The 271,803-nt window shown below is 39.5% G+C and overlaps 4 protein-coding genes across 14 annotated transcripts; 2 read left to right on the top strand and 2 right to left on the bottom strand.

Moving 5' to 3' along the window:
* The first annotated feature begins 66,373 nt into the window (after nt 1-66,373).
* LAMA4 (laminin subunit alpha 4) lies at nt 66,374-201,346 on the top strand. The gene is made up of 38 exons (XM_004422231.3): nt 66,374-66,906; nt 103,206-103,307; nt 112,273-112,397; nt 117,509-117,589; nt 126,620-126,834; nt 128,813-128,905; nt 131,063-131,214; nt 132,970-133,080; nt 139,144-139,255; nt 141,957-142,124; nt 144,086-144,279; nt 148,192-148,308; nt 154,250-154,398; nt 157,650-157,791; nt 158,391-158,487; nt 162,960-163,076; nt 164,690-164,869; nt 167,561-167,700; nt 170,450-170,626; nt 171,282-171,427; nt 171,868-172,030; nt 172,918-173,051; nt 173,440-173,611; nt 176,054-176,185; nt 177,309-177,451; nt 179,018-179,156; nt 179,618-179,755; nt 181,437-181,570; nt 182,500-182,664; nt 183,455-183,608; nt 189,411-189,598; nt 190,840-191,029; nt 191,830-191,985; nt 193,223-193,382; nt 195,068-195,198; nt 196,358-196,451; nt 196,912-197,031; nt 200,893-201,346. Exons 1-38 carry the CDS (start codon nt 66,712-66,714, stop codon nt 201,036-201,038), a joined length of 5,472 nt encoding a protein of 1,823 aa, XP_004422288.2. The 5' UTR covers nt 66,374-66,711; the 3' UTR covers nt 201,039-201,346.
* Nucleotides 201,347-209,013: 7,667 nt separating this feature from the next.
* FAM229B (family with sequence similarity 229 member B) lies at nt 209,014-217,390 on the bottom strand. 4 transcript variants are annotated; one of them, XM_087444020.1, is made up of 4 exons: nt 217,005-217,389; nt 212,365-212,467; nt 210,496-210,631; nt 209,014-209,254 (listed from the first exon to the last, which is right to left on the bottom strand). In XM_087444020.1, exons 3-4 carry the CDS (start codon nt 210,615-210,617, stop codon nt 209,137-209,139), a joined length of 240 nt encoding a protein of 79 aa, XP_087300146.1. In that variant the 5' UTR covers nt 210,618-210,631; nt 212,365-212,467; nt 217,005-217,389; the 3' UTR covers nt 209,014-209,136. The 4 variants fall into 4 exon arrangements, with proteins under 4 accessions (XP_087300146.1, XP_014636764.2, XP_087300145.1 ...); XM_014781278.2 differs by having other exon boundaries at nt 212,308-212,467; nt 217,005-217,387; XM_087444019.1 differs by having other exon boundaries at nt 212,308-212,464; nt 217,005-217,387.
* Nucleotides 217,208-252,867, top strand: TUBE1 (tubulin epsilon 1). 8 transcript variants are annotated; one of them, XR_015555259.1, is made up of 17 exons: nt 217,208-217,320; nt 217,422-217,495; nt 218,110-218,162; nt 221,078-221,135; nt 224,345-224,460; nt 225,803-225,924; nt 228,776-228,963; nt 229,184-229,356; nt 230,155-230,295; nt 233,644-233,784; nt 234,441-234,615; nt 234,921-235,499; nt 236,708-236,825; nt 240,106-240,252; nt 241,003-241,089; nt 242,483-242,558; nt 242,739-242,798. XR_015555259.1 is itself a non-coding variant. In XM_004422229.3 (12 exons), exons 1-12 carry the CDS (start codon nt 217,296-217,298, stop codon nt 235,077-235,079), a joined length of 1,425 nt encoding a protein of 474 aa, XP_004422286.1. In that variant the 5' UTR covers nt 217,281-217,295; the 3' UTR covers nt 235,080-235,744. The 8 variants fall into 8 exon arrangements, 1 of the variants encoding a protein (XP_004422286.1); XR_015555255.1 differs by lacking the exon at nt 242,739-242,798 and adding an exon at nt 251,040-252,867 and having other exon boundaries at nt 217,281-217,320; XR_015555257.1 differs by lacking the exon at nt 242,739-242,798 and adding an exon at nt 243,754-245,449 and having other exon boundaries at nt 217,281-217,320.
* CCN6 (cellular communication network factor 6) lies at nt 236,563-247,207 on the bottom strand. Its single transcript, XM_004422228.2, has 4 exons — nt 246,649-247,207; nt 242,652-242,894; nt 238,505-238,698; nt 236,563-236,983 (listed from the first exon to the last, which is right to left on the bottom strand). The coding sequence occupies exons 1-4, from the start codon at nt 246,932-246,934 to the stop codon at nt 236,702-236,704; spliced, it is 1,005 nt and encodes a 334-aa protein (XP_004422285.2). The 5' UTR covers nt 246,935-247,207; the 3' UTR covers nt 236,563-236,701.
* Nucleotides 252,868-271,803: the final 18,936 nt, after the last annotated feature.

Here is a 271,803-nt window from a genome sequence, read left to right as displayed (position 1 = left end):
TGATCTTGGTGTGTTACCAAACCTCTGGATTGCCTACCTCTAGTCGTCTTTCACATGAGACAGAAATAAACATCTGTCCTGTTTAAATCAGTACCTTTTATGATTTTTCTATTTTATGCATCCAATCCAATTGAAATCCAATTAAAATAGATGCTAAACTAAGTTTTTAGCTTCTGGAACTATGGATGCCTGCTATCTTGACAGTCATAGTAACTCATCAGATATCATCCAAGGATCTGAAAACCCTAACTCCCATCTACATTTTCTACCATATTTTGCATTTTACTAATAGTTTATCACCTAACTGAAGAGACAGGTGTGATTCAACAGATCTTCTCAACTTCTAAATCTCCTTGTCAATACTTGTCTGCCTGGACACTAGGTCTTCTGTTTTTGTACAGTTCTATTAGTGAGTTCCTTAGCATGGTATCATTGCAAAACAAGAAATGGAAATGACTTGTCAGCAGAGTCAGCACAGTCCTGCAAACCCAGCAGAAGATGCCTTATGCAGTCAAATCTTTCAATTAACGCTCATCTAAACACAGCATACCATCTTAGCAGTGTGCTGCCCATTGTCATGAGGTAAATCCAAATAAACTAGCCAAAGTAACTATCCACCTTTGGAAGAGCCAGCAACACCCCAAGCCTTGCACACAAACACCTGTTGAGTGTCTACTATCTTTGAGATGCTCTGTTAAATTCTGAGGGGATCCAAAAAAGGAATGACACAGCCAGTACCTTATATGTTACAGCATAATTAAGGGAGGTAAGACAGATAAATGAGAAGGTAAATAATTTCGTGAAGTAGATAAGATGGTCTGTGGTATGTAATGGACTGCTGGTTACACATATATCTTTTTAACCACATCTACCTATGGGTAACAAAGGACAACATTTTTTGGTCTGTTTTTAGACATCTTCTTTTCAGAGCCCTCATACCGTTTAATGCTCATTTCTTAAAATAGCATCAAAGACCTTTGAAAGCAATGTCAACTAATCTATCCTATGTGAATGTAATGGAGGTAATTGGCGTAGCGTTACTTTCCTAACCAAGCTCTCCTCCTACCCTAAACCATTCCAATTATGCATGACCATCTACAGAAAGTGTCCAAAAAGGATTATGGATTGATAGTGTGTAATGAACTTATTGATTGATTCATGTATTCCTACCACAACAATGTACTACCATACCCCTGTCTCCCATGCCGCTAATATAGGCATCAGTGAGACATCTAAATGTCTCTACAGATGTGAGGTATCCACTGTTCTGAAACTCAGGAGAAGGATCTGGGCTACGAATGTGGACGTGGAAGGGATTAGCATGTAAATGTAAATGGTAAGTGGGAGAGAGGGGAGTGATTGGGATTGCCCCTGACAGCTGGGCAGAGGGAGAAAGAAGAGCCCAGGTCAGAACCCTGAGAACCACTAGCATTTAGGGGAAGGGGAAAAGCAAACCCCAAAAGAGGTTGTGTGAAAGACACTGAAGAAAGAGACCTCTACAGTCAATAGCACAGTTTTGGAATCCTAAGGCCTCCGGTCCAATGGAGGCAACTCTCAGAATGCCTAGCCGTTCAGCCTAACTGGGCCTTGGGCGCCCCTGAGGGAATCAGGCCAGGAAAAGTCAAAGCTAGGAGTTCCAGGAGTTCCAGGAGGCTGTGGAATTGGACAGAGGTCTGAACTCTAAATGGACAAAGAGGTCTAGAAAAATAAATATGACAGAGTATCTTAGTCCAAGTGAGAAAGGCCAGGCAGGCCACACACACTGCAAAATGGAGATCAGAGCACAGCCCCCAATCTGAGGACACAAATCCAGACAGGAGGGACGGTTGGGAAAGTGTGAGCATGGGTGTGTGTCTACATAAATTATTAAATCTCAGTGTAGCTAAGTGGTGTACACAATTTACACATAACATCTCTCCTTTCCTCTGGGAACTCCTATTCTAGGGAAATTCTCTCTCTCTCTAAAATATCTGTTACTGGTGTTGACCAAGGTCTTCTTTGCTAGTGTTTAATAAGGAGCAGCATATTAGAAATGATTTTGGTCTTATTAACAAAGTAACCACAGTTTTAAAATCTCCAGCAAAACTACCCCAGATGCCTGTCTCTTCTGTAATAAAAATTTTAACTTATCCTGCATACCTTTTAGGATTATTGGAAAATGATCACTAACTTTAGGGGGAGATATTATGCAAAAATATAAAAATGCTTTAAAATAACTATAGAACACGGTCACCTAAGTAAACGTGGCCTTGAGAGTATACGCTGATGCTCAAATTCATCTACCCATGATGTTGACAAGCCAAACCACGAAGTCCTGGTATATCCAGCATGTGCTTATGGAATGTCCAGAGGGCTTATCTGTAGGTTGCCCAGAGTGATCTTGTTTTAGGGATTAATAAAATACGAAGCACGGGGAGGTCAGCACGTCATGTAACTGAAAGATTATGCCATGCATTGAAGAAGAGTTTTGAAGTATGGATCTTTTTCAGCTTGAATTAAAGAAGCTTAACCTTCTTTGGTGTCAAAGTAGTTTAAATAACTGTAGTTCACTTTACTGATTCAGCGAAACAAAGTTTATGCAGAGAAATCATTTCCTAGGAGGACAACCTCTTCCTCTGATTGGGCTAGAAAAAACAACATTCACGTCCAGAGTTTCAGTCTCTTCTCAGTCAGCTGGCCCGGCAATGCTGAGACGCTGGGGAATCCGTGTTGCATACTGCCATCTACCGTGACTCTGCGGGAACTGGAGCCCCAGCCTTCATTGTTTCTGATCCTAACCTTGATGGCAAGTTGGAAAGCAATCAATGAGCATCATTTTCCTTTCACTTGTGGGAGGTTTTATGAATATGAGAAAAAATGCAAATGAGAGTTGCATACCTACGCAGTTAGATTCATTGAGATCCATAGGATGATGATTTTAGGAACAGTGAGGTAAAATTAGACAAGAAATTGTCTCACTGAGGGGAGTGCAGTTTATAAAATTTGTAATCACTTTTCTTGGCATCACAGAGGACAGAGAAAGAGACATGCTGTTTTTTTGATCAAATCCCAAAGCATACAACTCTAAGATGACTGAATTATGCATACGTGGAAGAAAAGAAAATGTTCATGCAGGTCTGTGTTATCTGCTCTTCTAGTGGTATCAAGCATCAGTTGTTCAAAGATCAACTGACTATATTTGGTCCATCCTCTTCAATTTTTCTTCTTGATACCTAACTTCTGGTCGTTTCTCTGCAAAGAGACCAAAGGAAAGGAGATAATGCATAACGCTGAATTGTCACATACAGGCCTATTCCTCGAGCTTGTTAGCAATTTTGATAGGTCAGTGGTGGAACAGATTTTGAAATTCAAATAGAATTTCATTATGGATTTAATTCACCAAATCACTAACACTGCTAATAACTGAATACTGGGTGGGTTTCAATTTAATATGTAATTACAATCTGTGCCCAATGCATGGTTGACACACAGCTAGTACCTAATACTAAGGCCAACTTTGCAAGGAGTCAGCTGGCTGCTGAGAAGCACTGTGCATTAGCAGAGAGCTTGAAATGCCACGATTCCAAATCCATTTTGTCCTAACATGATAGATATAGTCTTGTAAAAATTACTCTGGGGAGAATAAGAATGTAGGATGAATCCTGGAGTGGGTGAGTAAGAATGCAGTCCCGGGAAGCAGAAGCATCTGAACAGGACTAGGAGTCCTCGCAGCAAAGTGAGGAGGGCTTTGAAAGAGAAGAGAGAGGGGACTCCTGCTGGGTGATTTTGTTCCGTGTTGGTTCTCAACCTCTTGGTCCTCAGTCCAAAAGACTGAGAGGGGTCCTTTAAGATTTTTTAAAATTAATTCTATCAAGAGAATGGGTTGTTTGGTTTTGTTTTTTGGCAACCCGTTTTACTTAAAGAACTTTTGCAAGAAAAACTTGCTTTTGAGCCTTCAGATCTCTATGGATCTTCCAGAAATGGTCTGAACTCCTTTTTCAAGGAGAGCTAACAGTTGCAAAGTCACGGCTGTTACCTAAGGTAAGGGAGAAAACAGGAAAACTTCTGCATTTCAGCTGTTCAAGCCATTCCTTTCCCCTCTGGACTAATCCAACATTTCAGAACAACTCAGCTCCTGTAGCCTCACGAGAGGCTTCAAACCTCCGACTGTGACCACCCACTGCTCTCACTACTCAAGGGACTAAACAAAATCACCAATTTTTCTCTCCCCCAGAAGAGGGATGAGTTTGTAAAAGAGGGACATTTTTCATCTTTTCTCATGCTCCAAATATTTATTTATCTCATCTTTCTGAATAGTTTCTAGGAAGGGCAAGGCCAAGCAAACTCGCCTGTGGGCCCCTAATTTTAAACATCTGCCAGTATCATGCTCACACAAGCTCAGTGAGAGACCCTCCAAGCCTTCTGTTTTCCCCTCCTCTTTGCATGCGCTTGCCCAAGTTGCCCACCTCTCACAGCCAGCCACATCTGCCAGCCACATCTCCCCACCACCTCGGCCATTCTCCCAGGCTAAGCCACCACTTTCTCTGGCCCCAACTGCCGCAACAGCCTCCTAACCGATGGCCCTGCATCTACTCTGTCCCCCTTCCAGTCTTTCTGTTACCCCCCACTCCCTGCCCCTTGGTTAAAACTTTGCAGTGAATCCTCATTGTCCCAAGGATAAAGACCAAACTTACCCAGGCCTACAAGGCCGCATGTTGCCCAGTGTCTGGGCACTGTCTACCTCTTCCGTCTTAACTCCCACCACTCTCTCCTCTTATTCTCCATACACAGGCCTTGCTTCAGTTCTAAGATGTGCTAAGCCCCTCTGTCCAGTACCTGAGCATGTACTGATGAAATGCTCTTTTGGCCTGAAAGGTTCCTCCTTTCCTTCATCATGGTGGTAGAGATGAAGATTTGCCCTGGAATTCAATTTGTTATAAAGGAAAAGTAGCAATACTAAAAAATATAAATGAGACAACTGAATTCCTTTTCATTGTCCTCACCACTTATTCCTGGGTTCACAAAACAAAATCAGTATCATATTGAAACCAAAGGCCTCCAAACTCTGAAGCTTGTATCAATCTGACCATGGAAGAATTTATGGACATCCAGGCTTTCTTGACGATCATTCATTATCTATCCATTCATTTTATGCAACAATAATTTTTATACAACTATATACCACAAAGTTTGATAGGTGCTAATGGTATTAAATGAAATGTCATGGAATTGACTCAAGAAACTCACACTCTAGGCTGGTAATTCAACTAACCACAATATAATATGTGGTTCACTATTCTTGGTGTAGGGGGAAAAACATTGACTCATGAGGAAAGAGCCTTTAATTATGCTGCAGTAATGAGTAAGGAAGTCAGGACAACACTTTGTTTATAACTCCCATATGCAACATATCATGCTTTAACATAAGAATAATGTGGACATGTGTCTTCTATTTCTTGCTGGGTCACATTCTCCTTAGAAACCAGGAGGACACATTTTATTCCTCCACCTCTCCCCTACACTGCACAGCACAGTGCCTAATGTAGCATTATTAAAGTTCCAATTGAAATGAGTTGAATTACAGAATGGTTTCTGAGAAAAAATATTGATACTTCAAGTACAAATGGCAAAAGACTGAGCAATGGACAGAGACGTGAGACTTTCAAAGGTATCAAAGAATTGGGGTAAAACTTTGAAGTTATCCATCTTGCCAATGAGTGGCTGAAAATTGGTCTTAATGGATCCATGTGCTGGCTGTCAGATGCTCAAAAATGATGACCCAACAAAAGAGTATAATGGTCAAACTTGTGACCAAGGATTCTTAAAAAAAAAAAAAGTGAATTTATATCAAACTACTTTTAATATTTATAAAGTAAGAAGCCCCAAAGACTTGCTTTAAAACTGTCTTCAAAAACTCCCACATGTGAACATGCTCAATACCCTGGGCTATTTGACCTATTAAAACACAAAGATTCTCCACTAGCTCACATAATCATGGAATTTTTCTTTCGCATTTGTGAATCAAGTCCTTAGTGTGAATAGACAGTGAGGGAATTTTTTATGAATAGCCTCCCTATTATCATGGTTCATGACTTTTTACAATGTAATTATTGTGGCACGTATCATAACATAATTGAGATTCTAGAAATGGAAATGGGAGTAATTGAAGGGACAAAGTTACTCAAGAAAATGCGAATGCAATTTTATTTGCAAATTAAATTAAAATCATAATGAAGTGGGTGTAGAAATTGATTGAAAAATCAATTGAGAGAAACAAATTTGGAATATTTCTGTAAGGGACGTCTGTGAGAAACTCTTCTGCTCTGACACACCTATTCAGAGTAAAGCACTTCCTGTTAGCTGAAACTTGAATGGAAGCCAATCTAAAGACAGATCTTTAGAACAGGTCAGAATAGCAGGATTTACATTCTGAGGCCAGATGGTGAACTTGTGGATTTGCCGGGCCTTGAGCAACAAGCAATGGGGAATTTTTCCAATGTGAGCTGCAAATCAATATTTAGGCTAGAGTTTGTTTGTTTGTTTATTTAACATTTGCCTCCTTTATCTCTCTGTCTCTCTGTCTTTGCTGATTTTTTAAATAATAAGCTGGAGACATCAAGACATTTTGCCTCGAAATACTTTAGCACGTGGTTCTTAAAAACAAAGGAATTCTCTTTCATACTCATAATATCATTATCACAATCAAGAATCAATCTGTGAGGGTCTACGTTCTATTTGCTTGTCATGTCTCTTAAATCTCTTTTATTCTAGATGTCCACCACCATCACCATCTTTTTTATTTTTTTTTTTAAGTTTTTCAGCACACTGATATTTTGATAAGTCTATGCCAAATGACTTGTACAATGTCTCCCATCTAGATTTGCCCATTTGTGTCCTTATGATTAGGTTCAGGTCAAACTGAGTCATTGTTTTTAAAAGTGGACCACACTAGTATTTACTGCTCACTGTATCTTAGAATGATAGACAATTCGTAAAAAGAAATAAAGAATATGAGTTGACCTTTTTAAATACTGAGAGTATCAAGGAGAAGAGGTATAGAACTGTTGATTTGTTTTGGTGCCAGATTCTTTAGATTAGGTTAGGACAGTATATTCATGAGGTGTGTGTGAATCTTGCAATTTCTGAGCGTATTTTTCAATGACTCCTCCAGCCTTTAGAGGTTTACTCAAAAACTTCCTTTTCTTCCTCCACTGAGAGATTATTGAACTTGAGAATTTAGAAGTGATTGTTCATTATCCAAAGCCTTTTAAAAGAGAAAAAGGAGTGGGCAGCACTGTAAAGGAAGACTCTTAGTTGCTGGGAGAAGAGACAAAATTTATGACTTTCCCACTGATTCCTCAGCCAATTTGCCCCTCCCCAGTTCCCACTTCTCCAGAGATTAAAACATGCTTGAATTGGAGTGGTCGTTTCCTTCCTTCTGCTCAGTGCCAGTTCTCAGAGGAAAACATCCATTTTGCTCTTTGATTCTTGTAGCCCAGAGACGGCAATGAAAGAACCTGCTGCTTCCTTGAGCGTAAGGATTTCATTTGGGGGGCTGCAGGGCAGGAAAGAGAGTTGAAAGGTGTGTGTGCATCAAGCGTGGGTGCGAGAATGATTTTCCTCAGGGCCAGTCAGTTGGCCTAGAGCCCAGAGTGAACCATTCATCCACCGTAAATTGCACCAGGAAACAAAGATGGCTGGGGGGAGTCACTAAATGGCCCTGCCACTTGCTGCTGGTTTTCATTGCGTCTCCATGATGTGGGATGTCCTAGAAATGGATGCAGTTTTCAGTCTCCTCCTACAGGGGGAGTAAAAGATGCACCTCTCAGTGGGTCAATAAGCTGTAAGTGAAATAAACCAAAATGTGAATAGTCTTCCCATAAAAAGCCAAGAGTTGGATCTACTTTCATATTACTACGGTCCTCCGTTACCAGATGCAAAGCTGCTTGAAGTCTTTAATCATAAGTCTTATTTCTAAGTACTGAATGGATGGTAAAGATGAAAATGCTCTTGATCCAGACATGGAGTCTGTTTAGACGTCTGATGCCCAAAGGTAGATCCAACTGGATCCATTTTGATAGAAAATGTTTACTTTTAACATGCAGCTTCAGGTTGCAAGAAAAGAAAGCATGAAATAAAGCACATAAATAAACGTGGCTGAGCTCCTTGCAACACGAAATCAATGTCTTTAACTGATTCTAATTAAAGACACATGAGCTGAAAGCACAGTGATTTGTTTTTCATTTGAAAGAAGGAGAAAATTTTGGTCAGGCCACATGGTGGATTTGGCAGAGCCCAGGGTGGCCAACTGTCCTGGTTTGCTTGGGACTAAGGAATTTCTCAGGACAAGGGATTTTCAGTGCTAAAATCAGGAATGTCCTGGGCAAATCAAGAAAATTGGTCACCCTAGCAAGCTTAAAATGTGCATAGCACCTAAGACATGGAATGCTTTGCTTAGTCCAGTTGATCTGATGCTCAGATCAAAGAATTTAAAGAACCAAAATACTCACTATTTAGTAAATTAAAAAATTCACTAAACAAAAGGATTAATGCACCTTCAGAAGAGTCTGTAAAAATAGTTAAGTTGGGATTTGGGGAAAATATATGCATCAGAAATCTGAAATATTGACATAGGTTTTTTGTTTTCGTTTTTGATTTTTGTGAGGAAGATCAGCCCTACACTAACATCCATGCTAATCCTCCTTTTTTTGCTGAGCACGACCGGCCCTGAGCTAACATCTATTGCTAATCCTCGTCCTTTTTTTCCCTGTTTCTCTCAAGGCCACAGTAGATAGTTGTATGTCATAGTTGCACATCCTTCTAGTTGCTGTTGACATAGGTTTTTAGTTTTCTAGAATAGCCAAAAAATGGAATAAATATCAAGTCAAAACTCTAAGATTTTTCTGTTACTCATGTATCTCAATTTTTATGAGCATTTTAGTGGTGATTTGCTCTAATTTCTGATGGGCTCCACACATAAGTTTGAAATCAACCCAATTTGGTTCAGGTATATATTATTATTATATTTGTATACAGGAGCCAATAAATTTCTGGTAATTGTATTAACTTATCAGAAACAAAAATTGAGCTTACCTATTTTTTTGATCTAGTAGTGGCTTGTTTTAATTATAAGAACAAGTTAAACAAAAATTATGTGAGTGATTCCAAAAATTCAAATCCTTTGAGATTTGGAGTAATTTTGAATCTTCTTTTTAGTTGTAATGACTTTATAAAAAAATCTCTGGTAGTCATCAAAACTAGATATCCAGTTATTTTAAAAGTCTTAGATGCTCTAAAATCCTGCTAAATATTCCTCCATAACTAAAAATTTGAATTGTCTTTGTCATGACGAATTTAGAAAAGCACCTTTCTTTCATTTTTCAAATAGTTCCTACGACATTTACAGGTGGAAAAACCTAAAGCATGATGAAATATTGATAAGCTGCTACTGCAAATTGGAAACAATATTTCATTTTGGAATTCTTCTTGATATAATTGTTAGCTCCTAACAATTACATTTTCTCTTTCAAATGAAAAATCCATACTAAGTACTTTATATGCCTTGTCTGATTTAATCCTCATAACAATGTGAAATATTCTCAACCCCATTTTAAAAGATGACAAAACTGAGGCACAGAGGGGTTAAGAATCTATGGAAGCACAAATGGTAAGAGACAATCTAACTCAAAAACCTTCACTCTTAATTACCACCCAATCCTGTCTTCAAAAAACTTATGAGTGATGATAGAGGGAGTGGAGCCCACGTGGGAGAGAAGCACAACCAGGTTGGATGGAAAGAACCAGAAGGACTTCCTTGGTTGGAGAGACCAAGGAAGTAGAATGTTTTAAGAGAGTGGTCAACTTTGCCAAGTGCAACACAGACCCAGGAAGACAAGGACTAAAACAGGTCAATTGCATCTTGGTCATGAAGGCATTTTTGGTGACTTTAGTGAGCACAGTTAATGAATGGTGGGGACAAAAGCTAGATACCTGTATGAGGTAAGAAAGCAGAGTTAGGGGTTTAGCCCACTCCTTTGAAAATTTTGAATTCTCAAAGAAAAGCACAGAGACTTGATGGTGGCTAGAGCAGGAAATGGCCTTAAAGCCAGTTTCCTTTTTTAGGAACCTGTGGAGGGGGAGAGGTTGGAGAAACAGGAGAGAAGGGCAATGACTGTAGGAATGAGAAGCAAGAGAGTTCTGAGTGGCCTGGGGGTCAGTGACTTGGGTCAGTGACTTAGGTCAGTGGTCTAGAGGACTTGGACTTGAGAAAGGAGCAAGCCATCCTCTGAGATAGGAGGACAGATCATGGGAACCAGTATGTGTGTGGACAGAGGGGAGCATGTAGGTACCCAGCTAGTGGCTGATGGAGGGCTTACCTGGGACCTAAATGTCCTCACTGTAGGGACAGCAGGGTCATCTGCTGAGACAGAGGAAGAGGGCACTAAAAGGGGTCAGAAGGAGCCTAGTGACTGTGTGGGAAGTCTTTGAGGGACGGGAAAGGGTGACAACTCTGAATAAGTAAAGCACTGACAGGGACTTCTGAGGACCCAGCTAAGACTGGAGACCAATTGTTTGCAGTGTCCCTGATCTGCCAGGTGGTGTGGCTTTTCATCCAGTGTTTCCTCTCCTGAGCATGGGAGCAGAGGAGGCAGATAGACTCAGGATTCAGTTCTGTGCAGAAGCAGTGAAAGGATGTGGTGATCAAGAAGTAAGACCCCCTGGTAAAACCATTAAGATTCTCAACTGTTCTATTCAGGCCAGAAATAAAATGAGGCCCTTGCAGCAGTTGTTGCTGAGGTTCTTTCTCCCTGTTCCATATTTTCCAGAGCCCCCGTTCAAGACCTAGTCATCCAGGAGTTAAATCATATGCCCAGGATATTTCCTAGAGAGTTCAAGTATTTCACAGTTTGGGAGCTTGTCCTACAAACACTGCTCCTGGTGTGTAAGGAAATGAACTTCTAAATCAGATCCTTACAGCAAAATATCAGGAACCAAGAAATGCACGCTAACTACACATCCCGCAGAGGAAATGGATGGGTATGACTCTGAATTCAAACAATATTTGTAGTGTGGTGCTCAGGAGGAATTTCTCCTTCTGTCTGTCACAGTCAAGAATGTGTCCAGTTTTGACAATCGCTCTAACATAACCGAGGCCTCCCTTGGTTCATCAGTGACAGAATGTCACATTTCCTTACCTGAAATAAAAGAATCTTGGAGTTGGAAGAGAGATTTAAGATTATTTAAGTCATCTCTTTTAATTTCCAGAGAAAGAAACTGTAGTCCAAGAGGGTAAAGCCCTCTTTGCGTAAATTCTCTGTGACAACAGGGAAAACAAACTGTGATTACTTCCCAGATCAAAAGGCGTCGTGGCGCTCATAGCTGGCTTCCCCTGAATCAGCAGGGAACCTTCCTCTCTGAGCATGTATTCTTTACATTTGAGACTCAAGGACATGGAGTCTGCAACGTCTCCAAGTGCTAAGGTTCAAGTTAGAGATGTTTTATTTGCATTTTAACCATCCTGAAACCGTCTGCCTCTTCTCTCTCAGTCTCCTGGATCTGGAGTGTGAGATGTCCCCCAGCCCACCCCATCCCCTCATGCCCTCGTCAGTGCTCACAGCTTGCCTCTTTCATAGCACCAAGCACCTTTGTTGATTTTTCTCCATCTTCCTTAATACTTCATGAACTCCTCAAGGGTAAAAAATTAATCTCACTCCTATTGGTATCCTTAGTCTTTAGACAGATGACAAATATTTGTTGAGTGATGAATAAATAAGGCCAGGTCCTGCCCCAGCCTTCCCTTTTGCTTCAGCTCTTCAGAACACTCAATTTAAATTCTTGATTAACTAATGGGCACTTCAGCTGATTGAACTGAGGTGTCTTCACTTACATCAGAGGATGAGGCAGACGGTTGCCCTCTCCTTCTCTTCCATCCAACATGTCCTGATTTCCACCTAGTTCCTTGAGCTTTCCTGTCCGCTGTGAAGAAATTTTGAATGAGGAAGGAATTATAGAAGAATTAGGCTGCCTAGTGCATATCCCAGTAAAATTTATGTGTTTATAACAGAAGAGAATAGAGTTAGTGAAATTCTTCAATATGCCAAAAGGTAACTAAGTTACTAGGTGCAGCATGTACAATCTGACTCAGGATAAGGTAGCTCAAATCAACTCAGTTTCTCCCCATAAGTGAGTGTGTACCCTTAGAAAGGAAAGCCTTTAAAGGCATCAGCCCATCAGGGTCTGCTGTGCAAATGTCGAAAAGGGCACACTGGCCTTCTCTATAAATAGCTAGACAGATAAGAAAAGATGAATCTTACCCTTTCTTGAGGAAAGAAACTAAAGAGAAAGGAAACCTCATACATCATCATGTTGTCTGAGGTGTGAAAAAATTGGAGAGAGGTAGGTGTTGGCCGACTGTGAACTGCACTAATTTACAATCTACCTGCGAGACCACAAATTGCCCTTTTGCAGCCAGACGTGTGTGCCTTTAGGAGTTAGCCCTTTTCAGTTGTCTTATTTGGACCAAGTTTCACCACCTTTCAGGTGTGGAGGATTGGAGACAGCACAATGGACAACGGCTTCAGGGCATGCACTGCAGCTAGATAAGCCCAAGTAAATGGAGTGACCTGAAGTGCCAGTGGCTTCTAGTAAGGTCGTAACACCCTCTGTAGGTTGCTAAGGTGGAGGGGCCTGTTCACTGTCTCATAGCAACTTATCTAGGTAGTTTTCTCCTGACCTACTTAATCCTGTCACAATTCCAATTTTATATTTACCTTATATTATCTTTTTTTAATACCATTTTTAGTAGGGTACATCATTGATATTTCTCAAGGGATGCTTCTGGTGGCCTTCCAGAATCTCCAAATTCTGGAATACAACTAGAAGTAATTATTTCCCTTCTCTCTCCTCAATGAGAAGCTAGGTAAAGACTCACATCCAACTTTAAATGCCCTTGACAGGTGGCCAAGTAGGCTTACTCTCACTAAGAGAGATGCTCCCACAATCCTGCCTTTGTCAAAGCTCGAGAAATTCAAATTGATGACAAATTTCTACTCGCCATGCGCCCTCGAAGGTAACTTATGGATACTGAAAACCTTGATGTTCAGCCTGCCAAGACCCTGAGTAATATTCACCCAAATCAGAGTGTCTGTCTTTGTGGTGCCTGTATCAGGTCGATGTCAGTATTTCTGCTCACCTTGTTTTCTGCATTCACTTATAGATTCATCATTCAATAAAACATTTGCTGAGCCCTATGTGTCAAGCCCACAGATACAAAATTAAACAAAATATAACTTAGTATCCTTGCAGACTATGCAATATACTGAGAGAAAATAAATGAAAATGTATTACAGTCTGGTGAGTAAATTGCTACGGGCCAGATTGTTTTGTTTTGTTTTTTAGGAGGATAATTTTTTTTCTCAGTTAGGAGTCCACAAACAAAATAGATTCTGAGAGCAAAATCCTAGACATAAAGCAGATTTATTCCTGGAACCATACAAATTATTTTAGAGAAACTGAGAATTGGGAAGGGTTCACCTTAATGGTGTTTACTACCAATTGAACAAACCCCATCAGGTGACAATAAGTGTGGACTAACCAGGTGAAAAGCTGACCTGGGGAAGTTCATAGATAGGTGCTTGTCTATAGCCAAGTCACAGACAGTAACGTTCGCAGGGTTTTCCTATGACTTGTTGCAGCAAAACTAAGCTGATGAGATTGCTGTGTGAACTACTTGACCCAAGAGAAACTTTTGATATAAGAGTTCACAAGAAATTTATAGTGTACTTTTGTCTCTAGCTTAGAGCTGGAAGCTGAGAAACATTGGTGCAATATGATGGTTGTGATGAAAAACAAATAAAAATAATAGAACAAATTGTTATGATGAAAACAATACTTTTTTGATAACAGCTTTATTGCGATATCATTCACATACATACCATACATTTCATGCATTGAAGTGCACAATAGTTTTTTGTATATTCACAAAGTGCAACTATTACAATAATCAATTTTAGAACATTTTCATCACCCCCAAAAGAAACCCCATACCCATTAGTCACTCCGCATTTTCCCCTTATCCCTTCAGCTATAGGCCATCACCAACCTACCTTCTGTCTCTATGAATTTGCCTATTCCGGACATTTCACATAAATGGAATCACAAAATGTGTGTGGGGTGGGGGAGACTGTTCAAGGCAGTAAGAAAGCTCTTGGCCACACAGCATATGACTTTATGGCTGGCAGCTAATGCATACCTGGGAAGATCTATAACCTCGAATCAAGGATTCGACTGCAATACTGACACAATACTGACACAAAGCAACGTGAGTTGGAAACGAATTTTGTTTGTTCTTTGCCTTCCTAAACAAACCATCACTTTTTCTTTCAACAAGACCTGATGTGATTTTGTCCGTCTTTCCTAGATTCTGTTCTTTATTGGATGAGAGACGGCAGATACACTTTATTAATGACGTAACATGATGTAAACATGCCTTTGCAAGCTAATGCCATCTTCAGGATTGGTGCTAGGGTGCTCATGCTCCATTACACTCCTGGAAAAAAGAAAGCTTGTGTAGAGCTGACTCCCTCAAGCAAACGTAGCAAGGACGGCCCATTTTAGAGTCAACATCAAGAATTCCAGGCAGGTTAATCAGAATGTTTTATGGAAGCTGTTGAAAGAAATTTAATATACTTCTGCAAGATTTCAAAAGGAAAAAGATGGGACCTAAAACTGGCCACTGACTTTGATTATTAGTGAAGTTGAGCATTATATTATATGTATAATATTTGTATTCTCTCTTCTGTGATTTGTATGTTCATGATATTTGCCCATTATCCTACATGGTTTACCTGTTTCCACATTATTTAGAGGCTCAAATATGAGCAATATTAATATGATTGTTAAATACATAGCAAATATTTTCCAAGTTTTTGTTTGCCTTTTCATTTTGTTTATGAAATTATTTATGTAGCAATATCTTCCATTATAACGTAGTCAAATCTGTTATTTCTTTTGTGATCTCTTTCATTGAAACATCTCCCTCTTTCTTCAAATCCAATTTTACTACTTAACAGTATATAATGTTACAGAGAGGTCTAGGAGGATGAGAACTGAAGAGTAGCTGTTTGGTTTAACAATTAGAATGTCTTTGATCCCTTTTAAAGAGCAATTTCTGTATACTTGTGAGTTTTGACCCCAGATTGCTAGAGTATAAACAGTGAGTACAGACTAATATTTCAAGAGCCTTTGTATGAATGGAAATAGACACTATCAAAGTCTATGGATGGGAGGAATGAAGAGCTGAGTTAAAAACACTGACCTCAATCTTTTACTCTGGCAGATCTAATATGCCTTCAAACAGACGGTGTCCTTTCCTCATGGTAGCTGTGACCTTCTTTGGTGATTAATTCTATCCTCAGAAAGAAATTCCATGACCCTGTATTAGGTGATATCTCAGAAAAAAAATAAAAAGAGGTTATGCATCATCGTAATAAACATGTGGTAACAAATGAATTTGAAAGCTTTGAATCATTTCTCCACATTATTTCGTTTTAGCCTCAAGTGTCAAAATGAGGTGGGTAGAGAAGTATCATTATCTCCATTTTACAGAAAAAGAAAAGGAATTCCAGAGAGTTTAACTGACTAAGCCCAGTGTGGTAGCCCAGTGTGAAATATCAGACTATATTCTTATTTTCATAAATGTATAGTCTTGTGAGTGAGACAAGATGTATTAAAGGAACAATTAAGAGTACCCAAGAGAATACACAGTAGCATCAAATTAAATACAATAAAATACTAGAAAGTGTGGAACTAATAATAAATGCCCAACAGGGAGCTGAGAAACGGTCATTCAATGTTGCCTGATTATTACAGAAGTTTTGATGGAAATATTAATATTTCAAATGGGAGTTGGATTTTGGCAAGTAGAGAGAAAGAAAACTTTTCAGACAGGAACATAATGAGAAAGTATTAAAGTAGGAATGTGAAGCCCGGCGTCGGGAAGGAGTGGGGGCAATGAGGAGGCTGGCCTACTGGAATAGCCTTCTTAGGAGCAGGGTTTTAGGCTGGAGACATAAAGTCAAATTTAAAGGGCCTAGAATATCAGCGTGAAACATTTGAAACTGAACCTTTAAGCAATGGAGAAGCATTGCAGATATTTTCAAAAGGGAGGAAAATGATTAAAGAAAGAAGTGTTCTTTAGGAAGAGTGGTATGATGAGAAGATGCCGAGCAGATAGAAAGAGGCTGGAGGCTAGAAAAAAAGAGGTAAAATGCTAAAACCACCATCCGGATTTGAAGTAATGAGGTCTTTATGATGGTAGTGGGGCTAGAACAGCACGGGAGTAAATTCAGAATCAGATGCTGAAGAAACCTCTTCCTAAGGGTTGAATTTCAAGGGAGAGGAGATGCCGGTGAAGGAAGATAGACCAGGAGTATATTTTTATATCTGTATTTTATATCTATTTTATGTGTGTGTGTATATGTGCTCATGTAACAGGCACCCAATAAATGCTTGTTCCCTGCTTCCCGTTTAGTGCCCTGCAGATGACACAGCTTAAGAGATTATTAGTTTAGACATAATAACTAGGATTGTGAGAATAGATGAGCCGTCAGATGCAACAAATGTATAAATTAAAAAATTAAAAGCCCAAGGAGTAAGAGTCAAAGAGCATTCACAGTCAATGGAAAGCGAAACTAACACAGTCGGTTACGCGAGCAGGGAGAGTCGTTCTCTCCTCTGACAACCGCACAATTACCTTCTGAAGCATTAGGTTTACAGCCTCCTATGCACAGTAAAGGGTGTGAACGGTGAAGTTAATGGAGAAAGCAGAGTTATTCTGCCGAAGAGACCCATTTGAAAGTGAGATAGAGGTCAAAACCCCACTCTAACATGGAAATTGGAAACCGCCAGATGTTCCAACGCTGTGGTATGGTTCAGAGAGGGCAGCATTGACGGATTATTAACCGTACCAGCCGGCATCGTGGAATTTATGTTTTCTTTGTTATGTGAAATGTACAATCATAACAGAAACATTAAAAACCTGAGTAGGTTCAAGGAAGGGCACAAAACAATATAAATCAAATTTTACTGTAATAAATATAACTAACAGCAGAGGGCTCCCTTAACGCCTGGCAAATTCTTTAGGCAGGCAAGCTCCAAGTGGAGGAGATTTTTATTTTCTGGTAAGTTCTGCTAGCAATTAAGCATTTTCATGCTTGGGGGGGAAAAAAACCCTATGCGTTTGTAAATAAATTACAAACATAATGTTTAGACCTTCAGGTCCTAAGACTCCTTTCTTTAAATTTTTATCCGCTATACTTTTTGCTAATGAGAAACTTTATCCGAAGTTGTTAATGCAGTAATTCAGGGTGGGCTAGTTATGAAAGGCCTCAAGACAGGAGAGTGACAACAAGTTACAACCCAGAATAATCAAATACTTAGTATTATGGTCTTGAATCAACTGATAGGATTTCTTTTAAAATGAAAGTTAAGATTTCTAGAATTAATAGTAATATGAGCTCAATATGGAAAATAGGTAAAAATAGAAAGAAGAAAAAATCAGTAAACTTACTCCCCAGATATATCCTTAGTTAATATTTTGGTTTATTTTTTTCAATCTCTTTTATATATAACTTTGTTTCCATATTAATACATAGTCAGGTTGATTATCACATTATGTATAGAATTTATCATTTTTATGTTGCTTGAATAACTAACATTTTAATAAAACATTCCATATTTCATTACAAATATCTTCTTATACATAACTCTTACTAATTATATAACATTCAGTAATGTGAGTACATGTACTAAACGATATTTAACCAAATATATTTGGATATTTAAGCACATTCTAAATTTTCTTTTTACATAAGTGTAATTTCTTTTTGATTAAAATCTTTCCTCTGTATTGTGAATTACCTCCTTAGGCTAGTTTTCCAGATAAAAATCTTTAAGAAAAAACAACAGATTATGAAATAAGTAGCCAGTTTAAACATAACTTCTATTTAATTGGGGATGAAGCAGTTAAACTGCAAAACCTTAGTCGGCAACAAAAGGACCATTTTTAACCACACTGCTGCCCCTGGAGGGCGACTGCTAATGACACATGGGAAATCACCACAGTACAGAGAACATCTAAGGAGGTGCAACTAGAGTCTGATAATTGACATCAGAAACACACTATAGTTATAACTATATTTGTGTATTTTTATATTACATTTAAATTTATTTTTATATATTTAGTTTTTACATTTAAGTTAACTGGGAAAATGTATGTAGTACATTCTGAAGTATAGATATAATTAGTTCATTATATTGTTTTAAAATTCTGAATTAATGGAAACAGTAGGCATTATTAAAAAGAGATGTCTGAGCCAGTTAGTACCTACTGACACTTATAGTGAAAATTCTGGAGCTTGGAGTGAGCAGACCAAATACACAGCACCCTTTAAAACATGGTGCCTGCAGGGATCAGCTTTTCATTTTGCAGTACATTGCAAGATGTGAGTGGTGTGACAGACTAAGCACAAAATCTGCAGTCAGATGATTTGGGTTCAAGTTTCGCCCTGATCGCTGCCAGATGTACGACTTTGGACTAGTTAGGTAATCCTTGAAATTCACTTAGGGGATAAAAAACAAAGACAGTAGAGTGATTCCTACAACCCCTCTAACCTACTTCAGACTGTTCCTCTGGGACACAGACAGCATTTCCATAAAATTGCAATTTTTGGCCTAAAATCCCTGTATCCAAATGCACAAAATAGAAACCAAGAGGGCTGCACCCAAAACTCTTTAACAAATCGGGGCCTGGGGAGAACCAACATCTGGTTAAACACCAAGATATCTTAAAATCAAATCAAAATCCTATTTATATTTTTCATAAGATATTTTTAAAGTAAAGTATTTTGTGTGTGTGTGTAAGGAAGATCAGCCCTGAGCTACCATCCGATGCCAAACCTCCTCTTTTTTTGCTGAGGAAGACTGGCCCTGAGCTAAGATGAGCCCATCCGTGCCCATCTTCCTCTACTTTACATGGGACGCCGCCACAGCCTGGCTTGACAAGCGGTGCTTCGGTGCGCGCCCGGGATCTGAACCTTCAAACCCCGGGCTGCTGAAGCGGAGGGCACACACCTAACAGCTACACCACCAGGCCAACCCCCAAAGTAAAGTATTTTGGATCATTTATAAAGCACACTACTTTATGTAGTAGACTGTGTAGTTCATTCATATTCTCAACCAGCTATTTTTAATTTATTATGAAAAATGTGGATAAAAGTAGACTTTGCCTCAAAACGTTGTCGTTCAATTTGCACATTGTCTTTAGAAAGGACAATGATTTTTCAAAGGCCAGTTGTACTGCTAGTCAAGTAGGGCCCATTTGAGTACTGACATTTTTATTTAAATACACATGTTTGATGGCTTCTTTGCATTCATCAAGGGATATCATTACACGAAGAGTTAGCAAATTTCAGCCCTTCAACTCTCGGGCCAAATCCAGCCAGCTGCCTGTTTCTGGATAGCCCACAAACTAAGAATGATTTTTATATTTTTAAATGGTTGAAAAAATCAAGAGGAATATAATATTTCACAACGCAAAGAAATTATAAGAAATTCAAAGTCCAATGTCCATAACATTTCGAATTTCATTAATAGAAAAGTTGTGGAAATTTGTTTGCTCTCTTGTTATATAACTACTTACGTAATATCCTTAGTGTTGCCTCTTGGCCTTCAAAGCCTGAAATATTTTAGTTACTACCTGGCTCTATACAGAAAAAGTTTGCCAAACCCTAAACTAAGCCAAAACCCAAAAGTATTATTTAATGCTCCTTGTGCTCTTTATAAATAATTAAAGACTTTGCCTCTTTAGCATTAAAAGCAAATAGTCTATAGCAGTGGTTCCCAAAATTATCTGTACTTTGGAATTACCTGGGTAGCTTCAAAAAAAATTGATGTTTGTGTCCCAGACATAGAGATTGTGACTTAATTGGTCTGAGGTATTGATACTGGCTCAAGACAAGGTTGACATAAGGGAGGCCATGAGGTAGAAAAGAAACCCTATTGTAACTTTGAATGACCTCTGACAAACTAACCCAGCTGGATATGCACCCTCCAGGAGATCTAACTGCTCTGTAGATTTTACGACCCCTGCCTGTGCATGTACCTCCCAGCTGTGATAAGGTGATAACTTTGTTCTTTTGAGTTCCTTAGGAATGTGATGACCCATGAACAGAGAGTCTATGCTGATAGCCATCATCAATGAAAAGTGAAAGATCTGGTTTGGCACTGCCAGTCAGTAACACCAGAAGGTCAACATTCCTAACCCCCTCCCCAATAACCCAATGGCTTAGATAACTGCTGTACGATTTTGTGCCCCCTTAAGATGGTTCTTTCAGACGTGAGTCAGCCATCTTCCCCCTTGCTAGCAAGCTGTAATAAACTGCCCTTTCTTTTCCACCATCTTGCCTCTTGATGATTGGCTTTTGTCTCGAGGCGAGCAGATCGTGCCCTTTGTGTGGTAACGATACGCCCTCAGCTTTGAAATTTTGAAAGGTGCGTAGGTGATTCTAATGTGGAGTCTGGGAACCACTGATTTAGTATTTTGCCAAATTCAATCTACCCAGCTTCACCTGGGCCCACCTGTCTGCAGACAGCTTCCTGAATGGAATTCCTTCCGAAAGTCCATTCTCTCCTGTCCAACCCTTCTAGAGGGAATATACTATGGTGATTAAAAAGAGGTCTTGAATCAGGCAGACCTGAATTTGAGTCCCTGTTCCTCTACTTATAAGATATGTGACCTTGAGCAAATTATTTAACCAGTTTGGCCATCAATTTCCTCATGCATAAAGTAGGATTAAAAATAATACCTACTTCATAGGGAAACTTCGTGAGAAGTAAATGAGATTTTCTTGCTACTTAAAATGTGGTGCTTGGACTGGCATTATCAACATCACTAAGCATTTGTTAGAAATACAGAATTTCATATCCCACTCAGAACTTCTGAATCAGAATCTGCAGTTTAGTGAGACCGGACAGTGATTTGTGTACACATTAAAGTTTGAGAATCGTGGTGCTAGGAATCTTCTCATTTCACTGAACACCTGGGCTCTCTCTTCTCAGATCTTGTACAGCAACAGCCGAAATACACAATGTTGGTGATGCCCTTGAGGGTGGCTTTTATGTACAAAAAGAGACTTGCTTGAGTTAAAAAAAAAAATTGATCAGTCAGCTATGTACAAGATAATTCGAAATCAGGAGAAGCTAGGGTTGGGGCAAGGGATGGTTAAAAGTACAGGGTCACCTTTACGAAACTTATAAAAAGATACTCCCTCTGAGCACTCATGACCCCACAGGGCACACCTGGTGAGCTAAACAGAGTTCTTGTGCAATTTAGAAAAACATACTCCTCTGGGCAACTTCTGCAGTGTTTCAGAGCACATGGTTTGCCAAATGCAGCAAGGGCTCAGCTGGTTGTCCTCGGGCAGTATGTGGCAACCCTTTGGAGATGAGATTAGATGAGGTCGTGAACTAGGGTGTGGTCAATTGGAATGAAAAGCAAGGATGGATTCCAGAAAAATGCCAAAATGATGGAGGGTTATGGGGAAAAGGCAGGGCGGAAAGCAGGCCTGGGGTTGTTAAGAAAGACTTCTGGGGAGAGGTAGAATTTGACACAAATCCCAAGGATGTAGATAACAGGTATGGGGGAGGTGGAATCAAATATTTCATATGTTATGTACAGTATTGGATTATGAGCCAGAAGACGTTTAGAGAATGGCAGAAAGAACAGGGGACTAGGAGGCAGAAGGGCGTATTGAAGAGTCTCAACTCATTAGACTACGAATATGGAGCCATTTTATTTTCTTCCGATAACTGTCCCCAACTATGCTAGACCAGACTCTCCCACACACACACAACAGCAATATCTTAGCCCTAGTCCACGGTTTTTTAGGTCACTTTATTTGATTAAGATTTAATGTTATAGCCAATTCATCAGATTCTTCTCCTTTCCCCCAGCCAGGGTCAAGGTCTTCATCAGATGCCTTCCCCCTTCTTCGTCTTCCCTGAACTATCCCCTCTAGAGCTGGAGCAGCACAGAGTGAGGTTGCATACCTCCCTGCTTGTCTCTGGTTCACCCTTCCCAACATGTTCCCTCCAAGCCAAAACTCTAGACACTATAAGTTCCTTATGAAATCTGGCCACATCTCTGGCTAACCCCAGCCAGCACTATTGTGTCACATTCTTTCGTCCCTCACTGGGGGATTCCTCTAGAGACGGATGCCCCCAAATTCGAACTTCCTTGGCCCGTTTCTAGGCTTGCAACAAGAACATGTGGGAGCCATCTCAGTATATCTTGAAAGAGGCACAGGTCAATGGAGGGAGGGGATGAGAAATCTTAGTGACCTCTCCACCTGATAGTCCCCTCCCCGACATGCAAGTGAACACACACACACACACACACATCTAGCAGCTAAGAAGGTAGTTCATCAGTTCTGCTAAGCTAACATTCAACCAGGGAATGAAGTGTCAGTCTGCCTTTCATTAGCCACCCCCAAGTTAATGAATGATTCTCTCGAACTTCCCTCTCTTGCTTTCAACAGAGGAGATGAAGAAAGGAAATGAACACTTCACTCCCCAAAAAGGCTTCTCTTCTCAGTTTCTTATATCAACAAGGGGTGAGCGATAGTGGAGTAGTAATTCCAGGTCTGCTGGAATAATCTTTCTCAGCAAGCCCTGCAAGGAGACAGTGGGTCCCAGTAGCTGCAGTTCTCAGGGCTTAGAATTTGGGGTGCATTCTCAGCTTTGGGCCTTACTGATGATTCTGGGACAACAACGAAAATCGCACTCAGCCCCTGATGCTGCACTGTTACAAAATTAAGAAATTAATTCTCAGAGAAGGGAAGATGTTTGCCCAATATCAAATAAGAGATAAGATTTAAATACCAACACTATGCTCCTTCCACTGGTTCTTTATAAGTTATCTTACCTATCCATAGCCTGAAAGCTTTTGAGCTGGATGACTCCAGGAAAATGGGAGGGAACAGTCACATGTTTTAAGCACAGCCATCAGTCTATCCCAGTGAATACCTCTACATGCTTTTTACAAATTGATAGGATAGTCATAGCGCTGAACACCGAGCTTAACTCACTCATCAATTATAAGTATCTTAATGTGTTATGGTGGTTTAAGAGAAAGAGTAAAATCCACTTCCCCTTATCCACTGTATCTGTTACCCCACAGATTTTGACTTGCTGAAGACGGCGAATGAAAAAGGATATTAACACAACCAGCTGGTAAATGAGGAAGGACTTTCCTTGGGAACACTGCTTCACCTACATCAAGACATTCCAACCTATAGCCATGGACAACCACACTTAAGCCAGCTTCCTGTGCCTTCAGAAAGGTCAAGCTGGAGATCATCTTAACTAAACATTTGTTTTTAAGTTAGGCCAGGTCTACACAAGCAAAGGGAGAGAGAATGTTTTGCCATTTGGTTTATCTAAAGCATTTGGTTCATCTCCAAGGAGCAAACCAAGACCATCTGCAGACATGTTTAGAGGTAAGACACCGAGCATTTACTTAAACCTTCAAGTTCCTGAATATTTATGCAATCTTTCATTTTATTGGGGATTAGAAGATTTGCCTATGTGGAGACACTCTGAGAAAGCTGGTGAAGGCCTGTGGCCAGGAGGTCCATAAATACTGCTGGCTCAGATGAAGGCACTTTAGAGGAATTTAAGTCAAACATTACTTCAGCAAAGAGGTATTTACTGAGCACTTGCTCTGCCCTGAGCACTGTGCAGGCCTTCTAATTCATTACTCAATATAGCTTCTCTGTGAGCCAGAGAGATTTTCTTTCCATTTTTCCTGAAGGCACAATGGAGAGATACAGTGGTTTGGCCAAATTTTCAACACCTTGTCCATCCCTGTTATTGCACTGATCCATGCAGCCTAGGTCCAAGATCTTTGGTGATTTCCAGATGGGAAGTCTGCTTTCCCTTTCTTGATATAATTCATTTTGAGTTGGTGCCAACTGGGAAATTCTTGCTTGCTTCACTTAATCGAGCCTTCAGTCCAGTTCCCAATCCAGATTTTTTAAAAAGAAAGAAAGGAAGGAAGGAAGGAAAGAAGGAAGAGACGAAGGGAGGCAGGGAGGCAGGGAGCCTAGGTTAATTCTAGCCCCTAAATTTATATTCTTAACTCATGGCTTTTTGAAGTGGAATTAACATGCCATTCTCCAGATGCTCAATTTGGTAGGAGAAGGAGCTCCAGAGAAATGTTCAAGCATTATGTTGAAGAGCTATTATTAAGTATCTCATTGTAGTGAGATGATGTATTTCCCTCATTTATGTGTGTATCTTCTTCACCTTGACAAGAGGTGATCAGTAAATATTTAATGGTTGTATGAAATGATAACTAAACATCCAAAGGCAACTTGAGTGTTTAAGTGACTGCCTACAGAAACTAAAGATCCTTGACACCTGATGAAAGAGACAAAGGCACCAAGAAAAGGTTCAGCAGAGGGGTGGAGCTACCCAGACACAATGACCAAGGGAATATCTATAGATTTATGACATTTAAAACATGTAGCAGGGGCTGACCTGGTGGCGCAAGCGGTTAAGCGTGTGCACTCCGCTGCGGCAGCCCGGGGTTCGCTAGTTTGGATCCCGGGCGCGCACCGACGCACCATGCTGTGGCAGCGTCCCATATAAAGTGGAGGAGGATGGGCATGGTTGTTAGCCCAGGGCCAGTCTTCCTCAGCAAAAAGAGGAGGATTGGCAGATGTTAGCTCAGGGCCGATCTTCCTCACACACACACAAAAAAAACATGTAGCAGAAACAATAGAAGTTGCTATACCTAGAAGATTTTTCTTATGACCTGGAATAATGAAAATTTAACTGACTTCCTTTGTAGACAGAGCTCAGTTCTGGTTAATACATAGAGAGGACCAAGCAATCAATTATCTTACGAGAAGAGATAAAAAATAACAATGCAGGAAATAGAAGAGAGAAGACAGACCATGGCAAAGGGGAAAGAGAGGTAGGAGGAAGGGAGGGAAAGAAGGGAAGACAGGCAGAGAGAGGGAGAGAGGGAAAGAGAGAGAGGCACTAATTTGTTCCTTTAGAAGTAACCTGGGCATGCAGAGCCTTGATATAAAGAGCATGCCTCCACTTCAAAGATGGCGTTATGCTCAAACTAATGCCACATATAAGACATTAATTTTCTGCTCATGCCACTGAGAAAAGATGAAGAGCTTCCAATGGTTTGGGGCGGCTTAGTGGTGACTAGGAGTCTGCAGGCTGTTTGCCAAGCTTATTTCAGAAATGGAAAAAGAATGAAGTGAAACAACAAAATTTATGTTCCCCCTTGGTCCACAGCTGAAACATCAAGTTCCAGCATGAGAGATTAATGTAGTATCATTCCCTCAAGTGTTTTCTTTTCAAATCTATGCTGGCCTGTTCCAGGAGAACTGATATTTTGTAGAGAATGCGACCATATATAATCCAACTAATGGGCATTGTTGTGATGTCTGTGTTTTGCTTTAAAATACTTCAGCATAAATAGCATGTGTTAGTTTAAGTAAAGCCTTATGCACAGTCTATTGTCATAAGCAGAAATTCTCACCCCAAGGATGGGTAGTCAGCTAGTTAGTCAGCAGTTAGTTGGAAAGCCCACACTCCAGAGGAGGCCAGCACAAGTCTTCAGTTATCCTTCCTTCCATCCACAGGCGTAGGAAATTAGCATAAAGAATATTAGAAATGGGCTCTCAGTGAGGAAATTGATGGCACTCCAGGTATACAGAGGAGTTAAAATAGTTTTGAGAGACTCCTCACCCTAGAATAAGAATTTAATATGACATGTGGCCTGGACCCCTGTCCTGTATTCAGCTGGAAGGTCAGAAGACTTCTGTTTGCCTGATGTCAGCTGACAGGGTAACAGAGTCCTGCCTCCAGGAAACCAGTATGTCTGCCTCAACTCAACGGTCCATGTAACGTGTAGTTGAATCATCTCAAGACAAAGAGCTAGGACCTCCTCAGCCTTAAAAAGTAGAGTAAGCTGGTCTGGCCCTTCTTGGTAATACATGTTAACAAATGTGTGTTTGTGACTCAGAATTTTATATGAGAATTTCTTGCATCATCACCTCATATCAAGGTGATAAGAGAAGAGCTTTTTACCCACATCAAATTGTAAGAATCTCCTATTATCTACCAAAACCAAATTAAGAGTGGTGCATTTCCAAATGGCCTGGGTCACTTTGCACTAGATAAATAATAAGTTTAACAGGAAGAGCTGCTTCTACTTTCTAATTTGCCTTTCAAGTGTTGAAAAGTACAGCTCAAAAGAGAGCTCCTTGAGCACAAGGCCTCTCAAGCCTGGATGTTGACAATTCTAGCTGCTGATTACAGGGACAATCCTTGTTGTGACTTTGGTCTAGTCTTGTGATCACTGAAACAGGTTGCTTCATGTGACTCTGGCCAGTTGGTTCCCAGCTGTGAATGCTGCTCTCAGCACTTCAACATTTGCTTTGATTTCCTATCCTGCATGGTTTATATGTCCAATATGTCTCTTTATTTATTAATATGCCTAGGATATTAAATGTGGAAGATTAGTATAATGAGGAAGATTAGCATACACTTTAGACAGAATGTGTTCCACTGAAGTGGCCATTGACTTCCAAGAATGTCAAACATGCAATTAGCAATTCAACATTAAACCATATTAAATATGAGGCATCAATGTAGCTCGTGTTCAGCAAATACATTTTCAGCTGAGACCAAAGTATAATTTTAGAATAGAAATAACTTAAACAAAGAGTATTTGATTCAGCATTTAGAAGGTTTGAGGATGGCAAATTGGCTCATCGCAACTAACATTTTTAAGCACGTTTCCTTAGAGGGTCTCAAAACATTTTACCAAGAGTTTTCATTTCTTTATTTTTAAAGCTTTGCTGTGCTCACTTAGCAGATGAGTAAACTTAAGAATAAAAATTCCCAGTAGCATATGAAAGGACAAAGACCAAATGAAAGTAATGGCTCTTTGAGCATGTCTTCTTTAAAATCCAAATCATACAGGTAGATAGTCTAAAAATTAATTAGTACTAAAGATTATAAAGAAAAATAGCAGTGAATGCCTCATCCTTGCCCATACCCAGTCTTGCTTTCCAATGGCACCACTTTTCATTCTTTTAACTATTTCTTCTAATATTCATCCATGTTTTTAAATAATATAAACATGCTGCTATTCTTAGTTTATGAATCTTATACAGTAATTTGTTGGTTTCCTATTATGGAAGTTGAAGATTCTGCCTGACTCGAGCTCATTGGCAACATTAAATTTACACAAAGAAGTTAGAATATGAAGAACAAAGATGATTTGAGGAGAATTCCTTGGAGACATTTGTGCTGTGACAGCCAGTTCTTTTTCCACCCAAAGGGCAAGGATGCAATGTGAGTTTCAACTTCCTTTGCTTCAAGTCCAAAGACAATGGGCTTCAAAGCAACCGTCAGAGGGATTCACACATCATCCATCCAGTGAAACACAGTAGAAATGTCTCTAACTCCTGCCCAGGAAATCCTGAAGGAAAGAGAAGCCAGCAGGTTGCTTTGATGGCAAGACAGAAAAAAGGTGAATCTGTGTTGAGAAGAAATTGTGGTCCCCTTCAGAGGTGGGTCAAAATTCTGTGAAACTCAGGGACCAGATATAGAACCTATAGCAGTATGGCAGGCACAACCTAAGGTGACCTCCAATGAGTCACAATCCTGCGTAATCCCCTCCTATGGAAGATGGGCAGAACATGTGACCTACTTCTAGCTGATAGAGTATGGCAAAGATGATTGGATGTCACTCACTTGATTATGTTAAATTGCGTGGCAAAGTGTTGGAATGTAAATCCCTTGATTAGGCAGAGATGATGAGATGGTCACTCCTATCATTACATTATATTACATAAGACTCCCACTTTGCAAACTGGATAGAGAGATTCCACTTCTGTCTTTGAAAGAGTAAGCTGTCATTCTGTCAAAGGGCCTGTGAGAGGGGCACGTGACAACTGCAAGTGGCCTCTAGAAGCTAAGAGCAGCCTCTGGTGGATGGCCAGCAAAAAAACAGGGACCTCAATCCTACAACCACAAGAACTAATTCCATCAACAATCACATGAGCTTGGATGAGGACCCCGAGCTCCAGAAAGCATGGCAGCCCATCTGACCCCTTGACTGCAGCCTTGGGAGACCCTGAGCAGAAGACTCCAGTAAACTGTGCCCAGACTCCTGACTCATGGAAACTGAGATAATAAATGTGTGTTGTTTTAAGCCACTAAGTTTCTGGTAATTTTTTATGCAGCAATAGAAAACTGAAAGGAATGCTACCCTGAGGTAATATCAGACAGGATCTTGCCCCAAGCACAAAGGGACCCCCAACAACAGGAGTCTGTGGGTTGACCATCTAAAACCAGAAGCTGATTGAGGAGTGGGAGTGGCCTGCCAAAGGACAGCCTGCACTGCCCATCGAATCCGAGGCACCTGCTAATGGGAGTCTCCGGAAAACTCACAGGTCAGGGGAGGAGAGGTGAACTGTGTGACATGTCCAGAGAGCTCAAAGCTACCAAAGGCCAGGGCAAATTCCCCATTTCCTAACACAGTAGTGTATTAGTAAAACAGCTGTCCTGGGGGGAAAGTCCTGATTTATAGCATTTGCCAATGTCTGTGGTATAGATACACCCCCCATGACCCATTTCAAGCTACCAACAATCGAACAACCCATTCATGGTTTTCCTAATATTTAACAGTTGGGATCCAGTGCTCTAACACACCAGGGCTGCCTCTACTTCCTCCCCCTCCTCTCTTCCACCCTGGAGGGATCAGCCAGCCTGGGGTAATAGGGGAGAGAGCAGAAGCCTGACCTTCAACAATAGGTATCCAGTGGGGAGGAGGTGAGAAGAGACTTCACCTTGAATGGAGATTGAAGAGTTGACTATGTTGATAAATACCTCGACTGGACTGTTAGAGTTGAGACTCCATGTCTGTGACTTAAAAAGATGTAGAATTGTCTATTATACAAGGGTGAGTGAAAGTTCATGGGATCTACCCAGATTTTCCTACACACACACACACACACACACACACATATAATGTGCTAACAAAATAAATTAATTTCTCTGTAGGTTAACTATCCAAGATGGAGATAAAAATTGCAGAGCTACCAATTTCTTTTTTTTTTTTTTTTTTTTTACTATTTCTTAATATTCCCCTCTTTTCTCAAAATGCCTTTATAAGCAAGGTGCCTTGTAATTCCAAAGTTCTAAATAGACAAATGCGTGATCAAATGACTGAAGTCCATTTCCTAATGTGTTTGTCTGTTTGAAAGCGCTGCCGCTGGCTCAGGAAGCTCCCTGCTTGAAGGCAGCTCATGCAGGTAAGGCGCGCAGGAAGACACACCGCTGTGAGGCCACTCAGGAGACGGCAGGGAAAACCATCAGATTTTAAAGGCGGTGAGAACGGAGTGGCTCTGCATACATAAAGCAGCTAAGTGGGAAGAGACACGGGGCAAAACATGAATATTTGCTTGAGGAAACTCACAGGGTGCAGAAAAGAAAAGACACTTAAACCTTGGGTGGGGCTAGACTTCCAGGGTCAAGAGGAATGTGTCTGCACTATTTCCACTGGATTTCCATTCATAAGTTCTCGAGTGAGTCATCTGGGAGCAGTTTGTGAGGTTGCCGTGGGTTACCTTCCTTTTAGAACATTCTCCAAGGGATCGAATCTCTGAAATTTCCCTCCATGTGTAGCAAGTTCTGGAAGAATATCATCTTGAGTTATACATCAACCAGCTGGACATAAGCTGTACATGGCAGCTATCCTTTGTACATGTCGTTATGGCACTTCTCAAACTGAACTTTTACCTCCATTGATTCTGTTCAAGTAAAACTCTGGCAAATAAATACTGTTTAATAGAAGGAGCTCAAAAGTAATGAGTCTCTGAAATAATTATATCTTTATAGAATTTCTGGACTTTCATTGTTTTCAGCCGCTGACCTTAATTCTCACTTCACCGAGAAAATAGAAGCAATTAGAAGAAAATTTCCATAAGCTTCTATCAAAATATCTACTTACATTCTCTGCATTCCCACCTCTTCCATAGATGAAATTTCCATTCTTGTAAGTGTCAGCCTCTCTCTCTGGGTACTAGAGCCCATCCCTCTTGCTTCAACAAGGATGTCAATCCACCATTTCTCCTCTGTATCTCCTACACTGTTAATTTTTCACTATCTGTTAGATCATTTCTATCAAGATTCAAACTTGCTATTATTTGTTCCAACTTAAAAGAATTTTACAAAGACACTTGTTGTGACCCCAACTCCCTTCCTTTGCTCCCCTTTGCAGCAAATTGCCTGGCTGTCTCTAGTTCCTTTCCTCCTTTCTGTCTTGAATCCACTCAATCAGGCTTTTGCCCTCACTCCTCCAATGAGACTGTTCTTGACAAAGTCACTGGTAATTTCCATTTTATTAAATCCAATGGTCAATTCTCATTGATTATCCTACCTTTCTGTCAGCTCTGCATGTGACAAGGTTGATCATTCACTCCTCTTTAATACAGTTTCTTTATGTGGTTTCCAAGATGGAGTACTCTCAGTTCTTCTTCCTCACTGGCCACTCCCTCCCAGTCTCCTTGATTGCCTCTTCTACTTCTCCCTGAAGACTTAGTGTTGGAGAGTCCCAAGCTCAGCCCTTGGCTTCTTCTCTATCTACTCTCGCTTCTTTAGTGATCTCATCAAGTCCCATGACTTCCTCATCATTTATGTGCTGATGACTCCCAGATGTAGATCTCCAATGTGGACCTCTCTCCCAAATTCTAGACTCGCATAGCCAACTGTTTCCTCCATATCTTCACGATGTCTAACCTCTCAAATTTAACAGATCCAAAACTGCACTCCTGACCTTCTTTCAAAACCTGCTCCACCTGCAGCCTTCTCCATCTCATTTGGGGGCAACTCCATCCTTCTACTTGCTCAGGCCAAAAACCTTAGAGTCATCCTTGACTCTTCTCTCTCCTGCATGTCCCCCATACAACCAGTCAGAAGATCCTGCTGGCTTTACAGAATATATCAAGACTCTGATCACTTCTCACCACCTCCACTGCTCTCAGAATGGTCCAGTCACTGTCCTCTCTCATCTGAATGACTAAAATAGCCTCCTAAATATTCTCCTGGCTTCTGTTGCCACAACACAACAGCCTGAGTAATTAATTTGAATCATAAATTCTGTTATTCCTCTGCTTATAGCCCTGCAGTCCTTAGCATTCCCTTCCAAGACAATTGCCTCCAGGGAGAACACTGCAGGTTTCTCAGGCTAAGGGAGACTAGCTTCCTGAGTCAGAGAGGAAAAGCTGCTTCTATTGGCAAAGCAAGCAGAATTTAAAGGTTCAATTTCTTCAGCTACTTCAGATCCACATGCATGTTCCTATCCCAATTTTCAGAGTCCACTGCTTCTCAATCAATGCCGTAACTTCAACATATGAGATCCTGAGAGGTTTTGAATTTAATTTACTGCTTCTGTGTAGCATATTGACCATGCCACGTAGGTTTCAACGTGCAATGTTTTTCTTGTCATTAATTTTTCCTGTATTTGGGTTTGATATCCCAAGTTGTTTGAAAGAGTGCGTTTACATTTCTAAATGCATATATTTTTTAAAAACTATTCTATTCTTGTTAATGTCTGCTTTTGTTGCCTGTTGTGAGATAATATGTTATGTATGGTTTCTTCTTTCTTGAGTGTATTAAGATTTTATTTGTGGTCTAATATATGGACAACGTTTATAACTGCTGTGTGTTTGAAAAGCAAATGCATTCTCTACTTTTAGAGCTGGTTAATAAGTTAATTTGGTTTATCAAATTCCCTCTAGCCTTCTATATTTTGTCTTGACTTGATTTGTCCATTTCTGACAATGGTACATTAAAGTTTATACTTACGAATCTGTGAAAACAAAGGAAAAGGAAAAAAAATACCCGTAGTGGCTCCCATCTCAAGCAGAAAGAAATCTCAAGTCCACACAGTGGCTGCAAAGCCCCCACTGCCTCATCACTCCTCCAGCCTTCTTTCCTATCCTCTTCCTCCTCCCTCACTGCTCTCTCGATTCCTGCCCTGCCGGAAGCTTCCTTGCTATTCCTCAAACATGACCTTTGCTCTAACTGTGTCTTCTGTTTGGAATGCTCTTCCCCAGCATCCGCTTGGCTAATTTCCTCACTTCCTTCGAATCTTTGCTCAAATCTCACCTCTTCAATGAGGGCTACCCTCTCACCTTATTTAATATACAACTGATCCCCACCCCTAATTGGCAGTGTCAATCCTTCTTCCCCTGGTCTATTTTTTCTTTTTTCCATAGCATTGATAGCATCCTCTAACGTACCACATAATTTACTTATTTTGTTTATTCTTTATTGCCTATTTTCCCTACTTGACAGTAAACTCTGTGAGAGACAGATGTTATTCTGTTTTGTCAACTAATGTATTCCAAAACCCTAGGGCTGTGCCTGGCACTTAGTAAAGGCTTTGTAAACAGTTGACAAATGAATGATCTATCCTCAGACCGAGGCTTCAGCTTTGGTCATCCTTTCTGGGAATGTTCGTTGCATTCTAAGACTTTTCCCAACCCTCTATTGGGAGAAATAAATAAGATCTACGTTAGCAATAGGTCTTGTTATGAGATTAGATCACAGTGCATCTATTTTTCAGTTATTTGATTTGAAAGTGTAATTTAGTTAATATAAAATTATGCTATTGTTTTTCAAAAGACTACTCCTGGGCAGTGTTTCTTAATCCCTTTTGGCTCACTGTCCTCGTGGAGAATCCGCAGGAAAATGTACATGCATATATTTTCCTTCAATTTCAGAGAATTCAAGAAACTCCTGACACTTCTTCACGAATCTCTAGATTCATGGACCTCAGTAAGAGGCTTCATGCACACATACACACACTTGGGATTTGATTTACATCGCCTCTCTAATTTCAATCTTTTTTCCCCAGTACTCTTTTTTTTACTTTCCCCTACATCTTACCAAGTTGATTTGTTGGGTTTTTTTCTTTTGTCCTGGTTATTGAAATGACTTGAGAGTGTTTCAGTTTCACAAAAAGCTTGCAAGTACAGGATGACCATATGAAAATCCTGCCTGAAATATATCATGTGTAAATTTTCACTTCAAAGCAAATGGAATGCAAAATGAAGATGTGGAAATAATTCCCTGGTCCATAAATGTTTAATAAGCTTTTGAGCTCGTGGTTTTCAAGTGGCAAACTTACAATATACTGTATTTAGAAATAAAATACACAGGTGTCATGCAAGTCTTTGTGTGAAAAGATATTCAACCTACCAATTATATTCCTTATACTCAAAATCATTTGTCTTATTAATTAGTATATTCTTAATTATAATTGTAAAAGGCAATTCTGGCTATGGTCTCTGAGCAATTGTTTACTTTAAAAATTTAGAAGTCTGTATAGGGGAAATGTCATAGGCAAGCTCTATTGTCCTGTAGATAATTAGTTTTCCAACAGCTGCAGTGTATGAAAATCTCCTGTGCCACTTTATAGCTTCCCTGGCTCAATGACAGTTCTATTGAATCAGAATCTCCCAGGTGGGGCGCAGGTATGTAACTTTGAAAAACTTCCAGATGAGTTTTTCAAGACAAGTTGAAAAGCACTGCACAGGCAGTGGGAAGCCACGCTTTTCCTTTTTATTTTTTTAGTTTTTACTTTGGAATAACATTTGATTTATAGAAAAGTTGCTAAGGTAGCACAGGGGGTTCCCATATACGTTTCACTCAGCTTTTCCTAAACTTAACATTTTACATATCCATGAAATATTTGCCAAAACTAGGAAATTAACATTGATGTATGACCTTTAATTAAACCACAGACTTCATTCAGATTTCACCAGCTTTTTCACTAGTATCCTTTTTCTGTCCCAGGCTCTGATCCAGGGTACCACATTGCATTTAGGCATCATGTCTCCTTGGTCTCCTCTAATCTGTGAAAGTTTCTTAGTCTTTCTTGTTTTTCATGACCTTGACGCTTTTGAAGAGTACTAGTCAGATATGGGTGGAACATCTCTCAATTTCAGTTTGTCTGATGTTTCCTCAAGATTTGGGGGAAGAATACCCCAGAGGTGACATGCCCCACTCATCGCATCAGGGAGGGGGAGATGAGGTCAAAATTACTTAACACTGGTGATGTCAACCTTGATCATATGGTGAAGGTGCTGTCTGCTAGGTTTCTCTACTATGCAGGGACAATTTTTTTCTTCTCTTCAAATAACAATTTGTTAAAAGAGAGTCGATAAGTCTAGCCTACACTGAAGGAGGTGCGAATTAATCTCCACCTCCTGGAGAGGGAAGTAATATCTACATATATTATGTGGAATTCTTCAGTACAAAAGATTTGCCTCTTCTCCCTTATTTATCTATTAACTTAATCAGTTATTTATATTAGTATTGGGCCAGGGACTTTTTTTTATTCTTTGAGTTATAATCCAATTGTATTGTTTTTTATTGCTCAAATTGTTCCACCTCTGGCCATTTCAAGCTCCTTCAAACTGGCCCCTGTGTCCTTTGGACATGCTCTATCTTTTTTCGCTTTCTTTTTTTTTTTTTTTTTAATGCATTTCCTCTCTCTCTGGCACTGCAAATTCTCTGGGCTGTTCTTGGATTTTCTCTGGCCCAGGACTGGAATTGGACATTTCTCCAAGGACCTTTGGTTCTTTGTATTAGAAAATGACATCTAGAAGCCAAGATCTTAGTGCTGGGTGTGCTTGTTGCTGCTGGAGTTTCACTTCTTCTAGGCCTCTCAAAGAGCGGAGCTAGGAAATATATACATGTATACCAACCCACGTATACACATATCTCTATAATTATTTCTGTATCTATCTATCTGTTCAAATGTTAAACTAAACGTGAGTTTGTACTGATGTTTCCAACTATAATCCTGCTCCACAGGGTTTAATCTAGCTTTTCCCACTTGCTTATTTATAACTTCTATCCCTGACAATGAGAAACCTGGCTCCTATTTATTTGCATATTTGTTTAATACTTGTAAAGTAGTTTCACAATTACTAATCTGTAAGAAATGAATTTACCAGCTACAGTACAGTGTTTACATATAGTTCTTGTTGTTTTTAGCTTTATAGCAGATAGTAAAAGCACTATTTTCCAAAGTTACTTAGGTCAGCTCCTTTTTACCCTATCAGTTTGTTATTAAATAATATTTTTGCTTTGTTATACAAGTAACATATGCTCGGTATAGAAAATAAACACAAGCAAAAAAGAAGATACAACTCATCCCAATACTATGACTCAGCAATAACAAGATAACTACTACTTACATTTTGGGGGGTGTGTGTGTGTGGGTGTGTGTGTGTGTTATTTTTACTAATATTGGAATTATTCCTTATATTCTGTTGTATGATTTTTTTCATTTCACACTGTGCATCCTAAAGAACTATAGGCTTATAAACAGAGGCATCTCCTGATAAATGCATGTTTAGAAAAGACCACTCTGATGGCTGGCCCCATGGCATAGACATTAAGTTTGGCATGTTCGGCTTCAGCGGTCCAGGTCCGTGGATTCGGATCCTGGGCACAGACCTATACCACTCATCTGCCATGCTGTGGTGGTGACCCACATATGAAAAAAGCAGAGGAAAATTGGCACAGATGTTAGCTCAGGGCTAATCTTCCTCAAGCAAAAAACAAGGAAGATTGGCAACAGATGTTAGCTCAGGGCCAATCTTCCTCAGCAAAAAACGAGGAAGATTGGCAACAGATGTTAGCTCAGGGCTAATCTTCCTCAGCAAAAAAATAAAATAAAAAGACCACTCTGGTGACATGGAGATAACACAGTGAAGGTGAAGGGAAGGGGGGAGATATTAAATCAGAAACACTAGTTAGGCAGATAGAATTATCTAGACTGAGATGATGTGTGAAATATTTAGAGTACCAATGAGAATAGAGGGGAGTAGATGGATTTGAGAAGCATTTCAAGATAGAATTGCCAGGATTTTGGTGAATGATTGGATACTGGAGTGAAGTAGAGGGAGGAGTTGAAGAACTCTGATATTTTAAGATGGAACAGATCCTTCAACAGTGATGACATTTACCAATGTCCATATAGAACACAAAGCCAACGATGTGTTTTACAGAGAAGGTGACAGTTTTTATTTTTGTACATGTTGAGTCTGGGGTGCTTCAGGTCTTCCAGCTGGAGCGGTTCAGGATCAGTCGGAAGTCTGTGTACAGTGCTCAGATAAGAGGATCAAGCAGGAGGCAGAACTTGTAGAAAAAATGTTGGAGTTCATGCCAAGAGACTGGGTCAAATCATTCAGGGTAATTTGTAAAGCTGAAGAAAAGAAGAACAAATACAGTTAGAAATTTAGATAACATATAAGATTTAGGGAGGGGAAGGGGTATCAGCAAAGGAGACAGAAGATAAAAATAAATGAACCAAGAGATAAGAAGAGAACTAAATGTAAGTAGTGTCTAGAAAACAAAAAGTGTAGAGTGTTCGGAGAATGGAGTGGTCGACTGTGTCAGTGGTGCAGTCACAAAAGATGAGGAGGATTCGAAGGACTGAAAGAGATGAGGACATTGAAGTAACACATGTCAACTCTCCTTCCAAGAATGTGAAGGGGAAAAAAAGCAGAAACATAGTGTGGTATCTTGTGGAGAAGTTAGGATAAATGAGAGGTATTGTTTCCTTTCTTTCTCTCCTTATTAGGATCAAGGAGACTAAGGCCAAAGAGTTGGAGGTGAGAAGGCTCACAGAAGCCTGACTGGGCCACTTGGGTCTCTTGCCCTTTAAATTACCTTTATAGCCTAGAGGCCTAGTGAGGAATTATTGCAAAATGTGAAGAAAGTGGAAATTCTTAGAGTGAGTTATGTGAGGGCAGAGCTGACAGAAAGTATTGTGAGCCTTCACAATTAATGCACTGAGAATGCAAGAAGAAATAATAAATAAGGTCATTTATTTAAAATGGTGTTTGGGGATGCTGCTGTCATCCACAGTTAAAGCTTCAGTTAAAAATTCTGGGATTACTTGAAGAAAATCATAATAACACAACTTTGTGCTTTTCACCCATGATATGGTTTTTTAACTCAGTAAATCTATAACACTCAAGTGGCTCAAGAACAATACTACAATGTGTTTCCTGAGGGTTTTAGATATGTAATGACTTTGAGTATGGATGGAACTCCAGTTAGGCGCTATGCCGTGAGAAACATCAAAATCTGAAAATAAAAATCTACATTTCATTCCTCATGTGGGAGTAAATGTTTTAGATTCGTTTAAACAAACAACTTCAACTTCTTTATTTATGCTACATTTTATAGAAGAATGTATTGAAAACATAAACAAAACTGAATTGAAATATGGGCTGTTTATTTATTGAATGCTTCTTTTTTAAAAAAAATAATAATATGAGTCACAGAAGTTAACTATTCCCTTTGTAATACAATGTGGAATTTCTTTTGATGTGAACAAAGATACAATTATTTACAAAGTAAAAAGAAATTTTCTTAATTTTTTAAATTAAGATAAGAACACTGGTTTAAACCCAACTTTGAATCAGATAAAAATTCTACTCTATACTCTGTACTTACTGTACTACTATACTATACTATACTATACTATACTATACTATACTATACTATACAATAAACCTACTACAATGTAAGTATATTCTGTAGAAGAGCCTTCACAGTGAGGAGTGAGCAAGAGAGACTTGAGTCTCAACCCCAGTCCTGTTGACAAGTGGCAAGTCACTTTCCTTCCCTGGATTTTGGTCCGAGTATATTTTGCAGATCCTTTGATTACAATCTCCTATAGCAAACATGGGTAATTCCATTCTCATCTCTGGAAAGCAGAGATAAAATCTCCTGGTAAGGAGACTAAGGCAAAAAGAAATTCATTGACTTACTGAAGACAAAGAACCAAGACATCAAAAGAACCGGAAGTAAAAGAGAAACTCTCAGTTCACACCAGCATAGTGCAGTGGCTAACAGCACAGGCTCTGGATTCAAACTGCCTGGGCTCAAATACAATCTTTGTCACTTACTAGCTGGAACCCTGGGGCGAATTATTTAACCTCAATAAACCCAAACCTGCTTAGAGTTTTTGTAAGGACCTGAAGCTTAAGCATCATTGGCATCCTTGCATATCGCCCTCTGCCCTCCACCGTCACACTGTGGAATATAGCATGTTGCCATGACTTGGAATATGGCGTGTCTCTCAGTACCCTTGCTGTAAAACAGAACAAATGTAAGAATTCCTCTACAAATCAGCCACAGCATAGTCCTGGCTCCACTGAAAGGTTCTTGGATCCGCTACCACTCAAGGCTGAGAGACTCACAGAATGTTTGAATTTGGAAGAGACCCACTCGACGTTTTTATTATCAAAGCGTGCTTTACGTGCAGGCCCAGAGGCCAGCTCTGTAATTGCTGGGTCCTGAGATCCAGGAGGAGCAGACCGGGAGTTGTGAGGCTGCCAAAGAGCAGGGCCCCAAGCAGCTGCATGTGGGGTGTGTGTTCAGAGCCAGCTTTCTCAGACAATGCTCTGGGAGGGCTCGTGTTACCCAACGCCTGGGTGAAGTTAGCTGTTATTTATTCCAAAAGAATAGAGCTGAGGAGGGGAAAGGGAGAGGAGATGGGTAAGAGAGATAGAAAGCGAAAGATGTTTCCCGTCTGTCCTCTTGAAAGGCATTTTCCCTAATGGCTTCACTCACAAGACAACACCCCAAACACTCCCGTTTGGCATTGCGTGGAGAGCCAGGCGGTTGGAGAGCAGGAGCATATGAAGGCAAACAACCAGGGAGAGAGTTTTCTTTTTCTTTTTTTAAGTTTTCCTTGCAAACCATCCAAAGCCCCTGCAGTTGTCATTATTTATCTACACTAAGCAAGCTTAATCATAAATATGCTAATAGAATTTTCTTTCCCTTTTGTGAGGGGCCCAGGGGTGGTGGGTGGTATGGAAATTAAAAAAAAAGAGGAATACTGGAATTATTTTTATAGCTCATCTGTAAAATGCCTTCTCTTCGAAGGAGGCAGGATAGCTTAGTGATTAACATGGCCTGGCTCCATCACTTTTCAGCTGCATCCTGGACATTGGGTAAACCTTTCTCAACCTTTTGTTTCCTTGTATGTGAAATGGGGAGGAACATGGCACCTACCTCGTGGGAATGCCGGGAAGACCGAATGAGACGAGACAAGCCAAGGTCCTAGCAACGCACCTAGCACCCACTAAGTCCTCTAAAGGGAAAGCTATTATTATTATGACTATTGTACAGGACTTGATATTCTCTTAATCCAATGTATCAATCACTTCACTGATCAAAGGAAATATGGTCTGAAGTTTTCTTGAAAGTAATGATTACTAAAGCCTTTTTTCTTTTTTTTTATAGTTGACTTGTTTCTCAAATTGTAGACTCTTTTTAATTTTTTAAATGCAAAAGTCACCAACTAAAGGGCCCCAAGTTGAACATTTCTATAGAATACTGGCTATTGCTGACACTTCTTTAAGAAATAATGCCCCAGATAAGAACACGGTGTTTGGAAACTTGTCATTAACATGGTATTAAAGCAGTACTACACATTTCAGTTTCAGCCTTCCTGAAATCTGTTCTTGGAAGGACACCCAGACTTTACTTCTACTGTTGCAGAAGTAAAAAGTGTGGTCCTTGGCCCTGAGGACTTATAATTTAATAGAGCAACTGGCTGTACACAGAATCACATAAATAAATGTAACAGATGCACATAAACAAACATTTATACACAGCTGAGGACAGCTGCATAGGTTTACACAGGTGCTAAATCACAGATCAGGGAAAGAAGAATTAAGGAAGTGGTGGCTATTACAGTGCTTGGCAACTAGAATACAGAGCAATGTAAGATTTGAACATCCTCATGGTTGCTAAATAATGTGTTGAGCCTAAGGAAGCTCAGAGATTAGTGAAGAAAAAAGGAATTCCAAATATGGAAAGGGCAGGTATAATGGATTAGAAATGAGTAGGATTGAATTGTTGTTTTTGTTGACAACTATTGATGAATAATATTAGAACACTTCCATTGTGACAGGAAGAGGACTTTACAGGAATCATCTCATTTAATTCTCACAACAACCTGAAAAAGTTGTGTCGTTGTTACTCACATTTTACAGATGAGGAAACTGAAGCTCAGGGAAATTAAGTGACTTGACAAAAATGTGTATCTAACTGTCAGCAAGTACCTATACTGGGATTCGAACCTGGGTCTCTGACTCTAACCTGCCCTCTTAAATTATCTCTACTTCCTTGCTGTCATGAACTGAAAGATAACAAAGGAGAAAGGGGTCATTTAAAAAACAGGTAGTGGGATGAAAAACTGTCTACTATGCCTCTTAAAGCCCCATTGAAGATCATGACAGGACCAAACTGTGTAGAAGAGGCCAAAGAGGTGTCCATGGGGAAGAAGAGCCTTGGATGAGGAGAAGCCAGCCTGAGGGACACCAGTGGCACATGCCCATCTTCCATCTAAAGCATTACTGACAAACTCTTCCTTTATTACTGAGCAAGTTGCTTTGCCTGAAATCTTCAGCTCCCTAACAAACACCGCAGCATCACAATACCACTCAGTAGAAAGCAGGTCATCGCAAATATGTGTGTAAATAACCAGAAAGAGTGCTGCTTATCCACTTGATGACCTGGCCAATTGGTAACTGAACTGGAAAAATATCTGCTGCCCTGATAACTACTCTACCAGGCAACTTTCTCTCAATGAGTTCCCAGTACAGCATTCCCTGTTAACCTACTCATTAGGCTAAGAGTAGTGGGGAAAGACAGACCTGGACTCCAGTCCAGACTCTTAACACCCACAGGCCTTATGACCTTAGACAAGCTTCCTAAGTGGTCTGGGCATCGTCTCTAACGTATGCATAACAACTCTATCCTAGGGTTATGGAGAGGATTAACGAGACGGTATATGTGAGACACTTAGCACAATGCATAGCCCATAATAAGTGCTCAAACCTATTAGCTGTTGTTATTAAAGACATTATAAGACAGGAAAAGCACTTTACAAGCTCTTCGAAGCAGTCAGAGGCATCCTTTCTCTCTTTGCTACTGAAATCAGCAATGTTATTCTAATACTGGGGATACAAAAAGCTACTATTTAGATCCTTTGTATTTGGGCGAGCATATTTTTGCTGTGGGTGGTACTACTTATGCAGGATAAAGGTCTAGTTAAGTACAGAACACTGGAACTTCAGGAATCAAATTCTGTATCTGCAGTGATCTGGGGGGCCCACCACTGCTAATTTGAACATTTCCTCTAGGGCTTTTTGTTTCTCTCTGGCTTCCTATGATGCTTGCTCAGACACAACTGCAAGTTTGCAGCGCAGTTTAATGATGCTCCCATTGCCTACGGTTTTGTTTGGGTGCTGCTCTGGCAAAATGATGGGGCGGGGGGGAGTGCAATCTATTGCAGCTGTTCATCATTACCCAGATAAGCTTGAGAAGCCTTCCAATTAACCTTCGTGCGTAATAAAGCCAATCAGTACATGAAAACAAGAATTTCTCATTTACTGAAATGATATTTGACTCGTAATTGCTGTCTGGGAACGTTGAACCACGTAGAAAACATTAAGAAAATTGCCCTCCTCCCCACAAATTTAAGCTTGGTGATTATTTAAAAAAAAAAAAAAAACAAGAATGTCAATTGGTAGTTGAAGCTGTTTTGTTCCGATTTCAAGAATAGAAATATATACAGTATTGTGCCTTTTGATGTAAAATAATATGCTAAAACATACCTGCAGCTTAAAGCCTGAAATAAATTTATGGAGCATATAAATATTTCCATTTGTCCTTGTGGCTTAAAAATCTAAACAGAAATTAATTTGGAAAATGTATTTTCCTTACATATATGTTTAATCTTTTCAGAGAAAGAAAACAAAGTAAAGAAAATGCAGCATTTGTGTAAATAAGAGATCTGTCACATACCACCATAAAAAATTAATAAAGCCAGTCAAATGATACCCTTTTTTGAGGTTTTACTGGGTACAGGTCACTGTGCTAGGCTGGATGGATAATATACTATTAAGGGTGAGAAGACTAAACTCCATTAATTTTTTATCTAGTAGGCCCTCAAATGTTTATTGAAATGAATTGTGGTTTAATTGCACTGAATTGAATTAAATTGACTTGAATTAGGACAATTTTGAGACACTGTGACTACACTTAAATCGCCAATCTAGCTAAGGAATTAAAATATAAATGTAAGAAATTTTTAATAATTCAACTAATGAATAACAACAAACTACAATTTTTTTTATTTTGAAATAATAGTAGACACACAGGAAGTTGCAAAAATAGTACATAGAGTCCCATGAACCCTTTATACAGTTTCCATGGTGCCATCTTATATGACTGTAGTAAAATATCAAAACCAGAGAATTGACATTGGTACCATACTGATGACTAGACTACAGACTTTATTCAGTTTTCATCTGTCTCTCAATTGTGTGCGTGTATGTGTGGGCGTGGGTATGTGTGCGTGTAGTTCTATGCAGTCTAATCTCCTGTGTAGATTTGTGTAACTACCAACACAATCAAGATACAGAACTACTCCATCACCCTTGGGTTATCCCTCTGTAGTCATATCTACTCCCATCCCCATCCTCTGGTAACTGCTAACCTGTTCTCCATTTCTGTTGTTTTGTCATTTCAAGAATGTTATATAAGTAGAATCAAATAGTATGTAACCTTTGAGATTAGCTTTTTTCACTAAGCATAATGTCCTTGAGATCCATCCAACTTGTTGCATGTATCAATAGTTTGTTCTTGTTTCTTGCTGAGTAGTATTCCATGATATGGACATAGCAGAGTCTGTTTAATCATTCACCCATTAAAGGACATTTGGGTTGTTTCCAATTTGGAGCTATTACAATTAAAGCTGCTCTGAATATTCATGGACAATTTTTTTTTTTGTCAGCTTAAGTTTCCATTTCTCTGGGATAAATGCCCAGGAGTACAATTACTGGGTCATATGGTAGTTGCATGGTTAGCTTTGTAAGGAACTCCCACACATTTCCACCGGCTATGTATGAGATCCAGTGGCTCCGCATGCTCTCCAGTATTTGCTGTTATTACTATTTTGTATTTTAGCCGTTCTGGTAGGTGTCTGGTGATATCTCATTGTGGTGTTTTATTTGCTTTTCCCTAATATACAGCTACAATTTGAGAGAGGTCACAAGAGACATATTGTATGGACAAAAATTTCTCTTCTAGTTGTGGTAGTTCTCAGCATTGTGTTTATATTTTAGAATCACCTAGGAAGCTTTAAAATCATCCCAAAGCCCAGGCCACACCTCAGACCAATTAAATCCAAATCTCTCAGGGTAGACCCAGGCATCATTATTATTTGTTAAAATTACCCAGATAATTCTAATATGCAGCCAAGGTTGAGAACCAGTGTTGAATCTAATTTCTACATAGGCACCAGAAATCTAATCATACATAAAGCCCTTTGCTGACTCCCCATAACCTGTGCTGCAGATAAAACCCAAGCTCACTGATCGGCTCCCCCAAATCTTGCTCCCTGCCTATCCCTCCAGCCTCATCAACCTCCACTTGCTGTCTCACATTTTATACTCTGGTAGTAGTGAATTATGTGTAGCTTGCCACATATCTCATTACGTTTCATGCAAAATCCCTGCAGTTAGAACATGAGAATGTGCATTTTTATCAAGTACTCCAAGCGATCCTGATGCACAAAATATTTGAAAGACACTATATTTCCACTAATTGCAAAGTAATTTACTTATTTGTTCATGCCTCTGTTCTTCATTTATTCATTTATCCAACAAATATTGAGCACCTTGTGTGTACTAGGCACTGAGAGAATAGCTTATGGTGCAATGGTGGAAAGTCTTCGTAGACAAGTAAAAGTGTAACCAGTGGGTGGGTAAACACAGGGGTTCAGGTTGCTCATAGGAGTAGCACCCCACCCAGCTAGAGAGTCAGTAGATATAGCTCAAGACTTGAAGGATGAGTAGAATCTAGCCAGGCAAAAAAAGGCAGAGGAAAGTGTAGAGTTTTTCTAAAAGAGAAAACAACATGTTAAAGGCTAACAACAAAATGACATGGCTTGTTCGGAAAATTTTAAGACCTTTGGTATGGTTGGAGCGGAAAGGGAAAAGGTAAATATCGAATGTTTGAATGTTTTAACTATACTACTTTAATGTCGCTAATAAAGTAATATCAACAAATAAGAATCAACAGCTGTGAATAGGTGAAGTGTTTTTCTTAAGCAAATAGTAAATGCTAATTGCTGCTTAAAAGGCATTTGACTGTTCAATTGGAAACAGCCTTCACTCCATTAAACTCCATTAAACAGCGGGTTTTTTTAAGCTTCTGACTCTGCCCAGGAGTGGTTAGCCTCAACTTTAGGGTCAAGAGATTTGCTTCGGGCACTTATTTCAGATCCTAACTTTTATGGGAACTAAGTACTCTCTCTTAATCCAAGTGTTCATCTCTCATGGAGGAAATTGCTCTGCTCCCTAAGTGACACTAACACTTCATTCTTCAAATACATTTCAGCTGTCCTGCTGAGCATCCACTGTAGATGTCATTCTGCTGCCTGAGTCAGTGACTCAGAGAGGCTGCCCTCCCAGCAGTGTGCATGTGTTTGAGGGTAAGAGGATTAAAACATAAGATCCAAATTGAAGCACTTTAAATGGCTAACATTGCTGCAGTACTCCATTGCAACTAAAAGGAGACCAATTCTTCAGTTGAACTGCTGAAAAGATTATTATGAAAACTGAAGAGGAAAAGAAAATAAGTAAAATTTTATTTTCAAAAATTAACTTTTTAAAAAATGCAAGTCATCTCACCGGGGAGCTTCGCTGTTTCAGAATGATTTTAAGTTCACTTAGGGATATTTTAGTTTTATTCGTGTTTTGGCAAAATTTATGAGCTGCTTGTCATTTCCTGAAAATAAGACATTCGTACAGTCACTGCCAACACTGAAGCAAATTTCGCTCTATCAAATAAAACTGTTCAGGCTCAAAATTTTAAAGAAAATTATCCCAGATGCTGAGAAGGGACTTTTCTCCTCCCTCGGGATTTCTGAGAATGATAAAACCATGGGGTCCACTCATGGGAGCAGCTCAGCAACAGGGACGCGGACCTGGATGTCACCACTAACCAGCTACACATTAGGAATTGCCACTGTCATCAGCACAAAGCCTGATTAAGAACCTTTCTGAACATCAGGCCATGTAGACAGAGTAGGAGTGGGGCAGATCTTCCGATAAATTTGAGGGTATTTCAGGGGACCACAGGGCAGCATCTGAAATCAGGCCTATCTTAGAAAATCTAGGGCATATGGTCACAGCTCCTACCCTCAACCCACTTACAATCTAATCCATGTTGACATGCATGAAGACGAAGCCAAAAGAATAATAACACTTGAACACGTAGTAAGCATGGTTAAGAATTTATATTCTCAGCCAATTATCTTTTTTCACTATCTTCAGTTTGCAAATCCTTTGAAGGCTCAGAACTCTGTAATGGAAGGGGACATCAAAAGGACCCACTGGCCAGCTCTTCAAGCTACTCATCTTTGCCATTGTATGTAACAAAACTAAACACAAAACTCTCTCTTAACCAGAATTGAGGCTAGGGAGGGGTATGTGTGGGTGGGTGGGTGGGTGTGGGTGTGTGGGTGTAGGCGTGTGGGGGTGTGTGTTGGGGGAGGTCAGAGCTTGAATACAACACTAAGGAGATTCTTCCATGTTCTTATTAAGTCTCTTAAGTCAATAATTTATTCCATTTGGACTGCCCTCTTTGGAAGGTAACTCTCAGAGAGGCCAGCCCTTAGAATATCCACAACCCTGGACTTCCTTGAGGACAGCCTGAGAGGAGCAGGATCCTTCTCTCCTGCCATCAGTCCATGTCCACCCAACTTTGGCCCTTTGGTTAATGGAGCATTCAATATGAGAATAAATAAAAATATCCTCCAAATCACTGACAACACTGAAGCAATTGATCTTCCCCAAACTCCTACATTATGTGTCTCTTCCCCACCCATCTCAAAAATTAAACAGGACAGGCAAGAGGAGAAGCAAATTTCAAGCTACCATTTTCCTCCCTCCCGCCTCCACACCATTCCAATCATTGAGTCTTTGTCCTCTGCCCTAGAAGTGTCTTGGTTTCCCCCCTCGTCATCTGGCAGCCAAGAATATTGAATGCAGCTTGAAGAAATAACATCATATTATGGAAATATCCTTTTCTTAAGACAGCTGACAACACATGTTAGTGCATGTACTCATTCTTTAGATTGCTATGCCAGTTTTAGGCCGGACAGAGTGTTTGGATGCAATCTTCATGCCATTTTTCAAATTTCGTGTGCTATGGAAAAAAGGCAAAGCTTGCCCTTTTCCATTTTTGCAAGTTTATGAGAATTAGGGAGTATTTTCTCCATCCTATGATTTAACATGACTTTCAAAATTGCCTGTTAACTCCCAATAAGATTTTGATACTGTAAAGCCCTAATAATTTCTCAAAAGAAAAAGCAAAATAAAGCTAATTAACAAGGATTCGTTTCAGGGAATGACATGGTACATTTCCAGGGTCTGGCTCAGCAAAGATGGGAAAAGTGATCCTCACGAATGTGCAAGTTCAGGCCTTGGAGCAGCACTGTCTTTCTGCAAGAGTGAGCTTTCTTTCAAACTCACATATAAAACTCTGACATGTTTATAAGCTGGCTGTTCCTTTCTTTTCCTTCCCTCCCTGTCTCTTTTATAACCTTAACTCTTCTCTTCCATAAGAACTAAGCTGCAGGATGGTAAAAGGAAATGATTTCATTTGGGTGGAAAAGGGGAAAGATATAACTTTAGTCCCAAATCCTGTAAGTCAAATGTGTTGTATGAGAAAACAGCTGGGAGCCACAGGCTGAATCTCCTTAAGTGGGGGGGGGGGGCGGGGGGGGGCTTGCTTTTGCAGCCTCCCCAAGGGATGGAGCAGCACAGGGCGGGGACAGGGAAGAGACATAATCGAGACTTGCATCTTGGTTACATGTTCATGGTTCTCTTCATCCTGTTGTCCTTTCCCTCTTTATTTTAGCAGGAACATTTCTCTCCAGAGATTTAGAGTGCTGCTCTGGCTGTCATAACTTATCTCTCACAAACTGTAGAGAGCTAAAAAGAGAGCTAATCTTCTCTACCTTGGACTGTGCAAATGTCTATTTCTTAGATCATTGCATAATGTGCTGACTCTGAAGACTAATCTAGAAATATATTCAGAAAATAAGACTCTTTTAAAACCTTGGATTTAAGATTCTCTCCCAAACTAGAAAAGCATAGTTAATCCTCAGGGGGAACAAATATTTCAAGGCATGTGCTAATTAAACTTACTCTTGCTCATCATGTCATTCTTTATCTCCAGTGTGCTTCACAGAGGAGGATATGCAGAACACATTGAAATGGCCTGGGTTTTAGGGTCACAGTCACACACGGAATGGATGTTGGTGGGCTTCCGATGTGCAGTAGAGAAAATGGAATCGGTCTCTGGGCTGATCAAGCCAGGCTTCTGAGGAGCTCAGATTTGGGAATGGCCGTGAACTTACTGCTTTAAATACCAATTTTGTTCATGTGTGTTTGTTAATCTTTTTGGACGGAAATCTTTGAATGTTTGCATTTATCTCTGTCCTCGTAAAGAGACCATTGAATTACTTTAGTTTTTTGATGACCAGCATCTTTATTATACAAGTTCTCCATCTGAGCCCCCTCTCTCCTCTGTCAGCTCACTTCCTTTCTCACTCTTCCACAAGGGTGAAGCCCTTTTAAACTGATCTATCTGATTGTAAGGCCTTGACTGGGCTACCATTCACTGGAGGCAGGGACATTCCGTGTTAACAGGCCCCAGCTCCTTGCACTTTTCTGGTCCTTCTAGGAACCTGCCCAGATGTATTTGCTCTTTATCTATGCACCTATTGAGAGGGTGCATTAAAATCTCCTGGCTGGGCACTATATATAACACCCTACTAGATTTTATCATTAAACCTTCATGGGAACCCATGAGGCGTGTACTATTTTTATTTTCATTTTACAGTTGGGAAAACAGAGTCTCAAAGAATGTCAACAACATGCACAAAGTAAGGACAGGGCCAGCATCTGAAAGGAGGCAGGGTGTCTCCAGCCCTTGCTCTTGAGCTCTGGACTATGCAGCATTTCATCTCAGCCTGACTGCTGGGACCTCCACAAGAGCACTGATATCCTACCAACGGTGCTCATGCCCAGTCCTCCCAAGGTAGAGGGTCCTTCTACAGGCCACGGACAGCTGTATACTAAGCAGAAGCAGGAAGAAGGCCACAGTCATGGTTTTATACCTTGTCATGTGGGTGCCAAAGCAGCCACACTAGGGTCCTTGTTTTATAAGCTTCCTCCTGAAAATCATCCTTCAAAGCTGCAATAACCATTCCCTCTAAGGGCAAGACCCACATCTGTGAGGCCAAGGTGAGGAGCAGTGTCTAAAAACAACTCCCTGCCTTTCCCTTCCCACTCTCTCCATCAAGGCACCCTTGCAAACCTGCCTTCAGGGGGTTGGGGGGGAGATGAGGGATGGTTAAAAAACAGATTTCATACAAATCGACCCCTGGGGACCTCAGCTGCTAAGTTACCAAAGTCTCTTCCCTGATGCTCCATTGGCCCTCAGGTACAAAGAATTGGATTCATCATAATCCTGTTTCATGACATACTGTCATAATTGATACATACATGTCCTCCTTTTATTTATCTGATTAGCTAGTTAATTGAATATTTTAAATACTTTAATAAGCACCTATGAAACTACCCCCTCCAAAAGTTAGAACTTTGGAAATAATCCACATTTACCCATATGGTTCCTCTTTATCCCCTTAGCCACCCCCCACAAAGTAACATCTTGAACCCAGTGTTGATCATTCCCTTCAGTTCCTTTTTAAATAGTTTTATTACCTCTATACACATTCTAGAACATATATTTTAATTTTACTTGTTATTAACTTTAGAACACTTTAGACACTCTTTTAGAAAAAGAGTATCATACTGTATATAATCTTTTGTGACAATGTTTTTAGCTTAATATCATATTGCTAAGATTAATCCATTCGTTTAGATTGTCATCTTCCTTTACATAAGTAGATCACATTTAATCCCCCCAGCCTCCCATTGGCAGGCATTTGGACTGTTTTCGGGTCTTCTTCTTGTGAACAGCAATATCACGAACATTCTTGAGCACATGTCCTGATGTACATGTGCAGGACTTTCTCCTGGGAACACACCCAGGCGTGGAATAGCTGGACCACAGGGTATGAGGATGTTCGACTTTACAATACGGTGTCAAATATTCCCAGACAAGCATAAGTGCTAGTTTTCATTCAAATGGGAACCCCATTCTACAATAAAATAGCTCCTTCAGAGATGTGAGTCAGCAGCCAGTGACCCTTGACTGTGGAGGAAGCATAGCGACAAGCCCAGGGCCACAGATAGCTAAGGGCTTCACTGATTCTGGTGCGGAAGGGCTCAAAGTTAACATTAGAACCATGTCGAGAAGATTTGTGTTTTGTGGTGCATATTTTATGATTAAGTTAACTGTTTAGTAAACTATGGAGAGTTATTTCCATAGTGTGTGAACTCAGTCATTCTCAATAAATTCTTTTATTGGTTTGTAAATCTCCAAATTAAGGACCTTCTCCAAGTATTGTTATGGCTAATCCCTGAACTGAGAGAGTGATGTGGGAGTACTAACAAATATAGCAAGATCCTGGTATCCCATGTGGGCAATCAGATAAACTATATATTTGCAGACACTGCATCACGGGGTTATGTGAGTATGCTACAAGAATATAAAAGATATTTATTTTCCATGTTTCCATACATTTTGATCTTATTAGATTCTGGAAATATTCTTTGATTCAAAAAGAAACTTAAAATTATGCTATTGTAGCAATGAATATGGTTTCTGGGCCATAATTTCAGCTACATACAGCCTAGAACAGATGTAACCAAAGTCAGTTCTAGGACCTAAAGGAAAGTGTAATGTATTTGTTCATCTGTTTCTGTTTATGGTTAACATTTTACAGAGGCTGAATTTATCAGTCTATATGAATAATTTTGGAGTATAGATTTTCCACTTGCTGATATATGGAAATGAAGCTTCAATGGAAATTAGTAGATACCACTTAAAAGACACTCTTTGGTAGACCCAAGCAGGACCAAATTAGAGACAGAGTGAAATGTCTGATGATCACATAAAAGAATTTTGAGGCAGGGTAACTCTGAGTAAGTATGAAATTGTTTTTACCCATTTTTAAACACCCATGCGTCTGATGACATTCACATTGATTATGGAACTTGCCTGCAATAAATCTCACAAATGTTTACTTTCTGAAATCATAGACAATGTCAGGCAAAAAGCCCACCACCCATTCTGAATGGCTCTCACCAAATCTGGCCCTCTCGTGTAGCTCACTTCTGAATGAATTCAGTGAAAGGACACACCAAAATGCTTTTATTAGAGAATGACGTTTTTTTCTATGCACGCATTTGCCAAAATATATTCCTTTACTTCCAGAGAGACTTCAATAGGTTTCCCCTGAAAAGAAGTGTTCCTTCGTCTAATAAGAGAAATGCATAAGACCTGTGATTCATAATGTAAGGCTCTAAGATGTACTCCTGTTTAATTTTTTTAAAACTTTGTTCGTCGCATTATTCCGTAAGGTGCTGGTTTGTGAAATGCTGTTTCAGTAGAATCTCTGGACTTGGCAATGGATGGGAAATGAGGTTCAAAAAAAAGGCAATAGTAAAAATTGTGTTGACATGTTGAGCCTGGTTGACAGAAGAATGGCTATTCTTCTAATAAATAAGGAAACATGAAGAAGGTTTTAGATGGGGGGAGATGAAGAGTTCCAGTCTGAGCATACTGAGTTTGATGTAAAGATCGCTTTTGGTGTATAACTATCTATCAGTTGGAAATTCAGGACTAAAGCTTACTAGAATGGTCCTGACCATAAATGAAGATTTCACAGTCATATATAGAAGCAATAATTAAAGCCAGAGCAATAGATTAGATTGGGAAGGAACTGATGAAAAGAAAGAATGCCCAAGGCAGAATGTCTCCCTGTATTTAGGTAGCCATCGGAAAGTTAAGAAGAGAACAAGAGACAGATGTATGTTCCTGTAGGATCCAGAAGAGGAGAGAGTCTTGATAAGGAAGAAATTCTTCTGAGAGTTTAAAAAACTAAGACCTGAGATAAGGTCATTGAATGTAGTGATTTGAGGTGACAGGGGACCTCCCAGAGAGCATTGTGGCATTATAGTGAGGACCTAAACCTTACGGAAAGGGTTAAGAATTGAGGGCATGCAGAGGAAGGACAGCCAGGATCACTGACTTAGTTTGTCAGTGATGAAGGGAATGAGGAAGATAGGTTGGTAACTTAAGAAATAGCAGAATAGAGGGAATATTCACACATTTAAGATATAGGATGACCTAAGCTTTTTGTAGGCAAAGAAAGTGATTACAAATGCAAGTAAAAAGGGAAATAGTTGATAAAGTTTCAAAGAAGCTGAGGGACTGAGGTCAGGGATCTGGTTGCTACTGGTAGACGATAAATTAATACTGACTTTTTAGAGAGCAATGTGACAATATAAATCAAAATTTTAAATATACATACCTTTTGACTCAGCAATTTCACTAATACAATTCTGTCCCACAGAAAAACTAGTGCAAGTGTGCAAGAATGTTCATTATAATATTAGCAGTAATAGCAAAAAATGAAGGACTTAAATGTCCTTCCATAAAGGATCTTGTTAAATAAATCATGGTAGACCTTTTCTATAGAACGCCATGCAGCTATTAGAAACAATAAGCAAAATATGTATATACTGAAATAGAATGAATTTCAAAATATCCTTCCACTGTGCTGTTGGCTTTGCTGGGGCAGGAACCATGTCTGTTTTCTCACCCTGTATACCCATGTCCTAGCATAGAGCTTGACCTGTAGTAGATGCCCAATAAATACGTGTTGAATGGAAAGTTGAGTTTAAAAACATGCTGCAGAATAACATGCAAAACGTAAAAAGATTCATGTTTGTTTTATATATGTGTGTATGTTTAGAAATATATACATATATGTTTGTATATGTACACAAAAAATTCTGGAAGACTATTCAGCAAATTAAAGTAGTTATCTTTGGAGAGTAGGATTACATGGGAGGTGGAGGAAGAGAAGTAAGTACATTCACTTTTATTTTAATTACTTCTTCATTCTTAAATTTTTACAAGCATGAATTTCTTTCATAATTTCACTATGACAATAAAAGATTTAAAATCACTGAAGAAAGGGAAGAAGAGTGCAGTAGGATGGGTTAACCTTGACAGGGGTAAAACCCCCTCTTCCTGAAAGACGGTAGTAAATGATGGCAAAGTTATAGAAAGAAGGAAAAACTAGGGAACCCAATCAAGTATCTCAATAAAGTAAGAGCCAGTGTCATCCATGAGAGTGAGGGCAGAGGTGATGGACTGGCATCTGAGGAAGGTTGAGAAGATTCAGAACATGGACTCAGTTTTAGAGCTGGAGAAGCCTTGGAGACCATTTAATACAACTACCCACTTGATACAAGGACTTGCCAAAGAAATCACAGCTTGTGAGTGATGGTGCCAGTCCAATACAACAACTTCTAAAAATATGCAAAAAGAATTCAAAACTCATGAATAAATGGATTGCCAGGAATTTGTTAGGACCTTGATAAGGTTAAGAAGAAGGACTTGTGGGGTAGAGTCTGCGCTGTACTATGGCATTCCACGTCAATGCTAGGCAACCTAGGCAAGAAGTGGGTAGAGAATGGGCAAGCTGGTGAGAGGAGACAGTGATGAGTCCTGGGAGGCAAAAGTATTTCACAACAATAAGTAAATAAACAAACAAACAAACAGAGTGAGGAGCTGGAACTTGTCAACTAATGAGAAAAATTCTGAGCTTAGTAAAACAGCAGCAAAATGGGAGACTGACTACGTTATCAACAACTGACAGATGGGACTTTAGACCAAGTGACTGACTCAAATGAATGATAGGCCACTGGATTACTCCACTTTCATCCAAAGAATTATAGCTATGCTAGTGTTATGATTAGATAAGTGGCAGAAGTATTGCTTCAAGTGTAGAGACAGCACCCACTGGCCTAATAAAACATGAAGTAGTGTCAGTGAATCAAAACGCCTGCTGGTTCCCAGAAACCTTGGGGTGGATCCTGACCTACCACTTTGAGCACGTTTAGCTAGCAGCTCAGCCATTCATGAAGACAGTGGCTGATTAGGTCTAAACATCCTGGCAGTTGTTTTTGGAATAGAGACCTAGCCACTCCATCAGCCTATTGGACACCCTGTTGATATTGTGCCTTCTGCCCAGATCCAACTGACTTTTCCCAGACTGATGTCCTGCCTTCATGTCTAGCCATCATGCAGTAATGGAATTGCCAGGGTGGACGGTGACCTACAGCGTATGGTATCATCCACCATTCCAAGACGGGATCAGAGACAACTGCTTAAGTTATTAAAAAGGGTTGGGGTGGGGAGACAGAAGGCATGACAATGTTCTTCTGATCTGTGATTGCTTTGTGTTTTAATGCTCCTGGCTTTTTGCTTTTTGTTTATTTTTAAACTTCTTTTCCTTTTATGGTTTATCCTCATGTCTGTGTCACACGTAGACCAGAAGGATTGAGTTTGCATGTGCCCTACTTTGGCCGTATGTGCTACTCAAAGCTACTTAATGGTCCCAATTTCATTGCAGTTTTATCAGGCTAAATAAAAACATTTTCCATGAAAGGTTGAGTTCTACTTAGTCTAAGCAGTAGATTACATAAAATCTGTGAGTAAGTAAGGAATCAATAGCCCAAATTACATACATACTAATTTCCCATGCTCCTCAGCACCCTGCACACAAGCAGATGTTCCTTGTTCTACACAGATCAGTCAGGCTTGTGTCTACACTTGGCCTAGAGCTTATGAACTTCACATACATTTTGTCATAGTTTACCCTTTAGCTTTTCACCAATTGTATTTATACATTTAGCATCTTCACAAAGAGCAAGGATAAATGATTCACAGCTAAGAAAAAATACAGACTAAGGAAAGGAATGGAAGTTGAATTCCAACTTCACTGAACATTATAACTCAATAAATAGGTGATCCAATGGCTGGGAACGACCACCCTTTTCTGCAGCAGAGTCACAATTTCGTGTTGCAGTGTCCTGTGACTGTGATGTTTGCCTGGTCTTTTTCCATCTCTGTCACTACATCACTTGATGGCCTATTGTTCTAGGAAGGGCCGAGAAGGGCTGTATAATAGAAAGGTGAATCGAGGACAGGAGACATATTTCCAAATTGTTTTCCTGTTGTGGTCTCCAGCAACATTATTTCTTTTCTGGCCAACAGTTCTGAATCTGGCAGAGTTTAAAATAATAACTCATATTTCTCTTCCCTTTGTTGCATTTGATTTGTTACATGAGCTGTTCACAGGTTTTCCTGAGGCACCTAAAATATAGCGTCACGCACAAATTACCAGACCCTGGGCTTAATTATTCCAGCAGGAAAGGCCATAGAATAGTCCTCTCAGTGTTGCTTTCTAAATCACCCATCTGCTTCTAGCCATGGCCAGAAGAGGCAGAGTGTCTGGAGATTGGTCCTGTCCTAGAACATGAGAGCCTTGAAGCTGAATGGGACCCCAGGCTCATCTTGTCTCACTTTTCATTTTATGGAGGGAAAAGGTGAGAGACTAGCTCAAGCCTGTGACAAGCAAGGGGCAGCCCTGGGATGAGAACACCAGGTCTCAAGCCCCCAGTCCACGGCCTTTTTTCCTCCCTGAACTTTTTTCCAGGCTCTCCATGGGGCTGCTGGTCATCACTCATCATAACACCAGGTTAAAAATCACACTAGACCTTTCCCAAAGGCGGTCCAACTGAATCAAGCAGAGAAATGTCACAGGCCCATCTTCAGTAGCCAGTTGGAGGATATGTTTATTTCAAGGTCTTCAGTACCTAATCATATTCACCCAGAAGATTTCTTCCCTTAGAATACAAGCCTGAGCCACAGTAAGCCCAGTCCTTAAATTGTCTGTGCTCAGATATCTCAGTTAATAGAAAAAGAATAAGCCTTCATTTTTTATTCAGTTAACAATGAAATGGTGTCTCCTTCCAAACATATGCTCCTTCTCTCCTCCTACCCCAAAATCAATTTTTTGTCATTGGTATTTTTATTTATTAATAAGTATTAACTTAAGAATAATTATAAGTGAATTGTTTCTCAAAATCTGATAGACAGCAATCTTAAACGCTGCTCTTTTTGTATCCTTGCTGCTCAGCTATGACTTAATTTGGGTTGTACAAGTTAAAAACATCAAAGACTGATGACTTCAGGAGCCAGATAGAATGGGAAGAAATCACACCAGGGTGAGAACTTGATGATCAGCCTCTGGGTCACGGTCTGCTGCTCACTGTTGTTTCTGTCTCTCTCAGCTTCAAGTTGGATGATGACCTTACAGAGTTGTCAGAAGAATTATTTGGGACAGTGGGGGTGACAGTATTCTGCATTCTAAAAATGACGAAAAATGAAGACCAATGTAAAACGCCATAATTCTAAAAACCTTTAGTAATTATAGAGTCTGAATTTGAGTCCCTGAGAATACCAGACAGGAAACTGTCCCCTAAATTATGGTCTAGTCCCCTAGAAAAACGTTTTCACTTCTAGGCACTTATCCCTAGGGACTTATACTATGTTGGAGTCCACATATGAAAATTCAACTTCAATTAAAGTCATTAGAGTCAATTAAAGACATGATTCATACTAAAATCACTTTGAACTGAAAGAGCCAAGTAATTAAGGATGGAGTAATTGAAGCCATGAATTATCTGGATGGTGCTAAAAATTAAGATGGGACCTGTAATAAAGGGCTAGATGTGTCTTAGGTCAATAATGAGACCATAACCATGTGATGGGCTGGGTAGCAGCTTCCATAAGAAATGTTAACAAATATTAAAGATTACATTGATAATAAAGTATCTGTAATTAAGTTATAGCTTCTGAATATTAAAATGACTGAAAGAAAAGTGAAAAATACTAAATTATGCTATAAAAAACAGAAAATTCTATTAACTTTATAATCATCAACTTATCTCTCCATCTTCTAGTTTTCTCCAGAACACATTAGTTATATAACAATATAATATAATATGTTAGTATTAATATTAATATTAGTAATTATATTACTAATTAATATTAGTAGTAATATTAATATTAGTAGTAACAATAATAGCAGCAGGTAATAATATTAATGTTAGTAGTAACAATAATAGCAGCTAAAGTTTACTGAGTGCTCACCATGTGCCAGGCATTATTCTGGGCAATGTATATGCATTATCTTAGTTTACCCTCACAAACACTCTATGAGACAGGAACTCTCTGCATTTTCCCCATTTTACAGATGTGGCAGCTGAGGTTTGAGAATGAAATAACGTCCCAAGATCACACAGCTAGTAAGTAGGAAAATTGAGGATACAAACAGGCAATCTGAACCTATAGACTGGGTTTTTAACAACTGCATCTAATTTCTCTTTTAATAAGCGTCTACTTGCTGACAAAAAAGAACTTCTAGAAAGTCAATATATTCCACATATAGGTTTGCTTTCCTGATGACTTCTTCCAGAAGACTAACATCCCTGCTCTGTGAATTATCTCCTTCTATTTCTCACCGATTCATTCATCACAGTCTCTTTCAAAATCACGTGTTTCTCAAATTCCTACTGTTCTTTTATCAGCATCCTTTTGGTTGTCAGTAACAGAAAATCTCACTTAAATTGGTAATAAAAGGTCTCTCTTGGACCAAGAAATTGGAAAGTTCAGAGGTCAGTTTGATTCCACCCCTAAACAACATCATCCAAGACCCATTTTCTTCCTCTCCTCACTCTGCCTTGTGCAGAGTCAGTTTCCCCTAAAGGTCTCTTCCCTTAGGACTGCCAATGACTCCAAGAGCAACCAAGTCCCTCTTGCACAACAAAAGAAAAGAGCTGCCTATCTCTAGAAGCTCTCTCCAAAAAACAAGAAAGCCGCTTTCCAGAAGACCCTAGCAAACCTCTCCTTCCTTATGATTAGCCTGTGTCAGTCACGTGACCATCTCTGATCCTGTAATTATGCTCCAGGATGGGATGAGATTCCACTGATTCATTTATTTTTTTTTTTTAGATTTATTTTATTTTATTTATTTTCCCCCCAAAGCCCCAGTAGATAGTTGTATGTCATAGTTGCACATCCTTCTAGTTGCTGTATGTGGGACGCGGCCTCAGCATGGCCGGAGAAGTGGTACATGGGTGAGCGCCCGGGATCCAAACCCGGGCCACCAGCAGCAGAGCACGCCCACTTAACCGCTAAGCCACGGGGCCGGCCCTCCACTGATTCATTTAGATCTAATCCAAATTCCCCACTCCTATAACAATGAGACACTAGTACAGGTACTGTGTGGAGGAGGTGTGAATGCTCCACAGAAAATAAGAGTAGTTACCAAGGGCTCTCTTAATATCCACTAGAGTACTCATCAGTGTCTCTAGGGTTCCAGCGACATCAGGGTAAAAACTAGTCTAGAAATCACCATAGAGAAATTTGGCTGTGTTTAAAGTTGAGAACCTATGTTTACGGGTTACTTTATTAGTAAGAAACCTCATGGACTACAATCCTAAATATCATAATTATTTGTTTTGACAAACGCATATGTATATATACACACACATATTCCTTTTTAATTATTACAAATAAAAGAGACCTTGGGAGCTGACTTAATAGGAAAGATTATCTTTTTATTAAATAAAGGAAATATGTTATGCACTTAGCTTGAGATAAATATAATTAAAGTCAGTGTAGTACTTTTGAGAAAACAAATGAGGACAAAAAAGGAGAAAAGAAAGTAAAACTGAGAGAGAGAGGAAGGGAGAAAAGCATTAGAGGGTTATTTGGAAGTAGTCAGAATAGTCAAAGTAGACTCAGGGCTAGTAATTAATGACCTTTTCCAAAGGATGAAGCTTGTGATGGGTAGAAGCTATCTCCTAGGACTTTCTGTCAGGCAACACCTTCCTTTGGCAGAGAAGCCGACATGTTGTGGCTTGGTAAACTTGCAACCGTATGTGTTGGCTGGCAAACACAAGTCTCAAACACTGCTTTCTTTCCTGGCCTGTTCTTCCCCTCCAAGAGAAGAGGCTGCCTTCATGGAAGCTAAAATTCTCCTCAGCTTCAAGGAAATATTGATTTTACAAATTGAGATATCTGTGTTGCATCTGGATTGCCCCAGGGAGGGGGAGTTGTATTGGGGGACACCGTGACAGTTCATAAGCATTATTCTGTGTTTGTCACCCGAGGCCTAGAGTGTTATTGCAACAATCTCCAGCTGGCCCCCCAGGCTCCAGTCTGTCCCCTCCAGTGCACTCTCCACATGGTTATCTGAATAACCCTTCTTAAATCCCCTGTGATCCTCTCTCTCTTCTAGTGGTAAACTAGTAATCAGGCCCCCACCTATCTATCCCATATTATCTCCCGATATTCATCCAAAGGAACTTTGCACAATGCTTCAGCCAATCAGCCCTTGCTCTTGCCTGAACATGTATGTGCTTCCACTCCTATGCCTGTGTCTATGCTGTTTCATTTGCCTGAAAATCATTTCTCCATGCCCTTCCCCCACCCGCCTTCCCATACCTAATTCCTATGCCTGTGTGGAGATCCAGTTCAAGTCTATAATACCTTCTCTTCTCACTGAGCTCAAAGGGATCCCTTCCTGTTTTAACTTCCAAGAGCAATGGATTTGTGCCCATCTTGACACCTACTGACTTGAAAAATCTCTCTTACTAGACTATAAATTCGTCCCATAGTATTAGCCATAGTATCATCCACAATATCTTGCACATAGTAGATTCCAGTAAAAAAACACTGTGCATTATGCACTATGTATTAGGAATATACAATGTTTCAAAAACAACATTTTTAAAAAAAGGAAGGAATACAGTGTAAGAAACTGATCCAAGAGGCATCTCAAAAAAACACTTGTTCAAAACTACACTCTTCATCGCCATTCCCCCAACCTGCTCTTTCCATATTCCTTCCCATTTTAGTAATGGCAATTCAGTCATTCAAGTCTACTCAGGCCAAAACCATGGACATCAGCTTTGAGTTCTTTCTTTTTCTTTTTTAAAGCTTCAGTGCATAGTTGTGTATCCTAGTTGCTAGTTTAGTTCTCCATGTGAGCTGCCGCCACAGTATGACAACTGACAGATGAGTGGTGGTGTTCCACAACCAGGAAACAAACACAGACCACGGCAGTGAAAGTGCCAAATCTCAACCACTGGACCACCAGGGCTGGCTCTTGAGTCCTTTCTTATTCCCATTCCCCACATCCAGCAAATCTTACTGGTTCTACATTTAAAATAAATCCAGAATTGGAAGACTTCTCACATCTAATGCTAACATCCTGGACCAAATCACCATCATCTCTTACCTTTATTATGGCAATAGCCTCTAAATGGTCTTCCTGCTTTCCTCCCTCTTCTCTTTCTCTACAGTCTATTCTCCACATAGCAGACAAAATAAGTCATATCATGTCACTTCTAATCACAGAACCCTCCAAATACTTCCCATCTCATTCTTTTTCTACAGCACGTACCATTTGACATACTGCATTCCATGCAATGTATTCCATGCATACGTATTTATTTCTCTTGCCTAACTGTTTATTCTCTCTCTCTTCCCCATCCTTGCCTCAATTAGAATGTAATTTTAATGAAGGCAGAAATTTTTGTCTGATTTCTTCTTTGCTCTATCCCCAGAGCCTAGAAAAGTGCCATTTGCAAAGTAGACATTAGAAAAACATTTGTGGAATGAATGGATGATGAATAAATCTTATTTAGAATGTTAAATATTCAGGGGCTGCAGGCCACCTAAGGACAAAACCTTGAGAATCTTTCTTCTAAAGGTCTGAATCTGTACCTTTGAACTTTTAGAACCAGACCAGTTTCTTACTCATTAGAGGAAAAATAACTGTACTTCAGCTCCAAACTGTAAAGCACTATGAAAATTTGAGACATTAGTATAGTTATGCTTTGCCTACTTCTGAAAATATTTTCCAAAATCAGTTGATTTCCTGAAGGGAGCATGTACAGAGTGAATTTTCTAGGGGATAATGCAAGGGACACAGAGCTAGGTTATAGATCTTTTGAGAATCTTACAGACTAATTTCTGTAGCTGCTCACACAAAGCAGGTTAGAACACATTTTAACCCTCTGTCCTGCTTATACACCCATCATGGTGACAGCAATCCTTCTCTTGATCCTTCTCTTAAGGAATCGTCTCTTCTCTTTGGGATACTGGGGGTGGGGTGGGAGTGGGGGCACAAAAAGCTAGTTTCTCAGATCTCTTTTGAATGTTTCCCAATTCTCCTTAATTGTATCACTTCATTATCAAGTCCCAGGAGCTCCATTTTACATTGATCTTATCTCTAAGCTAAAGGACATTGACACCTTCATTCTCTGTTGATTACATTACTGCTGAGCATCAATCACTTCCCTTGAGCCTGATGAAGTCATTATCCTAGTAGACAGAAGGATCGGCCACAGCTGAGGCAGTCAATAATCCTTTTTAGGAGGATTCTCTCTCATCTGTTTGTTCCACCGCTTTCTCCATCAGGCTGAATCACTTGGGTCAGGATGGCCTCATTGCTATTATCATTCCCAAATGCTCTGACCCCCTGTTCACGGACGGTCCCTTCCCTTGGGGCTTACAGAGCCAGATGAGTAAAAAAGGCTTCCCAGAACCTCCTACTGGTTTCTCAGGGCTGCCCTCCAGTTGAGGCCCCATCCAAACGAGATAATCCTCCCAAAATACAAATATAAACACTACGAGCTATTCATAGTAACATATTGGAGCTACATTAACATGGAGGAAAAGTTTAAAAATATTACATACAGTTTGATTCATTTTTGGAAGAAAAAAATAGATGGAATATATAAAATGGACATATACAAAATGTATTTTATGTATACAAAATACATATAAAACAAAATACATAGAGTATTAAAAGTAGAGGGAATACATTAACGTAGATGTAAGAGAAATCTGAAGGTATTCACACCCAAATATTTTTGGTGTTGTAAGTCATTGCCCCAGAGTGGTACGATTCCTGGTGACTTTTATTTCCCCCTTTTTTGGTATCGGTAACGTCCAATTTTACCATAATTATTATATCGGGTACATTTTAAATTCTTTAAATGCAAATATCATCATGTCATTCCTGGGCTTAAATGTCTTCACTTAAAAACAAAGTGACAACAATTTTATGATGAGATTGGTCAGAGCATCAAGCACAAGCTGTCCTCTGCCGTGAGGCCTCTAGCTGATAATCGAGGGGCAAGAACACAGGTGGGAGAAGGTGTCTCTTTCCCTGCTCGCGCTCGTCTCCTCTCAGGCTGAGCTTCTGCCCTGCGAACGTCTCTGCTGGAAGTTCAGGCTCTCTGAGGAGCAACAGCAACCGTGTTAGCAGAGGATGGGGGCCTTCTAAAGTCCTTCTTCCCTGTACAACATTGTGCCTATCGACAATACGTATTGTACTCTTCACAACCGAGAAGAGGGTAGATCTCACGTTCAGCGTTCTTACCACAATGAAATTTAAATTTTTTTTTAACTTAAAAAAAGTTGTTCTTCCTCCATTAGTTTTCTCAGGCTTTTGTTTAGGATGTAACTATGACTTGGAATAGCTCCCAGTATTTAGATATGCACTCGGGGAGGACCCCTCTGTTGCACAGGGCCTGGAACAGAAGGCAGCACTGAGTAGCGCTGAGACCAGTAGGGGGCTGGGAAGCCCTTTCTTCTCACACAGGCTCTGTCGCGATGACTGTGCGCTGTGAACAGGGGGACTCGAGTCTTTGGAGATCACGCAGCTTTCTCACCCCTCCTGTGGCAAAGGGTCTCTGATACATTTGTTGCTCTGCATATGCAGTTCTCCCCTCCTGGAACACCATTCTTCCCCTCCTCCCATCAGTTAAGACTCAGCACAGTTGCCCCCTTCTTCTAGAGCTTTCCTTGACTCCTCCTAGCCGAGTCTGGGTAAAGGGCTTGTTCTATATATTTTATTAGCATCATGTCTTGCCTTTCCCTTTGAATTCCTTTTAATCACTTTGCATTCCTTACAGAGTCTACTTATGGTCTGTCCTACCAGACTCCAAACTCCTTGAGGATTAGGATGATGTTTTTATCTGTTTACCCTCAGTAGCTAACGTGCCATACTGAAGTGTTCGATAAATGCTGATTAAATAAATTAATGACTAAATAAATGATGAATGGATGAAAGGAAAGGATGCAGGGAGCTCATGCTAAAAGCCAAATGAGGCTGTGACAAGTGTCTTAGGAGAGGAAGCGTAGATAGCACATACTATCCACATCCTGAACAAAAGCCTGAGAAAACTAAGGAGAGGAAGAATGACTTTTAGAAGTCCCCCATCCTCTGCTAACACGGTTGCTGTTGCTCCTCAGAGAGCCTGAACTTCCACCAGAGCCATTCACAGAGCAGAAGCTCAGCCCGAGAGGAGAGGAATGGGCAGAGAAAAAGACATCTTCTCCCACCTGTGTTCCTGCTGCCCTTGATTATCAGTTAGAGACTTCATGGCAGAGGTTAGCCTGTGCTTACTTCTCTGACCATTCTCATCATAAAATTGTTGTCACTAGTACACAGTCCCCACAACAATCCTCTGTCTAATTATGTCCAAGATTAGCACCTAAAAATCCAAAATAGCCTCTGACGTGACTTTCTATTTACAGAAGGGCACATGGGATGCATTAACAACACCCTCACTAGATCCTTGTACACTGTGGACAGGCCCAACAACCAAGTGCTGAAGGGGGTGGGCAGGCCTGATATTTATCCGCTGATAACTACACCGAGGGACTCACAAGGGAATTCAAGAACCTTCTTTTGATAAAGCCTCCAAACCACCGGATCTGCTGCTGCCAGAATTAAAAATAGCTTGGTCTAGTTGGCAAAGTATTGGCCTGGGAGTCAGAAGGTGTGGGGCCCTCATTCTGGTGTAGTGACCTTAACCTCTTGGCCTCTCTGAAAATCAGTGCTCTCTTCTGTGCATTGAGGATGATAGAGAACCACTCCTTTCACCATGGGGTGGGTGGGAGTCCCAAAGGGGATAATGGACATGAAAGTATCTGGTGAATGCCCAGCTCCAACCTCAAGAGAGGGGGAGGGGGAAGGTAGTGATAAGAAAGCAGCCATACTGAAGACACTCCCCAGTTGTAGTTTTAGCAAAAATAAAATCCTCCCACACTCAGGCCTTTGATGGTCTGGGAGTGGCCCTTTGGTGAGGAGATGATTCCCTTTGTTCTACTGCCTTCTAACTTGCTGTAAAATAGTCAGCCACACTCTCTCCTTGCCTACCTGCCCTATTACCTATGATCCGTGACTGCCTCATTTACGGTTAATACAGGAAAGGCCAAGTAGCAGCCAGAAATGTGAAGAGCTGTTCTCAGCAAGTAGGAGGTTACTCAAGCCACAGGATAAATAAGCGTGGTTATTTTTCTTCTTTAAAAATAGTTATTCTGATCTTTTTTAAGACTTTAAAATACAGTATAGTGAAGTCGTATATATTGAGCACTGACTATATGACAACCTGTGTTAACACTTTCTTTATACTATTTCATTCACTATTCATAATTACTCAGTGAAAGGCATCATTATCCCTATTTTACACATGAGGAAATTAACATTCAGAGAGACTAAGTTATGTGTCAAGCTCCTAGAACTTCTATAAACAGACCTAGGATTTGAACCCTATTTTATTTCATACAAAACCCATACTCCTGCATATTATGCTGTTTTGCCTCAAAAATAAAAATAGTATCTGCAAAAACAAGATGAGGAGGAAGAGTTGGAAGCATATATGTAATCACAAATAAAAAGTCCATAGGTCTTAGACAAATACACTCCTACCCCCACTGCTCAGGCCTCTCACAGAACCTGAACATCGTCTGGTGAGCAGGGAGAAGAGGACCTGGGTCAAATAAAAAGTGAGTGATTAATTGACAGTTAATGAAGAACAGGACATAATCCTTCAGAAAACATAGGTGAACAGTTTTTGTGTACTGAAGAGGTCTATATCTGAAGTCAGAATATGATGTATACATTTATTATTATTATTACAATTATTAATTATTATTACTTAAAGTTCTTTTAAAGGGAGGGTGGGACAGGATAATCAAGCATCATTTTTTCATCTTCAGAGTCTGGCCATCCTGTCTCCCAGTATAAGTCTCATGAAGAACCAACCAAACTGAAAATACATTTTTAACTTCTTTCAATTAATTTAGTGGGCTAACCAGTTTACGTGGAAGAAGATGATCATAATTTATTTTATTTTTTATTTTGTTTTATTTTTTGGTGAGGAAGATTAGCCCTGAGCTAACATCTGCCAATCCTCCTCTTTTTGCTGAGGAAGATCGGCCATGGGCTAACAACCGTGGCCATCTTCCTCTACTTTATATGTGGGACGCTGCCACAGCATGGCTTGATAAGTGGTGCATATGTCCACCCCGGGATCTGAACCTGCAAACTCTGGGCCACGGAAGCAGAGCGTGCAAACTTAACCACTACACCACTGGGCCAGCCACAGATGATCATAATTTAGCTTACAGGTTCATTGCAATACCATTTTCACATCTTAAAATGAAAACATTACAAATACTTTGGGATATTTGAGAATTTTTTGCTTCTTCCAGCTTTGGCTCTTTTGTATCATACATACCATTTGATCATATAAAATCAATCACCTTAGCATCAGACTTACCTGGGTACTAGTAGTCCTTTTACCATGTACCCATTACCAAATGTGTATGACAATACATACCTCATGGGGTTATAGTGAAGATGAAGTTAAATGAGATAATTTATGCAAATTTTTTGGCACATAGGAGGTACTCAAAATATGGGAGTGCCACCTCCCCTACCTCTGAATTTGTGGCCTTTATATTTTGAGTTTCAGTGTGGTGTAGATGTGAAAGTTAGTTTGGAACCCAGTAAGTTCCGGGTTCAAATCTCAGCTCAGCTTTCTACCAGCTGTGTGACCTTGGGCAAATGTCCTAGTCTCTTGGAACCTCCCTTTTATCTTCTGTAAAAAGGAAATAGTAGCCCTATTTTGCAGGAATGCTGTGAGGTTTACAAGTAACATATGCAAAGTATCTGACATATGGTAGGTGCAAAATAAATGGCTGTTTTGCTTATCCTTAGATGAAATGACTTTTGTCCTATAAAATAGAGCTAATGATTAGGTTTTATGAAAATGCCTTTTTGCATGATTGTGGATGATTTCAAATACCTAGAAACTTACTTGGGTGTCATGTTATAGTTGTCTCATCTAATCCTCTTTAAGCTATGTTTGAGTCTTGTGGGAATGTTTAAAGTTCCATTATGAAGCCAATGTAAGCAAAAGTGTCTATCAGCCATAGTGGCCACCGACTCCTCCCCGGGGGTGCCCGGGGTAATTGTAGGCCGACTTTGCCCTGAAGTCTTGGAAAGGTTACATGACTCAGACAGATGTAGTAGGCATGAGATTACAGGCCAAGAGGAAGAGGTCAGGGCTGTGGCAGTATATTGGACAGGCTCATACACTGCAAGCCTTGTTCGGGGCCCCTTACAAAGCACCTCTTTAGGACGAAAACAAGATGTTCTTTGTAAATAAAAGTTCATGCATTTGAGTAATGAAGTCATTTTCCAGCGCTGCAGTGCAAGATATTCTTCTCCCAAGCCCTCTGAGTGAGGACTGTCGGGCGGAAGAGGGGCGCCCAGCTAGTCTCAAAAGAAGATATTAGCACAAAGAGTACAGCGCACCGTCTCTAGAAAATGAGAAGCCTTGCTCAGAAAAGTGGGTGCCCTCCTCTTCTGCCATCTCAGATCATCTACTTCTGGCTCCCGCCCCTGCAATCCCTTTTCCACCCACTTTCCTGCAAACCAGCGGGGCCACAACAAAGACCTATATAAATATAGATAAGACATCCGGCACCTTGGCTAAATAAATAAGAGATGTGAGGAAGCAATCACAAAAGCTGAATATTCATCTGGGGCCCTTGGAGGGGCTCCAAACTGAGAGGGGAGGGGAGGCCCCAAGGAAAGGCTGGCCTCCTGTCTGAAAGGCCAACTTAGAGTGGGAGGGCCTGGAAGTGGAAGGTAAAAAGGGAGTGGTGAGAATGGGTGTGGGAAGGAAGCCAGGACAGCGCAGCCCTCAGTCCCGACACGCTGGGGACAGGAGGTGGCCAGCGCTGTGGGGCTGGCCCCAGCCGGGTCTGCCTTTCGATGCTCAGCTTTAAGCTCCATCTTTTCTAAATTCTTCAGCCAGGGCCTCTGGGGAGAAAGAGAGAAAGCGAGCAGAGGGGAAGAGAGTAAGAGGAGAGAGAAAGAGAGGGAGAAAGAGAGAGAGTCACTCGCTTACTCTCTCACTCTCCCTTTTTTTACTAAGTTCCTCTTTGGGCTGCCTTGAGTTCCCACATCTGGAAACCGCAAACGCAGAGAAGGTCAAATAAACGAGGCCCCGCCGCATCACGGGGTGGGGGGGACCGACGAGGACAGACAGTTGCTGAGCCCCTGGAAGAGCCCTGTCGGATGTCAGCGGAGAGATGGCTTTGAGCTCAGCCTGGCACTCAGTCCTGCCTCTGTGGCTCCTCTGGGGCGCTGCCTGCTCCGGCGCGGCGTCCGGAGACGACAGCGCTTTTCCTTTTGACATTGAAGGGAGCTCAGCGATCGGCAGACAAGACCCGCCTGAAACGAGCGTGCCCCGCGTGGCTCCCGGAAGCCTGCCGCCTGCTGCCAAGGTACAGTGTCCCTGCCATTGTCACCCTGCTGGGCCATCTGCGCCCCGCGGGCTGTGTGTGCCACCCTCGTGTCCCTCTCTCTCCCCTGCCTGCCTTGAGAGTTTCACGTGGATCAGGTCAGTTCAGAAACTTGAAATAAAAAGTTTTACTTTGTAACGTTGTTAGTCGAGAGTTGAGGCTTTAAAACGTGTCACTGTTCAAACTAGCAAAAATGCATGTGTTCTGTGTACTCCAAGTCAGTGCTAGACTCTCACCTGGGGCTGCAGTGGCAGGTCTGTGACTTTGTGCCACTTGTATGTCCCAGTAGAGTCACCTTTGTCAAGCCACAGCACTTAATGCTTGTGCTCTGTTACTGACTTCCTGCTCCTCTGTGATGATGTTAGGAGAGTGGGAACAAGACTACAGGACCAATTCTTTTGTCACAAATAAAACAGAAGGCCCTCTTGGACAGGGAGGAGAGAGGGGGTGGATGAGGGTGATGGGGCTCTAAAGAAACTGTTACCAAACCGCAGAGCAGATAGCTTAAGTAGACACGAGTCATTATATTACAGAAACAAGAAGTTACGACGAAAATCAAGCCCCATCTCAAAAGTAAAAATGATCGGGATATGCTATTGATGATATGTTTATTTAAAGAGCTGCTGTTTGAATACGTTACCGTAGCTTCTATGTTGAAAGCATAACCAAAGTTTAGAAATTGGGTAAAGGAGGATGAATCCAGAGTGAGTGATTTAACAGCCCCCTGAGCCAAGACAGACAACAGTGTGTCCAGTGCGTGGGAGATGCTAAGTAGGAGGAAAACGAAGTCACCTAAGTTCATGGGAAAGGAAGGAGCAATTAACCTAACAACACACACACACACACACCCATCCACCCTATAGCTATGGTTACAGCAACTATAGAACCAAAGTAGTGATGTGGATTGACACCATTTCTGACAGCACTGAAGTCTGGATTATTGCCATTAATTCTACTAACTGTTAGTATAACTGTACTTATTTATTATTATTGATAAAATAAGGTGCATGAAGATGGTCCTTCTCCAGGAGTGAGCCCTACTCACGCCCAAAAAAAGGAGGAGGGTAGGTAGGGCCAGAGCATCCCAACCTCTATTGTGGTGCAAAATGTAACCTCCAGAAGAAAGAGAGGGCATGGCTTCTGGTCAACTTCATGCTCAATCATGGAGAGAAGCCAGAACAGGAGAGACTCCGCGCTATGGGAAGGCATCGCTTCTCTACAGGCTTGGAATTAATCCCCGGGAAGCATTATCTCCACCTGTTGCTTTGAGCATGGAAAGTCCCTGAATGAAATGCTTGACTTAAGATAGAGTTGCCAGATAAAATACAAGATGCCCAACTGAATTTGAATTTCAGGTAAACAACAAATAAATTTTTGTTTATGTCTCCAGTATTGCATGGGATGTATTTATATTAAAAAATTATTGATTGTCTATCTGAAATTTACATTTATCTGGGCATCCTGTATTTTTATCTGCTAATTCTGAAAAGATAGGCACACACGTTTTTGTAACTCATCCCACAAAAAGTAAGAAAGTAATTATTTGATTTTTAGGGAACCTTAAACTTATTGTCGAGACCTTGAACAATTTCTTATAAACTTATCTATTCAGTGAAATAATAGGAAGGGGGCACAGCAGAGTGTTTTAGATTGCAGGCTTTGCAGTCTGATGGTCCCAAGTTCAAATTTCAGCTTATCTACTCCTTACCTTGGGCAAATTATAGATGCTCAAATTGCAGGTAAAGAAACTGAAGCTTAGAGAAGTTATTGATGTCACTTCATACTTCATACAGTTATTGTGATGAAAATAGATAAAATATAGAGAAAGAGTGCTTAACAGGGTGCCTAACAGAGTATAAATGCCTTATACATCCTACTTGTTGTTATGATGATTATAAAATGCGTGGATGATTGGATTAAAGGAAACCCTTATTTGGGAATACTTCCCAGAACTTTCTTTTTATGGTGCTATTTTACTTAATATTGCTATATCTCTGTCTATATCCTCCCCACAGAAAGAGTGTCCTATAGTGGGTTAAATCTGTAGTACTGTCAGGGTCTAATAGGTTCAGAATGTCGGTTGAGGCTTTTGGTTTAGGGAAACAGAAAGAAGCTATTAGTCATTCCGGGAGGCTCAAAGTATATGATGTAGAAAGGGTGGGATTGGGGTAATTATGCTCCCACCACATGGTTTCACATGATGCCTCCAGAGCCTGAGGTCCCACAGCGAACCCCACCTCCCACCATGCGGGTTTCCCATGCTCTTCATAGCCAGTTAGGAGACCTTAGACCAAATACATTCCAGAGACTTAATAACATGGTACAACCACCCTACTGAATTGGTTCAGGAGATTACATTTACATCTAGAGAGAGAGAGAGAAAGAGACCATGGACACATACAATAAATTATTCATGGGATGTTCGAGATGTGGATGAGAAGATATTCTAAAAATACATTCATTTTATTTGAATTAGATTTATATGAATGGTTATCCCTCGATTCTCCTTCAAAGGGAATGACGAAGAATACTAAGGCGAGCGTGGAGCAGTGGGAGGCGCTTGGCTGACGGCCCTCCCAAGGCTCTCTGGAGCTCCTCCCTGGCAAGCCTTGTGTCCTCTCACCCCTGGGTCCTCCGCCCTCAACACGGACTCTGGCACCCTGTGGTGCACAGTGTGAGTTAGGGGAACAAATATATGAACTACACACTGAATACAAGGATGGAGAGCGCTGGCTGACCAAGCAGAAAGGCTCCTCCTATCCTTCTAAAACAAACGCAAGCATCCCCCAGGAGACAAAGAATTTGAAGAGGAGCACCGACGAGTAACTCTGTGCTAATTGCTAGGATTTTCCCACCTTCTGCTTTTTTACAAGCAATTTACTGAGTCCGTTATTGCTGAGTTGATGGAGAAAGCAATGATTCTCAGTAGATGGGTGTGGGCAAAGGGGAGACCTTTATAAGCACATAAAAACCTTTATAACACCTTTAGAAGTATATTCAGTATTCTAATATTTCATATTTAAGAAAAGAAAGTCTCAATTTCATCATACACACTGTAGCAAGTAAAACTAGACAAAAGTCTTCTTGACCAGTATGGATATGCAAAAGAACTAGAGGGGATGCAGGGATGAAGACAACAACAGTCCCCAAAGAAAGGGTGTCAGAGTGTCCTTGGAAAGAGTGACTTCTTGTCTACCAAAAGGAAGCAGGAGTTAAGAAGGTCAAGAACACTAGGTTAGGGGCCAGCCCTGTGGTGTAGTGGTTAAGTTCGTGTGCTCCGCTTCGGCAGCCTGGGGTTCGCAGGTTCAGATCCCGGGTGCAGACCTATGCACCACTCATCAAACCATGCTGTGGCAGTGTCCCATATACAAAATGGAGGAAGATTGGCACAGATGTTAGCTCAGGTAAATCTTCCTCAGCAAAAAAATAAATAAATAAAAATCAAATCAAATAAATTAAAAAAAAAAAGAACACTACGTTAGAGGTTGACACCACATGATTGGAAAGAAGCCACACAGAGACTTAGAGGAGAGTGGGGGGCTCTGCTGGAAGAGCATAGTGGGAGGCGGTGGAGGGGGACAGTGCTGTTACTGCCTTTGGTAGATAATTGAGAAAATAAGGGAAATAATTGACAATATTGAGCAAACTTCTCTGAGAGGGGAAAACAGGAATTTATCTTCTGGTAACCTGACTGGGTTTTGCTGTTGTTATTATTATTGTTAGCTTCCCTCCAAGAAAATCAGTGCCCCGCAATCCACATGTGAACATGTACCTTACACTGGACAAACTTACTTGCTAAAAAATGCACTATGAACTAGGAGAATTCTGAGGGATTTTTCCTCTAGACTTTTCACTGTTGATATGGGATCCCATGCTCCAACACATAGTTAGGCACCCTGCCACTAAAGGATCGCAGAAAGTTTATTAAAAGACAGTTTTGATCTCTTTTACTATCTTGGTCCCCTTACTTTGAAAAAGGTCCTGTAGAATCACATTAACATCTCCAGTCACCGGCCTGGGCCGTCAAACCCCCTACATGTTGTCATTATTTCATTCACTGAATATTCATCCAATGAGCACATTTGGAGCCCTACCATGTACTGAACAATAAAGTGGGCACCAGGAGGGATAGAAAGAAGGCAGAGTCACACCTCTATCCTCGATGAGTAAGCAATCTAAGAAAAAAAGTATATACATAGTCACTACATAGAGAAGAATGAATTAATGTTCTGTAAGAGTAGCTACAAGCTAAGTGCTATGGGGGCAATGTGGAAAAAGTATTACTCCTGAGCTAGGCCAGTAGGGCACAATTACCTACTCACCAAACACCAAAGGATGTTCCTGGGAAACATATTTTAGAACTGGAATACAGTAGTGGTAGTAGTAATAATAATAGCATGGTTTGTAGCTAATGCTCATTGAGTATTAACCATGTGCCAGACACTGGTCTAAGCACTGTCCATGAGTTATTTTCTTTAACCTTCATCACAGCTCAATAGGACTGGTTATTATCTCATTTTGTAAACATGGAAACTGAGGCACAAAGCATTTACCCCAGGCACTCTGCCTGGTAAGTGGCACAGCAAGGAAGGAGTTGATGAACGTAATGCCACATGCAGATGTATCTAGGAAAAGGTGGTTAGGTAAATAGCACTATCTGTAGGCATAATTTCAGTCAAAGTTTTGGGGATTTCTTAAAATGAAAATACAAAAAAGGCTATTCAAAGACCATGTATGCAGTGCTTGCTAGATGAGTAGCATAAGTTGCATAAAATCTTAGGATTACCAAAGAATTGAGAGAGAGAACTTTCTTTCCCCGCCCAGTCTAATAACTACTTTTTAAACTACTCATATAAAAAAGAAAAAAACTAATACTTACTGACTTCTACTGTGTCCCATTAATCTGCATCTATTATCTTATTTAATACTCAATGGTGAAAATTATGCCCGTTTTACAGATGAGCCAATTGATGTTTGGAGATGGTAAGTACCTTGCCCAAGGTTTCCAAATTCCATTCTCTTTTCCCAGCATATCACTAGGTCTCCCTGATAGATTGCTTTTTTTTTAACTGTAGAGTTTTCTTGTATTCTATTTTCCTTTTGTAAGCATGGTCAGTACGTTTCCTCTACATGATGCTATGGTCTATATTAGAAGCTTTTGATTTAGATTAATAGGTAGAGAATTCAAAACAGCACCACCTACAGGAATACATAGCTTATCTTACAGAATTTATTTGAAAGTTGCTGGAAAATAAAGAATTCCATTTGCTATAGTTTCAGAATTCTCTGATTTAATTAGAAGCTTTTTTTTATTATTGTGGTAAGATATACATAACATAAAATTTACCATTTTAACCATTTTTAAGTGGCATTGAGTACATTCTCATTGTTATGCAACCATCACCACCATCCATCTCCAAAATTTTTCATCTTCTGAAACTGAAATTCAGTACCCATTAAACAATAACTCCCCATTATCCCCTTCCCCCAGGCCCTGGCAACCACCATTCTACTTTCTGTTTCTATGAATTCCACTACTCTAGGTACATCATAGAAGTGAGTCTACAATCTTTGTCCTTTTGAGTCTGGCTTATTTCACTTAACGTGATGTCTTCAAGGTTTGTCCATGTTGTAGCATGTGTCCAAATTTCATCCCTTTTCAGGGCTGACTAATATTCTACTGTACGTATATATCATATTTTGTTTATGCATTTGTCTGTCGATGGACATTTGGATTGTTTCTGTCTTTTGGCTACTGTGACTAGTGCTGTTTGAGTCCCTGCTTTCAGTTCTTTTGAATGGATACCCAGAAGTGGAATTGCAGATCACATGGTACAGAGAAAGTTTTAAAACTTGTATTCTTGTAGAGGCCAAGCAAAAAATAACCTGGCAGTGAAAGGAACACATCCTGTGAGCGGTGGGGTCAAAGCAACAGGAGAGAAAGGGATGCCTCTTCCAGAGGGACAGCCACCTCTCAGTGTTACCAGGTCTCTTGTTTTTTTAAAGATTTTTTATTTATTCATTTTTTCCCCCCAAAGCCCCAGTAGATAGTTGTATGTCGTAGGTTCACATCCTTCTAGTTGCTGTACGCGGGACTCGGCCCCGGGTTGGACAGAGATGTGGTGCCTCGGGGCGCGCCCGGGATCCGAACCCGGGCCGCCAGCATCAGAGCGCACGCACTTAACCGCCAAGCCACGGAGCCGGCCCGGTCTCTTGTTTTTTTAAGAGAAGACAGAATCTGGATCCTTAAGTGAAATTGCTGACTCAATTTTTTTTAATGCCCTGTGGGAAGTATATCTGATGGCCCGATTCAGCCCGAAAGCTGTTTATTTATAGTCTCTGCTTTACAACATTTGAAATTCATCTTCCATCAAAGGCACAATGTGGGCATCTAGCCAGACAGATGTGCTATGAATCCAGCTCCACTACTTTCTAGCTGATTGACTTTGGGCAAATTAGTTTGTCTTTCAGAGGCTTAGTTTGTTTGATTGTAAAATGAATAGAAACGTATTTGCCTTGCAAGATTGTTGTGAAATTTAAGTGAAACAATATATATAAGCTGCATAACTCAAAGTCTGCCCTCAGTCTCTCTCTTCTGCAAGATTTCTAATATCAGTCTTTTTTTATCTAAATTGTTACTTATTCTATAAATTTGATTACTTTCAACTTTTGCTTATAAATTTGCTGATTGTCCAACACTGGCGATGAGGGAGACTATTCAGCTTTTATAATCGCTGTATCCCTAATGGTTCTTTACACACAGCCTTTTCCCGGCAATAGGGTGATCTGAGCCATTAAGAGAAATGAATGAGTGTTTCTAAATCCCGAAAAAGCTAAACCAAAAACTGAACACCTTTGATATAACCAAGGACTATAACCTTTTTTTTTCTTTCATAATTAAATTCTCAAATCTGATTTGTCATAGTTTCTTGAAGTATATGATGCCAAAAACACTCCTCTCCTGTAGGATTTTTCCTTGCTCAAAGTAACCATATAAATACAATGATGGCCAGACATAATTTTGAGAGATTTAATTGATTAGAAACCATTAAAATCAGATTGCCAGTACATGCTTTGAGTTCCAAAACTTAGCATTTCCAGACAATTAGTTATTTGTTTTCTAAAACAAGTATATCTGCTAGTTCATTGAGATATAGTAACCACATAGAAGAATATTTAAATATCTACTCCAGCATTTCCAAAGAGCAGCATTCTATTTCAACTGTTTTTCTTTTCTGCTCCTAGTGTGGTAACGTTAAATTCTGGGAAATGGTTTACTAAAGGGAAGTTTAACCACAGATGTTTGTAATTCCAACTTAAGTCTCCCATCAAAGTCTTAATGAAATTCAGCTGCCGGCAGTTGGGCTCTGAGTCTGAGTCTTTTTACCATGAGAAACTTGGGAAACACAGCATTCCGAGGCTGAATAGTAGTGGGAAAATGTCCGTATTCAAGCCCAAATCCTCTGCGTAAAGAAAAAAATACATAAAGAAAAAAATTTTGTTTAAAAAAACGAGGAGAGAGGGGTGGTCAGATATATTTTGACTAATATGCAATATGACTCTCTTTTCACTTCCAGACTTTCTTAGTTTGTGTATTGTGTTTTGGTGGGAGCCAGAGATCTAATGTTTACCTAAATGGAGCAAAGCACCTATATTTATGACTTCATGAGAATTGATGAGCTGGAGAAATCCCATAACATTAACAGCTGCGTTAGCACAAGTCTCTTTCAGACTAGACCAGTAATCCATGCTGTATACTACAGCTAACAGGACCCTGGAGCACAGTGCAGACTTTGTGTATTAATATTTATTTTGAAATTGTGCCCTCCATTAGATGGAGTGGCATGATTACTTTAAAGGAAACCAGGAAGTCTAGAGATCAGAGACTCTTCACTAAAACTCACCTCAGAGGTGACTGTTACATGCGATACTGTTGTCTAGTTACAAAGTGAATTGCAACATAGCATACTGAACCAAGCAGCTCTGTGATGCCAAATGACCCCAAAAGAATGCACAATATAGACAGCAGCAGAAGGCAAGAGAGATGTCTAGTGAACCTCATACCATGGGATGCTAGGTCTATAGAGCCGTCTAGCATTACAGCACAGAGCCAGTGTGCAAATTCGGGGTCTCAAAATTGTGGCCAGTCTCTTCTTCCAGAGCAGGGGTATTCCACAGCGCTTTTCAAGCTTCACAGCCGCAGTGTGCGTGTTTCCCCTTGATGAACGGTGAAATAACCTGACAAGCTAAGAGCCCCTAAATGTAACCTCTCTTCCTGCTGATCTGCCGTGACTGGAAGCAGCAGGGTGGTTCTGTCGTCTGTGATTCTGTCAATCCCCAGGTCACAGGTGAGGTACTAAATGCCTGTTATGTGGAGATTGAACAGAATCTGAATGCCTGGAGATGGGCCAGCATTTCTTTGTGGTGCATGAATAATTGCCTCATTCTATATTATTCCCTTGGAATTGTTGTCTGTCGTGATCAATGCCAAGAGACACCCTGAAATTCCTTTCATAAAAGACAATCCCCGGAGCCTCCACTGCCACACAGAATTCTCTCTACTGCAGCATAAAGGAGACTTGTTTGAACGCAGAGCCGGCGGGTGGTTATTATTGGAGCGTAACTCCATTATACCTTGCAAAGTGAACCATAAAATCAAAGGAATCATAGAATGTTAGATCTAGAATGGAAGTTTAGAGATTCAGCTCTCTCATCTTGTAGGTGAGGAAACTTGGTGGGGGAGGCGGGGTGCCTCCCCTAAGGACTCAAACATTAGCAGCAACACCAGGAACCATCTTCTGACTTCAAGCCTCATGTTTTTCAAATTGTTTCAATGGACTTAATCATCCCTAGCTTTAGAACTGGGAATCATTAAGTGAGTATATCTATACATCTCTTAGAGGAAAATTGTTTACTTCTAATATACTATTACAGTCATGCACTGCATAATGACGTTTCAGTCAGTGACAGACCACATGTACAACGGTGGTCCCATAAAATTAGTACCATACAGCCTAGGTGTGTAGTAGGCTGTACCATCTATGTTTGTGTAAGTATGCTCTATCATGTTCTTACAAGGGCAAAATCGCCTAACGACGCATTTCTCAGAACACATCCCCATCGTTAAGCGACGCATGACTGTGTTCACTTTACTATTTATTGTTTCTATTTATCTTTAAGTTGCATTATCCATAGGAGAGCCTCACAGAATTGTGCAGAGTGAGACAAGCACTGGACTGTGAGTCTGGAACTAACTACTCTAGTTCTTGGCTGTGACACTAACAATCCAATCACCATCACCAGTTAAAGGAACCTGAGCAAGTCCCCTCACCTCCAGGGGCCTCAGTTTCTACAGCTTAAAAAAACAAAACCAAGGTTACTTGTAGCAACAAAGTTCTATAATTGTCTAATAAATAAGTTAAAATTTACACTAGTTACAGGGAGGCTGGCTTAAGGAACAGAATCACATAGAGTCACAGCTGCTCTCCTAGTTAGAACTCCAAGACTTAAGAGTGCAGAGCCTGAGGGAAACAGGGTGCTGATCTAGTGGAGGGGTTGGGGGAGCACTTTAATCGTGTCCTTTTCCTTGCTTCCTCACAACTTGGGGTACAGAGCTGAGGATGGTTTGCAGGACAGAGCACTGGCCCAGCCATAGACATGAGCCTTTCTACGGTGACGCACCAAGAAGCTTCCTAGAGAGCGTTAGCTGCAGACACCTAAGGGTGTCCAATGAATGTCAACGGTCTCCCACACCAGGGTTCCCAGGTGCCACCACCTGCCCTATCTAGACCTTTCAGGATGACCCTAAACTTGAAGCTCCACAAAGAGAAACAGGAAGGATAACAATGAAAGAGGTGAGGGACAGAGAATGTTACTGCACAAAATTGGGGTTCTCCTACCTGATGCACATTAAAAAAGCCAATTACTATGGCATCAGCTTTTGGGAAAAGAAAACAGATTTATTGCAAGATCAATCTGCAAGGAGACAGGGGGCATATGCTCTCAGATCTGTCTCCTCCATCCTGGGCTTGGGGAAAAATTTATGGGATGAAGGGCAGGGCGGTCTAAAGTGTGGAGATAGATGATTGAAGGTAAGGAGAAGTGAGGTAATGGATGATCTGAGCAAGCATAGTCAAGCTTCATGCCTCTTTGTAGGACAGATGTTCACAAAATGGTGGTGTTAGCATGATCTGAGGGTGCAGTTTTCAGCCCCTTGACGTCAAAAAGGTCACTTATCAGGCATTTGTGCACTCCCAGTTGATGGGTTGGTGTTCTCAACTGGCCTGAACTGGACAAGGGAAGACTCTCAGTTCCCGAAAGATAACTCTTAATTACTCTGTTGATAGGATGGGCTCAGTTGAACTGGTCCTAGTAGGCCCATGATTGCAAGAATTACTGACAAGAATTACTGTCTGAATTACCTGACAGAGGGACCAGAGAGGAGAATGTATTTTCACTCCATGCAAAAGGAAGGGAAAGACAGTGATGGATTATTGATTCATTATAAACATGAACTGAAATCATTGTATTATAGTATACACAGTTCAGCTGTCAACTGACTACTCAAGATAAGAGAAAGAGGAAGCCTAATTTGATAACCTGCTCTAGATTGGGCAGAATGCAACATTTGGAAGCAAATATTTTCAAGGACCTTTCTGGAAGGCAGAATTGTCAGTGTATGAGGGAACCTGCCCTGGTGTGTGAACCTGCCCAGGGAACCTGCCCTGATGGTTGCTGGCTATGGGAAGGGAGTCCAAATCACCTCGACTCAAAGTGTGACCCAAGGACAGCAGCATCAGCACCACACAGGCACGTGCTAGAGATGCAGACTCTCAGGTCCCACCCTAGCATCAGAGTCTGCATTTTGACCAAATCCTCAGGTTGTTCATCTGTGCACAGAAGTATGAGAAGCACTAACTTCTAAAATGCAGCTGGGCTGGAATTTTGAGTGGACGTAGGGGAAATTGAGAACCCAGAAAAGGAAGACCTCCCTAATTATAGGGAGGTCTAAACTATAAAACCAAATCATGGCTGTGTGTGGTGGTGAGAGGGCTCATGGGCCCACACAGGTACTAGCCCCTGGCCTGACAATGTGCACTTTAGAATAAGAAACAAGCTTCAAAGCAAACTGCTGCTTCAAGGCATCTGAAGGAGCAAAGGAGGTAACGTCACTTCCTGAAACCATGGCCCACACATGGTAGGTCCTCAGGAAGGGCCTTTTGAGGACAGACATGAAATGATAGGGAAAGTTTCATATTCCTGCCTACTTCCCAGCACCCATAGCCTAGAAACAGGACAGCTCAAAAATAGGGTATTGCTCAGACTCTTCAGGAAATAGTGAGACTATAATGTTTCTCTTGCTAACAAGGGAAGCTTGCTGATTCAGGGTAATGTGTCTTCAGGGAGTGGAGAGTGTGGTCTGTGTCCTACACTAGAAAGATCGTGTTAAGAGATATGGAAGAGCTAGTTCCCCAAAATAAAAATCACCAAGGCAAGTTCTCAAGCCAGTGCTTTTCTAGAAGGTTTGAGATCCTTAGGAAAGTGCTCTTGAGTCAGGGTCTGCTCCTCCTCCTGCATCAGAGGAGGTGTCCCCATTTTCTTGGCAGATTCCAGCTCTCCTTGGTGCAGCCTCAGACCTGAAAGGGCCCCTTGGTGCTTTATAACAGCCTTAAAGGACAGCTACCCTTGAACCCATTCAGGACAACTAACCGGCTGATTTCGAAGATCCTTTGAGCTTTAATTCCTAAGCGTGTCATTAGCACTTGCTGTGTCCTAAGCATTGTTCTAAGCACTTTATGTGTATTATTGGTTCTCTTATTCTTCATAACATAATGAAGAAAGCACTACTATTAGCACCAGTTTACAGATGAGGAAACTGAGTCACATAGAAGTTGAGTAACTTACGCAAGGTCACAGTTTAGAAAATCTGGCTCCAAGCTCTTAATTTTTGTCCTATAATGACTCTCCAACATCTGTATTTTTAAATCTTAGAGTACCTTACAATAGCTCAGCTAACAAGGGTTCCCAGTATCACCCAGGAATGCCAGAGTGATCTTAGTGGTTGATGAGTATATAAAGAACATTTAAATTAGTGGTATGTTTATACTTTGACTTTTTTTTAAGTTGTAGAGTAAACTAACTCTATCATCTCAGTATCAATGGGATATTCTTCTTTAGACATAATAGGAATAAAAATTGACATAATTTCTGAATGTGTATATATTCGTGTATCTCCAGCTATGCTAAGCATTAGTCATATCAGTGGAATGCTGAGTTTGTTTTAGGGACCTACAACTTCAAAGAACTTGATAGAAGGATAAGGAAAGAACTTGAAATGTAGTAAAAGCAAGATCTCTGGGGAAATGATTAGACAAAGTCTGTCAATCACAGGAAAACTGTGTGAAGGTTTAGAAACAGTTTATCTTTCAAATTTTTTCTCTATAAATGATGATATAAGAAGAAAGGGAGTTTAGCAACAGAAAAGATTCAAGTCACACCTAAAAGGAACATATGCTGTTAACTCCTTTCCTAGAAATTTTCAAGTACTACCTAAAGCAACATGTCTGAAATAAGTGAGTTATTCCTTCAGCACATAATAATTAAGAACTGAGTGCTGAGAGGCACCTCGCAAGGCATGATTCCATCTGAGTCAGACCCAGGTAGTCTCAGCCCTCCCGGACTAGGAGAAGAGCTGTGGTAGTCGTCACCTGTGAAGTCTATTGTTAATCCGGGAGGGGGAAATGTATTACAGTAGTGGTCCCCCCAGTATTCATGCCCTAGAATCTCTACTATTTCTCCTATTCCTCTAGACTCATGTTTTAAAATATTTTGCCTATTGTATTAGTTTGCTAGGGCTTGTGTAACAAAACACCACAGACTGGGTGGCTTAAATGACAGAAATTAGTTTTCTCACAGTTCTGGAGGCTAGAAGGCCAAGATCAAGGTGCCATCAGGGTTGGTTTCTGTTAAGAGTTCTCTTCCTGGCTTGTAGATGGCCATCTTCTCTCTGAGGCCTCACATGGCCTTTCTTCTGTGCATGTGCAGAAAGGCAGAGAGATCTCTGGACTCTCTTCCTCTTTTAAAAAGACACCAGTTCTATCAGATTAAGGCCTTACCCTTATGACCTCACTTGAACTTTATTACCTCCTTATCAGCCCTATCTCCACATACAATCACATGGGGGGTTAGAGCTTCAACATATGAATTTGGGAGGGACATAATTAGGTCCATAACACCTATCAAGTGAAGTGTGTTAAGCAATAACTCATTTTTTAATGAGGCAAAGTAATTTATAACTGCAATAGAGAGCTTCTGATAATCAGTGTTATCACTCTGTATTAACTTCAGCCAAAAGCAAAAACAAACACAAAAATTTAGCATTTCATTTTAGTTGTACATTTTTTATGATATGTCACACTTAATTTTAATTAGATTTTTTGAAATATGGGAAATAGTGTGTTGGGCTCTATATCGCCACCCTATATTGCCAATCAGGTGTCCAGGGACACTTGATTGATCAGCATCAATATCTTTATTTTCTTATTTTAGAAAAGGTACCTACTACCTCAGCAAGTGCCATGTATACTACAAAGATGAATAAAACACAATCAAAAAGATAAAATAAGTACTAACAGTGTAATACAACTAGATTGGTATGTTATAAAAACTCTTAGAGGATTTAGATGGAAGTTTCACTCCTGGTGGCAAGTTCATAGGTGACTTCATGGGAGAGGTGGCATTTGAGGTGAATCCTTAAGATTGAGGAAAACTCCAGCTGAGCGGACAGGAGTAGTAAAGACAAAAGACATGGGATTTCTTCTAGAAAGGGATATAGTCCCACTTGGTGGGACTGGACAACAGGGATCCACTGAAGATTTCAGAACAGAAAGAAACCCCATGAGAGCTGTGCTTCATCGACATTGATCTGGTAACAGGCTATCGGATGGATTGGGCAGTAGGCAGCAGAGAGCCCGGAATCAGGGTAACCTATGTCATGCATTGGTAATTGTCCAGGAGAGAGTAAGAAGGGCGTGGATTTGAATGGTGGCTGTGGTCTGAAAAGGAGAGAACAGATGCTGGGATTAGCAGAGATTCTATCAAGATGACTTGCCGTATGCCTGAAGAGCAAGGATGAGGGAGAAGTCAGACGTCCTGCTGTTGTTTGTAGAAATGTATTACATCATAGGGAAAAAATCCCTTCAGTGACCTTGTAACGTAAGACCTACTAAATCAGTGGCTTTCAAGCTGAGGCTTCATGGAAATGCTTTGGATATAACTTGGGATGAGGAAGGCTGAGCAGCAGGAAGTTGGGGCTCTACTTCCTTCAACCAGAGCATCTTCTTTTTTATCTGTTTTATAGATGAATTCCACATGAGATTTTACCGGGGAAAAAAGTGATTTCTCTGCTCTAAAATGTTTGTGAACCAGTATGCTGGGAGCTCCCGAGTTCATATTCTAAATCATGACAGGTCTCCAAAACGTTATCCAAAATCTTGTTCAAGTCAGTGCCTCCGAGGCAGTTTCCCAGTGGAACACACACTTGCCTCAGGGCCAGTACATGTTGTCAATTGCACAGAGCTGCTGGTGCTCTGGGCATCTCTGCAGCAGCTCCAAACACGAGCTAGAAATCTCTAAACAATTGGTACTCTCCTGAGAGATATTTTTATGCTTCCTGTTCCGTGTCTGATGATATTTTTGGCCCCTTCATAGGAAATTAGGAAATTCCACTTTTGTCTCAGTTATTACCTGGGAGTGCTGAGGAAAACAACAAAGGCGTTCTGGAAAGAGGATACGGTGGCAGTGGGCAGACCAGATAGCTGGTATCTTTTGATCCTCATAGGAATGGTCAGATGTTTGCTTGATTCTTATTTTTATAAGCCGATTATTCAATCACCATAAACATCGTTTTATCCTTAAACCTAAACCACAGTTTCTTACCTGCACCCTGAGCGATAAAGGTAACCTTAGTCTTACTGTCCCCTCCCTCAACACGGTATTACACCTATCTGTGGTCCTTTATCTTCAAAGGCCAAAATGCTTCCACTATGAATATTGTGTGTATTAAAAGGGAAAGAATAAATATTAAAAACTGTATTTTGGGGCTGGCCCCATGGCGTAGCGGTTAAGTGCACACGCTCTGCTGCTGGCGGCCCAGGTTCAGATCCCGGGCATGGACCAACAGGCTGCTTGGCAGGCCTTGCTGTGGCGGCATCCCACATAAAGTGGAGGAAGATGGGCATGGATGTTAGCCCAGGGCCAGTCTTCCTCAGCAAAAAGTGGAGGATTGACTTGGATGTTATCTCAGGGCTCATCTTCCTCACCAAAAAAAAAAAAAAACTGTATTTTATCTTTACTTTTTCATCTGAGTAAATAAAGTGACACTTTAAGCATTTGTAGTGTCATTAAAGCAAGCTGCATCTTGTTTTATTTTGCTTTATGACATGTATGCAGAAAATCGAGGGAGAACTGATCTTCTGATGAATCGGAAAGGTTCTGATATCTCTCAATCCAAAGCTAGAAGAGTTCAGCTTTTAAAAAGCTATTGATAATGAACAAATGTCATGCCAAATATTGAAATTTCCAATGACTCCTAACTTGGTTGAAAAATAATGTTAATACTCATAAAGCTTCCATGGTTTATAATGTGTATTGCTACCTATTTCCACCTTTATCCTCACAACCATTTTACAAACCAGGCAGGCCAGTGATTACTAATCTAAGTGATGAAAACATAGAGATGTTAAACAACTTACCCAAAGTCTCATAGCATGTAGCCTTATTGAGACAGCAGGAAGTTTGATAGAATTTGAGATTGTTAGGATGGGAAGAGCCTAGAAATCATCGTGCCACTAATATCATTGAAAGAGGAGGAAACGGGAGACGGAAAGTTAGTCACTTCCTCAAGGTCGCACAGCAGGTTTCTAGAACAGGAACCAGAACCAAGTTTCCTGGCTCTTGGAGCAGTCCTCTCGGCCTGCTTCATCACAGCGTGGATGCCATCGCCAGAACAAATAACAGGGGTGAGGAACACCTGGTGATCTGTGTGTTGGGACATTAAACAAGCTGAATCAGGCAAGCACATGTCCATGTTTACTTCTTGTTATGTCTTATGTCACCATCTGTGCCTTCATCCTAAGTAATTTAGCTACTAAAATATTATAAGTTTTCTTGGCCTTTTGGTCATTGTTATCCCAATTTATTTTTATTTATCCCAATTTTGAATTTAATTTATAACCACATCATTCATACCTTTTCTTTCATTTCAAGGATTTTTGGCTTTCATTTCAAGGATTTTCATATTCAAGGAATATGGCTATTGACCCCTTAAACTATGCTTTCAGCAGCTATACCTAGACAGAAAGCTTTCAAGTGCAATAAGACTTAAGAATTTCCAGCTAGAGTTTTCTGATGGTCATATAAAAATAAACAACACTTCCTGGATCTTAAAAGGAAGGAAGAAAAAAAGATCTATTTCAAAAATGAACAATACCCCTTTTGTTTTAAAACAATTGAAGAACTAATTTTAAAAATCCCCAGACCACATCATGTCTGCTCTCCCCCCTGCACACAGTCATCATTCAGGTTTCCACATGACTTTAAGAAAATTCCCTACCACGTAGAAAAAAATTGCAACATGAGACATTAACGAAGAAAATGAAATGTGTGATAGCAACAAAGGGGTCTACTCTAGCAATCATACCCCACTGTGACCTTCCCAACCTGCTTTATAACAAATCTGAGTATCAGCATCTCCACTTTTATTTGTGGAGCTTTTTCACTGCTGATTTTAAAGCCAAGTCAGCCTACTCTTCTAACAGCAAGGAATAAATAGTACTGTTTCTCAAAGAAAATCTACCAATTCCCAGCAGAACTACAGTTGGTAAAATCCAGGGATTTTACCCAGCTTACATGTGCCCTGAGTCTAATAGAGGATAAGAAATGAGGAGGATTTCAAGGGGTTGCAGCAACCCCAATGTGGTCAGCAAAATAGGAAGGTCTTTGGGGGGCAGGACTTCTCTAACCGACTGCCCACTCAATGGTTCATTTTCAAAATGGCGGGCACTGTCATCCCTTATTCTCTTTCCTGGTCTTTGGTGTGTGGAGGATCCTCAGTATGGGGAGAGTAATACTCTATTTAAGGTGATATAAATACCTTTGTAATAGGTAATAATCTTTATGAGTAATAATCTTTATGAGGGAAGGATATTACTCTTTTGTAAGGCACTTAAAATCTCTTGGTTTTATTAAAGGGCTGGGCACTTCCTACTCTCAAAGAGTATTTGTGATTATGTTGGCAGATGAAGCACATTTTTCCTCTGACTTGTGTTTTTGGACCTGAAATATATCAAAATGTTCAGTGCAAATAAGCATTTTCTTGTTTTTTCTATACATCTTTTTGTCTGCTCTTTCATTCAGTTATTTTGAAAGCTGACAAGTGTTGGACCCTTTTTTTAGTTTTAAGACATTATATCTTCGTTTCAGATTATCTAAACTGTTTTGATTTTCCTTTGATTACGATCTCTTTTTTTCAAGCTGCTAACATAAGCTCATTTTCATCTAGAAAATGTGCTTTCTCCTCAAAGTCATGAGTCAGCATGGGTTTCCTTTGAGCTTAGTTCATGTCATCTAAGAAATCTACAAATTTCAAAACAGGAAAAAAAAACTGAAATAGTAGTTGAAGCTTTAATTGAGGACAGTTTTTTTGCTCTATTTCCACTGCTCAGTGACTGGGCTATTGATAGCAGAGTATTGAAAACCAAGTGCACCAGGTTCTTGCTTTAATTCTTTTTGTATGTGTGTGAGGAGATCAGCCCTATGCTAACATCTGCCAATCCTCCTCTTTTTTTTTTTTGCTGAGGAAGACTGGCCCTGGGCTAACATCCGTGTGCATCTTCCTCCACTTTATATGGGACGCCGCCACAGCATGGCTTGCCAAGCGGTGCATCAGTGTGCACCCAGGATCCAAACCGGCGTACCACGGCCGCCGCAGCGGAGCGTGCGCACTCAACCACTTGCGCCACTGGGCCAGCCCCTTGCTTTAATTCTTGATAGGTTCTGAGTTAACTGAATCAATCTTGTAGCTACTGAGAGAGCCACAAAACCAAGTATTTCTACTACCATTCTTTTGCTCATCTCACTTTGGGAAAAATGCATTAGATAGCAGAATGAAAGAGGATTAAATAAAAACATTCTCTTTTTATAGTTGAATGACATTCTCCCTATGTATAAATTATAACTTGGAAATTATTGTCGATTCCAAAATTCCTAACTTTTAAGCCACAGGAGAGTCACTTATGGGATCCTGGTGACCACAAAGAATTAATGAGGCTTCTAGGCATACCTAATACTTAATTCAGGGATTAGACTGTGCCTCCAACATTATCTACAACGTATGCAGAGAGAGTGGTATCTCTGTGTGACTATACTATAGGCCAGAAAGTTGCTGAAGATGTCATGGGTTTAATCGCTGATATTACACTAATCCTTCCAAAGAAGATCCCAGAAAGTGGGAAAAAAGAAAGTCCATCTGGTGCCTTTATTGAAGTAGGTTACCAGGAGTGAGGGATGCCTGCTTTGAGCAATAAGACAACAGAAAGAATTTGAGTTTGAGCCTCTTTACCTTCAGGGGAGTGACTAAAAAATGCCCTATGCTTTTCAGCTTTTTAGCTTCAGTTTTCCTCCTTCCAGAAAAGCCTGCACAAATGTCATCTCCTCTGAAGACCCATGCTTGATCCCCATCCCCATGTTTAAAGTAATCTCTCCTTCTTCACTTTCTCAGCATTTCTCTATACCTCTCATTATATTATGATTCTTAGCACTTTTTACCATATGTTATAGTAAATTACATATACACCTTAAATGCCCCCACTAAATTCCTAGAGACCAGCAGTGTCCATGATTCATCTTCTGATTCCCCAAACTGCCTGGCCAAGTGCCTTCAGTATAATAGGTGCTCAAAAACATAGTTTATGCATTCCTCAGTGATTTCTTGAATGCCTGCTTTTTGCCACACCCGAAACCGGCCCGGGTAAACACTGGTCTGTGAAACAAAGAGACAGAATGAATCAATGAGCATACCAAATACTAAAAGCCAAAACGGTGCCAAGTTTTCTGTTTGTGGCATGTGTACGTTCTGACATAATTCTTTTGTATAATTCTGATAAACAAACTGGCATTCGGCTTGACATCAATAGTGAACCGTGGCATTTCTTGGCTATTCATTCCAGGAGCTCTGCACTGCGGACGAGAATGCCTTTTAAGCTAAAAGCTTTGTCTTTCCCACTGTATATGGAAAAATTGACTATGCACTTTCATGGAGGAGGTCTAGCTAAGAAATGTTTATATTGGAACAAGCCCCATCTCTAAATCTGGGCTTGTTGCTGAATGGTATTTTGTTTCCTTGGATCAGGGAAGGGGTCTGGAAACATCTGTAACCAAAGTATTGTTTTAAAATCAGCACGATTTTTCCCCCTCGAATGACAGATAACAGAATTACTTTAAATCAAACACTCTCAGCCTTCTCATCCATTTCCTTTCATAAAAGCATATTATTTTGTTGTCATTAAAGTGGCGGTACATAGAATAGATGTGTAACTTTCTAGTCATTGTCATCTCCTCTGTGTCATTTTCTTTCCACTTTAGTTTGTGTACTTTGTCTTCACTTTTATAAACATGCTATAACGGAATAGCTATCTAGATCACGACAGTTGTTTGGGGGCAATATTTAAAAGCTACAATCAGATAATATCAGATTGTAAAGTGATTCTGAAACTATCCTCCAGAATTTTTACTAAAAAGAAATGTGTGGGTTATTTATGCCACTTATAAATGTAAAATTGAATGAAACAAAGGTTTAAATTGAAAAGTATTTTACGAAAAACACAAAAGGAAATCTTGGGGGAGGGAAGTTGAGGAGAAAAATCATAGGAAATAATCGCAAATAACATGAAAAGGATGGAAATTCTGTACCAATTTTGAATATCACTCATATTCTAAGAAGCACAGAAGTGGCTTATGAACAGTTCATGATATTGCAGTTAAAATTTTGTTAGTATAGAATTACCACTTGTTGGGTAAGCTTTGTTGTTGTTTTTCTTTTATAATTAGTTCCTCAAATTAAGGACCTAAATGTTCAGGATGGTAACTCATTTGCTTGCTTTCTGTAAGCAGTTGGTGTTTAATATATTTGTTTATTTATGAAAATAAATGTGTTTGAAAATGGCTGTCATCAGAGTCCCTGAAGAGACTACCACTCTGAAATACTTTGATCTTGACCTGAAGATTCATTCTCCTGAGGCTTTTAGGTGCTTGACACATAGCAGAGATGCAAAATATTTGTTTAATGAACTCTACTGCTCACGTTTTACATATAAGAACACTTGGGGAAGAGTCTTATTGTCATTTGTCTCATAAAATTTGTCTTATGAAATATATCAATGGCAGTGTATAGGTTAAACTCACAATTCTAAGTGTGAAGCTAGTCACAAAACTTCTGTGGGATCTAACCTCCCTCAGTGTTGAAGGACGAAGGTGTTGGTTTCATGGCCTAGTCAAAATTGTAGTGATGCTATTTTATTAGTACAATTTATGGGTCACAGTTTTTCTGTTAGGTAGGGCAAGACATCTGTCAAGCTGTCATACATTCTGCCTAACCAGACATCTGCTTCTGATTCATAGGGGAAACGCCCGTGCTGGTGTACATTACACAAAGGGGCATCCTTTCCAAGAGCCATTGTCAGATCCCTCAAATGGAACAAGGGAGGTGTCAGGGACACAGCTGGATGTCATACAACCAGCTTCAAACAGGAGTTGACTTCTCTAATGAGTAATCTCCATTATTTGCTTCCCAGTCTGTTTCTATCTGCACTACATAGAAACTGTTAAAAATTGAAAACGTCAGCTATAAATTATTATATTTAAATCAAGCATAATTGTCATATGCCAAACTAAGTAATTAAGGAAGGCTGATGGGCACTGTTTCCTATTTTGACTAAACCACACACTCAGAGCAAACCTGAGCAAGTGTTCTCCCCCTTCTCTTGCCCCCACTTCTCCATCCCACCCCACCCCCACTTCCTCAGCCCCGTGTGAGGTGGACGGTGTGAGCCTGTTTGCAGCCCCAGAAGAGATGGGAGCTCCAGCACAACCCCTGCAATTCTCAACATCATTTTCTTCTCCATCGTCATCAAGAAGGTGGTTTAGTGGAAGGAGCACCAAGAGTGGCATTAACTTGCTCCACGTAAATGAATTTTAATAATTCCCTTACTTTTCTAGGTCTCAGTTTTCCCAAATTTGAAATGAGAGGTTAAACAAGAGATCCATGCCAGCCATGGAACCCTGTGATTCTGTAATGCCAAGATACATTCAACACATATCCATTAAGCACGTGCTATGCAAGCATTGAGGACACAGTGATAAATCAGACAAATCCAGTTTCTGCTCTTGGGGAGTTAAGTCTTCAGAGGTAGAATGACCATGAACCAGTAACTTCAGGTGTCATTACTGAGCTGTGTGGCGTAAAGAAAGAAAGGGTTAGAGGTCACTGAAGAGCTCCCAGTTAAAACAGATAACCCCGGTACAGACACATCCAAAAGGAAGGGAGGAAACTGCTAGCTATTGAACCTCTTCCATGCCCTTCTATTGGACTTTAAGTGTACAATATTAGTTAATCCTCACAACTGCTTCAGGAGATAATATGGCGATCACTCTCAGTTTTTCAGAAAGGGAAACTGAGACCTAGGGTAAAAATAACCTGGGCAGGGTCACCCAGTGGTGAAACTGGAACAGAAATTCAGATGATCATGCTTTCCACTGCTCCAACGTGCCTCCAAAGGACATAACTCTGGGGAACTATGGCTGCCATAAGAAATAGATCATAGAGTATCACCACACTGCTCAGGGGAGATCAGTCAGTGAGGTCGAGAAGCGGGAGCTATCCTAAATGCAAGCGTGTTTGGAGGAGAAATTGATTCGTTCACTCAACACATTTACTGAACGGCTGCCAGATGCACAGTTGATAAATGGGGACTTGAACCTGGATGCACAGGCATTTCTTCAAATGCCAAAGAGTAGGTTTTCATCATATCCTGACAATTCTGGATGCAAATTCTGAGGAAAAATTACCTAAAGGTACACGTTACCAGGGCAGGCAGGGGGAAAAAGGATTTCTAAGCTGTTGGAAGAATAAGAAAAAAAAAGAACACATTGGAAAAAAATTTCCCCCCTACCTATGAAATGCTCTTAATTTCCTTCATTTAACAATTAAGTCACTGCAGTTATATTGAGAAACCTATCAAAATTGATTACTTGAAAGGAATCCCACCTTTGAATACAAACCCTTATCCATTTGGATTCCCTGAAAATATGCTCCATCAACTGAACAGGGGAAAATGTCACTTTTCTCAGATTGATATAAATTATGATAGAAAAGTCCAACTATGTGAAGTGCAATCCACCTTTATATAGTGCAGTTTCAATCCCCAGATGGATAGAATTCAATTTGTTAGCTCTTCTCAATCCGTTACCAGCTGTTCCAAAGATATTGTCTTGCAAGAGGCATTTGTATCTATGCTTTTTCCTGACTATGGCCCCTAATGGGACCACTTAAAAATCTGTTTCACCACCAAATTAGTGTTTAGAATAATTATAGCTGCAAAGACCTTTCCGTTTCAACAAAGAATAGTTATCTCCCAAGAGTTGATTAAATTTATATGAAATGTAAAGTTGCTTTCAGGATACTGGAGGAGATAATGGGTGTGGTTATGGTTTTGCCTGTTTTTCAGAGGCTTACGCCTGAGGAAGGCTAAAGAACAGGGCTCTCTAAGGAGGCAAAAAACACTAAGGAGATGCCTTGCTCTCCACCAACAAGGACAGTGAGGAGTGGGGCCACGAGGAAGGTGTGATTAGAAAGAAGCTGGATATAAATAAACCTAAACTGGTGGCCTAGTTCTAGCTTAATCCACGCAGCGGCAGTAACTTCTAGTATCACATTTAATAATTTTCTAGCGAAAGCTGACTTTGCTTCTTTTTCAGGGTTTAAAACCATTCTAATTGGTAAATTAACATTTTTTAATGAGCCTTCAAAGATTTGGTAAAGGCAATTTGATTATTTGAAGGAGGGCTTGGCCTAGGACTGTCTGAGAAAGCAAATCAATCAGATGTCATTTCACACATCTCCAGGACCATTTGAATAGTCCCCAGATAAAGAGCTGGCAGGTCAATTATTTCCTACTGTTGCTTGAGTGCCTTCTTCTGCCACACCCCTGAGAATGAGGGTGTGCTGGTTACTCTGCACCTGCCCCCTCCCCCTTCCATTCTCCCCAGATCCTAGCTTTGCCTGCCTAGCTTCCTTGCTCTGCCTCCAGAGGCTGACTCCCCGCAGACTGCAGCATTTAGGCTCCCTTGCTGAGCCAGAGAGGAGAAGGGAGAGGCGGGGCAGTTCTGCCCTGTTCCCTCAGTGCCTCAGCTCTGCCTCTTGGGCAGAAGCTGTGACTTCCCAAGACTGCAGCTCCTGTGGCGGCATCTCTGTAGGTTACTGTAACAAGCTTTCTCTGCTCCTTGGGCCCTGGGGGTGGTAGGCCTTTGTTCACATTGCCTCTCCATTCCTTGTTGCCTTAACCTTCCCATGCTTCTGTAAACCATCCATCCATTCTCCTGTCTTCATTCTTTCATTTGAACCCTCTGAAGTGAATTCTCTTTCCTGCTGGGCCCCTGATTGACTGATTGACTACGTCGATGACAACCCCTCTTTGGAAATTCATGGCTTTTCCATTTCCTTTCTGATGGGGGAACTCTTTCCAAAAGCACTGCTGCAATCAGCTGTTTTAATTCACAAATTATTTTACTTTCATGTAAAGAAATAGTGGAAAAGAGATTATGCCAAAAAAATTTTAGCAAACTATGAGAACATACTCTTAAATTCCACAATTCAGCCTCATTTGGTTTGAATCAATGCACAGCCCTTCCCTATTCCCCCTTTTCAGCTCCAGACCAGCTGGAGAGGGCAAGCTTTAGCCTGGGCTTGTGGGTCACTCTGCCATATTTTGCCAATCTACAGCCAGAGATGGTTGGGTTCCCATTATTAGCTGTCTTGGTCCCTGAGGAGGCAGGGTGCTCTGAGTTTGGACCCTAACTCCCCTCTTAGAACAGAAAACTAGCCTGTAAACCTCTTACTTAGATTTTAACATTTTAGTTTCTTGGGCGTTAGAAAATAGGAGTATTGTCCACTATTTTGAGTATCTTTTACCTCTTCCTTAAATTAGTAAGTACCAATGAGAATAAATAAATAAAAGCACCCTAAAAGTCCTCCAGGTTGCACAGGTAGCCTAAGACATGCACCTTTACTGCTAGAATGAATTAATTAATGGAAATCAAATTAAGTAGCTATTTAAACATTTTACAAGACCCTAAAAGCTGATATAGTCTTTAACTGAGACAGACATACAGACCTGTGAAAGGCTTCCACATGGGATGAGGTGGCTGCTAGCTGTAAGAGAAAGAACAAATTAAGTAAGGAATGTTCTTGTGCTTATTTTTTTAACCGTGTATAATGATAATGGTACATAAAGTGAATAACAAGGAAGTTAGGGAAATTATACACAAGCATCTGAATCTATTGTCGAGACCACATTAGTCACTTCCTAGAGATGATGTTTTAGAGACCTCACCAGGTCTAGACATGGAAATTCAATATTCAGCCAACCTAAGAGGGATCTTCTGTTTTTCTTCCCTTCTTTCTTTCTTTCATGAGCATTTGTATCCCCTCCATGTAGCTTAAGCAATAAAATACTGCCAGAATAGTTGAAGCCGAAATATCCTTCCTCAATCTCACTCCCCTTCTTTACCCTTGAATGGCCTGATTTCTTAGATTCCCATTCATTTCTTATACTTTTCTTTATATGCATGTGCTCCTACACAAGTTATAGTATAATATTATTTGCATGTTTTTAAATGCAATATAAATATCGTACTGTTTCTATTCTGCTGCTGGCTTTTTGCCTCGATATTATATTTAAAAGATTCGTTCATGATTAGAGATCTTCACTTGTGAGATTTGCCAAATCACTCTCCAAAGTTTTTACAAGATTTGCCCTCACTTGGTTCATTCTTTAGAAATTCAAATCCACTTTTTCAACTGACATATTTTCAACATCTACTAGCTATTTGCTAATCACTCTGATAGGTGACAGGGATACAAAGATGAATAAGACACTCTCCCTGCTCTCAAGGAGCTCACAGTGATTTCAGAGAAGCAGGAGTGTAAATTAAAAATTGTAATAGCATGTTCACGTGCTCTAATGAGGTATGTGCAAAGTGTCGAGTGAACACAGAGGAAGAGCGACTGAGTCTGAGACTGAGGAGAGGATTCATAGGTGATGGAGGGGAGAAGGACACCCCAAGCCTCTTTGCACAGTGTGTGCGAAGTCAACGTGGCCAAGAGAATGGTGTATTTGGGAGAGGGGGAAATATGTCGTTTAATTAGAGCAGAGGAAGCAGAGGTTGACCCTAAAGAGGTAGGTTGGGGTTGTATTGTGAAAGAGGAGCCTTCTATGTCATACTAAGGAATTTTATTTACTCATGTAGGCAGTCAATGAAGAGCCATTGGGAGGTTTGAAGCAGAAGAACAGTATGATAAGGTTTTTTAAAATTATTTCTGGTCATAAAGAATGGGCTGGAAGAGAGAAAGTCTGGCAACCAAGAGAGTAGAGTAGAGGTACTTGTAATTATCCAGGAGAGAAACGCCAAGATCTTGAACTAAACAGTGGTATTAGGAACACAGGGGAAGAAACATCTTAGTACATATCTCAGAGATAGAGTGCAAACTCTATGAGGTAACAGAGTACAAAGGGTGACAGGAGGTGGGAACAGTCTAACCCAGGTGGAGGCAATGAGGGGCACATTGTGTTTAGAGAATTTTAAAACCATAATAAAACTTAGTAAACCACAGTCTGCTTTTTATTATCACCATGTGCCAGCAATTCTAAACAATGTCAATGACAAAATTCTCCTCCCCGAAAAATCTTTTGTTGTCTAAGTTCTAAGCAGTTGCTGTAGTTACTGTTGGGTTTCAATAATATAACAAATATGTAAGCTTAAATTAGCACATTCCAATTACTTAACCTTTAGTAAACATTGTATTCGACGCAGAAATTAATTCGGAGAGCTTCCAGTCCTACAGTCCACCCCAATACAGGTAGAGATATTAATTGAGAGAGTAAGTTTGTAACAGTTCAGAACTGTGTAAAGTCATTTCTGACTTGAGACTCTACCCTCTGTGGGACTTCATCCTCCTCCATTTAAACCACAGATTTGAAATAAACAATGATATAGCACAGTGATTGTGAAAAGGAGGAGACAGAACTTGAGTACTTAAATTTTGTCATTCTATACGCAAACCGTTCCCTGATCCTTGCAGAGTTCACTCTTTTGGAAGCATTTCCAAAAATTACATCAATGGAAAATACATTAATGTAATTTAAAAGTATTATTCCATTCCTTTTTCCTTTTATGTTCGATAATCTTTACCATTAACTGAGATATAATGAAAAGGAGAAAAATAGATTAGGGAGAGAATAATAAGGTCAGTGTGGGAAAGATTCAACCCCGTGTGCCTACAGAAATGGAGGTGGACTTATCTAACAGGCACTTGGGAATAAGAGTGTGGCATAAAAGAGTGAGATCAGAGATATGTAGAGAGATTTGGGAGTCACCAGAATATAGATGAAGGATAAAACTGTGGGAGAGGTTGACACTCCAGCAAAAGTGTGTAGATAGAAAAGAGAGATAAGAAGGTTATCTTGGAGAACATCAACAATGTAAGGGCAGCAGAGAAAGAGGAACAATCGTACCTTCCGCTCTCCCACAATACTGAGAAAAATAGGCAGGAGAAAAACCCAAAAAGAGAGTTTCTCGTAATAGAGGGAAGAGAGAATTCCAAGGAGAGAATGTCAGCAGTGTTAAGTACTGGAATGAAAACAATAAGATTGGAAAAGCAAAGCCACAAAGACGTCGCTTGACGGCTTGGTCAGGGCAATTTCGATGGCACAATAGAGGCAGAATCCACACAATGGATAGAGGCACAGACTGCCATGAAGGAATCAGACCCAGTGAAATTGACTTCTCACTCACCAAGCTTGGCTGGGCAAGAGTGAAGGAAAATGAAGGGGAGGCAGAGCTGAAGGAATGTGTTCTTACAACCCGAGACCACAGGAAGTCAAGGCTGATGCAACACAGGAGCCAGCACCTAACTGTGCTCTGCTTCTCCTCACTCCTGTGGGTGCAAAGAGATGGATGGCATGTGAGAGAGGGAGGCTAGGTGATGGAACAGGGCCTACAGGCCACAGGTGTGTGGGTCCCGGAGCACAGATAGAAGGCTAGTCTCCTAAGAAGAGGAGTGCTACCTCCTCTGAGGTGGGCAGAGGACAACAGGATGAGTCAAGACAAAGATAAATTTTGAGAAGAGAGAGAGTATGAGATTTTCCACCCAATGTCTTCTATTTTATCATTGAAAGAGGAAGCAACAGCATCTCCTGAGAATAAACGGGTACAATAGAGGTTGGGGATGCATTTCTCCTTTCCTACTAATTCACAATAGCATTTCTTCAGTGATGCATAAACCCATGAGGAGGAGCTTAAGGAAAGAATGATACCTCCTGCTGTTCACTTTCTGCTTTGCATCCAGGGTCATGGTAGCACTGAAGTACGCAGGGTACCTCAAGACAGAAGCAGGTACATCTACTAGCAATGGAAACTGATGGAACACCCCAACCAGAGAACCCGTCTAAGGAGGCACTGCTGCCTTCCCTGGGTACATCTAAGAGAAGCCATCTTCAGTTTATAGACAATTAAACCTCCCAACTTCTTGTAAAAAGAAAGGTAATTTAGGCAGACATTTGCAATCCTATGGGCCATTAACGGTAATGATCAAATTGCAATGTCTATAAAAAGTCCTTAGCTCAGTGCCTGGTTTCTGTCAATAAATATTAGCTGTTATTATTCATAAAAACCCAGCTAAAGATGACAGAGATGGCTGTCATCTCGCAACATTGATTCCTGCTAAGTGATTAAGCAGTCATATCAAAATCCCCTAAATGCCTGTAACTCTGAAGTCATTTCTCTTTCCTTATTCTTATAGCTAGCCCTTGTGGTCCTCATCTCTTCCTTTCTTGGAAATGTGTCCATGGCATTTGCCCCAGTAAATTAAATAAAACTGAGTCAGTTTTCAAATATAAAAAAATCTGGCAGAGGCTATGTTGTGTAACCATAGCTTGGAAGGGGAGGAGTGAAAAGAACAAGCCAGTTACATGAGGCAATGCAAGGAGGACCCGGAGCAGAAAGCCAGATGTTAGCAGGAGATTTTTTTCTAGAAAAATCTAAGGAAAAAAGGCGCCCCTAAGGCCTCATTATTTTATATAAGTGGCAATTGCTGCTATAAATGAACAACTTAAAAAATGTTTTAAGGAACTTTTCAAGGAGAAAATTAAAGAAATTTTCATCAGTATTGATGAACATAATCATCCCCCAATCCAACACTTCAAAAGGAATGTCTTGATGGCTTTAGGGCTCTAAACATTCTTGTTTGGTCCTTTTAGTTATACAACTAAAGAGAGCTATTTATTAGCAAGTGTGGTAAGTACTTTATCACAGCCCAAGTCTGTTGGTATCTACAGTCCAAATAAGTGTATGATCAAGTACAAGGTTTGGGAACAGTTATTTGAGATCTTTGAGTGGAGTACTGGTTTCCACGCGCGAGAGAATACCCACAAGGACCGTAAAGAGTGCTAAGGAATAGCCATGTAAATACCATGATAAATATCTCTCTGCCCTACAAAATTAAAGGACCTGGCTTTACTGTGGTCATGACAGCCCTGTGCTCCTCAGAATTCCTCAGGACCTAGATCATTGTCTCTATTTCACTTGGTGATTAAATTGAGAGCAAGAGTGTTTTGCAAGCTGGCCAAGGCCTGGCAGACACGGATCCTAAACAATAAGCACAAGGGTAGCTCGAAGAGCCAACTAGGAGAAACCAACACCATAGTTTGTGTTTAGCTGATGGCCTAGCTTTATAATGCCAATCCTAAGAAGAAACACCTTTGAACTGGAGAAACCTCTGAGGAATGTTGAAACTGCTTTCCTAATCAAACTATGGTGAAATCACTGTCAAAATCTAAAAATGAACGTCGCCTATTGAAATGTGGGGAATTTCAATTACGCGAACCAGAGCTTAAAGAGACCCAAGGGAGGGTACATGGGTAATTCTCTCCATATTCAAGTAAAATCAATCAAGAAGCCAGCTTTGTGCTAACTGTGACACGTTGCATAATGCATTTAACTTATTTTGATTATAGCTTTGTATATGAACAATGAGGACATGTTAAGCCCTATCTGAAAAAATATAGAACCAAAAGTTATCAATAGTTTAATTTGGAGCTGCTTTCCATCCCAGATACTTTATCTTTTATTTTCATCGTCATGGAAATAATGGCCTGTGAGACTCCTACCTTTGTAATAAATTCATATGTTCTCAGAATTCACTCCTCCCCAGCAAAGCCTAAACTGATATTTTTGTAGAGATTAAATTAAACTATCAGTTCCTATTAGAAAGTCCCTTAATACTATCTGATTCTTAAGTCTGCCCAAGTTGTAAGCAGATGGAAATCAGCATTGTCAAGACCCACAGACTCTAAGTAAAGGCACAGCTTTAGCTCCTAAGTGAGCATAATATTCCATCTTAAGGTGACTAAATATTAAGGTGACCCATTTACTAAAACAAAACATGGAATTCACTAAAACTACAGCTAAAACCATCGTTGCCTGGAAACAAGAGAAAATTGGATTCATTATATACATACAAAAACCTCAGCAGAAAAATAATTGAATGTGGGCTGTTAAATTTGAATACTAATTTGGAAGGTAGCAATGACTCTGAAGCCAAGTGAATAAATTTAGATAGGTGTGTGTTTGTTTGTTTGCTTGCTTGTTTTTAATGCTTTCCACATTGAGCCTCAGTAAACTAAAGCAAAAGTTGATTAATCAAAATTCTAGAAGTCTAATCCAGAAAGCAAGATGAGTCGATATTTGTAAAATGTGTGTAGATCCTTGGTTGAAGACACAATGGAGATATCTATTCCAGTTATAGGTCGAGTCCTATTAGAATAGGCACCTAGCTGTAGAGTGTGCTCTTTGTAATGGAATTTTATTATAATTTATTCTTTGTCATTTGTTGGAGCTGGAGATGAGGGTCTGATTATCTTTGGAACATAAATAAGTAGTCAGAGATCTCAAGATGTGTCTCACACCCTCAGATGACAACTGTGGGCTCCTCTTAAATCTGGTCAGTGTTTGCCATGCTTAGTCTGTTTTAATGGGTGATTGGGGACCTTCGATTCCTAGAGAATGCTATTGGAGCAGTCAAATTCTTTAGTCAATCAGGCTTTTCAAAAGAAATTCTAAAGCTCCCAGGAATTCAGTATCTATGCAAAAGTAGTGGCTTGTGCTTGATTAATTGGCTCCTCTGTGACAATATTTGGAAAGCACAGTGAGATTTTTGTGAAAGTTTTTAACCTCAAATGGGATTGCTTAGCTTGGTACTCACTTTATTTAATAAGTCCAAGTGACTTTTAGAAGTTTTCCACACCCAAAGATGCAGACTGGACTGTATTTCAAAGACGACGATTTAAGAATTTTAAGAAATTTCAAAAAATGTTCTGTATAGTGACAGTATTATCGGTTTAAGTCTAGTGTTCTCAAGGAGACTTCTTGGAATTAGGATAAAAGTGATTAATCAGTTGTATAAATGTTATCCTCTTTGCTAAAAAACAATCTTACTTTATTATACCTTGTGAAATAATTAATATTGTGATTACATGATGGACCTCTGGAAATAATGCTTTCGGCAATGATATCAACATATACTGTCGTTCCCAGTTCCTTTAAATATAAGTGGCACGTGGGTATACCACACTAATATCCTCAAGTTCCATCTAGTTCTAAAATCTATAAATGTAAAATTAGTCAAGTACACATACATTGATTTTTACTCCAAACCAAACACCACACTAATTATAGCAAAGTAAGCAAATGGCAATTTTCACTCATATTCTTCAAAGGCAGAAGTAAATGTTATTGATTAATCTAACCTTAGTTAGAGCAGGAGGCAAGCTGTAATAATAGACTGGCTTAAGAATGGAGAGCTGTAAATGGTCTACAAATAATTTAGTGGAAAGTAGTTGGTCAAAATGACAATGTGGCTGAAATAGATTGTTTAAAAGGTAAATATTCCCATTCAATGGTTTTTATATATTAATAACTTTATAATGTTAAGCATGTATCTATTTTTTAAGATTTTTTTTCTGGCATTTACAGGAGAGATTTTACTTTTTTTTTTTTTTATCCATTTCAGCTTGCTTTAGACTGTTTTTAACAGCAAAAATTTGGAAATAGCCTAAATGCCCAATGAGAAGGGTTTGGTTAATATATATTAATGGTAGACCAGATGGTTAAGAGCTCAAGCTTGGTAGTCAAACAAAGGATCTAAATGTTGGGTCCACCATTTCTTATCAGTGTTACTTGGCCTGGGTAACAAATCTCTGTAAGCCACAAAGACCTCATCTATGAAATGAAGGTAACAGAACCTCCCTCATAGGGCCATTGTCGGCTAAAATGAGAGAACTATATGACTGTTCCAGTCACTGACCAGCACAGTGACCTAAACATGGTAGATATTTATGTTCAATTAATTAAAGTTTCAATTAAATAAATTTTTTAAACTTTATTTATTTATTTATGAGGGGCAGATGTTATAGTAGAGAAAGAACAAGATTTGGATTGATCTGAAGCCCTTACAAAGCTGTGTGACACTGGATACATTTTTTGTCTTCTCTGATCCTCAGTTTGTTCATTTCTAAAATGCAGATAGTTATACCTAACTCACAGCATTGTCATGAAGAGCAAATACCATAATGTGGATAAAGCACTTATCACAATACTTGGTATCTAGGCCCTCAATAAATGGTAACTATGATATAATTATCATCATCATTATTATCCTTGTTATTGTTATTAATTTTTTTAAAGGCCGTGGCACCATCCCAGAAGGTACAAATTCTCTGAATGCTAAAATCAGCCACCCATGCATTTATACAGTTGTCAGCTGAGGTCATTCTTCTCATGTGGGAAAGAGAGCTCAGTATAGCATCTAAAAATTGATTGCAAGGCTTCTCTCCCTTATACACACATATACATAAACACCATCTTTGTTCAGTAAATTCTGGAGAATATTCCAAAAGAAAGCAGACAGACATTATTTTCTTTGTGGGCAGATCATTCAGCTTTCACAAGCCTCTAAATAGCACAGGTCTTAGAATTACTAAGCAAAGAGATTGTTAACCAGGAACAAAATTAAGCAATAGCTCTGCTTTCACCCTTGAAAATAGCTACCTTTTAGTATTATAACAAAGGTCAATTTTGCCATTTCTTATAAAATTTCAAGAAGAGATTCAGTAAAACCTAACAGAACCTTCTGGAGCCATGATGAAATATTTCCACGCAAAAGAAACAACGTTAAACAGCTCTTCCTTGAGGATATACAAATTTCTCTTGAACCACTTAACAATTTAACATTCCAAGGAATCCTCTAAAGTTCTACAACACAAGGTCCAAGGTATCCAGCGCATGGGCTTTAGTAACGGCGTCAGAAGCTCCCCATGCCCAGGGTTTCCATTAGCCTATGTGGTGCCTTTATGTGAATTTAAAAACGGTACTTCTGGGCCGGCCCCATGGCTTAGCGGTTAAGTGCTCGCGCTCCGCTGCTGGCGGCCCGGGTTCGGATCCCGAGCGTGCACTGACGAACCGCTTCTCCGACCATGATGAGGCTGCGTCCCACATACAGCAACTAGAAGGATGTGCAACTATGACATACAACTATCTACTGGGGCTTTGGGAAAAAAAATAAATAAAATTATAAAAAAAAAAAATGGTACTTCTACTCTGGATAGATGAATTAGAAGATATCATCCAAATGACTGCTGCATACAACCCTATTCCTGCCTCCCTTTTTCTTCCCATCTCCCACAGTATGAGAGACTGGAATCAAGTCATTCTTCACAGATCAGAGCCTTAGCCTGGGGAGTGGATAAGTGGATAATGACAGACTCCCAGAGTCAAGTCTCCTCCTAAACTTGGCATAACATAAAGATTTCATCTTGCACACAATCCAGTCTAGGCAGTGGCTGCCTGGACTGTGTTGAAAAAGATTCGAAACTAAATCCAGCCCTAGCAGAGAGCAGTGGCTGGATTAGCAGTGTAAGCCGTTGGTTTCCAACAGCACATATGCCTCAGATTTCCTATCCTGGTCCACACCATTCACATCACAAAAGTTCACTGAGCAATGAATATGTACAAGGCACTGTGAGAGATGCTTTGAAGCAGTCCTTCCAAAGCTGGTTGCACATTGGAATCTTCAAGAGACTCTTTACTCCTTCATAATTTTTCTGTAAACTTAAAGCTATTCTAAAATACAAAATTTGCCAAATTTTTGTTTTGTTTGTTTTTCTATGTTGTGATGATTTTATTTTTATTTTTTAAAAATGAGTCTCTTGATTTAGCCAGAGCCCCAGAGACGTAAGGGATTAGCCACTGTCGTATTCAAAATGATGCATTTATTCAGGGCAAATCTTAATTTTCTTTGTCTTCTTCAGAAGAAAACTGCAGGAATGATTTAAAGTAATGTCGGGCCGGCCCCGTGGCTTAGCGGGTGGGTGCGCGCGCTCTGCTGCTGGCGGCCCGGGGTTCGGGGTTCGGATCCCGGGCGCGCACTGACACACCGCTTCTCCGGCCATGCTGAGGCATGAAGGATGTGCAGCTATGACATACAACTATCTACTGGGGCGTTGGGGGAAAAAATAAATAAATAAAATTATAAAGTAATGTCAATTCAAAACACCTTTACTGAAATTTGATTCCTCAGGCCAAAGGAAAGTCTTTATCATCATTCATGGTACAAATAGATTTTCTCATGCCCCTTTTCCAGGCATCACTACCAGGCTCCCTGCCCCCACCATGTGCTTTTCTCCTCCAAATGCACCTCCATTCTCAGCCCCAGTCATTGGAAATCATAGAAACAGAGACCAGAATAGTGGTCACAGGGGCTGGGGGTGAAGAAAATGGGGAGATGTTGGTCAAAGGGTACAAACTTCCAGTTATAAGATTAACAAGTTCTGGGTATTTAATGTACAGCATGGGGATTATAGTTAATAATACTGTATTATATACTTGAAAGCTGCTAAGAGAATAGATCTTAATTGTTCTCACCACAAAAATGAAATGCTAATTATGTGACATGATGGAGGTATTAACTAACACTTTTATAGTAGTAATCATTTTGTAATACATAAATGTATCAAATCAACACATTGTGCACCTTAAACTTACACAATGTTATATGTCAATTATATCTCAATAAAGCTGGACAAAATTAAAATAAATTTTTTAAAAATACAATTTTTTTAATGCAGATTTTTTTTGCTTCACCAGCAGTACTACTGAACCGGAAGCTCCCCCAACGTCTATAATATGGTCCGTTAGAGAGCTGGGAAACAGGTGTTTTGGAGCCTACTGAGATAATTAATACTAAACCCCTCACCATTCTTACCCACTCCTTTTATGACAAAAACCCTCCCAATGTCAGACCAGGAAGCAACACTTTCATGGGTGATCACATCAATTTTATGTCTCATGACCAGGATATATTTTTAAATAAAATAGGTTTAAAGTACATGGCACATAGTAAGGGTAATTATTGTTTTGTGAATCCTTTTTCTGAGCTATATATATGTATACCTATCTGTAGTACTGCATCATAATGAAAACATGTATTTTTTATACTTTGAAATAAAGGTCAAAAACTTGTGAAATTAGATGGTGTAAATTCAATGCTTCCTGCCGCAATTTTAGCACCTTTCCCTCTCTTTTGTTCCCTAGTGGAAACTGAGAAAAAGACTTACTATCAACCACAAACTCGCCATTATAAATTATAAATTGGTCCCCTCTCAGCCTTACTTTCCCTCACTTAGAAAGATGGAATTTCTTTGCCTTTTCTTCATGGGAAAATATTATTATTCTCTATTAATCTTCCTCCAAATGGAAAATATTAGATTTTAGTTTTAGGATCCAAACTGGTGGTGTTTTTATACTGTGAATAGTAGCTAGTGATTCTTTCTTTACAGACAAAAAAGCAAGAGGAAATGGGTTTGCATAGCAGTCAGAGGGACTTCAGCCAGATAAAATGAAAAATTTCCCGGTAGCCAGGACAGTACGAACTACAATGAGTCAAAGAGGGGTGTGATGTGAAATCTCCTACTCTGTAAGTTTGTGGAAACAATCTAGATTCTTATCTGTCTGGAATTCTTTAGACGTAAATCTGTCTGATGGGCAAGGAGTGGACTTCCAGGCCTATAATGCCATTTATGCCTCGCATCATCGAGACATTCCAAAGAAACATGAAATACATAAGCCCATATTCATAAACCCAATCACAGAAACCAGGAACAATCTCACAAAGTTTCTCAACTGGAGCATTAGTTACATTTGGGGAGGGCAATTCATTGTTGTATGGGTAGACTGGTACATTGCAAGATGGTTTAACATCACCACAAACCACTTAGCACCTCTGGGTCTAATTATCTCATCACTAGAATGAAGGAAAATAATGTGTTCCTCACAGAGTTATGAAGATAAATGAAATATATGAACAGGACCCACACAGGACCTGACAAGTGTAAGAATTCATTAATTTCCTAACTCCTCCCTTTAAAATTTTAGGATCTGAAGAAACAGAATTTTTTAAGAGCCCAAATTTATGAAAGATACAACTCCAAGTTCTTATGACATAGTCAATAATTTCTGAAACCATAGTCTTTATTTATAGGGAACATGATGCAATTCCTTACCATGACTAATAGTCATGGTTTGGTTTGGCTTGGTTTTGGAAGAAAGCATTATAAAATTTCTTTCTCCTTACTGTTTCCTAAAATCTTATTCTTCCTTACAATGATGGGACAGTGTTAAAGGTGCTCCTGTTCTCCTGAAAAGTGAAAGAAGGGAAAAAAATACATAACAAAGAAAATTGGATATACATCACTAAATGGTGGTATGGAGAGTTCCTTTTAGTACATTTTGTAAAGAAGTATTTAGTTTAATAATCATCTCCTCTTATTCCTCTCAGAAAATATTGACCAAAATTGATCTTTTCAGTAATGAAAATGCTTTTGTTGTGTCTGTTTCAGAAATGTGATGCTGGATTCTTTCTGGCCCAGTCAGGAGAGTGTTCGCCCTGTGACTGTAACGGGAATTCCAACGAGTGCTTGGACGGCTCAGGATTCTGTGTGGTAGGTCGGGGGAACCTAGCACTTTTCACATATTTCACTGTGCCTTTGCATCTTGGGTGGGGATAAAGTATTCTTCCTGGACGTTTGAGCTACCTGTTCAGGAGTAGGAGCAAACCGCTAATTAATCTCACTTTTACCCTTCACCTTTTCCTGTAAAACACCTCATATAAATGGCTTATGATTTTAAGTGGCCACCAAGGCTCGTGTCTGAATGCCTGTGTGCTCCTGGCGGTAACTGCCCCACTGCTCCCACTCCCAGCAGCTGGTTTCCTGCTGTAGGCCAGTGGCGATGGGATTGATCATACAAAGAAGAGGAAATCATCCATCCAAATTCCTCTGTAATAGTATAGTTTGCCATATGTTTGGCTTCACTCCACATAAACCAAGAGAATATAACAGTTGTTTCATAGCCTATTTTATAACTTACGATAGTCGGGTCTATAGATCAAAATTAGTAAAAAGAAAAAAATATATTTGAACCAAATAGCTAATAAAAATGAAAGCTTTGGCCTTGTGGTCTTTGTAATTCTGTGTTCAAGCCCCCAGAGGCTTTCCTTTTTCTTTAATTGAAATGAATTCTCCAACAGACTGTTCCTCAGTGAAACATGATAGAGACCTATGGAGGAGACTGAGAAGCCTTCTAGCAAAAAAGTGCTTGCTATGCGTTTCCCATTTTCACTGAATGGCCTGACAACTTAGTGAAAATGGGAATTGAAATATTTTTCGGAAGTGGCTTTAGTAGAAGTCACGGGAGGCAAAAAAAAAGACTTATGCCCTAAGATCATGTTTTCCTTCATGAGCTGTACAATATAACAGGAAGATTAGATTCTTCAAGTTTCTACGAGGCAAAAGAGGCCTTCCAAAACTGCAAGAATATTTTTGCATAAACTACAAGAATACTTAATTAAGCACACCTATTTACCTCAAAGTTAGCATAATTGTCCCTATTAAACAGATAATTTTAATTTTAAGTGGTCTCCAGGGTATGCACATGAAGGTGTTATTTTACTCATGCATGACATTAAGATGCAAATTAGAATGTTTTCATTTATTTTCAACCTAGCATTTGCCATTTTCCTAGGGACAGAGAATTAAGTGGCAGACACTAAACGTTGCTGTCTCTGTAGTGTTTGCTTAGTCCTAGTGTCTCTGTTCTCCCCTTCCCCCATCTTCTTAAATAACTGTCACATCCAGGATGTCCTCTGTAGCAGTGTAGGCACACACAGCTGCCAAAGTCCACGCCTTTCTCATGCTTCCATCTCCGGTTTCCTGTTATTTTAATCCCAGTGACATTTGAAAAGAAAATCCCATGGATGCGCTGGAACTAATAATGTACATCTCTGATAATTTCACCAATTAAAGGCTCTTTGTTATCCGGTTTTTAAAATATAAGACAGTAGGGACTGCAAGCCCATCGGCTGCTGTTAGGCAGTCAGTAGGACGGGAGATTGAAATAAATTAAAGGGGAAGAAAGTCCCTCCTGCTAGTGCCTATGGAGAGGTATGACAAAGCCACTCTTCCTTACAATGACAGGGTCAGAAAAGGAGCTGTCATGCTTTTATCTGAGGGGCACGGTCATCACGTGATTCCTTCACAGTTCCTGAGGCACACCAGGTTCTAATAAAAGTTTGGGGATGAGCTGGGGTGTGAATATTTATATGCACACTCAGGGAAGTTGCCAATCTTCCAGCAGTCACTTTGATCCAAGCCAGAACATTTGGGAAAAAAAAAGAAAGAACCATCCTACTCATCCTAATGGTGGTTCCCCCACTCCACCGAACCCAGAGGGAAATACCTTTTTTCCCCTTGATTAAAGTAATATATGCTCAATGTAAAAAACACACAAAACAACAATAAAGATATATACTGTACATGGAATTCAAAGTGAAAATCACCCACAATCTTATCCCCTAAAGCTAAATATATAGATATATTCTTATAAATTTAATTTAGAAAGACCAAAAAGGATGCAATTTGTATTTAATTAAACGTTAAGTGAGGGAGCTAAAGAGGCTTGCTAATACAGAAAGAATATTTTGTCACTTAGTTGGCAAAGTATTAAATCTGTAGTGTCTCACTGGAATCAAACTCCATTTTTTCTGTTTCCTTTGGCGTCCCTATTCCAGCCTACTGGTGGAGCAGAGCAGGTTTCTTAGCTCCTTGCCTGTTGCCCCAGCTCATTCTCAGCTCTCAGAAAGCCAGAAAAGAAGCAGTACTCCACATGAACACTTCCTTGTGCTTACTGTGGGCACCAGAGTTTCAGCCGCTTCTCGCAGTTTGGCTGGCCTAACTCATTTCTCCCATCTTCTATAAGCAACCAAAAATAAAAGACTGTCTTTTCTTTTATTTTATTTTGCTTTTATTTTTAAGGCTTATAACCCCTCTGCCTTGTCCTCCTCCAATTGCTTCTAATTCTTTCTCCATTCCAATGTCCAATTTCAATTTGACCTTATATTTGACCAACTGATTTTAAGGAACTAAGCCATTCGACAATAAAATATAGAGTAGACAACGTTATGCTACCACTTTAGACATATCAAAAAAGCATAGAGATTTCTTTACAAGAGGAACACTAACCCTTCAAGTGCAGAAAGGTGGCTAAGGGAAAAGTGGCTTAATTAAAGATGTTCAGTATGTATTGGGCGTCTCTCCAAAGGGCCACCTTGCATCTTATCAGACCTGCAACACATTGGGCAGAGTTCTCAGCTGAGTCAGCTAGGCAGGGCCCCCAAGCCCAGGCAACTCCGGTGGATATGGCAGGCTCTCTAGGAAAATTCCAGAAGGAAGCATGAGAAAGAAATTGAGGGGAAGAAACAGTAGAAGCAGACAGATGGCTGGTGGCAGGAATGCCTGGTCGCAGATAACCCATATTTTATCCCAGATCTAGAAGCTAAATACAGAGAACCAAGAAGGGGCCGTGACTAAGACCGCTTACCATCTAAAGAACTGGAAGAGAAAGCCAGGAGCCCACTGAGCAGAGCTAGAGTGGAGCAAATCTGACTTAAAGTTCATCGCTGGCACAGGGCTCCTCAAGTTCCTTTTGATTAGGGATTGGTCTGTCCATTGATTTCATTGATTCATTTAACAAATAAGCATTTTTTGAGCACCACCTATATGCCAGACACTACTCTAGGCTATGGGTTAAGTGGTTCCCATTGTGTGGGCTGAAAACTGTAGGGCCAGAACAGCTGCTTGAAAATGCTTGTGGCCATGACCAATGTAATGACGCTCAATGTAAAGGACCATGGGAGCTTTAGAAACATGCAGAACCCCCCATCTGCTCAGTGACAATCAAATGAAAAACTAAAAAGATTTTATGTGCCAGCATTTCAGAAAAAAAAAATTCTAAATCTGAATCAAAATATTCAGATTTGAAACCACTAAAAAAACTGCAAAAATATAATTGAAATCTAGAAAGAAACACATCAAGCTGTTATGTATTTGCATCTGGCTGGTGGAAACACGGATGGATTTTATTTTCTTCTTTTCACTTAAGAGTATACCTGCCCAAATTTTCTACAACTGCCTGGAATAATTTTATAATTAAAAAGACACTAATATTCAGATGGACTTCTACTCTACCCTAAGCACAATGGAGAAAGGGAAGTAATCCAATATATTGAAGGCTAATGAATTTTTTATTACTCTCAAAGCTTAATTAAAACCTCATTCAGGAAAGCCAAGATATTACATCTCTAATTTATGCAGACACTAGCATTTTTCTCCTGATTTTCAAACTCTTCTTTATTATGTGTGTAAGGCAGAAATCAACCAATGTAAGTCCCCGTAAGACTAAGCGTGTGTGATCAATAAACCAGCACATTGATTAGGTGTCCAACAGCAAGAAGAAATTGAGTTATAGAGACTTCTCTTTCCTGTTTTACTTGCAGCTATAAAATTGGTACCTAGATCAAGTGCATAATTCTTTTTTATTTTTTTTATAATTTTATTTATTTATTTTTTCCCCCAAAGCCCCAGTAGATAGTTGTATGTTATAGCTGCACATCCTTCTAGTTGCTGTACGTGGAACCCGGCCTCAGCATGGCCACAGAAGCGGTGCATCGGTGCGCGCCCGGGATCGGAACCCGGGCCGCCAGTAGCGGAGCGCGCGCACTTAACCGCTAAGCCACGGGGCCGGCAAAGTGCATAATTCTTACATTAAAATTTTGACAATTTTCCAATCTATTGCAAATGTGGAAAACCCCAAAATTTTTGCAAATAGTGATGGATTTGGTTCCATGCTAGCTAAAGTTTTGAAGCAAAATCAGAAAATTTCATGTCCAAAGAATTTTAAGGATGGATAGCTCAGTGGAGCTCCCTGTTGCATTGTGCCCGCAATATAAGAATATGATGGGAACAGAATGCAAATAAGTTCTCTATACATTGTTTGTGCTTCTCCTCCCAATCCTGAACGTACCTGGTCTTCCGCTGATATTCCCCACCTCGATTAATGACAGCACCATTCTGCCAACCCCCCATGCTCAGATGTTCCAGATGCTCTATCAACTTTCTTTTCCTCTTCCCTAGCATTTAACTGGACACCAAATCTTACCAATTCAACCTAGGAGAAAGCCTCCTCTCTTCCATGCTGTCCCACTGCTTTAATTCACACCCACAGCATCCCTCCCTGACCGCTGTCACAGCTCCCCACTGCTCACCGTGCCCTGCTCCAGACTCTCCTTCCCCTAATCTGTCTTCCACACTAGCAAAGGAGCCATCTTTCAAAAACACACCCTAATCAAGGCATCTCCCTTTCCAACATCCTTCAGAGGTTTTTACTCCAGCCCTACTAAGCTTCTCAGTGTCACCTCAACTTACTCTGTACTTTCATACTCTGTGTCTGAACTTGTGTTCCCTGTTCCCTCCCTGGGATTTCTTGCTTATCCTTCAAGGCCCTGTTCAAATGTCACCACTTCTGTTAAGCCTTCTCCAACTTTCTCAGGAAGAGCTAGAACCTTTCCTTCCTCTTTGTCCCGTGGCAGGTCAGTGCTTTATCCACACCTCAGTCATAGCAGCTAGCACACTAGACTATTGTCTGTTTACCTCTCTGTTTCCCTCACAAGTTGCAAATTACTCAAAGGTAGGTACCAGGTCTTCTTCATAAAATGACCCATGTGACAAAATGACATAAATGAATTGGGTCTTCTTCATTTTAGTAACAGTCACAGCTCATTGTCTGTCATGATATCAGCTTAATCCAGGTTTGTTAAGTGAATGAATGAATTGGTTAATAAAATAACTAACTTAAATGCAAAAACCTTTCATTTTATAATTTATGAGACACTTAGGTCACTCTTTATTGCAGTGGTATGTACTGTCTTGTTATGCTAGAGACTCAGGCTCGGGCCCAATGGTGAGTAACTAGCAAACAGTGGTACCTATACTAGTGTTTCTGCCTATAATCTTGCTTCTCAAAGTACAGTCTAGACCAGCAGCATTGGCGATACTTGGGAGCTTGCTGGAAATGCAGACACTCGGGCCTCAACCCAGACATTCTGAGTCACCATCTGCGTTTTCACAAGATCCCCAGGTCATCAGTGTGCACACTGAAGTTTGAGAAGCACTGACCTAGACAGAGCAATAGTTCTCAAACTTTTTGGTCTCTTGAGCCCTTTACACTCATAAGAATTATTCAAGTTGCCAAAGACCTTTTGTTTACGTGGATTATATCCATCCATATTTACTACATTTGTAATTTAAAACTGAAATTTTTTTATAATATTTTCTTATTAAATTATTTGAAAATAGCAATAATAAACCCATTTCATGTTAACATAAATAATGTTTTTATAAAGTATAAACATATTTTACAAATCGAAAATATCTTTCATGTCTGGCTTAATAGAAGGCAGCTGGATCTCATATCTGCTTCTGTATCCATCCATGGTGAGATCTCCATATCGTGTAGCCTCAGGAAACTCCCACCTTACATACAAGAGAAAATGAGAGTGCAAAAGATAAATAAAATTTTAGTATTATCACGAGAATAGTCTTGACCTCCCTAGACGTACTTTGAGAACCACAGATCTAGGCAGACTAGTCTTGCATGAAGCATGTGACAAAGCACACGAAGGCTAACCTGATCCTTTCAGGCCTTCTTCCTACATTACGCTGGTGCTGTGGCCAAGTCATGGAGAGACATCATTTCTCACGTGAAGGAGACACAACTGGTGCTCACGTGTCATTCCTAACACTTGTCTGCAATTGGTTGTCTAGATGTAGCTTTCTCAACCACTGGTCAAAGATTCAGAATGCATTTTGCATTTTTTAAGTGGGGCCAATTTTATTAAAAAATAAATTCTTCCCCTCCCCAACAAATGCTTATTTATTACTGTCATTTTTCTTTTCTGTTTTTTAAATGGCAGAACACTGAGAGTAAAGGGATATTTGCAATCTCAGAGTTAAAGATTTTCAGACCTAGAAGACAGCTTACAGGCCATCTAGTTTAGGTCCTCATTTTACAGATAGGGGATATAAATCCAGAAAGGTCAAGTGACTTGTTCAAAGTCAACCAGCTAGAAAATGGAAGAGCTAGGGACCTTTATCCCTGCCTCCACGACTGTCTCTGCCCAGCTCCCAGAATGTGCATCAATGCCTTTTAGGGAATTTCATAACAAATCCTCTAAAAGAAGGCAGATGAGGAAGTCAGTGTTTGCACTCTGTGCATTTAGAGGTTGGAGAAATTCGGTGGCTTTGCCTTCGAGAGTAATTGCTCCCCATGGCTGCCATGGCAGAATTAGAGCCCTGACAAGGAATCCAAAGCATCGCTCGAGCCATAAGAGGATAGAATTGGGAATTAGCTCATTTTTGCTGCTTAGTAGTCACTTCAGGCATGAAGAATGACCTAACATCTTACAACGGGCCTATTTTCTTCTACACAGATGGGCTTCGTCTGTCCAACAAGGACTCAGACAAATTTGACCCCAGTTTACAAGCAGCCCTATCAGATTGTTTATGGCTTAGATTCTTGGTGGTTGGGCAAGGCTCATTGGCTTTCCTTGCAGTGAGAGATTGCCACCAAGTTTGAGCTGGCTTCGGGTGCATGTTAATTTCGTTTATTTGCTCCAGACACTAATTCACTAATTCACCCTTTCCCACTTTTTCCTTCCTTTTTTTTCCAACAAATATTTACTAAAGGCTGACTTAGCACTAGATACAATATTAAGAACTGTGAGAGAAATATGTTAATATCCTGTTGCTTGCACATCGTACTCCATTTTTCAGTTTCTCATTGATCTGTCAGGCAATCTGAACTAGCCTCTAAATTCTGTTCTGCTCGCAGAATTCTAATCAGGGGCCAAAGACTGTCCATACCTAATGGCTGATCAAATGCCCCAAGAGTGTTCAACCATGATAGCCTGTTGCCCACATTAGGATTCCTCCCTTCTGACTGGTCTGTTGTATTTGATTTGAAGCTCAGACTGTTAGTAAAATAGTCTGACACTTTCTATATGGTCATTTTACAGCTCTTTTGGGAAAGGAGCCTTTTTTCTAACACACTGGAGAAGCGGTATAACGTCAAAATCAACAGCCTAGCCTCCTGAGCCAGATTGCCTGAATTTGAATCTCCCTTTTGCTGTCTACTGTCTGTGTGATGTTGGGCAATTTCTTTAACCTCTCTGTGCCTCCATCTCTTCATATGTAAAATAAAAGAAAAAAAATAGTAACTTAACGTTAGAATTATTGTGATAATTAAGTTATTTACTCTAGGTAAAATGTTTAGAGCAGGACTTCACTATTATTTTATTTTCAACCTCAAAATAGAACATAAATACAAAAATAAAGAGCTCAGAGTTCAGCTTACTACTGTTCCGTCTTGCCTTCCCCGAGGTTCCTCCACAGAGCACTGTTCGAAACAAGTTGAGTCTGTTGAAGCTTTTGTGCATAGATGTACCAAGGGAATTACTCAAGCAGGAGGGTGCCTCTTCAATGGCCTTCTGAGTCTAACAGTACAATCTTTCACTGAAAACCCTATTCAACTTTTATACACTCTGGCGAATGTGGAGATGAAAATGTCACAGTGCTAATGGCATTGCTTTGTGAAATCCAGTCCAGTCCAGTTGGAGAAAATATCAGTGGACTTGCATCACTGCCTATTGTAGAGTACTAGTCAGAGATTCATCCATCACTCAGCAAACAACTAGAGTACCTACTCCATTTAAGATGATGGCAGTACAGGGCTGAAAGATGCAGTGTGGGGAACAGGGCTGCTGAGACTGGGAACAGATTATAACACTACCTTGTGGGTAGTGGAAGGAGGGAAGGATCAGGGAGGGGAGCTTCAGGGAGGAATTCCTGGAGGTTTCGAGGCGTGGTGCAGATCTTGAATGATGAACAGGCCTTCTTTAGGCAGAAGAAGAGCTATTTTATGCTTTTCTTCCAGTTATCCTCACTACAAATGGAAAAATCATACAATAAACCAGCTTACTGTTTCTTGTATGTCATTATCCAAGATACCAACCCATTAGCAGAATATTCTTTGTCTACCTTCTACTCCATTTATGCTTCAGTCTGGCACATTTTATTCTTCCAAGCCCGTAAATCCTTAAATTGTTCCCATTGTCACGGGTAAACACCAGGGGGGATTTTTTTTTTTTCATTTCATATTCATTCCAAGTCAGTAAGCTGATGCTCTAGAATATCCAGAGTTTGATCATTCTGATTATCATTCGGAATTGAATTGTGTAACTGATGAATAATTCCCTCTGCGCACAAACTCTAAAGAGAGTCCCCAGGCTGCTAGTGCACACACAGAAGTCCAGGATGAAGTCATCCACCATTGTCTACACTTTCCAGCATTGACTGGGGCCAGCGTGGTTCCTTTGTGCTGATCAGTACCGATGCACATCATCTATTTTGTCAGGCTTGACATCCCCGTAGCTTGAAGTATTTCTTGGTTTCCAGATTTGCTGTGTATAAAATTTCTTTTGTGTCCTTGTCAATTTTCCTATCTTTTGTCTCATAGCACTGTCAGCGGAACACGACAGGAGAGCACTGTGAGAAATGTCTCGATGGTTATATCGGAGATTCCATCAGGGGAGCCCCCCGGTTCTGCCAGCCGTGCCCCTGTCCCCTGCCCCACGTGGCCAAGTAAGTCCTGAAGGAAAATGGTCTCTTCTACTGCTTATCTCCTTTTCCTTTTTTTTTTTTTTTTCTGCCCTATCCAGTGTTCTAAGGTTTTTCCACAGTCAAAATTGGGTACCTCAATTTGAGACAAGACTGGAAACAATATAGGAAAGGTCTCTAGCCTAAATACACTTTCAGGGGAACTTAAGCGCTTGTGGTATAGGTGATGACTCTGTTCCCAAAATATGGGGGAGGGGGTCACAAAATCAATGAAGTCTCTCTTTTTAAAAGCAAAGCTAGTCTCAATTTTTCTCGGCTATCCCTTGACCTAGAGAGATCACAACTGGTAATGCCAACAGACTCACTATAATCTGATGTTTTCACTAGTAGTGTTTCTTCTGACTCTCACAGAGTAGACATTTCCCTACATATGGCAGCCAGCTAGGCTTTTAGATCAGAATTAGAACACAGATAAACAAAATGCATGCTTTAGGCCAACAGCTTATGGAAGAGTTCCAAGAAAACTAATTTTCACTTCTGGCTATGTTTTGACCTAAGTGAGAAGTTAAAGAGAATAGACATACATCTTAATGGAAATAGTAGAATTATTTTCAGGCACACAATATGTAGAAATCCAATAGTCAAGTCATGACTGGCCATTTTATTGGCTTAAAAATGACAGAATGTAGAATTAAGATGGTATACTGGTACTTGGTTTTCCAAATATCAACTTGTTCTCCAATTCTCTGATGCCAACTAGGGGTCCTACAGTCAATTCAGTTCTGATACTGATGACCCAGAATTAGTGCAGACTCCGTAGGTTAATGGCTCAGTCCTACTTCAGAAGTCAGCCACAGATGGCATCCTCAGGCTACTCACATTTCTGCCCAGTTGACTACAAATTCAGGGGTTCTCTCAATGCCCCCCGAGGTTTGATAATTTTCTAGAATGACTCACAGAACTCAGGAAAGCGCTATACTTACGATTACAGTTTTATTATGAAGGATACAGCTCAGAAATAGCCAAATGGATAAGATGCATAGGTCAAGGTATGGAGGGAAATTTGGGAGGGAGCAGAGCTTCTATGTGCTCTCTTTCCAGGTGCACCATCTTCTCAGCAAATCAATGTGTTCACCAACCTAAAAGCTTCCCAAACTTTGTGGTTTAAGAGTTTTTATCAAATTTTCATCACATAGGCATGATTGATTAAATCATTGGTGATTGAACTCAATCTCCAGCCCCATTGCCCTCCCTTGAGGTGGGGGAAGGGATGGGGTTGAAAGTTCCAACCTTCTAATCATGTGGTTGGTTCCTCTGGCAGACCAGCCCCCATCCTGAAGCTACTTAGGGGCCCAACAAGAGTCACCTGATTAGCATAAACTTAGGTATGATTGAAAGGGGCTCATTACAAATAACAAAAGACAGTCTTATCACTCAGGAAATTCCAAGGGTTTTAGGAGCTCTGTGCCAGGAACCAGGAACAAAAACCAAATATATATATTTTTTTTATGATACAACAAGTGGAAAGAGTTATGTGCCTGCTTTGGCATATAATAGTTGTGTGGTCTCAGACAAGGTACTTTCTTCCCATGTCTCACTTTCCTTGGGATTTGGGGTCAAGGAGACTAGATTCAGATCTTGGTTCCATTCATTGATTCCTTTACCTGCTCTGGACCTTAGTTTTTCCCTTGGTAAATCAAAGTTGGTATAAGGATCTACCTCATAGGGTCGGACTAAAATAATATGTGTGGAGCATGAGGGTTGGTGCCTTACACATGGAAAAGTATATGGTAGATATTGGCTTTACTGAACGCATCCTTTGTATTTTTTCTAACACATATTTTGCTTACTTTATGGCAGGCACTGTTCTAAATGTTTGGATATAATATTTAATTGATAACTGTTGTAAAGGTTAAGTTAAATAATGCATATAAAATAACTTTTAAAAGGCCTGAATGCGTGCCACACACACATACTTTCTTATAAAGAGAAAAAATGACCATCAAATGTCCCCCTAAATTTTTTTCCTTAATTGAACACCAATATTGACTAACATTTCACCTAAGACCTTACAATTTGTTCAAATCCTCTGATAAGTCTGACAGTCAGTGAAGAAGTAAGTCAGATGTTTTACAGCCCCATCTTTCTTTAGAAACCATTAAACTGCCTCAGCCCTTGCGTTGTGATTTTTCACGTCCGATGGTATTAATAATGTGTGCAAAATGGATGGTACTGAGAGTGAGACTAGAAAACTCAAACATTAGTTGTTCTGTTATTTTCACTCAAGTGTGTCCTGATTTATGAGTTCCCTTTGTCTTGTGTAGGTACATTCCTTAACTCTTCATTAATATCGTGCTCTGAAACATTAGTCTGAACCATATCTGATGAGGTGTTCAGCATGCCGCTCCCTTGCCGTGGTATAGTTATTTTGTTAAATATATTTACCTCCAACTTTCTAATAACAGATTTCACTCGTTCTTCCATGTAAACAAACCATCATCTGCTCAAAATAGGTTTATAAGCTTTGAGCTGCAGTTTCTTTAGAAACTAACAGATGAGTTAGAAAGGCAACCCCAAAAGCTTCCTTCGAGTTATATTGTCCAACTTTTTCACTTTTTGCCCCATTCATATGACAAGACTTTCTTACCTAAATTATCTGACATTAACATCTTAAGAGACTTTGGAACCTCATTCCTCTTGAGAAGTCTTGTCTACATGCAATCAACAAATATTTATCCAGCTACTTATTATGATCCAGCCAGTCATGTACTGGTCGCTGGTCACAGCAGTGAACAAAACAGTCAAAAAGTCCTGCCCTCATTAAAATAGGTCAAAATACAGTGGTATTTTGAAGCTCCTAAAGCAAATGATTTTTTACCTTTTGAGCAAATTATCCAGTATTTCAGTTGATCAAGAAGCTCTTCTGAAGGCTGTTAACTGTTTCAATTAAATGAAGCAGAAACTTGACAGTTGGGTAATGAGCTTCTTGTTTTGAAAGAGGAAACAGATTCCATAGGCCTCAAGGATCACCACTTCCACCCATGGTCTTTCTCGGTGTGTGTGAGTAGACTCGGGTTCAAAAGAGCAATCAAGGGACTTAGGGAATGTGCTCTGAAGTTAGGTACATATTTACAGACTGAAAAACTCAAGTCTCTGTAGTGCAGATTTGAGGTTGAGAAACCTGCTAAAAATTAACACAAAAGCAAAAATACACAACCTATAAATGAAAAACATTATGTGGGAGTGTGGAGGAATTGGGAAGGATATGAGAGATCTGCTTTCTCTGTAGTGGCAATAGTTCTATTTCCCAAATCCCTTGAGGGAAAAAACTGGCTAAAAAAGGGAGGGAGGGTAGTCTGTGGTCACAGAACAGGACAAATGTGCCTGGATCATATGAAGTTCTCGCCTTTGATCTGGACTTCTTATTGACCGAGTTAACTAATCTCAAATACTAGTCAAATATCTTACCAAAAAAATCAAATGGCCCATTACCTCTTTCAGCTCTTTTTATTCATATTCCTACTCTCTATAAAAATTAAAGTTCCAGGACTTTTATTTGAGCTCAGAAAGGCACCAAGTATGAATCTGAATTACACTTTGAAAGATCCACTGGTTGAGTCTCCAGATCCAGGATTGGGATTTCCAGTTACAATAGCCACATTAGAAAGCAAGGAAATAATGCTTGAGGGAGTTCAGCAAACAAACAATGCTGAGTCTATTTTTCTTTAGGCTCCCTAAGGGTTTTCCAAGAGCAACAGGCTCCCTTCCACTTGGAGAGGGCGCCATGGCTGTTAGTGTGGGCTGAGAAAGACACAGTGTTTTCATTTCCCTAGCCAAAAACAGACTTTACCCTAAGAAAATATAAACAATTAATGCTGATGAAAAACAAAGAAGGAACCCTCAGTGGCTGGTACCGCCTCTGAGTCTCCCACCACAGAAACCAATGATCACATAGCTACACCCAGGGACCATTTGCACAGAGTTCATTTATTTATTTTGGGGTTGGCCAGACATCTTCCATGTCTACCAGTAGCTATGGTAATCGCTCCAATTAAGGAAAATGTCGTCTATTTGAAACAGCAGGACGTTAGCTCAGGGCAGACGGCTCCAGACACCGGCAGATATTTCAGTCCTTCAAGCTGTGGGCAGGCCGCTGGGTGGAACATCTTCAAAGAAACATGCGTGAGGGTTTGTTCATGTTCTGGATTCCTAACTGACAGTGTTTCTTTAAGTAGGCTGAGGAATAAGAACAAGCAAAGTAAAGGGTAAAGGCCAAAGAAATGTAATTTTCTTGAAATATTTTTATCCAAACTGTTAAGGAAAATAAACTGCGGGTACTGCCTTTCACTGAGAAGCACATATTGTGTTCTGACTGATTTTATAAATGTCTTCAAACAAAGCAAACACATCCATTTGCTTTTCTCTAAAGACCATTAGGGCAAAATTGCTGAGACATGCTGGAATGTGAGAACCATGGGTCACACTTCATTGATTGTACAATACCTAAGCCAAGACTAATTTAAAAGTCTATAAAATTTTTCACACATCCCTCATATGGATGGATTCATGTGTCAATGTAGAGTTTTCCAAACATGTGGAGAATAATATTCCATTTCCCCCACCTTAATAATTAAGATAGTTATTTATTCTGCTGAAACAATATTTTTATTACTTTTCTTTCCTGTGTCCTCATTTTTATTATCAAAAAAAAAAAGAATCATGAGGGGGTTCCATGGATGGACCAGAACCATTTTACTGTGGGTCCTATTTCTTGCTTGAGTACTTGCTTTGTGACTTTGGTCAACTGAGCCAGTCCTTGAACCCTTTATTCCCAATCTTCAAGGTATACACGAAAGCAGTTAAGGTTCTCTGGAGATTATAGAGTATAGTTTAGAACTGGTTCATGACCTTGAAGAGTGGAAGAGATCAGGTGCAGAAAAAAAGGGAGAAATTTTCAAATGTATACACAAAAAGTGGTGGAAATAAGAAGAAATTTTCATATAAATCTAAAATCGCAGGTAAAATTTGATTATTTTACTTCTGGCTTTGGAATGTGTTTTCGGCTTGCATTTAAAAAATATATATTTTTATTATATATGTTGGAATTGACTTCTAATATTCTCTTACAACTCTAGTTTTGCAGAATCCTGCTATAGGAAAAATGGAGCTGTTCGATGTATTTGTAAAGAAAACTACGCTGGACCTAACTGTGAAAGGTAGGCTAATAAAATTCACTATTATCTGTGTGGGTCAAAGGAATCTCTGTTTCTTGTACTCATCAGCTCTGCTGTGCCCCCATTCAGTAGGTCCTAAGAGGAGGGAGTAGAGGATAGCATTCCAGAACCCCTTGGGCGAGTTCCCCAAATCCCGCGCCCCAGGTACCGCTATAGCAATATGCTCCCCGGGTGTCCAGGCCAGGGCCACATCTCGGGATAAATGGGCAGGCAAGAGTAAAATGAGTAGGCATATTTTGAAAAGATTCCCTAGACGGCTTCGGTAACATTCGTCTCTCTCTCCGTCACTGAGAATCAGTAGTACAATTAACGTTCAAAAAAAAAGAGAGAGAAAGAGAAAGGCTTCCTTGCCTAAATGATCCTTCCTAAACCTAAACCTAAACCTAAACCTAAATAAAAGGTCATTCCTTTATCAGTTAGTGGAGCAATACGTTGAAAAAAGCATGAAGCTATTATTTAACCTTTCTTGACATCATCTCCTCCCCTGAAAAGTAAACCAATTCCATGGGAGTTTGGATTTTCTGAATCTCTCTTTGGTATTTACACTTAACACTCTTTTTTAAGTTGCTCTGGGCTTTGCTCAAACAAGAAAGGCCTTGGTGACTAAGGATACAAGGCTTCCCACTGAATGATCTCCTGGTAAGACAAGTCCCATTCTCTCCACCTGTCGGCTGCCCACAGATTTCTAAGATAAAATGGCTTTTGCTAAAAGATCCTCACAGAGAGGTCTTCTTATTTTTAACAGATATGCCATTAATGTTGCCTTCACCGTTGTGTTTAGGCAGCAAAATGATGTGTGGTGCCATAAAGACAGGGAGGGAAGGGCCAGGAGGGACCGGTCAACATCTAGTCCAGTGTCTGCATCGTGATCACCTCACAACAGCACACACCCAGCTGTCCTGAATGTGGTCACACACTCAGCCTGGGGCTCAAAAAGGATGTAAACCTTAAATTATATCCATCTCAATTCCAAACAAGACACCCTCCATCTCACAAAGAGTAGCTCTGGAACTCTTTTTACAAAGCCACAGTATCTATGGTACAGAGAAAAATCTCTGTACTCGGAGGGCATTGTTACTATGAGTATTAAACGTGCAAAATGTGGATAATTCTGTTGCTAAAGAGTTGTGAGAGTTTTTCCCTTTTTTCTATAAGGGAAGAGGGAAAGTGAAAGCTGAGGGCCCACATGAATTTCATCCTTTAGGAGGAACTGCTAAAGATGATCAGATTACCCTCGCTTGATAAATGTTTGTGACACACTCATTCTGTATTTCCTTTCTTGGGGACCCAGGCATAGGAGGCACCAGATTTACTCATTTTCTGGCTCACTGGGGGTCTCAGAGGATTGATCATCAGCCAGGGATGGACCTTTTCTCCTTAGTGTCTGAGGTTAAACTCAGTTTAGTCTGATAAGGATCGAGCAGTATTAGCAGCTAACGCGTGTTCGATGGCTCCTGTGAGGGGAATTAATTGCCTTAACTAGAGCCCTGCTGACCAAATGCAAGGCCTCCCAAAAGTGAAGTAATCTCGGTCCCTAAGAGCTCAGTCCTGCAAAATCACACAGAGGTGCAGATAAGGGTCCTGTCAGGACAGTGGAGGGCCTGGCACAGGACGGCATGCCCACCTGTAGGCATTGTAGATAATAAACACCCCACCCCACATTGGAGGCTCCTGGAACCTGCCATTTCCCAGTAAGGTTGGATCAGATCTGGTGCTTATTCCAGACCTGGAACAAGAGGGTCGAGGGGAGAGCACTCAACCGGGAAGTGGAGGTAGAGTGTTGAAGAGATTTAGCGCCAGCCTGGCTGAGTTTGTAGCTCAGCTCTAGCCCTTTGAGATCCTCCTGGGCAAGTTATTTGACTCATAAGTGCCAATTTCCACATCTCCAGAGTGGAGAATGAAAACACTCACTTCATAGGACCATTGTAAGGTAACACTGTAAAGTTTTTTGTGTGGCACCTAACACTTAATAAATGCTCAATAAAAATCAACTGGTGACAGTACAAGTCATTGTGATCATTGTCTAGTTTCTGCTGAGATTTCCCTGAATCTCAGCTTCCTTAGCTAGAAATTATAGCTTTGAACTAAATAATGCCGTTTATTGATTGTCTCACGTGTTCTCATTGCTTTACTGTCCGCATCTCTCAGGCTCATAACTACCCTGAGACGAGGGTCATATTTTGTCATTTTGCAAATGAGGAAACTGAGGCTATGGGAGGTGATGGGACTTGTCTAAAGTCACATCTCTGCTAAGTGGGGGAACCAGGATTTGCACAGTGTGGCTAAAAATCTGGATTCTTTCCCTGTCTCCGTGCTGCTTTTCCCAAAGGTCTTCCTAAGGGTCTTCTATTTTAAACATTAATGAATTCATTCATTCATTAATCACTTAATTCATTAGTTAATTTATTAATTAAACAATTAAGGGATTGGGTGAGCCTCTGATATGCAAAAGAAACATTGTTAATCAGTTACTAGGTTCCCTTTGACAGGAGACTGCATCTACAAAGGTGCTGGAAGAAAGCCTCTCTTCTAAAGCCTTGTGTCTGTATGGGGGAGAATCAATTCAAGCAACTTTCTCTGCTCGTTCTCCTTCTCTCTCCTGCCCACCCTTCCTCACACTCTGCTCTTTTAAAGAGAATGTATTGAGGTCTTTTACATCAAAAGTTGACCTGACTTTCCAGAGAACTCTTCCTTGAAATGGCCACACAAGCAGATGGGTGGAGGGGGTAGGGCTGTAATACGTGGAAGACGTGATTTCTTGTCCACAATGAAGTCAAGGCTGAGGGAGGAGGCAAACCTGAAAATCATTCATTACAAGGCCGAAAAAAAGAAAAGCTAAATAGGAGGACAAGCCAAGCCTCTTCAAGAGTGTAGTGGAAGGAGTATTCTTTCCATGGGGGTGCTGGATCATCCCAAAGGAGGTGGCCTTGCCTGCTTTTGACTTGTGTTTGACCTTGGGGCTGAGAGGGGTTTCTGTTTTAACAGCCAGATTGTTAAATTGTCCCAGTTAAGTTTCTTCTAATCTGCATTTTCAACGTATTTGTGAACTTGGACATCTCCACAGGATTTGCATGGGTATCTACTTCAAACAAAGATAAAAATCAGTCCAAACTGAGAACACTCTAGGTGCTTCTGTTCTTAGAGATTATTTAACCAAGTGGTGGTTTTCAAATGTGATTATGTGTAAGTATCTCCCGGAAACCATTGGATTCCTGAGCTCTCTCCAAACTCTCCACGCCCCACTGAAAAAGAACCTCTAGAGGTGAGGCTTGGGGACCCGCATTTTGACTCTCCTTTGGGTTCTCCCATCAATCCTCTCACTGCCTTGTGAACTTCTGCTCTATTTCAACCTTCACTGCCACACCCAAGTAATATAAAACAGTGTTTCTCAAACTGGGGCTCAAGAACCTTAGTGTCTTCAGAAATATTCATGGAGGTTCATGGGCTCTCAGTGAATATTTTCTTAATTTTATGTTCAATTTCAATGATAATCTCGAGGAAAAAGTTAATTGAAACATGCGCTGGACTTTCTATAGTACAATTTTATAATAAAGGGAGATCGGCCTCAGAACTGAGGAGAAAATGACAGTGGATGGTGTGCCAATGACACAGCACAGATGATTGGAGGCTGAATGGCATGACATCAAAGCAAACTGAGTCATCACAGAGCACATGACAGGACATGAATTCGGAACCCAAACAGTCCTCTACCACGTCATGCTGCAAATGGCAACAAGACAACATCATCCATTATCTTGTTAATTTGAATTTGAATAGTTTTATAGTTTTGTTTATGTTTTATTTGGAAAATTTATTTTGGTCTTCAAGATGCATAAAAGCCATAGATATGAGGAGTTTCCACCCAGCTTTATGCTTAAAATATTTAAAGATAATTTAAAAGAACATTAGAAGATTCTATGAAACATATTCTATGAAAATGTTTTCCCTTTCACAGGGATCCATACTACATACAAGTTTGAGAAACATTGGTCTAAAGCATAAAACATGCACCTCTTACCGTACCGTGTAAAACAGCTCAAACATCCTTGTCTTCCCAATGAGTCCGTGTTTCATCCCCTGCCCTGGCCCCTGCCTGGCTCTTTCCCAAAGTCCTTCTCCCACCTCACAATTTAAACTCCATATGTTTGACCTACTGCTCCCCAAATCCGCCAGATCAACTGTAGAGCTTACCACTTGTACTGCATTTAGATGACGATCCTGATGATGATGATAAAAATAATAACTAACATTAATTGAGTGCTTACTGTGTCCCAGGTACTGTTGTAAGCACTTTACCTACAATGATACATTTAAGCCTCAAAAAAAAAAAATTCCTATAAGATGCTATTTTCATCCTTGTTTACAGAGAAAGAAAGTGAGATACAGAGAAGGTAAGACACTTGCTCAAAATCATAGTTTTGTTTTGCTTTTTTAAGCTCTACTATTAAACTATGAGCTTCTCTACAGAAGTAGCATCTTATTCATGTCTCTGTCCACTCTTCCTCCATCACAGTATCAGGCACATGATTGGCACTCAGTAATACTCGTTTCAGTAATACTTTTTTTTTAGTAAAAAACAATAGCACTTTTAGTGTTCTTTTAAAAAGGCACTGTGTAGTGATGAGAGTCAGGCATTTCTTGCCCTGTTTGACCCACCACTTTCCACCCCATGCCAGGAAAACAGAGGAGGGTGACCTAGAATTGAGTGAGTTAAGTCACTGTCCTCTAGCTGAATAGAGGTTGCAAATGGAAGTTATCTGCAGATGAAAATAATTTTAAAATGCACAACCTTCTAGACAAGGGTTTTGCAATTCTCATTCTCATCCCAGTGTGACCTTTTCTCTGCTCCTAAGTAGTACATTTAAAGATGAGGAGCCTGAGACTCAGAGCCATGAGGAGACTTAATCTAAGGTTGCACTATTGGTTAGCGGGAAACCCAAAACCCAAACCCAGGACCCTTAATGTTCAATCCAAAGTTTTCAGTTGATAAACATATATGATCTCGATGCCTCAGTATTCCACATCACCTCCCATGGCAGCTTTAATAATGTACCTTCATCCATTCAATTTGTGGTGGAGTGTGAGACATGCTAAGACCATATGAGGATTTATCATGTGGATCTTGTTGCTTAAGGATCAGGAGAGAAGAATGGGGCAAATTAAAGCAAATCCAAGGGAATCTTAAAACCCTAACAGGAAAGGTTGAACATGGTATCATCAGAAATAATGAGGATGACAGTGGTAATGATTTTGAAGATGGCCTTGATGATGGAAAAGAAGAATAAAGAGGGGGAGGAGGAAGAGAAAGCTAATGTTTATTGATGCTTATTATGATTCAGGGATTTAGTTTGATTCTTTCTGCAGGCACCAAGTTTTTCAAACTTAAGCTATCAACCCCATTATCTGTATAGAATTTTTCTTATGACTCCCTGCTCTCTGCTTTGCCCCATTTCTGGATCTTGCCCTGTGACCTTGAATGGATTACTTACATTTTCCTCCCCTTATTTCCCAGTCTTTCATAGACAAGTTGAGAGCATCTACATGGCACCTACTATGTAACAGGTGCTTTTTTTTTTCCTCATTTAATTTAATCCCAATGGCAGCTACAGAGTGACATCTTTCCCAGAAAGGCTTCTGTACCACTTGGGAGTTTTGGCACCCTTGATAAAGACATTCAGTGACAGATGCATGGCCCTGGGAAGAGAAGCAGAGGAGAGGAAAAGAGCTCCAAAAATTCCCAAAACAATAGTTTTTGGTCAAAATCATCTTTTTTTCCCAAAAAAATCATGTTTTTGCTTTCCATTTTGCCCATATAATATGATCGCTAACTGAAATGACAAAGTTCATATGCCACAGTTCTTTCATTTGCACTGTAAATTAATCAGCTCTATTTTCCCTGAGTGAGTCAAGTCATTAATAAAGCTAGAAATGAGTTTATGGAAGAAAAAAAAAATAGGACCCGGCTACTGGGTACCAGGGCTCCAATGCCAGCTTTAAATCCAACTACTGGTCATTTTGTATCCTTTGTTTTTAACTCTTTGAGGGCAGGAAATGGTGCACTGAGAGCATTTGATTGTTCAACTGTTACAATAATTAACTGATTAATTAGTTAATTCATTAATGCCAGACTGTGGAGTGGAAAGAGCATTAACTTGGAATCCCATAACAGGTCTGAGCCCTGTAGCAGTGAACAAATCGTTTAGCTTCTCTGCACTCTAGTTTCCTTGTCTATAAAAGTAGGGGGTTATAGAGTGCTGTGAGTAAGAATCCTTTGCATGCTCATTCTATAAAATCTGCGGGGTTGATGTTTGTACTGTGACTTCAGAGTTGCCTCTGAACCTACCACCAAAAGATGTTCTTGAAACTCAAAGTAACTCAAAATGGGTGTCTACTGTGACAGAGATTCTGACTTACAGAATAGAGAGTTTGGTTTTCTCTTGTGGTAGATGAGAGGACAACCTATGGAGATCAAATACAGTGGAATTGAACAGAGAAAAGAAAGTAACTGGCATCTGGCTTCTGTAAACTTGGGCAAGTCCCTTCACTCCCGGACCTCAGGATCCCCAGCTACACATTGAGGTGGCAGGTCTGAGTCCCATTTCAGTGAGTCTAAGAGTCTAATATTCCCTGTTTGGTGAACTGCAGCAAAGGATAGAAATTCAATCCAGCCGTGTGTTCCATAGAGGAATGATTTACGCTGACTCGGGGACCAGAGGGTCTGTAAATCAGAAGTGCAAAGACAGGAGTATGAATAACAAAACTCGTTGAACATTTCCTCTTGGGCGGTGTCTCTTTGGGGGGTGTGTAGCACTTATATTCATTCTTATCTTCTTCATAGACCTTGATTTCTAGAGTTAGTGATATTATGTATAATTATGCTTAATTCATTTCTGGTTCTTTCAGTGCATAGGCTGTGTGTTTTTCCTCTTCCTGTCTCTCCACACCTTACATAAAATAGACATGAATTGTCCCTCTGTTGGATGAGTTTACTCATTCATTTATAGCAGCAGCAGTGTGGTCCAGGGTGGAGTGAAGGAAAGAACACCAGGGTCAGAAGGTCTGGGTCTTACGCTGTGGCTTCCCAACTATGTGAGCCTGGAAAACCACAGTAGTCTCTCAGCCTCAGAATGCCGGACCTGTGTGCCCTACCTCCCAGATGTCCATGGTAACTAAATAAACTCACCCAGGTGAAGCGATGAGACACAAGCAAGTAAGGGGTGTAAAGACTGAACATATGCCATCACATACAACTACACCAAAAAACTGAGACGCAGGCATAAAGGCTGGAAGAACATAGGCAAAATGCTGAACAGTGATTTTGTTAGGGTCTTGGGATTACAGGTGGGATATTTTTTTCATTTCTCTATTTTTCAAATGTTCTAAATCATGATTCCCTTACTTTAAATGGAAGCCTTTTAAAAATATAGTGTCTTATTATTACTGGCCAGTTCTTACTGATTTCCTTGGAAAATCCTCCCTTCCTTTCTGCTCCCACGGCCAACGCCCCAGCCCAAGCCCTCCACACCCCACCCTGGTCTCCGTGTTCCAGCCTACACTCCATCCTGCACTCTGAAGCCAACACTGGCTTCCTTCACCACCACTTTCATCACGCTCAAAAATCTTTGCTGGCTCTCTTTCTTTTTGTCTCTCAAGTCAGAACTAACTCCTGTGCCTGACCTTCAGTCTCATGATGGAGTGACCTCACATTCTTTCCAGCCACTCCCGAAGCATCTTCAGTTACAGTCTTAGCTGACTGACTCAGTTAGCCACTCTTCGGCACTAGTTTAGGGTCTACAGCAGAGAGAAGGCCACAGCCAGCCAGCAAACATGTGTTGTTTGGTTCATATGGTATTCTTAAAACGTTTGAGCCAAACTTTAAAAACTGAGATTTCACATAAAAGTCCAGATTTCAACTTTTTTCTTTAAAAATAGGAAGATCTGGCAACACAGATCCTTCCTTCCCTCAAGGCTACAATCTGGAAAGAGTTAACAGGAGCCAAGTAGCATCTGCTCCCTTAGATAGGGCCTGCAGTCCACCACTCGCAGTAGGGCCTCTGCTGGCCCACAGGGCACCTTTGGGAAAAACAGAGAAAGGCATTTCTTCCTCTGGGCAGAGGCAGCCCCACCCAGACTGAACAGCTTGGCAAGGTCAGCAAAGGCTGGATGGATTTCAGTCTCCACTCCTCAGCTGGGCTGGGCTCTCTCATTAAGGGCCCAGCCAGCATGACCCTAGTCACCAGCTCTGCCCCCACAACAAATGCAGTTGAGTTCCTGGCCTCTGTAGTCTCACATATCTAAAAGTTCCAGAAGAATGGCTATCTTGGCTCCAACTCTGTTTATCTGTGGTACTCTCAGCTCTGCCCTCTGCTTTGCCTCCACACTGCCTTCCCTCAGTCACAAGATGGCTGCCAGAACTAAGATTACTACCTGCCTCTTCATTCACCTGCAGATGGAGAGAATGCCTTCCCCCAACCCTTAAACAAGAGTCCTGCGGTACACTCCGATTGAATCACTCCTGAGCCAATCCATTTTGGCCAGGACAATGCCAGGAAATTGGCTCAGGTTTAGGTTATCTGAACAATTCACTATGGCGAGGCAGATGGTGAATTAGACCAATGTTTCTCAATAAAAGTATTGTTAACATTTGGCCAGGACAGTTCTTGGCTGTGCCCTAGTGTTACATCTCATTTAGTACATTTAGCATATCTGGCACCACCCATCATATGCCAGCAGTGCACTCCAGTCATTGAGATTACCAAAAATGCCCACACATTAGTTATATCCAGATACTCCTGTATCTGAAGGTCTGGCAGAACTGAATAGCCTGTGACACAATGAGAAGGGGTGGTTCCTTAAAAACAAAATCTGGTCCTATTAGGAAGATGGGAGATGGGAATCAGTTCTAGGAGAGCAATCCACCATTATTCACTACACTTTCTTCTAGGTGTGAAAGAAGACAAAAAGGAAGAAAAACTATGGATGTTACATCATTAACTTGTGATTCCCCTTCAGGTGTGCTCCTGGTTACTATGGAAACCCCTTGCTGATTGGAAGCACCTGTAAGAAATGTGACTGCAATGGAAATTCAGATCCCAACCTGATCTTCGAAGATTGTGATGAGGTTACTGGCCAGTGTAGGAATTGCTTACGCAACACCACAGGGTTTAAGTGTGAACGCTGTGCCCCTGGCTACTATGGGGATGCCAGAATAGCCAAGAACTGTGCAGGTACAACACTATAAATCCTAAGTCAGCCAGTGGCCACCATGTATGTGATAGTAGCAAGTCCTCTGTCAATACTGAACTTAGATGAATTTACCTTGGGGAAATTTTGCAAGTGCCCCCCTGTCAGTTTTCCAGGGCAATGTACATTCTCAGGAATGTGCATCTCAAACTCACTGGGGGTAGATATTTTTATCAAGGCTACTAATGTAACTTAGCCCATGGGTAGAACGAACCATCAGATAGTAACACAAATTAACTTTTGCCTTATCATCTTATGTCCTTCCAATTTTGATCAAAGAAGTAAATCAGACTTCCATGGATTACCTGTCATTGACCAGAGGACTGAATGAAAGTTTGTAAGGTTCAAATCAGTTTTCTTATTCTGGAAGCTAAGTCCCTTTTTTCAGTTATGCTTGGTAAAATTGACATTTCAGTGAAATAGATTAGCAAGCCAAGGGTACAGTTTAATCATCCCCCAATTCCCTCAAATTATCAGAGTAAATATTTCAGAGATAATATAAGAAATCTTCCAGGTTAGACATTTAGACTGAAATGTACACATTTTATTCATGATTTCTCCAATCCATTTGCCACATAGAGTAGAAGTCTTCAGAAGTAAAGTTAAATGGCCTTCCTCTAGGACTAAAGGAAGGCTGAGATTGAATATTTCTGCTCTTTTGTGACTTGGAGGGACAGGAGGGTGAGGAAGAGGTATTGTGCTCTGGTGGCATGCTTCCATTGGAAATCCTCTCACTGGCACAGATTCCTACTTGAAAAGATTTTAAGTGAAGAGTTTAAAATTGAAAACACGTTTAAAAGGAAACACATATGATCTTCAGAAGTCACGGTAAAAATAAACATGTCTACAAGAAAGAAATGTGCACAGAGGAGTTCTGGGTCCAGTCAGACTAAAGAGAGAGAAAGCAGACGTCGGAAAGAGTGTTGGCAAAATCAAAGCCTTAAATGTTGAGATTCTGATTCTCAAAACATTTACTAAACTTATGTTTAAACTACTTAATTGCAAATCACTCTTAGAAGATAATGTTAGAAACAATAAAGCTTGGTCTTGCTGAACTGTTTAATAAATCTGCATTTTGTGGAACATTAAACAGCTGAAATGTAATAAATGTATGTCCCCCTTGAAGCTAATTTTTATGATTATTCTGTTAAGAGGTGGGGAAAATTCATAATTCTATTCCAGCTTATTGCTAGCATAGATAGCTTAGGAATTCCTTTTTAAATAGTACAGATTAATTTCCACTCTAAAACTCAGTGGAAAATGAACAGTCTGATGAGATTAGGGTTTTGTTTCTATTTTTCTCCAAAAGGCATTCTTGAAAATCATCAGTAGATTAATAATGGGCTCTCAGGTCTTCTAAATTCATGTAAATATGTTCCTAATTCTTTCTACCATATTATTCCCAGCCATCCACTGATAGCTATCATTTGGAGGTTTGGAGTCAGCCTTACCAAGGGTCAAGCGCTGTGGGAGCCAAGAATCTTGGCTTAGACCTCCCCAGCTTTCTTGGCTGGGCTGCTCCTCCCTCACACCTGGCAATGATCAAGTCTGGAGTTGGATTAAACTGGAGAATCAGCCTGTGATGAAAGGATGGTTTTCAGATTCCAGTTGAATAATGGGCTCCGTGATCATTTTGTACCTTGTGAAATTCACCAGGATCTTTTTGGACTGAAGCAGTTAAACAGTCATGTCAGAATCCCAAAAAGTTGGGATAGGATCCCAGAAAATTTAGATTCACTCTTGCCCCAGGGTCACCTTTGAAAATCTCACTGGGGCGGGCTTAATTGGGTGAGGGGCATAATCCCTATATCAGAGATTCCACACGGTTTTAAGGAAGAACATAATTAATCCCCATTGAAGAATTATATACTGATAGCCAGTATTTCTAGAAACCACAAAAACATTACCATATTTTAAGCATTAAGAAGTGAATCCCTAATCTCTTGTTTTTGTTTCCCACAGTGTGCAATTGTGGGGGAGGTCCATGTGACAGCGTAACCGGAGAATGCCTGGAAAGTTTTGAAGCCCCTACAGGCACGGACTGCCCAACCATAAGTAAAAATAACAGTACATGATTCACTAACCCACTTTCTCTAATGTGCTGCAGGTGTGGGATTAAGAAGAGCTATGCAGTACCCTCTCTCTAGACACTGCCTGAGTCCCACCCCTGGCTTTAACCCTGTCTGTGCCTCAACCAAACGGGCCCTAAACAAAAGATATTCAGTCATCTATTTGATTCCAGTTGGCAAATAGGTGATTTACATTTAATCACCTCTATTTTATTTTATTTTAATTTTTGGTGAGGAAGATTGGTCCTGAGCTAACATCTGTTGCCAATCTTCCTCTTTTTGCTTGAGGAATATTTGCCCCGAGCTAACATCTGTGCCAGTCTTCCTCCATTTTGTATGTGGGTCACTGCCACAGCATGGTTTGACGAGTGGTGTATAGGTCTATGCCCAGGATCTGAGCCCACGAACCCCAGGCCACCGAAGTGGAGTTTGCAAACTTAACCACTACGCCACCCACTGGGCTAGCCCCATAAACACCTCTTTTTTAGAAAACTTATTTTATCAAATCTTTAAGTTCAGCATCTTATCTAACAGGTAAAGGCAAAATCAGAAACACAATTCCCAATGACTGAGTTCATTTTAGCTCCTTTTTCTAGATTATTTCTTCAGGTCCTCAGGTAATACGATATACAGACAATGCTTTACAACACTGAGGAAACTGAGATACCAAGAGATTTAAGTGGCTTTTCCCAAGTCACTCCAAATCTGAAGTGGCACCAGAAATAAAATATTCAGGCCTTATGAAATGGAGCTACCATCTTTCTTTCCTGGATTTCTCTGTCACTCTTGTCAACCAAATCACGAGCAGTCCTGATGGTGCAGGAACCTGCTGAAATATCTCAACACAAATGCCCAGAGCTGGTCTTAATGACTTCCCAAACATCCTTCAAGCCCTTAGTCTAGTAAAGTCCATGACTGATTCTTAGAAGAATTTAAGGAAAGTTTTACCTTAGAAAGCCTTCTCTCAAGAAAGTAATAATATTCGCCTTTAAGTAGAGTGGTTTAAAGACTATTTTAACATTAAGTATCCCCCCCCAGACAATGGTATCTTGGCCTCTCAGTCCCTCCAGGCACAAGAGATTAATAATAACAATGAATCTCATCTTAGAAGATGACATAGGATTCGAGGCACAAGCAGGGCAAAGTTTACACACCGATAGAATAGGTGGTCCCCTAAGCAAGGTCACTTTAAGGACATCAAAATGCCTGACTGGCCCTACGCGTCTCCCCCACCAGCCTGATACGCTGGCTGGGGAGTCATTCTTTTAAGAGAGCATATAGGTAAGACCACGTTAAACTTCAAGTAACAAATTAACATATTAACAACCATTAACACTTTAGTCTCCATTTATGAGTTCTCTAGAAGAGAGCACAATCTGAGGGAAAGAGATTGGGAACAGGAAAGTTTCAAAGGGTGTCCTTGTGAGTGTGCCACAGGAGGGTACTTGGCCCTGGTCAAATGGTCAAGAAACTCAGATGTGAAATATAGGGAGCAATGAGAAACCCGACCTGCCTCATCACGTGCCAGGTTCATCAGATATCAGGGAGTGATATTCACAAACAGCGATGTCCAACAGACCTCCTGCTGCTGCTGTGTTCATCCAGACAGGAGGTGGGGCCACTATGCCCGGGGTGAAGCACAGGCACGGCCCTAGAACTTGATAGCAACTAAGAAAAGCTAAGAGAAAAGGAGGGGTGCCCAGCAAAGAGCCGTCCTCACCAGCGGGCACCAAGCAAAAGCCCGAAGCCTGACACAGAGTCATCTCGGAGCGCTGTCCCGCCACAAAAGAAAGTGGATGGGGCTTCTCCTTGCCCACCCGTCTCTCAGATGGCCGGCCCTTTTGCGCTTCCTTGCCTTCTCAATCCAGCGCCTGTTGTCCCTGTGAACCTACTTTCCCTGTTGCATGTGTTGCTTGTTTTTTGTTATGTTTTATGCGGGGATAGTGCCTGATGTACAGTTTGGCTCTTCTTGGGCTCTACTCTGCTTTGAGTGTAAGGATTAGTTCTGTGGCCCAGAATAGCTCCTCAAGAAACAAAAATAAAAATAGTGTTAACCAAGGAACTACGCATAACGATCTTAAAGAGGCATGCTTCCCAGCCGACTTTTGATTTTGATGAAATGACCTGCCCATTTTACCTCCAGGCTGTGATAAGTGCATCTGGGATCTGACTGATGACCTTCGGTTAGCGGCGCTCTCCATTGAGGAAAGCAAATCCAGTCTGCTGAGCGTGTCATCTGGGGCCGCGGCTCAGAGGCACGTGAATGAAATCAACTCCACCATCTACGTCCTCAAAGTACGCAGGAGTGCCATTCCTTTGGCTCTATTTTCATTCTGGTTTCTCGGGGTTACACCTGTGTTACAGATTGTTAGACCTAGAAAATTATGAAAAGTTGATTGTAACCATGAGCTTCAGCCTAAATCAAGAGCTGCAGTCTATAAAAGAGGTTAATATGGGAAATGAAATGACTAAAAAACTAGTATCCATGTACAAAACTATCGAGGAAGAGAAACACTCTCATTTCCTTAGTAAAGCTGTACATGGGTTATTCAAGTCATTGCCACAAACCTAACCATTACCTTAACCTCAATTTGCAATGTTTTAAGGAGTTCCTCTAGAAACTTCTCTTCCTCTCTTTCTCTTTCCCTCCCTTTCTCTCATGCCTATAAGTTTCCTTCCCAGTGGCACGAATTCTTTCTCATTTTCCCACATTCACACACACCTCACACAAACATACTCACATGCTCTATTTCTCCTCATAGGTCTAGTAGTTAATATCTAATAAACAAGCTAAAGGCGGACAACAGTCAAAAACAGTAGACCAAAACAGTGCTTATATAGCTAAGCTTTAAGAGGTAGTTTTTTCCCCTTTAAATCATGGCCTTCTATCACAACCTACAGATATTTTAAAAAATAATAATAATTAGCTGAAAGGACAATAGAATTAATACCAGCACACTTTCTTGCTTTGTTAGTCAATTTAGCATAATGGTTAAGAGAATAAACTTTGAAACCAGATTGCTTACATTGAAATCCCAGCTCTGATATATACTAGCTATGTGACCTTGAGTAAGTTATTTAACCTCTTTATTCTTCAGTTTCCTTATCTGGAACTGAGGATAATTACTGCTTCTGTCTCAGGGGTTGTTGAGAGAATTCAGTGAGTTGATATATATGCTCTTCTAAGAGCAGTTAGAACAGTACCTAGCATAGAAAGTGCTCAGTACTCTGCTCTTGGGAGGTGCAAATGATATCCACGGCAATTGGCCAAATATGCAGAGTGTAAAACAAAATGAAAATCACAAAATTGTAGAGCTGGATGGAAACTTAGCAAGCATTTTATTCCAAATTTAGGAATAGTTCATGTCCAAACTCATCTGTTTGGACACAGGAAGGCACTAATTCTCAGAGGAGTCACCCAGACTCAGGCCTCCTGATACCACTCGACTCCTCTGTCCCCAAGAGCACAACTTCAGGATAAGTATAATTATAGCTGACGGGAAGTCAGTGCCAAGATTGAAGGGCTTGCTCCAGAGTAATCTGAGAAAAAGTACATTTGGCCCAAACTCCTCAAAAATGGAAAAGAAAGGGAAAATTGCCTGAAATAAAGAGAATTGCTCTCCTTATACCAAAAAAGAGGAAAGTGAATTTCCAAACTCCATTTACATTGATCCGGGTGTGTTGATCATTTCCTCCAAGGCCTGCCAAAATTGAAATTTTAAAGCTTAGACACCCAGGGCCTCCACCAGTCTATACTGTGCCTTTGTGCAAATTAGAAAAAGGTGCCCTTTCCTCCTGGCCAGCACAGCCCAGGCCAGAGTTCCTGGCCTGGTGAGTGGAGCTCACAGAATTTCAGCCCCTCAGGCCCTTAGCACTTCATGCAGACCCCAACCTTCATACCAGCTTACAGCAGCCTGTGGAGCCTATAATCTGGGGAACAGAGGCTCACACCGTTCTCTGAGCCCTCTTACACTGAAAGACTTGCATGTGTATTTTTATAAACCTGATGTGCACATCTCCTGATGATTTCCAAAACATATTTTTCCACAGACAAAATTGTCGGAAAGAGAAAACCAGTATGTCCTAAGAAAGATCCAAATCAACAATGCTGAGAACACAATGAAAAGCCTTCTGTCTGACATGGAGGAATTAGCTGAAACGGTATGTATTCAGTTTCTGGGACTGCCTTCAGAGAAAGGATTTAGCTGGTGTGAGCCTGGCTCATCACAAATGACTGAGGCTTAACACAGCCCAGAAAAAAATGCAGTGACCCAAGTGCCTTAAAATAAATCAAGACAAAACCTGTGGAGAAAGTTAATATACTTGCTCTCTACCGTCTCTTCCCAGTTTGATTGGTTTCCTTCAAAAACTATGTTTATGGGGAACTTGCATTATATTTGCTGCTGGTTAATATGGTTGTTATGTGTTTCAATTAGCATAGTCGTTCAGCTGTTAGTTAGCCTTAGCATTTTATGGGTGAGAGCTATAGAGCACCCAGAAATAAGCTTTATTATACGGAATATAAAATTTAAATGTTTGCTAAAGGATGCATTAAATAATAAAAGGAAAAAGAAGAGGAATTGTGCTGAGAAAGCAATTTTGCAGTTTGGCAGGGAAAAAAATCGCTTTTGACCCTCACTTTATACCCTATTCTAAAATAAATTTCAGACAGATTAGAGACTTGAGTTTAAATCTCAAATCCACAAGAAAACAGAACTAAATAATTCTTAAACCTTGAAAGGAAATAACAATACACTTAAATACAGTATGAGGAATTACAATAAAAAGAGATAAGAGATTTGACAAGATAAAATTTCAAATACCCAGTAAAGCAACTAAATAAATGAAAAAGTCGACTAGACTAAGAAAAATATTGAGGGAAATATGATTTGTAAAAGCTCTCATAAATTAACAAGAAAAACTTTAAAATATGAGCAGAGTCAATGTGAGAGACTATTAAATGAACTTCCCAATAGCCTAATGGAAAAATATCCATTCTCTGTACTATTAAAAAAAATACAACTGAGCCACAAGGCATCATATTTAACATATTAAAATGTTTAACACATTTTTTTTCCTGATTATGCTCCACCAGTGCTGCCCAGAGTACTCTGGAATTTCTGCTTTCCGATACTAGTATTTGACGTTATAAACTGTTGAAGTTCTTTTCGAAAACAATTCTCATTTTCTGCAAAAATAAAGGTTAAAATAACTGTGATAATCTCTTTTGATATTGGACCCCTTAAACTTTTAAGATATTTTGCTTCTAAAAATGTGAATTACTCTAATTGAATCCTTGGAAGAGACAACTACTCTGAAATGCGTATGAAAATTATGTCCCTCATTCCCGTGCAATGGTGCATGTTAATCCAACCAGGAGCATTTGAAGAGCAGTGAAATCTCTTAAGTTTCAAAGGAAATACCAAGAAAGAAATCTTTGTGAAAAACTCATTGTTATTTCATTTCGGTATCATGGTTGGAACTTGCCAAAAGTGTCTCAATTCTTCAGGAAATGTTTTCACCAAGATTAGTTCCTCCAACAGCTCAGACATGGAGTTACTAATCCTTTTGTTCACAATTTTCCCTCTTCTAATATAAGTTAAATGCAGGCTTTCATAGGGAGGAAATAATGCAAGCTTAAAAGTGACATCACAGTAGAAAAGTCTCCTGGACAACAAGAACAGACCACTAAAGCTGGAGGTTATGATAAAGCTACTGGAACATTCACCCAGCTGTTTCCGTTGATTCTTATTGAAAATAACATCCTCTGACTATGACAACAGTCCTGATGGTGCAAGACCCTGCTGAAACATTTCAAAAAAATGCCCACAGCTGGTCTTAATAACTTCTCAAGCACCCTTCAAGCCCTTAGTCTAGAAAAGTCCGTGATCGGTTCTTAGAAGGACTTAAGAAAAGTTTTGTTTTAGAAAGCCTTCTATCAAGAAAATAACTAATATTTAGCATTAAAAAGAGTGAAGGATTTCACTGTAGGTTCCTACAGTGATAAAAATCACAGTAATGCTGCCTCTTGAACTTGAAAATACCTCTGTTTGCGAATTACCTGACATATGGATCTCATGTGACCCAAATCTCATAATTTACATTAACCTAAAGTTACTGGTTTTGTCCCAACCTCCGTTTCCAAGTCCTCTAGCCCCGTTTTTGGAATCCTACAACCCCCTACTTCTGGAAACCCCCTAAAGGATGCCCATGCGTTTGTGTTCACCAATAGCCACTGCTCAAAAGGACCTCACCTTTGCCACTGCTGATCGTGTCTGTAATGAAAGTGCCAAAGACTAGTCAAGATCCCACTCTCCTATCTTCCCCAAAACACCGTGCTCTAAGTCAGAGTGGTGCTAGCCTACAAGCAAAAGTGGAGATGGGGGCCCTCTCTCAATCTCAGTGCTACCCCTTGCCATCTGGGTCTTGAAGGTACGCTGCAGAACCTCAAGTCACAGAGCCCAGTCTCCAAGGGCTGGCTCAGGAGGGTGCTGCACCATCCCCTCCGCTTCTCCATCTCTTGCCTACTCCTTCAGCCACAGCAAAATCTCCCTGCATATCAACTCCTGCAAAGAGATCTTTAGGACCGGAAGGAAAGTAGGTCACTTCCACACGTCAAAAGCACCTGAGCCTCGTCTCTGATCCTGCAAAAAAGGCAGGATAGGGGCCAGCCCCATGGCAGAGTGGTTAAGTTCAGGGCACTCTGCTTTGGTGGCCCAGGTTCATGGGTTCAGATCCCAGGCGCAGACCTACACCACTCATTGGCCATGCTGTGGTGGCAGCCCACATACAAAAAATAGAAGAAAATTGGCATGGATGTTAGCTCAGGGTGAATCTTACTCAAGCAAAAAGAGAAAGATTGGCAAGAGATGTTAGCTCAGGGCCAATCTTCCTCAAACACAACAACAAAAGGGCAGGATAAAATAATAAGAATATGTTTCAATTCCTAAAGCATTACTTAACTCCTGGTTTGTAACAGTTATTGTGCTAGGTGCTAGGGACAATGAAATGAATATAATAAGGCCCCTGCTCTCAAGGAGCTCATAGTCTAGTAAGGAAAACAGATATGAAAAAAAATAGTTATAATGCACCATTCAGTAATAAAGGCACAGTACAGGCCAAAGAGATAACACTAAGGAAGAAACGATTAACTCTTTCAGCAGGAGTACATTAAAGAAGTCTTCTCAGAGAAGATGAGTATTGACCTGTGCATTGAAGAATGACTAGGAGTTTATCAAGCACTTCCAAGCAAGGGAAAAGTACCACAAGAGCACAGAGGTGTGAAACAACATGGCATGTTCTTGGGACTAGAAGAACTTTGGCCTTGGCCTTGTGGAAGATTCATTGTAAGGCAAGGAGCGGGAGATCATTTCTGAAGTTCTCAGAAGCCAGATCATGAAGAACCTTGCCTACCATGCTCAGGAACATGTTGACTTCAGCCTGTGGACTTTGGAAGACATTGAAGCATTTACCTAGAACAATGAGTTAATCAGATTTGAAATTTCGGAAACATTCCTTTTCAGTAGGGATGACAGGAACTCTAGTTAGGACACTGTTGCAGTTGTCTTGATAAGAGTAGTTGATTGCTACCTTGCCTTCCTATGAAAAGAATTTGCAGTGAACGAGGGTAAAGTGAGACTGTGGTCATGGGGAACAGGAAGAAAGGCCAGAATGGCAAGTGAAATAAAAAATGATTTTGTGACTGATTCAATATGAGGAGTAGCAAGGAGGGAAGCTCTGGCCTGGAGAAATGAATGACCAAGACTAAAAATACAGAGTGGATTATTCTGGACATTTTAAGGGTGATGTATCTGTGGACACCCAGAGGGCAATTAGAGATCTGAGTCTGTAGCTCAGAGGAGAGACCAAGGCTGGAAAGATATTTGGAAGTCATTAATGTTTAGGAGGTAGGTAAACCCACAGAAGGAGATATCACTGTTCGGATTCTGAGATGGCACCCCAATATTCCTACTGTTGTGTTGTCCAGGACTACCCCTGGTTATGCTTGTCTCCCAGAGTGATTATTAAAATTTCCCCTTTCACTCTCAAAAGTGTCCCTGTTTAAACAATAATGTATATGACTACCCTAGATATTGATTGCCATCCTCACTTAATCTGGATAGTTTTTATTAAAATTAGTATTCTGTGTACATTACTCTTTATGCACCAAAAGTTCTTGCCACTTTTTATATCAAATATGTACAAAGGGAATTCACTGTTGAGGTGAGTAAACGATTAATCTATTTGTAAAGTAAACCATCAACTGGTTTATAGTTATGAGGTTATCTTTATAATTTCACTTTTCTTAAAGCAAGGTGAATCTGCTTTACCATGTGCCCATATCAATATTTTCCCTCCATAAGCAAAGTTACACAAAAAAATAAAACATTTAAATAAGGCAACACTATATATTAAATCCAGTGATTTTGTAATTTAATGTAATAGATCTTCCTCTTTGCCACTAATTGAGTCTTTTATTAACTATGTATATATATAAGTGCCTCCTAGTGTTTGTCAGAAAGAAGTTTTCTTAGAGATACAACATCCTCCTGCTGCTGTCTTTCATTGCTTCAATTCAAAGTTTCCCTATCAAGAAATAGTTTAAACAAACACAGTCGTAACAATAGGCCTTTTCTCTTAGGAATGAAGCCAAAGTCAAAAATATGAATGTTGTGCTTTGCAAATATAACTCAATTTAAACTGGATCAAAAATCAACTTGTTAAAAATTTTAACATCTGTTAAATGTTTCTGTCCATGTTTTTTTAAAGTGGAGAGTGGTAACATCAAGAGTAAGATTCATCTTATTTTCCACATTATCTAAATTCAAAATGACCGCAAATTTTATGTCTCTGGAAAGCATTAGAACAAACCAAGAGAAAGAGGGGAATTGGAGGAGGGAACGCAATGGCTCAGAATGCAATGTCCATTCAAAGAGCTCCCTGTTTCAGGAAGGGACTGATGACCACATTACTGCTGCTCAGGGGTTTGTATATGGAAAGGATTTTGGACTTGCCCGATAAAAAGCCTCTGGGGCATGTGTTTGCTACAATACCATTTCTGCCTTCTCTTCCTTGACTAAAGGGTCACTTGCTTGGGTTATGCCTGGAAGGTGTAAAAACATTGCAGGTAAGATCATGGCGTAATCGTCAGGCTAGTACACTGGATGAAAGGAGAGAAGTCTGAAATGGCCACTTTCCTGTCCCAGGGGACACTATGCAGTGGGTCCACCAGCCTCCGTGGGGCAGGTCATCCACAGTCCATTCAGGACAGCAGCACTTTGTCGCAGAGCTGAGCCAAAAAACACCAGAAGAGGCAAGTGGGCATTTACCAAATGCCAGACGAACAACTCCTCCTCCTCTTAAGTACAACCCATGAGTCAGTCTTTCTAATGCCAAAAGGAAGTACCCATCCCCCACACTGTGCACACAGGCCAGTGTCCCGGCCTTGAATCATTTCTTAGATCAGCTTCTGTCCTTACACACACACAAATACACATGTACGCATACCCACTCACACATCCTTTCTTCAGAAGCCACGTTTGAGTTGGGATTTCGTTTTGACAAATACTACGTGGGAGCTCTGAAACGGGAGCTCCCAAGTTGGCAGAATGGAGTCAGCTCCTCAGGAAGAGCTCCATTTACTCCAAGCCAAATCTGCTTGAGCAGTTATTTGTACACAAGGTCCATCAATGTGGATGGGAATTTGGAATGCAGCATTGAAAACGTCATTTAGCCCAATGAGCATAATCCTTTAAATCTCTGTGGTAATTCAGTTTCAGCACTGGTTGGACCACCCAGGAGCCACTGGACTCGTGGAGCATTTCAAGATCTGCCTCCTTTCTCAACAGTTTTCCCTTTGAACTTTTAAGCTTTTCAGCCCGCACAATGTCAAACTGATCAGCAGACATGGGTAGTTTCCTGGCATCTTGAGATACAGTAAAAATTCAAAGAGTAGATTGCATATGAAAGGCGGTTGGTTTGAATTGAACTGTGACTCACAGCATAGGAATTGCGTCTGATTTTATAGCATTCTGTAATTCTAAAGCTGGTCATCCCATCGGCCTTCATGCATGATTTCTGGGACCATTTTATATGTTATAGAACTTTCACATGCTGGGAAAATTTATGTTTATGGAATACATTATGCCCACCCACCGCCACATGCATATATACAACGTTCCCTTCTCGTAAATTTAATCTGGCGTTTATACGGATTATTTATAGGAAAGTCAAGCCTCAAGAAAGAGTGAACTGGCTCAGAAGGAAAGCATGGATACCATTAACCACGCAACTCAGCTTGTAGAGCAAGCCCACAGTATGAGGGATAAAATCCAAGGTAAATATATTCTCACATGGTGCAGCTTAATGTCAAAGAATCATTCATGTTGTAAACAACAATAAAAATAATGGCTCCTGCTAGTGCTTACTATGTGCCAGGAACTGTTTTAGAGTATTATAGGTTTAAACTTATATAAGGTCTTCAAGTTTGTTTATCTGGGTTTTCTGAGCTCTCATCCCTTTTTACTATCTCTTGATTTTCAGGAGTAAATGTACAGAATCATTCCCTTTCCAGGCATTTCACAGAAATGGAATGCGAGAATACTCTTCCAGCAGAGGAAATTGAATGCTATGGTGTCTCTAAAATGCAAGAGTTGAGTGGGAGTCACATTTTTCTTGATTATTTGCAGTGAAAACACACCACCTTTAGAGTGACAGCAAACTGTCCACTAATCCAAGTTGTCCTAAGCTGTCTCTGTGATGCTCTTTCCCCAGGACCAGCCAGGCAACATGCTCCAGAAGAAGAGTGGAGAGGGGGCGTGTGGGATTTCTTTGCCCTAAATCATTGTGGCAGATTTCACCTTCCCTGTTGGAGGATTATTTATGTGTGCTCTATCTTCTGATAAGTGCAGGCTGCATTTTGAAGACCATCTGAGTAGCCCACTGAAAGCCAGCCTTCAATTCACCAACAGAAAACAGGCGATTTTATTTGTTCTAAGACAAAGAGAATTTCCTTGGGTTACAGTCTGCTAAGATACAGTATTTGTATGTTACCATAGCTTTTATTCTCCTATATATTAAGAGCTGGATAACAACACCAAGTGCATCTCAAGGCACAATAGCAGTAAAGGGACCCACGGTGGGAGATTCATATCTTTACACTCAGGCATAGGAAGCATATGCCAGGCAGAAGGATATATCGAGCCAAGATTAATCATTTGCTGTATTTCCTTTGGTGCCTGTAATATGCAGTAAAACCATTTCAAATATTCCCCTTTCCCATCCTCACTATCTCATGCTTCTGCATCTACCAATAAAATATTCTTTTCCTATAACATTTTAGAGTTACTATTGATTTGTTCCAAAAGTAAGATTGAACCTAGATTGGCTGCCCACATCTAATTAAGAAATAAATGTCCCTCTAGGCAGCAAATAAAGCCAACATCCTAATAAGCCATTCAGAGAAAATCATTCACCTTTGCTGTTGTAACTCAACTTTTGATTTTAAGGTGTCTCATTTGGAAAGAATCTAAGCCCTCTTATCTGACCCTGTAAGCATAGGAAAAGACCAAAAAAATACAAAAGAAGTGTAAATAGGAAACCATAATTTTCATCAATTTTTGCCTTTTTAAAATAATGTATGAACAGTCTCCAAAGACCAAAGGCAAAAATGTTATGGCCCACATTTCCTTTTTCTAATCTATACCAGACATGGCTAAAACAGGCCAAAATTGTAAATATAATATTTGCATCAAAATGCCAAAGAATTCAGCATCTCAAGTGCTAGATCTGAGGAAAAATATATCTATGTTTAGTTTATTTCAAGAATTAATATTTTAGACTTAACTTGCAAAGTGAATGTTTAATCCCTTCATACATTTTTTTGGCATATCTTGTTTTCCCTATAACTTTCTCAGTAATATTTATAGCATTGAAAACCTCTTCATCCCTTTATCTCCCTTCCTTCAGAATTCAGGAATGCCCTACAACACCCAGGGTATGTCATTCCTTATTCCCAACCCTCTCTAAAGTAACTTCTGGTGACCTTCAAGCTGTTATCCATATAAAATACAAGCCCTTATCCCGGTGTGATTTATGGGACTCCAGTGTTTGTTTACTCGTCTTGTCTGGCCAACCACATAGACCATAGTCAACCACAGACACACAATTTCATTTATGCCAGGAAGATAGAATGCTTCCTCCCGGAGCTGCCATAGGACAAGGCAGCAATTACATAACTTTCCTCGGATCGTGTGTGGGAGGAAGAGAGAGTCAGAGAACTACTCAGCAATGCTAGTATTTAGACAACTCATCTAGTCCCTCTGAGCCACAGCAGTCCCTCCAGTTCTAAAATTCTCCATCCTACTTAGGGAAGTGGAGTAAAAATGACCCAGAGTTAGAATGGCCCAATCTTGACTAGCAGTCATACTACAGAAAGCAAATAGCAATTACGATATATATATAAATGAGCAAAAACTCACATCATGCTATAACAAACCTCTATTTTCTATCCAGTCTGCAGAATAATCTGAAAGACTCACTTGAACAACTATCGATATACTCTCATTTGGGCTTAGAGCCTTGGTCAGATCCTCCGCTAAAATACAATTAATACCTCCAGCACATTCTACCTATGACAGGAAATACCTCAGAGCATTTTCTCCAAGTTGTATATTTTATATAAAAAGTCAATCAAAGAGCCCAGATTTGTGTGCCTTAGATATTAATGTTCTGGAATCACTGTGGAAACCAGACGGAGCTGAAGTCAGGGCAGGCTTTGTATTAATCCCATTCCCATTCTGAAGACACCAAATGGGAAGCAGAGTGTTTTCCTCGGATTTTACTTGTCCCTGTAATGTATGATGACCTCTGATGCTCGCGCCGTGAACATCAGTATGCTGTCTTTGAACAAGACTCTCTTTCCACTTTAATATCAGCCCTGCCCTTTGCCCTCACTTGCCCATGTTTTCAGTGGCATCACTATAAAATGCCCAGACATCTCTCCCTACTGCCTTCTCTCACCATGCCCTTCCTTTCAGAGATCAACAACAAGATGATCTATTACGCAGAGGAGGAAGAACTTAGCTCTGAGGAGATGTCTGAGAAGCTGGTGTTGGCCCAGAAGATGCTTGAGGAGATTAGACGCCGTCAACCATTCTTCACTCAACGGGAGCTTGTGGATGAGGAGGCAGATGAAGCCCATGAACGTAGGTGTATTCAACTCCTAGCGCCCAGCACACGTCTGCTTTCTTTGTGTGTCTAGGAGAGGACACCGAGCTGCAGGGCAACATTTGGTCAAAGCTATCAATTCCCAATATTCAGAGCGATTTTAGAACTTAGAGGGCCGGCCCCATGGCTTAGCGGTTAAGTGCGCGTGCTCCGCTGCTGGCAGCCCGGGTTCGGATCCCGGGCGCGCACCAACGCACCACTTCTCCGGCCCTGCTGAGGCCGCGTCCCACATACAGCAACTAGAAGGATGTGCAACTATGACATACAACTATCTACTGGGGCTTTGGCAGAAAAATAAATAAATAAAAAATTAAAAAAAAAAAAAAAGAACTTAGACATGACCTCAGGGAGTCATTCAGGACAACTTGACTATATGACCCAGATTTTTAGATCCAAGTCCAACCTTGAGCCGTTGAGAAACAGCTGAGATTCCACAAGGAATCTACAAAACTTTTACTCCTGAGAAGAAATAGGGACTTAGCAGCTGGTGAAAACATATAAAATAGGGGATGTAAGGCTAAGATGAACCAATTCCCAGAACTACAGTAAGAGAAATTATATTGAGAAGGCAGTAAAGCCACAAGACCAGCACCATTCATGTTCTGAGGTCCATGAATGACTTTTAATCTCCAGTGGAAATTTAACATTTTCTTTAATGATGCCTGAAGACATCAAACCACAATAGTACTAGCAAACATGACTTGGTTCCTATATCAGTTATCAATTACTCATTTAAAACAATAACTATTTATTTGCTCATGATTTCATCGGTTGGCAATTTGGGCTGAACTCAACCTGGACAGCTCATCCCTGCTCCTTGTGGAATGAGCTGAGCTCACTCACGTCTCTGGGACCTTAGCTGAGATGGCTGGGCTTTTCCCTCCATGTGGGGTCTTAGCCTCAAGGAAGCTAGCCCAGGCTTGTTCCTATGGCAGCAGACTTCCAGGGGGGCAAAAATGGAAAGTACAAAGTCTCTTGAGGCCCAGGCTTGGGACTCAACAATGTCATATCCAGTCTATTGGTTAAGACCAGCCAAGATTCAAGAACTGAAGAAATAGATTCCACTTTGGATGGAAAGAGTTGCAGAGAATTTGTGTCCATTTTAATCTACGTAATCAACAAAAGAAGTTAGAGATTTGCATATCATATTTTAGCTGTTGCTGTGATCTCACAACATTAAGTTCATCAATAATTCAAAATTACAGTAATTATTAGTCTCACCTCTGAATCTTGTTATTTAATGCATTAATAAAGAAACACATATGTTATTATAGTACCCGTTTGTTTTTTAGTATATCGGTCTCCTTTTTAATTCTATGTATTTTATTTTATGTGTTTCAAAATATAAGAAGGAGTCTGAAGGCTTCACCAGATTGCGAAGGGGTCCATGGCACAAAAAGGCTTAAGAACACCTGTGCTAGATCATTTTCCTATAGTTGTCACTATCAACCCCAAGGAAAAACTAATCAAACTGTTTTTTTGTGTGTGTGTGAGGAAGATTAGCCCTGAGCTAACATCCACGCCAATCCTCCTCTTTTTGCTGAGGAAGACGGCCCTGGGCTAACATCTGTGCCCATCTTCCTCCACTTTATGTAGGACGCCGCTACAGCATGGCTTGACAAGCGGTGCATCGGTGCAGACCCGGGATCCGAACCCGGGCTGCCAGCAGCAGAGCGCGTGCACTTAACTGCTACACCATGGGGCCAGCCCATCAAACTCTCCTTTTAGCTAACTGTAGTCCAGGAGCTCCCAAACCCTACAAAATAGTATTTTTTTTACTTTAAATATAAAACATGGGGCCGTTTTTGTGAACAACAGCTTCAATCTGTGTTGCTAAAGAAGGCACAGCCTGACAAGTTTGCATCTTTGCTAAATGCTGGGTGGAATGGGAGGAGATGGGAGAAGCCCACACTCAGTTTCTGTGTCCGTTTCTTCCCAGTGTTGAGCCAGGCTGAGAGCTGGCAGCGGCTGTACAATGACACTCGCTCTCTGTTTCCTGTCGTCCTGGAGCAGCTGGACGACTACCATGCTAAGTTGTCAGACCTCCAGGAATCACTTGACCAGGCCCTTAACCGTGTCAGGGATGCAGAAGATATGAACAGAGCCACAGCAGCCAGGCAGCGGGACCACGAGGTACAGTGGACACTAACTGTAAATGCATTTCAGGCACAGACAATGTGAAGTTACACCAAGAAGGGACAGTTGGTATACAATTTTTAAAATACTGATACATTTAAATATTCATATATTTTAAATATTTGTACATTTTTTGCCACTGTAATTTGCTAATTTAGGTGTGTGCACCTCAAATCAAGTTGAAACTCATAATTGTTTAGCTCTTGCGTTGATAAAAACACAATTGTTCTTAGTGCTTGTGTTCATGTGTTTGGACGTGTTGCACTTGCAAGTGAGTAAGCAATGTGCTATTCCTGGGCATAACTTATACTGAGAGCACTAGAACTTCAAAGCAGCCCAGAACCATGTTTCTATAAGGGTATGTATAATTGTTGGCAAGGTGTGATAAGCAAATCTCACAGCCTGGCTGGTCGGCAGCTGCAGAGATAGGGAGTCTAATTCAAGCCAAGGTCATGCAAATATAAAGAGGTGAGAAGAATTCCCAGACATGGCCATGGCTTGCAAAGCGGGTCATCCTTATGGGCCAGGATATGTGCATGCCCACACCCAGAGGGCTGAGAATTGGTGGTGGTCACGTGTCTGCTCTGAGCAACACGTGCACTCACAACCACCACATTTGAGATGGGTCATCTCCTGATGGAAAGACATGTGCATCTTTGGAGATATTTATAACGATTAGAGTGAAAAATCAATGTCAAATATAGGAAACAACTATGAGCAGATTCATTCATTCAGTTATGTTTATTTTTATTGTTGGCAAAACAAACTTAAATTACGCTCTCTGCCCTGATTTTCAGTCATCACTACCTCTCAGTAAGTCACTGTAAAATTTCCTAAATAAGAGTGAATTACACTTATCACCACCCTTTTCTACTAGGAGCAACCCCTTAGCCAATATTTTTTAGAATAATAACAGGATAGCATTCTTTGTTAAACAAATGCATGATTATCTTACACAACAAAATTATAAGTGTAACACAAAATAATAATTTCTTCAAGCAAATTTCAAGAGAGTTGCTGGGACTCATCCTTATCCTTGAATTTTCCTTCTTTCCCCACACCCGCATCTAGTCAACCAATTTTACCGTCAGAATAGTTTTAGCTCTCTTCCCTCTTTTCCATTCCTCTATAACTTCTCTAGCTTGGGTCTTCATCATTTCTCAACCAAAATAGCATCCTCCTCTCTCCCCTCCATTCTTACACCCTTCCATCCTCTCCACCCTGCCAGAGCGACCACCCTTCTCACCTCTTTATATTTGCATGACCTTGGCTTGAATTAGACTCCCTATCAAATCACAGTTCTGACAGTCACCTCTTGCTCTTACTAAGACCATTCACTTTTCTCCTTACAACCTATAGCAGTGCCTTTGACGCTACAGCTTGTGAACCATTTAGTAAATCATAAAATAAGTTTTGAGGGTTGTAGTCAGCATTTTTTAAAGAGAAAAAATAAATGAAATGGAATAGAAAATATTAAAATGCATCACCTACAGTAAGGTATGGTTTCATCACATTTCTGCTTTAGTTATGTATATGTACTGGGTTTCAACATAAAATGCATTTTTTACTGTGCATCTTGGTTACAAACATTTGAAAGACTCTGTCCTATAGGATAGACTGTGCTCTTTCTTGTGGCCTGGGGGACTCTCTCTGATTGGCTAGCCTCCTTGGCCTCATCGCTTGCTGGTTCCCTTTAGTCCAGGCAGTATCACACTACCAGTAACCCCATCTGCCTGGAATGCAGACTTCTTTTTCTTTTCTCCTTTGCCTGAACAACCTCACTCATCCTTTAAGTCTTACCTCACACATCACCTCCCCTAGAAGGCCAACCCCATCATCTCCACATTAATAGGTACTCCTCTCCAGCAATCCTTTAATGTGCCTTGTACATATCTCTGTTTCTGTATTGTGATCATCTGTTAATGGATCTGTCTCCTCACTAAACTTAGGGGTTTTAATGTCACATTTCACTGTTAGAACCTACAGCATGGCTTAGAAAAGAACACCACCAACATTCTAGTCTTGATACGAAACCAAAAATAACCACATAGTTTAATCATTTTGATGTGTGCAAACCATAGCCACACAACTAATAATTACGTTATTTATTTCGCCATCCTACTTTCAACACCAAAGAGTAGCAGAATGATAAAAATCCATGTCAGATGAATGTAAGATTCTATATTTTAAAAGTATGTAGGTAAAATAGTCTCTAAAAAGCATTGTCACCATTGAGGGATTCTCTTAAACCTAAGCTCTGCCTTCCCAGGACTGTTTCTATCATCTTTTTTAAGGATTAGAAAATTTTTTTTATTTTTTGCATATATGAAATGGATACTGAAACATGTCGAATAGTGCTAATAATGATGTCATTTTCACAATTATTAGTTTCTAAAACTTTCTTTTGTTCAAATGGACCATCTTTCTACGGGAATATCTTTGTTTCACAGCTAATTTTATGCATTTCCATCTAATGCTATATGTTGTAAGCGGGGGAAACCGTTTAACTTGAGCCATATCATCTTCCAACTACTGCAAATGAACGTACCATGCAGCGCTGTTAGCACACGGCTTTGAAGTTTGGCTCTGACTTCAGGGTGTTGGCTGTGTTCCCTTAAGGCGACCAGATACAAGAGCTTCCAGAAGGTGTCATATCTCAGACTCTGTAAAAGGAAAACTGCCCTGAGAGAGTTAAATAATACCAAGCTTTTTTCCCCTCCCTTCCTTACGTACTTTAATACACATACTTTAAAATATTGCTTTCGTGTAGAGCTGTATAACTCCCTCTCCTTGTGGAGATAAGAATAATTAACCCCAGATAGTCACACTGTATTAAGCTTGGTGAATTTTGAGGGGAACTTGATTTTTTTTAATGTTCTTGCGTTAAGAAGATGTTCAAATGGGATTCTTTTCTGTCCCTAGACCTATGTGTTCCCCTATAGGAGCGTATTTGGAGAAGATGGATTCCATGTCCCTTTTCACCAAATTAGGGAAGACTGCAGGAAGTAAGAAAGACATTGAGACAAACTTAGAAAGTTTTAAAGTATGTCCTTCTATATCTAGGCTTCTGCAATTATTTCTACAATATCTTAGATTACACCGTAATTTTTATATTTCAACTTCAATTTACATTGCCGTTTCTAAAGTAACTTCAACTCATTTTTTTACTCAGATTGTAAAATGAGTCTTTTACTTTTTCCTCTTAAAGTTTCACTCTGTGTTGCTTTCAAACTCTGAAACAGCATGCCTGCCTCTAGAACCCAAAAGTGAAGGTAGAAATTAAAGCATTCATCAAAACATATATTAGCACTTGGGCAATATTCTTCCTCAAAAAGTCTGAGCATCTAACATAAAGAGCTCAAAGTGCTAGGAAGCAGGATCACAATTTTATACTTTGATAATGAGGCCATTTACAAATTTTTAAAGGACATTAAGATTGGTTTGTATATGTTTTATTCCTATCCAAATGAGCTATTTGTGCTTTGTGCCAAAGTTAACATATGATAAATGCTTTTTTGAATTAATTCATTTTCCAATTAGTGCAAACGTAGAGCCTATGTTCAATCCTGTATCCATAGTCCTGCTTTACATTTATGGACAAAAGGGTAAAAGGCCCTGTGAAGTGTCCACTCTCTTTGCGATGATGATGTTGTAAGTAATAATCATAACTCAGTGCTTCGAAGCTCCCAAGGTGCTTCCGTTTGTTATCTCCGTATCATAAATGAGAAAACTGAGCATCAATCAGACTAGTAGAATTCCCCAAAGTTGCACAGCAATTAGGTGGTAGGACTGGGATATGACCCCAGATTTCTCTGAGTGCAAAGACAGCAAATTGACATTTACTGCTCTCCCTGTTGCTTTCTCTCAAGTGAGCTTCTCTTCCTCTCTCCCTTCTCTTCCTTCCTGCAGAAACAACATGAGAGAGTGAGGGAACAGATGGAAGGAGTGAACGCTTCTCTGAGGACGTCTTCAGATTCTCTGACAACGCCTCGTCTGACCCTCTCAGAATTTGATGATATGATAAAGGTAAGCACGCATGCGACTTGTTCAAGTTTGTGTTTATAGCAGATTGGAACAGCGGCTCAGTGTCACAGAAGAGTGATGGAATCCAATTCAAATCTATCAAGTTATTGGGCATTATGAGAATAAGATCAGGTGACTGAATTTTTGAATTCCTTTTATTTTGCGGTGGCCACTTAAATTTAAATTTAATTGACTTAAAATAAAACTGAGATTTTAATTCCTTAGTTGCATTAGGCATATTTCAAGTGCTCAACAGTGCCACGTGTGGCTAGTGGCTACTATATTGGACAGCACAAATATCATCACAGAAAGTTCTATTGAAAGGGCAGATCTAAATCCATCCTACCTACTCTTACTCATAAGTTGTGTGTTTAATAAAACTGGCATTCAAAATCAATAAAAGTCATTTTTTAAAGTAGAAATTTTCCAATAAAATGCAATGAACCAAACCATCATGAAATTACTCTTAGCTCATTTTTATTACCTTTGAAAGGATATCATTTTAAAGTCATCTGATCAGCATCTCATTCTTTGACTATTTCAGCACCAAGCTCCTGTCTTCCCCTCCATCCCTACTCCCATCACTGTCCTTGATGACATCAAAATCCAGAAGGATGAGCCCACCAGCTCTCAGACCTCTGGCTCCTTTATCTTCTCCTATCCAACAAGCTTTTTCTCCAGTCCACCTCTGTTATCCCTCCTATGGCCATATGCAGGTCTTGTCATCAATAACAGTATCTCCTCCCAAATCCCAGTATCAAGCACCGCCCTCCCTGAGTACTATCTCTTATCTCACTTATACCCTCTCCAACAGTTCTCCGACCATGGAGACCTCCTCCACCTCATTTATCTTACTCTTCTCATATTTTCTCTTCCCTTCTTAAATAGCTAAAATTATCAATATAATCATTCTTTGCAAACAGCCTCAACTTCCATACCCACCTCTTCCCCTACTATACTCACCTGAGAATTCTAAACCCATATCCCAGTAAACCCAAGTATCTCCAGCATCATGGCCATACCAGAGAAGCCAACATGAGTGGTGGGCAACCCACCTCCCCTTGTATCAGTCTGGCTGGTGAATTTGCTTCATGCTTCACTGAAAAATTAGGAACAAAGAGAACTTCCCTCATCTTCCTCCCCAAATCTACCAGCCCGCCTGCATCTGTATCCACACTTCTACCTTCCTTCCTGTTATAATTAATGAAGTATCCCTTCTCCTGTCACCTCCACCTGTGCTCTGAATCCCATCCTTCCTCAGTTCAAAAACAGGGTTGCAGGGTTTCATTCCTAAAAGTATACCCTCTCTCTTCTGTTTCATCCAATTCCTACTCTTTACTGGATCATTACTGCCAACATACAAACATGCTCTAGTAGCTCCTATCTTGTAAAAATTAAAAAGAAAAAGCCTTTGCTTACATACCTTCTAATTTCTGCCCCATTACTTTGCTCACTTTCACAGCAAAACATCTCAAGAGTCATGTACAGTTCCTGTTTCCGCTTCCCAGCCCCACACTGTCCACTGTACGCAACCCACTCCGAATGGGATTCCATGCCCCTCCACCAAGACTGTTCTTGTCCAGGTCGCCAGCAAACTCAACATAGCCCAAACATTGGTTGTTTCTCTCGCCTCAGCTTTCTCAGTCTCACTGCTAATTAACCTTCCCTCCTAGTGTAAACACTCAGAGCTTCCATCCTGGCTGCTTCTATACCCCTCTCACCTGGTTCTCCCCGACACCTCACTGGCCATTTCTTCCCAGCCTCTTTTGCCAGCTTCACATCTGCACATCCTCTATGTGCTAAATATTTTAGGCTCTGCGGGCCACATACAACTGCTCTTCCTTATTTTCCTTTATTTTTTGTTTTTTGTTTGTTTTTAGTTTTTTATAACTCTTTAAAAATGTAGGGGCTGGCCCGGTGGTGCAAGCGGTTGGGTGCGCGTGCTCCGCTGCGGCGGCCCGGGGTTCGCTGGTTCGGATCCCGGGCGCGCACCAACGCACTGCTTTGGCGAGCCATGCAGTGGCGGCGACCCATATAAAGTGGAGGAGGATGGGCACGGATGTTAGCCCAGGGCCGTCTTCCTCGGCAAAAAAAAAAAAAACGAAAAAAAAAAAAAAAAAGGAGGAGGATTGGCGGATGTTAGCACAGGGCTGATCTCCTCACAAAAAAAAAAAAAAAAAAAATGTAAAAAATGTTTTCAGCTGGGAGCTATATAAAAACAGTTCTTGGGCCATACTTGGCACTGGGCCAGTCTATTGCTACTCTGGATAATGAGCTCAGGGCTCAGTCCTGGGCCATCTTTTCTGCTTATACTCTCTTCCTAGTTGATCCCCTTGAATCCCATGACTTTCAAGAACAATTATGTGGATGATTCCAAAGCGTACACCTCTGGCTCCGATACCTCCACCAAGTTCCACACTCATATCCAAATGCTTACGTGATGTTTTCAAGTAAGAACTGTGTGTGGTATACAGCACAATCACAATTTCATCTACCACTTAGATGTGTAATAGTCACAGTAAGGGTAACATATTCTGAATCAAACCACCTTCCCTAGTTTCCCCCATCTCCGTAAGTGGCACAATCCAATTGCTCAGATCAGAACTCTGGAGTCATTCTTGATATCTCCTTTCTCCTCGTTCCCATCTCAGCAAGACCTGCTGGCCCTAGCTCTGAAATGAATCCTGATTTCTCACTTGATTTCTCTTCTCTGCTGCTGCTCCTTAGTCCGGGCCACCTCGTCTCCAGCGTGGACTGCCACAAGAGCCTCCTGCTGATCCATTTGCGTCCACCCTTGCCCCTCAAGACTCATTCTCTATGCAGTAGCAGAACAATCTCCTAAGAACATGATCAGATCACATTATTTCTCCCACATAAAACTTCCGGTGACATTTAAAGTAAGAAATAAGCTCATTTTACCACAGCCTCTGAGGCCCTAAGTGACTCTGCTCCAGCCCACTCCTCTCTATTACACTCCAATTCCTCTCTGGTTTTCAAGTGCGCCATACTTTTTCTTGCCTCAGGCCCTTTGCACCTGCTGTCCTCAGAACTTCAAATGGCTGGTGTCCTTGTGAACATTCCATCAAGTGGGGCTCTTACCCTCAATCACGCTCCAACCCGTCCCACCTATTGTATTTTATTTAAAATACCTTTTACTCCTGGAAATCAGCTTGTTCATTTATTTGATCACTTGTTTATTATCTGTATCTTCCCACTAGACTGTAAATTCCTTGAGAGCAGAGACTGTGTTCATAGCTACATATCTTCTCTTCTAAAAGGGTGCCTGGCATATAGTGGGCACAAAGTGCATAGTTATTGAATGAATTAATGAGTAAAGTGGAATGTCTGTAGTGTTTTTTCTGCTTATACAATGAAATACAATTTTTTTCAAAGTATTGTTCCCCAGATAACCGACCAAATGAGAAGAGGCTTAATACTGTCTCCATAAAAATAAATCCATATGCTAGGACCTGTGCTACATTCTGGGAATACAAAAATAAATTAAACACAGTTTCTGCCTTCTAAGATTATGTAAGCTGGTGGGTGGAATAATAGTGTAAAATGATTATAGTAGTGTAGTATATGGATAATAGAAATATGTGGCAACCCTGAACTCACCCTGGAGAGATTAGAGATGGCTTCATAAAGAAAGTGATATTTGAGCTGAATTTGGAAGGATGAGTAGAACTTTTGCAGGTGGATCAGATAGAAAAGAAAGGAAAGTTATTCCAGACAGAGAAAATATTATGTGAAAAGACACAGGAGCCATAAAAAATTACGGAGCATTAAAAAACATCGGTTAGTCAGGGTTGGCCTATGGGATATAATGGGGTGGGGAGGGGTAAGAAATGATGAGATTGGCGAGAGAGGAAGGGTCAGTTGATGAACCCAGCTAGGTAATTGGATTTGTTCTTGCAATGCAATTGGCTGATTTTGAGAAGGGAAATAACATGATCAGGTTTGCTTAATTGAAAGATCACCATTCCTGCTGGATGGTAGACAGTGGATTGGAAGACTAAAAGACTGGGCTCAGAAAGAGGGGTTCGATCATTCAGAAAGGAAATGCTGAGACGAGCCCTGGAGATCACCAGCTTTTAAGGCTTCTGCCTGACCATTGAAATAGGACCCCAGGAGTAAGTAGCATCACAAAAGCTAGGAAAAGAGAGAGTTTTAAGGCCAAGACAGTGACCAACCCTGTCACAAACCAGAGATAGATCTGGGAAATAAAGACGGGAAATGTAGAATGGATCTGGCAATATGGCTTCTGACACTGGGGACCTTGCCAAGAACCACTTCTGTGGAGTGCACTGCATCAACACAAGACAAGAAGCTGGAAGGAAGCTAGAGTCACAGAATAGGTTTTGCTTGTTTGCTTGTGAATAGGAGAAACTTGGACATGTTTATATCTGAGAAGAGCCAGTAGCTAGGAAGCAAGAACAGAAATCAGGGCCACTGAGAAAATAGGGGAGCATGCCTTATACAGGAAAGGAACACTTCTTCTGAAAATATGAGGAAAATGTATGTATGGATGTAGCTATAAATCAGTGTATGTATAGGGTTTGGGGCGGAGGGCTGGGGGATGGTAGCAAAAAGTTGGGGAAACTCCTTTTTTTTGGTGTTGGAGTCTCTGAGGGGCTACCAATAAGTAGCACCCCTTTCCAGCACGCGAGTTCTAAACAAGTTTAAAAATAAATGAAATAGCTAATGTGAAGGCCAAGAATATCACCTTTATTTCTGCTGCAGCTAAATTGAGACTGTGGCTTCAGGTCTCTTAGCCAAGTGGGGTTGCTGATACTCCATCCCAGAATTAGGCCGATCTGCCCACCCAGCCAGGCAACACTGCAGGGTTCACATGGGGGTTCCGCCCAGGACAGCTTTCGTTATGGAGGAACACCAGAAAACTCAGGCTTTCTGCTGGCAGTTTCTCCCAAGAGGCAGAAGGGTGGAGTTGAGCAGAGCCCGTATAGTTATTCCCCTAAAATGTGCCAATCAAATAAACCACTTCCCTTCTCAGGGACAGAGTGAGGAAAAGGCAGAGAGGTCTGGGGTTTCGCTAATCGAGCTCCCTTCAAAGGGAGGGAACATCAGCAGTGTGGAAAAAGTGTTCCCCTCAACAGTTGGGTTTGTGACTTCTAAATAAAAAAGAAAATAAACTGACCTGTTTAGAATCAGATGAAGGTGGGGGAAGGAATTATTATTTGGTTTGTGAATGGTGACAATGTTTAGAATCACTATTTGAGGACTGAGAGAGCAAATTCACTTTCAGCGTTGAGGGCCCAGCCAAGGCTGGAGGTTATAGGTTTACAGCAGCCGCATCTATCTGCACAGTTGCGTGATCTCTAGCCAAGACCATAGGTCTATGGTTGGACTGAAAGCCAAGAGAGGTCATGTCACAAGGTGAGTTTCAGAGAGAGAGGAGTCGACCACATGAAATGCGGCTGAGAAGTCAGATAAGATGAGAACTGAATCACGCCCATTAGATTTAGTTACTTAGATGCCATTAAGCGAGCTTCTGCTTTGGTGGGGTCGTGAGGTAAAAAGCAGACTGGAATTGCTCAAAATGGTGAATTAAAAAGTGCTTAAATAGAGACAGATGCATAAACACCTTTTTTTGGAGATATTTTGCTATGAAGGGACTAGAAGAGTAGAGGGACTAGGGAGACGTGGATAATGGAGGGTTTTTGTTTAGTTTAGTTTCATTTTCTCTTCAGATGGGAGATGGCAGAGCATGGCTGAAAGCTAGGAGAGCAATCAGGAGAGAGGGAGCTGAAGCTGCAAGAGAAACAGACAAATATCTACTTATAATATTTTAGACGCATGTAGACCTGGCCTGAATTTACTGAACTTCATAATAAGGAAGAATAGAGACTATCTTCTGGTGCTCCCTGGGACAAATATCTTAAGTGCCTCTAAATTCAAATCATTTTTTGAAATATTTCCTTAGAATGCATCAGGGATTTATGCCGAAATAGATGGAGCCAAAAATGAACTACAAGGAAAACTATCCAACTTAAGTAACCTCAGTCATGATTTAGTCCAAGAAGCTGTTGACCATGCACAGAACCTTCAACAAGAGGCTGATGAATTGAGCAGGTAATAGCCTGGTTTTAGAAATGCAAATATCTACATAGGCTGAATAACTTATTTTTACTTAATTTTGCAGGCCAGAGTAATGGGGATAGAATGTTAGCAGGTTGGTTTGAGGGTAGGGTTTGCTTGTTTGTTGATTTGTTTGTTGGTTGGTCAGAGCCAATCATTACTTATTTCTTTGGGGAGACAGTTTTTTGATTTTAAAAAAATCTTTCAGATTAGAAACTTGTGTTAGGGGTGAGGGAGTTCTGTTCCACAATTATTAATAGGATGACCTAATGCATTTTGTTTAGGGGAGTAACTGCTGCACAAAATATTATCAAACAAATCGACCCGGATACAAGTCTAAATCAATCATCAGCACCCATTTATTTCATCAACAGTGTTAGCTCTCCACACCCAAGTGTCCTAAATAAAGCTGGTTGGAAGTCGGCAACACAAGTGACTTCTGGTAAATTCTCTATCTAGACACTCCACAGTGCTCAGCAAGAACCATTTGATTTCAACACCCGTTAAGAGAAAATCAATTGACAATTTTCCTCGCAGCATCTAGAAGAGAGTCACACACCCCTTGGGCACTCAATTAGTGTTAACTGAAATGTACTGAAAGATTGGAATTGAATTCATGATCCTGAAATAATAGGTAAATAATGAGATAATTATAGAGAAAGTCTACAAATCTGGCAATTAGAAACAAGGATCAGTAAAGGTCATGAATAAAATAAGAAACAATATTAACTTCTGTTCAAAACTTAAATCACCTTTTTATTCCTGATAGCCAAAATTTTCAAATCCTTCCAAATCTCCTGAGAATTGAGGGGGGGGGGGGAGAGAGAGACAAATAGATGTCACATAAGATCTTGATGTGTGAGATGGGGTAATATCCATCTCAGTGTCATACTCCCAAGAAATGTGTTTTGATAAAATCAATAAAATGGATCTTGGATAAAATATTGGTTTTGATAATATACTGTACTGGTTGAATATTGTTTTTGAGATCTGTCCTGTGGCTGTCTTCATTGTTCTTCTGTCATTTTAGTAACCATGTCCCATTGATTGGGATCCCAATACATACCTTTTCTAAATGCCACTCTGCATGAAACAGTGTCCTAGCATGATTCTCAGCAAATTACTCCATGCTTTGCATGACACATGATCAGACTATCAATCACCTTGAAGCCCCTTTTGTGTTTAGGGTATTTCTGACTAAACATATTCAGGGAAACATCTACATTTATAGATGACTTCCCTTCAACATGTGAATATTCTTCAACATCCAAATGGTATACCCAATGATTTGCATGTTGTCCCTCAAACAGAGATAAATATAATTCATCAAGAAGCTTCCATTTCAAAAGTACATTTTTATTTTGTATATTGATGTGATACCTGTTTTGTGCCCAGTAATAAAAACAAAGTAATAAACACCTTGTTTCGAGCTCTTTGGTGCATCATCTTACCACTCTAGCCAGCAAAATTAAAAATACTAATAAATATTTGTAACGTTTTATTCCTCTTATCCCTTTCTATTAAAATTTCCTCAGATGTACTTTCTGAGCCTTTTCTAAGAACAAGGGGTTGTGGGGAGGAACAAACAGCAAGTATTTGGATTAGAATTACCTCTGCAGAGCAGGGCTACGTTATGACTTTCATGAGCCTCAGGCACTTTTGCCTCAGTGGGCCCATTCCTCTATAAAAAAAATCAAAAATTACGTTTTATGACTGCATTGATATAAAGACTAATGTAATTATTGTCATTATCCTCATTTCTTTCTTCTGATTTAAAAAAAAATGAAACGAAAACACCTTTGTGGGCCCCTACTGTGCCTACGGAATAAGACAGCCCTGCTGCAGAGGAGCCAGAATGATGATAGATTGGACAAAAGAGAAGGAAGTAGCCAAGGAAATACAGAGGAAGTCGCTCAGAGCCTAAGAGTGCATTCAGAGACTGAAACTGGATAGAGGAGGCTGAGAAACAATTGACTGAGCTCAATAGGTCAGGGAGGTTTGAAGTGATGAGCCAGCATGGGTTCTGCAATGTTGTATACTGGGTCACAGAGAAACTTCTAGAAGTTATGCATGACTTAAATGATACTAGGCAGCAATGTTTGGAACTGAGAAAAACATGTGGAACTGGTGGATTTAAGACTGAATAAAATTAAGACAAAGGATTTAGGATGAGCTGCGGAAGGGGAAGGTGGAGTTTATATTATAGACGAAAAAGTATTTGTCAATAATGTGAATTATTGTGTGGCTGCACACACAGTTTGAAATTCCAGTTCAGGAAATAGTTTAGGTATAATAATAGACTGTGGTGATTACTGTATGCCAGGCATGATGCCAAGCATTCAACATATTTTATCCCTGTTGTACCTCACATGAGGCAGTTACTGTTAGCCCCTATGTGAGTGGCCACTGCATGATGGGCACTCAATAAATGTTAGGTGAACCTTATAGAGGCCAGAAAGGATTAAAGGCAGAGAACATGTTGTACAGGGCAGTGGTGGGGTTGGGCGCGAGTGGGTTGTGCGCTTAAGGAAGGCAGCTAGGCCTCAGTGATCAGACAGACCTTAATAATGTGTGCCCTGGGCAAGCTATGCACCCCCTCTCTGAGCCTCAGTTTCTTTTATGAAAAGGGAATAACGATGTCTACGCCATGGGTGTGGTAAAAATTAAGGACATAATATATGGGACGGGGCTGCCCAGTAGCTACACATAGATGCTCAGTACATGTTATTCCTTTTCTTAAAGAAAAATATAATCTGTTGTATAAAATGAGGAAAATAAGGTTGAATAGAGTGAAACCAACTAATACTTAACACCATGCTGAGGTTCTGCATCCTCTCTGGGAGTCTTGGTTTCCTCCATGGAAAGGGAATAACAACGCAGATTTGGGTAAATAGTAGGTGTAGACAAGTGTGGGTTCATTCCTCTGCCTCACTGCCACTGCATAAACAAACTCCTGCTTGAAGAGGTGCAGAGGGCTATTTTTAAATCATCATCCCCTTTTCTGTGGCTACTGCCAGGCAGGCAGCTGCCAAGGAGCCAAAATGGGGTGAAGTCTTGGGGGCAGCAAAGTCAGAGGAATGCAAAGAAGATGCGCCCGTAGGAAGGGCAGCTCAGAAAAGCCAGGTGACTGAACAACAGAAAGGAAGTCTCTGTTGTCTCAGGAGTATTAAAATCAAGCTCTAAAAGTGGCCCCATTTCTCAAAGAGATAAGAAGGAGAAATGATGACAAGTTTGTTCATTAACAGGAATTTGCACAGTTCAGATACAAATGGGCTGGTACAGAAGGCCTTGGACGCTTCAAACGTCTATGAAAAGATTGCCAATTATGTTAGTGAAGCCAATGAAACGGCAGAACTGGCTTTGAACATCACCGACCGAATTTATGATGTGAGTATTCACTTATTTTAAAGTTCATTTATACGTTACCTTTTCCCAGCTTATGAAATTTCTGTTTTCAAAATCGTCTCTTGAGCTTCCTGTCTAATATAAATGGCAGAAAGGGCAAGAGAACCTAGAAAAGACCATTTTATTTATATTATGAAGGTTTCAGTAGTGCAAGTTCTTCAAGATGTGCCATACTCCAGTCAGCAAATGCCAGTTCCTTGACAGCTTCTTTAAGCCACAGTCCCTGAATAAAACATATTTAAGACTAGTCCTAGTGATAGCGAAGATGCTTTATGCATATATTCAAATTTTTTCATCTCAAAAATTATTTATTGAGTGGCCTCTCCATGACAAGCACTTTGGCAGGGCCTTGGCCAGGCACTATTCTTGATTCACTGAATTTTCCTCAAAAAACATTTATCTTGACAGTGCCAAGGACATTGTTGTCTGATGTTCACATCTGACCTTAATTTTGAGCTATGAAAATGCAGCTGTATGAATTTTGCTTGGTGTTTAGCAGGTAAACTGTGTCACTGAAATCCTAAAACCACAAAAAGTCCTTGTGCTGTCGTTCTTACTCTCTCCACCCAATCACTTTGTAGGCTGTGAGCGGGATTGATACTCAGATCATTTACCATAAAGACGAAAGCGAGAACCTCCTCAATCAAGCGAGAGAACTGCAAGCAAGGGCAGATTCTAGTAAGTATCTTCCCTTTCCTATCTTCCTTCTGATTTATTGCTGCTTCCTTCCTTTGAGACGGTATTTCTGCATGTAGACAGAGATTTCAAAATTCTAGGATTAAACAGTAAATGATATTTCAACTGAATAATACATTCAGTTCCTGCTCAGTGTCAAGGTATGAAAAAGCAAAGGTTAAATACTTAAAAATAAATTGTGGTTTAAAAAAAATTCCATGTAGTAAAACATATGGTGGATATTCTTGCTAATCACATAGGCTAATTAATAGAAACTTGCCATAAATACCAATTTTCAAGGAGATAATGCCATAAAATACACTTAATACTAAAACTATATTGCACATAATTTAACCTTTCTTGGACAATTCAGAAGGCTGTTTAAATGGTGACCCATGAAGGGATGGGATGTCACTGTGAGAGGTGGGAGGATAGGGTACCACAAAGCCATCTGGTTATTTGCACTTTCTTGTAGTTTGTGTTCTACAAGTTTACTGTATTTAGGACAAGCCTAATGAACACATAGAAAGAAACATTTCCAAAGGCTAGTGTTTGCATCTGCTAAAGAAACCCCATCCAAGAGTGGGAGAGGGAAGAAAAGATAAAAGTGAAATCATCTTAGTCCATTTTGAATCTTGTGAGTTACTCTTAAAAACAATTGAATTGACTAAGGATATCACTCATTATTCATCTCTGAGGTAACGAACTCATTCCTAAGGATATTCGAGCATTGGCTAATGAGGTTGGAAATCCATTATCTAGCTAACTTCTAACTACCATCTAAAAACAAAGACCAAATTTGAAACTGAAAACTCCACATAATTTTATCAAAGCAATTAATCTCAAGTCTAACTGTACATTTTCTTTTTTTTACAAAGAGCCACTATGTATAGAAAATAAATGCATTTGTTTTTCATATGCAGAATATTTAGCTATTTAATTACCATAAAGCAACTCTTATTTTATGTTTTCTGGATAAACAAAGGCAATAAAAAATGCTATTGTTTCTTTATTCTAATTAATTTATTATGTAAGTCTAATTTTGAACATGCTCTTTGGAAAAAAATTAGAATATTAGCAGTAAATAATTAGAATATTAATAGTAAAATATTTTTAAATAAATATTGCCATATCTATGAATTGCTTTTGTTTCTTGTGATGTGAAGACCAGAATATGCGGGTCTTCATGATGCAGTGTCTTGAATATTTTATTCTCCATGATAATTTGCAATGTACTTTCTCAGTCCTGTCATTATTGAGTTATTGGACCCCATGAGAGCAACTTTTCTGTTCTGGGAATGATATCTCTTCAAAATTCAATATTTTATGTCCAGATAAATCTCTCTGCATTGGTCTCTTTGATCATTTTGCAGATCTGGTCACCTATTTCATGATCTTGTTTGGTTAAATCCCTTCAGATATTTATTTGCAAAGGGGACAGTGATGGGGCGTTAGGACTGTGTGGCTCAGAACTTGCCTCCCTGTAGACAATACACGTTTGTGATATAAAATCAGATTTTCAAATTGAACCATCTTCATCTACTGAGTTACATTATAATTTCAGATTACTGTTCATTCATTTCCTAATGACTTTCAATGATTGGTAATCTTTGTTTCCCAGCTTTCCTTTTCTTCATTATCTTTATTAAATAGCTAACAATCTATAATAAACTCAGGAAGCTGCTATTTAAAGGAATCTTCTACTGAATTCATTTGTAAAATGAAAAATGTTTATGTGAGACAATAAGTTCCAAATAGGACACACTTTTTGTGAAACATTTCTCCTTATAAACATCCAACCCAAAATAGATTTTCTTTCTCCTATTTTTATCAAGCACTCCAAATATAGAGTTAAATATATTCTTTCTCAGTTTATCAGCCAGTGTTTTCTGCAGTCACAAAACCCAAAGGAGGATTTGAAAATATTGTTTGTATCACGATAGTCAAAAATTGAAACTAAAAGAGGGAGAGAGAGTACAATACAACTACAAAGTATGTTTCAGTCCCTCCTTGAATTCTGGGAAATTCTCTGCACTACCCAGAGGAAATAAGAAAGAAGTCCTTGTACTTTGGTTACTTTGTACTTGGTAACAAAATCAACTAAGCACCACTCATTGTGTATCCATTTTATACACGTGTATGGGGGAAACGATAATGGAACAATAAGCCAAGCACACCAAGACTGTACAATAGAAAAGGGAAAGTACACCATGGGAGAGGATATATTTACAAGCCCATTGGAGAGAATGAGACAAGTAGAACGGAAAGTGAAGAAATTATTTTTCTGTTTGTCAAGAAGCATACATTTCCTGATGCTTTGGAAGTAAACAAAGCACTAACAGAAACAAAGAATTCTGATCCTTCAGATGGTGAGATATTATATCATGACTTGTTTGAATTTGCTCCAAGATAATCCTAGTTTAGGGACAAGTACACTTTAAAGAATAATTTTGTAAGAAAAAGGCCATTTACCAAAACTGATACATGAAGGAATAGAAAATCTGATAGAGCTGTATGTACATAAAAATGTGTAATAAATTTAACTGGTAATTAAACCCTTCCCACAAAGAAATCTCAGGGCTCAGATGGCTTCATCAGTGAATTCTTCCAAACATTTAAAGAAGAAATAACACCACTCGTATATGAACTCTTCCAGAAAATAGAAAAAGAGGAAATACTCTCTAACTTGTTCTATGAAGCCGACGCAACTTAAATACCAAAACCTGACAAAGACATTATAAACAGGGAAAATTATAAGCCAAATTCTTTCATAAACAGAAATGTGAAAATCCTAATCAAGACATTAGCAAATCAAATCTAGCATACATAGAGATGGTAATATATGACAAAATTGAGTTTATTTCATGATTTCAAGGATAGTTTAGCCTTTAAAACTTTAATAGTAATTCACCACATTTACAGAATATAGAAGAAAATTCATATGATCATCTCACTACATACAAGAAGATCATTTAACAAAACTCAATACCCATTCATGTTTAACAAAAGAATTCATAAAAACTAGGAATAGGAGGAACTTTCCATAATCTGATAAAGAATAATAAAATAATATTCAGCAAGCATATTAATACTGAAGTATTGAAAGTTTTGCCCACTAAGATTGGAAACAAGACAAGGATGCTCCACATTACCAATTCAATATGTGAAAATCCAGTTTAATTCTATGTATAAATAGAAATTAACTTTTTTAAATAACACCATTTGCAATACTATCAAATATCTAGGAATAAATCTGATGAAAGATGCTATGATCTTTACACATAAAACAATAATGCACTGCTGCAAAAAATTAAGGATGACCTAAAGAAATGGAGATCAAAATAAGAATTTAGAGCTAAAGAAAAGTAAATAAAAACTGTATTCATTGAGTGTAAGACTCAAATTTGTTAAAAAGAGAATTCTCCCAGATCTATCCTTCGAGTCAATATAATAACAATTAAAGGACCAGAAGAGTATGCACACATACAAGATGATTCTAGAATTTCTCTGGAAATCTTGAAAGATCTTGAAGAATAAAAACAAAGCTGGAAGACTTAAACTACTAGATATCAAGACATAACTCTATAGAAATTAAGACAGAGATACAAAAGATATAAAAAAAATTACAATACTGTGTCATTTCTTTTGAATGAAGTTAAAAAAACAGACATAACTAATATGTGGAGACAGAATTCAGAATTGTGGTCATCTTTGGGTAATCATAGAGGCCCCAGGGAATTATGGGTGCTAATAATGTTCTATTTTCTTGACCTGGGCACTGATTATATGTTGTGTTGAGTTTGTGAAAATTCAGCAAGCTGTGCACTTGTAATGTGTGCCTTTTTATAAATGAATGTTGTATATCAATTAAAATTTTATTAAAATAGTTAAAAGAATTACTTTTATATAACCAGTCATCACCACAAATATAGATAGATCTTTTCTTTTCAGCTCTTTATCAATTGTGCTGCTAGGTTTATTAGTCACAGCAGTGCTATACTTTTCAAAGAAATTAGCCATTATCTCTACACCTTTTATGAGTCACTTTTATGAGCATCCTAAATCACTCCCAAGCAGTGTTACAAGTTTTCTGTAATCCTGTACCTCTTATCTGGCACTTTCCAGCATTAATGTTCTATGTTCACATCATATTCAGAATATTGCAGGGCCGGCCCCGTGGCTTGGTGGTTAGGTGCGCGAGCTCCGCTACTGGCGGCCCCGGGTTTGGATCCGGGCGCGCACCGACACAGCGCTTCTCCGGCCATGCTGAGGCCGCGTCCCACATACAGCAGCTGGAAGGATGTGCAGCTATGACATACAGCTATCTACTGGGGCTTTGGGGAAAAAAAATAAAAAAAATAAAGAATATTGTAAATGATTCCATGGTACAAATCAGAATTTTCCTCATTGAAATGGAGATTTCTTTTCCTAGCATATTGGCTCCACTGGGTTTTTTGTCTGCTTCTTCTCCACAGGCAACGAAGAGGCAGTGGCGGACACCAGTAGGCGTGTGGGTGGAGCCCTAGCAAGGAAGAGTGCCCTTAAAAACAGGTTAAATGATGCCATTAAGCGACTACAAGCCACAGAGAGGGGTAAGGATCACAGACAGAACTTAAGCCTCATCTATTTGTTCACTGGTATTAAGATAAACCTTTGAGGAAGGAGTAGGTGATTCCTTACCTATCAATCTTTTTATAAATAAATGTTGTTTTCTGATGACAAAAAAAAACTATGTTCATCATACACACATACACACACAAAATCCTGGAAAATATTTATACAAGCTGTAATCACACCACCTAGGGGTGACCATTACGTTTGAGAGCATTTTCCTCCAATTGTGTGTGTGTGTGTGTGTGTGTGTGTGTGTGTGGGAATCATACTACTTATACTATTTGGTAACTTGCTTTCTTGTGAACATCCTTGTTCATTAACAAATATGCCCTAATTTGGTTATTGGGTTTCTCTGGCCCCGTCTGTAAACAGCTGCCCTCTGTTACATGCCACGTCATTCTTACAGTACAAACAGGGAGATCAACAAGCCAAACAGAGAAACAAGAGCACACCTCTTGCCTAATCTGGGACTCCAGTGGTGTCTTGGAAAGATGTGATTGGAAGCAGAAGTGTCTTCCCCAGTGTAGTGAAAGTTAACACGTGACTGCCGGGTGTGACTGTTTTAGTACACAGAGCAAATCCAGCTACAGTACTGTAGCACACCAACACCCTGGCCAGGACAGTGCCATCCACTGAGATCTCTGTCATCAGCATTGTCAGAGCTACCACATGCTAGGCATTGGGTGTGTTTTCCATACATTATCTCATGTGGGAAAGCATCACCATTGCCTTTAGGCTGACGTGCTCTCTGAGGCTTGTCAAGGCTAGGGAACTTGCTCCAAAAGGTGCAGCTCCAAAAAGAAGCAGACCCAGGATTCACAGCCACATCCATCAGAGTTCAGAGCATGCGAGGTTGAATTTAGTATTTCTCCGCTTTAAAAAATCGAAGCTACAACCTCACCTGAGTGATTTTTAATTTTTTTATTAGAGAAGGAGTGCGTGATCATTATAGAAAAATTAAAAAATATAGATAAGAAAAAAGAAAGAACAAGAGAAGAAAAATCATTTATAATCTCATGACCTAGGGAAAAAAACATTGTGTTGTAAACTCATATTATTTTTATTTTAAATATGTAACTTTTTAATAAAAATTGAATTTCACTATATATACTCTTTTGAAACTTGTTTTTCTTATTCAAAAATACCTTTCTTTACTGATCTACTCTGTATTTGAGCATCATTTTTATGGCAAAAGATGTTTCACACAGAAGAAGGTGACATAATGAATTTTAGACAAATATTTCATGAATTAAAATCTCATATGCATTTTCTATGGCTTTCTTACCATGTCTCTAACCTGAGGAAATGCTAATTACTCATTTTTTTAATTTACCTCTTAATTTGAATATGTCTTAAGTGAGCTACATGGTTTTAATGAGACTAGAATCTTTCAAGCTCACTTGTTAATACTGCTTATAGTATTCTCATGTACCTAACTTATACCATAATTGACATATATTTAAAGATCATAGTTTGGCTTAAAAGCGCAAAATTTGAGATCTGTTTTATCCCAGTGATTAAATGGAGGTTAATGTTCCCAACAAATGTCCTACTTCTCTGCAAAGTGAGTGTCCTTGTGCTCTGTGTGAAGGTGACGTTCAGCAGCGCCTGAATCAGTCCAAGCTGATCACCGAGGAAGCCAACAAGACCACAATGGAAGTCCAGCAGGCAACCGCCCCGATGGCTGACAGTCTAACCAACTGGTCACAGAATCTTCAAAGTTTTGACTCTTCTGCTTACAACACTGCAGTGGATTCTGCCAGAGATGCAGGTATCACTTAGAATCTTCAAAATTTGCATCCAGTTGAGGAACTGGCCATTAAACTCTACACATCTTCTGCTAAGAGGCAATTTTCTTCATTTGGGTTTTAGATTAAAACATTGTAGAAGTTAGCTTAGAAAAGGAGAAAAACTTTTGCTCAGTTCATCCATCAATGTGTGTGTGTGTTTGTGCATATGAGCTATATATATATATATATATATTTCACATAAATAAACACTAGGTAGATTGCTAAAAAGTTGTATATTTTTTTCTATGTGAAATAGTAATAGCACTTGTTTTTATCAAGGTAAGACTGATCCTTTGGGGAAGAAAGTCAATCACATGTTAGAGTAAATAACTTTAACAAAATATTGGTTTGCTTTTAGGAACAAAATTTACTAAACAGCCTTGCTTTTACTAAACAGCGTTGCTTTTTCTGTACACAAGTAAAGCGGGTTATTACCAACAAGTACTGAGTATGGCCAAACATAACTGAAGCTTTCCATTAAGAGGAACCCTCTGTTGGCCAACTTGAATACAAATTTATTGCAATGAAAATGAAATATTTTGATGTCTACCTAATTTATTTAGTTACACATAGATATTAAAATTATATATTACTTGAGAAATTTCCTTTTTGCCATTCTCATATTTTTATTCAATCTCTTCATACCTCTTAAATATCAATGTCTTTGTCATGACTAGAACTTTCAGTGCTCCAACGTGGTTTTGCAGACCATATCACCTTCACTTTTATCTGAATTAAGAAACAACTTTATTAATCTATATATAATCTGTCTGCCACTAGAAATTTTATCCCAAGTCACAAATACCCATTCCCATAACAGGAATATAGCTCTTTTATATTCATCTTTTAAGTGTATATTCATGAGTTCTTCCATGTAACCACTCAATTGCTTTTAAAGCTTGATTTCTAAAAGATTTGCCTTTATGACATCCAACCTTTTCATTTATAAGGGTATTATCTCAGGACTACTTACAAAATCTGTGCTAATTTTTTTCCTCCTTTTTCACCAGTCCTTTCAGTGATTCCAATCAGCATCCAGAACTGGCATGAACTGAAACTGTTTCAGGCTACTGTGTTTTCCTCAAATAGCATTTTGTGGTTAAAAACAAAGTAAATGAAAAAGCGTGCCACAATATAAGAAACTTTGTAAAGACTCTTACATAAGGTGGTTCCCTTTTTCTGAGACAACTGAGGGTGGGGGAATCCTGTCTTCTATAAATTTCCATAATCCAAATTTTTATGTAATGCCTTAAATACACTTTATTTTTTATTTTAGTTTATTTTATTTATTTTTTGGCTGAGGAAGATTCACCCTGGGCTAACATCTGTGCCAATCTTCTTCTACTTTGCATATGGGTCATTGTCACAGCATGGCCGCTGATGAGCGGTGTAGGTCCATGCCCGGGAACCAAACCCAGGCTGCCAAAGCGGAGTGTACCAAACTTAACCACTAGGCCATGGGGCCAGCCCATAAATATACTATTTTTGTGTAAACAAAGTATACTATATTTTTAAAGACTATGATACCGTAAAATGGCTATTGTGGCCAGTGATCCAAACAAAGAATACTACCTCTGTATTAATCAATACAATAAACTGATAATTGCTATTATTTTACTTAATTCCATTTCTTGTGCTGGAAAAGCGCAAGTACAGAAAAGAGGTGTTTCCTTCATCCTCACTGACATATTCTGCTGAATCTGAGTTTAGTTTGGCTCCAGTAAGAAGCTTGCTCTTGTCCAGCTGCCAGTGCTCAATGACCATGGCTCTGCCCTTAGGTCAGAGAATACCCAAAAGATAATCAATCTCTAGTCCAGTGGTTCTCGAACATCAGTGTGCATCAGAATCACCTGCAGGGCGTGTTAAACACAGATCACTGGGCTTCCCTCCCAGAGTTTCTGGTTCAGCAGGTTTGAGGTGGCGCCAAAGAATTTGCATTTCTAACAAGTTTCCTGGGACACTGATGCTGCTGTCTGGGAACCTAAAGAATCTCTGCTCCTGTCCATGAAACTTTGGAGAAAATTATGCCATTCTCTGTGTTTTGATTTTCTATCATCAAACTATATCCTTATGATTTGTATCCTTTTCTATGTATACCTTATATATCCCAAAAAAAACGTAACCTAAAAAGTCAGTATGATCTGCTTGTACCATCACCCTTGTCTGGGCCCATAGACCATGGCTGCCCACCCTCACCTTGGCAGAACTACCACTTTTCTGGGTGCTACCTTGCTTCCGCCCCCTGGCTCTGCCTTTGCTGAGACCCTAGCAGCAGTGTCATTTGTGAATGGGCATCCTGGAAAACAACCCTCCCACCTCCTTTTGCCAGCATTCCTTCTCACCTGTTGTATCAGTTATATTACAAATGCAAGCAGAACCCGTGCCACATGGTGAAAGGAACATCTGTATATTTGTCATGGATCCTGCCCTTTAGAAATGTACATTATAAGTCAGCTTGCTCTGCATGCAATTTATAGACCAATATGTATCATAAATGCCACAAAATAGGAATTTGTTATGCTTTGGGTTTAACTATTAATTTTGTAGGATTTAAAATAATTTCTTAGAGTTCTAACAGAAGTAACTGTGTGTTTGTTATCTCTTTATCTGATTCTTTAAATATACTTAATATTGAGATACTTACCCAAGTGATTAATTTTTATTGACTGCAGTAAGAAATCTGACAGAGGTTGTCCCTCAGCTCCTGGATCAGCTTCGTACTGTCGAGCAGAAGCGGCCTGCAAGCAACGTTTCTGCCAGCATCCAGAGGATCCGAGAGCTCATTGCTCAGACCAGAAGTGTCGCCAGCAAGGTACCTGATGAAAGCAGTCATCAGTCACTTGGTGATAATGAGAACATGAAGCTGAGCTCCAATTCCCTGGGCTTCCAGAACCTGGAATCTTTCTACTGTATTATCCAACTCGGTAGTTCTCAGCCCCAGCTGTTCATTAGAATCACAGGAGGAGCTTTGAAAAATAAACCAATTCCTGGTCCCAACCTCAATGCCATATATCAGGCTCCCTGGAGGAAGGCTCAGCACCTGTATTTTTTAAAAGCTCCACAGTGATTCTAATGTGTAGCAGGATTAAGAACAGCAGAATTAAGCTAATCAACAAGAGCAAAAATCAAGCAAAGCCAACTGCAATAACAGACTCAATTTATTGTTATTATTATTATTCATTGTTTTAACAGCTGTTTTAGTGCAATTACTATATGGGATAATCGTGCCCATCTACCTCTTTAAAAAATTCTCTGGTACAACATAGCTTCAACATGATATGAAGCTTTTACTGACCCCTCCACAGGCTTAACTGAGGAATCACATACCAGCTAAATGGAATAATCTCAACAAAGACTCCGTCCTGAGATGCGTCTATAGAAGCAACACCATAACTAGTGCCAGCGTTGGTAGGAACATATCCTGACACAACAATTAACATTTTCAGTGTGGCAAAACAGAGCTTGTTCTTAGCCCTCTTTTAAATGTGTTTTTTGTTGATTTATAGACCAGCATCATTTTTTACAACCGAATTATATGGTTTCATTTGTTCAGTTGATAATTGACCTGAACAGACTATTGGCCCTAAATATTGATGGGGATAAGAGTTGGAAATCAACTATTTTGTAATGAAGATTATTCTTGGTAAATATACCCAACTTTTAAATGATATATGAAAATTGGTCCCACACCACAAATTACCTTTTTGAGATACCTTGGAGAACATTTTGAAAAGGTTTATTGTCAAGAAATGGCATTTCCAAAGCTAAGTTCTGTGAGTGCTTTCTGGTAATTTTATTTATATGGAGTAGAATTTTGGGGCCTTATTCATTAAAACCATTTTCTAAAGAAAGTCTTGGCAGTGCCTTTTGGAGGTTACTCAGCTCCTCAAAGTGAGAAGCTTTGTGTGTGCAGATATACATCCTTCTCAGACTATCAATTTTTACAAAAAGACTTTAATCCCCTACTCTGCTTGGTTGTTTATTAAGAGGTATTGATCTTTACTCAACATAGGACAGTTGCACTCTAGGCACTTGGGAATATAATCCTGAGCTCACTGACCGTCAGTATTAACCAAATCAATATTAATTAATTGATGTAAATACATCTAACTATTCAGAAATATTTGCTTAAATGGCACGGATATATTTTTAATACTCTGAAAATCACCCCAAATTAGACCAGTTTGGCATATCATATTGGGCCTCTTAGAAATGCATTTACTGAATTGTGCTTTGTTGTGATATCTTTCTGAGAATCATTACAAGAAACATCTTCATGAACTCATCATTACAATTATTATAATGCTAGAGCTAGGCACTGAAAAGCACTTTATAGTTATCATCTTACTTCATTCTTACAACAAATTTATTGTCCTCATTTTACAGATGAGGAAGCTGCAGGTTGAGTGACTTGCTTAGGGTTGCATAGCTAGTAAGTGGCAGAGCCAGGTATCAAGACTCCATTCTAAGACTTCAAAGCTGTGTCTAGACTCCTCCCAACTGCAAAAGACGTGGTCAAGGATGCTGCCCGCAGCTGTAGGGGAGCAGAATTTGCTACCCCAAAATGTATCTCTTTGGCTTGATTACTTTTAAGAAGAAAAAACTCAGGCAGAAACTTTGATCTCCCGACTAACTTCCTAAAAGAGTTTAAGATAGAAGGCCTGTTCCAGGAAGGCGCTGTCACCGTAGATAACTATAGTATAATATGACTGGGTATGGTAGACATGGAGGAACCTAGCAAGGCTCATTTGATGGAAATCCTCTCCAAGTCTCATTGTCTTTGCAAGGCATGGCAAACATTTGTTTATCAAACGTTTGCTTTTCTATCTCCATGTGAATTGCCTTTCTCCCCTTTGAATTCCAAAACTACTAGCCCTAATAGCCTCCTTTGTCTTTAGCTGAAGATGGTATTTACAGTGGTGGCTTCAGCCGTTTTAGCAAGTTACTCACTTTTCCTGGGTCTCTCCCATGTATACATTTTTACTGTATTATATTTAGTTATTATATTTGTTTGACTTTCTCCTGTTATTCTGTCTCACGTCAATTTAATTCGTAGACCAACCAGAAGAATCTAGAAGGATAGAAGAATGTTTCTTTCTCCCCTACACAGCCTCATCCCATGCTCCTCTTTTGAAGAACCTGGGGAGACAGTCCTAACTGTATTAGTACCCCAGATTAGTTATATTTCTCCTGAACAATTAGTTGTTAATTTAATGGGCCTAGTGAATTATATAACTGACCAGGTATCTCTTTGAGCTGTTTAGTTCACCCCAACCAAGTATGCTGTTCATTGTGGAATTCATATTTATCCTCATTCTTGGACCTACTCTGTCATCCTTTTTTTGCTTTCTTTCACCCCACTTTAAATCTAAACTATTGCGTTGTAACCTGCCCTCAATCTTTTCTCCGACAAGTTGAGGGCATAAGTAAATAAATAAAGGCATGGAGGACAGTGGATCTCAGAGATCCCATAAGGAATGAGGGAAGCCATTGAGAACCATGGGAAAGCGCTATGCCCATTTCTGCAGAGTACTTTTAATGGAATAATTTTGTGACTCCAGATCCAAGTCTCCATGATGTTTGACGGCCAGTCAGCAGTCGAAGTGCACCCGAAAACCAGTATGGATGACTTGAAGACCTTCACATCCCTGAGCCTGTACATGAAACCTCCTCCTGCGAAGCAGCCAGCACTGGCTGGGACTGCGGATCAGTTCATCCTGTACCTCGGAAGCAGAACTGTAAGAGCATGAGGTCTTAAAAGAGGGAATAATAGTTAAAGGAAAGGTAGTGCTTTCCTCTTGCCTTAAAACAAAGCTACCTATGCAAACAAACAGAATTATCATTCTGGTAACTGAAAAAGTATAGATCATTTTAATGCCAAGACTAAAGTAATGACTTAGGGACAAGTAATTCCTTCTCTGTGTGGGTATGTCTAGGGTTGCTTTGTATCAGCCTTACGCTGCTCCCTTTGAGGAGTCTGAATGTAGTATTTCAAAGACCTTTGGAATACAGAGGCGTCTTATCTTTGATGCTGCATCCTGTTTGAAGATGCATAGTGATCGGTTTTGGCAGGCTGCATTATACTCCTGGATTAACCAAACAAGGTGAAGACACTCCTAGTACAAATCAGATGTCCACAAGCCTGCAATTGCTTTCCTCCCTGTCCAGGATGCACTTGGAGCAAGCACGGGGGCAGTGGACTGATGCAGCCACAGCGAGGCTGGAAAGGAAGAGGCACTGCCCCGTCTAACAGGGACTTTGGTAATAATTCAGGCCAGACATGACTTGTGTACAGCCAAGTGTTTGGATTGCTGATTGTCCTCTAAAGAAATGAAAACAAAAGATGCTATTCATTCATATGGATTTTATTTAAGTGACTTCTTGACATTTCAGGCCAAAAAAGAGTACATGGGTCTTGCAATCAAAAATGATAACCTGGTGTACGTTTATAATTTGGGAACTAAGGATGTAGAGATTCCTCTGGACTCCAAGCCTGTCAGTTCCTGGCCTGCTCACTTCAGCATTGTCAAGATTGAAAGGTAAAGTGAATCTGTGACACAGGACTTCTATGCACATTTCATGAGAAATCTGTGGAATGTGCTCACGCACACTCACAGTCCTCCTGTGGATGTTGTAAAGAGAATTTTCTTCCCCTTATTCTTGTTTCTCTTTCTCCCATTATTCCCATATTCCTTCCCAATACCTTAGTGGAAAACAAAAGATTAGAAAAAATCGTCATTCTTTCTAAATAGCAGTCTGATTACTACATCTTTTTATCTGGCCAATCTTTGAATCGATGCCAAGATGGAACGTCTTTTTCCCCTTCCCATTGACTGCTGACATTCTATAAATGCTAATGAATGCGACAAAATCAAATCACCAATTCTGTGATGAGAGAACATTAACATTTTCACATTAAAAAAAATATTTTCTATAAATTGTCTGGCTAATGAAGAGTGAAAATTCTTTATCTCAACAGGGTAGGAAAACACGGAAAGGTGTTTTTAACAGTCCCAAGTCTAAGTAGCACCGCAGAGGAAAAGTTTATTAAAAAGGGGGAATTTGCAGGAGATGACTCCTTGTTGGATCTGGACCCTGAGGACACTGTGTTTTATGTTGGTGGAGTGCCTTCAAACTTCAAGGTAAGCTATCCAGCTGTATTTTGACTTATTGCAAATCTACAATGATTAATTTTAAAAATTCGTAAAACCTACAGTGATTCAGGGGCAGGATGGAAACCTTGATATTTTACGAAAGAGCTTAGCTCAGTGGGTGATAGAATCTGAACCAGGATCTGTGAATCTGGTATATAAATCTGGTCTCTGCTACCCATACTTTCATCATGTCAAATGCTTTCAAGCTGTAGCTAGCACCTGAATATCAATTCACTTCATTCTGATACATGCATAGGTAATTAACATTACCCTCCACCTGCTGCAAGACTGTCTGTACCTTGTGGGTGTCACCACAGTTTGTATGTAGTCTTCAGCTTTGCAGATGGCAGTTTCAAAAATTCAGTTATCTCGACTAATATAGGCATGAAATAAAATACCTGGGATGGGGGGGACTAGGGGGAATATGAGACCTGATGAAGGGCAGATAAAGGAAAGGCCCTGGAAGATGGGGAGTTGATTTAGGATTTCAATTCCAGGACTATTACCCACTAGTTGTAGGTACATTATTGAACCTCTCTGGGAATTACTTTCCCTCTCTTTATATGAAAGCAGGAATACCTACTGCACAAAGCTGGCATGAGGGTTGATTTTGGTCATGAATTCACTGTCCAGCATGTGACTGGCACATATTATATGCTCAATAAATCTCACCCTTTCTGCTAAGATGGGCACAACTGAAAAATCATCATTTATCTAAATGGTTTGGCATAGACTAGACACACACTTAGATCTAGAAAGATATTTATATCAATCAGTAGGTCCCCTTGACCTGCTATTTGTTTCATTGTCTGTTCTGTGTCGTCTGGGTGAAGCATGATCATGAGACAGCTGACTTTGCTTTGTCTGTTCCACAGCTCCCTGCCAGCTTAAACCTGCCTGGCTTCGTTGGCTGCCTGGAGTTGGCAACTTTGAATAATGATGTGATCAGCTTGTACAACTTTAAGCACATCTATAATATGGATCCCTCCAAGTCAGTGCCCTGCGCCAGGTGAGAAAGTGTTATGAGTACTGAAGACTTTGATAGCAGTACCAAGAGCAGCAAACAGGACAAGTGTGGGTCAGTTTTCAGGTTCTCAATCTTTTCTTTGAAGAAACCAGTTTTGAAACTGCATAATAGTCACGCCGGCAAAAAACTTTTCAGTTCTTCTCTACCTTGGATGAGCATGCACAAGTATTAAAAGTGTTAAGCAACTTGTTTAAAAGCCATTCATTTAACTTACCTATAAATAGTTCTTTTCCTCCCTTGCAGACATCAGGACTTCATTTAAATGCTCTAAGGTCCATGGAAGGTGTCAGGAGAACGGGTTAAAAGGGACCCACTTGAAAAGCATAACAGAAACTGTGTTGTTCATATGATCCTTGCGTTTTTATTTCAGAGATAAACTGGCTTTCACTCAGAGTCGGGCTGCCAGTTACTTCTTCGATGGCTCTAGCTATGCTGTGGTGAGGGACATCACAAGGAGAGGGAAGTTTGGTCAGGTGACTCGCTTTGACATAGAAGTTCGAACCCCAGCTGACAATGGCCTTGTGCTCCTGATGGTCAATGGAGTGAGTAAAAATAAAAGTCCTACATCTTCTCCTTCGTTTCCTTTGCTTTCTGCTATGCATCTTTCCAGGAACCTTCCCAGGTTGAGTGTGTCATGCCATCAAACTGAAGTTTTAGTTTAGAAAGCAAAAGTGGATTTTTTTCCTTCCGGAAAGTGATATCAGCAATAAATAAAAGAAGCCCTAAAATGCAGTTTTGGATATACGTTAAATATGTCTTTTGATAAACTAAAGGAATTTTGAAAAAACTCAGCACCAAGATCTAGGTGAGCAGTATGTCTGCAGAAATTTAGCGTTGACCTTTTAAATCACATGCCCTAATCAGTAAAAAAAAACTTTGCATGCTTACCATACATATATGTATATATATATATATGTAATACATATTTTTATGTAAATGATTTATAAAGAATTTATATATACTATATATGGATATAATATTCAAAACTTGGAATAAAAAAACAAATTTTATAAAGATTAAATAAAATTTAAAAATAAATATGAACTAAAATAAAATTATTTATTTATTAATGATACAAAAATGATCATTAATAGCAGTGTTAGTGAGAGCAGTGTAATTAAATATACTCAGGTATTTTTGAAAATCTTGTTAAACTCTGTGATACAGCAATTCAAAAGTCTTGTCCTAAGTCCAGTTTATTTCAATACTAAGATTTATTGGCTGTCACAATTAGACAAGAACCTCATAAAAATAAAAACGTAAGAAGTGTATCATTGGCTATGTTTACTAAATCACGATCCCATTTTTCAATTTCATTCACCAATAGGCAAAATTGTGTTTGAAATTTGGCTGGTAAATTTCCATTTTCCTGATGTCAGTTCTTGCGAGCGAATCAGATATTGTATCTTTTTGTAAACTTTAACAAAAGAGTTCAAGACCATTGAAAATATTCATTTGAAAGATTTTTAAAGTTAGAAATTTCTTTCCAGTAATGTTTTAATAGCTCAGATATGAGATTTTTTATAGGTGGTACACTTACATTGTTCTCCTCAGCAAATTCACTTAACAATAGAAAAATTTCCAAATATATTTTTTTAAAACCATCTCTCCAGAGTACAACTTTTTTTAAAAAATAGTTGCTTTCTCATCCAGTTTTAACATTCTTACCTTGAAGTGACAGATAACTATTTTTTTTAAATAACTAGTTATTTTAATACTACTGAAAGACATTTGTCATCACAAATAAAAGCCAACAAATTTAGAATAATTCACCGTATAAAGAAAAATGTGTAACCCTCTTTAAACTTGACAGCATCTTCAGTAATTTGCAGGAAGTAATCTGCAAACATCTATGTGTCTCAAAATATTTTCGCATCACTGCATCTCAATAGAAAATCATTGTAAATATTCTATTGTTTAAGTCATCTCACCCATAAATCCATGTCACCAGGCACACATAAACTGCACTCAGTTGCAATAGGCTAAAAGCAAAGAAATGGATGAGGGGCGCCATCAGCCCTTCAAGTGTGGAACGTCACACTCAAAACCTCGCATACCATGTTAATTCTGTGAAAATCCATCCAAAGGACGAATTGAAGACCTAGGATCAATCTGTGTATTAAATATTAAAGGTTAGTTTCTTTGTCTATTTTAGCATTTTAAAACGAGTATAAATAGAAGCTGAAATATTTTCTTTCTACACCCCAGTGGATTGTTTTCCACATTCTCAGGAGTATACAAACTCCACTCAGGAGATTGCTTTCTGTAGAATAGGGACTTTACCACAATACCTTATTTTTCAAATTCATTGAAGTATTGTATCTACGAACTATCTTCTGAAACAGACAAGCCTGACTGGTAAATTATTTGAGTGTTACAGAATTGCTTTGGTTCACAAATATCATGTGGTTCAAGTGCATAATAATTTTATATTTGTTTACATAAATCCGGTGTTTGAAAACTATACAGAAATGGGCTTCTTTTTCTTATATCCATATTTGCTGGTAATTTGGGGGGATTCTTTTCAGAATATTAAAATACTCAAAATATTCAAATATGTTTTAATATTACCAATTTTTCTCTTACAATGAAATGCAATTACATCTATTAGCCTGTTATAACTTTCAAAAGTTGCCTAAAGAAAAGGCAATTGAATATGTACAGCCTATAATACTCTGTTTTCAAGACTTGTAAAAAAGTCAATAAGGTAAACTTAAAATTTCATTAATTCATAAAGTAAATAAAAAACAATAGGAGATTGTTGTATCTGTATATAAATATTAACACTTTGGTATATTAATGTCAGACAACTTCTGCTATAGAAGTTGTTGTGATTTTTATTTTATAATAAGAATTTCATGAGACTTCCTTAGTCTTCAAACAATTTCAGTAACAAAGAATACAGTGTTATTTCTCAAACTCAGCTAAATCAGCCCTTTCAAAATACCAGATGCTCACATCTTACAACTTCTTTCTCTCCACAGAGCATGTTTTTCAGCCTGGAAATGCGCAATGGTTACCTACACGTGTTCTATGACTTCGGATTTAGCAATGGCCCTGTGCATCTTGAAGACACGTTGAAGAAAGCTCAAATTAATGATGCAAAATACCATGAGGTACAAATCGTTGCAGTTTGGGTGGATTGTTTCGTTTTGTTTGCTCTTAGATCTATTGATCTAGTTAGATGGTCAAATGTAATAGGTGGGAAAGTAATTAAACTGAACACCTTCACATCCAAGAACCAACTGAAGGGCCCCCATCTACTCAACTCTAGGATAACATTTGCTTTAAAAGAAAGGCTGTTTTTGTTATATTGATGTTTCTAATAAAAGAGTCACTGAAAGATTCATTTTAATCACTTTATTGACCAAAGGCTCCTGTTAATGCTCAGTATCTTGATTACCATGGCACTCCTATGGAATCTATCTATACATTTGTTGAAAATGCCAGAGTATAGAAACATAGCCATTTTTTTACTTATTCTTTGAGCCCCACTAAATGTAAAAAAAGTAGATATAAGTAAATAGAGAATTTCCTTTTAAACCATTTATCCAGAACTTAGAAAATACTAACATAGATTTCCTTATAAAGAGAATTCACAAAGAATGCTCTTTAGTCTTGAAACAGATGTGCAGTGTACTGATAGTATACGTCATCTATTTTCATTAATAACTACTTTAAATCTATAGTTTAATAAAATGTATAAATTGCATAATATCTTTAGGTTGACCTGAAATGCAGAGAATAGGAGCTTATATTTCTCTTTTCAGTTCAAAGTCCATAGCTTTCGTGAGGATGATTTACAATAAAAGAATATTTTAACTATTTCTCTGACTAGCATTTTCAAAGAGTCATTAAAGCTTCTCATTTTGTCACCAAAAAATGACACCTGGTGACATACAGTCTGGGGTCCAGAAGGTACCTGCTTATAGTAGTTCTTTCCCAAATCCCCTCAAAGGGGCAAAAGGAAACAGTTGGTCTCATGACAAAACTTTTCTTGGGCTAGATCCATCTCCATATGGAGATCCTTCTCCAGGTAACGTGAACTTCTGGTTATATAAGTAAGAGTTTTCATGTCTCTGAGTAAGAAAGGAAAATCTAGTCCCCATTTTGTGAACGAACAAGCACAAGAACATGGAGACCCAGCCGTTGTAACCAGAATAATTAAAATATATAGTAATCTTCAAAAAGCGAATTGTTAAGCAGTGATCCAGACTTACTATGTATTATTTCTCCCAGATCTCGATCATTTACCACAATGATAAGAAAATGATTTTGGTGGTTGACAGACGACATGTCAAAAGCATGGATAATGAAAAGATGAAAATACCTTTTACAGACATATACATTGGAGGCGCTCCCCAAGAAATCTTACAATCCAGGTAACTTTTTTTTTTGTTGAGTAGCTGTTTGTTCCTAACGATGCACTGGACTGAGTATTCAACATCTGGGAGAGGTTTAGTAAAAGGTTTAAGTGCTCCCCTTTGCTACTTCTATGCGTGTACACAGGCACATGCACACACGTTCATGTACCCTCGGGCCCTCTGCAGCCAGTCCTCATGACCCCCTTCAATTAGCATCTAGTAGATGTGATCCGCAGATTTCTTTAATTATTGTGTTACTCTTAGAACATAGTCTAATGCGATATTCCTCATCAGCAAGGAAAGGCGGGACATGTGTATTGTGTGAAAACAAAGCAGCATGTGTTCTTTTACTTTTGTTTTAGTCTTAATTTAAACTTATTTGAACTTTCAAATAGCATCTGAAGGTACAAATATTTTTAAGCTTATCCAAGGGGTTTTGGATTATGTACAATGAAACTTTAGAATAATGTATTCAAAAATTCTTATTACAATTAATTCATAGCATCAGAGACCCTTAAAACTGAAAGTCAACTTTAGGATGATCCAGTCCAGTGGTTCTCAACCCTAGTTCTCATTATAATAACCTGGAGAAATTTTATAAACATGATGTCCCATGACTACTCTCCAGAAATTCTAATTGGTCTGGAATAGGGCCCTAACATCAAGCTGCCTTTCCAAACTAAATACCCTCTTCAGCATCTTCAACCAAGCCCCATGAGACTTTTAAGCATTATGGTTGCCGTTCTGTGCACCCCAATCCGTCAATTAGCATGGTTCTCCACGTGTGATCTTGTCAGAGCGGAATATAGTGGGACTATTATCCCTTAGTTTGGGCAGTTTTCATTTACAATACATTGAAGCCATTGTAATTTGGTCAAAACTAACTTCATATTCATTCAATATTCAGTAACATGTTCTTGGGCACCTTCTATATACTAGGATTACAGTATTGAGCAAAATGCCATCCTTGATCTTAAAGATAAAGAATTTGTGACTTTCCTATTGATTTAAAGGCCCGACATTTATTAAGACATCTCTCTAGCCTTAGTTGATTACAGTGTGTTGAAAATAAGGACAAGAAGATGAGCTCATGACCCAAGTGAATTAGTGGAAGACTGAAGACCTGAGTTCCAACCCTAACTTACCATTTGTGACATAAGAAAATAACTTATTACTTCTTAATTTAACTTTATAGATTAAACCATGTGAAATTACCAAGAGTTGACCATTTTTGACCCACAAATATATTAGTTCCCTATGGTTCAACCTAAGAATAATCTATAAAAGGGAAATAATAGCATCCTCTTCTATCTCACTGAATTGTTATAAAGATAAAATGAGTTAATGTAAGTTAAAGGATCTCAAAAACCATAAGGAAGTAAAAAAATTGGTTTGACTTAGAATAAAGCTGTTTATAGGCAAAGATTAGACGTTACGGTGTGCTTATGAAAGAAAGCATGAGAATATGAACAATTATAAAGCTATTACAAATGACTAAATAAAATTAAATTTCATAGCCTACATATGCAAGGTAACATCATTATCATCATGGCTATATCAGTGAAGACTAATTTTCTTTTCCAGGACCCTAAGAGCCCACCTTCCCCTAGATATCAACTTCAGAGGATGCATGAAGGGTTTCCAGTTCCAGAAGAAAGATTTCAATTTATTAGAACAGACAGAAACCCTGGGAATTGGTTATGGATGCCCAGAAGACTCTCTTGTAAGTACCAGTCAATCAAAAGCTTTTTAATAGTAGACACAAAACTTCTCCTTCTCAAAAGCTGAAAAGCTCTTTTCAGCTTCTCTGTGATCCTAGGTACCCCTCAGGCTCCTTTCTGCCGCCAGCAGAAAGAAGAAACATTAAGCTAGAAAGGCTTGTAGGGTTCCTCTGTGACATATCCAGTTGCTTCAATTTTTGATGGGTGGGTTTCCAAAGCCCAGAGAGGCTGTGTGAGCATCATTACTCACACAGAGTGGAGGAATTGGAGAAACTGAAACTCCATTTGTTAGAGGCACACAGAAGGAACGCTAACATGCCTGAATTCCAGTATAAACCAGAAGTCAAAACATAAACTATTAACATAGAAACTAGCGGTCAAGGCCTTTGGTATGTGAGAAATTAATGTTTTGAGCATTTGGTAATTATCGAAAATGCTATATTCAATTTTTTTTGGCACACAGATATCTCGCAGAGCATATTTCAATGGACAGAGTTTCATTGCCTCAACTCAGAAAATATCTTTCTTTGATGGCTTTGAAGGAGGTTTCAATTTCCGAACATTACAGCCAAACGGGTTACTATTCTATTATGCTTCAGGAGTAAGTATTTGTTTTTCCTAAGGAAACTTCTTTGTGATAATTGTTTTGTCTATTAAAAATACTTTTTAATCATGTTAAAAGTGATTTTCAATTCAGATTAATTTTGACTCACATGTAGACACACAGAATGCCTCCTTTAAGATACTTTATAAAGTATTATATAAATTGTACATCATGAGTTCTTAAGCTGGGATTCATAGACCTTAGGGGTTCATGAAGAGAATTCAGGGGGTCTGTGGACTTGGGTGGGGAAAAAGGGCATCTCTATTGTCTCTAACTAAAATTTAGCATTTTATTCAATTGTGAATGTCAGCAACAAACCACAGTAGTATTAGCAAGTACCTGTGACTTTGTCATTAATAGAAATCACAGGTATTTTTCATTTCACATTACAGTTGTGACAGATATATCAAAATATCACTTTTTCTTATTGCTACTTCTAAATTACAGTATTTATTAGATCTGCTACTAGATTTTATTATCTAATGCTTTAATGAAGAAGTACATATATTACTATATCGCAGATTTATTGTTTTAATATTTTGAAACTGCATTTCAATGTAATTGGTTTCCTTTGTATTGCTACACATTTTGTTTCATGCATTTTAAGACATATTGTGAAGGGATCCATATGTATCACCAAACTGCTGAAGGCATCCATAGCTCAAAAAATGTTAAAAACCTCTTGGTGTTTTTAACAAACAAATACATGTGTGATTTAATTTATAAGATAGTGAAAAGAACATACTTCTCTGTTCTTGGATGTGCTATAAAACACTTGAACTCAGCTTATATATTTATATTATTTCAAGAATAAAGTAAGATCTGTAGAGGTTTGGTGTCCCCAAAATCCAACTGATTTATCTATGAAAAGATCATCACCAATATGTACACTGATGCACCAGGTCATAATATAGTTTATGAAAGCAACTTTTACTTCTCATACTTTACCTTATATCTGTCATATTTACATAAAATTTAATTTAAACCAGTAGGATGCATGAGAATTTACTCAAAGCACTTTGTAGGACCTCTGCCAGCGAGCCTGCCTCATTACCATGTTAGTTAAATAACACTTTTTGTCCACAAAAAGTGGTTATTTTGAGGACTGACTGTAGAAGTTGGTGCCCAGATAAAGGAAGAAAAGCAAGATTATCCTTTTACCAATATTTTAAAACAAGCAATAAGCAAATTCAGAAAAAGAGATGTTAACTTCTGCTTTTTTAAATTTCTCTTCTGCCTTTATAGATGAAAAGTGAAACATTTAAAAAGCCAGACTAGCAAATTAACCCTTGCCCAGCCATCTAGCTACACGCCCAAGGAGATTCAAATATTGCCTTTTCAAAAGGGATTAAAAAGCAAGAATAATCATGGAGTACAGATGCCTGAGTTAGGAAAGTGACACTGGGACAACTCTCAGCATGACAAAATCACCAGAAATTTTCAGTTCAGGATATAGGAGATTCCTTTTGCCATTGAAACATGTCTAATTTTGTAGGCAGCACCATAGAAACAATAGAGCATTGTGTTGTTGTTATTGTTATTCATAGAAATTATTTTATAAGCAAACTTTTCTCACACTGTGTGTTCCTTTAAGCAATACCATTAAGTGAATGTTGAAAATGTGTCCATCTTCTGGATCCCCAGCCTCCCTTCTTAAAAACTTGTGCTTGCATTTCAGTCAGACGTGTTCTCCATTTCGTTGGATAATGGCACCGTGATCATGGATGTAAAGGGGATCAAGGTGCAGTCAGCAGATAAGCAGTACAATGACGGGCTGTCCCACTTCATCATTACCTCTGTCTCACCGGCAAGGTACAGCTCCTCCCTTTATATTCTTTCCGCCAAGTGGCTTTGCTCATAGGGCATGATCTGTCAAATGACCACTATGAATAATAGGCTAACCAATTATTTTCCTAGTGTTTAAAAAAATGGTAGAAAAAACTACTTACCTTTTCAAAAAAATTTGCTATTAATTTTCAAGACATGCCAAATAAATCACTATAAAATTACTTAACAGAAATATAAAGTTTTTTTTCCCTTAAAACCATAGGCTATAATCTCCTTGAGGGAAGTGCCTACACACAGTACTTATAGAGTGGAGGGCAGTGTTTTGCACATAGAAGGAGCTTAGCAAATATTGGTTTCATTAGCTTTTAAATTAAACAATTGAGAATGCTACATTTATGGCCACATTTTAAAAGCTGTAAATTTATCTTTAAAATATGGAGGACTGAATTTCTCTTCCATAATAAGAAAGCTTTCTGGAATAAGAAATAAACCTCTGTTGTAGACTGCTGCTCTTCTATGTCCACTTCTGTGGAGCCCTCCCATCAAAAGAAAACATTAATAGGCCTTTTCTAGCCTCCTTTTCCAATGAGCATCAAAACCGTTCAATATGCTTTACAATGAAAATTGTCTCCTACAAATGTGATTAACTGATCCCCATGAGTTATATTCTCTTTTTTATACACACACACACACACACACACAAATGCTGATGACTAGTCATCTGAACCTCTTGGTTTTATGGGTTTAACTTCCAATGATAGTTTGGAGGGTCTTTTCCGCATATAGAAATATTCAACCATTTTATGCTGGGCCTCATGAAGAGTCTGGCAACTCATTGTCTTTTCATTAACCAGATCTTCCATTTCAATTCCATGGGAAAACCTGCAACCTCGAATGGAACTCAAGGCAAAATGTTAGCTGTGTGGTGTGTAAAGAAGCTTTTTCCTTTGCAGATATGAACTGATAGTAGATAAAAGCAGACTTGGCAGTAAGAACCCCACCAAAGGGAGAGCCGAACAGACACAAGCAGGTGAAAAGAAGTTTTACTTCGGTGGCTCGCCCATCAGTCCCCAGTATGCTAATTTCACTGGCTGCATAAGTAATGCCTACTTTACCAGGTATAATGTTTTTACTACTCATAAATCTGCATGATTGATAAAGATCAAGTCAATAATGAAAATATTTACATTACTAAAAATGAGAACTGTAAAATTTATCAAAGACATTAGAGGGTAGTAATTAAAAGCTTGCGTGTGCTTGAGCAACTGACATAGTTGGGTTTGTGTGCAAGTTTTTTGCTCTTTAATTTCTAGACTACCTAGGCTAAGTAAGCCTACATTTCTTCACCTGCAAAATGCAAATAATAATAGTGCCTGCCTGGTAGCATTGTTGTGAGGATTAAATGAGATAATATACACAAAGCACTTGGCATACAGCAAGCTATAAATATTAGATGCGATTGTTTCTGGACTTATTATTAATGGTATAGTACAAAGAAAGCAACACACCAAATCCTTGTTAGAGGTTTAAGAAAGTCTCCTTAATGTAATGCATGACTTTAAACAAAGCCATTAATCTAAGTCCTTAACAACAACAATGAGGGCTCCCTGAGAACAAGAACAAGCAAGAGAGGAATTTAACGCAGAGTAAGTAACACAGAGATGTCCCAGTCTTCAGAGTATGGTGAGATGTTCATCTGTCAGAATGTGCTGGTGCCAGGCACATAGTTATTAACTAATTGGTTAAATGATCATTTAAAGGGCTCTGATTAAGATAGTGGTTGATGGATAAAGACTCATCATACATACACAAAAAATTTTAATTGCCAAAGTTCTCTGACTTCCATGGTTTTCATCACATAATTCTAAACAACATTTTTAAGACTTTTTTCCTCTGTTACGAACATAGGTTGGATAGAGATGTGGAGGTCGAAGATTTCCAGCGGTATTCTGAAAAGGTCCACACTTCTCTTTATGAGTGTCCCATTGAATCTTCACCATTGTTTCTCCTTCAAAAAAAAGGAAAAAATTCCTCAAAGCCTAAAACAAGTCAGAGTAAAAAGGTAAAAGATAATGCTGTGCCAACTTCCCAATTGACCTCGTGTTCTATGCACACAGCTCTAGACACTGATGCTTTATAGAATTTTCTCTGTTTGCAACTGCGTACATATGAAAGACAGGATTCTTGTAGTATCATATTCCAGTTTACTAGCTTTGTTACATCGATTCTTCTTCCCAAAGAAACAGTTTGAATCAGGTTTTACTCATACTTCCAACTTACAATGGTTATACTTTCATTACAATGGTTATAATTGCTCAGTACTTAACAATTTGTATATGTAATATATATTATTTAGTACTATAATTCTCTAGTATCATTTGCTTTCATGTAACAATCTCAGCCTTCTGTCACAATCATGGAAATTATTAAATATTCTTTCTCATTCATTTGCTCTTAGTGTGTATGTTAGTTGCCTTCAGTACAAATGAAACTCTTAATTCCTTCCCATTCTTTCAATCCAACCCTCCCTGTCCCCTCCAAGCTCCAATTTTAACAATGCTCTCAGGTACCAGTGCTTCCACCCTGGTCCAAGCCACCATCATCACCCATCTGGATTACTGCAATAGCCTCCCAACAGGCATCCGTGCTTCTACCTTGTTCCCTGATAGTCTGTTCTCTACATAACAGCCAGATTCTTATAAATGTAAGGTATATCATGTCACTCTTCAGCTCAAACTGGGCCCCACTGCACTCAGAATAAAAGTCCAAGTCTCTACAATGTCATAAGAGGCCCTATATTATCCAGGCCCCTTCCCCTCAGTCACTCTTCTCCCCACAACGATCTCCTGGCTATTCCTAGAATGGGCTGTGTGCACTCCTGCCTTAAGGTCTTTCCTCAAGCTTTCCTTTTGCCTGGACCACTCTTTCCCCTAACATCTGCACAGACAACTTCTTCTCCTAGGATTGCCCAGCTCTCCTCTGCTCACTGAGGCCTATGTAACCTCCTGTTTTATATCAGCCCACCTCCTGCCTTCTACCAGTATTATTGATCTCTTTTACTTTTTCCTGATAGTTTCTTTTTCCATAGCACTTATCACATTTTAATTTATTATAGACTTTATTTATTATGTTTGTTATTTATTGTCTATCTCCTCTGCTAGAATGCAAGTTCCCTTGTTTTGTTCACTGATGTGAACAGTGAGCCTAAGAGCCTAGAACAATGCACATAATAGGTGTTCAATAACTATTTAGCAGTCTGCATCATAGGTGTTATAAGGTTAAATGAGTTAATGCCTGAGATGCTCTGAGCACAGTGCCTGGCATAGAGTAAACATTAGCTGATATATGGCTATAAAGCCTTGGAAGTGTTTCTGGTGGATTGACTTCTAAAAGTGGAATTGCTTGGCTTAAGGGAATGTGGGTTTTAGTATTGAGGCAATACTAATTTATACTCCCACAAACGGCATTTGAGAGAATCTCTTGTCTCTCACAATTGCTAACACTGGATATAATCAAAATTTTATAATTTTGTCAATCTAATGGACAAATATGGCATCTCGTTCTGGTTTTAATTTGCATTTCCTTGAATGCTAGTGAGGTTGAGCATCTTTTCAGGGGAAGAACTGGTTTCCTTCCAAGGTTGGCTTCCGAACCATCAGCAAGAGGGAAGCATCCCCACCAGCTTCTCGCTTCTGATGGTTTTCCACTGATCATTATGTCTTGAGCACTTCCCCCTATATTTCAGCTTATGTGGACCACTTTTTAGAATCCCCATGAAACTTCTTCTTTGTTCACACGTGATTGCCTTATCAATGTTAATAAAGTAATTCACACATAATCAAAACTTAGTGGTTTTTCAGGATCCCTTCTAGAATTTCACACATAAGACTATAAAGTGGTTCAGGGAGAGGGATAAGTTCACTGATTTTTATGAAGGATTTTGCTAGAGGACACTATGAAAGATTTTTCAGAGGAGACTATGAAATTCTGATGGACTCTTACCGTCACCTTCATATATTGATGCTAAAAGGCTTATCCTGAGAATTTTTTACTGGCACTTGAGCACGGATCAGTAGATCATAGGCAACAGGTTAACATCATAGGTTGACAAGGAAGATCAACCCTCTAAAACTAACATGTTTTACCCCTTTAAATGAACACAGTTTTCTATATGAAGCTGTCTATCAAATGTAGTTTCCTACCAAATATTCATAGTCTCCAGGTTATAATCAACAGCCTTGTAGAACTGTTAACACAAACTTTTCAATATTAATAGGAAACCTCTTAGCCTTTCTGGTAAATAGTCTTAGAAACTCAACTTTGCAGTAACAAGATACAGAATCACTATAGATTTCACTTATATTTTTTGGTAACTAGAATGTCAATATTTCCTAATCTTCTCTCATAATCACCCTTGTATCAAAAGCTTCTTAAATAGCTACCAAGAAAAACTTGTGACCTCCGGTTTAAATTTTTATTAAGACTGAATCACAACAATTTGGGCTTATAATAATTTATTTTCACAATAACTTTCTAATATTCCTTTTTATGCATTTATTATAATTCATTTAGCCATTAATAGACTTTTGGTTATTTCCAGTTTTCTCCCTTTTATGGGTGAAGATCATTGTACATTAGTCTTGGATCATGTTGCTGAATAAATCTTTAGGATAAATTCCTAGAGGTAGAATTACTGGGTCAAAGCAAATTATTTTTCAAAAAGGTAACACTGATTTATATTCCCCCATGGGCATATAAGAATATCTGTCTTACCACTTATGTTCCAGCTTGAAATTTTTTCATAATTTTTAGGTTTTCAAATTTAATTGGGAAAGTAGTTTCTTTCTCATTTAGTGTTTAATGTGATGATGAACATTTTATATATTGTAATAGACATTGTTCTGGACTATCTGGCCAACCCTTCCCTTATCTGAGAGCTGATTCCCTACCCACCAGGCAGGCAGGCCCAGTATTTTAGGCACGTGACCTCATCTACCTGGATATAGATGATTGGACCAGGGTAGATCATCTGAACTAAGCTGGACTATCAGATTCTCTCTCTTGGAAACTTAGAACAGAGAGAGACTAGTCTGGGCTGGTCATTGCATAGAAAGCATGTAAACCTAAGAGCTCTGTGTTAATCATGCACAAAGAAAGAAAGCTTCTTTAGAGAAAGTCAGAAAGCTGTCCTGCAGAGAAAGAATGAAAGCAGACACTCAGAAAAACAAAGCTGAGATACCGGAAACATCCCGAAAAGGAGTTTCCCAGACTCTTCCTAGCTTTCCAATTCCTGATTCTTGCCCCTGGTAGGACCTCACTGTACAAAATTCTCTCAGATTGTGTAAAATACTCCTATATCCTTATAACACATTGCCCTCTTTTTCTTAAGTAGCTCAACTAGTTTGGCTATTATCTGAAACAAAAGAATCTTGCTAAATTGACATTGGTACCACCAGTTGGATTGCAACTAATAAAACCTCAGAGAAAAAAACAAAGTCAAAGTCTAGTGGGGTTTAGTGAAAATGCACACACACATACCCATTTAGGATAGTAAACTGAGTCTCTGTGTTACATGGTACTGAAGTAGTTAAGTTATAACTTGTCTTTGTTACTATTATTAATATTATTCAGAGCATATATCCACAGAGGATTTAGAGTATTTGGTTGCCATATATAAAGATATTAGAGTTTATTAATTTTTGCAGCAGACAAGAGACAGATCCTAGTCCATGTATTCCCACATTGAAGCAGAGAAAGGCGGGGCTGGCAAATTGAGAATGTCGTGGTCCAATAAGCCCATACTTTGCTGAGCCCCTGTAGTCTAATGCACTGTTGCTCTCTTCCCCTACCTAAGTGGATGCACTGATGGAGAAAGAGATCCCCTCCATTGGAATGGAGGGAATGGGGAGCAGCTAGAGTTAGGGAAACCCAACCCCCTACCAATCTCTCACCCCCACCCTCCTGTGCAAGGGATTTCCCACTGTATCCCTCAATGAGACAAGGGTGATCATATCTCCCATTATAAGGCATGTTACTCCACTAGGGCCAGAATACAGCATGGAGTGGGAGGAAATTTCCCAAGATATAGTAGAGGAAAAGAGTCTTCCTGAAGCCCACTCCAGCCCATTCTGCCCACCCATGGCTTGAAGCTATGGCCATTATTTGTAAGTGAGGGCCTGGAACAAAAAATACTGGGTATATTTCCTCCAGCCAAGAAAGAAGCCTTGCTTCTGTAGCAGCAAATCAGGTTCCAAGTCTTGATGACTATGTGAGGAAGGGAAGGGGGGATGATGGAACCAGGTGAGCTTTTCTTTAGGATATGTGAGTCTCTGAGCTCCCGTCTCACTTTCTCCAATCTAACCACCACTGAGAGAGTCTCCATTGCCAGGTCCTACTGTAAGAGCTGCTGCCTTGAGAGCAGGGCACTGGCACCACTGGTCTGCCCTTTAATTAATTAACCTGCCCCCTGCTCACTGTACCTGGATTTTGAGGGTAATTCTGGGATTTGCCTGGAAGATTGATTTTTTTGGAGGTCTTGTCTTTTGCCCATATGTGATTAAGGGTTCTGTTGTCTATCTGTTTGAATCTGTATTATATCTTCCAGAAATTCCATACTGGTTTGTTCTGCCAGTAGAAACTCTCCTAGATTTCCAGGAGTACTGTGGATTTATTTTATGTGTATAGTTCTTCTGACATTTCAGTGGGATTAGGGAGGGGGAAAAACTAATTGTGTGTGTCTATTCGATAACCTTGAACCAAAAGTTGTCTTTTCGTTTCTAATCCTATATCTCACTCTGACTCTAGCTGTGTTCTCCAGTTCTCCCTACTACCAAACATTTCCTCTCTTCTCTGCCCTTCTGTTGTTGCAAGCTTTCTTCCTAAGTGAGTCATCAGGTCACTCCCTGCTTTTAAAATCTGTGTGGCTTCTCATTACCTAAAAAACAAAACCCCATCCTCTAGCAAGTTATCTAAGGTCCCTTCTATCTGGCACCAACCTGTCTTCTAATTTGCTATTCTAATTTGCTATTTATATGCCTTTCCTCCCAATTGATTTTCAGGTCTTTAAAAAACAGGAACCGTTTCTCACTCACCTTTCTATTCCGTCACACACACTGAAGAAAGCTTCCTCTCCCTCACTTCTACCCATTAGGTACTCAGTAAACATTTGCTTGAATAAATGAATAAATGACTAAATTATTAAATTTATTTGCATTTACTTTTATATTGCTTCAGAAATTAAGACTAAATAACCATTAAATATTAGCCTATAGTTTCACCACTCTAAATTTTAAAATCAGCAGTGCCATTCTAAGAGCACAAGATAATTTTTAAAATTTGTTCTATATCCTGTCTTATAAAAGTTTGCTACAAGGCCTATCACCAAAAATATTCTCAAATATTTTGAAGATGTTGCTAAGTATGTTGACATTTTGCACAGTGTGTGTTAGTAATAATCTGTGTATTAAAGTCATACTGTTGCCTATGATATGAGGGTTTTATTGATTGATTCTCTCAGGGTTACTTTATTGCCAACTTTTCCACTTTTTATCATTGGTTAAGATGTATCTTTAATTTAAATGATAGAGCAATTAGCTCTATCACTTCAGTTTAGTTCCACTTTACTATCACAGAATAGAATTTTGGATTTGTTAACATATTATGTTGTTTGGTGTTGTTGCTACTGCTGTCATTTGCTTATGGTGGTTAAGGGAGAGAAGAGAGGGGCCTAATATTTCATGAATGGACAATGCACAAATAATATACACTTACTCATATTACTATTAATGGTAAGGTTCACAAATGAATTTTTGCTGCTGGTATGTCATTTCTATACCTTAATATGATTTATTTTCTATTTTTATAGGGAGGAAAAAGTAAAGATGCACCTTCATGGGATCCTGTTGGCCTGAAATTCCTAGAGCGGAATGCTCCAAGAGACTCTCACTGCCACCTTTCCAACAGACCGAGAGCAATAGAGCATGCCTATCAATATGGAGGGACTGCCAATAGCCGCCAAGAGTTTGAACACTTAAAAGGAGATTTTGGTGAAAAGTAAAGTAACACACTCTCCTTCCAGAAACTTCACACTATGGCTGATCTTCATCTTTATTTGCTATATGTCATCTTTTTCCTATGATCTTTCCTTTTCATGCCACCTTAATCTATTTTTTTATCATCAAAATAAACGCTAAATAATACACAATTCATACTTTCCAATAAATTACATTCTCTGTGACATTTTTCCCAAAAGCAAGGTGCATAAAACAGCATTTTCCTAGGAGTTTGCTGTGTTTTATCAAGAAGAAAAGACAATCAAAGAAAGGAAATGGGGCAAATTTCAAGTGATGCATTATCTAACCTTGATATCACCTTCCCTCCCCCATACAAATTGCTTTCAGATTGTAAATGGGAATGCACCTGAACTGCTAGAAGGTTAATAAGGAAAGACACTGAAAATACAAATATGCTTGTATCTCTATTGGCCCTCAAGCCATCTCTAAAGCACATCACCTCTTCCCAGTATTTCACAGATCTCCAAGTTACAGTACAATTGAAGATTTCTTTTTATGGTGTTAGCATCCAAATATTCTTACATAGGTCTTATATAGCTCTTTCAAATATTCATACAGGCAGTGCATTCAATAAGAAACTTCTAATGCCTTCTAATTTTCTATTTGCCTCAAAGGCAGAATCAGTATTTTGTATAATTCAGGAAGAATTTAGAGTTAATCAAACCAGAAATTAGCCTAATAAATGTATCCTATCTATGGCCTGGAGCTAAATTTCTAGAAAGTTGTTTAATTTCTACACACTTGGAGCCTGTTTTTAACATGCAATATTCATTGATTAATTTTTACTGGGAAAAAATTGAATCTGTTATTTTAGATAGTACACAAACCATAGTTTCTATGCAAATTTCTATATGCATGTTAATTACTCACTAGTATTTTGTCTGCATGAATAAGCTTCCTTAACATATAGATTTTTACTAAACTAATTGCAACCATATTTTCAAAGCAAGACATGATATGATCCTTAACTGAAACAACACTTCCTTCAATGTGGAATGTATTTCTGTTGTATAAGGAAGTAGACAAGGATTTACATTTTTAAACTAGCTGTGCTTACTCAATATTCATTAATAATCTGAGGGATAAATAGAAGTAATGCTGCTTGGGATTAGATAGAATGGCTACTCATTTATTGTTCCTTACACTATATTACTTTGGGAAGTTAGAGATTACCCTCAGTCTCATTTTACAGGTGGTAAGCTTTTTCTTTTTGTTTACCAGATCTCAGTTTTCCATTCGTCTGAAAACTCGCTCCTCCCATGGGATGATTTTCTATGTCTCAGATCAAGACGAGAATGACTTCATGACCCTATTCTTAGCCCATGGCCGCTTGGTTTTCATGTTTAATGTTGGCCACAAGAAACTGAAGATTAGAAGCCAAGAGAAATACAATGATGGATTGTGGCACGATGTAAGTTGAAGGGAGAGAATATTATTATCAGCAAACATCCACCATTATCAAATAGACTGACACTAATGCCCCACTATTGGGTTCTCTAGAAACATCTATTTTGTTGCTATATGCTCGGAGTTCAATTTCAAAAACTTTTATTAATTCCTTATAAAAATCTTGAAGCGTACTATTTTACAAGAGATACAGGCTGATGTAATTTTTTTTTGACAGATCAATTTCCATTTATTTTTTTTAGTGCAATTATTTTAACCAAAGGATCAATGGCCAGCATAAACTGAAATCTAGTTTCTAAGGATTTTTCATTTGACTGTTTTTTTTCCACTGCCTATAATGTTCTAAATTTTCAACAATGATTGCTGAATGTCTTTTATGGGCTAAGCTGTGGAAGATACAAAGTAAAGACTAAATCTGTTAGGAAGACAGGATACAACAGGGAGAATTACCTAAATATTGAAGGAAATCAGTGTGTATGTAGTGGAAAGAGTAAGCAGTGTAAGCTGCATTGCAATTAACTACAATAAATTTAGGAGAGAGAGCATGTGGGCTGGCCAATCGGGAAGAGCTTCATAGAGAACTTGCTAAATATAAGCTGTTTTCAGAAATGAAGCCTATAACTGTAAATCAAGTTTTACAGGAAGGGATGAACTCCTACCCTTCAGAGAAGGGACCACTTTTTTAAAGAACTTCTGCAGATTTCCCACAGTATGGCAATAGCAAAGTTGGGAGGAGAGAAACACAGTCTTTCCCCTAATCTTGGGATGTACTTGAGATGTGCTACTGTCTTTCTCTCCATCCAGGTGATATTTATTCGAGAAAAGAGCAGCGGCCGACTGGTAATTGATGGTCTTCGAGTCCTAGAAGAAAGTCTGCCTCCTACTAGAGCTGCCTGGAAAATCAAGGGTCCTATTTACTTGGGAGGTGTGGCTCCTGGAAGGGCTGTGAAAAATGTCCAGGTAAGCCAGGTGTGACCAGGTAGAGCCGTTGACCTTTAAAGCTGGAAGATCATTTAATCCAGCCCTCATTTTATGATCAGGAAACTGGCAAGAGTAAAACTGTAGTTTGGCTGGAATATCAAAGAAGGCATTGTCCTGTGGGATGTCTGTCCACCCTGTGGCATCACAAAGTCAGGAGTGATCTTTAGATTCTAAGGTTAAGGTGAGATGAAAAAAGTTTCAGAGGTATAAATTGTCATGAAAAGTTATGCCTCAAGGATGATGCTTATTTGCTCAGCAAGTACCCAACTTTTTGTGTAAAAAATACCAAAAAAAGAGAAAGCAAGTCTTTCCGTTATATGTTATTGAGGGAAAAAAAGCTTTCAGGCCATTATGTAAACTCTGATCTCATTTTTGTTTCTTACTCACACACACACACACACACACACACAGTTTATAAATGTGCAAAGAAATGTGGTTACCCCTGGGAGAAGTGAGGGTATAGTAAGAAACACGTTACTTCTGTAATTTACAAGTTTAAAATATTGCACCTTTAAAAAAATGTGTAGCAATAAAGGAAATGCATCAAAGGACTAAATGTTTCTTAACATGAATATATATTTGACTTTAACACAAAGAGTTAACACATTCCTAAGATCTATTAATATATGTGGATAGGGCAAAAAAAGGGAAGAGGGGTTCATGTTTGATTAGATTTTAGGTAAGTAGCCCCAATTCCATGACAACCTCTTTAAAGAAAAGCTTTCCAAAGCAGTGTGAAATCAGTTATCTAAAGTGGCCTGTTTCCCCTCCGGTGGTATGATAAATGCTCAAGCACAGACACAGCTAATGAAGCCAGAAATGCAAGCTTTCTGCTGTTTATTTAACCTCTGTATATTTAACAGTTAAGAACTTTGCTAGCCCCCATCAGCATTAGGTGATCTTGGGGACAGCTGTCATTCTTGAAGGAAAACAAACTAGGATACTTCTAATATTCAATTTGGAAACCACAGCTGCAATTTATTTTGTCATGGTATATGTAAAAATTTCCATAGCTTAATTACTGCAGGCTGACATTATCTAATACAAAATTTCAGCTTCAAAGAACAACTACCTGGAAAACTATCGATCATTCAGCTGGCAAAGATAAATAAGGAATTGCTGGGTTTCTCTTAAGACTCAAATCTCTTCGTTTTGTTTCCTTTTGGTGTGTCTGTGAGTGTCGAGAAAATGGATTTTAAGAAATGTCTTCTTTCAGATAAACTCAGTCTACAGTTTCAGTGGCTGTCTCAGCAATCTGCAGCTCAATGGGGCCTCCATCACCTCTGCATCTCAGACATTTAGCGTGACTCCTTGTTTCGAAGGTCCAATGGAAACAGGAACATACTTTTCCACAGAAGGAGGATACGTGGTTCTAGGTAACAATGACGCATGTTGAAAACATGAGTCATGAAATACTTCTTTCCTGGAGGTGGCTAACAGGCATATTGGGCCCAGAGTTAGAACTTCAGAATGCCAAACTCACTCAGCCTAGAAAATGGCCTCTTTCCACGAGGACCACTTCTCCCCTCCTACCACTCCAAACAGACACACGTGCCCATCCCTGTTTGCTTTCCCCGACCAGAACTTCTCCACAGCTGCCAAACCTCTGGATGTAAACCATCTTGGCTCCGTTAGAATTTTCTATGCTGCTCTGTGGTCTGATCCATGTCGGCTCTTGTCCACCTTGCTCTCTAGGTCTTTCTCTACTCCCTCTCAGCATGACCCATTTTCCCTACGAAAGGAAGTTCCACTTCCTCCCCTTGCCCTGCAATACCAGCGGACAACACTAACCTCCCAAAATTTTATTTCTGGATTTGTATTCTCCTCGACTATTCTCTCACTTATTCAACCAAGTTTTTCTTGTATGCTTCTGGTATGACAGTCTCTTTGTCAGGTGATGGAACGTAATAGTTCTAAAACGAAATAAAATCTCAATGGAATACACGGAATCACCATCCAATCCATTCCGACAAGCATTCTATAGAGCAACCATTACGTGTGAGGAAGGCACCAGGATAGGTGCTGGGAAAGAGGATAGGAGAAGGGTATAAAACCTTCCACATGTTCCGTGCTCTCAAGGCACTTAGGTACTTTGAGTGCATCCCCTAAATAAAGACATTCCAATGCGGCCAAGTATACCTTCTTAAACCACCACCATGTCCAATCAAATAACCAGAGCTAATACTTCCTCTCTTTGTCTAGCTTGTGATTTTACTTTCCTTTCTCCTCCTTTATCCCTACTAAAGTACCAACACTCACATTTCTCAGCCCTTCATTGAATTTCAGTGATAAGAACTCAAAGGCATGGATAGCGTGAAATGCATAGCAACCTGCACAATTTATGTTCTCCATCAAGTGAACATTATTAAGATGCCCCAGTTTGCAATGAGTCTCTTGGCGTGAAAACAGCTATTCTTAAGAGGAATTTATTTTCTTGTGTCACTGCAATGGCACCTCCTAACTGTTTTTGCTGCACTCACTTTCTCTTTCTCCGAAATGCTCTGCAGCACTGGCACGACTTATTTTTTTGTTGTTTAAGAATTATTTTATAATACAGATCTGATCAAGTCAGCTCCCTTGTTCAATGACTGCAAAATAAAGTCTAACTTCCATACTGGAACACTAGAGCCCTTCCCCACTCACCGTGCCTCCTTCTCCCCTTGCAGGGGACAGTCCAGCCACACTGGCCTCCACGGCGCTCTCCAAACATTCCAGCCTCTGTACCAACCTCTGCCCTTTCCTCCTTCTCACTTTGGAAATATTAAATGGTCCTACTAGCTGGAATGACTTTCTTCTCCTCTGAGTTTCCACAGCCATAGTGTATTTTCAGCGTGCTGTCCACACCCTGCTTCCTACAGCAAGAATGGTGTGCTAGTTATCTCAGCCCCGCACAGAGCTTTCCACAGTGTGTTTGACATGGAAAATGCCACTTTCTACTTATCTATGGAAAAAGGCGCTAAACTTTCAAAAACAGATACAAAAATATATAATTACAAAATCACACCATGCTTACAAGATTTAGGTTGCTGTTCTTGAGAGATAATAGTGTTTCTCTCCACAGATGAGTCTTTCAATATTGGGCTGAAGTTTGAGATTGCATTTGAAGTCCGTCCCAGAAGCAGTTCCGGAACCCTTGTTCACGGCCACAGTGTCAATGGGGAGTACCTAAATGTTCACATGAAAAACGGGCAGGTAGTGTGTTACAAATTGTTCAACCATCCGTCTCCTCTGACATTGTTTTCTAGATCTGAAGCAAATTTATCTCACAGAATTACTTCATCAATCTTTCCTAACTGGGAAAAAAAAATGGGGAAGCTATAACATGAAATTTAAATGATGTCAATATCTGGATTTAGATTCATATGCTGGGAATTGATTTGATTAGAAAGAGCCGTGGAAATGTGGAATAGCTAAAAAAATTCATCAACAATAACCACATAATTAAAGGGTTTTAACAAAAGAACTGGAACTTTTTTACAACAAATGGAAACAGCAGACATAGCCAACTATCAAAACCAACAAACACTAAAACATCTATCTTTCTATCTATATGTATACCAGATGTGCGTACGTATGTGTATATATAATATATACACATATATTATTTTCAACTGCTAGAAATGAAAAAATTCTGTTATAAACACCATTTTCATCCTAAAATAATATTACTAAAAGAACATTCATGAGAGTATTCAAATAAATATTAAAGAAAAAGCAGCATATTTTCATTGTTGTCCCTAACTTAATATAACTGATTTTTCTTAATATAAACTAAAATATATGGTTTATTATATAATAAACCTAGAAAAATATGGTTTATTATATAAGCCATATAATAATAAGACAAATCCCTATACAGTGCTTACCATGTGTCAGGTACTATTCTATGCTTTATAAGGGTTAACTCATTTAAGCTCCCCCCTAGCTCCCTGAGGTGGGTATTGTTATTATCACCCTTGTTTTACAAATGAGAAAGCAGAGGCCCAGAGTGAGGGGGTGCCCTGGGATATGAACCCAGGCAGTCTGGCTCCAAAGTCCATGCTCTTCACCGATACCTTAACTGCTTTGTATGACATCCTTAGAAATTAGAGGAATTCATTCTCTTATCTCATTGTTCCTCTCCCCCATCTTCTCTCCTGTGTCATCATTTCCTTCTCTCTCCTAGGAGCCTTCAGTTTAAACTATTTCTATAGCCTACTGAAGAGTGACCCCTTGTGTTCAAATTGTAAAGCTAATCATGTGTGAATGTTTGTTCAAGTATTGCTTGCCCATGGTGAATTATTTAAGAAATTTAGTTTAATCATGATGAGGAGAAAAAATTAAATTATATAATGTCCCCTGTCTTTTGCAGGTCATAGTGAAAGTCAACAATGGCATCAGAGACTTTTCCACCTCAGTGACACCCAAGCAGAGTCTCTGTGATGGCAGATGGCACAGAATTACAGGTGAGAAAGCTGAGTGTCCTAGGTTTCTTTTCTAAAATGAGTCTACACACCCACCTGTGCGATAATGGCTTGGCAGAACTTAGACTATAACTTATGTGATGGAATAGATGATGCATGACAGTCTAAAAGTAGCCAAGAAAAGAAAATCATACGTTACTATACTAAAATGTGTATATTGAATCCACATGTGATTTGGAAATATGAATGCTGCCAAAATAGTCTTAGGGAGTTGTTTAAATAATGCATAACTTATGGGGGGAAAGAGTATCTTAAATATTCTCCCTTTCAAAGGAAAATGTTACAGTGATTACTTGGTTAGACATTAATGTTTTCAATGATATAGAAGTGTGGGGTTTATTCTGGAATAAATAAAAGCCATCTCTGTGATAAATTAGTCCCTTTCATGTGAAAATTAATCACTCCAGGGCCACTTCTGACCAGTCTTTTCCCTGTATTTCAGTCATTAGAGATTCAAATGTGGTCCAGTTGGATGTAGACTCTGAAGTGAACCATGTGGTTGGACCCCTGAACCCAAAACCGGTTGATCACAGAGAGCCTGTGTTTGTTGGAGGTGTTCCAGGTAAGAGTTTTTTAAAAATGACAAGTTCCCAAATCCAAAAAACGGGAAGTTTTCATCATTGTTACTCTAGTATTAAGAATTGGGCTATGTGTTTTTGTAATTCACCTAATAATTCTCAGGATTTTATATATAATGTCCTTTCATAGGAAAAAGTATACTGACAATTGTGACTCCTCATACAGGGATCCCAACAAAGCAACACCTAAGAACCAGACCCCAGCATTCTAACCAGTAGCTATTACTCTCCCTTGGCCACATTTGCTTATTTTTTTCTCTCTTCCCTTTACATAGCCTCCTCACATACACACAGTGAAACACACGCTCTGTTTTATCTCTAACACAAAGACAACTCATTTACTAATACTGCTCTAGGATCTGAGAAGCTTGGAGGACTAAAAGTTTCCTGATAATTGCTCCCCTTCCTTAGTAGGGAAGAAGAGAATACATTGTTCTCCCTGTCCAGGATTAGTCTGGATGGCGGAAACAGCTGCGAACCATAAGTTCTGTTGTTCGTATGTGTGACATTCCCTAAGAGAGGTCCCCAGCTGCAGTTCTGTAAACATCATCAGTACATTGCTGCTGTCATCTGCCAAGAATGGTGTAGAATCCAGGATGGTGAAAGGAGGATACTTAGGGACCCCCCACAATTGTTTTAAACCTCAGAAGCAGGGACCATGACCTTATGTTGAAAGTGTTTGTTTCACACATTTCACTAACTTGGAAAAACTGAATGTTAAAGCTAGAAAGAGGGATATAAGAAGGAGAAAACCAAGCTTTTGTATCTGGAATTTGGTGGAGATTTTAAGCAAAAACTTAACATGGTTTTTCCTTGCCTCGTAACTAGAATATTTGAGACTGACCCGTGTCAAGGCAAATAAGGCTTTAATTAAGAGAGAAAGCACAGTTAAAATTCAGCATCTGACCTTGGGTACTCCCAAAATAGTAGCAACTACGCGCTCCTCTGCTTTGTAATGTGAATTTTTCAAACACCAGTATTAATAATAGTAACTCACTGATGAAATATTTGAGACTCTCAAAAAGCAACCCGTCCGCTCCTTTGCTTCCACTATCCACTCCATTCCCCAGGCCTCTCCTCCCGCTCCTGCCTTCGGTTCTGAAAGGGGTTCTGGCAAAGGCCACCACTGCACTTCATGCAGGCGCAGTGTGGAAGACGTGTCACATCACTTCTCCCATTTCTGCACATTGCTTTCTTCCTAGGAACCACAACATGGTGTAAAATATTTCACAGGTTCCCAAGGGCTCCAGGATCAAATTCAGCACGGCACGCAAGGTCCTTCATCATCTGGCCCCTCCTTGCCCTGCCCCTGGGGTCTCCTCACATCTTCTGGGACTTGCAGGTCTCTGAATGTTCAAGGATGCTTCCTCTGCTCCAGCCTTTACATAGTGCATAGGGCCTCAATTTCTGGAAAATGTTCTTCTTCCTTGCCTCCCCTAGTACCTTTTCAAGGAACAACTCCCACTCCTCCCCTGACTTAACTCCTCATTGACCTTTAGGGCTCCGCTCAAGACTTTCACTTACACACACGTCCCCTCCCTCCCTAGAATGTGCTCTGCATTCCACTGTCGCAGCTCTTACCACACAATATTGTTGACGTTAATCCACTCCTTGCTGCCAGGGAACATAACTTCATTCAACACACATCAAACATTTATTGAGTGTCTGTTAAGCACCATGCTAGGCTCTAGGAGATGGACAAAACGAGCATGGCCCTCCCTCATGGAAGTTACAGTATGTGTTCTTTACTTTGCACCAAAAGTGCTTACCACATCATTCAAACAAATATTTGTCTCTGATTTTTGTGTGTTTTTAGAGTCTGATCCCAGTATTATACACTGCCATCATCTCTCATGACAAGAGTTGCTAAGCTCCACAGACTGGCTGAGCAAGATGTACCTGATGCCAAATTCAGCCTGCCTGAGACATGTAATGAGTAGCAAATTTTAGCTAATGAGCCAGCACACAGGAACTAGCAGACCACAGGGGCCTAACCACCAGCCCACCGCACCATTGCAGCTTTTAATTCCATTTAGAAATCATGCCAGCAAGCCTAGAACAAAAGCAATTATAATTTAAGCTGAATGTCATTAATTACATCATTTTTAGCTGTTCAAGATTAATTCCACTAAAATCACATCAGAAACTGGAGCATTAAAAAGAAAACTAAAAGAAATTTGTCATAAATAAAACCCCTAGATGCACTAAATTCTCTTGGAATCCCAAACAGTTCTCTTGTACCACTCAGAACCTTGGTGACATTATTTCTATCAATAAAAAGTTAATACATTAAAATTTAATGAACTATACACCAAAAATATCAACTTTGCTGTATGATAAATTTAAAAATCAAAATTAGAAGTTAAAGAATTTTTTAAGTTAACGTAGTCCACTAACACACAGGTCTGACCGTTCATTTCTCTACTAAAAATTCTGCATTATTTTGTATATTTCAACCTGAATGCTCACTCTTAAAATCATGTGTTGATTTTATTAATCAATTACTTAGGGCTCTGGGGCACTTTAGTCTCACTACCTACAATTATCTGTGTGGTGAATTATGCAGGCCATAATTTCTATATGAATTATTTCCTCTAGATGACATCCCCCATGAAGCAAAGGGTAGGCAGGTTGGGCAGAGTCAAAATCCATGTTCTAAAACTTGTCTCCAAAACGGGCAGAAGAAATAGATGTTTCTACCCCTTATAGTCTTTCCTGCTCACTCATTTTTATTCTGATGATAATGTACACTGAACAGGCTTGAAGAATATATATATAGTTTTACTAATCTAGAGACAAAGGAAATTGATTTCTCAGGCCCCTTCCAAATCTAAAACTTTATAATTATCATTCTAAATATGAAATGCTATTTCCATGATTTATTTCCAATGCAAAGCTTCTTCTGCATATTCTTAATCTACATCGCTTAGAAAACTTATTACAGCTGCTTGATAATGTTTAATTTGCTGTCCTGTTTTATGATCCTTCCTGAGTTAGTGATTTTAAGTGTTTCCCATCTTTTATTTGCTACTATTCACATAGCTGTTTGTACATAATAATAAGCCTTGACTAAATGGATTTTAATTTCATATTTCTAAGCTCTCTAAATTGCTTTAAATTATATTGCTTCTATCATCTCAACAAATTTAATTGTGTCTGTACAATTAATAAGCATAAGGCTTCTTCTAGATCTCTAATTAAGATAAGGGAAGAAGATTCCCCAGGCGTACCGCAGGGCACCTGTGCCCACACAGAGACTAGGCTGGTTATCATTATCCTATTTATAGTTCTTAAACACTGAGCTCATAAAAATTAAAATTTAGTTTATTTGAATTCATTATTTTCTCATTATATTTTATGAGCTTGGCAAAACTGTGGAGGCTTAAGGGTGAAGGATAATGATACACATTAAACGGAAACATTAACCAAGTTCAAAAATAGTGTGGAAGCTAAAATTTCTTTCCTCCTTCTCAGCAAAGCACACAAAATAAATGAAGCCCATGTGAAATTAACTCTAAAGAGCACAGGCAGATCCTGAAAATTCACTGCTGAGGCTTTACATAGAAGTGGTCAATTTCAGCCTTGGAAGACAGCTGAAATAGACTCAGAAATCTGATCATGGAAAACATGGCAAAACTTTAAAATTACCACATGTTCATATTACTTTGAAAGCAGATAATATTCCTGAGAAAATGAGTAAATTATTACTATATTCCACTTTTGACATGTAAATCATCTTGATGATGTAAGCAATTATGACGTATATTTTTGCCACAAAGTAATATTTGGGTTTGGAATGACTCAGTTGCAATCTTTGTTTCCATTCCATTTCTTTCTTTTCGCAGAGTCTCTGCTGACACCACGCTTGGCCCCCGGCAGACCCTTCACAGGCTGCATCCGTCACTTCGTGATTGACGGGCGCCCAGTGAGCTTCAGCAAAGCAGCCCTGGTCAGCGGCGCCGTGAGCATCAACTCCTGCCCGGCAGCCTGACCCAGCAGAGCAGAGCTGCCCAAGTACCATGTTCTCTAGAGCACTGAAGGGAACACAAAGCCAGCCAGGAGGAATAGCAACTCTTCCTCCTGGTGGGAGCTTTCATCTAGTTGAGCAGGACTTGAGTGAATCATCAGGGACTGGATGTTTATTATTTCTCATTTGGGTTCTTACCTTGGATCTAAAATTTCTTCAATGGACAACAATCAAAGGAGTGTTAAACTTACTTGTATTGTATTACTTCCTGCTGGTGAAATTACTGTTCCTGTTTCTAATAAAATAGAAGGGATTCTAAATAAACACTGGCACACATTTCTAAAGTGTGGCTAAATTCTCCAATTCATCTTTCTTTCAGGGAAGATAACTTTCGATCTATACCAAAATATCTTGGGTATACTTTTCTTTATCCTGAAAAGATTTACTAATTTACATAAAATCTAAAATTAGATAATAGATTCGCTTTTAATATTTTTGTTTGGTCTAGCAATATAACAAAAATATTTTAGGTCTATAGCAGTTATCAAGGCGTAATAAAGTAAATTTCTAACAAATTATTAGAAAAATGGAAGTATAATTTAATTTTTTCTAGATAAAAAAGGAAATTAAATGAACTACTTTTCCCCTTATTTCTTTAAAAGAAAAATAAAATTGTGCACGAGAGGAGGCTTCTGTAGGATATTATTACTGTGTGTTCTGTAGGAATTATGGAGGACATTACAGCAAAGAGAGAACAAAAATCATAAAATTCAATCTAAAAGTATAAAAGTCCTTTTATTAAAAGTTTTTCCCCACATATCTGCAACACAACTAGTCTTATTTCTAAAATTTTATAATCTTTTTTTAGTATCTATATTAATAAAGCCTAGGAAAAAAATAGGCTTGAATAGCTGGTGGAATATTAAAATACAGAAACTGAAATAAAAGAATTATACATGAAAAGATAATCAACATTAAAGACAAAATGAGAGAAAATAGGCCCTCATATCAACAGAATCAAAGATATATAAAAGGATTAATATTTTGAGGAATTACTAAGGAATAAAATAATCTCTTACCTTGAAAATATTATATGTATATATCTACTTATATTTCCTACCCTCCTGTCTCAGGTACATTAATAATAATGTTGAAGATATCAATGTAAATAGCTAATACCAATTCATAGAGGACTTACCAAGTGCCAGCCTCCATGATAAGCTAAAATTGATTTCATCTGATCACTACACTAATCCTATGAGGTAGCATTTGCAGATAAGAAATCTGAGACTTAGAAAGGTTAGGTATATCTTGTCAGCTGTCATTCAGCTAGACTGAGGAGCCAGGTTTTGAAACAAGGGGCTGCAAGATTATTCCCTTGCTTCCTGCCTCCAGAGGACTGTCTGCCTTCAGGCCAACTCTCAGCTGGTCTCTAACACTGGAGGCGCAAACCCAAATGCCTACAGAGCCAGAGAGGTACCATGAAGGAGCGAGGCTGGTGGGGTCCAACTGAGAAAATCAAGAAGGCACTTGCCATGGCTCATCTAGAAGGGCAGCAGGTGCCCAACTCAGCCAATTGTCACCATGAAAGAACACAAGTCTTGAAGGGCCAGAATTTCCAAAGAAGCTGGAGCTGTGAATTTGGAGGGTTTGAAATGGCCTGATTTTTCGATTGGTAACTAATTACAGTAAGGCAACAGCAACCACAACAGGAAAATACCGGGCAGACCAAACAAAACCTTCTGGGAGCCATATGTGACTTCTGGGCTAAAAACTCTGAATCCAAGAGTCTAGGGCCTTAACTGGTACAGATTGAGCCAGTGTTTAAAACACACTGAACCCTCTCAGTATTCCCTCCATCAGACACAAGCAGGAAGAAGTGGCTCTGAACCACTTAGAGCCTACCATTTTTTTTCCAAAAGATTTTCCTGAGGCTTCCTAGAGGGCTCCTCTATCCCCTCATTCTCAGCAGTAGCACAAAGTAAACGAAACCAGCCAAGCTGCAGACCCTGCCTGGTCCTCCAGTAGCTCCACCAGCCATGCACAGACTCACATGTGTACAGACTAAAACCACAGAAATTCTTCTATCTTCTCCACAATTTACAAAGGCACTTTGCAGAGTTAGTATTTCACATTCTTATGCTTGGCAAATGAGAATCTACTGACCCATATACCTCTTAACAACCACACAATGACCTCCTGAAACTTTGAATTTACCATTTATAAGAGCTTGATTCAGTTCTTAGATGGGACCCAATCTTCTCCCAGCTTCTGTCTAGGGAGAAAGAAGTAGGATTTTTTTTTTTTTTTTTAGTTAAACATAATATATCAGGACTTCATATAGAGAAAATATGGGTTGGGTGCTCATAGTAATTTTGACCAGTTGTTCATGGTCCCTGCCAGTTTAGAGCCCCTTCAAAATGAAGAGGCCTCCCATAGAAGAAGCAGCCCTATTTGGCCTGTGTCCCTCTTCCTCCTCTCATGGCCACAGCTGACTGGATGAGGGCACCACCCTATAGCTTTCCAGTGAAGCAACATCCCATTCTCTGGTGGTATGAAAAGATGAATTCAAACAATTGGATATTTTCAACTAAAATTTTAAATTGGGAAACATAGAAAGAATCAAGCACTTAACAGCTGAGACCAAAATGAAACTATCTGAAAGTATGGTTCTAAGTGTTCACCACACACATTTATAGACATACACTTAAAAAAAAGAAAAGAAAAAAACTTAGCATTGCCCATTCTGTAGCCCTAGGATAATACATCCACCTGTCCTTTGTGTAGTACAAACCCCTCAGTTCTCAGCCCAGAGTTTGTAGGGGGGCGGGCTGTTTCAGAAGATGCTGGGATATATTTCTTCTCTGGGCCCCATATCTGTGTATGTAACATGGTAATATAGGGTGTCAAGTCTTTCCTGTTTCCCTAAATTGGTGACTGCAGCCTATATAACAGTAAATACACCAAATTTTAAGTTCACCAAACTTTGAGGTGTGGAGCCAATCCCTTCTCCTTTAGGACTGACCCAGAGAAGCCATTTCAGCACAACCAGCAAGGTAACACAACGATGTCCCCAACATACCACCCACACATCTCTCTGTCTCTCTCTCTCTCTCACACACACACACACACACACACACACACACACAGAGTCTAAAGAGGCTAGAAAGGCAACAGAAGGAGGCACTGTCCAGAATGTTAGCTCCACAGTTTTTGTCTGTGTTATTCACTGATGTGTTGTAAGAGCCTAGAACAGTGCCTGACATGTAGGTATATGCTCAATAAATATTCATTAAGTGAATTGCAGGAAAGCAGAGTTTCCATAAAAGTTACCCCCTCACCTCACCTCCCAAGGCAATAACTTGTAAAGTGCCTGGGAGTCTGAGGAAAAGAAAAACTGATACTGACTTCTCCACTTGGGTTCCCCTGAGCCCAGGGATCTCTGATTTGCCTGAAGGTGTATGGAGAAGATGACAGAAAAAAATGGCACAGCATCAGAGAGACAAGAAGCACTACCTCAAGTCTTTGGTAACTTTTCAAGTCCTGAAAAGTAGGGAAGAAGGTTGGCTACCATCGATAAGCCCACTCAGTTTATAAACTTCACAACACCAGAGGATACCAATCCCAGAGGACATTACTAGGGGGCAGGATGGGGACGGCAGAGGGTACATCAGATTGAGGGATGAAAGCCAGATAAGATCGGCCAAAGCATGGGACAGAGAAGCACATATAAGAGGATTGTAGCGTACTACCACCAGCCAGAGGCAGCAATTGAACCCCTCAAGGAAATCCTAGCAGCAATGGAGGCTGCTCAGCATTGAGTCCCTCACCAACCCAGGTAGACCATAGTGAGTTTACAGACAGTGAGCTACATCAGTCACCTCAACAGAATATGTTCTCAAATGATCATGTCTGAAGACGGATGATTAATGAGCTGATGTCAACCCGGAGGAAGGTTATGAAAGCATGATACCACAGAGTTGCCCTAACACCTGTTTATAATATTCCCTTACAGAAAGCTGTATCTAAGAATGCTAGGAATGTGGGAAGGCATTTATTCAAGGCAGAGGCTTTAGAAGACTAAAGAATTCATACTGATAAAAAATTCTTGTTTATCCTTTTAATATAATGTCTTTATGGTCTGTAGTAATGTCCCCAGTCTCATTCCTGATATCTGATAATTCTGTCTAGAGGTTTATCAATTTTATTGATCTTTTCGAAGAACCAGCTTTTGGTTTCATTGATTTTTCTCTATTATTTATTTATTTCATTGATTTGTTATCTTCATTTTTTCTTTCCTCTGCTTGTTTTGGGTTTAGTTTGCTCATCTTTTCTGCTTTCTTAAGGTGAAAGCTTAGATCATTGACTTGAGACCTTTCTTCTTTTCTAATGAAAGAATTTAGTGCTCTCTCTCTAAACACTCCTTATCTGCACCTCTCGCATTTTGATATGTTGTGTTTTCCTTTTCATTCAGTTCAAAATACTTTTCTAATTTCTCCTGTCATTTTTTTCTTTATTCATGTGATTTGGAAGTGTGTCATTCAGTATTTGGAGATTCTCCAGATATTTTTCTGCTATTGATTTTAACAGAATTTAATTCTGTTGTGGAACATACTTTGCATACTCTGCATACTTTGCATACTTTTCAACTTATTGACATTTGTTTTACTGCCTACCATGTGGTCTATTCTTGGTAAAATTTCCATGTGTACTTGAAAAGAATGTATAGCATTTTGCTGTACTGTTGTTCTTATCAGTTGTTGAAAGATGTTGAAATCTCTGACTATAAATGTGGAGTTATTTCTCTTTCAATTTCATCGATTTCCGATTCATGTACTTAGAAGCTCTGCATAAACATTTAAGATTATTATGACCCCTTTATTGTTATGAAATCTCTCTCTTTATCCCTGGTAGTATTCCTTGCTCTAAAATCTTCTTGTCTTATACAGCCACCCCGACTTTCTTCTGATTAATGTTTACATAGTATATTTTCATCCTTTTATCTGCATGTTATTATTTAAAGTAAGTTCATGTAGACAGCATCTTCATTTCTAGTCAATCTGACAATCTCTGCCTTTTAATTGAAGTATTTAGACCTTTTGTAACTAATGCAAATATCAATATGGTTTGGCTTAAATCTATTATCTTTGTTTCTTTTTTCCTGCCTTCTTCAGGATTAAGTGATATTTATTCCATTTTATCTCCACTATTGGTGTATTAGCTGTTATTGTTTGTTTTTACAGATAACTCTAAAATTTACAATTTACATATTTACCTTATCACAGTCTGTCTTCAAATACTATTACGCCATTTCATAAACAGTCTAAGACACTTACAAAAGTAAACGTCCATTTTCCTCTTCCTGTCTTTTTTGCTATTGTTATCACACATTACACTTTTATATAAATTATCATTGTTATTATTTTTGCTTTAGTCAGTTACCTGTTAAATAAATGTCTTAAGATGAGAAAAAGGCTTTTAAATTTCTCCACATGTTCTCCATTTCTGGTGCTCTTTATTTCTTTGTGCGAATCCAAATTTCTACCTGGTATCATTTTCCTTCTGCCTGCAAACTTTCCTTTAACATCTCTTATAGTACAGATCTGCTTGTTATGAATTCTCTTAGCAATTTTTTTTGGCTGAAAAGTCTTTTCTTCACCATTTTTGAAAGATACTTTAAAGATTTTGTTCTGTTGCCTTCTTGCCTCCATGTTTTCTGATGAAAAGTGTGCTCTCATTCTTATTTTTGTTCCTCTGACTGAGTCATTTTTGCCAGGTTTTAAGATTGTCTCTTTATCCCTGGTTTTCAGACAATTTAATTATATGGATTTTTGGTTTGTTTTGTTTTCTTCATGTTTCTTCTCCTTGGGGTCAGTTAAGCTACTTGGATCTGTGAGCATATAGTTTTCATCAAATATAGAAAAATTGGGGCCATTATTTCTTCAAATATTTTTCTATTCTCCTCCCTCCTCCTCCTGGGAACTCTTACATATATGTTAGACTGCTAGTTATTGAAACATAAAATTTATGCCTTTTTTTAGCCTTTTTCCTTCTTATTTCATTTTAGATAATTTGTATAACTATGTCTTCAAGTTCATTAATCTTTTCTTTTCCAATGTCTAATCTGTTCTTAATCCCATTCAATGTATATTTTTATTTCAGATATTATATTTTTCATCTCTAGAAGTTCACCTTGGGTCCTCTTTATACCTTCCATTTCTCTCCTCATCATGATTAGGCTTACATCTACTACTTGAATATTTATGGTAGCTTGTCTGCTAATGCTATCACCTGTCATTTTGAGTCTGTTTCTATTTACTAATGATTCTCTTGACTATGGATTGTATATTCCTTCTTTTTTGAATGCCTGGTAATCTTTTATTGGATGCTGATCATTGTGAATTTTACATTTTTAATACTGGATTTTACTGTAGTTCTTTAAATTTTGAGGTTTTTTTCCCCTCCTTGGATGCAGTTTAGTTACTTGGAATCAGTTTGATCCTTTCAAGTCTTGCTCTTAAGCTTTGTGAGGGCAGGTCCAGAGCAGCCTTCAGTCTAAAGCTATTCCTATCTCCCACCCCAAAGCCACCTCCACTGAGGCAATATCTTGCTGAGGACTCTACTCAATGCTCCATGTATTAAAAGATCTTCCCACTATGGTTGAAACCCAAATTATTCCCAGCCTTGTATGAGCTCTGAGGAATATTCCATCACTCCTTTCCTATTATTCTTTCCCCAGCCTTGGTCAATTTCCTTTCTGGATTTTGTTCTCTTCCTTTAAGGAGTATTAATTTTTTATTTAGCAGATAATTAAGTAACTTAGGGATCACCTTGATTCTCTCAAGTCTGATTTTTAAGCTTTGTTAAAGTTGGTATACAGCAGCTTTTAGTCTAGTACTAGTTTAGACCTCCTACTAAGGTGTGACCTTTCTGAGGTCTCTACTCAATGGCCCACATGCTTAACAAGATATTTCTACTCTGGCTGGTTGGAATTCAAACACCTCCCAGCACTGTGTGAATTTTTCTAGTTTATATATATAAAAATCTCAGAATTTTTCCATTTATAAATTCCTGGCAGTTTTTCTTTTTTACCTCATGCATTACTCATGCATCTATGTCCACGTAATCATAAGCTAATAAACCTTTCATTTAAAAAGGTTTATATGTATATCTTCAGGAGCAGCAAGGTAGACAAGCAACTGGGGGAACTGTATCTGACCTTAAAGACAGTCCTCTGGAGAAGACAACTTCATGGGATAGATGGTGCAAACATCAAGAGGAAAAGAAAGTAGGCTGAGTTTCTTGGGGCCATCACAAGAATAAAAACAAAACAGAGAGATGGCCTAGATGCCATAACTGATCCTTAAGTCTAATCAAACAAAAAGATCCATCTGAGGTTTCTTAGTACCAATTGTGGATAATTTCAGGATGACTGGCTGGGACTTGAGGTACAGTGCAATGATGGGACATTATTTTTTCCTGGAAAAACAGGGGTTAGAATCATAGCCTTGGCCTCATTATGATAAATTTAACCAATAACCTGAGCTTCCATATGCAAGCAATTTATATGCTTTGCAGATTAACCATGGACTAAGAACTTTCTTTGGTCTTGGGTATTCTTCCAAAATGCACAATCCACTGGCCAACATTTCTCACCCAGTATAATTATTCCTGGGCAGAGCATTATCAAAAGACATCAAGCCAGAAACTGGTGTAGGGTATTCAAGTGAAAGGATTCAGCTAAGTAGCAACCCAAACATGAAAAAAGGAAACCAGCTTAAAACACATTAAGCATTTAGAATGGGCCCTTCCTGATTGATAATCACGGTGGATTAAGCTTCATCTTGAATTATTAATATTAATGATCTACTGTGAGCAAGATGAGCTCTAAGGTACTTTCTAATTGTGAAATATTATTCTGTCTTATCTATCAAACATAACTGATGGCTTATCACCACACATGTTTTACAGACCACATTTCTGTCTTATCCTACTAAAAGTAAGTATTTCAACTATTGTCATCATCCAAAGGTGCCACCACTTTTATTTGTTTACCGGATCATAAGATGATACTGGCCCATTACCCTTGACTAGTCAAACCTCTACAAAAGACTTAATTATACTATTTAGGATGCATTTCCTTGCTGCTTTGTGCAGGTGGCTTTCTCATTGTTGCATAGACAGTGATGGGAACATCAGTTATTGTCAGGCAATGACTTCCAGGGCATCTGCGGAGTTGCCTGAATAAAAGAGCAAATGACATGTAGTTAGATACGAAAAAGGAAATTTTTCAGAGCACCAAAGTTTGAGTGCATATTCAATTGTTTTAAATCATTTTGAAATTTTTAAATGTCACAAAACAATTATAATACAATGGCACTGATGGGGCAGACATTTTAGACTTATGTCGCAAAGAAACTGTGGTTCTTGCCATATGTTTAATCACAGGATTTTCATAAACACAAAGATAACCCTCCAGACATTCATTTTGAAAGTTATGCAGTGATTGCTAAGTGGAAAAAAAAAACGGGACGGTGCATAGTTGTAAACATAAGTGATAATACTTTGGCAATTCATATGTATACGTACCTTAAAATCACTTCAGTTAAGTGATTTAAAAACTAGAATATTTGTGGAAAAATATAAAACTGAATATACTATTCCACATACTATTCAAATGTTGTTAGAGTCTCAGGTTTAAAGGAGCCCCTAAATGACATCTAATCCAAAAATACATCTAGTGCTTGAATTTCCTTTCCAACCTTCCCACCAATAATCACCCAGCCTTAACCATTTCTCAAGACAAGTGCTCAGTACTGCCCAAAGTAACCGATCCCATCCTTGAAGAATTCCGGTTTTTAAAGTACCTACCTTATTAAGCTTAAATCTGTGTTCTAAAAATTTCTAAGCTGTGAGAAATCTAACAACGTAGTATTTGACATTTTGCTATGGTAAACAGCAGAAAAGTGAAACAAATCCTATTTATTAGAGTTTTCTTCAATTTTGCAAAAATGCTTTTGTGTTACTGAATCTCCATAATCTATATCGCTCTCTTTCTGCCAGAAGTCAAATCAAAGTCAAAGTGACACTAAATCTGAGGTCTGAGTCGTCTTCATATTTGTAGCCGTAGGCCTAGCCCAGTGCCCTGCACACAACAGCACAAAAGCTTTGCTTGTTTAATTGAATGCTATATCCAATCTTGAAACTATCAACAAAAAAAAAAATCTAGCTAAAATTTACCAAAAAAAAAAAAAGAAAGAATTGGTCTGTCCTTAAGACTTGGAGAGGTACAAAACACAGACTGTGCTAAGAAAACTTGAAATCTGTTAATACCAATTTAGTAACAGCAATGTTTGTTTATACTAATTAATAACAGCAATGTTCCTGGGCTATCTTCTTGCTAACACTGAACATCAGCTAAAGCTGGTACCGATGATAGCTATTACACGTTTCCTCAGTTGTCAGGATAAGAAGACTTTACCTAGTTGGTGACATCTCTTTCCCGTTACAGGCAGCACTGGAGCTCAGCCCAGGCTCCAGCCCAGTTGAAGAATCTCCTCCTTCCACTGGAAACCTTGGCTGAGTCCCAAACCAAAAAGGCATAATTCACTGAAAACCTAGATTAGAAAGTTAAAATAATGGAGGGGGCGTGAGTTGTCTTCAAATAGTTCTTTGGAATTTTTAATGTGACTATTTTGTTATAGGCATATAGAAAAATTCTGAAAATGATATTTTTAAATACCTATAAAAGTGTATAAATACTGTATTACACAACTCTCTCATATACAATTTTAAGTCTTGCAACAAATACAAAATAGCCACTATGTGATAAAAGTAAATTGTGCCATATAGTTAACATGACTGAAGTCCATTTCTGTTGTGTGAAAAGAATTCAGTTTGCCTTTAAACGGTTTTTGCAATCAACAAGCTTGAGCCCCTTCTCCCACCTCCCACTGCCTCACTGCCTTTCTAAGTGCTTCTCTTCCTTTGAAGTACAGCTGAGTTTCACATCCATCACAACCCCCATGATATCTTCAGCTAATCCTTCTGTTCCTGGTGATCAGTCATTCCCCCCCACCTCTCTACATTTACAGAGCATTACTTAAGAAAGTGCCTTGGGAGAGTTAGACTGACTATGTGATCTTAGGCAAGGTACTTAACTGAGTATATTTCTTAAGGATAAACTGGGAATAATAATAGTATCTACTTCCAAGGTAACAGTGAGGATTAAATAAGATAATACGTGTAAAGTACAGTGTCTAACACATAGTTAGTGCTCAATAAATGTTAACTATTATACTCAGCAGATGATATTGAGCAACATTAAATATACATATACATACATAATGTATATATGAGATATATACAATCTATATGATACACATATACACACATACACATACACACATAGAGCTACATAAAATAATCTCCTTACTGCCTACTGTTGCCTCTGCTTGGAAGTCTTCCCACCCTACTGCTCCCACCCTTTCCTTGTTGGGGCCAACTCATTCATTAAGTCTGAATTTACATTTCACTTTCTCAGAGCAGCCTTCCATAACCCCCATTATGTAAGTTTTCACAGCACTCTTTATTTCTGCTTCGTAACAGCTACCATCACTCTAATTCAGGATTTCTTAACCATGACACTATTGACATTTGGGGCCACATAATTTTTTACAGGGGAGGGAGGAGGCTGTCCTGAGCATTGTAGGATGTTCCACAGCATCTAAGGCCTGACCCACTACATCTCAGTAACACCCCTCCTCCACAGTTGTGACAGTCAAAAATGTCTCCAGACATTGCTAAATATCCCCTGGTGGAGAAGCAGGGAAAATTGCCCCCTAAATTGAGAAACAGTGCCCTAATTTTTGTAAATGTTTTTTACAAATCACTGTCCCCCACCCCCACTCCACGTCTGTCTTTGTCACCACTGACTGAATCCTTAGTACCTAGAACAGTGCCTGGCACACAGTGGGTAACTAATCATTCTATCTCGTACAAATTTGCATGGACAGGAAAGGATAGGAAAAATGAAAACTGTCATAACTGTTTCTTATGCCTAGTACAGTATCCTATGCCTAATAAGGAAGTGTTCACTGTGGTAATAATAAAACTAAATTATTAGTACAGAATTTTAATAGTATATAATGGTTTTTATAGACTGTGGGTCAATTATCAGGCAAAAAAAGTGTTATACTCAATGATGAGTTAGTAAAACCATTGTAAAATCTATGGTTTAGTATAGCTTATGTAGGTATTAATTTTTAGGTAACTTGATCAATGATAGACTTACCAAAATAGGCCAAGTCTGATTCCTGTAGAGGCGAATAAATCAATTGCTTCTACTAACCTTCCATAGAAGACTGGAACTGCCAAAGGAATGATCACCAAACGTCCCAGTGACACCCAGAAATTATGACATCAGAAGATTCTTTCACATAGTTTCCTACCTACTAAAGGATAAAATGTCACAATTCATAGCTCCAGCAACACAGTCCAACTTAGCTAAAAATTGTCTCTACAGTTTGTTTGAAGGTTTATTCTTGCTGTCACTGCCTTGTTTATTTTCCAACAATATTAAATATTTTGATCAATGATTGAATTTATCTATATCTCTTCGAGACCTACAGTCTAATCAATGTGCACAAAATCACACGAGATTCTTCTCATTTTATATCCCATTTACTTCATTATCTTTATCTTTTAGACTTTCCCTTAACTAATAACCCAAATTAATCCAATCTACCTATGTCCTCATCTCACTCCAAGGGCTACAAACTGCACCTTTACAAATTTCTCTATAGCTCTTCCTATGTGGGATTCTGTACACCCTCTCTCTAATGCCTGGACTACCTCTCCCTTCCTGTTTCCTTAAAAGAACCTTGAAATTCCCAAATGACAGGAATAACGACAATTGAGAAAGGAAGCATACATCTTGTACTATCCTCTCTATTCCATTCCCTGGTCCCTGAGGTTCTATTCTGTTCATACCATCTTGGCCAAAGGAATGATGATCAGGTGTCCCAGTAACACTCAGAAATTATAACATCAGAGATTCTTTCACATAGTTTCCTACCTGCTAAAGGATAAAACGTCTCAGTTCATAGCTCCAGCAATAAGTCGAAAATTATCTTCTGGACTGCCTTCCCTCTCCCAATTTCTGTATCAACAACTTACCTCACTGAATGTAATACTTAAGTTTAACCCTTAAGCCAGAACATTACTCTTCGGCAACTAATTTTTTTCAGTATTCATAGATGACTGAACTATTAAGTGCTGGGGAGCATTTTTTACATTCAATGAAAATCTTTTTCACTACCTACATTTTATGCTAAGTTCCCACTGTTTTGTTTTCATATGACTTATGTTATTGGCAACTAGCATTTTCCATAATTAAGTTGATGTCAGACAAAATTTTACCTCTACCTTCTTTTTCTTACTAAGGTGCTGTGAATAGTTGATCACAATTTTAGCTTGGAGAAACACAACGTAACTGTGTCATAGACAAACTGAAATAACTGCTAGCCATTGTTAGCTAATGTATCATTAGGACCTAAACATTTCATCCTTAGGACGGCAAAGTTTTTTAATAGATTACATTTTTTAGTGGAGGCGGCAGTGGGAAAATGATGGATTTTTCCATCAGAATTAAGTTTGAATGTTAACACCACATTAACTCTGAGACTTTGTGCAAATCACTACAAGTTTGTCTGTAAAATGGTATTAATTCCTACATCACAGAGTTGTTTTGAGGAAAAAAAAATCTAACATGTAATAAAGCCAATGTCTGGAATACAAAAATTCAATCAGCACGAGTTCTCTTATCTTTTTGCTTAATTCTTGAAATCAGAGTGGTGAGGCATTGATTTCACTTTTTAGTCATTGATATGTCTTTAAACTACAAAGTAAAGTATCTCCATGTGGAATATTCTTAAATTCCTCTAATTTACCATTATTTTTAACTAGTTTATTTGGCACAAGTTGTGCCAAATTTCATTTTGTCAGCATAGGTGATACAATGAAACAAACTAAATAGTAGCCTTAATGTTGAAATTTTCCAGCACTAGAGTATACATCAGAAGACAGAATGAACTTGACTCTCCAGCAGATCAAAGAAATGGATGAATAAGTGAAGTATAAATGGTGGAAAACAAAGATGGTGAAATCTCTAAATACTCTCTCTTTGTTCTCATAAGCCCAAGACTAATGATCTTTCAAACCTCAGGATATTGATTCATGAGATGCAGAAAAGGAGTGATGTTTGAACTGGGCATATCCTAAGGAAATAGATCCATTATCAGAACTAATTCATTCATCCAACAAATATTTGCTAAGAATCCACCATGAGCCAGGCATGTGTTGAACGCTGAAGACTAAATATTGAGGAAAACAAACACAGTGTCTGTCCTAGTGGAGTTTACAGGTTAGGGTAGGGTATGTCCTAGACTAGGATATCAAACCTAAATCTAAAGGATGAGGAGGCATTAACTAGATGAAAGAGCTTACTTCTCAGTATATTAACATCTTGTCTTTAAATTCCTGCATTATTGAATTCACATTCTTATTAAGTTCCTCTAAAACACAAAGAATATATGATGAATTTTCACTTTCTCCTCTTAGGTTAGGTTTTAGCCAGGTCACATACTTCATCCATCTTTTGCATGCTATTTTCCTTCCTTAGAGTCCTTTTACAGTAGTAATCTACATAATTCTCAATGATTTTTTTTCTCTTGCTCATATTTAACATACAAAATTCTGTCCAATCCATTCATTTGGTGTGTTAGACAGCTATTGGTCCAATAGTATTGCACCCCAAAATCTCAGCAGCTTCAACCAAAAATATTTTTCTTGCTCATAAGACTGTGGCTAGCCTGCTGGTCAGCTGATTTCCACTTGCCTCACCTGGGTTTGACTAGGATCAGCAGGACTCCACATTTCCATTGAGATCCAGATTCAGATCTGGCCCACATGTCTTCATTATTTTGGAAAGAGCAGCCACTTGAGGCAGTTTTTCTTAGGAAAAATAGCAAAGTCCAAGAGGCAAAAGCATGCAAGCACATCTAAAATCCCTGCTTGTTTCATACTTCACTCCATGGCTATCATTCCATTGGCCAAAGCAGCCACATGACCAAGCCCAGCATCATTGGGGCAAAGATGTATACTCTGCTGATTCTACTATACCGGGAAGTAGCACACAGTCATGTGCAGAGGGAGAGTAAAGAATTCAGAACAATAATCCAATCTACCATACTCTATTGTGTGGGTAAATTCTCCCTGACTTCTTTCCTACTTATCTGAAACCTATTCCCCTTACAGCTAGAATTTGAAAGGAAAGTCACATTTTCTTTTACACTGTGTTTGTATCAAAGGAGACGTACTAGAGGGAATGCCATTAGAGCTGTGTGTAGCCTTTCAGGATGGCCTGGGTTCTGCTTGCTCCTCTGCGAGTTTGTTGAAAATCTTAAATGAGATCTCAGTCCAATTAGGAGTGTATTCAACTTCAGGATATGCTCAGATTTATGACTTCAATGTGGACTCCTGGAAAATATAAACTCTAAAAAGTTTCTCTGCCTCCACTGATGTCCTGAAGTGGCTGGTATGTAAGGTTCCACCTTGACTCTTAAGCAGAATGCCTCTCAGTCTGATTTTCTCCAGACTGAAGTTACTAACAAGACTTGTTAGGACTTTCTTAATTTGATGTTGCTCCCATGTATGACTTCTGGGGAATAATGACTGGGACCTAACCCCAGCATGGGGGGTAGAACTCTGCAGAGGCCAGAACAGGAGATGAGCTGGCACCATAGCTCACTGATGCAGATCTGCTCACATCACTGCCTACAAACTGGACCAAGCTTTGCAAATTTTGGAAGCCCGAGACTCTGGCCAACATCAAGACATGAAGCAAAGTGTTGGAGGTACACTGACTCCATGCTCACCAATAAGCAATTAAGAGTAAAATCCAGCAACTGCAAAAATTTCTTGATTAAAATTTGCCTGTTCACAAGAGATATAAGTACTAAAGTGAAAAACATCTAAATGGAAATGTGGGAAAGCTTCAGCACCATAAACCACCCATTGCAATTTCAGACTTAACCAGCTATCACAGAAATGCAGTAGCAACTATTTTTCTTGGTGGGGGAATGAGGTGTTCCAATCAACCGAGTATTACAGTTCATACTACCACACATTAATAGCACATGTAATTTAACTTTTTCTTGTAAATGAAAGAGTCTTCCCAGGATTTTGTAGTTCCTCAGAATTTTGGGGAAAATATTAATTTCATTAAAGAAGCGCTTGATTTCTTAACTGAAATCTGGTCTAAATTGATCAGTAAGAGTTTGCAATATTTTTCAATGTTTGACAATTTTAAGAGTTGGTAATTTTCAGGAATGCCTTATTTTTCAATCTTCTCCTCTTTTCTCTCATCTAAACACTGTACATATATCAAATGCTAGTTTTAATTCCATCTCTTCCATCAGACTTCTATTTACTCGTCTACATCCTCATCCACTGAATCCTACTGCATTTACAGTCAGCGTCACACAATATTGTAAGTCACAATTTTTTTACTATTTCCTGTGTGTCTTCAATTAGGTTGTAAGCTTATTGGAGCTGGATCTATGTCTTAATTTCTCTTGAATCCTCCAGAGGACCTAAAAGTTAATGTTGGGCGCATACAGCGTTCAACAAATACTGGTTGGGTCTCTGAAGCGCCATTCTTGTCAAAGTGCATAACCACCTAGTTTCGGTTGTGCCCTGACACGTCTATTTGTCTAGAGTTTCTTTGTGCTCATCGACATTGTTCGTTTTCTAACAGACCAAAGGGCTTGATGGCTAGAGATACTAACGCAGGGTCCCAAGGAATCTCAATAAACGGAATTTGACCCACCGCCCAGGATGTTGAGACTGTGAACGAAGACTAAACGCCTGAAACCCCATGAACAGTTTTAAAGACACACGTTTTAAAATCCCACTGCAAAGCCTATTTACCCGCCAGTTACTCCGGCCTCCGGAGCTGCCGATGCTCAAAGATGTTGACAAGGCAGCGAGGACCTGCGGTCCGGAGGCCCAGTCGCTATGGTAACGGTGACACGCAGTGCGCTTGCGCAGCCTTCTGACGGAAAATCTTTATCCTGAACCTGGAGAACTGCTTAGCGACGGCAGCGACTTACGGCAGCGGCGTGACATACGGCCGCCCCCTCGCAGAGCGCGGTTGGTGGGCTGGGGCAATAAGAAGGCAGGCTCTGGCTCCAGATTGCCCTGGGCTGGCAGCGCTGTAGTATGACCCAGTCGGTGATAGTACAGGGTAAGCTGCCCCGGGAGGCTGCAGACCTGGTCTCCACGGAGCCGAACGGCCTTGTTTGCCGCCTAATCTCCGTTCTCTTTCCTTCCTCTCCCTGATCGCAGTCGGCCAGTGCGGAAACCAGATCGGCTGCTGCTTCTGGGACCTGGCGCTGAGGGAGCACGCCGCGGTCAACCAGGTACCGGCCCCGCCCCCTGGAGTCCCCCTCGCCTGTCACCGAGGCTCTCCCAACAAATAAGCAAGAGTTACTCTATTTCAGTTTTTATCTGACCGATATAAGTTGTATGGGATCTTGTCAGTAAAGACCAAACTGTTTTAGACGTATGTTGGCGTTGGACACAGAATAGACTAAACGAACACTGGCCAGAGACCTTAGTCTTAAGTTTCTCTAATTCTCGGGGTCTCATCTTTATCAGCGTTCTTGTGAAGAGCAATGAGATAGTATATGTGATAAAATAGGTAACATGTGTGGTATTATATTCCTTAATTTAACCAGTCAGCGTTTAAAATGATCACCAAGAATCCAGAGAAAGCTCTCATTTGATACACCTGTTCTACGGTCCTAGGGGGACTCCTTTCTCCAGCACCCTCTGCGGAACATACTCCATAGGTCTCAGGGCATTTACTCGTCTCTAGATTGGAAAAATCAGCGTGAGCATTTTATGATAATCTGCTTTTTCTTATCATAGCCGCGTACCAGACATTACAGTATTGTGGGATTATTAAATTGAAAGGACTTTATTTGGGAAAAAGGAAAAACTTAAATGCTATAAATATATTTTTTCTTTTTAGAAAGGAATTTATGATGAGGCACTAAGCAGCTTCTTTAGAAATGTGGATACCAGGTAAGGTGGGATTAAAGTCTATCACATAGCAGAATGATTCTTTTCATGTCAATAGATTGGGAGAGAATTCTTCAAAGGACAATAAAAAACCGTTGATAACTGTAAAGAAGTTGTCTGGCTTTTTTGTTTTTCTCATTATTGAAAGTATATTTATTCTCATTATTATTCTCATATCTTTAATATTCTTATATTATTCTGCAGAGAGTTACAACAAGTTTTCTTTTAAGGCCATGTTTAAGAACAGAAAGAACTTTTAGTGTGCCTTCTTTTAACTTGACCTTGAAATATAGTTTCACTAAAGGAATGCTGACGATTTCCTTGAGGGTATCTTGTTAATGCACTCAGTCCTAGCTAACTTTTGAAAGAAAAATATATTGTTTACATTTCTGTGATGTTATTTGTGGTCAGGAATATTTGCTCTATGCAATGAATGTGCTAAAAAAGAGAAAGGCGGTTGGGGCCGGCCCTGTGGCATAGTGGTTAAGTTCACGAGCTCCACTTGGGCGGCCCAGAGTCTGCAGGCCCGGATCCCAGGCATGGACCTGCGCACCACTTATTAAGCCATTCTGTGGCAGGAGTCCCACATATAAAGTAGAAGAAGATGGGCACGGATGTTAGCCCCGGGCCAATCTTCCTCAGCAAAAAGAGGAGGATTGGCAGCAGATGTTAGCTCAGGGCTAATCTTCCTCACCAAAAGAAAAAAAAAGAAAGAGAAAGGCGATTGTAGTCAGATTAGTTTTGTTTATTTAATAAAGGGTATATGTAAGTATATATCTTCTATCTGAAAGTATAGTATGTATAGATATATATATGTAGAAATTCTATATATAGAGATATATAAAGTATATCTTTCTATCTGAAAGATATATGTAAGTATATATCTTCTGTCTGAAATTTGACATTCAAGGTATGTCCATAAGCTTTTAATGTTAAATCATTTGCTTCATGCATTTTCAAAATGCTTAATAAAACTAAACTGTGGTGGGCTTGAACTGAAAATATATACTTAATATCCAGCTTTAATTCAATAAAAATTCCAGTTCTAGTTTGAAATTAGTTGGCTGGGTATTTGAGGCAGTTATCTTCTAGAGAAGGCTAATTAGTCCCCACTTCCTTGGTGAATTCCAGAGTCTCACCCTCAGGCTTGCAAACTCAGAAACCTTGGTGACACCTTGATAATGGATCCAGTGCTCTCAGTACAGGCAGGTAAACCAAACTTGAAGAGAATAGGAGATTTAAAAGCAGAAAATCAATGTTGTAATCAACAGTAGAAACTATAACTCAAGAAGACTAGATACTCATTTTCCTTTAAAAACACATTCTCTTCTGTAAGAAATCTACCTGGAAAGCTAAGTGATGGAAGGTTGCTTGGTGACCATGGAATCAGACCAAGGGAAGTTTGGTCTATGGCCTTAATGGCTGGTGTCATTTATCTTTATTATGTGGAGATACCTGTCATATAGACTAGATTCTCTCTTGTTTGTGAACTAGAACATCCTCTCCCTTATACTATTAAGAGACTCAAATTTGCCTTTGTCATACTTCCTTTTAGGCACTTCCCTTCTAACCAAATTCCTACTCCCATCCTCTCTATTCATGATGGCTAGTCCTTTCGTTGAATGTTACATAGTTGAGACCCAGCCTGGGAGCTATTTTCTCTTAATAAGGTGACTTTACATAACTATACTCATCTACTCTGCGTTTTATAATTTAACCTGAAAGCATTCTTACTTCCCCAGTATCAGGTTTGGGAAGAAGGGGAGAAGGGGCTTAGCATCTTGCTCTTCTTTCCATGTATCTTTTTCTTCTATCAACACGTGCAGCATTTGTTCCACAAGTTAGTGCAAAAGACCTTTTACAAAAACAAAACCACATCTTCGTATACACATCTGTATCTATTTGAGGAAATGATCATACATTTTTAATAGCATGATAGGAATTTACCCATACCAGGAGTTGCCAAACCTTTCCGATAAAGAAGCAGATGGTAAATATTTAGAGTTTTGTGGACCATAAGGTCTGTGTCACATCTGGACTCTGCCGCTATAGCGTGAATGCAGGTATGGATAGTACATAGACAAACGGACATGGCTGTGTTTGAATAAAACTGTATTTAGGAAAATAAGTAGCTAGTCAGATTTGGCCCATAGTTTACCAACCTCTGACCTACAACATCATCTGAGCTCAGTTCAGCTTCCCTTCATATATTCTGTTTTCTTGGAGACTGTGTTGACTCGTACACTGTGTTTGGTCCTAGATTAGGTTCCTTTGGTAACTTATATGCAACATGAAATTCTAGGAACGGCCTTAGATACCCAATGGTATATCAGTTGATGTGTATTTGGCTACAACAGAAAATCTCATTGATGGTGGCTTAAGCAATAAAGGTATCCAGTTATCTCACATACATAGAAATCTGGAAATCGGACATTCTAGGTTTGGAGAAGTGCCTTAAAGACCAAGATACTGTCTATCGTTTCATTATTCTTACCGTGTTGGCTTTTTGTCCTTAACATTTACTACTTCATAGCTATAAAATGGCAGCCACCACTCCAGGAATCACATCCGTATTCATGTTCAAAGTAGGAAAAGGGAAGAATTGGCACCAACTGCATCTGATCCTTTTTGTCAGAAAAACTTCCCAGAATACTTTTTATTTCATTAGCTAGAACTGGATTACATGGCCAACCCTAACTACAAAGAGAGCCAGGGAAATAAGTACCTCACTTTTTCAGCCTAATGGGAGGTAGGCAAGGGAGAAGGAGATTAGGAATGGCTCCTCCTTGTTGCCTTTTGTGTCTGCCTCACCTGCCCTATAAGTAGCTTTATTGTATAAACGGAAGTTAACTTTATTACCTGATAGCACTATTAGCCATGGAAGATCTTAGGACCTTTTCTCTTTTTTTGTCTTTCAGAGTGGTTGGTGATGGTGGCAGTATTTCCAAGGGGAAAATTTGTTCTTTAAAAGCACGAGTAAGATATATACACTTGGATTCTTACATGTTTTTTTAAAATAACTATACTTTTGTAACTATCATGAGAATAAAATGTTAATTTAACTTCTCAAATTAAAAAAAAAGCATTTACTAAGCCACGTTTAATTTAAATATAATTAAGCAGACATTTGTGTCTACCTGAAACTTTAGGGGGAAAATTTTGTGCTTAGAGTAAAAACACTACATATTTAGCATTTTTTTCTAAATGTTTCAGGGGAAATACACATCTAGATAAATGATAGCAAAAAGAGCTTTCTTAACTCTAAGCCTGAAATGCATAATAATGCAAGTTAATTTTTCGTTTGAAGATAATGGAAGATTTATTTGCATCAGAGTTACTACTCCCAATACAAAGTGAGGATCCAGCCACATTATAATGAATAAATACCATAACTGTAAGACCTCCTGAACACAAAAATACTTCTAGTCAGTAGCCCATATTTAGTCTTAATCTCATTTCAACAACACTTCTCTTCAGTGATTGTCTCTCTATAACAAACTGTTTTTTCCAATTGTTGATCGGTAATCTTTGACTACAACAAAAAAGAAAGGTAGTTTAGATGCTATGGAAGTAATTGAGACAATAAGGATCAGATCTGGAGTAGTGGCTGAAAGAGTGGAGAGCAATCATGTTGTGGTACCTGGGATCCATCTCCTTGTATCTGTGATCTCTGAAGTCCTTGGAATATAAAATTTAGGGCAGAGACTGTGTGTTGGTAGGCTGTTACGATAATTATTAATGCTTGTTATACTCCATGCCGTGGAGAGCAGTAACATCCCAATCCAAGTCTTACTCAGAGAGAGAAAAAGAAACATTGACATTTCCTAGATCATTCCCAATTTGAGCTCTTTCCCACCACCATATCAGTGAGCAAGGTGGGAGGTAGGGGAAACGCTATCAGGAAAGAATAAATCAGCGTGGTTCTGTAGCCTTTGACTTTTGTCCTAGAAGGTACTCTTCCATTTCTCCCTAGGAGTCTTGGTATTATGTGACTGTGATCACTGAAGAGTCTAGGCTTCACCTAACTTGGTGGTTGGGTCCCTCCACCTGTGATACTGTGTCCGGTATCTTAGGTTAACAGGCAAATACTCGAAATTTTGTAAATCCTATATTACAATTAAGGGAAAGCTCAAAGGCCAGAAAGCTATCACCGGGTGGCTCTGGAAGAAAATAATAGACATCAAATCCTGGAAATAGTTGTGACTCCAGATCTTAGAGGCTAAGTGAGGAACCCAGAATAACTCCTCCTAATTTTAATTAATTTCCAAGGGAAAAACATCAAAGGCCTGATGTGACTAAGAGAAGATTGAAAAACTTATAGACTACGTCAGTGTTTTAATGCTAAGTGACTATGACAGTGATGATTCTATCAAAACTGACTTCAGGAGGTGCTTGAATGTCAGTTTGTATTCTGCGTGTTGCTTCCTTTGCCAGACTGCAAGATAGTTGAGGATATGGCTTAAATATGTTTAATCTTCTTCAAGTTATGTCAATAAACCTGTTTTGGAACAAGGCCAGTATAAGCTAATTTTTTTCTTTTTGTAATCTTATACAATTTATAGTACAACAATTTGCCCATACAGTGAAGTGCCATTTATGTGGTTGATTAGGTGTTAAAGCCATCATTTAAGGTAAAAATGGCATATTATCAGAAATATCCTTGAAAATTCCTAAAATTGCCAGTAAATAACCCTGTATAGTCCTGTGTATGTTAAAGTTTATGTATACTGATGGGTATATATAAAGGAGCACATTTGTAAAACATAATTTTACAGTCTTTCTAATGTACTCCTATAATATACTTATACACTGTGTGATATACTATTATACAATTATAAATATAATATTTCTAATATACTGTGTAATAATACTTTTACTTGGCAGCTTACAGTAGCATAGTTAATTAACTACACAAATAATTGAATTCACAGAATTTAAATGGGCATAAATTATAACTCCACTGTAGTCAGTACTCTATAGATATCAAACTTGACTGTCTCCCTTCAATAAGATCGTAGAGCATAGAGTTTGGTGGTTAAGAGTGAAGATTCTGCAGCCAGGCTAGCCAGGTTAGAGTCTCAGCTGCACCGCTTACTAGCTGGGTGATCACAGCCAAGTTATTTAACTTTTCTAGGCCTCAGTTTCCTCATGTGTAAAATGGGGATAATTATAGTACCTCTGCATAGAGTTATGAGGATTAAATAGGGTGATACAGAGAAAGCACTTAGAACAGTGGCATGTGGTATGTGCTTATGTTACGTAGTCACAAGAACTAAGAAAGCCCATAAACCAAGCACTTTCTCTGTGACACTGAATCAAAAAGTTAATAGCTTTATAGTGTACCCTGAGGTTATTTCAGAATATTTTTTTCAGCTTTGCTTTTTTATCTATTTAACTCGATCTTACATTTTCACTCTTCTTCCTCATTGTAGAAAATATGAGAAGTAAAGGACAAAACAGTGGGGGTAGGGGTATATAATCCTACTGCTATCTCTGCTTACATTTGCTATATTTCCCTCCAGTCTTTTCTGTGTTTCTTTCCATAGTTAATTTTATGTTTTATATTCTCATTTTCTTCTTAGTATTAGCAGTTATCTCCCATGGCAATTAAGTTTGTGATAATGAATTAAATTGTGAGTTACTTGGGGGAAGGGACTCTGTTGTCATCTGTGACATCTCTCCAGTGCCTTCACTTTGCACGTAATAGTAAGCTTACTGATTTGAATTGGACAATTTTTGACTGTGATTCGTAAAGAGCAGCATGGTTGTTCCTAGTCAGCAAATGCATTAATACACCCTGCATTTACTGAGAATTTTTTCTGGTTAAGGTTACCTTCTAGATTTCTGAGATCTTGTTCTCAAGAAATTTACAGTCACATAAGCACATGAATAAAATAATTGTTAGAAAATCAGTTGAGAGGATTATTCAGTTCCTTTTTTTCCGCTTGGTATTTTGGAGTAGGATAAGAGTTTCGAATCCATCTTTTAATTGGATTCTACCTTTCAAGCACGGTGAAATTATGTATTAATTCTTATAACAGATTCTACAAAAAGCTTCAAATAAAGATTTGATTAAGCTTAAACTATAAAAAGAACAGTGCAACTTTTAGCTCATAAATTCTTTTCATTTACAGAGTGACTAACTAGAAAAGTATGCTAATTAAAATTTTATTTCTCTTTCTCAGGCTGTCTTGATTGACATGGAGGAAGGGGTAGTAAATGAAATTCTGCAGGGACCATTGAGGGATGTATTTGATAGCAAGCAGCTCATCACAGATATTTCTGGCTCGGGGAATAATTGGTGAGAATATGCTGAACATAAAAATTGAATGTCATCTGAAAAAAATGAGCAATTCGTCTTTCATTCTAACAGGTCCTGCTGACATGAAAGCAAGGAGTAACTTGCCATACCTAACTCGAGGCCTTTCAGCCCATCTTCTTTTCCTTGATAAATGATGGTGTTTCACAGTGCTCAGCAGCTACCTGTATCCTAGTTCTTTCCCACTTTTTTTAAAGAAAAAGATGAATCATGAAAAATTGATTTGCTAATCTTGCATAATAATAAATAGCAATGAGAGTTTTAAGTATTTTATCAACTGTTCTCTTACCTATTTTATCTGACTCTACCAAGTTTTTCAGTTGGTCAGATTTAATAGAATTGATAGAGAGATGCAAGCCAGACCAGTGTCCCAGCATCAAGCTCAGCCTGAGGCTGTGTTGGGCCCTTAAATATATAACGGTCTCTTCTCCTGAATGGGAAAAATGCTCCAACAATGATCATTTAAAAATTTACATTGAGACTGTTTTTGCTGTTTTTTAAAAATTAAGTAGCTTCTTATTTGCAAATCTAATATTCATTATTTTAACTGTTTGCAGCCAATCCCTGGAGTTCAGAATGTCTAGTGATGCATAATTGTACTAAAGTATGAATTTGAATCTTATGTTCTGGGAGACTCATTTGGGGAGAACCAGACACTTAATAAGTGACCCTGTCTGGTCACCCAACTGGCTTTTCTCTAATTGCTGTATTACTTATTCTGTAACTTTTGAGTTACACCTGACTGCATGTGTGGCGAAATCATTCTTATATTTTAATTCATCATAGTGATACTTGCAGATCTGGTCAAAAGTCTTGCAGAGCCCATCAATATCAGTTTTCTACTGTGTGCCATATCATCTAGTAATAACATGTTTTTCTCATATTTTAAACCAAAATAGGTTAGTTCAAAATTTTTTAATGTCTACTTGACCACATTCTGCTTTTTAATATGTAAAATTCACTGCAATCAGAGTTTACTTTAAATGGAGATGAGAAAAAACTATGTGACTAAAATCTTGTTTTGTTGTAATTGTACCTTACAGAAAAATAAGAAGATAAATTTAGAAAACCATAGTTTAATATCCATTGATAATGAGCTATCTTATCAGGATATTTGAGGATTATAGATATATAATGTTTGTTAAATTTTCTACATAGTATTTTTGGGATATCAGGATATGATTTATTGATATGAAACAAAAATCGAATTTACTTAATTACAGTAAAAATACTTTTTAAAGCTTTTCTGTAATCTTTTTATTTAGAACAGAAGTAATAAAATTAAATGCAAAGATTTTTTTTTAATCTATATGCTTATTTTCAGGGCCGTGGGTCACAAAGTTTTTGGCAGTCGTTATCAAGAACAGATTTTAGAGAAACTGAGAAAGTCAGCAGAGCACTGTGATAGTTTGCAGTGTTTTTTTATAATACATTCCATGGGAGGAGGTAAAGTTACTCACTCATTTGCCTATAACAATATGAAAGTGCAAGTGGAAATTCATTCTTCAAACATAAGTCTTGTTTTCAGGCCTGTGCTTGATAAAGATAGAACTATTAAGAGTGTGTTTATGAATGTATGTACGTAACTGCTTTTTATTGTAAATTTTTGCCAAATGGTGTTTCTAATTTTTTTTATTTAAGCCCTTTTAAGAGTCAGTAGAACTGAGTCTGAAAATTTTTTCTTCTACCTTTAGTTTCTTTTACAAAATTTCAATACATATGAGCTTTTGGAAATGCTGACTTTCCCCTAAGAGTTTGCTTGTGCATTCCCATGTCCTAACTAAAGCTAAGTATTTCTGGCATGTTCACATATATGCTTGCTAAAGAATATCAGTACCCTTTCTTTAACCACTTTCAAACCTTTCTTTTCTCCAAGAAGTGAAAAAAGTAAAAGAAATCTTTTCAGTCAACTCCTTTAAATCATTCCTTCCTAGGTAGTTAATCACCTTGACCTAGAATAAATGATCTGCATTGCTTTCTTTCCCCAGGGAAGCCTGTACCTTGCAAAGTATTGTGCTCCCCTGTTCCATGAAATAGGAACAGATCATAATTTGCTAATTTCAAAATAGGATTAGCCAATTTTAAAAGAAAAATTTACCACACTTTCTTCCTCCAAGCTGAGATTAAGATTTTATACTCAGCAAGTTATATACAATATATTTTTATACATATGTATTATTCAGTATGATAGCATTTTAAAGTTCAAGTTATAATTACTATGTAACCATGCCTTTAGAAGACCATCATAATCATTTAATTAAGAAACAAATTTTCTTTGTACTAGTATAATTAACCTGCAAGTTTGATTAAGTTTTCAAAAGAAAACCATCTGATTTATAGTTCATTATGATGCCTTTTTTTAATCCCTCTATTACTCAACATCTCAGAAGAATGTACTTTATTCATAATTCACTGAAAATGGCAAATATAATTTAAATAATGAAGGTCTCCTTTCCCACATCTAATCCCTAGTCCCTCTCTTCACAGGTAATCACATTTGCAGTGTTTTTATGTCTATCCTTCCAGATATTTTCTATGCCTATTAAAAATGGGTGTGTATATTTTTACATAAACCAGATCATGCACTACATAGTATTCTGTAATTTTTTCACTTTATAGCTTTCCCAAACGTCTTTCAATATCAGCTATGTCTCATAGAATTCAATTTTGTGAATTTATAATAATTTTTAAAGTTACTTCCTCATTGATGGATGTTAAGTTGTTTATGGTGTTTATGGTGTTCACAGTCCCCAGTGAACATCTGGTACATACTTCTAGTGTTCATTTGTGCCACTGTAGCTGTAGGCAATATCCCCGAAAGGAAAGTGAGACCAAAGAATATATACATTTTAAATTTTGATCAGTATTACTAATGTACCTTCCTACATTATTGCACCTATCCATCTTATTAGCAACAATGTATAAAAGTTTCCATTTCCCCACACTGTCACCAACACTGAGTATTACGAGACATAAATCTATCTCGTATGTTCAAAATTATATTGTTTTAATTTGCATTTCTTTACTTAGAAGAAAGGTTGAGCATCTTCACATCTATTTGCCATTTGATTTATTATGAGTTACATATTTAGACCCTTTGCCCATTTGTTATTGCATTATTCATATTTTTCTGGTTGTTGATTTGAGAGACTTCTTTATTAAAGAAATTTAGTCCTTCATCATATGTGTTGAAGATTTTTTTCTTAGTTTTCATTTTTATTTTATTTATGTGTTTTTTAAATAAAAAGAGAGAAATTTTGTTTATTTTTAATGGAATCAAAAATGTCTTTTCTATAATGGCTCTGGTTTTTTATAATGCTTGGAAAGTCCTTCTCATTAATGATTAACCAAAAAAATCTCCCTTTCTTTCGTCTAGTATTTTTAACATCATAGCCTTTTAATATTTATCTAGGTGGGTTACAGCATTGGCTTTTAAACTTTTTTTAACCAGAAGAACAAGAAATACATTTTATATCACAACCCAAAACACATACACAAACTGAAACAAAAGATTCAGAAAACGTTGCTTAACCCACACTGCATGTGACACATTAATATTTCTACTGTTTCATTTAAGAAAACAAAACACTGGTCGTAATCAAATAAATTAGTTTCATAGCCCCTAATGGTTCACAATGCATAGTTTGAAAAACACCAGGTTAAAGGATTCCAATTTTCTCTCTCTCATTTTAAGTTCTTAAAAATTTCTGCATTTATATAAATGTAACTCTATGTGTTACAAAGTTATCTTAATGAGATTCCTAGAGCTTCTGCTTTTTAATAGTAAATAAGTTTCATATTTGAAAATTTTGTAAATTCAAGATGCTCATGCTTAATTTTAGACAGTTTTAGCTCGGTGTTTAAGATGCTTAATGTCATGATAGTGTTCTTCATCATTAAGATTGTATATATACCACACCAAAGATGTCAAGATAGTTTTTTTTAAGTTGCTTAATATCAAGTATAGACTGAATACTGTCTTCAGTTGAATTTTTCACTCTTCAGTCATTTCTTTTGGCATCGTGTAGATATAACTTAGATGTGAAAAGAGTGAAATATAAAAAGCTCTCCCAACCTGGTGGTCAGAGCTAGAGATGGAATTGAGGACTTGAAGCCTTACAACCCATGTTGTCTTCATTGCCTTATCTGAAATTAGATAATGTAAAATCACAGGAATAAATTGAAAATTAGAAGTCTTCAATATGTATTTCTACAAATACATCATAAAATTCCAGGTTCCTAACAATTATATTCTGAACCATTTGTGCTGTTTCCTTTTTGAAATTTTAATCCTCAGGAACAGGATCTGGACTTGGCACATATCTTTTAAAGGTGCTTGAGGATGAATTCCCAGAAGTATACAGATTTGTGACTTCAATTTATCCTTCGGGTGAGGATGATGTCATAACCTCACCTTATAATAGCATCTTGGCAATGAAGGAACTTAATGAGCATGCAGACTGTGTGTTGCCCATTGACAACCAAGTAAGAAATGACATCGTAATTTATGGACATATTTTGTACACATTTGATCTTGTGTTATGCTTACATGTTTATGTGAAATATTCTCTTCACATCTCAGCCTTCTGGTCTAAGAGAAAAAATAACTTGAATTGTTTTTCTTGCTCTTCTTTCCTTCCTGGTAGAATGTCATCTATGTCCACTCTTCTTAATAGCTTCTCTCCCAATATTTTTCCCTTAAAAGTCTTTATTTGACATCATTAGCAAAATTGACCTCATGGTGAATTCTGGAAAGTTGGGTACAACTATAAAGCCCAAGAGTCTGGTTACTTCAAGTGCTGGGACTTTTAAAAAGCGGCAGAAGCCCTTTGATGCAATGAACAACATTGTGGCAAATTTGCTGCTCAACCTAACAAGGTAATCCTGTTGATGGTCTACCTAAGGACAGTTTAACAGTTCACTGTGCTTTTGATGTTGTTTTGCAGTAGCATTTTTTAGTTATTCTAAGTTGTAGGAGGTTCTTTTGTTTTTATTTTATTTTGTCTAATGTTTTCAGATCTTGGAGTGATAGACCAGAATTTTAATTTCTGTGGCTCCAAAGCAGCATTTCCCTAGGTACATTCTGTGGAATATTAATAGAGGTTAAATGATAAAATATTTTGTGGTAGATACACTTGAGAAACACTTAGACAAAAATAAACATTTTTTTGCTGTACAATGTCTTAATCTTTTAAACCAGCTAATCTATACCTCCTCATTAGCTTATCCAAAATATTTCCTTAACTTTGATCTAAAAGATTGTTTTGCAATTATTATATCCCAAATTATAGAGTGTATTAAGCAGACCCTTGATGAATTTAGTAAAGTTTATAGAATAATTAAGTAATTATGGACTTACATGTGTTTAACTCAATCTAAAGTCTGTTTTAAGTAAGATATTTTTATATATGTAATGAGCAACTGTAATAGTGTGTGGGTTACACTTTAGATAATCCAGAAATAAGAACTACTATAGATGTGTTATATTTTAATTATCTTTATACAGGATGTTCATGATTCTAAATTTCACTGATACAGAAAAAAAAGATATATTCTCTACTGAAGAGCAGGGTCTGAAAGGATTTAAGAAAATGCTGCTAAATAAATCAAGCTACATTCAAAGTGTAGAATTTTAAAATTAAATTTTTTTCTCTTGCTTTAATGTTAACTTTTTAGCTCTGCGAGATTTGAAGGGTCCCTTAATATGGACCTTAATGAAATCAGCATGAATTTAGTTCCTTTTCCTCAACTGCATTATCTTGTGTCAAGCTTAACACCTCTGTATACACTGGCAGATGTTAACATTCCTCCTCGAAGGTAAGATGTAGTAACTTTATTCTAATTACTTGAGAATTTGAATTATTTAAAAAAAAAATTTTTAAGAGAAAAGTTTATAACAACTAGATTTCTTCATATCATTTTCTTTGTGAGAAGTATGTAAGATACAGTTGATGACAGCCACTTTTCCATTATATGAATGCTAATTAGAAGTCATTGTTTAAAAATGTCAATATTAAACTATTTGAAATTAAATCTAATAAGTAAATTTTTAAGCTTATGAAAATTAATAAAGACATAATTTTTACTGAAGTAGATTTAAGGGCTTTGAAGTCTGACAGACTTGAGTCTGAATCCTAATTCTATCACTTACTAGCTACAGGACCTTGGCAGGTGACAACTTTTCTTTTAGTTTTTCTCATCTGTAAAAGTGAGAGTCAGAGGGCTGGCCCTGTGGCTTAGTGGTTAAGTGTGCACACTCCGCTACTGGTGGCCCGGGTTTGGATCCCGGGCGCGCACCGACACACTGCTTGTCCAGCCATGCTGAGGCCGCATCCCACATACAGCAACTAGAAGGAAGTGCAACTATGACATACAACTATCTACTGGGGCTTTGGGGAAAACAAGGAGGAGGATTGGCAATAGATGTTAGCTCAGAGCTGGTCTTCCTCAGCAAAAGGAGGAGGATTAGCATGGATGCTAGCTCAGGGCTGATCTTCCTCACAAAAAAAAAAAAAAAGAGAGAGAGAGTCCGAGTACCCACCTCATACACTTGTTGGGTATATTAAATAAGAGTACCTTTTAAAGCTCTTATCACAGCCCAGCACCATAGAAGGCTTGCATATGTTATTCTGTATGGTAGCTATTATATGTCATTTGCAGAACACCTTGTTTTGTAACTGTGTGTCATTTTTAAGCATAAAACTTACATCAGTTTACTTAACAAAAAATGTAATTGAAAGATACTCTTGGCATATATAGTGATGATGAGCTTGAAAAGTTCACACTAGCATTCACAGTTGACTGAAGGAAAAGGTCCCGTCAATCTCTGTAAGAGGTAAGTATGTAAATGATAAAGTAAAAAGTGAATTAAACATTTTTTATAGTTTAAGTTTGGGCAAGATAACAGTTCTACACTGTGGGAATTTCACAGTGATACTGATTAACTTTTATTTGTGCCAAAAGCAGATAACCAATTATGCCAGCTAATAGATAGGACTCTCTTTCTGTGTGGGATGCTGCTGCCCTTAACAAGTTAAACAAGTTGCACTGTATGTGGAACATGATAATCATTCATTAAATGTTCAGCCCAGCATATTAAAAATTAGTATATTTAAGTAAAATGTACACCTTTAATGAGGACACAGAATGTAAATTAGTGCTAAAGTATTTATTGTACAATAGTGATAATCCAGACATTTTTATATTTAAAGTTAATTCTTAAAAAATAAAGACATGGGGGGCCGGCCCGGTGGCGCAGCAGTTAAGCACGCATGCTCCGCTTTGGTGGCCCGGGGTTCGCAGGTCTGGATCCCCAACACACACCGATACACTGCTTGTCAAGCCATGCTGTGGCGGCGTCCCATATAAAGTAGAGGAAGATGGGCACGGATGTTAGCCCAGGGCCAGTCTTCCTCAGCAAAACAGAGGAGGATTGGCATCGGATGTTAGCTCAGGGCTAGTCCTCCTCACAAAAAAAAAATGAAGACATGGAATTTCTAATTAAGTTCAGCATAAAGACTTGCTCCTTCAACCTGAATATTTCAAAACAGTTAAACTTCTTTTAATCCTGCTTGGTATATTTTGATAAAAATAATACTGTGTCAACATTTTTTATTTATTTAATCATAACTTGTTTGTGAAGGTTTGTTTTTAATTAAACTGTGGTAGTGAAAATCTATAAGGAACTGTTAAAATGTTAGACTCTTAAGGAACTTGTCACATGTTCTTTTTGTCTTTGAAGGGGTTTTTTCCCTTTTTTTTTTCTTGTTGCTTCTGCTGTACTATAGATATTTCAAAGGCTGCTATATCAGCATATGAACACGTTTATCCTTGAATAAATAATAAATTGTTTTAAAATTGTACTATTAAAAGGCATAGTTTTAAAACTCTTTAATTTCTTAGTAGTAGTTTCCAAACAAGTGAGAATGGTTTTGGTTGTGCCTTATATTAATAACTGTCAGTTCTGAAACTAGTCCATTTTTATCAAATGAAAATAATAAGCACATATGAGAGTGTCTATATGTTTCTTGTTGAAATTCCATATTTCTAATGTAAATAAAGATAAGGATCCCAATAATTATAAATAGCTCCTTACTAGTTTTTATATTTGGTGACAAAAGATAAATCAAGAATCAGTTTGCCCACTTGTTGTGTAGTGGTTCTTAACCTTTTCTGGATTTCATTGACTCCATACATGGCCACAAGCACGTACACACCAATATTTTGAACACAGTAGCAGAGGATTCATGAATCCGCCAAAGCTCACCATCCCCTAAGGGAGTCCTCTATCCTTCCTGCTCTAGGATAATCAGGATAGAATGTGAGCTCCACTAGAGTAGGAAATTGTTGTTGTTCACTTCTGGGTCTCTTGCACTTGCCTGGCACATAGTAAGTGTTTAGTAAATATCTGTTGAATGAATAGGCAGCATAGTGTGATTTCTGCAGCTCTTCCCAGACATTCTGCAGATTCAGCACACAGAGCTCTGGCTAGAGTTAGCTAAGGAGCCTAATCATATGTGTTGAGTTAAGTGGGATTGAAGAACCAGACTGGGGCCATATTAAGGACCTAGGAGGCTGTGTATTGTTAGATGCAAACTTTGTCAGTCACCTTTATCTTCCTCTCTTTAACTGAAAGATAAAGGAATGAAGTTAAAAGACTTCTTTTACTTAAAAGTCTCCCTTTTCAGGACCACTACTGAAAGTTTCATCTTTTATAGGAGAGCTAACATTGTGCTTTGATAGTTTCCTCTTAATTATTCCTAACTATATTTATGATATATTTTACAGAAACAAAGTAATCTTAATGTTTTATTTAGGCTTTTAATTAGTTTTGATAGTTCTGATACTATACAGTAGATAGGCATACTGAACTAAGTAATAATGACACAAGTTTCAGAAATCAGTACTACATAGAGCTCACGAATGATATAGTCAACATTTTGTAGCTACCTGAAATCACCAATATATTGCAGAAGCTTTTTATTCCAAAAAAAAGATATTGCGTGATTTCCTCCCTTCTCATCAAGATTGCTTTGAGAAAATGATAGCTGAGATTTAGAATATATTTGAGTGTGATGTTTATTTACCTATAGATGACTATCTTTTCATTTTAAAGTTATACGTAGAAGAAAGATGTAATAAACAGTGACTCTTTCATTGTTCTAGGTTGGATCAGATGTTTTCAGATGCCTTTAGTAAAGATCACCAGCTAATTCGAGCTGACCCCAAACATAGTCTCTACCTCGCCTGTGCCCTCATGGTTAGAGGAAATGTACAGATTTCAGATCTTCGCAGAAATATTGAAAGGTTTGATTGTATATGTTTCAAGATAATTTATGTGTACTACTTAAAACAGTGTAGCATAGTATTAAGACAGCCTCTCTTCAAGTGCTAGTGTTGCCACTTAACTAAAGTCTGACCTTAAGCAAGCTCCTTAACCTCTCTGAGCCTTATCTTCCTCAAATGTAAAATAAGAATAATAATAGTACAAAATTGTTATTTATGAGTAGTAAATGATATATGAGATGTTTTATTTTTCTGAAAGTGTTCAGAAAATTTAACTGTTATTGTTTTTATTACCACCATTACGCTGCTTCTTAAAGTTTATGTTTTACTATTTATTGACAGTCTATTTTTAGAACTGCTCTATTGAATTACAAAGTAAGGAAAATTATAATACCTTTATTTCTTTATATCCCCAGATTTTTAATGTTAAGCAACGTGTTTCTAGCTTTTTGAATTACTATCACAGCCAAACTAATGTCTTCCTACTAAATGTCCCTTAGTTCACTGTCAGACTGTGCCATGATACTGCTAATAGTAAAAAATAGAGAACTTGCATTATAAACTAAGCAATTAGAGTTGTACCATCAGTAATATTGTAGTTTAACTGATGTGGGCTGCCACAATGTGGCAGACATTTTTAGTGCCTTAATTCTTACCTTTGAATTTTTGTATCTCAGATTGAAACCTTCTCTACAGTTTGTCTCGTGGAATCAAGAAGGCTGGAAGACCAGCCTGTGTTCAGTACCTCCTGTGGGCCATTCTCATTCATTATTAGCTTTAGCAAATAACACATGCGTGAAGCCTACCTTCATGGAACTGAGAGAGAGATTCATGAGGCTCTACAAGAAAAAGGTAATTATCCGTACAGCTTTGTAACTATACGTGTTTATTTTGGCTGTTGACGATGTATTCTCAAGAATTACACTATTAAAACCAGAGGTGATCCTGTCTGCTGTATTTGTTGTACTGATTATAGCTGGAGAGGCTTACTTAGATGGTCTAAATGAGAAATCGCATGAGTTTATAGGATTTGAGTTTTCATTTCTCTTGTAAAGCTGAGTGAACTATCTTAATAAAGAATATTTACGTTATAGGACAGTGATATGTATTAAATTTCCTAAAAATGATCAACAGTATCCAGTTTTTTTAATTTATAGGCTCATCTTCATCACTATCTGCAAATTGAAGGGATGGAGGAAAGCTGTTTCACAGAAGCTGAGTCATCTTTATCAGCACTCATACAGGAATATAACCAACTAGATGCCACAAAAAGCATGCCTGTGGAAGATTTACCAAGACTAAGCATAGCTGTGTAAAAAAGAAACCCAGAAAATACAACTTTTGCTTTTTCTTAATTTCACATTGCTTTTTGTCACCTTACCTTTCTGTTTCAGAGTTTTTGTGATTCAGAAAGCCCAGTTTGTGTTTTTCTTATTAGGAAGTATTTTTGTCTAAAAGGATGGTTTCCATTTAATCACAATTTGTTGAGGATACCAGTGTGTGAAATTAGTGAAGTCCTAGTGCCTTAACTTCAAACATTTGTCTTCAGAAATTTCCCCTGTTTGAAAATTGATAGAACAGAGTTCTTCAACATTTTACTTTACTTATAGTCTCATATTTAGGCATTTATACAATGATAATCGTGTCTTCAGTAAAAATCTTGTACAGATATATTGTTATATTTATTTATAATTTATGTTTTCATATTCTGTTTAAATTCTCCTGATTCTTTAAAAGTAAGTAAGGGAGTAGAAGGACACATTATGAATATTTCTTTGTAATATCCACTATCTTTAGGGATAGGTTTTATTATAACTGTTAAGGAGGTTTTTCTTCTTTGGGTAACCACTTGTTTGTGCTCAAAAGAATCACAATTTACATTTATTTTAAATGTATTTGTACTAAATTATTTTTAAACATAATGCTTTTTTTTCAAAACAGTTGACTTTGTAATAATAAATGTCCATAGTTTCAAACAGTGCTACTTGTTGTCATTGTTTTGCTTGTCACCATTTCTACAAGCGAACAGAACATTACTAAGCTTGATATCTTCCAGACTTTGAATAAATGGCTATAATAGTCTAGTGAAAGTGTTACAATTACTACAATCTCCAATTTTAATCTTTAACATTAATTTATCTTTAATCACAATTTATATTTCAAATCCATAGTTTGATTTATCATTTAAGGAAGTAATTTTTAGGAGCAATTTATTTTCAAGCCAAAATAATCTGTTGTGTGCTTTCTTTAGTGTTAGGTTTTTTAAGTTTCTTTCCTTTTCAAAGTAAGGATACTGCTCTTGGTCTTTATCTTGGAAATTTAATTTTTTACAATATTTAGTATAAAAGCTTTTAGATTACAGTTGTCAACAGTGGCCAAAGAGTTCCATTTTCTCCTTCCAAAAGAAACCTGAATAAACTGATATTGAGGGTAAGGCAATGGAAATTATAAATATATTTAAAGTTTAATCTTATTCCTATTTAAGACTTAATCTAGAATCTTCTCACCTTATAATGATTATCATCTGATGGGAGCCTAGGCTACATTGTCAAAGTACAGATAAAGTTTTAAAAATTTAATGTGCTTTTTACGCATCTTCAACAAAGGATTCCAAATTATTTTAGAATAAAATGTTTTCTTGTAAATTGTAATTTTTCCATTATGTATGGAATACGTAGATGGAACCAAATATCTGTGTATTACATAAATTATAAGATACATTTTAGTGTTCTACTTTAAGCTTTTCAAATTTTACATTATTTTTAGGAGAACCTTTTTAAAAGCTTCTAATGTCTTACATACAGTCATCTGAGAATAGCTAGGCATTCTTACTATTTTAAGTCAATAAGGCAGATTTGCCAACCTTTTAAAACCATTTTAATTTTGTGATATAATGACATGATTGACTGACCTTAACTTTTCCCCCGTGTGCTTGGTTTTATAGGATCTCAAGCTCAGAAAATATATCCCCTGGATCTCTGCAGTTTCTCTGACATACACAAGATGTAATCCACAGCATCCTCCATTTAAATGACCCTTCATTTGGGCAATCAAATTGAATGGTAATCATTTTAGACTTATTAGGGACACAGCATCTCTTATCCAAGCATACTCCACAGAAAGTGGGTTTATAACTGTGAGTGCTTGTGCATCCAGAAAAGACAAATTTTTCAGCTTTGGAGAGTTGGAAAGTAGGTTGGCACGTTTTTCCTTTGGGGATCTGAAAAGATACATAACATTAAGAAGTCATTCTTTAAATTTGATTACAATAGTTTAGAAAAGTGATACTATATTGTACATTTTATAACACAAACACACAGATATAACTATTTCTAGGGCATTAATAGTTGCTATTTATTGACTTACAGCACTCTCTTTTCTACCTTTAAAATCCCCTCTTACCAGACGTCTGTCATCCCTTTTCTTGCTCCATCATATTATAGGACTCACTTTCCAATGTTCTTTGCTATCTACTCTTCACTTAGTTCCACAATAAATGAAAATTTCTACTTTGTTTAATATCAAGGGCCATGTCTTATTAAATGTTTATTTACCTAAGACTCAGCAAATTCCGTTAACACAGCTCAGACGGTTTAAGTAGATGGATAAATGAATGAATATCTTAATCCCTTTAAAATTGAGTTGTCAGCTTCCTAATATGATAGGGAAAAACTTGGAGATGTGGAGAAGGGTTTTGTAGCATTTCTAAAAATTATTCTTGAGACAGTGATCTGCCTAGTTCTAGGAGGAGGACCGGCTCTGGTTATACCAAGCAATCTTAGTATAAGGTTTTTTTTTGGTGAGGAATATTAGCCCTGAGCTAACATCTGTTGCCGGTCTTCCTCTATTTTGTATGTGGGATGCCTCCACAGCATGGCTTGAAGAGCGCTGTGTAGGTCCGTGCCCGGGATCCAAACCTGTGAACCCCAGACTGCCGAAGTGGAGCATGCAAACTTAACCACTACGCCACCCAGGCCGGCCCCTAGAATAAGTATTTTCATAGTCCTCTGCCAAGTTTACTATCTAAGCACAGAGAATTTTGGAAATGGTGTGGTTCCCCCTCCAAGCTGGTGATATGTAACTAAGATCAGAACTTCTCTGATGATCAAAATATCTGTTTCTGTAATTATGATATAGCAACCAAAATCTTTTATCCATTGCTTCGTTTCCTCTACATAAAATTAATATAGAAAAAAGAAGTTAGAATCTGAAAAGGATCTACTCTTAAAAAACATTATACAGGGGCCAGCTCCATGGCATAGTGGTTGAATTCGGCACGTTCCACTTCAGCGGCCTGGGTTCACAGGTTTGGATCACAGACGCAGACCTACACCACTCATCAGCCATGCTGAGGTGGCAACCCACGTACAAAATAGAGGAAGACTGGCATAGATGTTAGCTCAGGGCAAATCTTCCTCACTAAAAAAAACAACCAAACGTTTGTACATGGCAGGGTACCACAACACATCAGGCTGATCAAGACCCATACTATTAAGCTGTGAGAGTATCTAGAATCAACAGGTTAACGTTAACCTTATGCTTGGTGCAAGTTTCCCCATGAAGTGCAGTTAGATTAATATCTGCGTTCCTCTGAGATAGTTTGACTCTAAGAGTACAATGAGGTGATTTTATAAAAACCAAACACCATCCCTCCTTCCAAAACATGTACACACACACACACACACTTTTCAGGATCTCTTAATATTGAATTACAATGAAGTTAAATCTCATTAAACTTCACCTTTACTGTCTTTGATATATTACTGTCACAAGGCTGAATATAACACAGTCTTTTCTCTTTTCTCATTTCACAGTTGCTGTTTTCATTGGTTACCCTATTAGATATTCCCATCCCACATGTTGTGGAACAAGGGGTCCATTTTGTTGCTTGCACAAGACATTTTCTTTTCCAAATAAGTGGGAGATTCCTATAAGCTAAAATAAATGCAGAAAAATATGTAAATATTTTTTATACATGTATATATATACACACATACATATAGACATTCATGTAGATAGATAATTTTTTTTTTTTTTATAATTTTATTTGTTTATTTATTTTTCCCCCAAAGCCCCAGCAGATAGTTGTATGTCATAGTTGCACATTCTTCTAGTTGCTGTATGTGGGACGCGGCCTCAGCATGGCCGGAGAAGCAGCGCGTCTGTGCGCGCCCAGGATCCGAACCCGGGCCGCCTGCATCGGAGCGCACGCACTTAACCGCTAAGCCACGGTGCCGGCCCATAGATAGATAATTTTTAATTGTTATTTTTAAGCTAATCGTTAATAGAGCTGAACCTTTGTTTTTATATAATGTAACTCAGAATACAATAAGCTTATGGTCTAACTTATTCTCTCTTTGTCCCACTCCCCAAATTACCTTTCAATCAAGTGCTACAGTCCAGTTTCTTAGGAAAAATAAAAATACTTTATCTTTGAAAAACAGTAGATTAACCCATTTGCTTCTTGCTGCTTAGCCCATCCTCTAAGTACTAAACTGAAGCTTATGTCCTGATGGATATCTCCCTTTTCTCTGGTTCTTGCCTCATGCTGATATTATTTCCAACAGATGTTGAAATACACATTAGTAGGATTTTGTGGTCTTAATGTTAAATGGTGTGATATATTAAAATATAAAAGTTATATTTGAGAATTAGACTATCAATAAGATCAATTATTTTTCCTCCACTTGTTTTAATCTAGTCTTTCAGAAAATTCTCTACATTACACTGAACTAAACTATCTAAATAATCATTATATACTAAGTCATGGCAAATGTGTAATCTATTTTATTCATTCAGCTTAATTGTTACATTTCCTATGGTATCAGGCCCCTGATAGTCCCTCCATCTACTAACCATTTCAAATCACTTGTAGAAAGATGGGGAATGAATAGATGGATGGATCTATGGATGGGTAGGTGAATGTGTGGATCGATGGAGACCCTCCACTGCTGCTTAGGAGAAATGCGAGGGGAAGGGGGAGAATAATGAGATTATAAAGAGGGCATAATAATTCTTCCATCTCTTTGTAGATCCATTGGGAACTTCTTGTTCTGTTCATGAATGAATCAGGCCCTTGGTTCATTTTAATCAAACTACATATTGGTTTATTGTCTTAAGGCATTTCCTTAAGGTTAATGTGCATCCTAAAATGGATGCTTTGGGAATAAGATGATTTGAGTCTGCAGTTGAACATAGCAGAATTTTGAGTACATTACTTCAAAATGTCAATTTAAAACTCAAAAAGACTCCCCCCCCCAAAAATACCTTCTTGATAGGAAATACCAGTCACTTTGAAGTATGTGCTATCTTTGAATAAAAATGCTTTGATACTGTTTTCAGTGTTATTACTGTAGGATCTTGCAATTGCATACAGAACTGAGGGACAGGAAGCAGAAACATGAAGATACCTGGAAGGTAGACAACAGTTATAAGACCTCAACACAGGAAGCAGATTAAAAGCCTGGCACGCATCTGCAATAAATAAAGGTAGGTTAGATGATCGCATTACCAATAATCCCTGTTAAAGTTAAGGCAAGAGCTGCAGTTCAGGAATTTGTTTAACATTCATTAAAAAGCAAGAAAACTAGAAGAAATTTTTAAAAGTTTAGTGTTTGGTGAGCAGTGAGAAAAGCATGGGGGCATGATGTCATTACATGCTTCATACTGACCAAGCAAAAGGTAGATTCCGACTCTAGACCATCTGGAATTAACTAAGTAAATAAATTACTATCACAAATATATCTTTTTTGTGTGTGTGTGAGGAAGATCAGCCCTGAGCTAACATCCATGCTAATCCTCCTCTTTTTGCTGAGGAAGACCAGCTCTGAGCTAACGTCTATTGCCAATCCTCCTCCTTTTTTTTCCCCCCCCAAAGCCCCAGTAGATAGTTGTATGTCACAGTTGCACATCCTTCTAGTTGCTGTATGTGGGACGCGGCCTCAGCATGGCCGGAGAAGCGGTGCGTCGGTGCGCGCCCGGGATCCGAACCCGGGCCGCCAGTGGCGGAGCGCATGCACTTAACCGCTAAGCCACGGGACCGGCCCACAAATATATCTTCAAGTGTCTGTTTGTCATTGTGGTTATTTTTAAAAGCCAAACTCCTGTTTGGGCCCATAAGTACAGTTTCACAGTTAATCAGAGGAGAGACATTTGACTGAGTATATACTTTGAAACATATCTAGGCCTATATCTCAAATGCCAGAGAGCATTTTGGAAGATTTTTCTCATGTTTTGTAGCAAAGCACAAACCGCTAAGAATGACCATCTGACACGTCCTCCAACCACGTTTCAAGTGAATCTTCTGAAACTGCTCTAACTCCACAGGCAAGACCAATTTGAACTTGATCCAGAGGGCTTATGGGAAACTGTTGCTCTAAGGTAGTCTCTCACCCGGGAGGTTCATGCATGGGTTCTAAGAAGAACCTTATATTGAGTCACTTAGATCTAATGCAGATAAACCAACTGTTCCTATACAGTTTGAAAAAAGAACAATTTGGCTTATAATTTCATACATTTTAGAGCATTACAGTCATGCATCACTTAACAATGGGGATAGGTTCTGAGAAAGGCATTGTTAGGCGATTTTGTCGTTGTGCAAACATCATAGAGTGTAGTTAAACAAACCTAGATGGTGTAGCCTACTACACACCTCGGCTGTATGGTACTAATCTTATGGGACCACCATTGTATATGTGGTCTGTCATTGACCAAAACTTCATTATGTGGCATATGACTATAGTAGTGTCATGCTGTTAGTTGAATAACTACATAAGGTAAATGCAAATTTACCACAACCTCTTACATTTTTTTCAAATTAACTGACATAATCGGAGTCTCTGAGGATGTTCCTTTCACAGAGTTAGTTTTTAAATATCTGAAACCCATTTCTTTGATTATTGCTTTCATTAGATAGCCACAAAATATAAGTGAACTTAGGAGTCTTTAGCATATATAAATATTCCATATTTCCATGGCACCTTTCATTCAGTATGCTCTCAATTTCATGAAAAAGGCATTCTTGATTTCTGGATGAAAACAAAGAGATATGAATACGAACCAGAGACATCACTATTGCCCCTTTTGAGTCCTTCCTCATCTGTGCTCATTTGCTGGCATTTTTACACTTAAATAAGATGGTAACTTAGAGCAGGCCAGAATACAAAGTTTATGAATATATTGATTCTAACTGTAAATGGTGGTTCAAGATGAGTAATAAACAATCTCATTTCATGTTTCTGACTTAAATATATACCTGGATAGCCTAATTAAAAATGCTTGTGTGTGTGTGTGTGTGTGTATATTTATTTAGGGAGAGAGAGAGATTGGTAATTGTTAAGCTTAATTTTCAGAGTGAATGAAAGGATAATTTTATATCAGTAGTTTTCTATTTTTAGACATAAATTTACAAATTAAAAACATGTCCTCAAATATTTTTAATCAGCAGCCTTCCATTTCTGGTTGTATCATATAGAAAAGTTGTCTTTGAAAATTTTTGGAACTGGATGGTTCAAACTTCTTGCTCATAATATAACAATACAAATAAAAGTTTTTCCAAAGTACCTGTGAACAATATTTGGTCAGTTTTCCTGAAAAGAGGTTGAGTGAGAATAAGCAGAGGTAGTAAGATTTTAGAAGAGTTTCCTCGACCTAGTAGAGTTTTTAGACACTGGAATATTTTACTGGAAAAATCTATAACATTATAAAATTTCCCTTTTAGATACTCAGAATGTCCCTGCCTGAGGCAGCCACTGAGAGGGCACACCCAAACTGAGTCGCACACTGACCGCCAATCAGTAAGTACTTACTGAGTACCTGTCGTACATAAAAGGAACATGAGCGAAAACCACAAAAAGTCACACGTGGAAAATAGTTCTACTTAGGAGCACCTGGCATTGCTTTGTAGCTTGTTGAGAGCTGCTGTTGTAATGGTCCCAGGCCACACTTTGATTGATCAGACTTCTTTCCACCTTTAGCCCCAGAGCAGTGAGTGTCAGCCAGCTTTGGTATGAACAGAGGAGTGCATCCAATGGCCCCGCTGACACAGAGGCAGCTAAATAGGGGATTGGGCTGAAACTCCTGGCCATTATGGTAATGAACCCTGTTGAACTCGCATCCCACAGCTACAAGGTCTGAAAAGAGAAAAGAGTACAATCACCAAAGAAGCTATAACTAATAGACTGGACCTCCAATTATAAACCATAGAGGAAACAGCTGTCTCCTTTGTGAAGTCTAGTCCTCAGTTTCTTAGGCCCTGTCTGGAACTTCCTTCACAGAACATCTGTAAAAAGGTGAAAATGAGACATTTTCATTATGTTGTGGGCTATCAGCCCCAAATGGTCACTTCTGGAATTAAAACCAAGTAAAGGCTCTGCTCTGGAGTAAAGTTAATTAAAAAAATCAGTCTGAGTATAGCAATGAGATAATGATTGTAAATCTGAAAGATGGGTTGATGGCTGGTGAGACTGAGGTTTCCCCAGATGCCCAACAAGAGGCTAGGATATATTCTTAGGAATCAGGATACATGAATGACTGAGGTAATCATAATTTGTTTAACTACAGGACTGCAAGGTAACTCTTAAGAGAATTAGAGGAAACTTTCACTTCCTCTGAGGGGTATTATTGACCTGGATCCACAGTTCTAGAAGTGTGGCCCATGGACCCCTTGGCAATACCTGAGGCCCTTTCAGGGATCTGTAAGGTCAAAACTCTTTTTCATACTAAGATGTGACTGGCTTTTTCACTGTTGATATTTGCAGTGATGGTGCAAAAGCAGTGGTGGCTAAAACTGCTGCTGGCACCTTAGCGTGAATCAAACTGCACAGGTTAGTTATTGTATTTTTCCTGGCCATGCACTTGTACTTAAATGTACTTAGCAAAAAGAAAAAGCTAGTTTTACTTAAGAATGTCCTCAATGACACATTAAAAATTATTAGTTTTACTAAATCTTAACAGTCAAATGGATGTCTTTTTTTTTTTTTTTTCTTGCAGGGAAAGAGTTGCCCTGAGTTAACATTTGTTGCCAATCTTCCTCTTTTTTATTCCCCCCTCCTCTCCAAAGCCCCAATGGTTGTATATCCTTGTTGTAAGTCCTTCTAGTTCTTCTATTTGAGCCCCTGCCACAGCATGGCTACTGATAGACAAGTGGTGTGGTTCTGCGATTGGGAAACAAACCCAGGTGGCCAAAGCAGTGAGAGCACCAAACTTTAACCACTAGACCATCAGGGCTGGCTCAAAATGCATGTCTTTTTAATATTCTATGTCACAAAATAGGAAGTATACATTGAGCATTTCTGTGAACCAAAGCACAACAGTTATCTGGAGGAAAGTCGCCTATGCTATTGTTTGAGTTGTGGGCTGAACTAGCCACTTTTTTAGTGGGAATTTCACCTGAAAGAATGACTGACGAATAAACCGTGGTTATTCAGACTTGAGTATTTGGTAGACATTTTCTTGAAAATGAACAATGTGAGCTTGTCACTTTAAGAAAAACAGCTGACAGTATTTGTTGCCAATGATAGAATTCAAGCTTTCGAGCAAAAATTAGAATTTTGGAAAACTGTATCTACCACTGAGGTCTTTATAGCTACCCAATATGTAGACTTTTCTGATGAGATTGGTATTAGTGTGATTTTTTTAATATTACATAATTGTGTATCAACATTTGAAATATCTATATAACCCATTTTTTCAAACTGTTATTTTCCAAATAACCAATGGATGGTATTACAAAATTATGCATGAGTAGAAGACATATTCCAAGTGGGTCTTGGATAGATAAGTGTGTTTTAATGTCACAGTTGGACAAGTTCATTGATGTAGTTTCAGATTCCATGATGCAGCTATTTTTAAGAAACTACCACTTCTCAAGTTTTAATATAATATCAAAAAAAGAATATTCACAATTATCTGAAAATCCTGTTAAAACATTCCTTCCTCTTCCAACTATGTATCTGTGTGAGGCTGGATTTCCTTCAGATATTTCAACCAAAACAACATGATTGAAAGCAGAAGGAGATGTGAGAATCTAGCTATCTTCTGTTAAGCTAGACATTAGAGAGATCTGTAGAAATGTAAAATAATTCCACTCTTCTCACTAAATTTTCCTTTGTTTTAGAAAATGAGATTTTTTTCGTAAAACATATTATTCCTATTAATTTACAATGGGTTTGTTGTTATTTTTAAATGAATTACCAAATATTTTAAAATTTCTAATCCACTAAATATCTTAGAGATAACCCACATAAACAAAAGGTCTTTAGGTCCTCACTAATTTCTAAGACTAAAGGGGTCCTCAGACCAAAAAGCTTAAAAAACTGTTGTTCTAGATCAAGAATCAGCAAATTTTCTGTAAAGAGCCAAACAGTAAATATCTTAGCCTTTACAAGCCATAGTATATAGTACAGTCTCTGTGGAAACTACTGTGACTCTGCTATTGTAATGCACCCATAGACTATATGTAACTGAATGGGCATGGCTGTGTTCCAATAAAACTGTATTTACAGAAACAAGCTGTGGATCAGATTTGACCCCTGGGCTATCTAGTTTGTGACCCCAGGTATAGATTATTCCCCACCCCCATCCTCATAGCTATGCTCTCTTAAAATACTCATCACTTTGTATGTGAAATTACTCGTGGAGAGATCTGTCTGACACAAGAAACTGACTCTGTGAGGGGAGGGTCTGTATCTTTTTCTTTCCCTGTTGTGTCCTCAGTTGCTGGTCAAGGCACCTGGCTCAGTAGCTGATATTCACTAAATGTTTGTTAGGTTAATGAAATAACTTACCCAGCACTGTTTGGGAGAAAGGAGTGTCGTGAATGCCAGAGTCTGATAGGTCATGTTTTCCCTACAAAAGTTCCATAAATAATAGCTAACGTTTTTGAGAGTCTACTGCATATCAGATACTGTGCTAGGTGTGTTGGGTTTTATGTTATTATTTCATTTGATCCTCCTAGCAACTCTATAGAATAGGAAGTATATATGATATAACTAAGGCACAGAGAGGTTAAACAACTTGATCAAGGTCACTTAGCAGATAGAGCCCAGGATTTGAACCCAGAGCCTAAATTCTTCACCAGTATAATATAGAGCTGACAGGGGCATCAGGCTATCAAACTTGAATGGCTTTCCACATTCAGTCTGACTCCAAAATATGCTTTCATTCCATGCTCACAAACTTCTAGTAATTTGCATTCCCATTTAAGACTTTTCTACACAGTGACTAAACTGCCCAGCTGACAAGAGTATTTCCCTTCCCTTAAAAGTTTTACTTTTTGTCCTAAATAAATTGGCATCCTGAATTGTTGTCAAGGTGATATATTTAGATGGTCTCAATCAGTGTCCAGAGCTTAGACCCATACAGCTGGGGGTCAGGTTGTGACTTGGGGTGCCCTCACCTTTTTTACAATCTGCTTCAGTAAAAAGTACAGTAACTTGATGGTTAGTTGGGAAGGCTGATATTAGAGCAGTGTGTCTGAATACTAGATATACATCTTTACATTTTAAGCAAGATTATTTTTTCATTACAGAAAAAGCTGAATTCACATTGCTTTTGACAGTATTAACAAAAGCTGTTATTTTGTGGCACTTTAAGAAGTCAGACTATCTACATAATTTCTCCTATCTTTATCATTAAAAGCAATTACCTGAGAAGAACTCCAAGGTCGCTCCAATGCAATAAAAATCACAGAGGTTTCTGAACGTGTGTAAACATCTGCTAATTTCACATGGTGTCCAATATGATTGAGTCAGTCCCACTGGTGTGTGAAAACTAAACTCACCTCATATTTAGCCAAACTAAGCTGATTACTCCAAATTAACAATTGCAGAAAAAACTCCTGTCTAGACTCAACCTTTTCCAGCAGGTCCAGAAGAAGACACTTACATGCACACACTCCAGTCTCGTACCTAGGCCTGTCTGCTGAGTAGTCACAGTACAGCCCTTTGTGTGGGTCGCAGAGGTCGGCTTCATTGCAGGTGTCCCCTGGTTGCTTGGCACAGATTTTACAGCATCCGCAGCCATCCCTCACCAGGCTCACTCCAGGAGGGCAACTGGGCTCCTGATGAGGGCATTTACAGGGCCAGTGGCAAAACTGTTTACGCTGATGCACTTCTGAGACTTCGCCAGGCCTTCCTTCAGGGGTGCCCTGTGCCCTGCAGCAGAACTTCATTTGATAATAAAGGTGATGTTAGAAATGGTTCCTCAAACTAATTTCAGAGGTTTTATAGAAATAGATTCCCTCAAATTAGTAGAATACAGCGCGGTGAGTTGTAATAATACGTCTATCGGCATTTGACATCATCACTCTCTCCTTCAACTTTTCTTCACTCAGTTTCCCAGACATCACTCTCTTACAACTCCTTTCTCACTGATTGCTCCTTCTCAGTCTCCTTTGCTGGTTTTCTCTCATCCTCCTCATCTCTAAACATTGGAGCCCCCTGGGGTTAAGACCCCTAAAGTATCTTCTCTCACTATGTCTCATATCTCCCACCCAGACCTCTCTTCTGAACTCTGACTCAAATTGCCTGCTTAACAGATCTCCCCTAGATATTTGATAGGCATAGCTGATTTCACATGACCAACATCAAACTCCCAATTTTCCCCTCCAATCTACTCTTCCATAAACATCCCTATTTGAGCAAATGCCAATTTCATTTTTCCAGAATACCTTGGGGTCAGGTCATTCTTGACTCTTCTCTCACATTTTACATCCAATCCCTTTAGTAAATCCTGTTGGTTCTATCTTTAAATTATACCCACTCTGGTCATTTCTTAATACCCCCACTGCTACCATAGTGATCCAAGCCACAATTATTTTTTGCTTAGATGATTATAATAGTCTTCTAAAAGTTCTCCTTGCTTCCCCCTTTGTCCTCTATATTCTCCACTTGGCATCCAGGATGGTTCTTTTTTTAAAAAAAAAAAGCCAAGTTAAGTGGGATTACATGAAACTAAAAAGCTTCTACACAGCAAAGGAAACAATCAACAAAATGAAAAGGCAACCTATGTAATGGGAGAAAATATTTGCAAACCATATATCTAACAAGGGGTTAATATCCAACATATATCTGGAACTCATACAATTCAATGGCACAGAAAAAAATTTTAAAATGGGCAAAGGACTTGAATAGACATTTCTCCAAATAAGACATATAAATGGCCAACAGGTATATGAGAAGGTGCTCAACATCACTAATCATCAGCGAATGCAAATCAAAACCACAATGAGATATCTCCTCACACCTGTTAAGATTATTATTAAAAAAAAAACGATAAGTGTTGGTGAGGATGTGAAGAAAAGAGAACGCTGGTACACTGTTGGTGAGAATGTAAATTGGTACAGCCATTATGGAAAACAGTATGGAAGTTCCTCAAAAAACTAAAAATAGAACTGTCATATGATCCAGCAATCCCACTTCTGGGTATTTATCCAAAGGAATTGAAATCAGGATCTCGAAGAGATACCTGTACTCCCATGTTCATTGCAGCATTATTCACAATAGCCAAAATATCGAAACAACCTAAATATCCATTGATGGATAAAGAAAATGTGGTATACATATAATGCAATATTTTTCAGCCATAAAAAAGACAGAAATCCTGCCATTTGCAACATGGATGGACCTAGAGGACATTATGCTAAGTGAAATAAGCCACACACAGAAAGAGAAATACTATATGATCTCACTTATATGTGGAAACTAAAATAGTCAAACTCATAGAAGCAGAGAGTTGAATGGTAGTTGCCAGGGACTGGGGAGATGGGAGAAATGGGGAGGTGATGGTCAAAAAGTATGAAGTTTCGGTTCTGCAAGATAAGTCCTGGAGACTTACACAGCACAGTATCTATAGCTAACAATACTGTATTGTATACTTAAATTTGCTAAGAGAGTAGATCTTATGTTAAATGTTCCTACCACACCAAAAATAATAATAATAATAATAATAATAATAATAATAATAATAAAAAAGGGGGCAGAAGGAAACTTTGGGACGTGATGGATATGTTTACGGCCTTGATGGTGGTGATGGTTTCACGGGTATATACTTAACCCTGAACTCATGGAATTGTATACATTAAATATGTACATCTTTTTACATGTCAATCATACCTCAATTCATGTCACTCCTTGCTTATAAGGGGTGGCTTCCTCATAGCTTCCCATTTCAATGTAAAATCCAAACTGCCCTCCAAGGCCCTACAACACCTGCTCCCCATTCCCACTCTCCCCGCTGCTTGCTTCACTCCAGCCCCACTGGCCTCCTTGATCTCTGAAGACTCCAAGTACGCTCTTCCCCCGGGTATCTTGGTGGCTCACTCTGACTTTCGCTAGGTCTGTGCTCAAATTGATCAGTGAGGCCCTTCTTGCCCACCCTTTATAAACAGCATCCTGCCCCAGCTCTTTCCCTATAGACCTTCATACCACCTACCTTATTACCTATATGTTTTCCTTATTTATTTTCAGAGTCACTCATCAAGAATGTGAGCTTCTCGAGGGCAAGCTCTTTGCCTAATGTCTGTTTTCTTGTCTAGAGAAATATTTATTGAATGAAAGAACATGGTACTTCCTATGTGTCAAGTACCTTACATGATTATATCATTTAACCTTCATAACAACAACATGGAGTAGTTATTACCCCCAGGTGATAGGTACGATAATGGCACCCTCAAAGATGTCCATGTCCTAATCCCCAGAACATATTAATGTTTCCTTACATAGCAAAGGGGATTTTGCAGATGTAATTAAAGATCTCAAGATGAGATTATCCTGGATTATCCAGTTGGGCCCAATGTAATCACAAGTGTTTTCATACAGGAAAGAGAGAGGCAGGAGCATCAGAGATGTGATGATAGAAGCAGAGGTAGGAGTGATGCCACTGCTGAAAGGGGGTTACAAGCCAAGGAATACAGGCAGCCTTTAGAAGCTAGAAAAGGCAAAGAACAGATTCTCCCCTGGACCCTCCAGAAGGAACGCAGCCCTACCCGCACTTGATTTTAACCCTATAAAACCCATTTTCAGACTAGAGATGTCCAGAACTGTAAGATAATAAATTTGTGTTGCTTTAAGCCACTAAGTTTGTGGTAATTTGCTAGAGTAGCGATAGGACACTATACACCCCATTTTATTAATGAGGAGGCTGAGGCTCGGATTATTTAACCTGTCCTGGGTCACATATCAAGTAAGTGGTAGAACAGGGATTTAAACCAGGCAGAGTCCAGAGCCCGCGCTCTCAACCCTTCCCCTCCTTCCTTCCCCAGTCCAGGTCTTGCCACAACCAGCTTCGGTATTGAACAAATCACTGAATCTCTGCGTCTGCTTCTCCTTGCCAGCCTAGACCTCTCCCCTAAGCTTACAACTCATTAATTTCTACTGGGTCCATCCACTTTGCTGTCCCACAAGCACCTCATTTTCTCCCTCCCCCCGACAAACTGCTCCTCAGCTAGTAGTTCCCATTTTAGCGAGTGGTGGCCCCATCCACTGAGTTCCCCAAGCCAGGAAGTTAAAAATCAAGTTCACTTCCTCCCCCTCCTTCATCCCTCACACCTGAAGGTCACTAACACAGGAAAGTCCAAGCTCCTAAGCACAGCATTCAGGGCCCTCCTCACCTCTTGCATTCCTTACATTCCTTAGGTTCTAGCAAGTTAAAGTGTCTGCAGTCCCTGCATATCTGATGCTGTTCCTTCTGCCTGTAACATTCTTCACCTGACCCCAGTCCTTTACCTAGTTATCCTTCAGGGCTCTGTTTAGGTATCACCTTTTCCAGAAACCTGTCTATAACCTTTCCCCGCCTCCCCTTTACATGTCTCTGTACTGAAATTCTGTAAGAACCGGTCTTCTCCTCTTGCCGTAAAGCTACCCAGCCTCAGGGATTTGTGGTTCATTTGTTGGTGTACTGTTGGTACCCAGCACAGTGCCTGGTGAGTAATATATGTAATTAACTCTCAATTTTTATTTGATGGAACTGAAGGCAGTTGGACTGATCCAGAGATCCAAACCTCTTTCCAACTCAAAAACTCTACATTTAAAAGTATCAGTTTGAAATTCCACCGTTAAACACTCAGCCTTTTCTCTTATCACTAGTAAAACATGTATTCCCTGGAGTAACACCATGAGCTCCTATTCAAGCTGAATACACAACGCGAGAATCGATTTTGAGGATACAGTGCGGGGCTTCTGGAGAAGGAAGAAGGGAAGAGAAAATACGAAAGTGGAGAAGGGAGTAGAAATAGCAAGGCTAAGAAGAGTGACTGTCTACTTCTTAATTTTGCACAGGTTCAGCCGAGGTTACCAGGGACTCCTTGCCAGGTTCAGTGGCCTCTCAGCTGGGCTCACGTCTCTCGGTCCTCCCCGTGCCCCACCTCTCTAAGGTGTGTGACTCTTTCTTAATCCTCTCCTCTCCCTTTGCTTTTATGACACGAGGTCCTCCCAGTTCTAGCTCTACCTCTCAACATACTGTCTCAGTCTCCTGTGCCTCCTTTATCCTGAATTTGACTTAGATATAGGCTTATGGGTGTTTCACGACCTTAACGTATTGCTTTTCTCACTCTGCACACTGTCTCTTGGCAATTTCATCCACCCCCTTGCCTTCAAATTCCACCCTATGCAGCTTCAAAACTAAATTTCTAGCCAGGACTTCTCCACTGAACTCTGGACCCATATGGCTGACTGCCTACTGGACACGTCCACTTGAATGTCCTACAGGAAGAACTCATGTCCGAAACTCATCATTTTCCCCCCAGACAGCTTCTTCAAAATTTGGAGTTAGGGGCCAGCCCCAGTGGCCTAGTGGTTAAGTTCAGCGCGCCCCCCTTTTGGCGGCCCAGGTTCAGTTCCCGGGTGCCGACTTACACCGCTCTATTAGCAGCCCTGCTATGCTGGCAGCCCACATACTAAAAAACAGAGGAAGATTGGCATGGATGTTAGCTCAGGGCAAATCTTCCTCAGGAAAAAAAAAAAAATTTGGAGTTAGGAAGCTAGGAGTCATTGAGGTCATCTTCCTCTCCCTCATCTCCCATAGCCATTCAGTGACTAATCCTGCTTGTTGTCTTCATATCCCTAGAACTAGTCATCATTCCCCATTTTCATTGCTACTAACTAATTACTATTGCAGTAAGTTCCTAATTGGTCTTCCTCCCTCAAGAGTGACTTCTCAAATGAATCTCCCACATTGCTACTGAAACTTCAAAAAAACATATCTGCTCATATTACTCCTCTCCTTAAAGCCCATCAGTGGTTCCCTACTGTCTACAGTATACAGTACAAACTTCTGAGCATGATATCTAAAGCCGTCTCTGCCAGCTCATGCTGACCTCCCTAGCTTCAGCTCTCAATGCACTCTCTTCTTATGCACTGCAGTTTTCCAGACTCACCATGTCGATGTTCTCCTCCATGCCTTTTCTCACATTGCTCCCTCTGATGAAATGCCTACTCCCAAAACTGCCCACCTGGGGACACCTGTTTATCTTTCCAGTCTTGAAGTATCTCTATATAATCTCTGAGGCCAAAAGGTAACACTGTTGAAAACCAAAGATCAAGAGAAAATCTTGAAAGCAGCCTGAGAAAAGGAAAGCATCACATACAGGAGAAGAACAATGAGATCTGACTTCCCATCAAAAGAAGAAGGAGACTAAGATGTTCTTCAGTAGGGGAATGGATAAATAAACTGTGGTACATCCAGACAACGAAATATCATTCAGTGCTAAAAAGAAATCAGCTATCAAGCCATGAAAAGATGTGCACATTACCGAGCGAAAGAAGTCAATCTGCAAAGACTACAAACTGTACAATTCCACTCATGACATTCTGGAAAGGGCAAAACTATGGGAGCAGTAAAAAGATCAGTGGTTGCCAGGGGTTGGGGGGAGAGGTGGAGCACAGAGCACAGAGAATTTTTAGGGCAGTGAAAATACTCTGTATAATACCAAAATGGTAGGTACATGTCACTGTACATTTATCCAAACCCACAGGATGTTCAACAAGAGTGAAACATAACGTAAACTACGGGCTTTGGGTGATTATGACGTGTGAATGTAGGTTCATCAATTGTACAAATGTACCACTCTGGTGGGGGATGTTGATAATGGGGGAGGCTATGCATGTGTGGGAGCAGGGGGCATATGGGAAATCTCTACACATCCCTCTCAGTTTTGCTGTGCACCTAAAACTGCTCTAAAAAAAATTTTTTTTTTAAATGGAAAAGGAAGAGGAGGAAGAGAAGGAGAAGAAGAACAAGATGCCTAGAGACAATGCTGAAAGAAAAAAAAAACTGTCAACCTAGAGTTCTATCTCCAGTGAAATTATCTTTCAAAAATGAAGGCAAAATAAAAGACATTTCCAGGGGCCGGCCCGGTGATGCAGCGGTTAAGTGCACACACTCCGCTGCAGATGCCTGGGTTCGCAGGTTCGGATCCCAGGCGCACACCAACACACCGCTTGTTAAGCCATGCTGTGGCAGCGTCCCATATAAAGTGGAGGAAGACAGGCACGGATGTTAGCCCAGGGCCAATCTTCCTCAAGAAAAAGGGGAGGATTGGCATCGGATGTTAGCTCAGGGCTGGTCCTCCTTGCAGAAAAAAGAAAAAAAAAAAAGACTTTTCCAGATAAACAAAAACAGAGAAATTGTTGCTAGCAGACCTGCCTCACAAAAAATACTAAAGAAAGATCTTCAGTCTGAAGGGAAATTACAATAGATAGTCATTCAGAAATACAGGAAGCAATGAAGAGTCCTGGAAATGGCAAATATGTGGATAAATATAAAGAATTATTTTGTTTTCTCCTTTCTTTGGACATAATTTTGATTGTTTTCAAAAGCAAAATCTCAAAACAACAAAAGATTCATCAGAATGATGCAAAAGAAAGAATGAGGGTTTTGACAACAGACCTGAGCTTTAGCATAGCTCTGTGATCTTAGATAACTTTCTAACATGTATTTGATCTTTGAACCTCAATCCTCCTCTGTAAAATGGGATTAATAGTATTCACCTTGCAAGGTTATTTTGGGGATTAAGATAATGACTAACATACCAGCACAGTGCTTGGCTCATAGCAGATGTTCAATAAATGGTAGGTATTATCAGACCCTCCAAAATTCATAATGGCAAAGTTAAGCAAAATAATACTTTCTTGTTGATCTATGTATAACACTTTTTTGTATTTGTTTTTATTTTTCATTTTGAACACATCTCTCTGTTGGAATAATTACCATTTATAAGTATATTGTAGCTCTCAACCCACAGTAATGACAGGCCGTTTCTCAAGAACGGTGGAATAGGACATAGGCAGCCCCATCTCACTTCACACTTACTGGGAAAATGTGCCTCCCTCATAACAGCGGGAATGAACTGTACCCTGGACATTCTTGTTCTGATCCTTTTAAAATCGTAAATCTTTTCCTATATAACAATTTTCAATCCCTTGTTTTCTAAGATGTATCTACTACTTACCGCCCCAATCAACTATTAACTCACAGACATGTCCACGTTTTCTCAATCACCAGACGGTTTCAAAACTGTGTCCTCTGTGCAAGCAATAACCTCCCCCATGTAAATAAATCCATAAATAAGTCACCCTGTTTTAATCTTCTCATTAAAAAATACCAAGGCAATGAATTGCTCATATTAAATTAAACTTCCCTTTGGTCTGTCCCTTGAAATATTTCAAAGTCTCCACGGACCAATTCCCTTTCATAAAAAGTGAGAAACACATGGGTCGAGAAAAGACAACGTCATAGAATGTTTTAAAAATATAAATATTTGTCCCAAAGTGCTCCTTTCAAACAAGGACAGGCTTAACCAAAGCAAGTTGTCAAAATCATTTTTTCCAGTGGCTCTTTGCACATTTTGTACACAACCATGGAAAGTTGAGCCCGGCCTGGAGCCCACAAGAAGGGGCACCTTCACTGCACCGGGCCAGGCAGGGCTGCGGCTCCCCAAATACGTGGTGTGTGTTCTACTCCAATTAAAAATATACATATTATTAACATTTGGGAGCTGTCCAAACATATCGAAAGTAGGATTAAATGCCATTACCTGAAAAGGAGAAATGTTTTCCACTTCTTTCGTGAAGCTTCTAAACTAAAACAGAACTTTATTTGGAGAGGAAAATGGCTCCCTATTTCTCATGAAGTATTTCCACAAGGAATTTATCCCTCCTCTTCCCCCATCTTCTTCCTTTTTGATTTTTGACCTGAAGAAACAAGAAGTGCGGTAGTCTCCTGGCAGGAGGCAGTAAGGAGGGAGATCTTACCTGTGACAGGGCAGCGAGGAGAAGAGTGGGAAGGAGGAGCCCCTGCATGTTCCCAGGACCGTGCAGCACCCCCGGGAGACAGCAGGCCGGCGTGCTGGTGGCCCCGCACAAAGCTGCCCTCTGTCTCCTCACTCACCCGCCTCCGCCTCCCACGCTACTGACTGGCGCTCAGACTCCCAGACTCTGCGTTCGCCTTCCCGGATCTGTTTTAATAGCCTGTTTACTCTCATGCGACTCTTCTCCTATTTACCTTCGCGGTGGCGTGGACTGTGTCGCGATGGTGTGAGCGCTTGCCTTTCCTCCCGGGCTGAGAAGGGCAGCTCGAGTGGTGACTTTTCTTTGAGTAACTGTTCTACCTGTTCCTAGAGATCAGAGCCTGCCCTGGGGCAGCATGGGAAGTTAGCTGCGTCTCCCTTCCTTACCTCTCCCGGGTTTGCCCTGCCCCCGGCTCTGCTCTGCGCAGCGCTGCTCCCCACAGCCTCAGGCACAGAGGACGGGCCTGGTCTCTGCCCCCAGCACCCCAGTCACAGCCTGCCCCGGGCTCCCCCTTCACATCGTGACAGGTTTCCAAAGGCCTTCCCTGGCCCCTCCAGCTTCTGATTCTCTCTCTGACATCCCTGTAGGGTGCCTTGTGCTGACCTCCCTCACAGCACACCTCTCACACGAGGTGGATTATGATGGGAAAAAATGTAGATGGAACACGGGCGGATGTCTACAGTGCCCGGCCTGAGAGCAGCCCCCTTCTGTGGACACAGTCCCATGACAGATGAGAGAGAAGTTAGCCCCAGAAGATAAAGCAATTACACTAGGGGCAATCCTTTATTTAATGAATTAAGATTTAAAAAAAAAAAAAAAAAAACTTATTACAAGTTTGTACTTCTTCTCCTTCTAATTCTCACCTATTTGATGTGCGTGGCCACCAGCCTATCTCCTCCTGTGTCCCATCGTGTGTGAGCTTTGCTTATCCCACTTTCTAGACCTTGGTCTTTGTTCATGTATCTTGACGTGCATCTGTGATGGGGCTTTGTCTTCTTCTGGGTCTGGTGTCTGGTCCACCTTCCTGCCCCCATCCCAGGGCCTACTTCTAGTCCCTTTGACCGGCTACCTAGCCCACCTTTTCCTGTTACCTTACCTCTCCTGGCTCACTGCTCACCTTTGTCTCTGTTAAAGGCAGTTGCAGCTGTATAAAGACAGCGAGTGAAGGTCACTCAGGCCTGAGCCCAAATTCTGGGGAAAAACTGGCCTCTCCACCAACAACAGGGAATCGGGTGTCCTTAGAGAGCCAGGGACTCCATAGAATGTGCAAACAACTGTGCGAAGCTTACTAAGTTGTCAAGTAAACCATAATTATATACACATCAAACAACAAGGAATACCCAGTATAGTTATGGTGTCAACTCCTTCTGTGTGTGTCTTGGCCCAATCTGATCTATTTCTTTTCTCTTTCCGGTTTAACACCGTTTGGTCTTCGGGTTCCCAGCCTCAGTGATTCATGCACCACCCCGGCCACGAGAATGGATCATTTCTGGTTTCCTTACTGGTCCATCAAAAGCAGAAGCGTCTCAGCCCAAGACTAGTGTATCCGTCAACTACATCCCTCCTGCCCCAGCTCTCTCTGTTCCAAATGTGATGCTGCATATACCTGTGCAGTGTTTGAACTAAAGGAGATTCATGTCCTCCCATTTGTTCTCAGTGAAATGCTGGCAGCAGCAGCCATTTTTCTGGAAATGGCTTCCGTCCCTCTGCAGTCTCTCTGCCACAGGTCAGGGGAAGGTGTCATACCCACCATTCTTGCTTCTTAGTAGGAAAGGAATATCTCAGTTGAGAACTAACTTGTGAATCCTCCGTCATGTACAGAATTGATGGTCTCTGGCTTACTTGCTGTCACACGTGTTGGGACATCTCCAGCTGTGGGCATGCTCCTATTTCACTATTTGAAGCCTGCTATGGAAGGACTACGTGAATACGGTATTTTTAGAGACTGGGGCTGCCATCTTTGACTTTAGACAATAAGAGCTCTCACGACGTACACCCTATTCTAAGCGCTTTCCCCTATCATCTCCTAACAAAATGCTAATCTGTCGAGGAGCTCATTTCCCAAGTGTTCAGCTTGTGATGTACATTCAAATAGCACTGAGCATGACTGATATTGGCATCATGTTTTATGATTTACAAGGAAGTTTCACATGTATGATCTCTTTTAATTTCACAGCTCAGTGAGGGAGGCAAAAGCAGTATTACCATCCTTGTCTAACAGATTAAAAAGCTGAACGTAAGTGATTGTACTTGGCCAATAAAACACACTGAATCCCTGCCCTCTGGAGCTATACAATCTACTGGGAGAGAAGACACTAAAATAAACACACAAAGTATCCATAATTAAAAATTGAATAAAGGCTGATAATAAAGAACAAGAAACTCTAAGAGAGAGTGACAGGTAGAAGCTAGTTTAGATTAGGGGGCAGAGAGGACATCTGTGAGGAAGTGACAGAGAGAGTTGAGCAATGAAGCCAGCTGAAGGGTTGGGGAAGACTCTTGGTCCAGTGCTCCTTCCACTGGCAAAGTGCACACCTCCGATGGTGACGAGCTCCACCTGCCAAGAGCACAGTCCACTGCCCTTCCCATAGATTCCTGAAATTGTTCTATCATCAGGAACATTACCACAGCTAGAATATTCCCTTCTTCTGGGAGGATCGCCCATCGGGGCAGGCAGAGATCAGAACTCACACCTTCTGTCAGCGTGCCCAGCACAGGATGAGTCCTTTTCCTCATCCCCTCTTCCTTCTTTTCCTTTCTTATTGGTGGGGACAGGATGCTGTTGTCAGCCCTGAGAAAAGAGACAGACATCCCTGGTGTAGTAATGCTGAAAGTGCTGAGGGTGGGTCGATATTTACATCAGTGAAACTAGAGATGTGATAATAACAACAGCTAACAATCAATGAGTGCACAAGGTGCCCCATCCTTGCGCAGAGTGTTGTCTACGTATTAATGCATTTGATCCTCCCAACAACCCTGCCGGATAGGGACTGTGATTACCATCTTTGTTTTACTTGTGAGGAAACAGACAAGGAAGGCCACATGGATAGCAAGAGGTAGGGCCAAGATTCCAAGCATTTACTCCCCATGCTCTGCTGCCGCTCTGCATGGCCTATAAATTACACAATAACCTGTAGCAGGAGGATTTATTGACATACTAATTTGCATTGCATTCTCAACATTGTTCTTCCTCCTGCTCCTGTCTTCAGTCTCAAAAAGTTAAGGAAGTCTTTTACATTCCTCTCCATCCATCCTCCAGATATTGGAAGCTGCTAGAATGTTTCATCTTGTGTTTTAGGGAAGCTTGATCTCACTGAAGAGGTGGTGCTGGGAGAGGAGGGAGGGGAGTGAATTTGAGGCAGCCAAGAGGAGGAGGAAGCACATAAAGACCATGGGCTGGGTGAGCACTGGACACTGAGGCCGTCTCCGAGGCACAGCCCAGGGAAGTGGCAAAGCCCGGAGGGACCCGGTGTCCCATGGTGCTCCCAGGAGACTGACCTGGTGCCGGGCTCCGCGTCGGCAAGTGCTCCGAGGAACTCTGCGCATGTGCAAAGCATTTAGTACCTGTGCAGACGTAGACCGTTAGGGTGAGGGCAGAAGGCTCAGAAAGTGCAGACCCGAGGCCTGGCCTCTTTTCTAGGCACCGGCTGGGCCTCCTGGATCGTTGTTCAGCCTCCACTGGTGGTGGTGGTGGGAGGAATGCACCAACGATAGCTCACAACAAATTTATCTCTAGATGGAGATGGGGGAGGGTGGTTCAAAGCCAGGTTTAACTTTAATTTTAACTTTAATTAAAATTTTATTAATTAATTAAATTTCATTAATTAAAATTTTTATTTTAATTGAAGAAAATGAAGAAATGAATATTTCCTACACTCCTGGATTTGTGGAGTCACATTCGTACTTGTTACAAATACCATAATTCTCACAAAATCGCCATTCTCATTGAGTGTGTCCTCTCTCCTGAAAATTCGCAGCCTCAGACCCAAAACCAATGCTGGGAGCCTCTGCCCCATCTCCTCTGGCTCTCGCTCTGCTCCCAGCGGGGCCTGCAGCTAGGTCTCTAGTAATTCGGGGATTCTTCCAGCCGGGTTGCTCCTGCAGGCCCAGCAGTGCTGAAGGACATTCACATGGCAGGTGCTCGATAAACACTTGTTGGTTGTTTAAAAGGACTCTTTTAAAATCACCCTATGAACTAAGCTAAGCATGTCTATAATTTTGCATCCATGTATCCACTGCCACACTCTGTGCCCGCTTTCTATTACTAATGATTGAACTTCTCACTTACCTTTTCCTACATGCACAGTAGCCTTCTGTTAAATGCATCCCAATTATTTTACAAAGCTCTCGCTTCAAGATCCCAACATAACTTCCACGATACGTGCAGGAGGGAGCCCGTGTATTCTCTATTCTTCCTCCACCAACCTACACAAGCCTAGCTCGCCTACATAAGCCTAGCTCACCTGTGCGTTCTCTGAGGGGCTGCCCTGTGCTAAGGCGCTGCCAGTGCCCCCACCCCGGAGGGAGGGCTGGAAGAGCTGCCAGGCTCTGCTTGGCCTCTCGTCCAGCTTTTAGTGGACAAAGTCCAAGAAGGAGCAGCCCCTGACACCTGCAAAACGCCAGCCCTGCCGTCTGCGTGGGCCTCGCGGCAGAGTCTCCTCCAAAAGAAGCAGGTGCCCTCATTCCCAGGGCATCAGGAAGTCAGGCTGTGGCCCAAGGAAAACAAGGCCCAATACTTTGGATCTAATTCACTTTGCCAGTTGGCCCTGTTGGTCTGGTTTGCAGGGGAAGCCCTGCGTGAGAAAGAGAGCTGAGTTCATCAGATGCAGGCGCTGAAGGCAGCCACGTGAGAAGCATGAAGGGAGAGAAGAGGAGGATGAGGTATTTTCCTTATTTCCAAATGTGGGCAGAGCTCGTCTTCCAGGGAAGGAAAACCATGCATAACGATGTGTCATTCTTAATCTTAAACCTGATTGCATGTGTGAATCGTAATCCAGTTAGATGGGCAGGCCCCCTGGCAGAGTGAGAGGCACGCTGGACTTGGAGCTGGAAGACCCCAGTTCACATCCAAGTTCTGCTGCTTACGAGCTCGCTGACCTTGGCCCTTCTCCTACCGGTCTCCCCACCTCCAGGTTTATCCATCCTCGACACTGCTGCCAGATTTATCTTTCTTAAACACATTTGACCATGTCATCCTCTTACTCAAAACCTTTCTTTCGCTCCCCTTTGCATATGCGATAAAATCCGCCTCCTGGGTAGCCCGGTAGAAGGCCCTCTGTGACGCAGCAACCTCGCCTGGGCCTCTCCCCTCCTCACCCCTGTGCTCTAGCAGCAGGAACTGCTGTGCTGTGAGTTCCTCCAGCCTCTTGCCTTTGCTTATGCTGTTCTTCCCAGAGAACCCTGCCCACTGTTCACTGGTCTGGTGGACCATCCACACAAGTGACTTTCCCTTGAGAAGCCTCCCTAACCAGCACCCCAGAGCAAAGTTCCTCAAGCCCTTTGTGCACCACCGCTAGGCCTTGTAAACCTGTACTGCAATCATCTTTTTTCATGGAGGGTTGCCTGATTTAGCTAATAAAAACAATGACAATAATCATGATAGGATGCCCAGTTCAATTTTTTAGTATATATGGGACATACTTATACTAAAAAGTTACTCGTTGTTAACCTTAAACTCAAATTTAACTGGGCATATGTGTATATGGATTTTCCTACCAGACTGAGTCACGTGAGAGTGCAGACTGATGAGACTTACTGGTACCCACAAAATGATTGGCAGGTGCTTGATAATCTTTATTCACGTTACATGATTGTCACGTGGACTTTCTAGCCTTAAAATTATTCATCTTACAGGCAAATGAATAAACACTACATTCATTTTTTTCTTTGCCTTTTAAAATTAGAGCCACTTTTGAAGGCTAAGTGTTGCCCCATGCACAGTCCAGATGGCAATTTCTGACTCTCCAGATCCAGCCTGCAATGAACACTGGCAGCCTCTAGATGGCGCAATGGGCCAACGTACCGGCCTTCCCGCTCCCGGTGCGGGCGCGAGAGAGAAAGAACATGCAGCTCTGCCGCAGAGCCCTGCATTATTGATGGTGACGCTGCCGCAGAGGAGGGAGGGGCCCGCCGCCATCTCGCCAAGTCTCCTGCAGCATCGGGAACGTCCCTTCAAGATGCTTTTCCCTCCCCTCAAGGTCCTTTGATGTGGGAGGCGAGAGCTCTCTGTTGCACACATTATTTTTTTCATTCATAGGAGATCGGACCTCTCAATAGAAGAATTTTTATTTCACGTTGTCACTGTGAATAGTGGCACCAAATAATAGCAGCTGTACTGTTTGAAAGCCACTGCCTTTAAAACCAATATCTATTTTAAAATATTACAGAGTGGAATTAAAAGGCAATAAAACCCTGTGAGGGTAGGGTGAGGGTGTTCATTACGCAATTATAACACATTCTTATATAAATAGATGAAAATACTTTGGATGTGAAATAATTTCATTATATTGATGTAACCACGGCTACATTTTCAGCCAGCATTGTAACCAGAAATCTGCACATTCTAACTGAAAATAGATGCTCAGAAACTAACGGTGGGTGGGGCCTCCATGTGATCCATGGGTAGCAACCCTCCCTCATGACCAGTAGAGGGCGATAATCCACTCAGACAAAAAGGGGAATCACACACAGATGATACATCTATACAGCAAATATTTTATACATAAAACAGAGAACTTAAAATGCATATTCATCCACCAATCCTTTTATTTGGCCAACGCCTTTTTTTTGAATATGGATTTGCTGATTAGAGTGCTGTATTGTCCTCTTTCTTTGCCAACCACACACATAACACGTGTCTGTCCTCTATGTTGTCTCATTGGGTTTTCTTAGTGAAATGAGACTTTAGACAGTGCAAAGCACCTTGATTCAAGAATCCTTCTAGATGTTGTATTGATAACCATCAAGTATAATTCAACAACAGTTTTTTAAGCAACTTTCCTTCATTGAGTCATTCCAATGCATTAAGGTTAATTTTAATTGGTAACACATCCTTCTTTCTTTCTGTATTCATGCATCACTGGTTTTAATAATATTCGGTCAAATTGTGTAATTATTGGAATACAATCAAATGGAACGAACAGGTTAGGAAAGAAGCAAACAACACACTGTGGGCCTACTAAACAGGAGCCCCCTGTCGTACCAGCCACCAGCCCTCAGTGGGCTGTGGGCATCGCTCAATGTCTTAGCTCAGGCTGCTATAACAGAAGTGTATAGACTGGGTGGCTTATAAGCAACAGAAATTTATTTCTCAAAGTTCTGGAGCCTGGAAGTCCCAAATCAGGGTGCCAGCTTGGTTGAGCACTGGTGAGGGTGCCCTTCCTGTTTCATAGACTGCCGTCTTCTTGCTGTACTCCCACATAGTGGAAAGAGGGCAAGAGAGCTCTCTGGAACCCCTTTGATAAGGGCACTAATCGCATTCATGAAGGCTCCACTCCCATGACCTAATTACCTCCCAAAGGTCCACCTCCTAATACCATCACGCTGCAGGTTAGGATTTCAACATGCGAATTTTGAGGGGACATAAACATTCAGTCCATTACAGTCAGTATGTTTCACAGATGAGATGGAGAATTAGTTAATCTGGCCAATAAGTTACATGGAGGTCAATTAAGAGAGCTTCTACTTGAATTCAGAAAGCAATAATCATTTTTCAAAAGACCAATAAAAAATATACACTGATCTACCACTTAGCCAAATCCACATGTAATGCAATTGAATCAATTGCTAAATCACATGCTCTCCTAACTTAAGATCTGGCAGAACAAACCAAGCTCACTCTCTTCCCCAACGGGGCTGTCAAATGATGATACTCGTCCACAAAGGACTCCCCAAAGTGCGTCTCACGTCAGAATTTCAGTGTGGAAAGCAACTCTTCAGTCCTGGATGCTGGCTGCTGGAATGCCATCTGTGTTCTGAGGCCTGTGTCACACAGACTCTGCCCTTACCAGCCCCTCAGACTTTATGTCCAACCCTAGCATATCTAACTGCACCAAGCAAGAAATTTACTTCTGAAACTCAGGTGCACAAGAAATACATATTTTTAGAATCCCTTAAATCAAGTTCAATTCGATGCCAAGTGCCCTTGCACTGAGCTGACCGGTAATTGAATCATAATCGTTATTGGGCACCTGCTCCATCCCGGTTTGTGTCAGGTTTCCAGGTTCCTGTAGCCCACAGGCCCCATTGTCCCAGCCCGCACGGTTCCTTCAGGTCTGAAGACTGCTATCTCTGTACCAATCTTGGGGTGCGAGCATCACTGGTGAGCTGGAAGGTCCTGCCTCTGGAGTCCGAGCTCCCCTAGGGATGTCTTGCCATCTCCCCAGCACACAGCTAAAGAGTGGTGAGCAGCTCCCACTCTCACAAGACCTCTGACCAGTCTTATCAGGGAATCGCTTAGTCACCACCCAGCTGCCTCTAAAGACACACCTCTTTCCCCTCCCACTCCAGGGTTGCATTTACTGTAAACAGTGACAGCTCTAAACCCTTTCAGACAGCTCATGACCCCTCTTAGAACCAAGGGGTGGGAGAAACAGAGTTTGTGGCTTGGCACTCCATGGAAATTTCCAAGTTCTGTTCTAATGGGGACAAAGTAACATTAAAGATTCAAAGCCTCTTCGATCAAGAATATTCTGTCTTTTCTCGACAGTTATAGAAAGAGGAGGGACAGAAACTTCCTCACCATGGCAAACATGGGGCCTCTGCTGTTGGGCTCTTGAAGCATTTCCACATCCAAACGTTCCATTTTGTTAACCAGCATTTCCAGCTCCTACATTCCCACCTCTAATTAAGCAAGTGCATTAAATTTTCAGTATCAGCAATAAATGTCCCTCCAGCCCAAGAAAATTCTATTACAGTTGTATACCTTTTCTACGATAGAAAAGAAATAACTCAAGTTTATGTGATGCAAATGTTGGCTTTGAGAAAACGAATATGGAAGTAAGTCAGGAAGTAATCAACAGAAAACACAGCAAGGAGAAAGAAAACTGGAATTAGCTCCTGGGAGCTGGAGGGTCATTCCAGGTCAGCGAGCCACTTCCCTGAGGGAGGTCATTATTTCAGAAGACAGTCTGCACCATTGTTGCAACCCTCTGCAGCAACACTGTCCAGTAGAACATTCTGCAATGATAGATATATTCTATAATATAGAGCTATATTGTGCTTGCTATTGGGCACTTAAAATATGGCTAGCGTGACTGAGAAACTGGATTTTAAATTTTATTTCATTTTAATTAATTTAATTTAAATTTAAATAGTCATATGTGGCCAGGGGCTACCATGTTGGACGGCACAGCTCTGTAGTCTTTTTCTCTTTTAATCTATAATTTATACCTCACTTACTTCCATGAAAGTTCTGAGATGAATTACCAAAAAATCATGCACAGCATGAAATAGGAAAATTGAAAAAATTTTAATGACAAAAAATAAAAAAGAAGAAAGCAGTTCTATAAAAGAGAGCAGAGAAATAGATGTTCCCAGACACATGGAATGAGTTAGTCACTGCCTTTGAAATTAAATTTATTTCTAAATTGCTGGAAAGTAAAGCAAAAATGAAAAGTCATGCAGGAGACATGGTTGAAATTTGTAGTTGACAATTGTTTGGCTGCCAGCAACTCTTATTTTCTGGAAATGGTTGCCCTGCCCCTGAAGCCCACTGCCCTCACCCATCATATCTACTTGGTTATGGCAGAGCCACTGGGAGTGACCCCACTCCTGGCACCTAACCCAAGTTGGGCAGTCACAGTCCTTTCCTTGAGAGACCGGACTCGGGCCACAAGAAGGTGTGATCTCTCCCGGGGCTGATGGACGGCAGGTGTGAAACTGGGGGTTCGTGGAACTGAGGGACAGAGGGCAGTGGTCTGCACCAAGGCAGAAGAAGGGAGTGTGGTCCCCAGCACAGGCTCCACGTTCACACCTGCTCTCTCACTAGCTGTGTGGCGTTGGCCACATGTCCTCACTTCTCCAGGCCTCCTTCTCTGTAAAATGGGAGTGATTTGAGTTCAGATTTCATAGAGTTGTTAAAAATAAATGCAAGGACTTAGTAAGTACTCCACAAATATTACTATTAATTATAATAATATTAGGGGCAGCATTGCCCCTGACAGCTTTCAAGTCACTGGATTTGTGTCATTGCCATTGTCTTAGCAATTTTCAGCCCTTGGGCTCCATGAGATACGCTCCTCCTCTAATTCTTAAAATAAATATCTGTGTTTGGCTTAAGCTAATTTGGGTTAGGTTTCTAGTAACTGTATTCAGCAGAGCTCTAAGTGTACACCATTTTGTTTGGAGGTCTAATTTGTCTTCTTCCCTATGCAAAGGCCGAGTAAGCAACAGGACTCCCTAACCTTCCACATACTCTTACCACAGGCAAGGGGCATGGAATGGGGGCACTCGGGTGGACACAACCTTAAAGTCACCATCATTAGTAGACATTTGCCATGTTTTTGGCTGCCCAGCACCCACACCCTCTTCTTATTTGCAAATACATCTTCCAGCGTATGCCTCTTGGTGGGAGATGGGGGCCACCTCCGATTACAGGAGCTGTAAGCTGTCAAATCTAACTTTTCTCTACCCCTTGGCAGCTACAGTGTGGATATGCGACCTGGGCTGGGCTAACTGAGTGCTCCTGACTGAGACTTTGGAAGGAACGACACAGATATGACTTGTGGCTCTCGTGGTGCTGGTGGTGTTGATGTCCAGAGGCTGGCTCTGGAAGGGGCAGCACCAACAGCAATATGCTGACCAGACTGCTCTTGCAACGTGACCCCTACTGGCTCTCCCTGTCCAGCCTCCCATTTTCCATGCCTAGTTCTGCAACCTTTTTGTTGATTCTGTGAGCTACTCAATATGTTGCCAATAAATTCCTTCTCTGCATAAGCTAGGCAGGAGGGAGCTTTGGTTTGTACCCAAGAACCTTGCTTTTCCCTTTCACCCCTTTGAGTAATGCAGGGACCAAAAATAAAAGGAGCTTGTTCCCTGGGCTCTTGTTGTATCACCATCAACTAATGTTACTGCTCCAGTCCCCAGGATGGGTGCATTTCTATCAATTCTTACATAATCCTATGGTGCTTGGACTGCCACTTGGCTACCTTTGGCCTGACTATTACACCACGGCGCAGCCTGTAACAGAAGAGGTCAGAAGGACCATGCGGGTACCAGACATGCCACGTTGCTTCCAGAGTTAGCAGTATCAGATTTGGGGCTAACGTTGTATTCTGGAGAAAGGAAAACAAAAAATCAACTGTCTTCAGAATAACTGAATTTATACACAAATCAAATTTTCATCTTCTATTTAAAATGGATGTGCCAGAACACCTCTAATAATGATCTTATCATTTAGATTAATAAATCAGTACTCTCTATTGATGAAGTAATATATTACAGTTTCACCTTCTAATATAAAGTTCTTCCCGGAAACTCTTAGTTTGACAGTTTATCCACTGTGTGTTCTCTGAGTTTTAGGTAGACAAGAGCATGTATACTCAGTATCTAGTACTGTTTGCAGAAAACAGTAGATAATAAATGTTTGTTGAACAAAGGAATAGGGAGCTAATTAATGAGTTAATGCACAGCAGTATACCAGTGTAGAAGGAGGAGTCAGCCTCGTTCTGTTTGCCCTGGAATGACAGACCTTCCGTGAGCTTACTAATGGGAGAAAGACAGAGCAGGGCTGATGATCCAGAACATCTACTCATTACAAAAATATGAGGCTGTTTTGGTCTGTTTGTTTTTCATTATGGGAAAATGTACAATTAAATCCTTCTGTTAAGGTAACCTGCACAGCAGTGGGAGACCTAGACTTGAGCTGTAAGGCAATCGGTGGGGCCTGTTGTGATCGTGTGTGATGGTGGGGCTGGATATGCTAACACAATGCTTTACAAGTAGGAGTTCGCCTCTGGCATTTGAGGCCGTTCTATTTAACTCCTCTATCTTCTTTCATCCAGCTTAGCTCTCCAGGAACACCCGAAGAGCAGACTATTCTATACCTGGCTCCTATTCATTTGGATGACTGGGCTAATCTCTTAGGGCCTACAGTTCTGATTTTCCCTCATTGTTTATTTAATTCAAAACAAAGAAGGAAAAGAACCATTTCTAACACAACTTGTCATCTATATAAATAAAAGTATATTTCTGTTTTTTCCTGCTTTGACCACATCAGGGGACCACTGCTACACGGGTTTTCACCAATTCAAGACTGCCTAACTTAAAATATTGACTAACTTTGAAAAATTCAATTTGGGGGCCCTGGAGCCTCCTTCAGGAGATAGGCAGTCACCCTCCAGGGTAGCAGAATGAGCTATAGAAGGCCAGGGTGACTGCTGAGCAGACAGACATGCCTTGGATACTAAGATGAATTAAGACACAGCCACTCAGGTGGACGCTCTGGAGAGCAGGTTTTAAGTTGAGTGGAGCTGCTTTTCACAAGAAAACTCTATCTGGCTCAGGGCTTCTCAAACAGATACAAATAGTGCCCAGATTACGACTCAGGATCTGGGTGAGGCCTGAAAGTCTGCGTTTCTACCCAGCTCTGGGGTGGAGTCAATGCTGGTGGTCCTCAGATCCCACTAGGAGTAGGAGGCTCAGGCTCCAAGATGAGCAACACAGACAGTTATTTACAGAGCAGTGGCTGACAATTTCCCAGAGCAATTTCTGGCACGGCAGACACACTCAATAAAGGAAACCTAGAATGTAGAAGAAAATATTATTCTCAACATTCCCTTTTCCCTAAAGAAGTGGCTCTCAACTTGGGCTGCAATTAGAAACGCTTGGGGAGATTTACTGTTTTAATATTTTAAAGCTCCCCCAGGTGATTCCAATGGGCAGCCAGAGTTGAGACTGGCTGCCCAAAGCAAGCCTTTGCCCGTGAGTCATTGGTGTGAACTGCCAGTTCTACCTCTGGCTCTCCTTCTACTGGCCTTGTGTGCTTGGAACAGTGCTATACTCCACCTGCCTATGGAGCCCTGTTCCCCACCCTAGATTTGAGAATAGCAATCATCAGCACATTTGCCTCTGGGAGTCCATCTCTCTGGCATCTAGACCTACTTGTGCTCTCAGAGCTGACACCAACTCTGCTGTCTGCCAGGGCATGGGTCTCAGAGTCTGGTCTGCACAACACAAATTCCCCGGGGATGCTAATAGATGCTATTTAAAAAGGAAAATAAATGTATTTTTTTATTAAAGTAGTTTGGGTTAAATAAAGCCAACCAGATTTATTTACTCTAAGACTTCTCTGATCCTTTAATATTTAATAGGCCGGTCTGCTCATCCTCAATAGGAAGATATTACAGGCAACATTTTCCAAATGAATTTGGCCATGAAAACTTTTTTTAAAGGACAAATCCAGGAAACAGGCTTTGGAACATATTGCTCCAGGGTATAATTTAAATTTTAGACTTTTCTGGATAAGTATCTTGATATTTTCAATATTGATGTTATCATGCATATATTTTACTCAGTTGACTAGTGTTTTGTGCGTAACTACCTTATGCTCTGTGCTATATCAGGTACTGGGAAGTATGAATTTGGTATCTGATTTACATGAACAATTACAGAATAGCTGCGCCTAGTTGAATCATATTGTTAACATACAATAAAATTTAATTTAATTTTAAAAATAAAAGAATAATAAGAAAAGACTACTTAGGGCAAAGATGCCTTCTTGGAGGAAGTGATACCTTCCTTGAAGACCATGAAGAATGAGTAGGATTTAGATAGATATGCAAGAGAGCAGACAGAAAGGCATTTCCAGTGGAGGAAACAGCATGAGGCAGAACCTAGGAACAGGAATGAGTGGGGTGGGATGTGATATAGAGGGTAGGGAGTGGGGCATGTGGGACAGTGAGTGGTCTGGCCTGACTACAATAGTGATGGGAATACTGAGTGGATGCAAATAAAAGCTCTTGTTCATAAGGTGATATCCAATTTTCCAATGAGATGATTTTTTTTAAAAATTTTAGCAGCCAACCCTAATGTGTAAACTTACAAGGACGCAGATGAACTAGTCAACGTCTTTGTGTAATATTTATTAACACGACTGTCACAGGATGAGTTCTCCAGATGCAGATGCTGAGAGGGAGTTTGGGGTGCAAAATGTTAATTAGAGATCAAGACCTATGGAAAGACGGGGGAGGAAGCAGGAGACGTTAAATTGTGACACAGGTCTGACAAAGACTCCGCCAACCCTGCAGGGAGCTCGGGAGCGAATGCTCCTAGCAGAGTTACACCAAATGAAGTTGAGTAGCCAGGCCTTTGTGTCTTTACCTTGCCACCAGATCCGCCTCCCCCAACAGTGAGATCTGGGGCTGGGGAGCTGTCTGCAGCTGACAGAGGCCTTGATGGCACTGACATCTAGGCAGCAAGTCCTTTGTCAAAGGCCACCTGGGCAGCAATGTGTGTGTCTAACGCACGTGCCTTTTTAGAATCGTATCTCATACAACACACAAGCACTGCTTTTCTCCATTCTCACTTTTTATAACCTGGCTTTTGAAACTCTTCTTATGTATTTTCAAATGCATCATCGTCATCACTTCCAGGCATATTTTGAGTCATCCGTCACAATTTTACAGAGCGCACCATCCTTATAGTCACCTAAGGTGTTGGACATGCAGCATGACTTACATCCATATGCAAAGTTGCTACTAAACATTTTATCCAAGCTGCAATTTACCAGTTCATCCCAGTAGATCAGGTGGGTGTTTTTAACCTTCTTCCTGTAATTGCATATTCATGATCTCCACAAAGTAACCTCTTACTGTATTTTTATAAGTAATCTTAAAAAAATAATAACTTTAAAAAATCTTAGAAGTGAGACGATATTCCCGCTAGTAATTATTAAACTAAGTTAAATTTCTTTGCTTTTTTTTTTTTTTTGTGAGGAAGATCAGCCCTGAGCTAACATCCGTGCTAATCCTCCTCTTTTTGCTGAGGAAGACCGGCTCTGAGCTAACATCTATTGCCAATCCTCCTCCTTTTTTTTTTTTCCCCAAAGCCCCAGTAGATAGCCATATGTCATAGTTGCACATCCTTCTAGTTGCTGTATGTGGGACGCAGCCTCAGCATGGCCGGAGAAGCGGTGCCTCGGTGCGCACCTGGGATCCGAACCCGGGCCGCCAGTAGCGGAGTGCGCGCACTCAATGGCCAAGCCATGGGGCTGGTCCCTGCTTATGTTTTTTAATGATTCTAACAGGTAACCTAAATAAACATCCAAAGTAGCATCAACTTTACTCTAATATGTGTTTTCCAAGCAGTGATTTTTGTTCCAAATAATGTAGTTGAGAAAATACCCATATTTTAGGTGTTCTTTTTTTTTTTTTAAAGATTTTATTTATTTATTTTTCCCCCAAAGCCCCAGTACATAGTTGTCTGTCATAGCTGCACATCCTTCTAGTTGCTGTATGTGGGACGCGGCCTCAGCATGGCTGGAGGAGTGGTGCCTCGGTGCGCACCCGGGATCCGAACCCGGGCCGCCGGCAGCGGAGCGCACGCACTTAACCGCTAAGCCACGGGGCCGGCCCGATTTTAGGTGTTCTTTACAAAAGACAGCAAACCTTGTAAAGACTTAAATATAAAGTGACTTTTATCTTTTCTGAAGGATGATATTAGGGAAGAAATCTTGATTAACATTTAGGGTATAAAAGATAAATTTGTCCAGGTGACATCACAGAAGCTTTGAAGAACAAGGAGGGAAGTTTAGATGGAATAACTGTGGTTATGGAGCAGGGAAGTGGCCTGATAAATATCATCTTAGGAAATTCTAAACAGCTAAATAAATTTTCAAGATGTATTTGGGGAAATATTTCAGAAACAATAAAGTCATCTAATAACTGTTATAATCAGAAGCTTTAATAGCTTGGACTCTAGGGATGGCACAGGAAGTGTGGGGGACGAAGTGAATGGAAAAGCATTTCTAAAGAATTAATAAGTTTGGAGTCATGCTGGATATTGGAACAGCGGGAAAGTGAAGGGTCAAACAGGGTTTTAAGATTTGAAAGGAGTGCTTTAAACAGGTAGCCAGTGTATCCCTGAGGATTCGTTTTATAACCATTCCGTAACTACAAACTTGTAGTTGATGGATTTCTTGAAAAGGCTTTAAGCCACAACAGGACACAGTTCCTACCTTCACCTGTCCCAACAACTGCTTTTTGTCAAAAACCAAAACCCGATTTTTTTTCTACTGTCAGCACTGACCGCCCAGTAAGATGTGATCACAATAAGTACCTGGGGGAGCCTAAGCTGCATTCCAACCTCTGGAACGTTTGTAGAGACCACAGAATCGTCAGGCGCCTCCCACTTTTTACCTTCCTGGGTCACGTTATTGTCTTTGATCCTGCGACCACTGCGAGGAAAGTTTTTACTTGGGAAACCCAACGACTGCATTTTTTTGTTGCTCTGATTTCCACACTGGTAATCACGCGTACTGGTTATCATGGTAAACATGGTAGATGTTCTATAGAAATGTAGGTCTTGACTGGCTGGTTAGTTGGTTAGTTGGTTGAGACTCAACGAAGAAATCTCGGCGCCTTCTGAGCTGCTCTCAAACGTCTATCCCAGTGTTTCTGAACTTTAACGCGCACACCAATCACCTGGGATCTTGTTAAAATGCAGATTCTGATCCAGTAGGGCTGGGGTGGGGCCTGAGATTCTGCATTTCTAACAAGTTCCCCATGATGACCACATTAGTGTAGAAGGAAGGCTCTTC

Source organism: Ceratotherium simum, chromosome 19, assembly GCF_057802395.1.
Source record: "Ceratotherium simum simum isolate JZ-2026a chromosome 19, ASM5780239v1, whole genome shotgun sequence".
NCBI lineage: Eukaryota > Metazoa > Chordata > Mammalia > Perissodactyla > Rhinocerotidae > Ceratotherium > Ceratotherium simum.
The sequence above is the reverse complement of the archived record's forward strand: the minus strand, read 5'-3'. Positions and strand labels throughout refer to the sequence as shown.

Coding starts and splice junctions, on each gene's coding strand:
- LAMA4 (XM_004422231.3), top strand. CDS start 66,712: ATGGCTTTGAGCTCAGCCTGGCACTCAGTCCTGCCTCTGTGGCTCCTC. Junction 176,186..177,308: donor ATGATGCAAAATACCATGAG/GTACAAATCGTT, acceptor TATTTCTCCCAG/ATCTCGATCATTTACCACAA. Junction 193,383..195,067: donor AGGAGGATACGTGGTTCTAG/GTAACAATGACG, acceptor TTCTCTCCACAG/ATGAGTCTTTCAATATTGGG.
- FAM229B (XM_087444021.1), bottom strand. CDS start 210,617: ATGCCTTTTTGGTTTGGGACTCAGCCAAGGTTTCCAGTGGAAGGAGGA. Junction 209,255..210,495: donor AAAGAGATGTCACCAACTAG/GTAAAGTCTTCT, acceptor TCTTTTATTCAG/GCAACTCCGCAGATGCCCTG.
- TUBE1 (XM_004422229.3), top strand. CDS start 217,296: ATGACCCAGTCGGTGATAGTACAGG. Junction 217,321..217,421: donor CCAGTCGGTGATAGTACAGG/GTAAGCTGCCCC, acceptor CCCTGATCGCAG/TCGGCCAGTGCGGAAACCAG. Junction 229,357..230,154: donor TTGCTGCTCAACCTAACAAG/GTAATCCTGTTG, acceptor TTAACTTTTTAG/CTCTGCGAGATTTGAAGGGT.
- CCN6 (XM_004422228.2), bottom strand. CDS start 246,934: ATGAAGTTCTGCTGCAGGGCACAGGGCACCCCTGAAGGAAGGCCTGGC. Junction 242,895..246,648: donor CGAGACTGGAGTGTGTGCAT/GTAAGTGTCTTC, acceptor TTCTCTTTTCAG/ACCTTGTAGCTGTGGGATGC. Junction 238,699..242,651: donor AAGCTACAAAGCAATGCCAG/GTGCTCCTAAGT, acceptor CATTTATTTTAG/CTTATAGGAATCTCCCACTT.